This window comes from Falco biarmicus, chromosome 3, assembly GCF_023638135.1.
Source record: "Falco biarmicus isolate bFalBia1 chromosome 3, bFalBia1.pri, whole genome shotgun sequence".
In the NCBI taxonomy this organism is placed as follows: domain Eukaryota; kingdom Metazoa; phylum Chordata; class Aves; order Falconiformes; family Falconidae; genus Falco; species Falco biarmicus.
The window spans coordinates 58,381,750-58,670,107 of record NC_079290.1 but is presented as its reverse complement, the minus strand read 5'-3'; the positions used below and the strand labels follow the sequence as shown (position 1 = coordinate 58,670,107).

Genomic DNA, 288,358 nt, shown 5'->3' with positions numbered 1-288,358 from the left:
TTTTCCTTTGCTCCACCAGGGATGAGTGGCCAGCACATGATGCCTTTGGTTTGTTACTAGGACTCCTGCTCAGGTTGGGATCCTCGCTCCACCTCTACCTCCCTTTGGTAATTTTATCCAGAGTTACTTCAGGTTTCTGCTCTGAAAGAACAGGCTCAGGCAAACTTCAATAGCCTGCACCAAATCTATCAGTGCTAGATTACAGGAAAGCAGGAACTCCCTTTTGATATTATTTTAGCGGGTACTCAATATGAGTAATTTTCTTCCTCCAAGGTAAATAACACCTCAGGGTAGGGAAAAGTTTTTACACAGTGTGCCAGGTGCTACTCAGCCAAAGGGGTTTGGCTTGTGACTACAGCTGAACTTCTACGTGTAACCTTAACAAGTAATGATTAAAAAAAATAACTGGCCTTAAGCAAAACTGGTCACAAGTGAAGCCCCCAGGGCAAGTCAGTCAGCAAAATGCAAATGCAGTACTCATCACACAGGTAAGACTCTGGTGCTCAGTTACACTAATGCCATTTTGTGTGGCATAATGGTAAATGAAAACAGTGCAGAGACCACAGGCTTTTACTTTCAATAAAAACTGTTAACCTGAATGGCGACAGCTTTCCTCCTCACCCTATTTTCATTTTCAGTACTGCAGCTGCTCTGGTGGAATTACAGAATTGGTCAGCTCAGCCAGCAAAGTTCAATTTTTTTTTTCTGAACTTCCTGACATTTTTTTTAATTTTATTTTAAAGGGCAGAGTAATGAAGAGTAAAGATCTGTAAGAATGCCCTTTAATGATCAGTCCTCCACTTTTTCTCTACCCCACAGCACACCAACAACCTGCTTTAAAGAAGAAAAATAATAGGGAAAAGGAAAAAAAAAGTTCAAATCAAACCATGCAAACATATTTGCATGAGGTTGTTCTTTCCTTTTTTCATTTGTCAGTGCTTGAGGCATGGGTGTAAGGAGTGTTGCAATAAAGCTCCTTCCTGCACGCGGACAAGAAAGCATCTTCCAAACCTTTACTAGACACTCTTCTTTGGGTGTCTGGCACCCTTTGACAACCACCATTAATGCCACAAAAAGACGCCTATTGACCAACTCTTCCCTCAACATTGACTCCACAGTTACACAAAGTGTACTTCCATTTTATTTTATAATTAGCCATTAAAAAACTCAAACAAACAACTAAAAAACCCCATACATAGGTATCCCAGGAAAAATAACCTAGAAATATAAAGTACAGTATGTCCAAACAGACAAGACACAAGGCTCTTTCTGGACTCAACATGTTATTCCTTAAGAGAAAGTGTACAGCCATGTCTGACTATGTTCAAAATTATTTTTTCTAGCTTTATTTTGATGGAAAGTATTAAAAAAATCTGTATTAATACAGTATATTAGGATGACTGTTACTGAAGTTGATGCAGACATGAGTAAGCCAGTGTTTACTATTTGCTTTTTTTATATAGAATCATTGATTTTAAACTTTAAGTTTCAAGAAAGGCAGAAGCTCAGTAGATTTCCAGAGTACTTCAGAGAACAAATGAATAAAAGACAAAGCCCGCAGCAAAACAAAACGCATACACATTGCAGTCTGAATATTGCAATCTTCTACTCATAACCGTATCTTTAAATTCATCAGCTCTGCTGCTCCACAAAGCCCTCCCCCAGCCTCCCAGACAACTGGCTTGTTTTTAAGGATTAGCCAAACTGATTTTTTTTCCCCGTTAGAGGTCTCTCATTTCACTGTTGTTGGAAGGATAAGGGGTGGGTGACTGACATTCAAGCAAGTTGAAATGTGAGCTGTAAGTCTTAACATTTTTCAGTAATAAGTCATTTTGATAGCAAAGTTCTTTGCTGAAAGGTAACTTGGCTTCTGTTGGCCAAAATACACCCCAATGCAACAGGGATCTCTTCTAAATCTTAGCCACCTGTTTAAGTATCTCACCGTGACCTAGCTCCCAGAACTCAGATTTCAACCGTATACAGCCTCTTTATTTCATCTTACTAGAATTACCGAGTCAAAACCTTGCCACTGCTAGTCCAGGAAGAGCAAGACTGGGAGCCCTTGTCCCTCCTTCAAATGTCGCTAGCAATGTCTAGGAGCTGTATCACAAAGACCTGGAAAGAACGTTCACCTCAACCCCTTTTCTGGCCTCATTTCATCTTCAGGAGAACTTCCCCATGGGCTGTCACATCTCCCAGCCCTAAAGTATTTCTAGGAGCCAAAATCTGGAAGTCTTAAAGGGGACTGAGATATCCCCCTGAAATTTAGTAAGAGTTGCCTACATAGCTTCCTCTGATCCCTTAAAAAAATTTCAACACAGGAGAACAGTCAGGTACTTCTGGCCCAATTTTCAGCATTCCTTTTAAACATCTAGTTAACAACAACTGCTAGCATAGCTCTCTAAACCAAAGTAAAGTCAGTACGAGCTAAAAAATAGTTCTCACTTCCATTTATTTCAAGAGTAAGGTTGTGTTTTCTGCAAAGCTCGTATTCAACAAAATACTCTGTATACATGCATTTTTAAAGAAAATATTTTATTACATTATGGGAAAAAAGCATAATCATCCAAAGTTCATATTGTTAAAAAAATTGAAAATTTATTTTAAACAGCATGTCGGTATATTCTGTTCCACATGGGAATGATAAGAAGACTCTATATCATTACTAGATATTGCACAGTCTGAAAGAAACAAAAACAAATCACATGATCTTGGGAACCATCTCACATTATGAAAAACCTACAAAGAAAACATTAAAAAAAACCCCAACACACAATCCTTTCTTTCTACAGTAGCTTTTAAGTTTATAATTCTTGGAATGACCATATTCCACTGAAGACCATCTCAGTGACAGGAAGCTTCATTTCAGCAATCCCTTGTGCAAATAAGATTAATAAAAAAAATAATAATAATGCAGTAAGTCTTTTGATATTGTGTGGGTGGCAACAACCACACAGCTGTTAAGATCCCTGCCTGGAAAAACAAAACGGGGAAGGAGAAGGAAGGGGATTTAGGCCATAAGTTTTGCCTGCAACTCCATCTCTGCCGCCCTTTTGAGTGCAACATCCACCAGTAGCTGAAATCCACTAAAATCCTGGTTAAGGTCTGGTGGGGTTGGAGGAGGAGTGTTAAACAGCCCACTTTGTGCATTTGTACCAGATCCCAGTTTAGATGCGTCCTCGTGGTAGGAGAGGGAGTTGTCTGTGAAGCCGTTCACTGGGGGCTGCTGCAGGTCCATGGTCTGGCCTGCATCAGCTGGCTGGCAAAAGTGGAAAGGGGCGTCTTTCAATGCAGTCACAGTCGTGTGGCAAATCACTGATGGCCGAGCCAGAACTGATCCTGGGGAAGCCAGCTTGGAAGAGGACACAGTCTTGCTGAGCGGTGTGGCAGCAGGAAGGAAGGCAGACTCCTCCAGCAGGGGAATGTAGTTCTTTGTGCTGATGGAAGACTCCACCAGGCCACCCTCGGGAAGCTTGGTCCCTCGCCGGGAGATAGTGAACTGATTTGGGTCTTTGCCATCCTTCCTCAGCATGTCAGGTAAAAGCCTGCGGCGTGCATTGATAAACCAGTTGCAGACCTGGGAATATAATGACATCTTAATTTCTACCTTCATTCATTTCCAACTATGTGCCGTTAAGAGTCATTGTGTTAGATTAATGAATCCCTCCAAGCAGTTTCCTTAACTGCAGAACAAAAGAAAGACCTACTGACAAGTTCTGACATGCCTGGCGAAGGCCCTTCCTTTATCCCAAGCTCTACCGCCAGCTCCCCACTCCTGTTACAGAAAGCCTGGGGACATCTGAAGACTGCTAGCCCAAATGGAGGGGTTTAGCTTTTAACTCTGTGCACACACATTAACCTATTGGCTATTGTTCCCTACCCTTAGGTTAATTAACAACAGGAAAAACTTTTCTCTCTGAAGAGAGCCACTCCTCCCACAACTAGTTACTGATTTTCCTTGTTCAACTGACTGTGTCGACAGACATAACATGAATTACCTCATTTAAGTTTGTCCTTGTTTAAATATCAAACCAGTTTCCTGGGTGATACAGGATAGTTTACAGTTTAACGTCTTTTTTCTGTTTACTACATAAAGAAGGTTTTCTTTATGATGTTCCATTAAGCAAATTTTACTTTATAGCCGATTACAAAATTATTACTAATGAATTACCTGGAAAAATAAAGCCCAGAAGTCAACAGGAGTGCTATATTTAGCACCTCTCAAAAAAAAAAAACAAAAAACCAACCAGGGTTTACCCAAGTTCTCATGCAGCCACCTTCCCACTAGGTGGAAAGCAGCAGCTGTCAACAGCTATTCCACCAAAGATGATCACAGAAGACCAGAATTACGTGTCCAAGGGACCTGCAGCTATCAGTGGTGTATCCTGGGATAAGAATCCAGACTAACCACACCAACTATACTGACGCACTTGAGTAGCTCTATCCCATATAGGTTGTTCCACAGATCTTAATGGAAGTCATCAAACACATAATTATATACATGCCTATTCTACAGGAATGAGCCTCAGGTTGCCATTTTAGAAGTGAACGCAGTTTAACCTATAACTCTTATCTATCACCATAAAACCACTGTTAACAAATAAAACACCTTCTTATCCCAATAAATTACCTTTTACAGAACAGTTCATGTCTTTTGGAGCCTGATTCCACAAAAATTAGCATGCATGCTCAAATTCATTACTGCCTGTTCTCCCAGATAAGTAATTTTATTCCCAATTAACAAAGACCATCACAACACACAATGCATTTGTATTTCTCCTTAAAAGCGCCATCAGAAGGAAAGTAACAATAAAATCTCACATGGAGTGTAAACATTTGTACCGGTGACCAAACCACAGGTAAGTTAAGAAGAAAACAGGAATCAGCTCCTTTTGAAGTGAGAACTAGTGGTTTTTAATACCTGTAGTGTGGAAAGGTGTGTTTGTCGGGATAACAGCGCTTTTTCTTGCTCTGAAGGGTAAGCATTGTATCGGTGCTCATATAGCCAGTCCCGAAGAATCTGCACAGATTCCTTAGGCAGGTTGCCACGTCTCCTCCGTTTGCCTGAGCCAGCAGATGAAGAAAGGTCCAGTGGGACATCCATGGTGTCATCATCCTCCGTTTCACTGCCTGATATTGCAACTACACCTACAATTATAAGACAGGAACAATCAGCCTCCTAAATCCGTAAACTACTTGGCTCCAGCATTCTACAGTTCAGACACTTTTTATTACATTAACTGTCTTCACTATGAATCATGGTATAGCCTCCTATACAGGAGATCTGTCCTGTAGCGTTAACTTGTCAGGCTGTAGCTTTTCTGTCAGCTGAACAAAAAGTAGCACCAGCGATCTGTTCCTAGGGGAATTCTTCTCTGCAAACCCTCATTTTCTTGTTCCCCTGGCAACCTTTATCTGCTGCACGTTATCAGATTGCTTCTATCTAATGCCAATGTTGTCCAAATTTGCTTGCTATGGTATGCATCCAACACTTCTCTTCAAGGATAACTATCCAGTGGCTGGGCAAAAGGTCAATAAGCAAGAACTTAAAGACACCCCAAATCAGGTAATGGGTCATTTAATTACTTCTTAACAGGCTGATGTTTTCCTCCTGGGAGAGGTATCTTGTACATTTTATAAATTAATAGTTCATTGCAGATCTATTAATAAAACAAATAGAACAAGAAAAGGAGAAAGGGAAAAAAACTGTGTTTGCCCCCATCCCCGAGTGGATTTTCACTTAGGAAGGAAAAAAAACATGCAAGAAAAGGAAAGAACCAGGTACCTAAGAGTTGACCAGTTTATCAGGAGATGGACTTATTTAATTGCCTTTCTGTACTAAAGAACAACAATCTTTTAACATTTGGGCAGGTTTGTTTGTTTAAATGTACCACTCACTTTGCATCCTGATTATTTTTTCAACTTCATAGTTTTCATCTCATTTTGATCTGTGGAAATGGTGTTCTGTGCTACACTTACTACGAAGGCTCTAGATTTACAAGTTAACTGCGTACCTTTTTCCTTCAACACAAAGGAAGGAACAGATTTCAAAATTTGATTATTCCTTCATACATACATCACACTACTAGTAAAATGAAGCTATGGTACACACATAAAACAACCAAGTATTCAATAGTTAGGAAGACTACACAATTCTTCTCCTCTGTTAGGATATGTAAGTCACTGAGGAAACAAACAGTACTGTAAAAAACAAAGAAAACCATGCTTTAAATACTCACCAGATTAAATTCACCAAAAATTTTTAAAATCTCAGGAAGTATATAAAAATCTAAATAAGATACCACACGTTTTCAACTAGTACAATTGAATACTGATTTCAAGTGAAATTGCAGTGGCTTTCAGAAGCATTTTCTAGAAACTACAGAAGAAAAACAAGCCCTTAATCTTTTTTGGGGGAGAGAAAAAGTAAAATTTTTATGTGGACAAACACCCATAATTAAAAAAGGAAATTCCTTCTGTTTAAGGAAACAAAGTCTGCTCTAAAATACAAGAAGTGTGCCCTGAAAGTGTAAATACATATAAAGCGATAGTTCTATCCAGAAGAAACAGATGGAATAAACGTCATCTAAAAAACCCAAACAAACAAAATCCAGAACACAGAAAAAAAGAAAGAAAAAAGTGTCTGTGTGCAAGTTTCCCTTAATACTTGGGGTGGGGGAGTGTGTATGTGTGACACTCAGAGAGCAGGCGGACCTTTCCCCACACTTCCAAACTTTAGCCAAAGCTGACATTTAAGTTATTCTTTCCTTCCCCTATTTATGAATAGCTCCAACATCCTTAAATCTAGTTTAAGTTAACTAAATTCCAATGCATATTTTTGATACGCAAGCATTCCCAGCAGTATGACCAATCTGTAATTTGTCTGGCATAGTTACTTTAGTTACTTACTTTGTATTGTTTTCATTCTCCCAATCGCTGATTTATGTAACTGACAAAACACCAAACTGACACACCAAATTTTTCCTGTGATGATTAGCTACATAAATTATCCAGGCATGGAACAGGAACAATAGGACAATATTTAAGTAGCCAACACAAGATAAACTCCAAATTATGCAAACAGGTTCTTAATTAACATAGAAAGTATGTCAAGTCTGCTTGAAAATGATTCTGTGCTACACAGCTTTGTATTTGTCATAGCTTCACGGAAAGTGCTGTCACGCCTGTAACCTAACCTGAGAACATGCCTTGCACAATGGGCTCCTGGAGCCATGCGGAGCACTTCTTGGAACAAAGATCCTGCACAGACAACACGATGACTCTGCAAAGCAGCTCATCCCTTTTAAATTGAGTTTTAAAACTAGCTAAAACTAGTCTACACTATTCAGACAATGTTTTCAAGTGTGCTTTTCTTGTTTGTCAGAAACCAGAAGTGTTGCAGCACTCCAGTGGGTTGGGGTTTTTGTTTGTTTTTAGACGTAACAGGCAGCAAGACCAAGACAGGACCTTGGAAAAGAGGGAGAGGCAAACAGTGAGGGTTGGAAAAAAAGAGGGAAAAGAACCCAAAATAACTACTCCTATGAGAAAGTTTGGTGTCTAATGGTTTGTGAACCATATTTACGTGGCGTATCTGGAGTTCTTGTTACACACCACCCCATGTGCAGTAACCTCTCCAAGATGTTAACAGTGAAGAGATTCCACGGGTGCCTCTCTGAACATGAGATAACTGACTTGACAGCAAAACTTCTTCTGGAACCGTTGCTCTTTCTCACACGAAAGCCAAGTGAGAAAACACTGTCTGAAAGTCAACAGCGTAAGAACGTTGCTCTATTTTGCAAACAAAATATTTTGCTAAAGTAAAAGTTGCCATTTGACTAACCGTAACCTACCTAGCAAGAAATGAGTCAAAAGCAGGGCCTGCCCTTTGACCCACTCGCTCAGCGTGTCATACTAATTGACACAGCAAGTTAGTAGCACAAAGCAGGTTTTGGTTAAGCAGGAAACCCAGCGTAGTACGACTTCTCCTCATTCAGATGAGCTCATTTAAATAGCTGATCAGCCCTCTGAACCTGCGGCAGTGGTGCGGAGCCAGCAGCAACAGGAAGTCATCGCTAGAAATCTCGCACTGCCCCAGCTGATACTCTTTACTAGAGCAGGAGCCACGTTGCTGCTGTCAAGGCTCTGTTTTCATTAAAGCATTCCTGCTGATTACAACCCAGCTTTGTTTTTCCGTCTTGTTAGTAATCAGGCTATTCGCTGCTGGTTTCCTGTTTTAACAGGGCCCAACTGAAAAGGCTTCTGGCTAGGCTCCATGACTAGACCTTTGGCTTACTGCTATTTACACCCAGAATAAAGGCTTGTGGACACGACGAGTAGGCCCAACTGACCTACTAATTTATTTAGTCTTAAAAGCAGGCCAGCACCAGGTTATTTTACGCCTCCTAAATACATTCAGTCTAAACAGAAAAACTGCTTTTACAGGACTAAACTAAAGCAGCACAAGTTCATTTGCAGGGAGGTCTGACCAACAATACAAAATAACAGTTCTCTGCTCCTGCCATCGCTACTTAGATGAGCAGTCCACGCTATTAATGACCTAAGAACTACATGATCAGCATCCCTTCTTTATAAATTACTTTATCCTCCCGGCTTCCCTGCTGAAGTCATATGCATGATTGAATGCACTGCTGAGCTGTACCACAGCCCAAAGACTTTACAGGTCCTCCTGTAATCAGCTCAGGGCAGATTACACCTAGGATCTCGAGTCTAGCTCAACACCCAGCGTTAACAGCCTGAAACAACTTGAGTAGAAGTGCAGCGATAACTAAAGTTGATTTCAAAATAAATTACTGCTACTTAAGAAGGCTCGCTGAAATACTTGGAGCGGGAGGACAAAGTACTCGGGCTGAGACAAATGAAATCGAAGTTAAGCAAGTGAAAAATTTAGGCTGAGTATCAGGATTAAAAAAAAAAAATATCTCATTGTGTCGAGTAAGAGCTTCACAGAGGAAGTGGCAAAAGCCAATTGTTATTCAAAACGGGACAAGTATACCACGAGGAACAATCTCTGCCCTCCAGAGAGGGGATGGACAAAAATCACCCCAGGCAAAACCTCCCATCCCACGCCCTTAGGCTTCTCTGAATTTCTGAAGGTGAGCATTTTTTTTTTAATGAGAACAGATAAACAGAACTTGTTCCTTTCTAAGGCCCCGATCCTGTTGTAACCAAGTTCAATAAAATTCTTCGCATGTATAAACTTGAGCACATGCCTGTGTCTTTGTGAAATTGTAGTCTAAATCAGCTAATTAACAAGCTGAGTACGTTCAGTGTGATCGCTATCACGTTATTATTTGTAAATGAAACTATCCACAGAAGAGTCCTGGGGGCTTTAATCCAGTCTGGTAGCTAAAAAAAAACACCCAAAAAACAAAACAACAAAAAGTAAAAAAATCAACACACAACAAAAAACCTAACTGAAATTTAATGTGAATTTAAAAGGCAGCAACAAAACTAAATTAGTTTGAAATTATTCATGAGTAACCATGAACTACAAGGATGCAGGAGGGAATTTCCACAGTAAAAAAAAAAAAAAACACCACCAAACTTTTTCCTCTGAATAAGTTTCATAATTGAGGAACCAGCTTATTTGTTTTCCTCTGCATTTCACAGCTTGCGCTCTATCGCTTCTAAAGCTGCCAGACTTGGCTGTGCTATACAATTTTTTTTTCTTCAAACGGGATTTTTCTAGGAGTGCAAGCAAGAAATCTGTAACAAGAGTCACTCTTTGAAACTTCTTGAATGATCCTCAAATGCCAGGAGGTCACAAATAACTACAAGCCCAACCTTTAATAAAACAAAGGCACCCTAGCCCTAACATCTTCTAAAAGTTCCCGTCTTTGTCTCCTCACCTTTTAATTTCTGCCACGCAAACCCCGGGCCCATGGCCCCTCTCAAAAGTTCTCCCTCCTGCCTGTCACCTTTCATTGTTTCCATTGTTTCAGCCCAGGACTCGCAATCCTCAAAGCAGATCCTTCCCCCGCTCTCGCACACACACTCACACACAAAGCCCTACACATGCATACCTAGAAACTACGTCAGCGTTTTTCACACGCATTTATTTCGGGGGTGGCAAGAACAACAGTTGAAAGTGCAGGGAGTTTGGTATTTCACCAACTAGCAGCTGCCCTCGGGGAGAGAAGTCTGAACAATGGAAGCAACAGCAGACAGGAAACCAGCTCACCACTGCTGTGCAAATAGGGACCATAGGAATGTCCTAAAAATAACTGGGCTAAATTAATTCAGCGAAACCATAAAAAAAAAAAAAAAAAGAAAAGAAAAAAAACACCAAACAACTGCTTGCAATAAGGTTAAGAATCTCAACCTACCTAAGAGGACTGCAACATTTTAAAGTCAGTGCTGTCACAGGCTAGGCACAGCGGCCGAGGTTGGTATGCAGCACATGTAATGTAGCAATCCGTGCCGTCCGCAGGCAGGCTGCAACGCGCCGCGCGCCCTGCGCCTGCGGACCTCGCAACGCCTCGCTGTTAAAACACCAGCCCGCCCGCTGCTTAAACTTCGTCTTTGTGGCTTAATTCCCTTTGTGTGTGCTCCTCTCAGATGGGCGGCACGTCCAAAACTTCTGACGAGGGCTACAAACCATATTAGTACATCACCCTTCCAGCAGCCCAGTGATTTCACGAACTACATATGCATTAACTGCTCCAAGGATATTAACAATGACCGAGGCTGCTCTACTATAGAGCCGCTGGAATGCGTAGTAGGGGAAAAAACAGCACAACTCTGTGGAGTACTGAACATGCGCACTGCTCCCCTCTAGCCCTCCACTTCGGGTAATTTAATGGTCTTTGAAAGCAAAACACCCTTCATCCACTCTACCGACTGCTACATCGCAACTGAATGGGCTCTGCTTTGCGAAAAACTTCTTCCCAGCCAGCACAGATGTGTTAAATCTGAAAGCACGTTCCGCGCCTTTGTGGCCAAGCTCCCATTTAAAGGCACTTAAAGCACCGCGAGCGCAAAGAGTAACAACCCTCTAACCGTAAAGTTTGTCTGTTTATAAATTATCACAAGGAAAACTTGATGAGCCTTATTTTTAGGGCGGGGGTGGGGGGTGTTCCTCCTTTTAACCCTAACTGTGTCGAAACTTTTGGACTCGTTTGGTTCGTTCGTCCCCCCCGCCCCCCCCCCCCCAAGGGATAAAAGGGAAGAAAAAAAACAGCAACTTTCAGCAAAATAACACGGCCGAGGCTCGGACGGGGTCTGAAGCCGTCCGGCCGCGGCCGCCCCCAGCCCCGCGCCGCCGTGCCCGCTCCCGTCGCGAACAAAGAGTTGCCGGCCGCCCGCGGGCCGCTGCGCTCCGAGTTGCGAGCGGCCCCGCTTTCCTCGCCCCAAGCTGGGAAAACGACCCGCACCCTCGACCCACCTTAGCGGGACGGCGGGGCTCGGTGCGGAAAAGCGACAAAAGGCGTTTTAGCGGGTAACAGGCGGAAGAGGCTCGGCGGAGGGAACGAAAACAAAACTTGGCGGGGGCACGAGGCGGGCGGCTGGCCGTGTTTTTGACCGAGAGCCAGCGGCGCGGAGAGGCGGCCGCCTCCGAACAACAGCCCCGCATGTTTTGTCTGGGAGCGGAGCATCCACTGCCATCTTCGGCGGGAGCTCGCCGGGGGGTGGCGGGGGGCACCAGGGAGAAAACGGCCGAGAAAGAAAACAAGACTCCGGCTGGCTTGGCAGCAGCCCCCCCACTCCCCTTCCCCCCCCCCCCCCCCGCTGTTCCCGCGGGCAGAGGAGAGGTGCAGGGCACCCCGCTTTCTCCCAGCGGCCGAGCGTGCCCATCACAACTACCTTTTTTACTTTTCATCTTGATCGCGAGGACCGAGCCGCCGCCGGACAACCCCGCACACCGACCCAAGTTTCTCCCCCTTCGCCGGACGCGGCTCCCCCTTTAAACTCGGCGAGGAGGAGGAGGACGACGACGAAGATGAAGAACCACCGCCACGGAGCCAAGCGCCCAGTCCGGAGCCGTGCTGCTGTCAGCGGGAGCCGCAGGGCTCTGCCTCCCCGGGGGTTTTCTGGTGCGGCTGCTGCCGGGTGGGCTTCCCTCCCCCCTTCCCTTTGTTCCCTCCTACCGGCGATTGGCCCCGGCTTGTTAAAGTGAGGAAAGGCACGGGAGGAAAAGGTGCACAGCGCCCGCCCTCCCCCACCTCCCCGCAGCGAGTACGGGAGAGTAACCGAGCGCTGCACTGGCACTCGCGCCTGCCTCCTCCTCCTCTCCCCTCCCCTCCCGGGCTGCTGTGGCTCTGTCAGACGGGAGGGGAGGGACGGGCAGGCGGGGGGGGTTGTCTGTCCGTACCCGCTCGCTCAAGCACACACAAACGGCGGCGGCGGGGGGAGAGCTCCGTGCCTCCCGCTCCCTCGCCTTTATTCCAGGCAGACATTTGATCATTAAACTGGAAGGAGAAGGGGGCGGGGGGGGGGGGGGGGGCAGATTTTGACAGCTGCCCTTGACTAGCCTCCTCCTGTTGCTGCCGGATGAACCACCCACTCCTTCGCGTGAATAGAGAATAAAGGAGAGTACATACAGCAGGAGAAGGAGCCCTCCAAAGACTGGCGGGCCCCGGCGCCCCCCTCGCGGCTGCCGAGCGGCCCGGAGGGCGGGCTGCTTCGCCTCCTGCTTCCCCCCCCCTCCCGACCCCCGATGGCACTGAACGAGCCCCGGCTGGCCGGCCTCTCCCGCGGGGAGGACGAGCCCCGTTACTAGTGTTATTTTTACATCAGTTCGTAAAGGTTGTTTTTCCCCCCTCCGCTCCCTCCCTCCCAGCCCGGTGGGTTTTGCTGCGGCACATGCTCGTAGCTGTAAAAGAGGAAAGTCTCGCAGCTTGACTCATCCCTCTCGGGCGAGCACGCGTTGCAGCAACAGTTTATTTTCCTGCGGGATGGGGAACGCGGTACCTGCGAGCAGCTCGTTGGCGGAGGGCTCAGTGCCGCTCCCCGCCGAGCCGGGGGGGACAGCCCTCCCCGAGCACGGGTGGCCTCGCCGGCGGGTCCCGGCGCTGCCCCCCCCCCCCCCCCCCCCCCGCCCCTGTCAGATCGAGACGCCCTTCGGCGCCAGGCGCGTACTTCAAAGCGCTGAACGCCGAGCTCCGGGCTGGAATTTTCGCGCACGAAGGTTTCGGCGTGGAAAGCAAAATAATCCGCCTTGCCTCGGCACGGGCGTGCGGCCGTAGCGTGCTTGTTACGCCGGGCAGTGTGTGTATGTGTACGTATTTGTGTTACTCCTGCACCGCCACGTGCTGGGCTGTTCCCGGCCGAGGAGCAGCGGGGGCAGGCGGTGGGGGTTGAGAAGCAAATGTGTTAAACGGCTGATGAAATAATGAATTCCTACGGCAGAGCAGAGCAGGGCTGCTTCCTCCCCCCACCCTCCCGCTCGGCGGCGCGGGCATCCACACAAACGCGCATTCACAACAGAAGAGGAAGCAACAGCGTTTTAACAGCAAATCCTCCCAAGTACCTTGTAACTATTTTTATGTGGCGTAATTACAGCGACCTTGCCGGAGATAAAACAGCTGTTACATCCTGAATGGGGGACGTGTGCGGGGGGAGGGAGGCTGGTGAGTCACGCCAGTTAACAAGGCCCCAGTGTTGGCCGCTGCGGGGCCGGCAGCCCGCCTTCGGGTGACCGTTGGGGCTGGCGGCGGGTGCCTGGCGGCGGGGCAGGCCGGCCCAGCCGTTCTGACTCACGCCGCGTCAGGCGGGCGGCTGTGCCGCGCGGCGCTGACTGGGCTCCCGCCGCCGGCGGCGCGAGCTGGGCCGTTACGCGCCGGCCCGCGGGGCGAGGGGCGCGCGCCCCCCCTCCGGCCGCCATCCCGCCGCTGTCGCCCCGCGGCTGTGCGTCCCGTTCGGCGGGCGCCGGGCAGGGGCGAGAGTGCTCGGGCGGCGGCAGCTCGCTCGGACGAGGCTCGCTCAGGGGCGGGTGTTTTTAACGTGACAAGACGCGAGCTTGTGTCTCCGAGGGACTGGTGACTCAGGGGCGGGGGGTGTGCGCGCTCGCCGCCGTATGCGTGGTTGGTGGTTGGGTTTTTTTCCTGTTTTGTTTTTGTTTTCGAAAGTCCTGCTTCCCAGCACTGAGGGCTGACCCTTCAAACTGGTGTTTTGAGCGTCCGGACACGGTCATGCAAAAAAAGTAATGACGGGAAGTTAACAAAAGACACGTCAAGGATTTGAGGAGATTTCCCTTTCTCCACACCGCTCCAGCCGCTTCACCATGCTTACTGTGCTGGGGACTGCTGGCAAATTCGTGAAACTCCTCCCCTTTGTTTGTTTGTTTTGTTTTTGAGGTTTGATTGGTTATTTTTTTTTGAGGTTGGGGTTTTCTTTTCTTCTTTGACAAGGTCACTTTTATGAGGAGAAAAAAATAGTTTTTATTTTCACAGTGAGCTCAGGCTTGCTTTTAAGAGCGTTAGGAACAGTCTTTCTAGCTCTGTTGGAATGTGGGTTCCTCGGAATTGTCTCAAAGGATGCTAGGAGAAGATTGATTTCAACTTTGCATGGCAGTTTTTTAGCTATTAGGAGCAGGCAGTGGGCCGCTTCACAGCTCATGTTGTGGTGGTCATTCCTAGCTCCCTGAGTACAAAATGCAGAGAGGTGGGATTTTTTGAGCCAACTTACTCCATGGATGTGAGCATGAAGGGGGGTATCTGTAGTTGGGACCTCTGGGGAAGACAGAAAATGTGCAGTGCATCTCGCAGCTGTTGCCTAGGCAATACCTTTGATCAGTCTACAAATTCTGGCTTTCATGATTGAGGTGGTAGAGTGCATAAAACTTGCAAAAAAGTAGGGTGGGTACAAGAAAACCCCTGCAACCTTCTCTACCAATAAAGCCTCAACACACCTGAAACAAGGTTGTACCTAAAGAGAGGGCAGGTGATTTTCTCGTCTGTCCTGACCTCAGATCTGAGGAACAGAGCAACTTGATTTTGCAATGAATGCAGTAACCTGGTGACCTGTAAGTTGATGACGGGTGCTGGTATTGACTGCTGATTGCAGGCAGTAGTAAGTGGTACAGAAGACGATATGTAACTTTCTGCAGTGTTTCTTTTCCCTTTGTGTGTTGGTGAGGCTGTTTTTTAGTGTTATGTAATCTGCTGGAGCTACATCAGCACTGATCATCATGTCTCACAAGCAGTTCGCACTGCTCAATGAGCAACTTTGGCATCTGTGCAGCTCCTTGGGTAAGTGTGGTATACATGTGCATCAAGATACATCTGTGCCAACAGGTTTGAACAGCTTGGTTTAGTCAGAGCAAGTTCGGCTCTGCCTGGACCCATCTGCATAGACATGCTGCTAAGTATTTGTAAAACTGGATTCCAAGAAGGGAGAGAAATAAAACTGGAGGGGCTAGATTTTTTTATTGCTCAATGGTTGTCCGTATCACAGGTTTGTCAGTGTTCTGTGGTGATACCACATGTGTTTCTATCCTGTCACACTATCACATGTGGTATCTTGCACGACTAATGGTATGTTTCTTATTTTACAACTGCTTTGGTTTGAGATGCTGAGACTGTTTGCCTAGCTACTAAAGTCATCACGGCCATGCTTTGGGAACAGAAGCTCTTAAAGGAAGTACTCTGGAAAATTGGGACCTAGGCACCTCAGGCTTGTCAATGTTTGTTATCTTTGTTTCAGTTTCCCATTTATAAACTGGAGACTATCTCTTTTTTTCCTCACTTAATAGGATGTTACGAAAATAAACCTGTTGATCCTTGTGGAATGCTCAGATGCCATTGCAATGATTGTGAGAAAATTTGTTCCTTTATATTCACAACAGAAGTAAGTAGTGCACAGTAAGTTAGGCAGGTCATACTTTCAGCAATGAGAATAGAGCAGTGTAACAATTAACTGTTCTTCCAGTTAACAAATCTGTTCTATGAGTGGAAAAATGAGAATTGCTCCCGTAGGTCACACCCATTCTTCAGTTTTTCTTATCTGTGACATTGACTAGTCTCAGGTGTATCAGACAAAAAGTAGAGTCTACAGAAGGCAGATGTGAGGTAACGTATTCACATAAATGTCCCTTCCAAATCTTTAATAGTTCAATACAAGCACTAGAACAATAGTTTAATATCGGGCTTTGGTAATGAGATAGCTGGATGGTCTTTATACTGGTATAAAAGTTTAGTAACTTCATAGCATTAAAACTGTGTAATGGCAGTCAGTGGCAGAGTAGCATGTTGAGTTGTGAATTACATAAATGCATTAATTTTTAATTTTCTTCTCTATTTCATTTAATATCTAGTTGTGCTTTGAGACAATGAAAACAGAAGTTCCTTGTTTTTACCTTCTCTGTACCATTTGTTATTTTGTATACTTTCACCATACTTTGAGATAAATTTTTTTCACTTTTCTCTATCTCTTTTCCTATCAGAATTACTCCCAGCCTATTCATTGCCCTGGTTCTCTCCCAGGTCTATTTAGTCCTATGACATTCCATTTTTCAGTAAAGGTGACTTAGGCTGCATGCAGTATTCTAAGCAAAGTTATGCCTCTGATTACAATATATATGTATTTGATATTGCTCCCTGACCTCTTTCTTATGGAATCGAGCACGTTCGGCTTTATCTTTGGCTGCTGCTACATACTGAGCTTGGGGCTCTGTCAACTTTGGATGTTACATAGCTTGTTTGAAGTTTGACTTGAGCATGGTCTCATGTTCATCTCTAGTGTTGAATTTCTTTTGTCATTGCATTGTTCATTCATCTAAGAGAAGTCATACTGAATTTACTCACAAATCTCCCTTTTCCCGAATATACTTTTGACAGTTGCAGACTCTGGCACCTATTTCTCCCTCTTTCACTGGAATGAGTTAATATATTAAAAGAACGCTGGACTGAGTATAAGGACCTGGAAACACTCTGCTGTTAACCTTTTGTCATAATAAAACCCAACCATTTAACCTTACACTTTGATTCTTTTGCTCCAACCAGATATTCGTTCATAACAATCATTTGCATTTTTCCCCTAACATCATCTTGGTTTCTCCAGTAGCTCCTTGCATGGAACCTTGTCAAAAACCTTTTGGAAATTTAAATAAATTATACTAACCAGCTGTGTTCCCATAATTAGGGCTCACTTTGCCGCCTTTTGTGCAAAGGCAAAAAGGGTAACTCAAAGTCCTGAAGGCAATCCTAAGATTTCAGAACTTCTGCATAACGTACTCTGCAACTTGAATATGCTTTTAACTTTTTTTTATGTGGGCATTCTTGTGGTTATCAAAGATCAAACAAGAACAAAAGCCTCAGGAATTCCTTATGTAGAATCACACTGACTTCTGTCTCATATAGCACTGGGTTTGCAAGCTTTTGGTTGTCAGCCTGGTCCTTAGTGTGGACTTGAGGTAACGGGCAGTATTTTAATATGTATCCTTCCTGATGAGGACCAGCTGCTGAAGTGAGCTGTGCTTGCCACTGAGATTTTTCAGACATTTGCTGGCAAATGGGAGCAATGGCTTCTCTAGCAGGTTCTAGTGCTCTGGAGTCTCTCTCTGGGGACTCCTTCAACTCTTCCTGGGCCAGATCTGCACATGGTCCTCCCCAGTGTCTGTGCCTCAGTATACAAGCATATGGAAATAGAATTTTATGATTACTGTAGGGGCAACTTAAGTACATGCAATAATGTTAGATATGATTGACAATGCGGAAACTTCCTAAGTGGCATAATCACTTGCACTCTGAGACTAAAAGCTGTGTGGCTACTCTGGGGAGTGGTTTTTGAAACTTGCCTTAATGTAAAAGCAATTTCTTCTCCATAGTTTGAAGTCAGACCACTGTGTAAAATTAAAACTAAAAAAGTGAATTGTAGGTTTAATCTTGCCTGGAGTAATTGTGTTCACTTTCAGGTTTTAACTTAAAATAAAAGTACAAGTTTGACAAGGAACAGACCTCATGTGTTCCAGTTATGCGGAAGTAAGAGGTTTTGTCCACCACAGGCACATCTCATAACTGCTTTGTCCCCTTATCTAAGAGGGGAGGCTCTGGCTCTGTTGTTTGGGGTTTTTTTTGTGTGCACACAATTAAGTGTATAAAAATCTGCATGACGCATGGCATGATCGTTTACAGTCTTGGCTCAGCTCAACAACTTTGGGCATGCAAGGAAACAGATCCCTCTTTTCTGAAATTTGAAACTGTGGGTGCAATTTTGCGATTTATGCAATCAGTTTTTGCTTATCTGTAAGAAGTTGAGCAAGTAAAGCAGGTATGGCTGACAAAAAAAAAAGTAGTTTTAGGGGTTTTTTTGTTTTGTTGGGGTTTTTTTGTTTGTTTGTTTGTTTTTTAATTATGGGATGCCTAACTTGCTTTTACCACACGGTTAGCACATACCAAAGATAAGGCAGGAGGTTTACTGCAAGGTGCCCAGAGCAAGAGTGACCTTTCTTAGCTGACTTGTCTAACTAAATACTGTTATATGTTTTATGTGTAATTTATATAATACTTTAACATATGTATATTATTTATGTATAAATGTCTGATTCCACTTAAGGTTTTGCATCAGCAAATTATATCTAACTGTACACTATATCTGTCTAACACCGTATAAAGCAACAAAACCAAAGCCTGTGAGATGTCTACACTTGGAAAGTGGTATTTTTTTCAGGGCAGAAAGTTAGTTTAAAATCAAACAATTCTTTATTATTAGCTGTATCTGGGCACTTTTATTCTGTTTAGTGTAGTCCACTCTAAACAAATTAACAGTCAGCCAAGTATTTGCTTGGTTGAGTCTACACTAAAAGTTTGTTTTGTTTTTTAAGAATTACATTTTAGGAACATTGTCTCTGAAGTTATGTCTGTCCTTACAAGACAAGGTTAAATTTGACTTGCAGAAGGACCAAAACAATGCAATGGTAATGAATGAAATATACTGTTTATTACATGAAATATTATTCTGTGTGACAATAAATAACATAATTTGTTTTCTTTATAACAAAAACCTAAGTTGGAATACTTGTTATGCCTGTGAACTAAGAAAGTGATGGTACCACATCTTAATACTTTGGAAATTTAAAGTTCTTGCTAAAGATGCACCATTGCCCTTCCCTGTCATTAGGGTGGAAGGCTTATGCCAGAAATAAAAATGCCTTCTGGGACTGCAGACTTTCCATGCCTTTTTAGCAGAATGTAAACTCATATGTTATCAATTACACATAATAGTATAGAAAAAAACTATTCAGATATATAACCTTATGTTCAGCAAATATTGAAAAGGATGCAGACTAGTTAAAAAATAGTGGGATTTTATGACAGGCCACAATTAAACACTGTATACTGAATTTAGAAAAGCTTTCACTGCTGTCTATGCTGTACCTGGGAGCTCTATTTTCAAAGTTACTAGCTTTGTACTTTTATAGGTATTGCATCCACTTCATTACTTTTGCTGCTGTGACTTTTTAATAAAACAGTATAAAATTGATGCTTACATTATTGTAAGTTAGCTGTAATTTTCACATATTTAAGTGCAGACACAATAATCTTTTGACATTATAATGTGTTACAGACTTTTGAGTGACCAGTCAAATTTACAGCATTATGGGACAGCTTCATCAACTGAACGTATAAGCAAGCGGTTAATGTTACTTTATTTACTGAGCATTTATGTACGTAGTACTCAGCTGGAAAGAATCAGTGCCTACCTGAGAGGCCCAGCCTAAAGGAGCAAATCTGTAGAATTGGGGACTACTGCACCTATCTTGCAGGTGGTACCAGTGTGCTGAGCTGATCTTTTCACCTGGGTGGAGCCATGAAAAGGAGGATTTGATGACTGGAGAAAAGAATTAGGTTTTCACTGTTGAAAAAGGTGTGTAAGGTTTTTAAAGCGATCGGTAATGGGTGTTGGCTACCTTTTTGTAAAATCCTAGACATAGTCTGAGGCCCTAGCCTTCTGAAGGCAAATGCATCTTGTGATGATTTGGGGCTGTGCCTCTCTGCAGTTATGATTTAGGGCACCAAGGAAGGTTACTAAATCTGCGTGTGGCCCATCCAAGAGTGAATGTTAGGAGACAGAGAGCTACAGTCTAGGGAAATTGATTTCATCAGGGTTTTGCTCTTTTGGGGAGGATCACAGTGCTTTCATCCTCAATAACTTTGTACTAAGGAAAGTGAGTCAGGTGTCGATGCCTGCTTTTCAAAACTCAAATCTTGAAGACTTGCAGATAATGGAGGATCGAGCAGGGGAGAGAAACAGGAATGCATGCTATCTGTTCAGTACTGCTGACTGACCTTTCTGAGTCTGCACAGGGCTCACTGCTCTTGATGTAGTGTGTTCTTCCTACATATCAAGTCCAGCACTACTTAGGACAGCTTTCCATTTGGATGTATAGGATCCAGCCTGATGCAGGGAAAAGGCTACTGCTTACTGAAAAAAATAGTCCATTTAACAAAAAAAACCCAAACCAAACCAAACAAACCACTCTAGACACAAAAAGAAAAGTGAGACAGGGCTTTTTATATAAAAGTATTTTGTCTATGTCAGGATATTTCTTGTGAATGCTGAAGTAAAATGATGCAGCCCACAGGACTGTAATCTTCTGTTTGTTGGGGTTTTTGTTTGTTTGTTTGATTTTACTATTATGTATTGGTGAAGGGTAAACTGTAACCCAGGAGCATCCCCAGGACCAGATTTTTGGAAAATGGCACTTTAAAGACATGGGTATTCTGGGCAGTCTGTAAACACCTTGAGTCAACTAGTTTGTTTTGTGAAGGCCTAGGGCAACCTGTCACCAAGTGATCTTTCACAATGTCCGAAAATGAACATGAGGGTTCAACACAGTGACCCTATGAATATCTGTCGTGGGCACAGTGTGGAACCTGTGACAACACTTTTAAATTAAGGCTTCTCACACTATTTATGTGAAGTGAACGACTTTATGGCAGGCAGTCTTTTTTGGTTTTGTAAGATTTGGGCATTCGGTTGGTTTTAGAGTGTAAATGCGTGAACTGTCCTTCATGGAAATATTTTTGTAATAGTCTTCATGATTTTGATCTTTTGAAGTTTTCAAACACAGTCATCTCAAATGCCAGAAATCATGAGGGCATTCTCCATACTTCATGGGTGCTCTGTGGCCTGCATAATTAGCTAGGTGATAAGTCATAGCTAATTGTTCTTTGTCCTGCAGTAGACAGGGCCAGGTTGGTTGTTCTGTCAGAGAAGTGGGGGTAACTGCCCTGGGAGCTGAGGGAAATTGTGGTAATGCATTAGGAGACACTGAAAGTACAAGTAGTTGAGCTTGGATAGTCAGTGTAAAGTGAGTACAGCATGGAGTTTTCATGCCTTGATAAGAAGGGGGCTCGGGACATTTAAGGACGAAGTGAAACTAGATGAATAAACTGTGTGTCCTTATGGAGCAAATGTAGGTCTTTACACAGGTGTTAATCATATGTTGATCTGTTACCTATTAAGATGCTACAATCTGTTTTTCCTGCTTCCATTGCACTTAAGAAGTATAGTAAGAGCAAATACTAGAATCTCTTACGCCTACTCCAACCCTGTACCTCTTATGATGTGTAACAAAACCTGACAAGTCTAAATAGAGTCATTAGTCTCCTGAGGAGCTGGGATTGAAACACCTGGATGCTAACAGTCTTATGTAGGGTCATCAGATGGCTGAGGATCTGACTTCAACTGTTCAGAGATAAACCTTAGGTGTGGAGCTGATCGATTAACTGGATAGTCCTGAACAATGTAACAGAAGGCTACAGCTAGTCTGAGTGACTTGCAGTTTGTTTGAATTGTTTACAAGGTGCTAATTGTCTGTCTTACCTGTGTGCGGTAAAGGCAGATGATTGACATCTGTTTCAAGCTCTTGCAAGTGTGCCTGTAGTCACAAAATCGAAGCAAGCTGCGCATAGCTAGCTCCTGGCTAGCATTTCTGTTCTTAAATCATGTTATTTAGGACTGAGTAACTTGCCCTTTGAAGACAGAAACTTCTAGCCTTAAATGTGAAAAAAAAACCCCAACATTGAAAGTTTAACAAATCCCGTGTTTATTTTTTACTTGTTAACTGAAAGCTAATTGGTAATGAACCGATGAATGTTTTCTCACTCCTTTCTCTGGAAAGAAGCTGCTGCCAGGTTTAATACTTGATAAATCACGTGTACCTGCAGTAAACTCCAGACACAATGTGCTCTATACCTGTATACTGTCAAACTGTTAACCTGTACCTGTTCATGGTTAACATAACACACCTGACTCATGATAAAATATAGAAATGCCAAGGTGTATGTGATAATGTCATGTGGTTAGGAGAAGCCACATTGCCATGAGCAGTGCTGGTCAGGAGGGAGGTAGAGCAATAGCTCGTTCTGGTGAACCTCATTTCTTGTTCTAGAATAAAGCGCTTCTTGGTCAACAGTGATAACTGGATAGACGCTACATTGTATGTGATGTACAACACTGAAATGGACATGAAAACTAGGGCCAAGTAATTACCCTTGCTGAGAGTTTGGAAGGTTTTAGGGAAAAGGGGGACTTTATGCAATGCATAGGATTACAATCTGTGTCCAGTTACAGAAGGTGGAAATGCTGAAATAAATTTACCCACCCACCCCTTTTTTTATTTTTTTTTAGTCTTGTGTGTCTCCTCCCCCCCCCCCCCCCCCTTGAACTGAAGTTTCAGTCTGATTTTTTAACAAAGACACTGAACTGCATATTTGAGAGAGACAGAGATAAGGATTACAGAAGAGACAGTACTAATTGCTTGGCAATTAATCTGATGGTAGTAAGCTCATCTTCCGAAGCACTATTTCTCAAATTGTTTGGGTTTTAGAAGACTTCTCAAATTGTTTTAAACCTTTTTATAAGGGTTTGGTTTAACCTTTATAACCTTGTGTAAAGGTTAAAACTCTGACAGCTAGTATTTACAACAAATAAGAGTGTTAAATGACACTATTACACAGTATTTTGTTAAATGCAGAAGTTTAAAAAACTTGTTCTATGGTATGGAGAGAAGACTGCTGCTTTCTTACAGTGCTGTAATGTTTCTTGCTTTCTTTCATAGTAACACAGTTAACGTATATGTAGACTTGGTATGAAAGCCTGAACATTGCTAATAAAGCAAAATTTAATTTCATGGGTAGATCTACCAATCTAAGAGGAAAAGAGTATACAGAGCACTTCAGACTGATGTTCTGGTCTATGTGTATGGATGTGTCCTGTGCCTACAAATATGTATGTGCTTATGAACATGTATTTACAGTGTAGTAACCTGCCATGACCGTCACTGTTCGTGTAAATCTTAGAACAAAACACAAACCAGAGAACATTAAGTGATATTTTGATACATCTGTACACTTATGTGTGTATAAATATACACACAATGATGTTAGTTATATAACTCTGATTCTTGACAAAGGCATTTTATCAATGTTCCTTGTTGCCTTATCACACTAATAATAATACATGTGCAGATGGAAGATACTGTTTTGCAAATTTGGTAACAATATTATTTTTGGAAGGCTTAGTGAATGGAACGCCTAGCAGAAATTATCATTCTGGTGTGTGTGTGTTGTGTCTACTGGGAAATGAGATGCCTCTGTAAAAGTTCTTTGTAGATTGGCCAAAATTTAAGTCCTGTCCAAGTGACACGTGTCATGCTAAATTAATTTTGAGCACTGGTAACAGTATAATCTTGTCATTGTGGCATTCCTGCTTCACTAATTAGCTGAGATATAAGGCTTAGTGTTGATGAAACGCCACATTAATACAGCCATACTGCTTTTCACTCTTAAAGCCAACTTCAGACTTTCATGTCCACATAACACAGTGTAATGCTTGACAACTGCTAAGAAAGTCAAGTTGATGATTATTTTCAGCAATACACTTTCCACGAAATGGCCAAACAACTTGTTAACCACTGTTTCAGAAATACAGTGACCCTGTCAGGAATGTCTGTTATATTTCAAAAGTGTAAAATTCAGTACAAATAAGATAAGGCTTGTTGGTGGACCAGTGTCAGGACTAGCTTAAGGCAGAAAGGCAAGCAGGTGTTGGAGATAAACACAAGACCACCTGGGACTGCAGACTGCATGGACAAGTAAGCTTCCTTGAGTGGGAGGCTCAGCATTATTCAAGCAGCCACACTTAGGGTTTAGATGGTCTTAGAGCTTGGAATTGAGACTTTGGCCTAGTTCGGATTTATGGAAAAACTTCCACAGACTTCAGTGAGGCAAGGTACTATAACTTCTGGTTCTGTTAGCACTCAAAGATGCTGCACTTCTAGTTAATTTAATTTCTGCAATATGAATAGACCTGATCAGCAGATTAATAAAGTGTAACTTGCTTTGACAGAGCCAGAGGGAGATATGAAAGAGATATACTGGAGACAGGAGAATGAGGCATGCCGCAGAAGAAACGGCGAGGCTGCCCATGAATGCCTGGTGATGGCATATTGTGCTGTCCTGTCAGTCTGTTGACTCATGTACGCTTCAAAAGAGCTCTCAGGGGAGCCAGTTATATGAGTCACTGCCTGATGCATTATAAATCACGGCAGTACATTTTTTTTTTTGTTTGGATGGGCCTTGAGTGTGCCTAATGCTCTTTAGAAACATCATCTAATGCCATTGGAACTTGGGGATTTAAATAAAAATGGGGCAGAGGGATAGGGAAAACCTGCCTTCTCAGATGCAATCAAGTCAGAGCTGCTTCTGGGTTGGCTGGTCATCTGTTCTTTAACATGTACTGCTCCTGTTAAAAGCTAAGAAAGCAGCAGGAATCATAAGCTTCATGGAAGTTGAACAGAGGTGAAACCAAAAACTTAGTGTGGTCTATCTCCATGGCCTATCTCAGGGAAGCTGTACCCCTGAGACTTGGTCAGAAAACAGGGCAAAGGCTTCAGAGGGTCAGGGCAGGAGCTGGTGCTGCCAGGTGCTGCTTTGGCATGGAGTTTCCTTTTAGGAAAAAATGAGTGCTTCTCTTTGAAGGAGCAGGCAGCAACGGGTACCCAGTGCCACTGAATGAACCTTGAAATGTCATAACATTACAGAAGAACCAGGTCAGGAATTTTAGTTGTGATTCCTAAGGAAAGGAGGTTTACAGAAGTGTGCTACCCTTGCCTGCTGATCTGCCGGGGTTCCTCAGTAACTTTAAAACTTGTAGGACAGTTTCAGATAAATTTTCCAGCATTAAAGTGTATTAAAGATGCTTTGTCTGTGATGAAAATGATTGAATGGGTAAAGGCCTGAATCTCACCACAGAAGGAAAGGCTTTGTCAGGGGCTCAGTTATGTTCTTAGACAGTGACAGACCCACGAGGGGGAAATTTTTAATGCCCCAAGCACAAAAGAAAAGGTGGCAAGAGTTTGCATCTTAGTTGAAATGGGATAATACAAATATGAGACACAAAGCTGCAGGTAAACGTGAAGAACGTTTCACTTCCTGTGGAACTATTTGGGCCTTTTAAAGATTTGATGGATCATCTGTGTGTTTAAAGCCAAGATTGGGCTGCTTATAGTTACAATCTACAAGCATAACTACAATACATACATAGATGATGAGTGACTTATTAATTTGATGTCTACTTGATTTCTCTCCACAAAAAAAAAAAACCAAACCAACCAACCCCAACCAAAAAAAAAAAAATTCCACAAAACCAAAACAAGTATTTGTCTTGGTGAAGTTAGTTTTCTGCAAAGGCGTTAAACCAGTAGCTTGGCTTGTCTGTCCCTAGTCAAAGTTCAAGTTCTAGGGTCCAGCACAAAGAAGTCAGTAATACATTCAGTTGTCTTCCTCTTCTTTTTATTTACAGTAGATCACCAGTGGAATGTAAATGATGGCTAACTGATGACAAGACTTTTATTTCAATTGCTGGTAATAGAATAATACCTTCGACTATGGTTTTGGAAGTATTTCTTTTTAATTTTGAGCAAGTAATGTAAATCAGTTCCCTCTCAAACTGGTTAAAGCAGTGGCTGTTCCTATAAATTCAAAGCACAGAACTGCCAATGTAAAGATTTGCAGATCAAAGGGGATATGGTTATGAAACATTAAAACAAACCGTAATAGTCAAGTCAGAGATTATCTGTGAACCTCTGGTGCTGTTAATTCAGGTGCTGTCAGAGCTATGTGGTTTTGCCTCTTGCTTTGGTGCTGAGAATGGAGGAAATCCTCTTTGTCTTGAGAGTGCCAAGGAGATAATTTTGATGTATTTAAAAATTTACAGGAGTGAATATTTGCAAGGAAGTTGGGACATTCAGCTTCTCATGTTGCTTCACAAAACCCAAGAGGGTTATTTTAGATGGCCTTACTGAATTTAGAGATTTCATTATTTCCATACAAGTTCTGATCTCTGACTCCCAATTTACTAATTCATACTTTCATGGCTATGGAAGCTTGTAGAGTTGATGATCCTATTTTGTCAATAGCAGTGATCACAGCAGTTACAGCTTGAAAAAAATTACGTCCAGTCATGAAGGCACAACATAACCACTAGTGTGCAGTCCTCAGAACCTAGAACCAGGTTAAAAATCTGTCTGGTATTTGCAGTGTCAAATTGCAATATGTGCACTTAATAATTATTTCCAAAACACTTGAAACACATCTTAATTATGTGGATAGCTGTAATTAGAATAGGGGAATTAAGAGTCAGGGGACCTGACTCATATCTGATACTGAAGGACTTCGCACAAGGAACCAGTGGTCTTTCCATATTCCATATCCATAAAACCAGAACGGCTCTTACTGCTGGGCAAATATTGAGGAAAAGGTTCTCTCATGACCAAGCTCACAAGATTACTTTGTGCTGTTTTGATATGCATCCTTTGCCTTTGTGTAAAGTCATTGTATATGCTTAGTGTTTTCTGGGCATTGCAGTCTGTCAGGATGGCAGTCCATCCAACCGGGCAGCTCTGAAGTTAATAGTGTAGCAATGAAATGGTGCTTAGTATGTTCCCTGCAAACGTACAAGTAGTTCTGAGGGTCACACAAGAAAGTACCTCACTGGGTGGACAGTGCATGGATTACCAGTGACACCTCTGCTTCCTACTTGGGCCTTAAGAAAGGGTTAAAGGCTGAAAAAGAAACTATAAAGCATTACCCAGCCTCAGACAAAGAGGGAAGAGATAGTGTGCAGAGTGTGAGACAGGAGCAAGGAGTGATGAGTGTCCCTGGTTTTGGGCTGTGTGGTTTGCAGACTCGCTACTAATAAAATTATATGACAGACCAAGATGTATTTGAATGCCACAGAGAGTTCTTGGTAGTGAAGTTTTACTTGCCCTAGGAAAAGAACCTGGGGGGGGGGGGGTGTGTCTAGTTTGGATGGTCAGATAATGTGGGCATGCATGTGATTCCGAGTTCACTACCTATTGTCAGTTGTAAGTGATCTCTCTGCTGGTGTATCTTCACTAATTTGGCTAAGTTATGGTTTACTGGAATGGTTTTGCAGTTGGTCATGAATGTAGAATCTGCTGCAGAGACAAAACTAGAACTTCTTTTTATGATTATGCTATCTGGTCCTTTGAGTCAGATATGGATGTCCTAGCTAAAAAAAGCCTATTCTTTTCTGAGTTGTGACTTCCTTGATTAGTATATCAGGGAGCTGAGCTAGTAATGAATTAGATATCCGAGTTCTAGTAAGGCAGGTGCTGTCTGCTGAACGTGCGCCAAAAACTCCAGTGTCAACAGTGAGAGTGAATGATGTAATGCCACCTTACAGCCAGAACCATCCTGAGATCATGAGCTCATTTCATATTAAATAATAATCAGTTGGAAATAGTACTTTGTCATTACTAATCTGGCAACAGATTTACTAGTTGATTTTCTCTTGAACATGGCAAGGGGATTGGGATAGCATTTGTTGGTAGAGCCTTTGTTGGGCCAAAACCATCAAATCAGATGTTTTGACCATGCTGCTGCCAGTATCTAACCTAAAAGTCATTTTTAACTGCTTCTAGAACGATCATTTAAAAACCCAGTGGAGATGTAAAGATTGCAGCAGGAGAAAGGAGCGGGAGGCGGTAAGCCGTTAGGAAGGGAGTTTTGGCAAGGATTCCCATGTGCTACTTACATCTTTAGCTGTATTTTCCAAGCTTTTCTAGCTCTTACAGTGAACAATAGGCTTGGGAGACCTCAGAATTCTCTAGCCTTTCATAAGGATCTTGAGTAATTCTCCTTTTAGGAAATATTGCGCTATTTTGAAGTAGTAGAATTCTGCTGAGATGGATATAAGTGGGTCCATAAAGATAATTGTGGTGAATTTTATGGATCTGGGAAAGAAATTGCCTCTCCTCCTCTCCCCGCCCTGTGTTTATATAGCTCAGTAGGTCTCTAGGTTAATATTTTTTCCTTCTTTGTCCCCCCTTTTCTCCCCTTGCTACTATTTCCCACTTGCTATTATTTATTTGAAGAATATCTGTGTTACAAGAAACAGTCATTACTGCTATTTGTACTGTAGTATGAAAAGAATGAATTAAAGAGTAAAGTAATATTGTATTTCACAGTTTGGGATGTTGTGGGTTTTTTTTTTTAAAGTATCACATTATTTATCAGAGGCATGAAGGCTTCTTCTAACCTAAGTACATGTTGTTTCCCTACTACTGAAATACCAGTGCTAAGTAATTGCTGAAATCTTTTTCATTTTTCTTTTTATCTTCACTTGGCCTTCACTGACTTTGAAGTTTGGTTCAGGTCAGATTGTACATTCATCTTTTAAAGCATCTGAAGTGTTAACCTCAGTTTGTCCTTTAGATCCTGAAAGCTTACATTTCTGTTCAATTTTAATTCAACTCTTTGTGGTCTGTACTGAAATTGTTAGAGGTACAGAGTGATTTATTTTTAATGAAAAATAAGAGGCATGCATCAGACATTGCACAGACTGTGAGAATGTATCTTAGGAAAAAAAGATTTTACTGCAACTGTCACTGATCAGTTAGCTTTCTAACAAAAATCTGATTTATGGACATGAAAAGAGGACCCTGGAAAGCTGCCTGTCCAGTGAGAACAATCGATTAATTAGCAGTTCTTCATTCATGATTGTGAGCCATATAACCTTATGTCATGGAATTTTCTTTTTGCCCCCAGAGAGTCTAATCAGTGTAGCAGGTCTGTGTCTCCACATACAGTTACATGCAGCAAGATAAAAAAAGTGTTACAGATACTTTATAAATTTTTGTTTTCTGCATCAGCATCATAATCTGTCTGGCAGGTTTCTGTCATCATTCTGCTGGAGAATTTTGCACTCTTCAAAATGGAGACTGCATTTAAGACACCCATTTTGAATTATAAGTTCTGTTCCCAGGAAGAATGTTTAGACCTCTTGGAGAATAGCCATGGTAGGACAATTTTTTATTGATCTCAGAACTGCTGGACTAGGCCCTTGAGGTGGAGGGCTCTGGATTTATTTTTTTCTTTTTAGTTTTTATTTTTTGCTTTGTTTTTACAGGAGGGAGCCAGCATGGCTGACAGACCTGCTGCTTCTCAGCAGGAATACATAACAAATACAGGGAAAGCCTGCTTGGCCAAAGAGACAGGTGGAATCCAGGTAGACCTGGATTCTTTGTGAACAAGGGCACTTGGAGAGAGAGGAAGCAGGAAAAATCTTTAACTGGTTTGAAACAGTGACAAAACTTGGACTGCTATGGAGGCAAAGCTGAGCTTGACAGAAGTCTGGGACTCTGCGGCACTTCTTAATAATAAAGCATCTAGCTGAGAAATTCCTTTGCTGAGCCGAAGTACGAAGTACCATGTGTTTCGGGTTCTTTGTTTTGTGTGTGAGAGAGTGCCTGGAGGTGTTGAACTAGAATTACAGCATTGAGGAGGAGTTCTGATAAGATTACTGAATAGGCAAGGGGAGAGTGCAGTTCAAAGCTGTTCGATAGCTGGGTCAGGAAGCAGTGTGGCTCAGGGAAGGCTTTGCACCAGGAATATGGGCCTGGCTGAGAGCAGTGCTGATCCAGAGCTAGAAACAGTAACCAAGTCGATTTAAATATAGTTGGCTTTGGATTCAGCTGACTCTTCTGGCAGGTTATCAGTTATCCTTGGGGATAACAGCACCTGGGGGCTCAGCCTTGGATTTCAGTGAAGAGTTATAGCAATCTTTGATCCTGCAGTTCTTTAATGCTGTGAAAACTATTGATTTTCAGAACAGCAAAAGTTGCAGAAATAGCTGTTGTCTTCGTGGCAGCTTTTGGGCACTTCTCATCTGGCTGCGTTCGTGGAATGGGAACAATGTGATGCTGTGGTTCATTGCCAGTCCTCATTTGCTGTGTTATTGTGGGAAAGTCATGATCCCCGTTTTAAGACTGAAAGGTGGAGATGCTAATGTGTGAGTTGGATTCAAATGTTAATGTTACAGTACCTAAATATAGGCGCTGTATGTTCTTACTTGGTGCCTTACTAAGAGGTGACATACTGTGTAATGAGCATTGAGAATGCATTGGACCTGTTCCCAGTCTGATAGTATTTTATCATGAGTTTAGGTTTGATATTGGTGAAATTATTACTCACAGTTTTTATCCTTTGAAGCAGAAGAATTAGGCTCTTGCATTTTCTCTGTGGGGAGACCTTGACACTGGTTGTAGTCTTCCCTTGCTCTGTGTAGCTTTACCTCTTGGTGATAGTACTGAGATGCTTCTAGAGCTTATTATAGAGCAGCATTTCAGTATCTGCTACTAAGATAGTGAATTAGCTGCTAAAATTCAGGTTTGTTAAGAATTACTCCCTTTTTTGTAATTAACAGAATGCCTTCACAGACATAAACTCAGTGCTAAAGCATTGTGATAAAGCTATAATGATCACGCACCAATTTGCAACAGATGAGTACTTCCTTCATGAACGTTTATTTCACCATTTAAGAAAACAAATGTAAAAAAGATAGGAGGAGAGGATAAAAAGGGATTTTTTTACTGAAAATAATTAATTAGCTTTTCCAAGAAGTGTTCTGTGTAAGAAACTGGGAGTTTGGAGATCTGGGTAAAGGCAACACATTTGAATTTCTTTGCTTAGGGTTACTGTGTGTCAGCTGTGTTGTGGTAACTGCCACTTGCATATGTGCTGCTAGGCTATAGGAAGCCTAAGGTAAAATATGTTAGCATGAACCTCCAGGAAGAAGGTTTAAGTTAAATCATTGTCTCCTTTTGATAAGCTAAAAACAGCCATATACCATGTTTCCGCAGCACCCTGCAAAATGTCCTAATTCAGCCATACATCGGGACCCTGAGGTAGAACTGCCCAGCTAAAGTAATTAAAACCTGGATCTGCAATGTTTCTTCTTTGGTGCCAGTATCATTTGTTTTCAAAACAGTGGATTAAATAGGAAAGGTTTTGATTAGATCTAGTTATCCCATTAGAAAGAATGATTATGCAATTTTAGAAGTATTTTGGGACCAATGACCTGAGTTCTTAGTGCTGGTCATCTCTGCATTCACTGAAGTGCAAAGTCTAGCTTTGTAAATGGCATTTGTTTGACTAGGCAGTCAGCCCTGGCTTAATCCCTAACACTGACTCTGTCCAAGGAAGGCTTGGGCTGAATTTACTTTAAGGAATGAATACACGCAATTGTATGCTTGCACTCTACATCCTGTTCCTTCATTCATACCAAGTAGGAAACCGGACAGCGTGTACACCAGCTCCTGCCTGGCTGTCCTACACGGAAGGCATGGCACAGAGAATGCTGAGTCATGTCAGATCTTACCTTGGTGGGAGACACGTTTTGTGTGATGTTGCTGGAATGATTTACCCCTTTACAGCCAAATTAAAAATACGTCTAAACTGATGGTCATTATCCCCCCCCACCCCTCATGTTTATTCGTGTCCATTGTGTGTTTACAGAAAGCTGTTTACATTGTGCTTAGTACCATTTTAGATGCCTTGTGACCAACTCTCATCCACAGGTCACCTGATAAAATTCAGTGATCCAGAGGTCTGGGTCAAACATGGCTTTGTGCAGAATGTCATTTTCTCTCTGATCTGTGATCTAGAGATCGTATTGAGAAGGCTGCGATTTAGAACAACTAAAATTGGGTGACATTTATTTTGGTATTTGAAGAATTCACTCTTTCCAGAGTTTACATCCAACATGGCAGGAGAGAGGAAAGGAGAAATAAGGTGGTGGTTAGAAATTTTAACGTTTTCAGACAGTCTTGCTGGTTTCCTCTGCTTGAATTTAAATACAGTAAGATTCTAGGGAGCTTAATTTTCAAAGATTTCACCCCTGCCACTTAGTTAACTCTTTGTCAAGGATTCAGTTTCACATTGGGCTTGATGACTGTTAAAGAGACATGTTCCTTGTCTTCAGTCTACTATGTATTTTTTCAGTTCTCAATTCAGATCATTGGGTCACTCCACCTGTGAGTAGGTAGCTAGCCTGTCTTGCCTTTGCATTTGAACTTTTTTGAAAGGACTGCTGCTTTTCCAGGTCACTATATTGAGCTGGCTGTGCAAACAGGAAAGTGAACTTGGAACAGCTGTGATTTTTCAGTATCACGAGGACCCTTCCTTAAGTCCTCCTTAAGGTTGTAATCTTTCTGTCTCTGTCATCATCCTCTCCTGGAGCTCTTTCTCCACCACTCTGCGGAAACTTTTTTTTTTAAAGCTGTAATCTTTAAATCTGGCGAGTCATTCAAAGGTAATGCCAGTCATTACCTAGAACAAGCATGTGCTGCTTAGTCATGAAGTGACATACATCCCAAGGGAATGTTCCAGCTCCAGGATTCCTGCGTGGTCTGTAAGAGATCTCTTCCAGTCTCTTGTAACTAAATATTTATCAAGTCAGAGGGGGAGAATTACCTCTCTGTCATCTGCATTGTCACTGAGTTCGGTTCCTATCTTCACTTTAATGAGGTGTGGAGTTATTTATACAAAGCTATATGGAGTTATTTAAACAGCTTACCTAATAGAGACTTACCCAACAGCCTGTGTTACACAGAGTTACAGACCCCTGGGTTAAAGTCCGGTTTAAGGGCCTGAAACAAGATCTTCCATGGTAGCTGTGAATGCTTTAACCACTAAGCTAATATGAGAAGATTATATGGGAACGTATGGGGGAAAAAAAGTCTTGGTTTGGCTTTTGTGAGCACTACACAATAGCTTAGGGGTGTTCAGAGCTGACCTACAGGCTCCAGTTGTCCTAGTGAACATGCTGGAGGAAGGGCCTGGTTGCAGGTTTCTGCTGTGAGACTTCAGGGTTTTGCTTCAGTCAGTGATGTACCTATGGAGTGATCCTAGGATTGGTTTGAGGATGTCAAATCATGGAAGTGTACCTACCCGCAGGGTCAGCGAGCAGCTTGTGCAGAAATCGGTAGTTCTTGTAGTGGCCTTAGTATCACTTGATGTTGGAGCTTTTTTTCCATGTTTATATGTTAAGTTGGAGTTACTGATACAGGAAAGGATTAGTTATATGCGTCCCAGTATTGTCATTTTAGAATGAAAACCAAAAAAGGTAAGGTGGTCCTTGAAGCATTCATGAAAGTGTCTAAGTTTCTTAGGGAATAAACAGACCTAAACAACTATTTGTCGATTTTTAGGTTCTTGTTCCTAGTGCTTCTTGACACATTTGAAAATGTGACTACAAAAAAAGACTGAGGGACTGCATTTCAACTAAAGACATAATCGTAGTAAGCTTGGGGGAATAACACCTCCCCCTTCCTCTCGAAAAGGAAGGGTTTAACAGTCAGGGTTTTTTTTCTCTCAGGAGCATTTTCATAGACTCTGGAAGTCAGGAAAATATACAGGCTTTACAGCATGGACAGAAGATCAGTAAAGCAATTTATTTCAGCCTTGTCAGGCAATGGGAAGCTGAGCAACCTTTTTGGAGAAAATACACAGGCTGTACTTGCTCACTGCATAGAGCAGTATAACCCAATAGATTTGAGGGCTGCGTGGAGCTCTCCAGAGCAAAACGAACTGATTAAATTCAGTCAGCTACTAAGTAAGTAACCCATGCAGGTTCAAAGCACAAACCTTTGATGTCTCCGTGAAAACTGGGTTCCTGTAACTAAGGAACTGCCCAACTCTGCAGTAGTTTCAGTGTCTGGATGAGTTTAAAATGCAACATTGACATGAAGGAAGGGGAAGAACAGTTTTTGGGATTATAATTTTATCTATGCTACTAAAACTAACTGTTAAATTAACATCAAATTTAATTTCATTCCAGGTCCTCATTTGCTCAGTTACCTGGGGTAAATGCAAAGTGGATTTAATGGCATTGTTTCAGACTTGTGCTGAATTAAATCAGGATGTGAAATCAGGATGTGGCCTAAACCATAACAAGTACAACATATTTTTCTACAGTTCTCTTTTCAGTGCTTATTTAAGTTTATGCTGACAAGTATTGCATGTTTTCTGTACTTGTCTTTTTCGCACAGTTGTTTTGAAAAAAATATTGTTGATGTTTAGGCCTGACAATGATTTGAATTTGAGACAAGGAAAAAAAAAACCCTCAGCAACAGCAGAGTAGAGTTAGGACAGGATTAAGATACGTAATTATATGTAAGAATAAATTAGTTCAGTCTTTCTCTTGGAGAGAGGCACTGCATGATGCCTCTTGATACATTTGTGCATATTAATTCATCACAGATTCTAACATCTTGAAGGCTCACAAGCAGCCTCCACATCCACACCTTCCTTCTGATGGCACTCATGAGCAGTAGGACTGCGCAGCCAAGCTGCTCTAGCACATCAGTCATCTCAGTAACAAGGCAAAACCAATGCAGCTTTCAGTTAAACCTTCAAAGGTCCCTACGGCATCCTCGATTTGTGCTGTGAACAGGTAGGGGTGATGTTTGCAGTTGCAGTCTTTGGGAAGAGCCTCAGTATGATTGCCTCTGAGCAGGGACAGTTTTCCTGGGGGTAGACAGCAAAGCTGGGCGTTTCTGGGGAACATGTTTAGGGAACAGGGGCTGAAACTGTCATGGACTAACACCATGCCTTTTGCATGCAAGGCAAAACCTTACGAGCAGTGTGCCGCCCCTGCTCTGCAGAACTGGGGAGGGGTCTGTGGCTCGGCTAGAGCCAGGACAGCCAGGACAGCCATGTGGAAACACCTTACAGGCAACTAGGCTGAAGGAGGGTCTGTACCTGGAGGGAGGAGGTCTGGGAGAAACCTGACTAACCAGAGCTTCCCCTTCATCTGGCCCACTGAGCTCACCTCCACCAGAAGTAGTGATCTTGTTGGTGGCTTCTCCTCTGTGAGAAGGGCAAAGCGCAGTGGCATCTCAACAGGGAGAATTTTCTTCACCTGCCAGAGGGGAGAGAGAATAACAGCGACCTGAACTGTTGACTCCTTGTAAGAAGACAAGTGTTACAGGCATGGCTCTGCTCTGCAGACCTACATTGTGTGTTTGGCCTGGCGGGTGTGAAAGGCCTTACCTTCTGTGGTGGGGTGCTTTGCAGGCAGTGGTGATGTAGGAGGTTCTACTGAAACAGCCAAAGCAACAAATCCAGCAGCACCCCATTTGAGATGTGTGTCCCCTTTGCCCAGCACACCCAGCTCCACCAGTGAAAACAACCTAATCAGTAGTTCAGTTTGTGAGATGAGTCCAGTCCCATGGTATTGCAACAGATTGAAGACTTCAGTTCCCTTGAGTTGCCTGTTCTGTACTTGGGTCTTCCCCAATATTCAGGGCAGCAGCCTTCAGGGTGCAAGGTGAAGCTTGTGACCACTGTACCTCATCTGACTATGGAAGGGAGGGTAGTTTTGGCAACGTGAGGACTGTGCCAGCAGGCCCATGAGGCAGCACCGAGAGAGAGCTCAGGCTCCACACAGAAGAGGACTTCTGATTTAGTGTGTCCTGATATAATGGGTGCAGAGTATTCTCAGGTTAGAAAGTGGCACTCACAAAATGCAGATCCTGGTTTAATCGGGTGTGCTTCCCAAGTACCAGATTTGATGTGGCTGTTTTAATTTCCAGTTTTATGTGAAAAAGTTTGGTTTTAATAAAAAACCTTAGTCTGCTTAAAAAGACAATTAGCTGCCCACCACCAACAGGATTTTGATGGAAAACTTTTAAATAAAGGTTGTGGAAGAAGCTTTTGCTCATGTTCAGAATGCTGGTTTAGTAGAATGGCGGTGCAGTATAATAAGGTAGTTTTGCCCAGGAATGTTGGATGCATTAAAGATTACCTTGATACTCTTAAGTTGTTAAACTAGGAGTCTATAAAAAGAGAAGCAACTTCTGTGTTCAGTACCTTGGCCTTTGCTGTACAATGCATCCAGCAACATTAATATTTACCTTGTGCATTATTTTCTCTGGCTTGGAAATGCAAATATGTACTTACAATTATAAGATCATGTTAATTTTATCAGGACATCCAGTTCACCAGATCTTGCAATTGGACTGTTGCCATGGTCATGACTTATAATCAAAGAGAAGGTTTTGGCTATGCCATGAAATAGGGTTCCAGTGACATTGGTCAAATATATAAAAGATGAGGCCTTGAAATGAAGAGGCTTAGTGAGTCAGAGTGATTTGGTAAGTAACATGTTTTTCATGGTGCTTGTGACAGAGAATGAATAAGAAACCCAAATCCCCGTATGAGTATGCAAATAAAAAGGGAAAAGTCTTTGCTCATATCCTGACCAAACGTGAACAGTCCAGGTCCAGTATTTGGATCCCTATTTTGCCAGCCCTTTTTCTAATGTTCAGAGATCTGCACCGAAATGAATGGTATTCTACGGTTCTGTTCCAGCCTGTCATCCACAATGTCCGTAAGGTTAAAGAACAGCAGGAACACTGATAGCAACAAAATACTGCTGGTCTGAGATAGAAATAATTTTTAAACAAAAGGAGGAATATTTCTCCTTTGGACTCAGACCACAAATGGGATGTCTCAAGTACATGAAATTAGAGTTTAAAATGGAGATCTGCAAATAATTTCAGCTATATGGCTTTTCCTATGCACATTCTAACACAGAGTGCTTGCTGCACCAATAAAGCTGTGCAATAATTAATTGCAAAAATAACTTCTCTCTCTTTGTTCACATTCATCAGTCATCATTAAAAGGCTCCTGTAACATTAAATGCAAGTCTGCTGTTAAAGCGATGGTTGTAATGAGAAAAGAAAAAGATACTGGGTTAACATCTGAATAAACAGGAGGAGATGATCCATGAGTGATTGATCAAGATTATTTTCACCCATCATTGTTTTAATGTGCAAGTCAAAAGTTTTGTTAGTGAAGAGAAAGCAGCTTTGGGAGGTGATTGAACTTGTAGTGAAATGTCTTTTAATATTTGGCTGAACAGAAAAGCCTTATTTTAAGTTTGGAGGGGGGTCGCTTAAACATCAAACTATTTTGCTGCTACTGTTCTAGTTGGGCAAACTTTCAAAGTGTAATCAAAACCATATCCATCATATAGCATGTCTCTTCCCTGTTCTTGCCAAAAATATTTCTATGTAAATCAAATGTTTTTCTTTCTAATCAGAAAGAGTGCTATGACCTTCAGAGTGCACCCAGCCAGAAGCTCATCACTTTTAATCTCGGCTCCTATGCGGCTTTTTAGCTTGTTTCCCTTCTCTGAAAGGCAGCAATAGCTGTCTATGTAACTTCTCGCCTCTCAGGATGAATCCTCATTCTTGTCTGGAATGTGGAAGGGAGCGGGAAGCCAGCAGAGCCCGTGTGGTCCAATATTTGGTCAACCACCGAGGAAGGAGGAGGAGTTGTTTGTTCTGTTGAAGCCCCACTGTGTCAGGTCCTCTGCACATGAATGCTGACAGGCAGTACCTGATTCAGATCTGGGTGCCACTTCAGTATTATTGTTTTCTGGACTTGGTTATATGTTTTGTGAACATCGAAGAATTTCTACCTGTATGTGTTTGCCATCTAGGTCCTTAACCACCTCCAGCATTTTCTTCACTGATAGTAGCATGTGTCCTCTACTGAGCCCTGCTGGTTTACTCAGTAGCTATGTACAGCTGTCTGCTGTAGGACCTTACTGGCAGTATAGGTGTTTGCCTCTGAAAGAAAGCCCATGCAGGGTGGCAAAACAGTCTTAGCCAGCCTGAAGTCCTGGTCTTAGGTAGCGGTGTTGCAACACAGCCTTTGACAACAAAACCCGTACACTAGAAACTATTTTGTGTAGCAAATATTTATCCTGTGTATTTCTTTTAGGTCACAATTTTACCTTTAAATGCTCTGTATGACATGCTTTTGCCTGTACAGTTAACATCTGAATTTAAATCTGTAGGGTCACTTTCAGGGTAAGAATGGATCTGCATGAGTAAGGATGACAAATGGCTTCAAAAAATTCCAAGGGGCAAAGTGAGAGAAGATTAGAAACAGAGCAGTGCCATCCCTGCCAAGTAAGTCTGTCATCTTCACTCACCAGTTGCAGTTTTTGGCTGGTTTCCAGTCTACCTGTCCTGGCCACAGCTGATGTGCTGTGCTTACCTGGTCCTTTCCCAGGACCTGTGCCCTGTGCAGCACTGCTGATTGCAACTGTTACTTCTTGCAGTGCCAAACCATGAGCTCCACAGGTTGTTCTTCCATCCATCCCTCTCTCTCTTCATTTACTAGCACCCTTTGTTTGACAAAGCCCCCCTTCCCCACAAACCTTTGACTTCAGCTTCCCAGCCTCCATCCTCCGTCCCAGGGGCAGCACACAGAGGACAATGCTTGTTAGAGGGAAAAGAGGAGGCTTGATCTATACATGTGTTTTCTAGGTAGAAAAAGGAGGGGGACACAGGAGACAAAACTTTAACTTCATGGTGTTACTTCTGGTTTTCAGGAAGTTTCCTCCTCTTTCTTTAAAATGGCTGTCAGAGTTTTGGGGTTACATTGTTAAAGCTGACCACAGAGGAGTGGAAACTCTTGATTTCCACATGAAATATTAAGTAAACTTCTCAATGAAGCAAATCAGCAAAACTAACGTGGTTTGATCTGAATTTTCCTTTCAGGTTTCTTTTTTTTCAGTCTGATTATGCTCCATACAGTCAGTTCTGTTCTTGCCCTCTCTGGGAACGATTCTTTTGCTTGTCACCCAAAACTCCTCCTTGGCTCACCTACCCAGTGCTCCTTTGTTCTATATGTTTTTCCATTGTCTCGCTGCTCAGAAAATGACCAGCCAGTGCCTTTCTGAACATAGTGTTCATATTTCAGCCAGATTTCACCATCTTGTTCCATTCCTTGCTAACCTTCAGCCATTATAAACAGTTATATCTGGCCTGTTGGTATCTCCTCTCAAGACCAGGAACTTTCTTCACACCACAGGGTATTGCAGCACAAAGTAATTTGGGATTCTCAGGTAGAAAAGACAAAGATGATGGCTTTCCTCATTTTTCAGATATAGCGATGCCACACTATTCTACACTGCGTTCAGCAGCACACTAATTTCTGCCATTCACTGCTATCAGAAGACACTAATAATCCCGACTCCCTTTTCAATACCAGTGACTTTCATCTCTCCTCAGTTTGTCTTCCCGGTTTGGCCTTTTTCCTGAGCCATGTGCAAAGACTTTTGATCTTTGTGTTAATCTAAATTATCTCCCTCCTTCAAAAATCCCCTACCAATTTCTACTACTACTAGTTTGCTTCCTCCTGTCTCACACCAGTAGGCTCTTATGCCTTCCCATCACTTAAGAAACCCCCCTATAACATTTGTTCTGGGCTCTCAGTCATCACCATTATTGCTCATTGTACAGATTTCCTGAGCTCGCTCTGTAGCAGGAGCCCCTCTGCACTCTCCTCTGATCAATTGCTCCTTTCATGTTGACAGTCCAACTGCTTCCTTTTGAATCTCAAAATCTTCCTTTTCAGCAAGTGAATCATGAAAGCACCTTTGTTTCATTTTCTAGTTTTTTCACCAAATACACTTGAAACTAATTTTAACCTTTATTAATCTTTTGCAGTAAGTAGTTAATAATAGTATTGCTAATACTTTCCTTTCTCTGGATAGTTTTTGTGTTCTTGAACTTGGTACCACCTTCTGTACTAATTACTGCTTATATACTAGTTATGCAGGTGTCTTCCCCGTTAGGATACCTGCTTCCCTTTAGTCCCATAGTGATTCCCTTTTAGTACCATGACTTCCCTTCCGGGGTAGCCTGGAAAGGTCGTATCGGACTGTGATGTTTGGTCCTAATTCTTTCTCCCCTGCAATCATGTCAGCTTGCACCAAAAAGTGTTTCAGTTGGGTATATTCTGACTGCTTGGACTGGATCAGGAGCTGTGAACAGATTATCTTGTGCTGTTCTGTGGATTCACAGAGCTTAGATAGAAACTGGGACTAGAAAGGCATGGAATGTGGCACAGGCTGACATTGCTGAAATTGGCTTAGAAAGCTGAGAAGAGGGAGGCTTATACTGAAATGTGCCAGTAGGAGGGGAATGTGCTGACTTGCATAGCACCAAAGCTAAGAGCAGGATGTCTTGGGATGCAGCAGATATGCAAAGGGCTGCCTCAGTCAGACAGCTGAAAATGGACCTGTCTGGAGTGTGGAATAGACTCAATGGACTGACTCCACACAAATTAAAAGGAGAGTTGCAAACAAGCAGGCTTGTTGCACAACTTAGACATACATTGGAGAATGAACCACTGGATCAATGCCTTGCCACCGATGGAACCACAGATGTGGAGCCAGAACCAGTTCACTTTGATGCCTTGCCATACCCATGCTACTTCTGCCAGGATCCGGGGCAGGGACAGATGAATTCTCCCACAGTACGCTGTAAAAACATGGACAGAGCTACAGGACTTACTGCAATGTTACAAATACTAAGCGCCACATCTGGAAAAAATGGAACAGAGTGAATGCATGACTTCACTCACACAGGCACTTGTACACCCCCTTCCCCCCCAGTGTTTGACCATTATTCTGTCATTCTCTGTTACGGTAAGCTCATACAGTGGGAGTGCATTGAAGGTGTCCCTCTCAAATTAATCCCATCCTGGAGAGGCACTCTGGCTGGGGAGCTGAGGGCAAGGAAAATCCATGCATGGAAAAGCAGCATTATTTAAAGGCGCGGAGTCCTGTGTGCTGGCATTTTTGGGCTGTGGTATAACAGCTCTGCTGAGAGCAAGCTAAAAATTGGCAAGACTGGTGTCTGAGGATGGGGTTTGGCAGGAACCTCAGCAGAAGCAGGCATAATCTGTAGCACAGATTTGGTATGTTCCTATGTACCTCTCCCTCTACCTTTTACAGTTATTTGGGCTTGACAAATGCTAATCCTCTAAACTGGGCTTTGCTTCAAGTGCTTTGATACTGAAGACCATTCTAGGAGTCTGAGGAGCTCGGCCATGATTTTCTACACATCATAGCCCTAGGCTGTACCTGCTATATAGGGCTTTGGCCATCTTTCTGTTGGTGAAAGAGGTCTCATTCGAGGACGGCTTCTGGTATAAGAGCCTTGACCCTTCTCAAGCACAATAGGAAATTGCACCCGGGTCTCTACTTGCTGTATGTAAGCATTAGATACTGAGCTGGAATGCAAAAGGCATGAATCTCATCAGTTGTGATTTTGCATGAGATACCACTGTGCTTGTGCTTAACTCAGTGCTGTCCACCCTTGCTAAACATGTTCAGCGTATGATTGCTGGACTCAGGCTGTGAAGGAGCAGGACATGAGTTAGGCCCAAAGACATCATCACGTTGTAGACCACATGTGGCTTTAGGTTGGAAATAACAATGAAGCTGTTCAGCTCAGCCTGGAACATTAGATATGAGTCTTCTAGAAAAAAAGTTGTAAAAGGCCATTCCAGACAATCTGGCATGGACAGAAAAAGTACAGTTCACTCTGTTAAGACTTCAAAGAATAAGTTCAGTATGGATTGAAACCTGTAAGTTTAAAGTTCCTTTGCAAAATCTGTGTGTCCACACTTAAAGGACATTGGTAGATGATAAAGTCATTTGTTACCTTAGTTATGTCGTGTTCTCAAAAACAGAAGTTCCTTTCAAGCACTTTAGGATGGAAATAGATCTTTGCTTGTTAAAAAGTGAGTTGCAGGCACAGAGCCGATGTTTCCCTGTCAAACTTGTATGAGTACTGGGTTTACTTGTATGGATATAGACTAGGGTTTGGCCAATACAGCTTGTCCCAGTCCCAAGTGTTTTAAATGGCAATAACATGCGGTACTCTGGCTAGCTGTTACTACAAGGCTTGAGAGAGTCTTGGCAGTAAGGTCAATAAAATATAGTTGGACTTGGTTCCTAGGCTTAAAAAACCAGTCTTGCTGAGGCTTCAGCACGACTTTCACCTATGTGATTCATGCTTACACAGCCACCTGCAGCTATAATTACCTGGGTTAAGTGTGAGGCTCTCTGGGAACCTCTCTGAGGGCTCTTAGTAGCTCACTAATTTGTGCTACTCTAGGAACTGATTCAGACCTCATTTCCTCTTTCCCTACGTGGAAGGACTTCGCCTGCTGACAAATTCAACCCAGTCACCTCCAGCTATGCCCACATGTTGGTTCTGTCTGTTCAAGCATGGTGCCAAAGCAAGGCTCCAGCATAGAATGGATTTATTTTGCAAGACATAATAAAAGCTGCGTGAGATGAGATGAACTCATTTAAGCCATAGGTTTGGACATCCAAACACAAGATGAGTTCTCTGAGGAGGCACTAGAGCTGCAGGTACACCAGGGTGCAGACCTGTGGGCTGTGTAGCACAACTGACGACGTTGAACAGCTAGATTACTTATTCATTAATGCCTGGAAGGGTCAACAAAAACTTCAGCGCTTGAGCAAGGGAACAAAATCCTTTTGGTACTTTATGAAAGGCTTTCCCTGATTCTCTTCACAACACGCCAGCGGAAGGCATGGCTACTGCGGCTGGAAGCTGGCTCTCTCACCTGCACCTGACTGCATGGGGAGCTTGTGGCTCAGCTCTAGTCAGAAGTATGCGGACCATATGGTGCCCAGACAATGTAAAATAGCATTTATTTAGTGGCCTGGAGAGCTGATGTTCCACTGGCTGGCAAAAGGAACAACTTCCCTCTAAACAACAGTTATTGACAGGTGCCAGTGCTTGGATTTGCTAGTTTGCGACACCGTGCCCATGCAATGCAGCCAAGAGCTGCATGGAGGAGCTGTGCAGACACTGCCACAGAATGATGATTAGCAACTTGATGACGACATAAGCCAAATTGCAAGATAAAGCACAGCATGCAGTTAACAAACAAGGTACAATTGCCTCCTTTTGTCATTAGGCTGTAGGATAAGAAAGGACGAGGCAGCCTTGGAATATTTTGGTTGCCACTTGTTATCTAGAACACTGCTAACAGAAAGCTGCTAAATCAGCATAGCCAAAGCCAGGGGTGAAAATGATGTTCTGATGAATTAGAAAAGGCCCAGTGGAAGCTGTTCAAACATGGCTTTTGTGACCCCTACTGAAAAAGTGCTTATTACTTTTCTTATGGAAATGCCTTAAGACATTATATTTTCTCACCTACACCCCGCTCTGTTTTGCTAGACACTACACAAACACAGAGAGACCTACTCACCTGTCTGGAGCTCTAGGAGCATTGTGAGCATTGGCACAGAAGTTGCTCTTCAGCCAGCTTTTTTCAGCGTAGTAGGAGGAAATGTGCTCAGCCTCATAGCGAAGTATCTGCTAAAGTCAGCTCGGGAGTCTGTCTCTCTCCCAGTAAAGATGTAGCTCATTTCAGGAGTCCAGATCATGTCTGACTATGGATTACAGGACAGACTGGCTTTGCCTGAAGTTTCTGTCTTAACTCTACTCTTATTTATTACCTGGCTACAGTAATAGCATATTGTATAATACTATATAAAAAAAGATTGCAATGTGCAAAGGGCTCCAATTTATTTGATCAGTATGTCTCATGGTGTCTGGATGATTACATACAAAATGCCAGGGGCGAAAAAGCAATAAATGCAACGAGACACTAGAAGTATTGTTCAGATAGCTGTGTAATAATCTTAAGCAATTTAATTTTCTGTGTTGAAAGTTAATTACTTACTTTAGGGAAAGAACAATTTAATGTCTTCAGTCAACTAAGTGGCTAAGATTCATTAAAAGGAGCCCATATTACAAATACTTTCATGCCACATTGCTTTTATTTCCAGGGATAAAACTTCTCACCCCTTACCCCCAACCAACTTCAGTTCTAAACAGCTTTTATACAGTCCTTTTCTCCATAGCTTCTGGGAACAAAAGCTTGAAACAAACCTTTGTGGACTATGTAAGAACATGCCCAGATATCACAGGTGTCTGACATCAGCCACATATAGCAGAGAAATGCAAGGAGATTCACCAAATGAAAACTGCAACTGCCACAGAGATAAAATGGAGCAAACTGTATAGGAGAGTCATTAATGTAAAATTGATTAGAGGCTGAAACTCAAGCAAACTGTACCTTAAAAAAAAACCCAACAAAACAAAAAAACACCCCCTGAACTAAGAACAGCAGAGTCAGGAAATGAGCCAGAATTATGTATTGGTATGCAAAGGTAAATATTGGAAACTCACATAACGTTGCTGAAATGGCCTTTTTAGATGAGCCTCACTGAATTCAGTACAATTTCCCTGCAGAAGGAAAGCCTGTGAATAGGCTTAAGGGAGGCATGGAGGAATTGGAAGGAGAAGAAATAACTAAAACAAATACACTCTAACCTGTTCATAATAGCATCTCCCAAATGCTTTCCTTGCTTTTATAGTCACTTTAAAAACCACCAGTAGGTAACAAAAACATTCCTGCAAAGGGTGTGTGTGAGCACTAGATCTGTCATAGGTAAGAATAATCCAGAATCAGTCACATAGGTGTAAAGTACCTTTTGAGTCTGGAAAGTGGTTGTGAAAATAAGCAGCCAGCACCCATTTGTTTGATACTTGCCCCTTCCTAGAAATACTTGAGATCAGTGGTGGAAGAGGCATAATTACTAGCCCTGAAAACCTGGCATAGGGTAAGATCTTCCAGGCATCACTAGTAAGAACACCAGCCAAAAGAGTCTCCTGTTTTCCTAGCACACTTACTTACCGCCCTTAGGTGACAGTTTTGTCACACGTTGCCCCATTGCTGTGCATCCAGAGATGTGCACGCGAATCTGATTCCAACTTTCAGCCAAGAGCCTGAAATGTCTGAGCTACTGATGTCCCTTTTAGATACTGCCAGCATTTTCCAAGCTGCTGCTGAATTAGTCCTTAATCCTGAGGTGCCTGAATTTTTAATCATCAAAATTTGAAAAGCCAGCTTTAGCTTATTAGCTGCTTTGAATCTTAGCTCAAGGTGAGGTGAGCCCCAAGGTACACAAAGTGGAGAAGGGAATGCCTTTCTTGCTTGTGGGCCTCCACCCTTTGGCATGTGTAAATCTTGCAGCAGAAGGGGTAGATGCAGGCCCCTGACATGTGGAAGGCATTTAAGTGCTTGCAAAAAAACAGAAGTGGGGAGGAGGGAGAGAGAGAGAAACATCAAATACAAAACAGAACTCTGGAAGAGCTGCTGTGGGTTGCCAAAGTAAGGGGCTACTTAAAGAGCTGACTAGGAGTTGACGTTGAGCTTCTAGAGAAGGCTTACTACTGGGATCTCAACTAGAGAGTCATCTCTAATCAGCTGCATCAGGAATTACATCAAGTGCCTCAGCCCCTGTCTCCTCTCTTCTTTATGAAATTTTAATCCTCATTAGTTTAGATGGCTACTCTGCTACCCAAACTCTGTGTCCAGACCTTGGCGCAGAAAATTTCAGGGGCAACAGGCTGTATGCATTGCAACAGGGACAGAGTAAACCCAGGTACTTCCAACAAGCTTCATCACTGTCTCCTGGTTGCTGTTCCATCGACATTGCAACTTGCCTCCAAATTTGGCTATAGCTGCTACCAGGTGGAGTTTCTGCTAATTGCACGGTTAGTTATAACTAGCACTTCAAGGCAACAGTTTATCCTCCTCTTTGTTGGTTCAAGTAGCCCATAGTCATCTTCCAGTAAGTGAATCAGAGTTCTCAGTTTTTTCAACATGTTCCTTACTCACCCTTTTGTACAAGCCTGATGACTCCTCCCTCCTTCCTCTTAGGTCCATGTGTAGCAGGACATCCTCAAATATGGTTGTAACAGTGCTGCTGCACTCTGCCTTACCTAGGTATAGGGGCCATGGAACAGATGGACGTGCTAAAACACACCAATAACAAACACCAGCAAGACAGATGCAATTTGCGTACCTACACTTGTTTCAGCAAAGAAACTAGTTATTGTTAATTAAATTCTAAGATTATGTTCAATTAGTTACAAAAAAAGTCAAAGTCTGAAAGAAATGTTGTCTTCTGACAATTGAAAATTGCATTGCTATCTTTTGGAGGTTTTTTTAATTAGCAGAGGAGGAGGGCAGGCAAAGTCAAAGCGTTTAGATTCACGGTCAAGTTCCACTGTATGCCAACAGGACAGCAATAACAGTGTTATAACCTGTGTTTTGCACAACATATATCTCAGGTTCTAATTAATATACAGTACCTTATCCCTGAATCAGTAAAAGAAACTGTAGGCAAGCACTAGCTACAAGCAGTTTTGTTCCATACATTTTTGGAAGAGAATTGAATCACAAAGTTCACTTCCTTATCTTGCTAATGCAAAACTTGTCAACTCCCCTTTTAACTGACTCCAGCCCTATAGCTTTGAAGCTCCGTAGGGCTGTGGGGCATTGAGCTGAGCAGATTCTCAGGAAGTCTTGGGCGGGGTGTGGGGGGGATGACAGGGACATCGATGACAATGACAGGAGGGGATGATGGACTCGGACAGAGGCAGCAGGCAATGACTGTGGTCTCACTGTAGCTATTTGCAACCATTTCCAATGTCACAGTGACCTGCAGTTATTTGAAAAGGAAGTTTTCAGCTGCAAGTATCTTTAATTTGCAACTCTTACCTGCCCACTGAAAGGAGCCTGTTGGGACTGGTATACCTCCCTATTAAAATTGTGTGAATGCTTTTTTATATTTTTAAACACTCCATTTACATGACGCTTCCGATCTCATGATGATTACATGAGAGCTCTAGTTAGGTTTGCCTTTCACAGCTAATGAGTACTACTAAAACCATTTTTATACATAAGCAATGGGATACATAGAGTGGAACTAGAGATGAGTCAGCAGTTAGCTAAGGTTATTTGAACAGCAATATAAACCATGCCTGCCGCTAGGAAACAGTCCACAAAGGTCATACCAAGTGCCTAGTATTTAGACACTACCACCCTGGTGACACCAATTCTCTTAAGACTCTCCTGTTTTTCAGACCAAACGTCATTCTATTTGGCATTTGGATATTGTTGTATTAAATACCCGCTACTTGGTATCTGGATGACAGGGAAGAATGCTTGACCTCATTGCTATTATTCACAGTGAGGCATGCCTGCCAGATTGACAGATGCTGCTCTCTCCCCATCTAGGAGAGTTCGGCACTAAAATTAGTAACTATTAAAACAAGCCTACTGAGTAAGTACCTGCTGAATCTCATGAACAAGAAATACTGAAGAGAAGGTAAGGAGTCACCACTGCTCTTTCTCCAGGAGTTAGGGCTGTAAATTCACAAGTAGGGACAGCACAGCTTACAAAATAACCGTCCTCCAGTACAGAGATAGCCGGGTTACTCAAGGATAATTGGGTGCTGAGCCTCAGCAGCTTACAGTGCACAACGTTAAAACAGAATAAGGGCAGCGGCACCCTTTATGAGTTATTACCGATGCTGACGGAGAGTCGCAGGGGGTGGTGTTAGCCAGATACAGGATGTGCGAGACAGTTCCCTGGTGAGGCACTGCTTCTCACAAACAGTCCTGGAGAGGAAAACGTTTACAAACAGTCCCAGAGAGGAAACGGTTTATAACCTGAAACTCATTTAGGGTTTAGCTCTGTTGCCTCCGCAGCCACAGGAAACAAGCATACCGGCCCCACTTGTGAATCATAGCTTTTGGGAACTTCACCTTGAAGAGCAGGAAAGAGTCTTTCTTCAGGTAGAATTGATCTTGTTAATCCTTTCTGCTGGGATCATTGACTAAGCTCCTTCATTTGCCGAAAAACCCAAAAAACCCCCAAAAAACCCCGCACAATAAGAAACACAGCTGCTTGTGGTGGTCCCATCCTCCCTTATTCAATTGTTCAGCGGTTTAACATTTCAGCCCGAATGCTGCAGACCTACTTTTAATTCTCTCTTCTAGCTGAGAGGATTCAAGGCCACATTGTTCCAGCCCTCCACACAAATGACCTAGCTACAAAACAACTAAATTAATAAAAAAGAAAAGAAAAAAATACCCCACCATGAACGCTTCCATGTTCTGCTTACCCACTTCAGCGAGAACCCACTTCTGCGTGGCTGTCAGTGAGACTTGATTCTGCCAGGACTGAGAACTGCAATTAGTCTACAAAACCAGCGTTACTAGTTTCAGACGGGCACAGACTTTAAGGTGTCATCAGAGGTGAGTGGGGGTTTAAAATTTCTTTGGAAGAGGCCTCTGAATTACCCACCAAAAGTCCATTTTTATCAGTCCCTCTGACATGTTTTTATGAGAGCATTAAAAGCCATTAAACTTGAGAGAGTAAACCAAATATTCTCCCAAAGGCAAGGCTGAGAACAATAGCATTAGTGAATTCCAGTTCATCATCACAAGACCAAATGACATATAGGTGTTGCTATACAGCCCTGGCCTATAAGCAGGAACTGGGGTTTAACAATTGGGCATTTATTGCTACAGATAAATACCAGCTGCCTCACTCAGAGCCTCAACAGTTGAGTTTATATCACAGGGTTTAGTCTTTCATATGTAAACAAAGTTATGTAAACATATACATTTGAATTTGGAGGAGTTTTTCAAAGCTAATCTTACAAGTGCTTACAAGACAAGGATGCTTACTGAGATGCTGAGAAATGAAATGCAGGAGCGGTGTAACTGGTTTGTCTCGCGGAAGGCCTTGAGTCCTTTTGAAACCCAATCTTTTTCAAACACACCACGTGCGTGTTTGTACGTACACGACTGCAACACCAGCTTACACATACCTCTTTATACTGTCTTCTGTGATGAATGAATTTGATTAAAGAGCCAAAATTCAGTGCCTACAAAAGCTGCAAGGTGAAAAATCCCCACAGCACGAGCGCTTGGTTGCGACAGCAGAGCTGCTGCGGGAACTGCCCGCGCTCTCCTCTCCCTGCTGCACGCACGGAGCAGTGAGCGCCTCGGGACTCGGAAAAACCCGAGCCAGCAGCCGCGAGCCGTTTGCCCTCCCCGTCCGTGCTAGGAGCTGTAACGCCACCTACTGATGGCCCCGGGTACTGGCCTCGCCTGCCCAGCCCCCTCCCCTCGGGGAGCCGGGCGGCCACCGCGGCAGTGCCGGTGGTGCGCGGGCAGGGGGGACGGCCCTCCGCCGGTGGGCTGGGGCTTCGCCTCCTTCAGAGACGGCAAAAGTGGTTTCACTGGGAGTTGACAAAAGTTCTTTTTCGAGTTTTTACCTTTGCCCCGTCTAAATGTAAATATTTTCAGCAAAAAAGCAGCAACTGGGAGAAAACTTATTTTTGAAGCACTTGGATTTCTCCTTCTGTCATCCCTGAAAGCATTTTGAACCCTTTCGCCCACCTCTCTGTTTTTCAGGGTCTTCCCTTACTCTTCTTACAGACCTATGTCAGCATTCTGTAATCCTTTGTATGCTCACACAGCTCCCCTTCTTTTGCAGAGAACTGGGGCTGAGGTAGAGCAGAAGCTTCAGAGCCCTTTCCCTCAGGTACAGTGGATGATTTTTACGGCATTGCCCCTCTCAAGAGAAGACAGTCCTGGCAAGTTATTCGTGAAAGAACAGTGTATTTCTAAAACAAGTAATCACTGTCCTCTAATGAAATTTAATAAAAGTTCAGTTCGCAGTAGCATCCTACCAAGAAACAGCAAAAGGCTCTCAGCCCAATGACTTCTCTTAAATTTGTAACCTAAATTCTTAAGGGATAACAATGTCATTCTTAGAAGTGACAGAAGCAGCTCTGATCACCCTTTCTCACAAGACCAACAAAAACAAAAACAAGTATTCAGATTAGGACAAAGTTGCTTGAGAGTACTGTAGCAAACCTGCTATGCATTCCATACCACAAGAACTAGTCAATGTTAATTATAAGAAATGGAAGACTGCCTCCTTCTCATACCTCCAAAGCACCACTCTCAGCAGAAGCTCTTAAAAATATATTGTATATGGTTTCATCTGGAAAGCAAGAATAACATTTTTGGATAGAAAACAGAGAGAGAGCACACCTTCCTTCTTCATCCAGCCCCACTGCACTTCGAAAAAACATGGGAAAAGAAAGAAGAAAAGTTGCAATGAAATGGAATCAGTTCTGTATTGCTGGTCCTGCAGATCTGGTAAGAGGCATCACTTAAGCATTCTACTCACACGTGGTATTTTTTTTTTTTTAAGAAAACACCATAAGTTTTTAAAAAGCAGTGTTAATATTGTACTCAGTATCACGAAATGGGGGCGCTACTGTGGTAAAACACCCCCTCAATTAATCCATATGATTTAAAATGTTTAATGTGCAAGTCCTGGACAGGAATCATTAATTTACAATGTACTAAAAATCTGAAGGATGGGAATTTCTTCATTGTATACGCTCACAGTAGTAAGTGAAGTACTCAATCGCTGAAGTACAAACATCGGTACACTTAAGTGACTTACACTTCATTTTTAAGGCAAAAATGGATAACAACACAACTGCATACAGTTGCAAAAATATTCACAGATATGACTAGATACACAGTCCACTTCTAGCATGAAAATTATAATGATGTACTTAATATAGGAGCGTTTTATTTGAAAAGTTACCATTAAAAATGTAAAATTAATCTAGCTAGGATAAGTAGCACTGACATTTTTACCTGGGCCTCCACACTCACTGATCTTTGTCCCTAAACCTCTGTCACTGTAAGCTCTCCCTGCTCCTCTCTCCCTGTCTGTTTCTAGTCTTATTACAAAGGTGCAGGTGTGCCTGAGTAGCCCCAGAGTCCACAGAGGAAAAAGCTGGAATGTCAGAAATATATGCAAAAGGTCCCAACAAGAAAAAAAAAGAAAAAAACAGATCCTGAGAAATGAAATTAACGGTGGTGGGAGGCGGGAAGCTATCTGCAGGTATCAGGTGATTTGCTCAGTCATCCTTGTCTTTTGCTCCATGTTTCAGGATGCGCGTGAATTCAATGTAGTTGAAATTCCCCTTTTTATCGATGGGGGCCTCTCTGTACAGCTCATCCACCTCTTCATCTGTGAACCTGTCTCCCATCGTCGTCAGCAGCTCCCGCAGGTAGTCTTCCTGGATGAACCCTAGAATGAGACATATAAAGAGAAACAAAAAAGAGAAGCCATTTCTTAGCTGAGTCTTCAAAAGCAGTAAGACAGACATACCAACAAGACATGGAATTAGCTTATACAGCATGTAATATATGCATTTGCACCAAGGGCCCAAAATACTTTCTTAACTGAATTCTAAAGAAATTCCTTGAATGCAAAAGGGAAAAGAGGGAAGCTTAATGCATTGCATACAGATTTAAGAAAAGAGGGCCTGATCTGCTGTGATCTAATAACAGCTGTTTCCATGTATTGATCTTCAACAGCTCAGAGTGGGAAAACAAGTTCCTGTCACTGCTAGTCTTGATTACGCAAGCTGTTCTCTGAATTATATTTTTCTTGACTTAATTAGATATATTTTTGCATCCCTATGAACTAGTTTCCTCTGGGGACTAAAAAACCACTGGTTGGCTCTTCACTGCTGCACAATACTGTTGCTGGAGGCAGTTTACGTGCACACAGTGAACTGCTGGCAAGCGTCCAGGGAAAGAGTTTGTAACAGAAAAGACTTTCAGACAAGATTGAGCAAGTTAACTCTGGAGGGAGGAAGAATGTTTACTGTGGAGAGGTAGAGATGGAGAAGCTAGTAAAAAAAAGAAGGTAGGATATATTAAAGTTATTTATTTTAGGCTAAAACATTAGCAGAAGATTTTGGAGGAAATTAAAAAATACAAAAATGAGCAGTTGCTAAGTATGTTCTGTTAATTCAATTTCAATAGGTGGGCAGAACCACCAGTTGCCAAATAATTCCAGGGAAGTTGAGAGATGAAAAAAGGAATGCACATAACAAATGGTAGACAGAAGAATGCAGAAACTACTTAATGTTGAAAGAAGACCTGCCATGCTTTTAAATACACAACAGTTGCTTCATTTGAGAAAGAAACTGGTTATTGAACTTTAGTTGGAGAAATAACAACTGAACAGAGGAAGTAGAAGTACATTCCAAAAAAACCCCCAACGTAAACTGTGCAGAACAGCTGGAAATCATATGTAGACTCCCACATCAACTGATCCAGATTCAATTAGAATGTGATTAATAAAAAAAAAAAGTTCTGCTTTGGAAAAAAGAGTTGAATAACTTAAGCAAGCAGATTCAGTAGGGAGACAAAGCCAAACGGGGCATCAGGGGACCAAAAGGCAGTCAATGAGCATGACAAATTATCATGGGGTTGGTGTATGCTGCAGGGAAGGGAGAAACCCCTGTGTTTCTACACTAATTAAAATGGCATCGTATCCCAGTGTAGGCAAGCCCTTGACTACTGACCCCAAATTAAGAAGGCTAACAGCAGTGTTCTACGTTAAAACCAGGGAGAACGTTTAGTTAGCCAAGCCCATCTTAATCGGGTCAAATTTTGGAGTCGTCTTTTGCAGATGTGCAAAAAGAAGGGGAAAAACCAGCTGAACAGATGAGGTTCTATTTCTGCAGTCCTACAGGCAGCGATGAGAGAAGACACAGGGATCAGTATTCAGATAACGCAAGGCCTTTGGTGCTGCAAGTTTAGCCTCAAGGACTTAATTACTTCTGGCTGAACAGCTAGATATCTTAAACACTGAACTAGATTGCCAGACTAGGAATATGCTAGAAGTTTTAGCAGCAACAAATTGTAAAGCAAAGCATACTCCAGCCTTCAACGTAGATGGGGAATAACAAATTAACGAAGCAAAATCTTAAAGCAAAGCATACTCCAGCCTTCAACGTAGATGGGGAATAACAAATTAACGAAGCAAAATCTTAAAGCAAAGCATACTCCAGCCTTCAACGTAGATGGGGAATAACAAATTAACGAAGCAAAATTTCAGATTTATCTTGTGGCAAACAGCACAAAACAGATGCAATGCAGGATCAAAGAGCAGATAAAAGATGTACCAAATGCAGACAGATAGGATTTTTATACTATTTTTACAGTACTACACACAATAGTAATGTTGAAGCAATATACCCAACTAGATTTGCAATATAGAAAATGTAAGTAAAAACCAACAAGTAAAACTACCTTACCCTCATCAAAAGCATCTGATTTATATTATTCTATTTCAAAAGGACTACACTGATGTAGAGCTAGAAAATCAGGCCTGTAACACACACGCACATGGAGGTTATGAAGGGAAAAAGAAGGTGGTTTACATAGCTGGAAATGCTTTTGTTCGTTTTTAAAAGAAACAAACTGATTGGAAGACAAATTTGAGAGTAAAACGAATAAAGGGCAAACATAACACGAGTTCTATAAATACATTACATGGTATTTTGAAGACTGCATTTTTACTATTATGAATCAAAAAAATCAATGCAACAGCATAACTAACATGTTTCCTGGTTAAAATTTGAGGATGACATGAGACACAAAAGTGGCTGGAACCATTATCAAATCATCCTAGGACAGAGTTGAAAGATAATAAAATCAATCTTATCAGTACGTGGGGGCCTGAACTAGTAACTTATTGTTTACACAGACGTAGAAGGTTACTGTTCAAAAGAACTGGCAGGACAATAATTCTCTTTATATCGTAATTCACAGGCTCTTGTTTTGGTGTGCACAAAAAAACCCCTGTAGCACAGTGAGTCAGACTACCTGTGGAGAGAAAATAATTAACCTACTAACAAAACTTCCTTCTCTAGGAGATAGTAAAGAGATTTCCCTTGAGAGGGAGGAAGTAAATTAACATTTGAAAAGGCCTTACCAACAGAAGGCCTGTTTACCTACACCTCAGCAGGAAGGGGATGCTCTTTGAAAAGGCAAAAGGTGCTAAAAATACACAGACTCAGAATAGCTGTTTGAAATGGAATAATATCCTTTGAAAGGTTCAGAGCACATATGCACAGGTTAGATTGAAATATTGCGGTGGACAGTTGTGAGGAAAGTTATAGGTGCAATGACATCCCTAGTGAAGAGGCTACGTAATTATGGCACGCGCTAGTAAGACATGTTCACAACACGTCAAAGTGCTGACATTCTGTAATTCTGCAGAGCTGTCCAAGGATTCATCCCTGGTTGCTACACACTTCTCCAGAATCTTATCCTACATAATAAATAAAAGCACAAACTCTAACCTCAAGATCACAGACACAACCTTGAAAGTCCGATACAGTAAAACTGAGCTTTGTGTTTTCCTCTTTCTCTATATCTCAGTACTCAAATCAGTCCAATCTGTCATTCCCATCTTCTAGACCCCAACTGGTTTTTATCTTTAGATCATTAAGGGTACAGCCCTTCCTTGCAACCTGAAAACAAACAGAGCTGCGAGTGAGGGCACGACATGGCGTTTGTCATCGGAGCCATAACATACACTAGGCAAGATGAGGGTTCAAAAGAATTTATGTAGTCTGGACCGCCTCTCTTGAAATACTGGAAACACTAAAGAATTCAGATGCATCTCAGATCTACTGCAAGGGAGGACAAACTCAGTTGTATTACAGATTTCACATCTGTCACCTTTTCAATGTCATAGAATATCACGTATTACCAATTTGAATTCCTCATCTTAGAGCAAATGCATCTTATTTTGCACTCTGAGGAACATACAAACTGCCCAGTTAAAACATTCTTCTTCAGAGCCTCACAGAAGAACATTACTACTAGTCCTCAGTACTCCCCCAGAACACCCAGACGGGTTTTACTCTCACTCAGTAATCGAGACAAATTCTCATTACTTGGTTGAAAACGTCATCTAGGATTACTGTGCCATGTTTCATTTATAAAGGTGCGAAAATCAGCATACTATTTAGAAACCCAAATAAACAACATAAAAGTACCCCCACCCTCCATGCGGCTGAGTTTCACCCACATACCTGTTGCTTCTTCATCAAAGCAAGCAAACGCATTCCTGATTACATCTTCCGGATCGGTGCCATTTAACTTCTCACCAAACATTGTAAGGAACATCGTGAAGTTTATGGGGCCTGGAGCCTCATTCATCATGGCATCTAAGTATTCATCCGTTGGATTCTTTCCTAGGGATAAAGGGATTCATATTTGGTGTAGCTTTCAAACTAAAAGAAAAAGCAAGCTGAATAGCTCAATACAAATGGAGACACTTCTCATAAGCTATCCCAAACACAGTATTCTGATTTTAACAGCACAAAGTTGTTTGGCAACCATGAACAGAAAAGTGACATTACCAAGGGAGGCGAGCATATCGTGCAAGTCCTCCTTGTCAATGAAGCCGTCCCTGTTCTGGTCGATCATGTTGAAGGCCTCCTTGAACTCCTGAATCTGCGACTGATCAAACATTGCAAATACATTGGAAGTGGCACGCTGAGGGCGCTTCTTGGTGGTCTTCGTCTTTGCCTTTTTGCTGGACATGTTGATTTTTGGACACTAGGGAGAGAAGTAAATACAGTAAGATACAAGATCAGAGTTAGGACTTACACACACACACGCACCCCCCCCATACTAAGGTTTAATGTTAAAAGTTCACAGACAGAAAAACGTCTAACACACTTCCATTTCCTCTCATCAGAACATATATCCCCAACCAAGAAAGGAAAAAAAGAGAAGCATGAAGTACAAACAACTGAAAGACAGACTCTTAAATAAAAACAGTCACTAAAAGAAGACACATTTAAACTTGAATTTCCCTCTTCAAAAGGACAGCTTTTATCTGGTATCCCTTCTTGCTACATGCACCTGCAACAAGGGAGCTCAAATTGGTCTCAAGTGTAAAAGAGCAAAGCCAGGTTTTGAAAGCTGTTGTTAAGCCTGTGAAAGAGCTCTGTATGGATACGGATACACAACAACTGTGTGCAATATCAGGTAGTAGAGGAAGGAGAAACGCAACTCAGTAGACCTGAACAAACTCTGAACTGCCTATACTTGACACCTGACAGTGGTAAGAAGCCGCTGTCTGTATGATGGGTCTCTCTCCCTGCCTTGCCTTCCATTATTTAAAACAGCCTAAAACCATGGAAGGTATATTTCTGCTCATACCAACAAGTTCTGCCTGACCTCCATTTACTTTTATGCATTTAATTTTACCTGAAATATACTACAGGTCGGCCATACCTGAAAGCTGACTTCTGCTGCCTACTCCTTTAAGCAAAAAGGGAAAGCAACAAACTCACACGGCTTTTGCTCATCTCCCTCGACCAAGTGCTCCAAAAAAGGTACTGTCACCTGTAACACCCAGAGCTTGGGTCTGAACAACACAGAAAACGGATCCAGGCACGGCCATTCTTGTCACTACCACTGTCATTTAATTTACCTGTTGCTATGCCTGCTCAGGTTTCCATCGTACGGGGCCGCACAGCAAGCTTTAAGATTTTATAAAATGAACAGGGGGAGACTACGCTTGTCCTTTTGGGTAGGCAGGAGGGGGGGATGGGGGAAACCTGCATGCAGCCCCTCTCCGCCTTAACTGGAAGGCTGTGACCTGAAAGCAACCTGGCAGCCGCCCCTCGCCCTACGTGGGGAGAATGAAGCTCGGTGACAGCGCTCAGCTCTCCAGCGCACACCACTGAGGAGGTCTTTCACCAAAATTATTATTTTTTGGCGCCGGAGGCACGCCGAGCTCTCTCGGGAAAAGCTGCATCCCTCCCCTAGGCTTCAAGGGCGCCCAGAGCCGAAGAACCCTCGCTGCCCCCATGAAGCGTCGACGCCACCGCCGCCGGGGCCGGGGCCGCTCTCGCCCGCCGCCGGTTGAGGGTGGGGGCGGCCCCGGCGCCATCGCTTCCCCTCAGCAGCAGCTGCCCCAACGGCCGCGGGCCCGAACGCGTCTCCCAACGGTCACTGTCCCCACAGCCCGTTCCCGCCCCCAGAGCCCCCCCGCCTCACCCCAGCAGCCGCGGCGGGACCCGCTGCGAAACAGACGCGGAAGGGAGGAAGCAGCGGCGGCTCCGGCGCTTCCCGGAGAAACCATCGCGCTCCTGAGCGGCGGGTGGCGACGAGCGGCGGGTGGCGACGAGCGGCGGGGGCACCAGGCGGCGGCGGGAGAGGCAGCGGAGAGCAGCAGAACGGCAGCGGGGCCTTGCCCCTTACCGCTGGCAGCGCCCCGCTCCTCGGGGCGGCCGGCTCGGGACGTCCCCGCCGCCGTCTCCCCCCCCGCCCCGGCAGCGTTGGCGCGGCCCGGGGGAAGTGGCCGCCGCCGGTGCGCGGCCCCGGGCGCCGCCTGCAGGTGTCGGGCGGCGGGGAAGGGGCCGGGGGGGGCCGCTGGCGGCTGGCGCTGCGGAGCGGGGCGAGCCGAGCCGAGCCGAGCCAAGCCGTGCCGTGCCGTGCCGTGCCGTGCCGTGGAGAGCCCAGGAAGGTGATGCGGGAAGGAAGGTAAGCCCGAACTGCCTGAAAAACGCGTGGCTGGGACCGGGGGTACGCGGAGCTGCTGCGGGCTGGGGCCGCCGGCACCCGAGCGGGGCGGGGGCACGGGGACACCCCGCTCGGCGCCGCTGTTTGAGAGGCGGACAGGCAGCGCCTGGGGGCAGCCGCCTCCTCCCGCGCGGTTAGGTTTATTTATCACGTGGAAAAGGGAGCTTCGGTCCGTGTTCCTGAAGCCTCTACCGGCGAGCGCGGAGTTACCGGTTCGCGGTCCATCGCGGCGAGGTCAGCGAAGCCTGGCCGTGTGGTGGCACCGCCCGGGTCACCGGAGCCGTGCCCTCGGGCCGCCTCGGGCGCCGCTGAAGGGACCTGAAAAAATCCGGTTCGCATCTTTAAGCCTTCTAAACGAGTACTGCCGCCGGAGCAAGACTTTACACTTCTTGCAGCCATACTCGGAGGATTTATACTTTCTTATATTTTCTTCATGAAAAAAGTGCAAAGGAGAACACTATTATATTTTTTTTTGTTGCTTCATTTACTGATGTAGGATCTCAAAGAAATTGAGTTACAAGGTCTTTTTAGAGCTCCCCTGAGGATGGGGTCTGAAATGACATCAGAAGCAGTTGGTCTGTAGCCCGTGACCGCTTCTGCATTTCTGAGATTTTTCTTAAGGGCATGCTTATTCACATTTTGCGTATTGAAGCCCCATAGAAATCACTTGGGCTTCAAGTAGCTGTGGTTTGGTACACAAAGGCATTCTGAATATTGTCAGATGGAAAGCTGCACTGTCAGTTTATCATTCTTTTAACTCCTTTGCTGTCTGTTATCAGTTTTGTTGGTATACGATCAGTATCTTATTAAACAGTAACTCTTAAGGAGGAAATGGAAAAAACCACATGAACGTGCATTTGTTGAAATTACTGATTGTGTTTACAAATGCAAATGGATTATGTTTAGGTACTGTATATACTGAAGTTAATATACAATCTAGAAGTCGCAGGCCGAGATCTGAAGACACAACTGCTAGAAGGGCCAACTTTCTTTCCTGCCCTCCCCTTAAACCAGAAGAGTTACTTCATGAGGTCTGAGAATTTGGCCTAATTAGCTTATAGAAATACCTCCCCGATGAATTTTAATATTGCTTTTCTAAAATTTGCCTCAACATGCAATGGAAAAAAATACTAAACTTTGCTGAATTGAGAGCATGCTAATGGAAAACAGTTTTAGGGGAAAATCCTCTGTACTTACTAGACATGGCACATAGTTTCAAGGTAATTATATGCAAAGTGTGAGTGGTCAGGAGAGCTGTAGAAACACCAAGATAGTAATAGAGTGCTGCGGGCATTTCGGGCGAGCGGGAGTCAGATTCAAATACTCACAGAGTTCAAGATCTGATCCGTTTATTGTACAAACCAGGTAGACTTTTATAAGGCATTCTATAAGCGTGCAATAATGTGGTTGGCTATTTTACAAGCGTATAATAATATGATTGGTTAACAATTGTTTACTGGGAAGATTTCTGTTTCTGCTTTCTCTGGCACGTAGGCTCCTTTCTGCGGTTTCCCAGCTCCTCTTATCACGTCCCGTTGGCCTTGCTTTTGAGCAAACATCTGCAATTTGCTCCTTTTTCTTCATCCCACTGTTCTGGCCGTAACCTCGTCTTATTTCTTCAGTATTTTTCCACTTGCTTCAGAGTTCAGTATAATCATTCAATACAGCAAGAGCCCCAACACCTCCCCCTTTCTTTTTAAATACAGCATTAATACTGCGTTCCACACAGCTCTGAAAACATTGTAAAAGGCAAGGCACTAAAAGTAACAAAAGAATAACAAACAACAATGTAGACAGACCTTGTTTCAATAAATCCCTCAACCACCCTCAATTCTTGTTGAGGTAAATAAATTGATACATTTAAACGGTAAATCAACTGTTGCAAAAAATACATATTTTTAACAAGTGTAGTATTCCACCAGGTACAGTTATCACTAAAGCCAAAATTCGTGTCATTATACTTCTTATCTAACCAACCCCAATATGATTGATTTATAGCCGTATAGTTTACTCCCAAAGGCTCAAAAGCTAGTTCAAAGCAGAAACGCATTTCTTGTAGGTGACATCTGAAGCACTTTTTTTCCTTTTTTTTTTTTTTCTTTTTTTTTTTTTTTCTTTTTTTTTTCTTTTTTTTTCTTTTTTTTTTTCCTTTTTTTTTTTCTTTTTTCTTTCTTTTTTTTTCTTTTTTCTTTTTTTTTTTCTCTTTTTTTTCTTTCTCTTTTTTTTTTCTTTTTTCTTTTTTTTTTTTTTTTTCCTTTTTTTTTCCTTTCTTTTTTTTTTTTTTTTTTTTTTGGGGGGGGGGAGGGGTTTGTAATCAAGTCCGTATTTTTCCTTGAGAAGCTTAAGCTGTTCCTCTTGTTTCAGGAGAGTTTCCAACTCTGATTTGTCGAATAGGTCCGTATTTCCCAAAAATATCATACGTTTCCTCCGCTGTGATTTTATACGGCAGGTTCCGAATATAAAGGATCCGATTGACCTCTGGGGGCAGCCAGATGTTAGCTCGCTTGGCCGCTTGCACTGCCATGGCGCCGATCGGAGCGGGGGGGGGGGTGGAGGGGGGGTGCCGCCTCGGAGAGAAACCGCGGCCGGGACGGGGCCTGCCGGGCCGCACGCCGCCGCTCGCCGCTTGTTCCTTTTCAGGACACCAGGGTGGTAATTGCGCGACCATACCCCGTACCGCTCGATACGTGCGAGCCAAAGTCTTTACCCCCTTAGTCCCAACTTGCACAGATTCCCATAAGTCCTCTCCTACTTTCTTCCATGTTTCATTATTATATATATCTTGCGTAGAAGCAAGGTAACCACGGCGGCGACTCCAACATAGCAGATCAACTACTGCCTGCCGTGAGACTGGCGTTTCATTTTTTTTCTGCCAGTTTCATCAAATTGTCTACGATTGCTTTTTCCACCACTGATGCAGTGATTCCCATCCTGCTTAAATTTCCTGACTCACCGGTCAGCCGTGCACGTTCCGCCTTTCTTCGGGCGCCCAGCTCTCTCTCCGCTGGCAGCAGGATCCTCGCCGGCTCCGCAGCTTGTAACACGATCCTTAATGAATCTTCCTGACTTTTAACCGATCCTGTCGACCCTCATCGGATCGTCGGGGTCACCAGATGCTGCGGGCATTTCGGGCGAGCGGGAGTCAGATTCAAATACTCACAGAGTTCAAGATCTGATCCGTTTATTGTACAAACCAGGTAGACTTTTATAAGGCATTCTATAAGCGTGCAATAATGTGGTTGGCTATTTTACAAGCGTATAATAATATGATTGGTTAACAATTGTTTACTGGGAAGATTTCTGTTTCTGCTTTCTCTGGCACGTAGGCTCCTTTCTGCGGTTTCCCAGCTCCTCTTATCACGTCCCGTTGGCCTTGCTTTTGAGCAAACATCTGCAATTTGCTCCTTTTTCTTCATCCCACTGTTCTGGCCGTAACCTCGTCTTATTTCTTCAGTATTTTTCCACTTGCTTCAGAGTTCAGTATAATCATTCAATACAGCAAGAGCCCCAACAATAGAGTTATTAAAATACCCTGGGATAATGTTGACAACTGAGTTGTGTGTTGCAATTTAATTATGAAAATAGTTATTTGATATCTTCATTTAAAATCCTTTCATCAGTTACTTCAAATTGAACCACTGCTGTAAACATGCTATAGTGTATTGTTTTTCATGCTATTAAAAAGGTGTTACATGAAACTTGTCACCGTGTATGTTGTTTTTAGCGTTTAACTTTCAAAGACGTGAGAATAGATACGGTAATATTGTTGGCCCAGTGTGAGATCAGTTGTTACTGACAAATCTCAATTTCAATCTCTCTTTTCTCTCGGCTTTTGTCTTCAATTTATCGCATCATAACCAACCCTGACCATTTTGTGATTCCGTGATAATGGAATGAGAAGCAGTTGTTATAAGCAGACCATTTTCTGTGTGACGTAAATCTATATAATGCTTTTACAAATGGTTCAATTTTACTTGATTCCAGCATTCATGGTACAACTAAAGGAATTTAAAGGGGGTAAAAGGGATTTGTTTTGCCTCATAATATTTTGTGAATATTTTTTTATTTATTAACATAAATCGTAAAAAAAGACAAAACCAATAAAGGCCTTTTTTTTTTTTTGTGAATGTGTTAGCTTGTACTTCAGCTTTTAATTAAGGTGGTTGTGGTGATCTCTCAGGTGAAGGGTGGACTTAGTTTCTGCTGTTTAAACCTCCCTCTGGAGAGGCCGGGTGCTTGAGGATGGTACCCCTGAGCTGCCCGCAGCCTCCAACAGCGCTTAGTTCACAGTGACTGTGCATCCCTGGCTGATGCTGGCTGTAATCCCATTCCTTGCTGCCTTGCAGACTCTTTCTGAGGAAGCCACAGGCTGTTTCTGGAGTACGCAGGCTGCTCTGCGCTCCGGTGGCGCTTCCTGACTGTACAGAGCTGCGCTTGCAGATCGCTATCTGATGGGACCGCAGGCCTGGTCTTGAATACGGCCTTTGGGCGCTTCTGAACGGTCCGGGCACATCCCAGGCAGAGCGCGTTCTGGGGAGCGCAGGGCGGGGATGGGTAGCTGTGCTGCGGAGCGTTCACCCGGCCTTGTGCCACCCCACCAGCAGGAACGGCGCGGTCCGGCCGTGCAGCCCCCGCAGAACGAGCGCGGGGGGCCCGGGCCGTGTGTGCCGGGGGGGTGCGCCTGCGGGGGCGGGGCTGCGCCCCCAACAGCGCTGCGACCCGCAACAGCGCCGCCTGGTGACGGGCCGCGGTCCCAGGCAGCGCTCGCTCTGTGGGCGGGGGGAAAGCGCTTGCACGACATCGTCCCAGAATGTGTGCCAAAAATTTGTTAATTTGTCAGTACCGCGTGATTTCCTGCATAAACGGCACAGAACAGGAATTTATTTATCTATTCTGAAAATATTTTTTCAAGTGCTGAACTCTTAAATCCTTCGGTTGTTTTCTTTCTACTACTTTTGTTACTTCCACTTTCTCATTTATGTCAGTCATTAGAAAAAAAAACTTTTAAGCTAAATGTATAATTTTTCCATGTATTTTCCATCTAAAATACTCAACTACTTTGGTGCTGTTGGAATGTTTTCCTAGGCTTATTTTCTTTGAACTGTCTAAAAGCCTTCAAAATTATTTGTTTCATACTTAAGTTCTAAGGCTGTGACAGCAAGCGATTTGCAGTAAACCTTCTCCCTCCGTTTAATTCTCTCCATTTCACCACCTCTGCTGAGTTATGATGACACTGCAAATATTTATGATTAACTTGGTTGCTTAATGAAGCAGAATCAATCTGTGTCATATGATGTTTCTGTATGAATCTAATTAATGTTACAGGAACAACGGGACTGGCTCACAGTAGAAGTCTGCCTAGCCCAGTGCACCCTGGCTGTAAAGAGATGTGTGTTCTGGATGTGGAAAGCAGGGAGCAAAGTCTTGGCCATCCTTTGCTGTGCTGCCGTTCCCACAGACCGTGTGTCTGTGCTGTCTGCTCCACAAAAGCAACTGTACTGAACAAGTCGGGGCCAGGGGACTGGTCTGCTTCTGTGCAGTCTTGCTCACTGCAAGGCCAGGAAAAGCACCAGGATCACCCCCAGCGCCCACCTTTGGCCGTACACAGTGGTGAGGAGGAAAGCAAGCCTGTCATGATTGCTCAAGCTGGAGTTTTGCTCAACGTTCAGATCTTGCTGCCTCCTGAGATAATGATGACCATGAAGCTGGGGTTAAATGAGATTGTCCAAGTCTCACCCTGATTTTTCAGCAAGTCAGAATTCGTCTTGAGAGTGGGCAAGGGGAAGCCCAGCGGCTGTGTCCTCTTCTTGCATTTCTAGGTGGAACACCGCTGGGATGTGCTTACTGTTTCCCTGGGTGCCTTCAACAAAGAATAGATGCTGTGAAGTCTCCAAGTCTCTGGAGAGTTTTATTGTTTTGGTTTATTCTCTGAAACTTAAAAATCATCAGATTTTTTGAGAACCTCTTTCTCTATACTTCCTCTTCTTTTTAGAGAATAGAGCACACTGGGTGCTTTTAGCCTGTTCTTGAGGGGGAAAACAGCAGCAATAGCCATATGCAGGTATTTTGGGACGAATAACAATCAGGGTAGCCTGTTTTCCCAGAATCTTCTCCCAACCTCTGCTATTTTTAGCTCATGGAAGGATAAGCCACCCTGAGCCAGACGTGGTATTTAGTAACCCATGATGAACTTCTTTCACAAGCTTGCCTAATACGCAGTGCTTGAATTGATGTAAATTTAGCATCCCTGATATCCTTTGCAGGTGTTTTTGGATTCTTTGCAAGGTTGCTATTTGTTACATGAAGAACTTCACCTTACTGATTTTGAACCTACCTATTCCTATTTTTATTTGATGGTCTAGATTTTATATTGGAAGAAATGCTAAGGCTGAATTGTGTGTCCACCTCTTTTATGTTACTTTTGCTTCTACAGAGCTTTTGCATGTTCCGTCAGCTACAGCACAGTCCCACTTCAGTAATTTTGTACAGAAGCTATTCCATACCCTTGGTCATCATAGAAGACTGAGGATATGCATAGGGAATGAACAGAAGAGTCTAAAAAGAGAGACTAGATGAAAAAGTATATTTGTGATTTTCACATCAAATTAAGAATTAAAAACGTGTGGAAGTTGGATGGAAAGTTTTGCTGGTTAAGTGCAGGGTTTTTTTCTGAGCATGTTATCACTGTTCAACAAAAGCAGCAAATGCTAGTTACAGAGGTTTAGTATTGACAGCACAATCAAAATTAAATATATCCATCTGAGACAGTCCTAGGTGTAAACAGTCATTTAACAAAAGCATTTTGACTGTCAATTTCTTCACCTTGTATTTTGGCTCATTCATCTGCCTTTCCATCATCCCTTCTTCCCTGATTCCAGCTGGCATCTGTTATCTCTGCCAAGCTATCCCAAGTGCAGTGCTGTATCAGTGTGACAGCCATTCTTTTTGTGATGCTGGGAGTGTCCCAGAGTTGTTCTGGAATTTCTCCAAAAATAGCTCCCGTGCAGTCATCCAGAGGGAAAATGTTTGAGAAGTCATGAGTGAAAGAAGGGATTCTGAATGCATGCCTTTGCTTGGGTTTCTTGGAGGGCCTCAGAGCAAGACTTCTAACTGGCTGCAGGGTGTTCCCTGTGTTCATTCAAACACCTCATGAATAAAAATGGTAAATTACTGCATTTCCAGGTGGTGCCTGCCACAATGTGGATGCTGAAAACATGAAAAATAAAGGCTCTCAAAGAATGTACTGGAGCCTATAGAAGAAAGATACAATCTTTCTCCACATTGAAAATGAGAAATAGTTCTGTTTTGACTTTCTGGTAACTTCCACTGTGCATAGCTGAGAAAAAGGTGAGGACCTAAGTTCTCTAGAGCATCATATGACAACAGTACGCCAGGGCCAAGGACAAAGCAGAGAAATGTAATGAACATAAATAAAATAGCCTCTGAAGTGTTGTAAAACAAGAGAAAACAAAAAACCTCAATATAATTATTTAAATCTGCACCTCAGTCACCATATGAATGGGCACTGAACACGTCTGACAAAGTATTGAGGGACTGGACTTGGAAATGCAAGGAGCACCTTGTCTGCTAAGTCCAAAGTCCTTTATATATACAATCACAAATTAAAAAAAATAAAGGAAAAATTGAAAAGTACATCTTGGGCCATTGATTTCTGTTAGGCTTTTGTCCCTTGCTACCTGTTCTCTATGACAAAGAAGTCACCGTACTGCTATTTGTGCTGTATGTCCATCACTTGTTTTTTATTCCAACTAGTAAGTGCCAATAATTTTACCCAAGGCTCTGGGTTTTTCTCCCCTTTTTGCACTAGCTTTAATGAGAAGTATTGCCAGACACCATGATTCCACAATGTTTATAAGTGAAATACAAAAGTAAGTGTTCCTAAGGTATTCTTAGTAAGAAGAGAGTGAGGCCACCGGTCTTTCAAATACATGGAATTAATTCTGCTAAACCTAAGGACCTACGTATATGCCCTCCCCTTGCATTTCTGTATCTATCTGACAATATGTATGTACAAATAAGGAAGAAAATGAGATGTGCTCAATGCTTGGCTGAAGGCCTAAGATGATATTTTAAAACATACTCAGAAAACAAGGAGGAGCAAATTCAGTCAGGTCTTTGACATAAAAAGTAAGCTGTTGCCAGTTTTCTCACTAGCTAATGCCTATGCAGGTTTTGTCGGCTGGTGGAACCATTTCAAAATCAACATGCTTCTTGTGGGGTGGTAGTATGTTACCAGTATAAAATGTATTGTGTTGAAGATTGTTAGCTCACAATTAAGGAAGAAGAATTCAACAAAGGAAAAAAACCCGGTCAGTTAGATACAACGCTAAGTCAAGGCTCAGGTTACTGGTATCTGACGCCAGCTCTATTTTAGCACATACCAAGACAGGGCTCGCAGGCCTCTTTTTACACCCACTTCCTTGAATATGCTAGACAGAAGCTGGAAAGTAATGTGAAATGTTGTCTTTTTAACTTCCAAGGAGCTGTGTCCACAACACTCATGGGGAAAAAACCAAAACTTAGTTCAGTATTTAGTGAGGTTGTACTCACTGATACCTTAAAATGTGACGAAATATTACAACTTAAGGATTAAATAAACGTGGCAAAATTGAACAGTGACAGCTTACAAGCATGTAAAATGAATGCTGCTGTCACATACCATCTGCTCCTTGAGGCGTGCGTCCTAAAGTTAGGCTTGACCTGCCTAATCCTGTAGTATTTGTAACCGTCTTTCAAGCTTTGTAAGGGTGCAAGGCTGGTTTGCCAAGGGACTGGATGACGCTGCGTGGCCGGGAGCCTGCGTGCAGCACAGCAAGCAGCTGGGATTTTCTAGGAGGCGGTTTGATTTCCTGCTCTCCTGTTAAACAAGTGCTTCTGAGAAACATGTAAATATTTTCCCTTAGATGTATTACATTGTTAGAAACCGAATGACCCCTTAAGCCCTGTGATGCAACGACTGTTACGTATCACCTTTTCTCTAGGGAGTATCACACCTTTGGTCTGAAAACATTCCTTTCCAGTATATTTTTCTGTATTGTTGAAATTTGCAAGACAATTTCCCCTGCTCCTGCCAAGGTCTAGCACAGGGACTTGCTCCCACAGCAGCCTGCCTGCTTTGTCTGCCCCCAGCACCGAGCTGGCTCCTACCCACAATGAGTGGTCCCCAGGAAAAGGCAACGATGTGGGTACAGGCCCATGGGCTGCAGAGGAAAACAGGAAGAGCAGCTGGGTGCTGCTACTTTTTTTTTCTTTATCTTTCTTTTTTTTTTTTTTGGAGATAAAAAGTTTTCTGTCTATGAGAAGTTTGGGAAAACAGTGATCTCTGTGGAGCACCTGTTGGAACACAACAAAAATGAGCTGCGTGGAATTTGTTTGCCCCCCAGTATTGCTTTTCGACATTTCATGATAACTTATTTTTAAGCTGCATTTTGAGATGCATTTACTGATTTCTTTTCGCCTCTATATTGTTCCTGGCTTCTGTAATACTGTTTCCGAGTTACTGTCATCCTAAATAATTTTTCAAAAGGAGGAGATTATCTAGAAGTGACAGTGGAGTTTGAAAAATTAGGTAGGCAAGCCAAAAGAGGAGCATGGGTGCACAGGCAATACCAATGGCAGATTAACTGGTGATAGCTAAAATATTCCCGACTCAACTTTGGTTGTTACTCACCTGTTATTAAGACTTAGGTTGCCTGAATGCTTTCAGTATGGCAAAAGAGCTATTTGTTGCCATTTGAAACTCCGCAAGAACATACCAAGGAATATGTTAGTAACATTCCAGACAAGAAAGGGTCACGAGAAACATGTGATGATGAGATTTCAGGTATTTTCCAGCTTTTGGAACAAATGCACTGGGGAGGACACAAAGGCATACTGTTGCTGGTTTCCTGTGCCAGGATGGGGCCCCTGTGTTAGTTTTGTTTCCCGACATATGACAGTGATCCTAGAAACAACCCATCTAAAGATAGTTCTTAGGGCAGTGGTGAAACAGATCCTTACTTCAGAGCGTACAACACCACCTCTGTGACATCCGTTAGTTGCTAAGCTCTTATATTAAGCTGACTTCATGTTGCAGAATGCTTCACTCACCTGATCACCGCGTGATAAAAGATTGTTTGATCGTTTCATTCACTGAAAGGCAGCATAGAGAATAGAATAGAAACAAATGGTTAAAGTGTTGCATATTACCTGTATCTCCAGCAGCAGTGAGAGGAGGGGAAAAAAAAAGAAGGCAGCAGGTAGGCACACGCTGGCAGCCCTTCACACACACGTAGTCCCCTTTGGAGGTTTGTCATGCAGCCGCAGCAGCTCCTTGGCTTCCAGTCAGCCTTTGCGGATGTAGCCTTAGAACAGGGTAAATGGGTCACATAAAATAAGTCACTGGTTTTCAGTAGTGCTTCACAAGGCATTATTTATATCACTGTAGATGTAAGGCTATTAAATGTGTGCATCAGTCTATGAAAATAGTTTTTCATCATAAGCTTACTCTGGCATAGGGCTTGGAGATCATTATATATGAACCCCAAGGGAGAAAAGATTAGGTTCCAAGATTTTGACTGCAAAATGCTAAGTCTAAGTCATCAGAAGCTTAAGCTGCTTCAGTGACCAGTTATTTTTATTTTTGGAAGCGGATCACTGATGACACATCCCTACAGCCCTCAGCATGCAGCCTCAGCTGTCTGGACATTCCTCGCTGCCTGGCTACAAAATGCATCAGATGCTCTTATATGGTCTCTTGGCAGGGTCTGTAGGTCTCGTAGCCTTCTGGCGGTTAAGGGGCTTGTGCCCACTTGCAGGTTAACTAGTTTCCCACATTACAATACAGATACTAGGGAAACCTGAACTTGGAAGGCCATCATTAAATATACTCGAACACAGTTGGAAATTCTTTCTCAATGGCATGTCTTCCTGGGCAGGTACCTTTGCATTAATACAGTTCCCTGCCCTCACCACCCCCTAACTGGGGAAAGCAGCCAAGAGCCTAGCACCTGTGCAGCACGATGAGGAACAAAGTAGCTACATCCCATGTTTCAGCTAGCTGTTCAAAAACAGAGAGCAGTAGGTACAGAAAATTAAGCGGACAATTTCCTCTCAAGGAGGATACCAGATTCTCTTTTATGTAACTCATATTCAGGATTTAAAAATCACTACTTCAAAACTTATTTCCAGCAAGAAGCAGCCAGCTGGCTTGTCTGCCTATTACTTGGTGTAACATATCAGCACCTAAAATTTACTGAGAAGATAGTACCAGGGAAAGAATGGTTTGGGCGCCCACTGGTCATAACATAAGAAAACTGATACACCATTTAGATAGTCAATAGGAAAAAAAAAATCATCAACATAGTCTAACATCTATCCTTTCTACAGGCTGCTTGCACGTATGCACACAGTATTAAATTGCAAGGATGTGACAAGATCGGTCTAAAGAAGTGACAGTATCTTCTTCAGCTTAGTTACATAGCAACGTTTCAACAAGACAAATGTTTCCTAGATCGCCACTCTTATCTTTGTCACACAGGCTATGTACGTGAAAACTTCCATGTGTCCCTTCCAAAAAAATCAGCCATTACTAGAATCTTGCAGGCATGCCATGGAGAAATACCTCAGCCACCATTGCAAGGAGCACTGAAATAGTTTAAAAACAAACTTTGGAAAAAAAAGGAGCAGGCATGGCAGTCTGTAGTATTACAGCAAATAACACAGGTAGGAAAAAACAAAAACTAAGGCTACATTCCAGTTAGCAAATAAACCAGAAAATCGGAAAAGGAATGGCTGAAAACTCATTTCAATTAAGCCTAGAAGTAGAAGCTACACAGCAATAACAAAAAAAAATTAAAAAGTACGCCTACCAAGTATACTTTGTCAAACTAATTTATTTACAAAGCTAAAGCCAGAATACCTTCAAGAACTACCATACTGGGAACAGAAGCAAGATTAAGTAACTGAGCCTTCACGCTACCACACTGCAAAACGAGACAAACCCTCCTTACCAGATAAGCTGTCCCAGCCTTTACAACCCTTTAGCTGAAGTAAAATTTCTGTTCCTTGGGGTCCTAAGTCATGCAAAGTAGCTGAGGGCAGGGTTCCTGGGTAAGAGGTCATCACTTTAACTGATAAAATATGTAGGCGAGAAATTTCTCTTATTTCTTTCAGCTGGCAGTAGCCAGAAAAATAAGACACATGGAAGGATACAGTCATGCTTAAGAGAACCACCTTCCTCTTTTCTTGGTATTTGAGGCAACGGCAACAGCATCAGCACAGATGTTGTTGAATGAATGGTTCCTGCTTGCTTAAAAGTCATCTTACCCATGTACCTAAGGAATATGCATGACCTTTTAAAAAGTGAGAGGGACTTCAGCATGTATAGCACTTTACCAAGTTAATTCTCAGAACAACTTTGCTGACATTCTGACATGCAAACGCATTAAGATACAGAATACAGCTGTATATAGGTTTTCCAGCCATGTATTGCTGTTAATTAGTGCTATCACAGGCACTGTAGCTTCTCAGATTCCATTGCACAAGCTTCCTTCAACTGAAGGGAAAAAAATATGCCTAATTCCCAGTTATTGCCAACATAAAAACTTAGCAAACAGGAATGCAAACTTTGACATGAAATTATTGCTAAAAAGCAATATTAAAAGAAAATAAAAGTTGGGCATGATACCTGCTCAATAATCATTAATGTTCTCTGCTGGTGATAAGGCAATTCTAACAATCTTCCCTAACCATTTCTTTGGCTAACTACTTACACTAGTCCAATCCCACTTAAAAATCTGAGTTAAGAAATTACTACAGCTACATTTTTAAAGATCAGCACATCCCACTAGGCACATTTCAGGACTGTGTGACACCAAACAAGACATTAAGAAAATGAGTTTTCCAGCTTAATTGTATTTTACTTGCAGTTGCAAATTAACCCCTGCATTTGTAAAAGCATAATAGAAGTGTCATTTTTCACAAAAAAATTAGGGTATTTATCTATATAGCAATCTTTATTCCAAAATGGCATTTATTACAAAAGTGTAAAAATCCAGCTAATCCAGAAACATTGAGATTGTTTTCCTGGACCATCAAATCCAGGCATCTTTGTCCCCATACCCTTTTCCTCACAATATTTTCCCCAGTTCCAGTCTGATTACACAGGTGCAAATATGCCTAAACGGCCTGGAATAGATAAATACATTGACAAAGGCAAAAGCTGTAAAGCTAAATGCATGCAACAAGTTCTATCAGGAAGAAACCCTCAAAAATAAATGTAAGTGTAAAGTAGAGATAATCTGCAGGTATCAGGTGATTTGCTCAGTCATCCTTGTCTTTTGCTCCATGTTTCAGGATGCGCGTGAATTCAATGTAGTTGAAATTCCCCTTTTTATCGATGGGGGCCTCTCTGTACAGCTCATCCACCTCTTCATCTGTGAACCTGTCTCCCATCGTCGTCAGCAGCTCCCGCAGGTAGTCTTCCTGGATGAACCCTTGAACACAACAGAAGAGGACATAAGTGTTTACATTTATCAGCTGATAGACAGATAATAATGTCTGTCTTCAAATTTTTTTGTTCAATTAATGATACCTACAGTTTTTGTTGCCAAATGAAAACAGCCATTAAAACCTATTACTGTAATTACTGAATAATTACAAGTATTCAATCAAGTCAAGCCTCTTTGTTAATTTGCATGCTCTCACTTCAGGTAAAGGCCGTTCTGAGATTTGCCTGTGTTGTTTCAAAGAATATACAAATTTGTATTTTACACAAAGGGAATCCATCTGGTCTTGAACATTCCTAATGGAAACCACTGAAAAAAAAAAATGATGGAACCTGACTACCAGTGTTCAAGAAGTGCATGAACCACAGGAAAGTTTGAGATATTTCAAAGATATTAAATTGATCTTAAATCAGCGACACCACTCAGATTTACTAGACTGACTGGCTGCAAAGAATACACTTTTGGCATTGTTTATTAAACAAGCAACCTTATATAGAACTTGTGATCCTTCTGTCAGCACTTTGAGTCACACAAGGTTCTTCCCCCCCGATTCATTTCCTTCTCCAGTTAAGTGTAGCTTAAAAGAGGGAAGGTGCATGGATACAAGTTGCTGACAGAAAATAAGTTCTTCATAAAAGCTCAACAGCTTTGAAGACAAGGACTCCCCTTACATAATATTCAGCTCTGGGGCAACTTAAGTTAGGAAAAATTTAAGACCCTAGTTTCCAATCCACATTTTTTACTTTCACCCGTCTTGAACAACAGAAGCAAGAAGTGCCAGAAGTCTGTGATTTTAAGCTTTGCAGTCTTTGAAAATGTAATTTCAGGTGATGAGGCATGATTTTCAGTTTACAGAAATCAAAAGAGTTTCCAGACCTAGTCATCACCACCTCTGTGAATATGATTATTTGTTACAAAACTAATACACATACACTGTTACTTTACCCACATACCTGTTGCTTCTTCATCAAAGCAAGCAAACGCATTCCTGATTACATCTTCCGGATCGGTGCCATTTAACTTCTCACCAAACATTGTAAGGAACATCGTGAAGTTTATGGGGCCTGGAGCCTCATTCATCATGGCATCTAAGTATTCATCCGTTGGATTCTTTCCTAGGGATAAAGGGATTCATATTTGGTGTAGCTTTCAAACTAAAAGAAAAAGCAAGCTGAATAGCTCAATACAAATGGAGACACTTCTCATAAGCTATCCCAAACACAGTATTCTAAATATTATTTAGAATATAATAATGTAAGTATTGCACAAAGTTGTTTGGCAACCATAAACAGAAAAGTGACATTACCAAGGGAGGCGAGCATATCGTGCAAGTCCTCCTTGTCAATGAAGCCGTCCCTGTTCTGGTCGATCATGTTGAAGGCCTCCTTGAACTCCTGAATCTGCGACTGATCAAACATTGCAAATACATTGGAAGTGGCACGCTGAGGGCGCTTCTTGGTGGTCTTCGTCTTTGCCCTTTTGCTGGACATGTTGACTGTTGGTTCTAGGAAGACAGAAACATACTAAAGATTTAGCCTTATTAAATCATATTACAAGTCCTTGGGGTAGGGATGGATAAAGGCGTATCAAATTCCATGTAATAAGCAAATACCCCAAAGTACACATTTATTTTAATATCTCAGGCTCCATTTCGTTTCATTCAGACTTCACTTGCTATTAAACATAACACTTCAGGATCCAGGGACTGGCACTCTAGGCCAATAGCAGGCTACATGAAACAAATCAAATCACAGTGCTTGAATTACTGAGTCAATACTCTTATCAGCATCTTCCACACATTAGGATGACTACATTATTTATCAGTTCAGGAGGCACACTGCTGACCTACCACGTAGAAGTATATGGGGCTGCTAGCCTAGCATAGTATACAGTGGTTAAAGAAATCAAGCATAAGGTTTTTGTGAAGATTGTTGAACGATGCTGGGAGAAATATCTGCTAAAGAAGTCCTATTAGAGTTCTTTCATCAAAGTCAACTACAGGATTGTGTGTGTTAGAGAAAGGACATGGACTTGGTTCAAAAGTAGTGCATTGTTCTTCTCTTACACAGTGGAACCATTACACATGCAAATGCCAGCATACTCTGCTTTAAATGAATTAACGACACCATAGTTCTAAAAATCTTAACTGTTTCTTGTAAGTTATCAACCTTTAAAAACTTTATATATTCTTAGAATTTTTATATAGCTCCATGCATCAGTAATATACTGATTTCATTGTTACCCTTGAGCTGTCAAATGAAAAATAAATGTGGTAGTTAACATGTTATAACTAATAAAATCAGGATAGAAGTGAGGCTTTCAAGTGCTTCTATTTAGCTGGGAAGATACATTTAGTGTTCAGCTATGGTTGATGGTACTATCACAAAAAGCCGAGTCATTCACTGAAACACAAACACAAAAGGCCTCAACATCAGATCAGAAGGAAACAGACCCTGTTTAATGTTGTTTCTACAAGTCTTGTATGCCTCTATGCTCTAGTTTTATCTAATGCAAGCAATCTATACAGCTATAGCCCATTATTATGCCCAAACCAAGTGTTATGTAAACCAGATTCCTTCCATCCTTGATTTTGAATTTTACAGGAAGCACCTGCAGCAAGTATGTCCTGAAAGAGGACAAATTTAAGCTGCACCTGTAGTCACAAGAACACCAACATTTTGAAATTTACAAAGTATTAATTTTTATAACTTTAAAAAAATATCTAGTCAGAAATGCAACTGTAATCAGTCACAGCACAGGTCTAACTTTTTCATATAGTTCTCAAAGTTACAATACTTGCTGTTAGACTCCTGAAAGCCAAGACTGAAGTCACTAACTTGGATTCAACCTTAAAAATCAGAGAATAAAATTAAGCAAATTCATTCCCTTACACAGTTAATCAATCCAATAGGCAAAAAGCAGGTGGTTTTTTTTTTAAATTAAGATGAAAGACATTTTACCTTGCTTTGTATCAGATACCTGACATGCTGTACCAAGCATCTGGATCATAAAAGGATATTCCATGGTTACGTCCTTCTCAGCCTGTCTACAAAGAGTGTTACTGATTTCCCCTGCTAATTCCACACTTTTAAATCCTATGTGCATATACAACGTTCTTCTGACGTATAAACCAAACCATTATGTCCCGAACTATAAATAGCATATGAAATGCAACTGCGCATCATTCAACACTGAAGTTCTCTTCATTGCATTCACTAATCACAAGCTATCTGAGATGTCTGGCCTCCAACAACACTTCAACAAATAAATATGAACTCCTGACATCTAGATATTTATGAAGACAGCTGACAATAAAGGTAGTTAGCTTTCAAGCAGCAGTGAAGGGTTGTGCATAACTTCAGTCTTTTTTTTACCTCAGTAAAAACACTCACAGAAGTTACTGTTAAAACTCTGAATTACTGATTAAAAATTCAACTACCCAAAACAGAGTCAAACAGTATCTATTAATAACTGTCTGAAACAATTCATAGTTTTCAGGATATGGCCTATCCAAAGTAAGCTAAAAATTTTACTTTGCATGTGCTGCAAGGCAGTGCTCCCAGCACGCCACTATCTGCTATTCTCTCATGTACAATTCAATCCTAAGAGGAGGTAACAAAAGCAGACTACTGCCAACTGTAGCTACACATGGTGGGAAGAAAGCCTATTTTTTTTTTTTTAATTCTGTTCAGAAGATTGCCACATCAGAGTATCATACTAAAGATGATGAAACATTTGCCAATGCTTGTATTAGCCATCCTCAACCAGGCTTGAGAAGCAGCCATACAGAATACAGAAGACACAATTCTCACTTCAAGAGACCTGTCAGCCTGCGTACAGAGAAACATTAGGTCTCGCAGAACTGTAATGCCTTTCAGCAGAAGTTTGGTTCAGCTATGCCTGAATCAAGGCACTCAGAGCTGAGAAGCTCTATTACGAATTATAAATTGGAACATGTTCAGAAAAACAAGGACATCAATACATTTAGCCAAAGAGATCAATTTCTGATGAGAAAGTTCAAGTGTTTACACTCAGTGTTATCTCTCCATGTACGACAGGGAACAAATAACAACCCAGAACTAACCTCACTGGAGTCAAGCACAGAACCCACTCATTTTACAAAAATAATATTTCATCTGATAAATCCACGAGGTAATTTATTATTTTTAAAAAAATCATGCTTTTATAATGGAAATAGAGTAAGTATATACCAAAAAATATAATTTCAGTAGATAAAAAGTGGAAAAACTTCACATTAGACAGTACAAGTAGTGACAGACAGGTTTAGTCTCGGTTGTTTAATACTATGATGCACTGAATGGTCTGGGCCTTTTTTGGCATCTGTTCAAGAATGTAAGATGTAAGATCTTGCCTGTAACGCTTGCCACAAGACATTTCCAAAAACATAACCTTAATTTAGGAAGATTTTCACATATTAAAAAAGTAATAAATCACACCCACTAGACTGGAGAGGTAGTAATAGCACCGTGCTGCTTGCATGTTTACATTTGTTTGCTTAGTCAAGCAATTGATATCAAAACTACAGACGCACAGAAAGTCATCTTATGGTCCTTACCTCTGGGAAAAGGATAAACCCTAGGAGGAGACAAAACTGAACAACTAAAGAGCTTGAGCCAGACAGTAAGATAGGAAACTTTACAACCCACTAACAGTGGTGGTAGGCTATATCTGTTCAGAGGCAGTAATGGAAAGTTATACTTTAGAAGACACCCTCACGTTATAAAAACAACGCTGCAATGATTGTAACCGTCTATCACTCAAAATAAAAAAAATAATTAAAAAAAACAAACCCGAAGCCCATCACACAATAAAACCCCACAACCCACCCCCCAAAAAATCTCTACATGGGCTCAGACATAATAGTCACTTTCTTTTTCAACCATCAAATTCAAAGGTCAGCCTCAAAGCTAAACCCCAAGTTCTGCTCACACCATCAATTACAGCATCAGGTACCACCACGCATCCACCGCGGTCTGGGGGTAGCAGGAAAATGCAAGACCAAGGCACCCTCCAGGAAAAAAGCCGCCCTATGCCACCTCACCTAGTCTTGAAAGCCACCTTAATACACTTCTCACCAATAATTTTCCCAAAGCCTTGTACAGGAGCCACACTTGCCTCAAAATCTAATGCCTGTGACTCAACGAAGCCTGTCTGCAAGTTAGGGAATGGAAACCGCTACGGGCTGTCCCCAGCAGTCGTTGCGGCCATAGTTATTTCCAAACGTCGCCACGGAAGGGCAGACTCGCGGCAGCTCCTGCTATCTCAGCCTCTTCCGACGGCTGGAGCTTCCAGGCCAGCCCTTCCCCCGCTCCGACGGCGGCGAGGAAACGGCTGGAGAGGGCTGGAAGGCAGCCGCCCCCTCCCGACAGCGGGCTGCTCAGGCCCGCGGGCGTTGCCGGCCCCCAGCCCCAGCCCGGCTCCTCGCTGAGGGAGCGCCGCGGCGTCCGCGCCACGCTCGGCTCCGGCCGGGCCCGGCAGCACAGAGGCGGGGGCCGAGGCGGGCTGCCCCGCAGGCGGGTGACGCCGCAAGGGACCCCCGGCCCGCCTCATCAGACAGCCCCGGCCCGCCGCACCCCGCACCGCCCCCCAGCTCCACACCAGGCAGGCGGTCGCTAGAGCCCCCGGCCCAGCCTCACCTGGCGGCTGCGGGAAAAGGTCCTAGTCCGAGAGCGGCGGGAAGCGGCGGCGCCGGCACTTCCGGAGAGGGAGCGAGCGGCCGCCGCCCGCCGGCGCAGAGGAAGGAAGGCGTGGGCGAGACCATCCGCGCGGAGCGGTGGAGGGGTGCCGGCGGGGCTCCTCGATTCGGCGGCAAGGTGCCACGGGCCGTGCCAAGGACAAGCCCCGGCAGTGGCCGTGGGCTGCGCGCGTCCTCTCGGGGGTCTCGACCGTCTCCAGGAGGACGAGGTCCGGGCGCCGGGCTCGGCCTCTGTCCCGCCCGCCTCCCCCCGGCGCAGCGCAGCGGTGGTGCAGCGCGGTACGGTCACCGCATTCCAGGAGCGGGAGGCGGAGGCAGCGCCACGTCTGCCCTTGTAAGGCAACGGCGGGAGTTTCCTGCCCGCGCGGGGCGGGGCCTTATCCCCTCGCCCCGCCCCGCGGTGGGTGTGGCCACAGGGCGGTCGCCGTTCCGGCGGGGCGGGGTCCGCGGTGTCACCTCCCCGCCCTGGGGCCGCCGTGCTGGGCTGCCCTCGGTCCGTCCTGCCGTCCGTCACCGCACTCCCGTTCCCAGGCGTCCGTACTGCTGGTTAGGGTTGCAGCTGCCTCACAACGCACCACCGGCCTCACCTGTTCTCGTTTTCTGACAGAAAAATAGCGCATGTTCCCGGTCCCCTCGGGCCACCCGGGGTGGGGCGGTGGCGCGGTGGCGCCGGCAGCCAGCCCAGTAAAACCTAAAAGTACGTTTTATTAAGCTGTCGTGTGTGCTCGGCAGGTGAAGTGTCACAACAGCCGATGGAGCGGGTCGGTCTGGAAGGTTGTTGTTAACGAGTTAACTATGTGGTGTGGCTGGGCTTCGGAGCAGGCCGGGCCTGGCTTCCTGAGGAAAAGGGCTTACAGCGGTTTGTTGCCTCAGTGTCCTCCCATCTTTGAATAATTTTTACTCGCTTTAGCCAATGCCAGCAGGCATAATGGGCAGCCAGCGGCCTCAGGCAGGTTCAGTTCTCACAGTTTGTGAAAACAGTGAAAGATTACCCATATTTCTGACTTTTTTGAGGGAAACAAACTTAACGGAGGTGACCAGGAGGTGCATGTGCCAGGCTGTGCTCCCCACAGGCTCCCTGGGCCGGGCGGAGAGCAGGGCTGTGGGGGGCCGCTGGGCCAGGGGGAGCTGCTTGCACGGCTTTCCCTCTTGCTGGTGCTGCCGGCAGCATTTTTTATTTACAGGGAAGCTTGATGGTCTCTGTCAAATCCCCTGCGTTTCTCTGGTGCGCTAGTGAGGTGCTGCAGGCCACCCGCTCGGTACGAGCCTTCTGCATCCTATCGGGCAGTGCCTGACCCCAGTTCTGCATCTCTGGCAGAGCGGCTGTGATGTGGAAGCTGAGACAGCCTTTCCTCTGGTCATCCAGAAACAGGTTATTCCTTGTGCCACAGATGAAACTCATGGCTGTTCTGAACCACTTTTTTCAATCTTTTTTACTTATGCTTCTAGACTCCAGTACTTCTACTGCTGAAGTCAGTGGCGAAATGGACATGTAATTTAGCAGACTTAGCTTTGGTAAGAGCAGGAATGGGGATCTTTATCTTAGAGGTATTTTTATCCAACAATGAAATAAATAATACTAAACCCCAATGTTTTGCTAATTTTTTGTTTCAAAAATTAATGCAATACTAACTCAATGATTTATAGGTATGTTTATTTTATGACCTATTCTAAAATAATTTGTTAGCTTACCCAAAATTAGAATAATGAAACGTGCAAATAAAAGAACAATCAAAGGCAAAAATGTGAATAAAGAATATGTAGGAGGACCTGTCAGAATAAGCTTTTGTATCTGGGATCTGCGTCGGAAGTGTCTGGATATGAGTAGCTGCCACGTTTAATATTTAACATGATGAGTAATACTTAATATATTGACTAACCACAGAGGACTTCAGCCTATACTCTAAATTATCATAGCTGAGTTTACCTTAATGCCCATTGACCTTTTGCAAGATTTTTTTTTTTCCTGAGTAATTTTTTAATGGGAAAAGGTGTGCAAACTTTTATATTGTGAGGTAGAGAGGAATTTAGAGACTCAGTAGATTTCTGGCATCTTTAAGAAATACAGATGCCAGTAATATTGATTTATGAAGAGCACTCGTGTTTCCAGAAAAAAACAATTAACCAGTTATAAAACAAACATTATTTGTTTGTAACGTTTTTCTTCATTAGTTTTCATTGCATTTCCTTAGACAGTATAAAAGCATAATGAGTTCCACTTTACAGATGGTGAAAACGAAGCACAGGTGGGCTAGACAACCCAAACAAACATACATAAATGCTGAAGATGTGGTTGGGAATGTAAAAGGATTTTCATTAAAGTAAATAGTTTCAGAGTCTGTCTTCAATGGGGTTTGGAAGCTTGCACGCTTCCAAAATTCCTATGAGATTCCAGTCTTTGGACACATAAATAACTTTAGAATATACCTTAAAGTGACTTACTTGCTACTTTCTCAGAGGCCAGAGGTCCATAAAGGAGGAAGTTTGCCAAGGCTGCTTTTAAACTCGGTGTTGAATGTATGCTAGACTTAGGTTAATCCTTCTGGGTTGGAGTCTCTTTTGAATGCATGAATAGTCACATTGAAGTAAATACAGTATTAATGGAGCAGCCAGGCTCCTCTCTTGGCTAGCAGGCAATCTGCCTGGGAACTTCTCTGCTTGTTTGGGAAGGGTCTGCCTTCTTGGGCTTGCTTGGTTATTGGATTTTGCATCTTCCATGTCTTTTCACGCTCCACCATTATAAGGCTCTCCCCTGCTGCTTTCTGTACACTGTTTGGGAACTTTTTCTCACTCTCAATAATACCTTACTCTGTATGTCAATCAGTATTTTCCACATACATGCCATACAATTTTGCTCCATGGAAACAATTGTATTGCAGTCCAGGCTGGCAATGGCAGCCTAAAATTAATTATATGAAATTACCAAGAAGAGTCTGTGGCCAGCAAAATCCTGGACACATGGAAGTGAAGGGCCGGGATGTCACACCTCTTCATCAGTGTGTCTCCTCTGTGAGGATGCATTTTACTGGGAGAAGCATACTTCAGGGAACTGCATAATTTAATGAAGCTCATGCTTCATAAAAATCCCCAAACAACTCAGTAGGACCTAGGGCATTCAAAGAAACAAAATCAGAGCACTGTCCTCAAGCAGATGATTTACCTACTCTAACCATACTTCAAATTTAGCAATTTGTTTAATGCTTTTCATATGTTTTATTTTCTTTGTCTAGAAATGAAACAGCTACCAAAGTGGTTAAATAATAGCAGTAATATAACAGAATATAATCATACATTATAATATCAAAATATAGTAATAACAACAACAGTAATACAAATTTATTACATTTAAAACAAAGGTCAGAATATATTTTGATATTCAATTATGTAAACAATAGTATAGTCAGACTATTAAAAAAGAACAACAAGGAAGCCGGACTATAGTTACACTCTGGGAAAGTGTAACTATAGTTACAGTCAGGAAAGAAGGAACATGCTTTGACTTGTTACTAGCTCCAGCAATCAACACACATCTTCCATACTACAGCGAATAATATGAGTTTACTTAAACAGTGCAACTCCAGCTGATACCAGCCTGTGGAAGGTGGGTGCCACGTGGCAGGCCTGGTGGTGCTGTTCCTGGGGCACTGCTAGCATGGGAGCACGGCCCTGCACCTCAGTGACCAGTGAAGGTATGCCTGTGGAGAAAGCAGGGATGCTGCAGCTTGCTCACTCTGCAAGTCGAGCCTTACTGTCCATTTGCTTCTTGCACAACACAGATGTACTGCTCACAGTTGAAGAAATACTTTGAAAATGCAAAGTGATGTCAATACACCTAAGAATGAACCAAACAAAAGCACTAAGTCAAGTTGCCATCCTCCAGCACCATGAGGCTGTAGGTGACAGCATGTGAAAGAAAATGACCAAAGTGTCTGAAGTGTTAAAAAAGAGCACTTTGGTGGACTGTCTATACTGTGTCTATGTACTGAGTTAGTCCTCTGATATTGCTGAAGAGCAAATAACTGCAAATTAATGAATAAAAATACAGTTACCTTTGATTACGGTATGCTGGATGACATCAGATCTGATATTCAACCTTCTTGCTCTTTCCAGAGACTTCTGTCTGCAGTCGATCACATAAGCTATGTTACTTTTTTTGAGCCATGATCAGTACTACAAGAACGTTTTGAGTTTGAACAACTCTGTAATGTTGTTTTCTTTTTAATCTTGCAAATGGATCTCTCTCTCTTATATCTACTGTTGCATTATGTGTGAAGCAGGTTTGTCTTCCCATTTTGGGACAAAACCTGGTTCCAATGTTGAGTGCAAGGAGTCAGGCCACACCCTGGACATGGCGAGTACTGGAAGTAAAAGGAATAGTGGCCCGTCCATCCTCTACACCCATTCTGCTCTGTGACCACTTCTGTCACATCTTAGTTCTCTGTGGGCAGGTTACGGAGGCTGCGCAGCAGTCAGGGGTGCACAGACTCGATGCGGATGCTGTGTGAACAGGTTAGGTTTGGGAGCAGCACAGCCACATTCCTGCAGTGTCGACTGTGTGGAGTCCCAGGCCTCCCTGGTTGGCGGGTGAGACATCCCTGCTCTCTATAGCAGCATTCCTTTATTCGTTAAGCCCCTGTTGTAATCCTCATCCTGTAATTTATATATGACTAGTACTAGAAATGTTTTATTTTTTCCAGGTTATTTCTTTCCCGATTGCTGTGGATGTTGACTGTACTACATTTAAGACTAAATAGCACTTATGACTGTGCCTTGCTCCAGGAGGAAGGGGCCTGTTTTATTTACAGCAGGGGCCTGCCACCTTTCCGTGCTGTCCTTACAAACGCTGGGACAGAGAGGCTGCACACCCGAGGCAGCACAGCAGTACGTACACGGTGGATCAGGCCCGAGAGCCCATACTCCTGCAGCTCCCCTCTCGCCCCGGTGCCAGACACCCGCTCGGCGGCCCTGCTGCTGCTGCCGCCCGGCCCTGGGGGGCTGAGGGTGCTTTGCCCACCCTGATGCCCGATTCCCACCTTGAGCTGGGCGCGCTGGCACCGCTGCGAGCGCCCGCCCGGGGGAAGCGCCGCGGGCAGCTCCCGTACCGGTTGCCACCAGCAGGGGGCGCTCCTCAGTTGGGTGGGCACCCAGGGCGAGGCGAGGCCCGGGACCGCCACGGGCGGGGCAGGGCGCTGTAAAAAGCCGTTAAGCGATTTTGGGCTAAATCCTACTGTGGCTTGGAAAGGGAAGGGGAAAGACACTACACGTGCCGCGGCCTCCGGGGTGACACTTGGGGTGCTTCTGAGCTCCTCAAATGCCTGTAGCAAGCGTCTGCCTGCCTCTACAGAGAAAAATCGCTGGATGTTTTACAAAGCGAGGGCCTGCCTTGTTGTAATAGTCCCTCTCTGCTCTGCTTCACTGCTGTTAATTGCTTTTCCCCAAATCATCAGAAACTTACAGATGTGTCTCCAAGCTCTGGTTGCTTCAGAAGCTTTCCTGAGAGCTGGATTTATCACAGCTGTTAAAGCTGTGTGAAAGCTGACATCACAGTTTCACCTGTGATGAAACCCCGAGCAGTATCTCTGATTTTGATATAGGCTGGGAATCAGTGTGTTCATTTTATGAAAAACTCAAATATTTTTTTTTTCCTGGGATGGAAAGCATTTTGTTTTATGGCATTGCAATCAAAGTCACAAATGCAATAACAGGTACAACATCATAGTAATCAGTAACACCTATGGTAAATATGTTTTCTGTTTGTATAACAAATTTAGTCTTCTTGTTTTCAGCAGAGGTACCTGTGTGAGTGTAATGAGCCAGAGCTGACCTACTGCTTAGATGAGGTTTGCAGTCTTCTGAATCTGGATTGAATTTAGAACAGGCCAGAAGGAAATTTTGAATAAATCTGGCTTGACTAAAATATCTAAGTGCTTGGAAAGTATATGAAAACAAATATTCTAGAGCAGACCAAGAGCTGGAAAAAGTGAGGTTTGGGATGAGTTTCATTCAAACCTGAAAGCCAATGGAGAACTCATAATTTATGAACCCTTTTCAGCGAGAGCTGATGAAATGAGCCCATGGACAGCAGTGGACAAACAAACAAATTACAATGAAAAAATGAGCAAATGAACACAGCAAATTAAACCCAGCTTCACAAAGCTCTAGGTACACCTTCCTTCTCTAGCCATGCTTCCTAGTTCAAGTCTGCCTGGATAGCTCGCAGGAACATGTTAGCTTTGATGTTAGGACATGTTCTCTCCCTTGTGTAGCATAGGAAAAATAATAATGACTTAATGAGGGCTGTGAAAAATTGGCAAGAGACATAAATGCTTTTAAAATAAAATATTCTGAGCTTTTCTTGTATGCAAGCCTATCCTACTGAACATTATCTGGATGTTCTACTTGTACCCAGGACTCCACTGGCTCCTTGTTGCCAGCTATGGAAAGACATTTTTTTCTGTTGATGAGCTGGGAAGATGTCTCAAAAGCCCTTGTTTAGAGAGCCAGCTTTTGTGCTTTTTAAATGGAAATGTCACTTCAAAAAAAAAAAAAAAAAAGTATTACGTCTCTGGCCTTTTTATGCATGAAAGCAGCCTTGAGACCAGAAAACAGATGATAAGGTGAAAAGGCATGTGTAACTTGACTCAACTTCTCCAACTAAAAGTGGGGATAAAGGAAAGCATAATCATTTTCCAGACACTCCACCCTAAACTGTAATCTGACCCACGGCTCTGGAGCGATAATAGTGAACAGGAGCTGATTGCAAATGGTAGGCAGAATAAAAAAACCCAACCTGTTTTGAAGTCCATCTAGTTACTCACATTTTAAAGGTAGTCTTCTTGTGAGTGTCTTGAACAGCTGTTGACAGATCATGCTCCCCCAGGACTGCACCCCAAAAAGGCTTCCTTTGGGTGTCTGAGAGACATGATAAAAATCCTTTTTCCCCTTTTCCTCCTCTTATACTGATTTCAAAGAAGAAAAAAGGACAAGTTCTCACTTTTCCAACTGGAAGTTTTGAAGCCCTTGTCTGGTCCTTTTCCCACCAGGTTCCACTGACCCAGCCCTCGCTGCTCTCTCTTGAGCAGCTGCAGGGAGCAACAAGTGACTCTGGCTTCCTTGCTGCAGGTTGGGTTCCTGCACCCTCCCAGTGAGGCATCCCTCTGCTAGGGCAGCCAGTACATGCACAAGACCAGGCACCGCTCATTTGAGATTTGCCAGCAGGCAGACTTTTTCATTAGCAACCCAGCAGCAAAAAAAATTAATTGCTCCACCAGGTGTATTTGGAGCTCATCATCAGCTGTTATTAACCCTCTAGGAGTCATTATGCAGCTGCACTTGCTTATGAGTCCCTGCTGATGTTAGCAGAGGGAAGGGACACATTCCTTCCGTATTCACTCTACCAGCTACTGTAACAGTCCCTAGAGAGCTATAATGAAAGAGTAAAATTGTATGTAGATGGAGAAGGGTAAGCAGAGAATCAGCCCGCATCAGGAAACCACTAATACCTTTAGCAGGGCTGTTCTCAGATGTGCCCTGTGCTTTGAGCTGGATGCTGAGGATTCAGCTGTCTGCCCACGATTGCTGTCGGAGCAGCACACACCCTTCCACTCTGAAACCCCAAGCACAGGACTTTTTTTGTTGATGGGAAGTGTAAAGTACTGTGATACACTTATTAACTTTTTTTCTGTAGGCAAAATGACAGAAATCTGATATCAGATGAAATATATTCATTCTGTATTTTATTTTAATGACACTTACCAACCTGCAGAAGTAATGATAAATAAATGTATTAAAAATTTCAAGGTGTGTCTGGATAGCTTGATGAAAACTTTCTTCATCATATATAGACAAACACAAGAAAATACTGGCAAAAATATTTAATAATAATGTTTCTGGTCCCAAAATATTGCTATTTCCCCCCAGTGTGGATTAGTTGCAAAGATTTTTCCCCAAATCCCATCAGAATCTGAAACTTTCACAAAGTTCAGCCTCTGCAAGTTAAGTAATCTAAAACTTAATTCATAAAACCACAGAATATAAAAATAGGCTTGAACTATTCAGTTTGATCTCTCCCTGGTAGCTAACTTTAATTTTCTTTGGCCTTTGGCCAGAGCTAAAGTGATGTTTAAATAAATCTTTCTTGTAACAGCAAATACAGTAACTGGCTAAACTTCAAAGAACTGCCAGGAGGTGATAAATGGTCAACAGATGGGCTCAAATTTGGACCATCTTATAGAAAATAAGACATATCTAGTGGACAAATGCTTCCCCTCCGTTCCTGCATGTGACTATAAATAGTAAACAAAGATACACCCTGTATTTTCTGCTGTGCATATTTAGTTCTTGGGTTGGTATCAGCTTTACAACACAGTGAATCAACTCCAGGCTCCACACTCTTCTAACTTTATCTAACAACTTCAAGTGTTGTGGGGCTGTATCACTGTTCTAATTATTCCTACAAAGATTATGCCGTTATCTATAGGAATGTTTCTAATTAATCCAAGGAGTGTGTGTATATAGAGATAACTCTAGAGGCTATCTCCCTTCCACTGTTTTTCTCTTGATAGATATAGAGATTCGGAGTCATGTCCATTGGGGTTACCAGTGTGATGGGCCATGCAGAGTGGCATCTCTTGTGATAAAGAGATTGTGTTGCAATTATGCTAGTAGGCATTATAGAATCATGTAATGTGTGCGTCTATCCATAAAGAGTTCAGCCCTCTGTGTGTAGTTCTTTGGATTACTCATCTAGCCCATTTTAATACACAGGGGAAGAGTGCTGGAGGAACCATTATTATAAGCAGTTCAGAAGCAAAATTCCTAGGCAAGACTTTTCCGCCCCATTGCCAGCTCACTACCAGCAACAGTAAGATCAAGTAGTAAGACCATATGCTGACAAAGTTTTTTATAATACTTTTATCAGAACAATTCAGAGACTCACAGGAAGATAAAACCCATGATGTCGGTAAATCTCTAGCTTCTTGAACTGGAAACAGCTAATGTTAATCACAGAAGAAGTGTATATGAGGACACTAGAACTAAAAACATTTTGTGACAAAAATGCAGAATTATTAATGCCAGATCCCAGACAGGTTTCAAATGGCTGCCATGCTGCCCATGTAGCACCTTTACTAGGTGAGCAGGAGAAACCCAGGCAAAGCAAGAAGGTCACCAACCTTCTAGCTGTTGCAGAGAATTAGGTGGCAACACCTTCCTTGGCCAGTGAAGTTAGTACTGGCACTTAGTAGGGGTAGTACCTGCTGTACTGAACAAGCTCTCAGAGGACCCTTTTTCAGAATAAGACATAGCTATGCAGCAGCAAAGTGATTGTGACTTAAAAGCTTTAAATACCAAATAGTTTGCAAATGTACTTTGGAAATAGATCTCCATTTAGTTGGGCTACAGAGAAAGGAGAGAAGAAAGAAAGGAAAATTTACAAAGTCAGTTATGTAGCAGGATTTTAATGTTTGTAAATTTGACTTAGATAACTGGAGTTTGAAATACATTTCCACCACTACATTCTCTGGTCAGTCTTGCACATATTTGGTTCTTATGTCATATCTCCTTGTTGCCTGCCACCTCCATGTGCAGGCTGAAAAAGCAGAGATCACAGAGCAGAAAAGGCAGGGAGAAGATAACCCCTCTGTGCCCAGATCCTACCGGTGCCATTCCCTGAGACTGCATTCAGATGTCAGCCCTACATCTGCCTGCCCAGGTTGTGATAAAGGTGAATGAATCTTTAGTTTCCCATGAACTCTAAGTCCACTGTTATTAAAAGCTGGTTGTTAATTAAGTGTACATGCAGCTCACCCAGTGAACACTGTTCACAAACTCCCTGAATATTACAGCTTGTATAGTAATGCCCTAGTGTATAGTCTTTATTCCTTGAAGTATTTTGGGATTCTTAAGAGGTGTCTTTCCCAGGTAATTGCTTCTCCTAAGTAAAATTATTTGAATTCCAAAACCAATTTGACATTACAAGCTTGTTTTAAGAACTTGTGCTGAGAAGGGACTGGAACTAAAGAGCTTTGTGAATTGTATAGCCAGTTTCTGTTTGCTCATTACTTCAGAGTTATTTTCAGTGAAATAATACTATGCTTGTATCTGACACTTGGAAAGAAGAACTAAAAAACAAATAAGGCATTGCTGCATTCGCTAGAGATTGTGAATACCAATATTGCTTTCAGCAGTTTTCACTGATCTATGCAAATAAGTGTGTGGTTGATTAGCTAGTCTGAGTTTACATTCAGAATACTGATCTATTAGTTATACACATAATTCGGAGATGCAGTGCTCTGAAAATCAATGTTGTTCAGCAATTTGAGTGAGCAGATTAAATTTTTAAAATGCCTGTGATTGCCACAGCTCCATGTTCTCACAGCTTGCAATACAGGTACAGCTCAGTGCTTTCAGTGTTGTGTAAGGTAAGTACAGACTGCTTGCCTCTGACATTCATGACTGTTACTGGTGGCTTTCCCTTGCCATTGTCTGGCATGAAGAAGTTAATCTTCCTTCATACAGGTCATTAAGCTCCTGAAGCCACTTCAGCTTCTGTGCATTGGTATGCAGCTCTTTCAGAACCTATGGAAAAGTTATTTCCTTCTTCTCAGGTCCACATCCTTTATCTGAACATGCAGCTTAAGACCTAACCATGTTTCTGGACATCATATGCTTGTTAATATTAAATGTTTGTAACTCTGTGAGCCGTCCTGACAACGTAGCGGAGAGGCAGCACTAACCCTTCCTTGAACTATGTTCAGGGATCATCCAGATGTCACAGTTTGCCTTCTTAGGAAAAACCTCCCCTCTGGTGATAGAACCAACTGATGGTAGGGAAACCTGTTCTCCTGAGAGACTTTCACCAGCTGCATCCCTTCAAATGCTCCCAGCCCAATGACTGGAGCTCTGCCACTGATTTTCCAGGTAAGGCAAAGTTTGGAAAGCATGAGATCCGGATATAGGATGGGAGATGGAAAACTGGGCAAGTAGGTTGCAATATAGAAATACCCTTTAAATCTTTAGAGCCTGTCACTGTCAGAAGTCATCCTTTGGACTTAAGGAAAGCTTTACAACCATAGTTAAGACACTGGAAATGTACAATGGAGCAAAACTACTTGGCTTTGTGCCATTGATGGACTACTGGTTCTGGGGCTGACTTTGATCCTAACAGATCTGAACCAGTAACAAGAATAGTAAAATACAACACTGTTTAAACTGTGGAGAGTTTTAAAACAAATCTGTCATCAGACCTCCACGTGGTCTGTGGTTATTGTTCTGCAACTTTTAGAGTACCGGCAACCTGTGTGCATTGCAATTGTCTGGAGGTGTTCAAACACTAGTCTGTAGAGCCAGAAAAGTCACAGTTTTTTAAGAACGTCAACAAAGACTCAAACTATGATTCTGGAGGGGAAACCCCAGATTTGTGAGGATCTATGGATGATGCTTCTGTCTCTCAGCTGTTAGAATATTCAAGAGCTAGAACACATTGCTTAGGAAGGTTGTGCAGTCTCCTTTGCTGGAGGTTTTCAAGATACAGCTCAGAAAAGCTGTGGGCAATCTCACAGATGAATCTCACAGCTGACCCTGCTTTGGGCTGGAGCAGGGGTCCTCAAACTTTTTAACCAGGGGGCCGGCGCGCGGATGAAGTGGCAGGCAGCCATCTGCAGCTGCTTGGTTTTCCCCCCCCCAAACCCTCGGGGGGGGGGGGGGGGGGTGGGTGGGGTGGGGCAGGGCAGGGGGTTCTGTAAATACTGGGGGCCGGATTGAGGACCCTGGGGGGCTGTATCTGGTCTACGGGCTGTAGTTTGAGGACCCCTGGGCTGGAGGTTCAACAAGAGACCACCCAGGTCCCTTCAAACCTGAATTGTTTTGTGATTCTGTGGTTCTCATTGTAGATCCAAATTGCCTTTCAGATGCGCTTTACTGTATGCTGATAGTCAACCAATTACTAAAAATTATTAGCTGGACTAACAGTATGGTACCCTGAGATGGAAAACAGTATGCAAATTTCTACAAACATAGGGCTAATTATGTCAAATAGACAGATGATAGTAAAATCTTGTCCTCTGTCTAGCACCAACAATCCTATCTTACAAAAATATATGAGCAATTTCTGAAGTCCTTCACTTACACATAGGCTTAATTTTTTCCAAGAGGGATTTTCTCTGCTTAAGATCAGTAATGACTTTCTTGGTAACTGAATATTGTTCCAAGTGCGTAAATGCAGTTGAATAAAAGTAATAAACACTCTTTGGTTTACATGTCTGAAGTAAAACCAATCAGAGTAGCTTAAAAGGCTGGTCTTATACTGCTGCACACAGTTCAGACTTGCTAGAGAGAAGTGTGATTGTAAACCACAAATGAAGTAGAGCTAGATTTAGGAATTCTGCGGTGGTGCATTGTTTTAAGTAGTAATTCTGTATGGTGTAAGGAAAATTCAGAAATCAGCGTCTTGTACAGTCAAACGATACTAAGATCCTGTGAAGACCAAAACACTGACGGGAAAGAGGAAAATGAGAAAAAAAGTAAAGGAAGAGCACAGAATAACAAGTCAGAAAGTTCTATAAAGAGAAGAAATATGAACCAAAGTCTTCTGATTCTTATGCCATGGGTAGCATGCAGAGATGATGGTTACACACTGGGAAAATTTCCCTGATTCCTGTGGTTTGGTAAAAGGAGCAGTACCAAATTACCCATCTGGCCATCAAAATGGGGATGTTTTGCCACAGATATTGGGTGAGTCTTTTTCTTGGAAACCAGAAAAGAATGAGAAGTTAATCACATTATAAAGGTTCATTTTTTATCTGGTACCCAGATGAAAAATCTGGTACTCAGCCTACTAGCAATGCTTGACAGTTACTCATCTGTGAGAGCCTCCAGCAGGATTTCTCCAGCTCATGTTTACCTAGTACTTCAGAAGAGCCAGTGGCTGCAAGAACAGGACCCACAGGCATGGAGAAAACCATAGAATCACAGAATGGTTTGGGTTGGAAGGGACCTTAATGATCATCTAGTTCCAACCCCCCTGCCATGGGCAGGGACACCTTCCACTAGACCAGGTTGCTCAAAGCCCCATCCAGCCTGGCCTGGAACACTTCCAGGGATGGGGCATCCACAGCTTCTCTGGGCAACCTGGCCCAGTGTCTCATCACCCTCACAGTGAATGAGTTTTTCCTTTTGCAAACCATTATATTGCAGCTGGGTTTCTGTTAAGATTCCACATTATTTTCTTTGTCTGATAGACTGATCTTTGATGGTTTTGAATAAAGGACTAGTTAAAATAAAAATTATTTAAAATAAATTTAATTTATATTTGCAGCCTTCCTGCCTGTTTTTTAATATGGTAAGAAAATTATTATTTATGGGCCAACATTCAGAATTTTTTAAATGTAAAAATTCATAATATGGGTAAAAAACCCACCAACTGTTCTTTCAAACAGAAGGGGTCCAATTTAAAACATATAGGGAATTCCAGTTTAGCTGAGACAGCCATGATAGGTACTACATGGAAAAGTTTTGACACAAGAAAATAAGAACTGATGAAAAAATCCAGCCTTACAGATAAAAGTTAAATGAAGTAATATTTAAAATATGAAATAACTGGGAGATGTGAGATACAATATCTTCAATCTAAAATGGTGATTTTTTTTATGGAGAGCACATCAGCATGTGGAAGATTTTTGACAAATGACATCACATAGGAAGCTTGAATCTTGTACCTCTCCAGCTCCTACAGCTCTGCTCTGACTTATGCAAAGCAACAGTGATCATCATCAGAGTCAGGGAAGAAAGAGAGCAAGAGAATGTTTACCCCTATCAATTTGCATATTCTGAAATAATTTCTATTACATATGCCTGTCAAATTCACAAGCACAAATAAAATCTCTGTACAGTTTCCATGCAGAGATTGAACAGTGCCAAAGCATGGAAGAGGTTCAAAGTAGCTGGTGTGAAACAGTACAAAGATTTTTAATGGAAAGCTTTTTAGCTCATTTGGACAATGTTTTGTTTTCAACATCCATTTAAAATGACTGAAGCACCAAATGAAAAATACCGTAATGAGAAACTGAGTACGCAGCGTGGGCCAGGCTGTACACTCAACAGTGCTACAGCCTGTGCTTTGCACCACAAAAATGGTCCATACATCATTTGTTTATGCCATATTACATCATATCTCAGTCTTTTCAGACCTTATTTAAGGTCTCAGAAATTGAGCTCCTGGGATACTATTTACCTGTTTGACAGCATGTAGAATGGTAACTTTATATTTCTAAGGCCAAATAAAACATGCCAAATATGGTTTAATATTTTGTCTCAAGTGGTGACATGCAACATCAGCATGCAGAATGGTGTTTCAAAGTGAAAATATGTAGGTGAAAAGTAAACAAGAGTAGGGGTTTTATGAATGGCACAAGAAGAAGAATGAGGGAGGAGGTGATCAATGTGCATCCACATCCATGTAATGTGGACATGATGTGTACTGGGAGGAGTGGTTCAAAGTACAAACATAATCAGACACAAGGGCAGAATTAAGGCTGTATAAGCACAGCCTTGATGTAATAGCACTCTATATGCTAGGTAAGTAATTTTCTTTCTTGTTTTCATTAGGAGGCAGGAATTTTTCATTATGCAATGTTGTGATGTGCCTTATTGTATAACATCATCTGGGTTTTAACAGAGCCTTGGTGACCTCAGGCTCTTGTGCTGGAAAAAATAATTAATGATATGTCCACACAGCCATCATCTAGAGATATACCTGCGAGCACTTTAAACTAACTAGTTTATTTCAGCTAGCTGTATACCTGCAGCAATACCAAGTTCAGGGCTGACTGAAAAACTTACCCAAAACTGATTAGCTCAGTAATTAGCAGCTGAAAAAGTCCCATGCTGAGCTTCGTGTTGCCAGAGCTACACCATCACTGATGCTGGATTTAGTTAGTTAGATCTAGCATGGATAAATCTATACTCTGAGATAGCAGGAAGAAAAGATGTTCTACTTTCTAAGCCAGCTGCTTGTGTAGGCAGGGGAGGCTATTTTAATAACTGAAGCTCACCCCCTGCTTGGCCTTCCCCTGCCCGGTATGTTGCTTTTCATACCTCCTCTTTATTCCCCCACCTGCAGTCTCAGAGATTTCTTTCTCTGGCAGTGAACCTGTGGTCCCTTTTCCTCAGGAGCCATGTCAGCCAGTGGGGTTTGGGCACATCTGTTGCCCATATGGTCTGTGTCTCCCACTCAACACCACTGCAGCTTACATGGTGGAAATACCAAAAAGAGGTGTAAATTACACTTTCATTTTTCACTGGTGGCATACACAAGCACTGTATTTTGGAGGAGCAGTTCTGAAATTTAGTGTGGCTAAATGACTTGGAGGAGATGGGTTTGCTAGATTAGGATTCATATTTTGCCACTGCTGTTGTTTAACCTTACAGTGGCTTACAAGGCTTGCTTTCGGTATAAAGATGCTGAGTTGTGAATCCTAGTCATTAGAAACGAAGCAGTGGTCCTCTGCTTCTTTCCAGTCATTGTGGGTGAAGACTGCTGCCACCTTGTTGGAGAGTCCTGCTGAAGGAGATTTCAGAGGAAGGAGCAGGGATGTGCTAACAGGATATTGACAACTTCTGGTAGAAAGCCAAGGACAAGCTATATCGAGAAAAAGACAGATGGGAACTAGTAACTTTTGACAGCTTATAAAGCAACCAAATCCAAATTGATTTTCAGACAGTCAGTAAAGGTTGAGCTGTCATCTGTAGGACTACTGTTATACTGATTTCTGAAGTTTTACTACAAATAGCTATTACAAATCTTATTTTTTTTAATAAAGGACTTTGTTAAGCCACCTCAACTTCTCCTATAAGTCACATGAGTTATAAGATCATAAAATAACTGATAAACAACAAATGTTAAGGTGAAACATCCCCTTGGAAAGGATATTGCAAACCTGCCCACTGTGTGATTTCTTGCATCTTTTCCTGAGTCATCTAGCATGGACCACTATCAGTCAGGAAACTGGACCAGCCTTGCCCCCTAAAAACTCATATATTCTCCAGCCTTTGAAGCATCTTACTTTAGCTGATGCTGGTCCCTTTTGTTGGGTCTCCAAACGTGAACTTGCTCAGAACTGTAGGAAACTTGTCCTGTAGCATGGATGGAGGAACAAACACCCATCACATAAAACCCAGAACTGATCCATTTCAAAGTTAAACACATTGCTTCCCTCATGGAATATGATTGCACTGCAGCTTGAAGCCACCAGCTATAGCAGATGTTTTAAGTGACCAGAAAAAACTACTCAAATAATTTGATTAACTGTCTTAATATTTATAAAAAATACTGGTAGGTTTGGTGGTTGTCTCAAAATCATTTGCTGCTGCAGCTTCTGCTGTTGGTATTTGAGCTGTTTCATTTAAAGCTAAATCACACATGGCAAATAATCACCAGAATCGTCTCTGGCTTGTGCCTTCACCCATCAGATCCTTCTAATCTCATTTCCTTCTTTTCTTCAGTGTACCTCCTTCTCCAAATACTGAACTCCAGTCTGTTTTCCTCTCTTTGTCTTCCCCAGGTCTTTTTGCGTTACATCCCCAGCTTCTGGAAAAGTTTTTCATTCATAATTGATGTTTTAAATTTGATGGCTCTGTCTTGCAGGGAGTATTGAATAAAACAATCAGTTTGTAATTTTTTGATGCAAATTTTCCTCCAAACTTTGTTCAGCTTTATTATTATATTGGAAATAATTTCCAACTGTGGTAGTTAAACCCATTTTTTTTTCTATTAAGATATTGCCACTATCTTTCCCTTAATGGAAACATTTGATTGATTCAAAAACATTTCATCAATCAATGTGAGGACAAGGAAAATTAAAGTTGTTATTGCCTACTGGGTGGTAAATTTGTGTTAGCTATGCCTGGATGATTGTGGTAATGATTATTGCAATACTTGAGGCAATTGCTTCATATTATTGCAATAGTGGCTTTAATTTGAGTGGGATGATATCTGCAGTTTATTTTCTTTGTAATGGAATAGTGCAGTTAAACAGACTTTTGATAACAGGAAAGAGGAAGACAATTAATATAAAGTCACTGTTTAAGTGTCTGGGCTCCCTGGGGGCCATGGGGGCTGCTCGTGGGGGTACATCAGGGCATGTCCTGGCAGCCAGTGCCTGTCCCACCATCCCAGTCAGGAGCAGGGCAGCTGGGGGACACCTGGGCAGCTCCAGCTCCAGGCACTGGACACCTCTGTTTGGCCAATATCCTGACCAAACTACTTAATTCATGTTTTGAAGTGTATTATCTGCGTCTGAAAGCTGTGTAACTAAATGACAAGAGCTCAGATGATATGCCTCAGTCCAGTTTTCTGACTTTGGGTTATCTGCAGTTGGAGCAACTCTCTGGTCCTTCAGCAGTCTCGTGTCAAGGTGTTTTGGCCAGTCTTTCCAAGGTGAAAACCTAAATAGAATAAGGGTAACAGAAATTATCCATCATCATTGGAATAAAGGTATGGAAGGACCTGTGGTGTTTAGAAAAGACTAACAGAGACAGTATAGGACAAGATTTAACAATCATCTCTTTTGATAAGTAATTTTAAATGACAGGAGATACTATGGATTGAAAAACCATGTGAGTGCCAAAGGCACTTAAAGAAATAACAAGAAATTTCTGTTGGAATAGCTCTAGGAGTCTGCTATAGGCTCTCAGGGTGAGGTTTTAAAATGAAAAGAAACCTTTAAAATGTTACAAAGGAAAATAAACGCTGCCAGCAATAAACTTGTTATGGGACACTTGCAGTTCCAGAGACACACTGTGGAATAAATCATGTAGCCCACCTAGAGCAAAAAAAACCCCCCAAAATCAGGAAGAACAGATCGAGTAACCTATTTTTTTCTATAACATGATAAATCATTTTCCAAACAATAGAAGTGCAACAGATTGAGTCCATCTGGATTCGATATCCTACCACCTGGAAAACTGTTAATTAAAATGGCAAATTTACGTAAGAGATGTAGGGCAGCCAAGCCCTACGCTAGCCCAATGGCTAGTCAAGCAATACTAGGTTTTGGTGAGAAGGGAAGAACTGGAGGAGAGATTTTAGTAGCAAAGGAACAGTCTTGGGAGTGGTATTTAATTTTTCTGCTGGTAGTCTTATTATCAAAAAATAGAAAGGTTCTAATGTAATTTGCTGACTACATAACATTGGGGGGCATCTGCCTGCAAAGAAGGATTAGAGTATTATATAGCAGTAAGGCTTAGAGTAATTGAGATGAAATTCAGTAGTACAGAGTGCAAGGTCATGAGATGTAAGTTGTTACTAGATTGCCTCAGCTGGAAGTGACAGGGGACTGAAGAGAACTGAAGACGTTAATCAGCCAGAACGACTGTAAGCTACCAATATAATGCGTGTGTGAAAAAGGCCAATGCAACTATAAAGTTTATCAGTTGAGTTTTTTTCAGCAGAGACAGAAATGTGTCACAGTATGAAGGTAACGGTCTCTAATGAAACTGCTTCTGGAGTACTGTATGTGGTTCGGGTCACCCCTGGTGCAGAAAGATAACTCCAAGCAGGACCAGGTACAGGTGGGCTTTGCTAAGTTTATGACAAATGTTTTTCCATCATTGCCTGTCAGCAGGTAGAAGGAAGGAGCGTACAGTGAGGAAGCCGGGACCAGGGGTGGAGCTATGCAGTCGTCCTGACCAGCGACCTCTGTACATGGGGGAGTGATCCACACAGCAGTTCACCCAAGCATGCTCAGGCCTGTGCTGTGCTGTGCCAGGCTGTGCTGCAGGTACGGCACAGCCTTCGGGCTGCTGCACACATGTCTTAGCTGTGGGTTTAACTTTTCCAGCTGATTGCACCAAGGAGCCTGCAGGCAGCTCCCACACGGCACCAGCAATTACACCACCTGCATGGCCTCGCCTGTCTGTCCAGCAGTGCAGTGAGAAGTTCTCTTGTGAACATCCTTTCTGTTTGACAGTAGAATTGATAAATAGTTGTTTTCTTGTGAGAAAATCCTCTAATAGCTGAAATGACTGAAATGGGGGATCCTTTTCTGACAGGGTCTGCATGGTGTGCTGCATATGGGTTGTGAGTCACAGAATCACAGAATGGTTGGTTTTGGAAGGGACTTCTGGAGATCATCTAGGCCTACCCCCACTAAAGCAGGTTCTCCTACAGCAGGTTGCACAGAATCTCATCCAGGCGGGTTTTGAATGTCTCCAGAGAAGGAGACTCCACAGCCTCTCTGGGCAGCCTGTGCCACTGCTCTGCCACCCTCACGGTAAACAAGTTTTTCCTCATATTCAGACGAAACTGCCTGTGCTGCAGTTTGTGCCCGTTGCCCCTTGTCCTGTCACTGGGCACCGCTGAAAAGAGCCTGGCCCTGTCCTCTTGACACTCACACATGGGATATTTGTGTGCATTGATAAGATCCCCTCTCGGTCTTCCCTTCTCCGGGCTGAACAGGCCCAGCTCTCCCAGCCTTTCCTCACAAGGGAGAAGCTCCAGTCCCCTCATCATCCCCTTCACAGCCCTCTGCTGGGTGCTCCCCAGTGGTTCCCTGTCTCTCCTGAACTGGGGAGCCCAGCACTGGACACAGCGCTCCAGGTGCGGCCTCAGCAGGGCAGAGCAGAGGGGCAGGATCACCTCCCTCCACCTGCCGGCCACGTTCCTCCCGATGCCCCCCAGGCCCCCATGGCACCCCCTTTGCTGAACTGCATTCGGTCCCCCCCGCCCAGCTCTCCAGCCTGCCCAGGCCTCGCTGAACGGCAGCGCAGCCGCTGGGGTACCAGCCGCTCCTGCCAGGGCTGTGTCACCACCAGCCTTGCTGAGGGCTCTGCCCCTTCACCCGGGGCGCTGGGGAGCCCGTTGGACAGGGCTGGGCCCAGCGCTGAGCCCTGGGGAACCTGCCAGCTACAGGCCTCCAGCTGGGCTCTGCGCTGCTGGTCACAGCCCCTGAGCTCTGCCATTTGGTCCTGTTTGATGCTACACTGCCCGGGGTTCCCAGCATATAAGGGGGTGTAAGATTATCTGTACTATTTTCTTCTTACAGCGTTGGCACTAATACATTACATTTTGACTAACACCTTCCAGAGTCTGAGTGCTTTTCTTACTAGGATAATGACAGACCAGCACCTCCCAATGCAAAACAAGCAGTAACGTTCAGCACTCGTAGTGAAAAACTTGCAACAGTGTTGGTTCATTTCATACCTGATTAATTTCCCCCTACCTCTGCGTGTCAAAATAAGATCTGAGAAATAAGGTTTCTTATTTAACCTTTGTTTTCATGCAGAGCAACAATAGGAGGGCTGGAATCACAGACTGGCAGTGCAGGAAGTGGCAACATCCTCCTCTTTCTGCAACCCAGCTGCCATGTCCGTGAGGAGGAACTTGCTGATCAGAACTACAGGAAACTTCAAATGAGATTTCTAGCCGTATCAAGGAGAAAGTGCACTTGGTCTTCCAGGTGTGAGGCCCGACTCTCAAACTGCAGCAGGCTGTTCCTAGTCAGTTCTGTTAGAAGTCTGACTCCACACGAAATACAAGAATGGAGAGTGATGCAGAGAATAAACAGAAAAACTGACTTTACCTGGGAATTAAGATCTTCTCATGGGTGAAGGTAAGGGAACACAGATCTCCCTTGTCTTCAGTGGGTTATGAAGATGGCTAATTAGGGTATAATGGAGAATAGCACATCTTCCCAAAGTAATTTTTTTCTGGAGAAATATATCTTTTTTTGGGAATCCATTTGATAATTTGACCTAAATTTGAAAATAAATTCCAGAAGACAACACACATACTCAAAAACTGTCCTCCAAAAACTTTTTTGCTAGTTTCATTTAGGAATCTAGTGAAAGAGATGGACTTGGATGCAGTGGAATTTGACTAATACCCACAGCTACAGGATGCTGTAGCTCTCAATACTTCAATGGACAAGTTATTTTTTCAGTTGTGTCAGGTTCTAAATTAATCTTCCAGCTTTCCCATTCAGAAAAACAAACCGGTCTCTGGCACTATGTAATTCTAATAAGCAGAAGACAGAACTAACATTTCCAAAGAGTTTCTCTCCCAGGACTGATGTGACTAAATACATGTAGTTACACAGTGCCTCAGGGATTCCGAGACTTACAGAGCTCCAAGTGGTTTGAAACATGTGCTTTGGTATTCAAATAAGAGTTAAGTGGTTTAAAATTAGCTGTGGGTATTATCTTATTCTAAAGTCATATATAACTGTAAATTTAAGTGGCAAAGTAATGAAAGAACCCAAACAATTTTGCTGTCACACTCCACCTATCTCCATTTTATTTACAGAATAAACAGAGGCAGCACAGAATTTGAAAACTGTATTGGACTTGGTAGTGCCATTATACCCGGAAAAACACTGAAAATGTTGTTTAGATTTTTATATCCCACCTGCGATCTATACAAATTGTATTGCAATGAAAGCAGAGAAACAAGATGTTTAATTGTTTTCATTTCTCTGTATCTCTGAATTTTTAAAAAGCAATTTGCATGTGATTTAGTCTTTAAATGATCCACAGCAGATTAGGAGTCTGTAATAGAATCCAAGAGTCCACCCACTGAAGCCCCCATCTTCTCTAGCATAAAAATATATATTATAGCCCAGATTCTATAGGTCAGTGGCTCTGCCATTGGCACAGAATTCTGGGGGGCAGTAGAGGTTGTATTTGGATTCCCATTTTTCATTCTGTTGTTGCAATTTTGGACAGTTTCCTTAGCCAAGACACGGTTTCTATGACTGTACAACTTTTGTATGTGTACAAACACATACTTTGTGTGCTGAAGAGCAAAGACCAAAAGCCCATATGGTTAATGTAGCAGAGCAGTTCCTGGTGTGGGATATGAAGAGGCGTGTGAACTTACTTCATGGTGAGGCATCAGGCATCAGTTAGCAGCTCCGCAGGCAACAAGTAGCTACTGGGGAGAATGAAGAGATTTCAGGTGGAATCAAGGCAGCGAGGTGAAGAAGAAGATACTGATGAACCACCGTACAGAAAAACCTGAGACCTGTTGGCCTCATCCTGACCTTCTGCTGGTGGTTCCACCCATAAGGGAGAAGACCTCAGCAGAGGAGTAAGATCTGAAAAGTCCTCAGTTTTGTTGCCTGGTGGGTGTGGTGGAAAGTGCTATAGCAGAACTGAGAGGGTTAATATTTCTGTCAATGCAAATGCACAAAAGAGAGTGGACTAATCACTTGTATTGAAAGTTAAATATACAGTGCAGAGCAAAATCTGTATTTACAACGAAGTCACAGTGTATTCCACCTATTAGACCTCAGATGATGGAAATTGTTGTGATGTAATATTCAGCTGTGCTGATTGTACATTTCTGTGCCAAAATGCTGTGACCAAAATGAAAGAAGACAAGCCCATTTAATTATACCTAGAGGTAACAGTGTTCAATTTAGAAACAAAAGGTTGGATCTTAGAGCTGCGTTATATATATATACTTAAATGCCTCATGAGGTCATGATTTTAATGTAGTATTTTATCTTAAATAAGATGATAAAAAAGTAAAACTTTGTCAACAGAACAAAGTAAATTTTTATTGAATTTTAACATGTTGAATAGCTTTATAAAGTTTTGCTGCTAACTACTTCTCTAGATTGTTTGTCTTTTTGTTATTAAGCTGAAATATCTACACTACACACACTGTGGCTTGGCATGAAAAAAGAAAGAAAGGAACCCATAAAATATTCACATTCTTGTACCATGGCAGAGGTCAATATGGGGACTGATCTTCCCTCATTTCTGGTTCATGACACAATTAATATTTTTTTCTCTCCTAAATCTGATTTAACTAAAGAAAAAAAATCTTAGAAATAATTTTGAAATGAAATGCTGATTTTATATGGAATTTAGTGAAAATGCTTTAAGGGGAGGACTCAGTGTGAAGCTCCTGTCATCACGTCTTTGCACAGAGATAGCACAGGGTATCGGTATCTCTCTCTCTCTCTCTCCCTCTTCGATGCTATATTTATCACCCTCCTGGCCATAAAAGGTCTGGACTGGAGCTCTGACATTCCACTGACTGCAGGCATTATTTTTGTTCTGGACCTTGAAGTCCAGTTCTTACCCCTCATCCTGACTACCTCTTTCTTTGCTGGCTTCATCATTGCTCTGTTTTTCTGCTATTACATCCACTTGAGAGCTATTCCATTTGCTGCCATTCATTTGGGCTCTGGTAAGTGTTCCTTTATGATTTTATGTGTTCAATTATTTTTAATCTGAATCTGTAATGACGAGTTGATAGTAGCTTCCTTTATTCTTCTCAGTTCAGCAGTTACTTGAAGGGACTTGGGGACATGAACGGAAGACATTTGAGGGTTCCACTGTGAAACAAAGCAAAGTAGTGCAAAGGGTCACTTATTATTAATACAACTTTTTGCGTATTGTCCAGTAGTCTCAGATGAAGCATGGGTTACTGAGATACAGGAGGAATTTGTCATGTAACCTCCTTTGGGCTTAGAGAACGTATATATAATCTAAATATTTTCTAGTTGCATAGGATGTCTTGTGATTTGTAAAACCATTAGCTGAGCTGAAGGAAATGTTATCACATTTTTTCCCGCTTACAAGTTTCTGGTTTTCACCTATTTCACTGTTTTCACTGATTGATGGAGTAGGTCTTTAAAGAATTACACAGACTGGCAAACAGTGCAAGAGATAATGCCAAGAAAATCACTGTCTTTAATGTGTAGCCACGACCTATGAACAAGTACAGAACTGTTTGTCTCCTGAGTAGTCATTTTGAAAATTCAGTTCAACAGCTGCTAACATATAGCTCCAAACCCTGCGTATTCATCTAACTATGGCCACTAATATTTTTAGGCCAAGCTCTGCAGTTATGAAATGCTACACAGATCTTGAGAGGGAGTGTTGCCCTCACACTAAAGGGGGCTGATTAGTGGACACAAACTAAGTAGGTGCAGATAGCATGGATTTCATAAAATCTAAGAAATTGCAGTCAACCAGATAATCAGACAGTACTTCAAATAGGAGCAAAATCCTTACAAGGTTCAGAGTTTCTTGTCATCTCCAATAGCATCAAACTACTATATCTGATCAGACTATTGTAACTAACTGATCCTGACCTGTGAGCAATGCTTGATGTGTCAGAGGAAATATAAAACATAACTCATAGTGTGATAAAATACCTATAAAAGACGTTTCCTTTTATATGACGTCAGTATTGGCCTTTGATTTGAACCATGAGAGCTGACTCAGTGCTTAGCTCCCGCCTTACTGCCTTAGTTTTACCCCTGTCATAGACTCTTTCTCTTATTCCTGAGGACAGTGAGATCCAGACCTTTTATGTTTGGAAGAAAAAGGCTGCCTTTGTGAATTTTAACTATGCTGACTTTAAGTCCACTGCTTATTCTTTTGCTCTGGTAAGATGTGAATGAAATGCCTCTTTTAACTTCTCCTTAATGGGCAACACATGCAGTGGTTATACTTGTGGATCGTCTTCCTTACATTGAAGCCTGGAAGGTTCTGGGAACCCCTGAACAACAGGGCTAAATGGCTGTTAGCGTTGTGGCTGTTGTATCTACAATGAAGCCAGCCAACGCTACAAATAAAGCTGGTGAAGATGAAGGGAGACAACTGTAGTACTCTACAGAAGGAAAACAGGATGTTCTCATGTTCTTTCCCTTTCAGTGTGCAGGGGTCGATACTCATCTGTATGCCTTAACTTTGCTCAGCAGAGCTCACGATGGCTTGCAGACCCTTAACCTAGCTCTGCGAGCTGGGAGGGAAAGCAATGAAGAAAAACGGAGAAGAAATTTTCTGAAACTTGGGAAATTAAGAGGAACTACATAATACCTGAAGCTAACAAAATGAAAGAAATAATGACACAAAATATTGCTAGGTATTAGAAACAAGGCTACTAGACAGAATAATTGCATTCTTCAGGCTTATGTGAAAAAATAGCCAGCAGGAGAAATAAGGGGATTGAAAAGGAACATCATTTTTTGCCGTGGAGAACAATGAGCTACCACTTTCTCATTCCTCCCCCTTCCTCAGATAAAAATCAAGTAAATTCATAACTTGGTCTTCCTGAAGTCACAGTTTCACTGTGGTCAGGATATCAGCAATTTCTTTTTACATACTTAAAGACTTCTGAATGACTGGCTTTCTTTTTGGCTTTCTGCCAACAAGTGATCTGTTCTGTTATCACATAAAGAGCAGTTCCCTTGAGAGAGCCCTGAAATACAAGAAAGTTGAAACTTTTTTTTTTCTCCATAATTTGCCTTAGTCAGGGTGAGTATCTGAGCAGTTACCAAAGAGAATAGTTTGCAGTTTGTTGACTCACTGTCAGAACCAAATACTGAAGAAAAAGCCAAAGACTGAGACCTAGGAAGCATAAAAACCAGGGAAAAAAATATCTTGATTTTCATGAAATCATGATTTACATTCCAGCTCAGTAAGTGCATTTTATGTCAAAACATCAGATTATTGTTCAACAACATGAACAAAACCAGAAGCAGAACAAGTCTCCTTTTGTTGTGATTGATAGTAAAAAAACCCCATCAACAGTAAAAAAACCCCATCAACCACTTCTCACCATTATTTTTAGATCTTCTTTAAGTTCATCTAAACATTTCCCTACTGTAACTCATTTCTGTTCATAATCATGTGCCTTTCAGGAACAATCCTAGCTGTGTTGTAAGCCTAATCACCAGTGATAAGAGAAAGGTTATCATAGGGATTAGTAGAGGCAAGCTTGCACGTCAGAGGAGAAGAATTCAGTTTTAATAACAGCAAAATAAAACAATAACAAAATAAAGAGTGAATTGCCAGCTTAAAAAAAAAACAACTAAACAAGGGAAATCCTTTCTGCACTCAACCCTCATCCGATTTTGAGAGAGGAACCACCTCTCACCTGATCAAATTTCCTACTATGAGTGACTGCAAGACAATCTGATGACTGTGCAAAGTAAAACTTAGATGGGGCTGTCATCTGGAGGAAGTTTCTTGACAATCTTGAACATGACATTCTAGATTAAAGAAAAAGGGTCATTTGGACTGAGGAGCATTACATTATTTTACTCATTGCATACAGATCGTATCCCTGATTAAACCAAAAGTACAATAAGCCATTTAAAATGGATCTCTGATATCACATAGAAAATAATCAATGTAATGCACGTTTACAGAAAAAGTTACATCCTTCTCAATCTTAATTCACTTTTTAATTCACTGTTAAAATATTAAACTAAATATTAAATTCAATCTGACAACTGGATTACAGAAATGAATGAAATATACATAGATTTGTATTTCAGTTTATATAGCCTTGTTGGAATTCCTCATGCCTTTTTAAATAATTCATTACCTTATTCTCACTTTTGTAATTTAACAAAAGTATTTACACCATCCCTGAAGAAGCTGAACATATACAATTTCATTAGTTCACAGTAATGAATGGAGAATCTGAGCGTGCAAAATTTGAATAGTTTGCAGTAACAGGGAGACCAACTACAAATGAAACAGACACAATAGTGCAGGTTTTCTCTCATGATGAATGGCATATGACTATCTTGAAACTCAAATTCGAACCTATCTTAGAGTCTAACACACATCATAGAAAGATAACTCTAAATTCATTGCATTTTATTTTTGAAGTTTTAAGTTCTGTGTTAGTTTGTAGGAAGTTGTGTATTAATTGTATGCTAACTCAGAACTTCCTTTGACAGTAGTCCTTATGTTTGTTCTGTCCTTTTTCAGACACTGTCCTGTTTATTTACATTCAGAAACATACTGTAAAAAACAAAATTAGAAGACACCCATGATGTCTTTACCTTTCTACCAAAGACACCATGAGCACTATGACCGTGCGTACCGCCATAAAGCACTGCAGTCCACTCTAAACCAGTACCAAAAGGAAACAAAAAGCAAATCTGCTGTCTATGCTCAAGGATCTACAGCTTACACTAGGGGCTCTGCTGCCTACCGCCATGCATCTGCAGCAGACTTCAGCCTTGCCTCTTCAGCAGCATATAGTCATGGCTCTTCAGCCTATGACCTTGAGTCAGCAGCCTACAGCTATGGATCTACAGCCTATGATCACTCTGCTGCACAAAGTAAAAGATCTGCTGCCTACAGTCTTGACTCTGAATCCCTCAGCCAGAGCTCAGCTGCCTACAGCCATGGATCTGAATCCATCAACAAGCTGGCTGCAGCCTACAGGCTGGGATCTGAAGCCTACAGTCTCGGGTAAGTACATCCGTCTTTGGAACAATATTCTGAAACAAAAATGTCCAACCACCTCCCACTGAAATCAATGGCAAAACTCTCCTCCTCCACAGAAATTGTCTCTGTAACTTGGTGTTAATGCATTTTCCAGGTGTGGTGTTTTCCTTTGGCTTTGGCAGTGGCAAGGACTGTGGCCAGCTTAGTTTGTTGGACTAAACCATGTTTGATGATTGGATTGGCATAAGAATAGCACTGGCAGTGATGATGTGGTTGAATGATGACATATTCATGCTCCAAACTGATTAGGCGCAAACCACTTCTCCTTCCAAGTTGTTTAGCCATATTAGTACAGCTGAATTTAATATGCAGTGTTGAGATAGTTTTTGCTTTGAGGCTGGCTTTTATCTGGCCAGGTTGGAGCAGTAAAATAACTTAAGGCTGTTCACACAAGTTTGAGCTGACATATCCATATATCATTAAACCATTGTCCTTTTGCCTAATGGTTTTACTTTTATGGTGAGTGATTCAAGAAATAGAAATTTTCACACTGTATATTGGTTGAGGCATACTATTTCCAAAGTAGGAATACCCTGAAGTGTTTCTTGCACTAGAATAGCAGTTATGCTTAGCTGCCATGGTTTTTGTTTAATTAAGATGATAGATATTGCCTAAGCAATTACATTAGCCGAATATTTCAGATATCATAGCCTCACATTATGTCTATGTATTGCAGAGATTTACAGAAATTAGGGGCATATTAAAATAAGATTAGAGCAGCTGTTAGCAATAAGGGAAACAATCAACAAATTATAGCCCAAAACATCTGCTTACTGTTATATTACTGTAAGATTTAGAGTATTATTAACAGAACTGGTCAAGACTTGTCCATTAGAAAATTTAAGTTTTGAAAACTGAATATCCTCCAAGGATTGTGGATAAAGATGGAATTTTGGCCAAAACCACTGAGGGAAAGACTACCTGTACCACAGTAAACAATACCTTGTGATTACAGCCTTCACTTGGCTTTCAGGAAGTTCAGGGACAAGTCTCTGTCTGCCTGGGTCTGTTCAGGAGTTTGAACCTCAGGCTGTTAGAGCCCAGATGAATGACTTGACTATCTGGGGCTGGGTCATACCAAGTCTTTGCTGTTGCAGCAATTTCACTTGTGCAAATAATTAACCACTGAGTGGAGCAGCAAGAAGCTCATTTATAATCTGCTGATGAAGGGAAGTAAGCTGGAGATCCTGGGACTGGTGGTTATGTTTCCAGAGAGTTGGGTAGGGGAAAATATCCCAAATTTCTGCAGTGATGCAGCACTGCCTTCATGCTACTGCTGATTCTAACCCAAAGCTGCCTTCTCATAGAAAATGTTCTTACGGGAACACTATCTGAAGTTGCAAAAAATTATTGTTAAGTAACCTGCTTCTGAGTCCCAGTTACAAGCGCTTCAGTAACTGGTTTGTCAAGTGAGTTTCTTCTGAAACCTGTATATTCTCATCAAGAACTCCTCTAACATCAGCAAAGTAATGTTAAAGGAAATGGAATTGCTTAATTAGTAGAGAACTTAAAACATTTCCAGGTTTCCTGAGGTTTTGTTCAAGATAATAGTTTTTGTTTTAAAATAGTATATTTAGTGGTAATTCCAAACTACTTTGTAGTACAAGAGTTGCCAACAGGTTGATATATTATCCTAGGAATCAGACATAAGAATGTCTCAGTTGTAACTTCTCTTTTTTCTGTGATACTGTCTTTGTGTTGGAAGTCTGAGAAACTCAGTGCTGCTATGTAAGACTAGATGCTATTTAAATCTCTTTTGCACAAAAATTTATTAATACCTGACACAATATGGTTCTGAATTATAATCCCAATATTTAACCTAATTTTATGGTTAATATGACCTCTATGTTAGTACTTATTAGGGTTTTGCAACCCATTTTTGCTGTAATTTGCAAGAGGTAAAGTAGAACAAATAATGTGACTATATGGTTAAATGTAGTGGCAATTTGAAGTAATTCTTTCCACGTTTGTACTGTCTTCCCCAGCTGTCCCAAAACACTCCCAGGGATAATGTGAAGACAAAAAGTTTTACTAAAATAAATTCAGCAAATCAAAGACTTTCTTTTTTGCCCATATGAAAGGAATGGTGTAGCAAGGAAAAAAAAAAATAAAAAGAAAATGAGCCTTCAAACTCTTTCAATTTTCAAAAAGTAGAAAGAGTCTTGAATTGAAATGCTCCATCTAAATGACCTACAACAGTGGTGGTTGCTTGAAACCTGAATGGACACATGAATCCAAATCCAGCTAAAATTCTTTGTCTAACAATTGATTATTGCAATCACTGAATTTTAACATCAAATATACACTTATGTATAATGGATATAGTTTGTGGATAAACCCCTCCAAGCTTAACAGGAAAAGTTTACTATTCAAACATTAAACTTTTATTCCGTTCACTTCTTATTTTTATCTAAAATACCTTTTGCTAAACTTTATTATACTTGCAAAATTTAAGTCTCCTCTTTTTCTGTAGCAACTGTATGAAAGAGAGTGTTCATGAAGCAACAGTGTTGGCATCCGCTTAGTGCTATGTGGGAAATTTATCATGGGAAAAGACTGGAGAAGGACTTGGGGCTAGGTAACCTATAAGACCTTGACCTGAACCCAGTTCTCTGATGTTGAAGCCTCGCATGAGTGGAAAACATGTCCAGAGCATGGACATGGACAGCTTGAAGGAGCTGCAGCTTGTTTTTTCATGAGGACAACGAAGTCCCCATTTGCAAGTGGGCTATCCTTTCCCCACATTTAAAGTCTTCTTTACATCATGACAGCTTGAAGAAGTAAAAGGAGTGAAATGAAAACAGGCAAAACTAAGAGCAAGTACGGAAGCTTGCAGCTTTGCTGGTCACAGTTTGCCAAAGTGCCAAACCCTGGGCTCCTAAAAGACAGCAAGTCTTACTATTTAAAGATTGCTGCTTCACACCTAGCCCTCTCTACCAGATTGAGGGGCTGTCTGTAAGCGTACACTGCTTCTTTGGCCTCCACAGAGCCAGGAAGAGTGGGGTGTGCCGCTTCCCCCAAGGGAAGGAAGGATCCATGCAGGAGAGGGATGGCAGCTCTCTCCCACAAGCCATTGTTGTGGCCACCCCATCCTTTCCCCTGTCCCATCCTCAGCAGCTGCTGGGGTGGGCAGCTTGGCTCTTGTGGGAGAACCTTCTTCCCATAGCACCACTCCATCCTCTGCGCTTCTAAGAAGCTTTGAGTCAGGTCTGCCAAAGCTGCTTATAGCACTACAGGCCTGTCAAACGAGACTGCTGGATTAAACCTGCTTACCTCTTTTTTTGGAAGCTCAGTCATTTGCCTTTGCTCAAACTTTCACTGCTTTTCCATGAGTAATTTTCCTGGCCAGCAGCATCAGATAATCCCATCGTGACACAGACAGGTTATCTGCCACCAAATGGGCCAGAGACTTGCTTAGAGAGAAACCAGCAGTTATTGCTGTGGCTCAAGCATTTGCATATATTTTGCAGGTCAAGAGAAACAGAAAAGACATGGTATAATTCAGGTGAACCAAGCAAACAGGGCAGAGATGCCCTACTAGCATGCAATCAATTAGGCTGCCGGACAGTAAGAGTGAATGCTCTTCTGAGCAACGTTGTAACCAGGGTTGAGACAGGGCTGTGTAAATAATATACTTAAAGAAATATGAGAAGACCATGATCTTGGCATTGCTCATCCTTTGGTTTATTACAGGTGAGGGTTAAGAAGGTGGCTTCCAGACTTCATAACCAGGCATAGATATTGTTTTAATGAGACCTGCTGCAAAGAAACAATCCCACTTCAAAAAAATTTTTTTGTGGAAGCTGTGTTAGGGAACAGCATGATTATTGCCAGCAGTATGCCTGGGCCTGTGACAAATCTGTCAGCAACTTAACTTGAATATAGTAACCAGAAAACACCTCTCATCTTTAGAGGCTGGCTTTAAAGAGCTCTTTGCTGAAATATTTTTTTTTCTTTTTTCTTGTAACTGAGTTTGCCAATCTATCTCCTCTTTATGGTGACTAAATTCAAACATTGCATATTAGGAAAGAAGCAGCTGCTACAGAGCCTGGAAAATGCCTCTTGGCTAATGGGGCTCCTTCAGCAGATGCAGCCACTGTGCGTACCAAATGCATCCCTTTCTGCTGTCCAAGTAAAGTGAAAGAGAGGCGTAACAAAAGCATGCTAAGGACAAAACCCATGATGTTCTAGAGGTATAAAAGAGCTTACAGGTGCTTCTTCATTCAGGGGTGGAATAACTAAGGAATAGGGTGTTGTGGTCCACTCACAGAACACATTTCTGCATCCACTGGGCACAGACTGTGCAGGGTGGGAAACCTGTCCCTTCAGGCACAGAAACAAGGGCAGTGCCAACATATTGAAGTACATTTCTATCTGAGAATAAGACAACAAAAGAAAACCTCTGTTTGGGGAGTTTCAGATGTCCTGCACAGTGTTGTTGTCTTTAGTTCCTCTGTTGGGCTAAAGCAAAAAGCTAATAGTGTCTGTTTTTCACACCTCTACAGGGCAATGCCTGTGCCTTTAGCATTTGCAGTCACGCAACTCCCAATTCAGTGACTGCTGAGAAAGTAGGAAAATGCTGGTGTTGATAGTTTAACATGCTGAAAGCCATCAAAAAATGAGGACAGTAGGCTTGGGTCACCAACCTTGATAAGGCAGTACAGATAGTATCTGATCTGTAAAAAACCATACATATGCGCTCTGGGCATATCAAATGAGACTGAAAGCTGTTAAAAGGTCATGGTACTGTTCCTCCCCGTGAAACTAGAGAGCACTGATACCCTGCTCCTTCTCCTCCAGGGAGATTCTGTTCCACATATCAGCTAAAAGGTTGGAACATTTTAAAATAAAGGGCAAGATTTTAGAATCTGGTTCAAGAAAGTAGAGTCCTTCTTTGGGCTACCTAAATAAAGGTTGTAGGCAGGGTTTGGGTTTTGTGTTGCACAGGAAGAAATAGTAATAACAAAAAAAGGAAAACAGGGAAATAAACATCATGACAGTAATAGTGATCAATTTGTTTTCCTGTGTGAGGAGTTCCATTTGAATATGCACTTCTACTAGCATCCATATAGCTCTGCCTGAATGGAAGCAAATGATAACAGGATTTGGAAAAGAGAAACATTTTCTTATGCTTCAAATGCATTTGTTTCAGCTCGTGGTTTATGGAGTGCAACTCTAAAAAAGATTTTTGAGTTACTCTGGATACTTCTCTGAAAGCACCAGCTGGATGCTCTGATGTGGTCATGAAGAAATTAGAAATTTAGGAACAGCTGTGAGAGAAAGTGAAAATAAAATAGAAAGCATATTATGTCAGTGCATTAATCCAAGGTATGCTTGTAGCTGAAATACTAGGCACAGTGCTGATCATCTAATTTCAAACAGTACAGTCTGAAACCAGAAAAAAGATCAGATATCAGCAAGTAGGGTAGTGGGAGGTGTGGAATATGTTCTATTGGGAGAAGGTAAGACACTGGAGCTCTTACCTTGGGACAGAGGCAAACGTGGGTATGTAACTTTAATGTATAAAATAGTGAAATGTGCAGAGTGAACAAGGAATGATTTTTCACACAGAGGGGTATGTAAACACAGAAGAAATTATAAGAATCACAAAAGAAAGTGCCATTTTCATATATGCATTGTAAGCTCACTGCTACAGCCAGGATGCAACCTCTGGCTCAGGGTATCCCTAGGCTTTTGCTTGAAACCAAAAGGATTTATCCAGGGAGGTATTTCTTTACATAAACTTTCTTTTTACCTGCTCTTGACCATTGCTGGAACAGGGAACTGGTCTAAAAGCACCATTGGTGTTTTTCAATGGAATGCTTTTCACTGCAGCCTCGCTTAGTCCAGGTCAAGTTTCTGGAAGAGCAAATGTCTGAAGCAAATTGGTTGGAGTGTTGTGTTAGGGATCTGAGAACAGCAGACAATTACAGAATCCACATGGATCCATTATTCAGCTCATAGTTACCATCTGCACTTTTGATAGCTGAGTGCTCCCTCTTCTGTACCACTACAAAGCATCGGGACCCAACCCTTGCACAACACAACACAAAAAAAAGACAGCACAACAACTCTTACTGCAGCTGTACCTTCCAGAGAAAGAAGAAGGGAGGAAAAGGCATCTGGAAAGGTGCTTTTCTGGTCCTGACCACCTACACACAAGGGCTGACCAAAGGATGCAACAACTTGAAGGATCCAAGAGTAGTAATCCAGAAAATAATCAGGTGGCTGCAGCAAAAGTGCCTCAATCAAGAGACATTATGGTTTAGAAAACTTAAAAGAGAGCGGGAATCAGCTGTGCATGTACAGTATGTTTAACCTAGTCATCGCACCCCATAAAAGTCCCGGTTCTATCTCTGTTTCTCACGCTTCATTGTGATGGAGATCTCTGGTGTTAATCTGAAAGGTCTGGGGGATATTTTGATGAAGCCAGCTATAGAAGGCATTAAAAATGAAAGTGAGATATTCAACTTGAAAGACTTGCAGTGTTTGATTAAAAAAACAAACACCAAACAAACAGAACCTAGAGCAACTTATTCTTTCCTTTTCAAATAATTTTAGCGAGTTATAAGTGAAAGATAGAAAAAAAATATGTAGGAAAGACATCAGCAAAAGGCCTAGCAAAGAGTGATGGGAACTGCTACGTACGCTCCCCATTAATTCCCTACATGAGTGTGTAACCTGGACCTGAACTGAAAACTAAACCAACAGAACAGCCAAATTCTTCTTTAGGAACAAAGAGCTAGTCTTGACTTAACTGTGCTTAAAATGCCTGAGCTGAAATTTTCACCACATTTCATCTGCTTTTATGAAAATAGAAACTTTTTGACATTTAAACTGAAGTTTAAATAATACTGTGATCCTTCACAATCCAGAAAAAAAAAGGAATCAAGTGGCCTCCTAAAGGGTTCAGACTAAAGTCCCTAGGAAATCTGATGGCAGTTAGAGTAAAAATTCCAGGTTTGTCCCATTTTAAAATAGGACAGGAATAAAAGTCGCCTGCTAAGTAAAGAACTGCAGTTCCTTACAGACTATAGTTCAATTACAAAAAATAATGAAAATACTTTGCCTTTGATGTTTCTCACCACCTATTTGATGGTGAGTTCTCCCAACACATTGTGGTTGGCCATAGTGATTGTACTACATTGTTGCCCAACCCAGGAGCGAGGCCACTGCATACCCTGTTTCATTCTGTCTCTACCTTTTTATCTTACTCTGCTTGGACCATTCCTGAGTGTTTTCTGCTTGGATTTCTGTCCCTAAAGCTCGTTCCACCTCAATTGGACTCCTTCCCTGGAGGAAGAACCTGGCATCAGACCCTGGAGCAGATAGCATCTCTCTCCTGTAGGCTTAGTCTGTGCCTTGGCTGACCCAGTGGTGCCTGCTGTGGTAAACCCTTGGCCCCAGCCCTGTGGTGTGTGCCACAGCCTCTCGCTGGCTGTGCTTTTGTTTGCATTGAAACCAGGAGGATGAGGAAAGAAGGAGAATCAGTGCACGGTTACTTTTACCTCCTGTACTGAGTGTGTCTTGGCGGTGGTGCTGTAGGCTCAGTGGTGGTGCCTATAAAGTGGGCACACAAGGAGCACAGGGGAGGGTGCTGTCTCACTGCGATGTGGGTGAGCTGAATACAGATGAGTCTGATGAGATGGGGACTGAGCAGAAAGGAAGGGAAACAGTGATGGTGCTGGGAGTGGCAGGGCAAAGAGATAAGGGCTGGAAAGCAGATGTGGGAGGGGATGTGAAGTTCAGGGAAGGAACTAGAAGAAGAAGGAGAAGAGATGACAGCAAGAAAGCTGTTAAAAGAGCTAGGGAATGGGAGACTGATTTAATAGGCACTACTTAGGGAGAAAACTCAGCCTGAGCAAAGGGACAGGCACAAAGAAACAAAGGAAGGAAAGATAGAAGAATGACACTGGACCCATGTGTTCTCACACACAGAGTCCCACATGGATAGATTATTAACACGTATTTTGGAAAGTAAGCACTGTTGCTGGTATGACGTGTTGGTGGCACTTCTGGAGCTTGGTACTTTTGCAAGGCTGTAGCCTAAGAAAACCATCAGCTCAATTATGTATCTGTAATCTTACATCATGCATGTGTAACATCCTCAGGGATCCAGTGCTAGCATGAGTTTCAATTGTATGTGTGCAGCACGTTGCATAGAGACACCGGTGTAAGCTACCCAGAGTATGGGAATCAGGTTAGCCATTGTGGTGGTATGTGTCTGGGCTAATGAGCCTTGCTGAGAAACCATGTGCTTTAATCCTGCTCCTGTATCTGTGCACATAAGTGGTAAGCTTATGCTGTGTAGACAAATCTCCAGACTAGATCAAGATATTGCATAGTTCTGGGAGTTAAAGATGTGTTGCATTGGGAAAAGGCAGAGGCATTTGGAGCTTTGTTAACACAATTTGTAACCACGTTAAAAATGAACCCCAAATGACTGCCTCAAATATGCTTCACACTCTTCAGAATCCCTCCCAGGCGGGTGAGGAGGGGAAGCCTTCTCTTTGGTTTGCTCTTCTTTCTTTCCACTCATTCTCCATTTGTCTGTGCTGTGTTAAATGGTGGTACTTGACTCAGCTCTCTGCTTCCAATGGATTGGGGTGGTATGGGAGAGCAGTGGGAATGGCAACTGAGCAATGGTTACTGAGCGATAGGCTGCCCCACAATTTCTGTAGAGACTTAAATGCATTATTACTTTGAATACATTTACACACGAACATTTTGGTGGGGGACCAGGCAATTTCAGGACAGTAAATTCTGGAAAAGAGAGGTTATGAGTTCGGGTACAATCTTCAGAATTACACAGCGGTCTCAGTGACTTCAGGGTCTACTGAGTATCCAAACTCTCCAAGTCCCAGCCCAAGAAGCTATTAAATGTGCATTGCTATCATGTATATTGTTTATGCTCTTTATTTAGATTTGATATCAAGGGGCATCAGTGTTGTATTTGTAATAATGAGTTTGTCAAAAGTGTATTTAGTTATGTGTCTAGTAATTCTGAAGTGATGGCTATTTAAAGTTATATTTTCTTATTATTAAACAAGACAGCAAAAATTTTTAGTACTTTAATCTTATTTTGGAGTGTTTCTTAACAGCTTTTTTTTCTGAACTTAACAGTATTATTTTTATTTCAGGCTGAAAGATTCTAATTTAATGATTGAAAATCAATCCTATAAGATGAGTCCCAAAGCAAAGCGAGCAAAACAGAATTTTGTATCTGAGGACAAAGAGAACGAAGCCATGGACTACTCAGTGCCCATATTCACAGGGCGGTATGTCGATTTTCCTTTTGTTTGGTATCTTATTTCTGACATTTTCTTAACAAATTATAAAATAACAAATCCATTACTCTTTTTTTACACTCATGGATCTCAAGGTGATTGTTTGCACTTCACATGAGTGATAAAGAGACAAAATCAGCTAACTGGCAGAAAATCAGACATTGATCATCGAAAGCCAGGACAAAGGAACCTAGGTGCCAGGATCTGTTTTGAACATATCGCCAGGGCCACTTTCTATGAAATTAAGACATAATTATAACTCTGCTTATTGGGAACCAGACTAGCATGTTGTCCATATTATTTAGCTTGTTCTTTTGAAGACTTGTTCTGTAATTCAATGTCTCTTACCAAGCATTAATCATAGAAACAATGAAGCAATGTGCTAATACTTTGTCCTGGCACAGGGAAAACCTGGAATGAAACCAAATACTTCCTCAAATCCATTGTAATGATTCATACTGATCTCACGTGTTGTGGCATTTATTGCATAGTTACTACTGATGTAATACACCGTACTGCAGCAGTGCCCTCAGTAAAGCTGAATGTGAACTTTATGTGGAAGCCAGAACCAACACGAGCACGGAGGCTGCCCTGCCCTTTTTGGGGAATGGCGTGCTGATTTTATTAGGAGTCTCTGGCAGTTCAAGCATAGTCACTTGTTCAGATTAATACATACTGGGGTGTGGTGTGGAAAACTGGTTCCTGATTGGAGACCAAGAGGAAAATTTCTTGCCCACCTGCAGCTGAACAGAAACTTTCCTTCAACTTGACTTTCTTCTGCAGCACAGCATTGTTCATGGGACACTTCCAAGCTGTTCCTGGAAGCCAGTGTTTTTCTGTCTACTGCTTAATCAGCACCCAATGTCACTTATGCTTTGCATCTAAACTTGTGCTTTCATGTGAAACTGAGTTCCACTTTGTCAGGGGGAGATGGTATTGCTTTAACCTTTTGAGGGTTTGTGGTGCTTTTGTGATGAGACCAGCAGTTTTTGTTTTTATTAATTTCCTCTCACTATCCGAGAGTAATTTTTTTTTACACCTCTTGTACATTTCTGTGTTGCCTTACTGCTCTTTGATCCAACCAACATTCAGAAGCACACACTGTTGCCTTTTTAAAACATTGCTTTGGAGTTTCAGCTATATCTTCTGTGACAGAAATACATAGATATGTCTCACACAAAACTTGCAGTACATATTTTCAAGGCTTCTCATTACCTTTGTGTCTCACCTGCTGTTTCTGCTTACATAGCAGTAGATTTACAGCTCACTATCATCTGTCTCCCATGCCCTCAAGTACAAATATTCTCCCTTTTTATTGTGTCTTGAGTCTACAGAAGTAAAATTTATAGTGCTGGTCAATAGCTGAAAATCATGACTGATGGCTAGTACTCCTGGATGATGTTCTTAGCTTTTTTACAGGCCCCTGTGATGTTACAACATCATGTTAACATCTTAACAAATAATCTTTTTTATTTTTCTTTTCTTTTGAAATGCATACAGTAATATCTAACTTAGTGTGGTGGTGTGTAACTTCATTTATATGTGTCTCTGCAATACTTTGGGATTGTACATCAAAAGATACTGTTGGATTCTTACATCATTGTTACTATTCTTCTTAGTGTTGTTGGTATGAATCTTACTTTTTGCACGTGGCAGCTGAGGAAGTTGTGTGTGGTTTTGTACCACTGAAATGAGCCAAATAGGTTTTTTTGTTGTGGGTTTTTTTTTTTTTTTAATTAGTTAAAAAATATAAAAAAGGCATATGATCATTGTTAGGGTGCCCAACTCAACATGTCATGAAATGGTTGGGGTATCTGTTTTAGGCGTTTTTTCTGTTGGCATCATGTTCATGACCACATGCCAAAACTGCAGAAGCTGCATGCCACATTCCTGTCAGATATTTATTTTTGTTTGTAAGATAACAGCTGAAGCCCATTGAACCATGTGCATGTTATATGTCATTCCCAAATTCCCCTCTGAAATTGATGTGTTGTTTCCCATGGGCAGATAACTTTTACAAGGAATAGTATTTATAAAGGTCATCTCTCTGTGGGTTCATCAGAGCTGTTGTCTGTTCTGCTGGACGACCTTCAGTGCCGTGTCACCATTTCCATTATTTGGTTCTATTTTGGAGCTCTCAGCTTCTGCTGTAAAAACCTCCCTTGCTCAGATTATTGACATCACAACTGTTCTTCTTAAACACCTAGCGTAATCCTTGCAAGATAAAATTAAGGACAACCAGCCGGTATTGTAGATAATTAAACACCCAGTGCTTGATTTAATGCCATAGGTGCTAAGATACTGAATGTGGCTTGTGGAACTATTTGCAGCCACCAATAACCCTATGCCAAAGGAGTGCAGATGGCAGATACCCTTAAATAGTATTTTGTGTGTGCCATTTGGGGTTTGATCCTGTTGTTTCTGTTTGAAAAGTGTTTTCTGCTGAAACCCCTGAGACTTGACTACAGAATCAATTCTTAAATGGTACTGTGTGCTATTTTTGATGCATTCATTTCAGGGAACACGTTTCTTTTTCATCTGGGCACATTATAACAGGAAGAAGTTATTAGCAAATCTAATTATTTAATACTGTTGATCAAAAGCATCTGGAGACCACTACTGCAGATGACTAGGCTGAGTCCTATATTAGTCTGAAGATATTCATTAGCTCCCAGAAGACGCTTTATGCCTTGAAGAGCAGGTCCATACAATGAAGTTGCTGAGATCTTAACTACTGTAATTAGGGAGGAAATAATGTCAGCTTGCCTTTGAAGGAAAGTGGCACTGATTCATTTAAATGGCATGTAGCTCCATTCATATTCATTAAAGTGGGTTTTCAAAATTTTCTTTAGAAACCTCTGCCATATACCTGCAGTTTCAGATGGTGTTTGTGGGGGGGCTGCTGTGCCTAACTGAAGGGAATCCATCATCCCACTGGCACTTTTAAGAGTCATCCTGTTAAAGTAGCCTGAAACATAGAAAGTTCAAGGCAGAGTTTGAGGGCATGAGGGAGGTCAAAGTTCTATGCTGTTAAGTAATTTTTTTTAGTCTTTTCAGCAATTTTTATGTGTAGTTAAGTTCACAGCACATTCCACTGCTTGGCTGTCTTGCATCTCATTGAACTGACTTCATAGCCCAAAGATAAAGTTTTGGACAGTTAATTATGGGTTTGAATCCAGATTTTCTTGTGTGTTGAGGTGTGCTGTCAAATGCATAATATTAGCAAACTTAAAGAAAACAGAAAAAAATAATTCTTCCTAGTCTTTTTGCTTTGTAGCAGTACTAAGTGTTTTATGCTATAATAGTGAGGTTATGCTTGAGTGCCTTCTGGAATGAAACAGAGGCTACTTTCTTCGTAGTGCTTGCAAGATGGCACTTAATAACTTAAACAGAACCTCTTTTCAGTGTGCCATCTAACGTCACCCTAAAGTAACTAAATACAGCAGAAGGATATTAATGGTTCTCCTTAAGCCAAAGAACTCTCATTGTGTATGCACTACTGTAGCAGCTATAATGTCCTGGCAGTTGCAAAACAGTATGGCTGCAATGACACTTCCACATGTGCGTATGGAAACAGCATTGCCCCATTAAGAGTAACCGTTCTTTGCATCTCTCCTCTGTAGAAAGACTGAGAACGGTGCTTCAAGAAAATCATTAATCATCTTCTTGGTAACATTTGGAAGAACAGTCACCCTACAAACAGTACAGGATTGCATTTTCTATGAATAAAGAGAACTTTTTGTGATATACAGTAACATGTTTTTCTGTATGAATCACAAGCGAGGACATTTTTATACAGCTACAATTATCTCCTACCACTTTGGTAGTGTTATTATAAATGCTGCAGCCCTAGGTCAATAACTGAAGATCTGTGGATACACCTTACGCTAATCTTTATAGCGATGCACATATAAAACCACAGCAGGATAATGGTTAAACTGAGAACATGTATGGCATAGTTACACAGAGAGGCACTGACAACAGCCATGACTTTGGACGGTGAAATACTTAGTCATACCGCAGTACCCTTCCATGTTTCAGCTTTGAATAGATATGAGACTGTAATAGCAGAAATATGAAAGTGTTGGTCACTGCAGTTGGCTAATTTGATAGAAAGTATAAATGGAATATGTTTTCAGCATTTTCCAATGGGATTCTGCTTTTTAAAAATTCTTTCAGAGAAGTAAGTATCAGTGGGATCACAGACACAGAAGAAGAAAGAATTAAAGAAAGTGCTGCATATGTTGCCAAGAGGAACCTTTTTGCCACAGGTGAAGGAGTTAGTGTCAGCAAGGTGGCCAAGTCAACTTCTGAAGAGGAACGTCATGAAAAAAAATCAAGGAAAGTAGCGATCCGGGAGTCTGCTGAACGTGTGGCCCTGAAGAAAACGGTAAAAAATTAGAAATGAACACCTAGACTATAAACAGCATGGATCTTTTTTGTTTGGTGTATGTAAAGTGCCTAGCACAATAGGGCCCTGATTTACACCATGTGGGCAACCGCAATACTGGTAGTAAAAAAACAAAGGATTTTCAGTGGAAACCTTTTCAATGACTTAAAGTCTTGTTATCTTGGTGTCAGGCAGATAAGAAAAGAGGCACTGTGCCTGAGGTATGCTGGAATGCTTCTGTTGTGCTGGGAGAAAGTGAGGGAGAGCAGGGCTGGGGAACACTCTTTGGTCATGCCCACACCTAATTAAATGGCACAGCATCCTTTGCCTGGACAATGAGGCAGTGGCTGGGCAGAGCAGAAAGCTGCCAATACATGTATCTTGCAAATAAGAATGTGATGGGGCAGTTTCTAGGTTTTTATGGCCTGGGAACAAGCTCATGAAGAATATTTACTCCAGAGTTTTAATCACAGGGTGTAAACCAGGGATTGCCAAAGACATCTGGAACTGAATGTCTAACTGTAGGTAGCTTTGATATTATTCTGCAAATTCTTAAAAACCAGTACTCAGAGCAAAGGTACAAATACGTTATGACCAGAATGGCAGAATATATCAAGTGAAAATATGTTTAATTTAGCAAATATATTAATGTTTTGAGCAGAAGAACTGGTGATATGCTTATAAAATAGCCTCATGACATGAGGTTGGAAAGGGCATATACATTTTTAAACGTAAGGTAAAAGTTCAAAATCATCTCAAAAATTGAGAAACAGTGAATGTAAAATTTGATAACAGCAATGGAGCTTACTACACACAGAAGGAAAAGAACAAGTAAATGAGGAATACCTGACTAGGTAGAAGTACCTGAGGTGACAGGTCAGAAATCTGATGTCAGTCATTGATGTATAAAAACAAATGCCATTCTAGAGTGTTTTAACAAAAATATTGTCACTAAAACATGGGGAGGAATTATTTAATTGTGTGGAGACTGTTGGACCTCTGATAATGAGTATTTACTGTTTTATGAACATTGAGGACAAGTAGAACCTGTCCAGAACTGAGAAACAATTGTAAGGACAATTGGCATTGCGCAGTTTATGGAAGACCGAGAGGATTATGAAAGTGTCTTCTTTCAATAACCTTAATACAGGGACCTGTAATTCTCCATATATGTGAAAATTAGGGCAGAAAATAAATCATATAGTCTGAAGAAAGCAAGATTTATAGTATATTAGGATTTTTTTCTTGCAGCTTTGTGGATAGCCATGCAATTGAAACAGTTACTCCTGGAGGATGAAAGATACCATCAGTAGGAAAGGTTTGAGAGCAGGTCTGTAAGAGATGATCTAGGCATACATGATCTTGCATTAGAGAAAAAGCACAGAAGACATTTGAGTTTCAGACATATTTCACCCTTCACTCTGTATTAAAAAAAAATGTGGAAAATTATTCTACTTAGAATAATTTTAAGGGAAAAACCCTAGTAAAATCAACTCTAGCTATTTTGGAAGGAGAGCTTCTTGAAGATGAAAACTTTGTTTTCTGTGTCTAGGTGAGATAAATAAATGAAGTATGTCTGTCTGGATTTTTAAATAAAAAAAGCATAATTTTTTACTGGTCTTCAAAAAAAAGCTTTTTGCATATTAATAATTTGCACTTATAGCTGCTGGAGTTTATAATGAAATGTTTCTTTTCCAGCTAGAAGATACTCAGGCATTCCACAAAAAGTTGAATCAAGATAAACTTTTACATGCTCCTGAGTTTATTATTGAGCCTCGTTCCCACACTGTCTGGGAAAAGCAAAATGTCAAATTTCGCTGTTCCGTAGCTGGCTGGCCAGCACCCCGTGTTACATGGTAAGTTTGTATCTCAAGCACTGAAAGTCACCACATAACCAATATCTGAAGTCACCTTAGCGAATGTGGTATTTTTTCCAGAAAGATGCAAAGATGCAAGTTCGATAAAAAAAAAACAGGTACAGAGGACTGTCAAACACCTTTCAAGTAACCTCATACAAAAAGAAAGCAAAATATTAAAAAGCAGAATAATACTTTGTGTAACAGCAATAGGAATGCATAGATTATTTTTTTTCATAGAGACATCCAGTACATTCCATCTGCTGATGAAGGAAAAATAGCAGTTTAATTTATCACCAGTACTATCCTTAAAATAATATTTTCCAAATAGTTCTATTTAGTCTACAAATGCCATTAATGTTCTGAAGCATTAAAGCATGCTTTGGTTAAAAACTAGCTGCTTGGCTGTTGAGCCAAGTACTGAATCTCCATGAAACTGGAATTTCATGACACAGGGTGTTCATAGCAGACATAATTATTCGAAGTCAAAGACTCGGATCCAGGACCATTCAAATATTATGAAAGCTTTGGAGTCTAGTGGAAACTTTCCATTCATTTGAATGGGTTTTGAACCAAACCTTTACTGTAAGAAACCCAAAAGATACTCTTAGTCATAGCTGAAGGTCTAATTTGACTCTTGGGTTAAAGCTTACCCTGACTGGAATTGATTTAACTTAATTAACAGTGACTTGTGAAGCTTTACTGTCTCACCACCTATTGCGCTGATATTTCTTATGTTTCATGCTACACGGATACCATCAAGTTGGTAATATAATATGTAACAACTTTTTTCCAAACATAAAATGAGATTTGATGCTCCTTATTTAATTTAAAAGGTTATTCTAGAATGTGTATATAAAATGTGTGTATGTGTTTATAAAATGTTTTAAAAAACCCTAAGCCTGCATTCAGCAGTAAACATTGATTAGGCGTAAGTCCTATGGGGAGTCTATTTGTGGAGAAAACAGAAAACGTTTACTATATCACGATGTAAAGCAATACTAATTTTTTGCAATTTACTGCTTGAATTGCTTAATGGACTCTATGTTTATTTAGGTCTTAAAAACCTTAATCTCAGAGCTTCATAAAAAGTGCTGCTAAGAGGTACATTAATAGGCCAGAGCTGATACCCACGAGTTCACTTGGTCTCTCTTCTCAGACTTATGACAACCAGTAGCCAGGCTCTTCATGGACACGTGTAAAGGCTGCAAGTGCCCTGCTTTGACATTGCTCCTAGACAAGATTCCAGACAAACCCTTTGAGTCTGGTCTCAGCTGGACATAAGGAATGGTCAGCTACACTCACGGCTGTAATCCAGCTCTGTAACCCGAATCCTAGCCAAGAATGCAAGAGCTGAGGCTTTTTCACTTCGGTTGCGATACACGTTATCCCAGAAACCTGACGTGGTTAAAGCAAACCTTCAGCTGTCTGCTGTTGCTCTCACTGTGAACCTGCCTTTCATCTAAGTGCTAAATGTGGGTGGTGGAAATTAATATATCATTTTACTGTACATCTGAATTCCAAAGGGATTTCAGTTCAGCACAGGCTACTAATGAAAAAACCCCAAGAGTTCACAGCCATTTCAGCAGGTGCCTTTACTCTGAGACACAGAACAATGCTGATGTCAGCTTTCATTCAGCGTTTCTAACGAAATGTCAGTCGCGTATTCCAAACAGTCATTCTTTGCATAAGCAACGAAGACCTTTTCACGTACCTGAAAAGTTATAAAACTTAATGAACTTTCTCTAAAGAAAACATTACTGTCTCATGCAGCTGTTCTGACTCCCTTGGAAAAAGCATATGGAAAACCCAGGACACTTGAAACCAGTAGCAGAAGCATAAACTATCAGTGCATAATGACAGTGGGAGGTTGCAGTCCAACATTAGCTAATGACTTGGCTGTTCTGGAACTCGCATTTCCAGAAATAACAAGTGGTCCTTCTAACACACACAAGCCATATGCTTTCCATAGATGAATATAAGTACATGAAAATTAAATCAATTATTTTTTACTAACCTGATAATGAAAATAAAACAAGTGCAAGTCATATCACTGCTGGCATGACTCAGTCAAAGCTTGTTTCTGCATGGCATCACATGCTACCAAATGCCTTCATTGCCAACAGGATCTGAGGGTTGCCCAGCCCTTTGGAGAAAATGTAAAGAGATCATGGAGTCAAGTGCTGTTTCACAGGATTTCATATTCCCTGGAAAATATTAGGAACTGATAGCACTATCCTATTTTTCTAAACTATTTGATGCACTACATGGAATATAAAAATGCCCAGATGTTCCCAGGCAGATCAGTCTGGGAGGCACCATTGCACAGATGAGGTGAAGAGTGGTGGTGAATGGATTACTCTTATTGGACTCATGCATTATTCTTTGTTGTAAGTCAGGATAACGCAGTAGGAGATCTGTAATGAGGTCAAGCATCTCTGCAAGTGTTTGAAGTCTTGGCCTGCATTGAGTCCCTTTTCATAAATACCTTGCTAAGAAGAAGATCAGGATGAAAAGCATAAGGGATTATGATCCTCCCTTACTCTGGCACTTGGAAAAATCCCAGTGTATTACTATGCAAAAATATTTGTAGCCAGGGAAATATTATTTATTCCTCAACACTGAAAGTGCTGAAAGGCAATTTGCAGATTTATCATGGATATGGTTTCATCTCGACATATATTAAACTAATAATATTCTTGGTAAAAATAAAATCTGTTATTACTGACCTGTTGGGTGAAGTAGGACAAGCCACTGACACAAGACCAGTTCCCTTTCCTGACTGCAAATCATGAGAGATTTAAAATTTAAAATCTGTAATGAAGAAGCAAAGCTCTTTGGCTGGATATCTGTTACGACTTAGGAAGGGAAAGGTTTATTTAAGCTACATCAAAGTAAGAGATGAAGATACTTCTATCTATCAATCATAATTTTTATTTCCACTTCCCTTATATATGTAACTTACGGAGCACAGGGAAAGCTATGTTAAAGGATGACACTATCTTAGGAAACGTTGTTTCTTTATAGACCTCAAATCAATCCCAAATGTACTGAATACAGTTCAGTGTGTAATTTTATTAGACTCCTGTTGACGGTTTATTACTAGTGATTACTTAAGATGGGATTCACTTGAACATTTACTTGGTTATACATGTGTTGTCCAGAATGAATGACTCTATGCAACGGTTGATGAGGAAGAATTTAGCGTGAACCACTGAATTCTCCCTCTGTGAATCTCAGCCTGTTTACAGCAACTCTGAAATTAGCAGTACCAGCTCACTACAGATCAGTATTTGTTCATTCCTTCAAATTACTTACTGGGGATTTTGAACAGTAAACTTTTCCTACCTGAAGATGTAACTGTACCAGAAAACACTCATAGTGTATACCTGTAAAGGCAGAGAAGTTTTTAGTAGTACAGCTTTTGCCTGATCCCTCGCTGCAATGCACTTTACCAGCAAGACAATTTTTCTTTACCAGTCTAATCCCATCAAATTAGCTATGCAAATAATAATAAAAAAGTTAACTTCCTACCTGACATTATTGTGAATATGCAGGTTTTGAAAGTAGATCAAATATGTGGACAAAAAAATTGCGTACGATATCTAGTAGGTAAGGATGCTACAGAATTTTCAGTTTGCAATTCACAGATGTTACTCATGAGGTGTTATTAATGTGACTCCTCCATTCCTTTACAAGTAGTAACATTAAGTTCATAGTAATAGAAACTGATTCTCATCCCATTCAAGACTATTTTCTCTTTATAATTCGAAAATAAAATTCACAGTTTATCTGGGAGAAATATGCAGAAACTGATGTTCTATTTCAAACATCAAGCACTTGACCTTTTGAAGTATAAAATTATACACTTCCATTTGTGACACACGGTTTCTTTGCTTTTCCATAGGTACAAAAACAATGTACCCATTGATGTACAGACTCACCCTGGCAAGTATATCATTGAAAGTCGGTATGGGCTGCACTCACTGGAGATTAGCACGTAAGCAAATAATAGATACTAGAACAAACCCTTTAAGCTGAAATGTTGGTATAGATTGAGACCTGAAAGATGTGAACATATTTCTTGGGGATGTAAGACGGACCAAGTTTGTACTGCTGAAATGAATGTTGTCTACTAAATGTTGAAGCAGTTCTGGTTTTCCTCAGTAGATGGTATGCAGTTTACCTGAGTGAGCAATTTATCTGGATTGTTATTCTATTTATGGCTGAGTCAAAAACATGTGGGACATTTGTGATTATTTTTTTCCATTTGTCTGCTTCATGAGTATAGTTTAACATGAGAAAAATCTGATCCAGGATAAAAATATGTGAGTTAACTTTCTCAAATACAGCAAAGTTCCTGATTCTTACTGAAATGAGGAACAGAACTGAGATGTCCTCACTTAGACACAAAAAAGATCTCTAACAGTAGTCATCCTCCAAATAGGAGTTCTTTGCAGTCACTTTGATTTAAAAAACACTGAAAACATGAGACCCAATCAGTTAATTTGACAATCAGTAACAATCTAGATTTGATATAGATTTTGACTAGTTTCAGATACTAGTGGGTGCCTTTTGAAAATATTTTATGGTATCTACCATTTCTACAGGTTCCACATTAGGCATCTCTCCATAGGAGGCAGTAAATAAGAGAACACTTAGAGATAACTTAGATAAATATCATCAGACAATTTGTTCCTACTTATGCTGTATTCTTAATTTCAAATCTGTAGGTGATATTTGAAAAGAGACATTTATTTCAAATATTGGATTTTTAACATTGATAAAAACTTAACTAGTTAGTCCAGTGTGTCTTTCTTCCAAGCTTTTACTTCTTTATAGATTTTGCCTAGATTTCTTAGTGTTTTTTTAATCTGAAACGGGAGAGGCCATGACAAGGAGTAAAATGGGTGCTCTGCTTAATATTTTCTTTCATTTTAGATGTGATTTTGACGACACTGCTCAGTATCGGGCCTCTGCTATGAATGTTAAAGGAGAAATTTCGGCTTATGCTTCTCTTGTGGTAAAGAGTAGGTTTGCAAAATATTTCCTTTGGGTTTTTTTTTTTTTGTTAAGATGCACATTACCAATTTTGGTTTTGTGGCTCAGAGAGCCTTTACCTCTTGGTGATAGTGACTGAAGTTGTTCTTTTTCTGCCTAGGATACAAAGGAGAAATTGATCCAAGTCTTCTGCATGCTGGAACAGTTTCCATGCCTCTGGGCTGTAAGTTGCACCATATGTTTGTTTGACCCATCCATTTACAGTTGCACATTATGAGAAATGACTAAGCAGACTATTTTTTAACATTATTTAAAAAGGAAGCAGGTCTGATTTACAAAGGTACTGAGCTCTACAGTTTCAGATTATGTTAGCCTCACCTATAGGGGAAAAAGACACTGCCTTCTAGGACTATGGCTGTTTGATTATATAAGAAACAATTTTTTAATATTGCACTTTATTGTGGAATAAAATCTGTCAAAAGAAGAGACACTTCATCTTTTGCAATATGTAAAACATGGCCTAGAAAAAAATCTAGGGGGTGCATGCACCTAAGTAGAATAGTTGACTTAATTGTTCTTGTCTGCAGCTATGTGACTCCATGCATTGCGTAAATGTGTAGAAAAGATCAAAGAGCCAGAATCCAATTTGAATATTTTGGATATATCAAGGTAAAAATGGTAGCTTGTTTTACGTAAGAAACTCACACTTTGAAGTGATTTACAGTATTGCATAGATACTTCCATGACGTTAAGACAATCCACCCGTGTATGTCATGCAGGTGAAGTGCCCTAGGGGCCCTGTGGTTGAAAGGCTTGACAGATGAGACTTGTGGACATTTCTTTTATTGTAGCAGCACAAATAGAATCAGAGATATGTTGCAAAGGCATACTAGCTGGTATTTATATACCAAAGCTCTGAAACAATAGAAACAAAATTATGTACCACATTACAAAATGCAAGGCCACACATTTCCAATATAATTTGGGATTTATGACTTGGTTATGGGAAAGGAAGATGACAATCTGCATATATTCATTTATTACAGGAAGACTGAGAGCCACCAGTGTAAGGCAGTTGTGGAAAAGGAAAATGTGACCCTAGGTTTTACCAGCTGAGCTGTTTTCAAAAGAAACATGGAAGCTCCCGTGCCATGTACATTCAGTACAAGTGTAAGGCACTTCGGCTATTCTGTCTGGAGTACTGCACAACTTGGGCCTCACAGCACCAGAAAAGATAAATACGGGAGCAAGTACAGAAACAGGCTACCTGAATGCCTGAGGGAATGGGGAGCTAATTTTATATTAAGAGCCCTCCCAAAGGCTTATTTAGTTTATGAAAATGAAGGCTGAGGGGACACATGACTGCCCTGAGATGGAGCAGGAATTAAATTAGGGAAAGAGAAGAACCATATAAGCTAAAGATCAGCTGGGCCTGAACAAATCATTAATCATAAATAGAAGTCTTTTAAAGTTATAAAACAAACCTTATGATAAAATGCTGGATCTGAAATTTTGAAATTCTGCAGGAGCCTTTCCCTGAGAAAATGAACTAGCTGCAAGAACTAGAGTTGTATGAATAAATAGTTGATTCTCTGTGATAGTAAAGGCTTGGATTATTTAACACTGCAATTACCTCTGAAGATGATGATTTTATATACATTGTTTCTATTTATACCTTAAACTTTGCCTGAGATTGTACTCATAATTATTGGGTACTTTTGCTTCCTACTCTTGTCACAAAAGGAAAGAAAAAGTAACCAACCAGATGTTTTTTTTCCCTTACATAGTTGGCGTTACCCCTCATGGCTATGCTTCCAGGTTTGAAATCAGCTTTGTCGACAAGTTTGATGTAGCCTTTGGGAGAGAAGGCGAGACAATGAGTCTGGGCTGCACAGTTGTCATCAGTCCTGATATCAAGCGCTTCAAACCAGAAATCGAATGGTACAGAAATGGTGAGAAAGTTTGACAAGAAGAAATAAAAACTGCTCTTATGTAAATTTTTACTTATTTCAGCACATGTGAACTTTATGATTTGATCGTCACTTTCTCAGATTTTCAAAGAGTAACATTTTCTCTTTTTCAATTAAAAGTTTTTCAAAATCCAGCATTTTGAAGTGGAACCACAGTTAGAAAACTGATGAAGCACCGTGAAAATGTCTTCTAGGGATTTTTTCTTCCTTAAAATATTTAAATTAGAAGCATTTTGATCAGCTCCAACATCTATGTGGCCCATCTACATAGCCCACGTAGTTTTTACTATTTATTTATATGACAAGACATTTCTTAAGTAGTTGCACAAATGTGTTGTGCAACAGCTGACTAAAAAGCTGTTGCTTTCTGAAGTTACACATTGAAAACTAAGACAAAATTGGCATGAGAACATTTATGATTTATAATTTATGATTGTGTTCAAAGACAGAAAATTGCATAGTAAGAATGGTCTCTTGTGTATTTCCAATCTATTCCAATATAGTCTTCATATTTGGACTCTGTTCCTTAGTATATCCAGCTAGTTCTCATAATGAAATTCTCTAATTTCTAGGTGTTCTTATTACACCATCCAAATGGGTCCAGATGCACTGGAGTGGGGAGCGAGCTTCATTAACACTGACTCATGCAAACAAGGAAGATGAAGGTCTTTACACTCTACGAGTGGTGATGGGAGACTACTATGAAGAGTACAGTGCTTATGTCTTCGTTCGAGGTAGGATACTGGTAGGATACCAAAATGAGGAAAACATGCTGGCAAAATAAGCTTTAGACATTTGAGGTGCTTTTTTTTTTTTTTTTTCCCATTAAAAAGAGGATAATGATTTTCTATTCATATATTCTAGAAATATAGCTTCCAATTGTTAACTCTGGAAAAACTGAATGTATATCTCATGCATTGGTGTCACGTGCTAGAAGACTTCCAGACACCATTGGCATTCTGAGGAGGAAATCTAGGGTGTTGATGTAACAAAACTCTTTCTCAATTTCAGCCTGAAAAGAGTACTGGACATAAGTCATAAAGAGGAAAAATCTACATAATAACTTCAAAATTTATTTTTGTAACCCTCTCACTGCCAGCCAAAAGTACACTGTTTTGATCAAGATTTTGTGCACCATTTGAGGGGTCTGTAATGCACAATGCAGGAAAAGATACAGTGGAAGGGAAACACAAAGATCTGCACCTGGGGAAGAATATGCTCATGCACCAGTATAGGCTCGGGGCTCACTGGCTGAAAAGCCACTTTTCGGAAAAGATACTGGGGGTCCTGGTGGATGCCAAGGCGAACACATGCCATTGTCACAAAGAAGGACAGTGTCATCCTGGGCTGCATTAGGAAAAGCATTGCCAGCAAGTTGAGGAGGTTGTCCTTTCCCTCCACTCAGCACTGGTGAGACTCATCTGGAATGCTGGATTGAGTTCTGGGCTTCCCAGTACAAGGGAACTTACTGGAGTGCGTCCAGTGAAGGGCTGTGAAGGTGATTGAAGGCTTGGAGCACCTCTCCTATGCAGAAAGGCTGAGAGAACTGGGGCTGTTCAGCCTGGAGAAGAGAGGGCTATGGGGAGTTTATCTATATGTATAGATACCTGACGGAAGGGAGTAAGGACAACAGTGCCAGGCTCTTGTCAGTGGTGCCCAGTGTCAGGACAAGAGGCTATGGACACAAATTAAAATACAGGAAAGCTCATTTTAACATAAGAAAACACTTTTTTTAATACAAGGGTGACTGAATACTGGAATAGGTTACCCAGACAGGCTGTGGAGTCTCCATCCTTGGAGATATCCAAAACCTGATTTAACATAGTCCTGGGCAACCAGGTCTAGCCGAGCCAGCTTTGATCTTAGGGTTGGACTACACAATCTCTGGAGTTGCCTGCCAATCTCAACCATTCTGTGATTCTCTATAGTAAAGCAGCAGAGTGTACAATTAAAATGCAATTTCTCCAGGTGTTGTTTGCTTGTACCACAAAAAAACTTCCTTGAATTTCTATTAGAGAAATATCTCTTTAAAAGGAGCCATGGCTATCAGGTTGTGTGCTGATTCTATATCTGTCCCAGCTGCTGAAAGCAGCTGAAGTGTGTAATGCTAACTCAAAATGCTCTGGGAATTCTTGGCTCTAAGACCATGCCCAGAATGGTACTATGTTGCCAAGTCCAGCAGAGCTGTGTGAGATAACAGCCTGCTCAGAAAATATGACTGGAGCAGATGTTTTCATCACCTGAGGAAAGACTCTACTGAAATGAGCAGCTGTGACAAGAAATAGGACTTGCCTTTCTTGCTTTGTTTAAAATTGTGCTGCCATATAAATAAATAATCACCCTCATTCCTGTTACATCTTCCAGCAGCTCAGGTACGACCTGATTGCAAACCCACAATCCCTTTCACCAGAGTATCTTATTAGCCAATCAGTGTGTTTGCCAAATTCTAATTAGAGCAATTATATTATACATTCCTACTTAAAACGTCCCCACAGTCTCAGGTTAGCTACTATATTCCTCACTGCTCCTTCTAAACTGTAGACAGATTTGCTGTAAATGGCTAGCTATGGTATTTAGGCACAAGCCGTTGTCTTTCTGTGTTACACACAGAAATTCCTGTGTATAGATGGAAGTGAGCGCTGCACTGATCAAGTACATGTTGTTAAGTCTCTAGATGGACTTAGAGAGGGTGTGTGACCCTTCTGCCATGGTTACAGATGAGCATTTGTCAGCAAGCCCATCAGGGGTGAAATCCTAGCCTCCTGGAGGCTGATCAGCAATGCTGGTTGTCCCAGCTATTTCCCAGTCTGTCTTGGAAAGAAACTGTGGTGTCTCATGTTCCATCAAGTGGTAAATACGGGCAACTAAAACTTTTCATATGGAGAGCACTAAATGCATGTTGTTATTGCTCTTAATGTTCCTATTATTTTGTTATCTGGATTGCTTATATCCTGTATGTTATTGTTTTTAAAAATACATCAGGTTAGCTGTAATTAGAGCACGTAAGCTCCATATGATGCTACTCTGCCTGTAAGAGAAGAAACAGTGTAAAATGTGGGTTTCTTTTTTCTGAAGACTACTGTTTTACTTAAGCCATTTTTTTTCTGAAGGCCAAAAGCATAAAAAATAGGGATTACTGTATATTGCAGTACAAAATCCTGTAATGCCTTGAAACACCGATACTGTTTAAGAAGTCTAGGGTTTAGATAGAATGTATGAAAAAGGTTTTTTAGCAAAGTATTTTTTTCTTCAGATCTATACATCTTTCTTGTCTAAGTCAGGTCTTCTTTTAAACTTACAACAGGGCTTGAAAAATGCTACACGTAAGTGTACAAATTGGTGCTATTCTTCAGAGAAACCACCTCTTTTCTTTGAAAATCTTTCATACATTCTTCCAGTAAAGGTTATTTTTCTCGACATGAAAATTACCCTATCTCACCAATCAGACTCTGTGTAAACAGTAAAATTCCCCAGTGCCCAGCACTGTGCTCTGTTTTTTAAAGTTTTCAATAAGATATGTCCAGAAGCTGAAGCCAGGACCCTTTGACATCAGCAGTCCCAGGTTTGTGATAAACACTTGAAAGGAACAATATGCTCATTCTTATGGAGGTTATATTCCACAGTGATAGTGTATGTGTAATATAATTAAAATTCAAAAGGTTTTGATACCTTTGCAGTTCATAGGTAAGCGAAAACAAACAATGAAGGGCCATGTGTGGAGGTAAGAGCTTTCAGTGTTGTATATGCAGTGGATGAATACTTTTGATTGAGCCATTACCTGGCAGTAAGACAATATATCAGCCTCTTCTCCTAAGTAGAATAGCAGGTAAATATACAGTCTGTGGAGTTTTTCATTCAGCTACGTCTCTGACAGTGACCCAACCAGAATGCATGTTACTAATTTTGTTTAAAATGCCTAGGTGAACTACATGTACAGTATGCTATAACATACTAAGCATTTGTAAATGTGCCAAAGAGAAACCCAAAACCTAGAAAAAACACTGGCAATATAAAAATAAATACTTTTTGAAGCCAGTAATGGAACTTCTTTTTTTGGCTCATTAGGTGCAGAGTTTGGTCCTAAAGATTAATAATTGAGAAAGAACTATGGTTCACATTTGGAAACATGTCTCCATCCTCACAGATGCTGACGCTGAAATCCCAGGAGCCCCTGGCGCACCACTAGATGTGCAGTGCTTAGATGCCAACAAAGATTATGTCATTGTCTCCTGGAAGCAGCCTGCTGTTGATGGAGGAAACCCCATCCTTGGATATTTCATTGACAGGTCAGTGAGCACGCCAGACTGGAGAATTTATATTGCTGCTCATTCTAACTCAAAAATCTAAAAGCACATTGAAAAGCATGAGATAAAATGGTCATTTTGTTATTTTAATTCTTGTTGCTGGCCAGAAGAAAATCATTTTTTTTGGTTTAGATTGGCTGGGCCTGATACAACTTTCATGGAAATAATTACGTCCTGCTTCATTTAACTACATAGAAAGGATTCTGTGAGACACTGCATAGCTCAGCCCTCGCTGCTTCCTGTGGGGCTTGAGAGGCTTTGGGACTTTGCAGCGGTTGGTAGCTTACAGAATCGGCTCCATCAGGCAGCTGTGGCTCCTTCTGTGTCAGTGCTCTCCTGCACCTTTCCAAATAGTTACTACGTAGCACAAAGCAAAATATTATCCCAAAGGGACTTACATTTCTTTTATGCACTGTTGTTTTCCAAACTCTTAGATTGACAAGCTGCATGCAGGTCACGCGTAGGTGTTTTTCTCTGTAACAATAAGAGTTTGAAATAATTTTTAAAAATATGAAACGTCAATGTGTCACACAGTGGCAGGATTCCAGAAGCCTGGGGTTTAAGAAATTCAGTCAGTATTTTGAGACTTGCAATGATCTTCGGAGCTGCTAATATCTATTTGAATGTCAGTAACAGAATACATCATTAGTAGTATGGTGTTTCTGTGGGTTTATTCAGATGCATGTTAAAAAAACCCGCAAACATTTTATATATATATATATATATGCCACTGTATTATGCCGTTGTATATATATAAATTATATATGTGAAAAAGAAGTCATTGCTTTGTGAAATAAATCTAACATTAGTACGTTCAATTCAAATATAATTAAAATAATAAAAAAATGGTTTTCTAACTTCTGAGTGTCAGTTGCCACTGTAACTATGCTGCGCTAGACCTAAGCTATGGTTCTCACATTCATTGAAAAAGCCTAAACAAAAGACAGGACTAGACTCTGAAAAATAATATCTCATTTTAAAACTAGACTATTGAGGGATGTCAGCAGTAAGACTAACCTCAAGATGAATGGCACTTTGCTTTTTCCTTTGTGTTCACCTTCTTTATTCTAAATTTGCTCCTAAATTCAAAGCTGTGTTGCTGCTCTCCAGTATTTGATCCCACTGAAGGTATTTAGGCACCCAAATATTCAGCCACGTTAGCCCCTAACCTGGAGTAAGGACCCTAGAGTAAGTGGGTAACCCAAGGCAGCAGGAGGGGTCTGTGCTAATGCTAGGGGCAAAGCGTGGGCATCCTTTGCCCCAAGCAGAAACCAGAGCCACAAAACCACCCTGAGCAAGATGGTAACAATTCCCAGAAAAGAGATGCTCACAGAAGCCAAGAAATCTGGGTAGGCACTGCAACATTCAGTTTGGCAGGTATCTCATTAACAATAAAAAGTCTTTCCCAAGCTGCTAGTTCATGTTCCTGTTGACCATGTTGCGGATACAGGGAACCCATCCCCACAGGCTTCTCCTGGCTGCCTGAGCTGAAGTCACTGCAGTCCCTTCCTGCTGCTTGTTATCTCTTCTGCCAGAAAACAGCCTCCTGTCAGGTGTGAGGTTTTGCAGCAGCAGGACCAGCATCACTTTGCAGGGTCTTGTCATTGCAGTGGCTGCAGCCACCAAACCAAAGGCTCCCTTGGCAGCCCCAGCAGCCTTTGAAGCAGGGTCCAGCTGCGTGACTGACTTTAACCCCATTCACAGCCATCTGTGTGCTGGGCTGGTCACAGAACTCACAACGGAGGTCTCCATGCCCCATGAAGCCCATCATTTTGTAGGATGTAGTGAAGCACTGCATGAAACATGAACTGGTCACCTTCTGGCAAATGTAAAAGATACATGTAATTCATGTCACTCCAAGAATGCTAAAGCTGACACTCCTTAAGCATACTTCGGAGAGTTTAAACAGTGAATTGAGTTCTGCTCATGCGCCTTCCTCAGTTCAGGAAAGAAGGGGTGCAGCTGTGAGGGATTTAGTGCATGCCCAGATGGTACTTCATCCCTGACCCCTGGGTGCAGCTGCTTTGCTGTCACCAGTATACAACGCTGCAGAGGAAACTGGTATGAACCAGCTAAGTCGGCATTTTCCCCTTCCCAGCACTGCTCTTGTTCTTTCTGTTTTTCAGGTGTGAGGTTGGCACGGCCCACTGGACCCAGTGCAATGAGACTCCTGTGAAATTTGCTCGTTTCCCTGTCACTGGTCTGATTGAAGGCCGTTCCTACATTTTCCGAGTCCGAGCTGTGAACAAAGCTGGCATCAGCCTGCCATCCCGGGTGTCAGAGCCCGTGGCTGCTCTGGATCCTGCTGACAGAGCCAGGCTTAGAAGTAAGATGTGCTTTTTGCAGGTTACCTGCGAGGTTTAAGTAATTAAAAAAAAATAATAATATAACGATCTACTCATAAACCTTTGAAATACCACTAGAGGGAGCAATGCAAAAACAAAATATTCTTTGGAAACAGCTTTGCCAGGAAGAAATCATCTCGGTGCTCTTTGCACAAAGTGCTCTGTTGGCTGAAGTGGCTTTGGCTGGCTGTGGTGCTGTGCTCCGAACTTGCAGGAAGGGGGGAAAAAGGCACAGGAGAGCTAATTGCCTAAAGAGACTTGCTTTTGTTCAGCCAACAAAATAGCTGAATGGATCCTGTGAATAGTCTGTCTCTGAGTCGCAGACAAGGGTGGCTCATTCTGGGCTCATGTGATGATCGAAGTCTTCCAGTAACATCAGTACAATACCAGGGTAGCCCAACAGATCCCAAGTTCCCTGCTTTCTGACATTTTGCCAGTCAAGGATATTTCTCCTGTGTCACAGACATTTTGCTTCCAAATACATCTCTCTACCCATATGCCAAAATCATATGCCTAAAATCCAATTATTTCTACTAATTTTGGAAGTCCTGTTATTTAAAATGGTGCAGTGTGAAGGGGTATTGCATGCAAGCTACAGGGCTCCCACAGTCCCAGCTTGTATGTCTACAAAGCTGCAAGCTACAGGCTGCAGTCAGATGATCATAGTTCCCATTCAAAAGAAAAACAAAAGGCCAGAGGAAGAAGGTTTGGCGCTGCTGGGAAGCACTGTGCTCGGACAAACATGTGAAACCTGAAGTCTGGAGGAGACTCCTTGGTGGGAAGGGTGGAAACTGATCTCCTCCTCTCATCCTTCATGATCCAACAGATCAGCCAATATAAGGTCAAGCATGTGGAGGTGGAGAACAGAATTTGCAAAAATTATCTCTGAAAGTGCATTGACCTGGTTGATAGCTGAATGCATAACTGCAGTAATATGCTGACGTAGCGGTGCTGAGAGAGCCACCAAATCATATCAAGTGGGTATGTTGAGTCAGGCTGAGCCATTTCTGTTTGTGACTGTGACCCATGATTTGAAAGCTGGTAATGTGAGGGAAAGTGGTTAAAAAGAGACAAAGAGCAGCCTGCAGGAATTTGGCTTTTCGTTTAATGAGTGAGCTGTTAAACTAAGTGAATAGGGTATGGAAAAGACAGTTGAAGTTCACTCTTTGAAAACTATGAGCTGAGTGAGCCAAATACCTCTGCTTGTCACCTCGGTGACCTCAGTGACGTTTCAGGAAGGAATAGCTGTTTCAGTGGATTAAATTGTCTAGCTCTATTGATCACTGAGCTGCCTTTAATGTTCAAGCTGGTAAACGTACAACTAGTTTGGGTAACTAGCTTACTATGTGAGTAACAGTCACAGTAGTAACGAAAAATAGAGCTGATGTGAATCTTGCAAATGTTAATTTTGAACCACAGGAGTCAGTTTTCTCATTATTTCAAATGTTTTTGAAGTCTCCCATTCCCTTGATACCTCTGACATTTGTTTCAGGTCACCCTTCTGCTCCATGGACTGGACAGATTATTGTCACTGAGGAAGAACCTGCAGGTAAACACAGTCCTTTTGCCTACAAAAGCCTAATGTGAAGCTGGCTGAATAATTAGAACTCCCAGTGAGTTCAGTAGACTTTGGCACACACCCAAAGTCCGTTGTTCTGAGAGTCACTTGACCTTGAATAACTCACAACTTGGTTGTCAAGGTGAGGTTTCATTATTCAAGACCTAACAAATAAACATGCTTAGAATTAGAAGGACGTTTAAAACCAACGTTTAGAAGGCTTTTAACTTTATGTTTAAAAAAAATATCAGATGCCACAGTACATTAATACTCCTATATTTTAATTAATGGCACTAATTCTGATAAAAATATGAAGGAATTAAATCCCAGTTCCCTTTCCTATTCTCCACTGTTCTTCAGAGGGTGTTGTTCCTGGTCCACCTACAGACCTCCAAGTTACTGAAGCCACCAAGAACTATGTTGTGCTTAGCTGGAAACCTCCAGGACAGCGGGGCCATGAGGGTATCATGTACTTTGTGGAAAAGGTAAAATTGGACAAAATCAGAACCATGTTGTGGCAATCTTTTACATTTCTTTTACCGTCTCTTCTGGACTTTTACTTAACTTTCATTTCCACCTAAGACTTCCAAACTAGGGCCAGGACTAGAACTCCGTCAAGATAACTTTACTGTAGGTTAAGATAAACCAGGAAGAAAAGAAAGATGGGAAATAGAAAAGTAGATGCAGAACATGTCACACACTGTAATATCCTTTTATGAATTGTGTCATTGACCTACCCTGGAGTAGACAAGCTGTCAGACTCCCTCCATAATGAGAAAGCACAGAGCAAAGTCACATGTTTATGTATATATATCACACACACATATATATGCTATATAAAAATGTGTATTTATATATATATATATGTAAAATAAAATCTGTATAAATGAAGCTTGTCTGGTGGGACAGATTGTTAACATTTTGGATGGAGGCATTCTGCAAGAGTTTCTTGGCATCAGTGCTTTCTCCTCCAGCTGTCTTTTCATGTTTATCCTTTACATTAACTTTCCATTTGCTTCACAAGCTCAACAAAGATGACAAAATTTCTTTTCTAGAACAGCATAAGTCTGAATTTTGGTGTCCTGCTTTTCTGAGATGTTCTTGCTTGGCTGCTAGCCTAGAAAATTCTTCATTCCATCACCTTTTTTACTTGTATCTCATGGCTCACAAACTTTTTTATCAATGCTTTTCCCTATCAATCTAGAGGTGTCATCAAGGGAGACATAAATATCTTCCCATTATGTGTTTTTCATCTCTCTTACAAAATCTGGTCTAAAAGATGACTTTCACTTAGCAACAGACTTAGAGAGGATGAATATATGAATTTTGAGTTTCCATATAAGAAAGCTTTGTAATAACATATTGCATGCTGAGTACTGAGCACTAATGTCACATAGATAATATTCTCCTGAGAATTTGAAATCCCTCAGAAACCAGAATGATTAATTGAGATTATCCTTAATGTAAATCACAGGCAAAAATTAATCACTAATATTAATGGTATAAATGGTCGAAGTATGTAGAACTTCTAGCCACAGAAATAAAAATAATTCACAAATTAATTGCACATGTTGATTTTTTCTGGAGAATGAAGGGCAGATCCTGATTAATTCTGGAAGCCACCACAAAAAAATTGAGTGACATGAACATCTAGAAGCAATGTGGCAATGTTAGAATTTTGTTCTTTCAATGATGTTGAATGTCTGCAGAACTTATTTTGAAAGTGGTTCAGAACTGGGTGCAGTTCATAACAACATCACTTCCTTGTGGTGGAGAGGAGTTTAGCTTTGATATATTAAACCCAGTAAGATTTTATGTATGTTTTCTGGGGTAGGTAAACATTTGGCAGATTCATAAGCTTTGAAATGCATTCATTCTGCGGAAAGGCCCAAAAAAGGAACGTGACTCCCTCTTCTCCATTGCAGACATACATTTGGTGGTCTGGGTAGAATGTCCTGTTGGGTTAGACACTCAGCTTTTAGATGTTTTTGTTCCAAACATGGTTTCTGGGTTTGACCACAGTGCATTGCTGGCACAGAGGACTGGCAAAGGGTGAACACCGAGATCCCTGTGAAGTCTCCTCGCTTTGCAGTTTTTGATTTGGCTGAAGGCAAATCCTACTGCTTCCGAGTTCGCTGTTGCAATTCAGCTGGAATCGGTGAACCTTCAGAAGCAACTGAAGCCACTGTAGTGGACGACAAACTTGGTAAGTGTGTGGTCGTACGTATTCAATTACCTCCATGGTATCTTTTCATTTTATGATGTAATGGTTTTGGCCGAAGACAGATAGCTGCCCAGTAAATAATTCAAGTATAAACAGTAGCCAGTGACTTATTCCCTTTAGCTAAAATAATTTTAGTTTGGTTGTTGAACCTTTAACGTATACTCAAATGACAGATGCAAACCAAGGGAATTAAGCTGCAAATAATGATGCCAAGAACTGCGAAGGCTGCAAATAGTGAAAGAAAATGAATACTCAAGGAAGTAGAAAAATGTTTTGTTTTACTTACAGTCTTTATTGAAAATAAGCCCAGACATCAGCAGAGTTTAACCTTTCTTGTTCGCCAAGTTAAACAAAAGTGAGAAATTTAATACTTATGTGAATGCAGAGTCTATTTCCACTGCAAGAGAAGCCAAGATGTTCACCACAGTAAAGCATCAGTAGCTACACCTACATTAGCAATTTGTTTCCAAAGAGCAGTGCAGATTTCAAGCCAGTTCCCGGATTGTCTCTGTTTACTTCATACTGTTTGAATTCTCAGAGCAGTCTGATGCACATGAACTACATTCTTTTAGAAGAGTAAACCCGCTCTTCTGAAAAACACTTTAGATGCCTTTTACACTTAGCAGGGGCATTGGTTTCTGACTTATTCTGCAGGCACAAAATCTTCAGTGTGAACCTAAACTTTTTCCCTTTTAGAAAGCTCCAAATCACATCTCTAGTGCAGATGTTCAGCACAAGGGAATAAACTAGATGTAGTTTGAAGGAAATGCCCTGAATCATAGGCAATGGAGAAATGAGGCAGCTCACCACCGAAGGCTTGAACCTACTGACCTTGTCCTGTTGTGCCAGATTACTTAGTTTAAATCAGAGGAGTTTTTTGAGGGTTAAATCTGTATTGGTTGTACTAATATAATCAAGAATAGAATGTCATCCTTATTTTATTTGTAAATTTTGACTGGCTGGTCACTGATTTATTTCTGTTTCTCTCCCACAGATATTCCCAAAGCTCCGGGCCGTATTATGCCAACTAGGAATACAGATACCTCTGTTGTTGTCACTTGGACAGAGCCCCCAGATGCCAAGGAGCTGGTTGGGTACTACATTGAGTCAAGTGTAGTTGGATCTGGCCGTTGGGAACCATGCAACAACAACCCAGTGAAAGGCACAAGGTAACAGATTTTAAGCATGGAAATTATGGTCATCAGTTTTTGATTTACTGGAGAGATGTGCTTTCCAGCCATTAGTAGTAGTAGTAGAGTTAATCACTGTGTGGTAGCCAGCAGGCTGGAATCACTCTTGCAGATGAAGTTCATAAGAAATTACAAACACATATTTCAAACTGTGAGTCTTCTCCAAAAAGAATTTATAATCAACCTTATAATAGAAATAATTAGTCAAGGGGGAAGGAAACATGTACATTGCTAGTGAAGAAAAGAGAAGCAGCTCACTAGTTCTAGCTGTTTTACAGCCTATCAGTTTGATGAAAAACAGTACAGTGAGGAATGACTGAAGTTACAAATGCGGAAGACTGCATAATGTTTGGAAGCAAAGTCCTTTGTTTTGGAAGACTGCTGTTAACATTTCTGGACTGTGTATCTAGAATGTCAGGAGGACATGTGGACTATATCACACTAACAATATTGCTTTCTAACTGCTCTTGCAATTATCAAGATACTAATGAACACTCTTAAATATTGGGTGTAAACTCACATTGCTTACTGACATGAAGCTCAGTCTGCAGTCAGAAGAAATAATCAAGATTTAAAACTTTGCAAGCTAAATCAGGTTTGGTTTTATTTGAATGAGGATGTAATCTTCAGAGTCTAAAGGAGTAACTGCAAAAATTGATCACAAGTGGATTAATGTCAATCCAGAAGCAGTCCCTGTTTGTTATGACTGATTATGCTTATTTGTAATTGCTATCCATGACAACATTTATCGCAATAAGTAACACTCTGCTAAATACCCTTGGACCAATTTTATTGTTTAGAAGGGCACTGTAAATGCTTAGTATATCAAAAGTACCTAAACCCCCACTTGCTTGAACACAAGCACAACAATTTCCTTTAAGTATTTTGTGCATTTATATTGCAACAGTTGTATGTGGTAATATTATATACTTCTATGATTTATATTGTGGTTGCATCAAGTATTGGTGAAGTTTCATGTTGCTTTCTGATGTTAAAATATGAAATGTGATCTTTATTCATTGTAGAAATAAAAATATTGTTCTGAGTTTCTATATACTGTGATATTACTACACTGCTTAGGTTCCTATCACTGCATTTTTAGTCAGTGCAATATAATGTATGATGCAGTCAGGCACAGGCTGTCTGTAAATTCTAGCTGAGTCAGTCTCAAGGCATTAGCTGTAGCTCATAGTTTGCATTATGCAGTATATTTTGATCTTCTGAAATATGTTTTCTGCACACATCCTAGTTAAAGCAAATGATTTGGAAAAGTCTGGTTGAATGGGCAGGGAAGATTCTGCTCTGAAAATTTTGATTCAGGTTTTATTTTTTTCACTACAATAAAATTTTCATTTTTGAATATTGTTTTCCATGTTATATTTGCTTTGTACATCATTGCATGATGTCAGCATTGCTAGTGGAAGATGTGACATTATGAAGCAGAACAAAATAAAAGTAATGTGAAATAAAATACACTGAAAATACCTATTGAAAAATAAATGTTGTTTTAAATAAAGTATTTACATTCCCCCAACTCATTTTTTCTGAAAGAAATTATTCCTGTCTTGGGAAATTTCGTGTTTTCAGGGTGAATACCAGAGAAAATTGGTGAGTGTTTTTCATGTAATCATTAGGCAATCCAGTAGAAAAAATATTTTAATAAAAGAGTTTGTCTGACTTAGATTATTGTGCCATGTACGAAAGCAAGAAAGTGAAATTAAAAAATCAGACACTGCATAGCTCTTGCACAATACCCTATAATTTTTTTTGAACACTGCAATTTTTCATTTATGATTGGAAGTGAATTATGGGAACTTGCGCTACAGGTGTCTTTTAGTTATGAAGATATCCCACAAGAAAATACAGAGCTTATGTCTGCAGATTTTTGCATTGTTTCCATTAGAAAGTATGGATTGTACATAATAACAGAAGTAAGTTAGACCCTCTAGCAACACAAAAACTTGTGTATTCTTAAGAAGGAAAGACTGTTGATAAATGGTATGTCTGAAGAGACATGGTTTTAGATATTATCTTTGTTGCATGTGTGAGGTGCTTAGATACTTTCTGCATTCTCTGACATTCATTTAAGTGACTGGGGTCATGGTTTATCCTCAGTTTTCAGAAACCAGAATACATTTTATGGAAGAAATGCTTTATTTTCCTCTTAAGTTTTTTTAATATTCTTCATACTTTCTAAGTATTCCTTCACTGGTTTACTTTAGATTCATTTGCCATGGGCTCGTCAATGGTGAGAAGTACATTTTCAGAGTCAGAGCTGTTAATGCAGCGGGGCTCAGTGAATTTTCACAGGATTCAGAGCCTATAGAAGTGCAAGCAGCCATTGGTAAGCTATTTTCCATTGCTCTTTTCAATTATAAATATGTTGGGGTTTAATTAAGTAAAGATGTTTTCAGCAACTATTTGTAACTAATTGTTTTGTTTTACAATGCTATCCACAAATAATAATTTATCCATAGATCTTATGGTCTCACAGTCATAGTTTCACAGTCACTGCACTCTTGTAGACTGTTCACCTTCAACATCCAGTCTTCTTCAGGTGTTTCTTGTGAACCACTGTAAGAGAGCACTGCCAAGTTCACTTCATAGGTATCCTGGAAAATGGAATGGCATTCTGATTCTGTAATGTGGTATTTATCACCTCTAATGCACACATCCTATATACCATCAGTTACTAAGAAATTTGTTTCCATACCTAAATCTAATAATCAGTGCAATGTGTCTTTTGTAAACCTTCTATAACCCTGTGTGTTCTCCCTTTGTTGATTAATTATTTCTGTTTACCACTGCCTGAACTAATCCATAAAGATTAATGAGATTATCGAGCCACAATAAGTTGTGTGTCTGCAACACCCTCACTCATTTGTATCAAAACCATGTACCTCACAGCCTTAGAGCACAGAGATACAGCCTATGGCAATTTTATGAAATCATCTTGAAAGGATCAGAAATATGACTTGGAAGATCTGATACAAAAAAAAATGTAGCCAATGTAGATTACTATTAACTTTCCATATTTATCCTGCTTTGCTTGTGAGCAAGTTGAGAGGTATTAGGTGCATTTCAAATTTTTGTGAATGCAAGCTTAACGTTTTGCATGTAAAACCTGTGATTTGTCATACTTTGGCTGTATTGTTCACTGTATGCATTTCTTTGTTCTGTTGACTAAATGAAGAAAAAACAATATATTCTAATTCAAAATGTCTTTGCTGTTTTCTGGCAATTATAGGGGGAGGATTGCTTCATGGTGTGTGTCCTGAACTGAGTGGTAAAGCTGGTGGACTAACAGACTGCACTATCAGCTGGGAAGGCATGCATGAGTCCTCCCAGCCTATCTTTGACACAGATGCTTTGCTAAAATGCAATGCTAAATTTAATAAAGACACACTACCCAGTAGCTCTGACAAACTGGGGAGAACAGGAGACAATAACATGAGAGAAATGGTTAAAGATGCTGTCACATCTGCACCACAAAATATTGCTGCTAAGCAGGCAAGTAAGTCTCGACCTGGGAATCTTTTGACACTGGAAAAAGTGACAAAGAAAGATACAGGTGAGAGTTAATAAAATAAATAGATTTCACTGCTTTGTTACATCCACTTCAGACAGTTATAACCTCTGCTTGTCCATGCCACAAGTGAAAGCGCTCTCCAGTGATGCATCTTCTATCAGACCCATTAATTACATGCTCCGTTAAGATCATTGTGCATGGAATGGTATTGGAGACCACTTTACAAACTTAGTGACTACTGAAAGCGAAACCTACAAATCTGTTTACTAATTTAATAGCTTGCTTGACTACATATTAATGTATTATTTCTAAGTCACTTCAGTAATTTGTTAGGTGTTTTGTTACCTAGCCTCTGGGTTATGTATGTGTGAAGGAAAAAAAATTTGATTAGGATGGTAAGCATGGAAATCTGTGTTCTGTTAGGATGTATGAAGATCCTTTGTGGATTTATGCCTAAGCTACAGCTTATCCTGTGAGACACAGTGCTAATGAACATTGTGTTGTATCTCTGACTGACAGCAATATGTAGTGAGGAAAACCTATCAAGTTGCAGGTACACACACAAAATCGTGTTTTATGTTGTCAACACCTAGATACCCATTGTGCCTGAGAAATGTGGAGGCTTGAATTTCATATAGGTCCTGGTACCTGGCCAGTGAACTGAATTCCTCCCCAGGCCTCTGAAGTGAGACTCAAAAGTCTTATGCAAAGCACTGAAGAGAAAATGAAGTGGAGGCGCCTGGGGCTAGCTGGCACTGACATAAAACATGAAAGAGAAAAGGAAACATCTACGATGTAGGATTTCTATCAAAAGAACTTAAGGGTCACAAGTAGGGCTCTTCACTGGTCCATGACATATTGGGTGTGGGCAAGCATTTCCCCACTAGATACAGAAAAGTCTTTATAAGAAAATGGGTTGGGATGAAGTTAATGATTTCTGTGTTGTTAAAAAAAAAGTGAAATTAAAGAAAGAGACTAAAGAGACTATGCCACAGATTTTTTAGTGTAAGTTCCAGTAACAGACATGTTCCCTTTCTGGTCAGTCTACAGTGCCTATGATCACACTTCCTTCCACTAAAGGTAAGATCATGTGATGGGTGCAATGATAAAATTTGCACAGTGTGTAAATTTAAAAGAAAAAAAACAAAAAAAAAGAATGAACAGATAAAGTCCATTCTCGGAAGGGAAGAATGTGGGCCTATTTAAAAAAAAGATACAACAATCAATACAACAAATATTGTATGTGTGAAAAAAGGGTTTGTTTTCAGCAAAAGAAACCAAATCATTGCATCTCCATTTTTTTTTACTTTTCCTGTAATATTAGTTTTAGTTCCTCATTCTTCACAGTTTTGAAGCGAGTCGTGAGCACTTACATCAGAGCTGCAACTGCAACACATTTTTTCACTATGTATCAGCTTGCTTCTCAAAAAACAAACAATCCTGAAAACTAATTCCTGTGCAGTTTAGACTTCTTCAATTGGTTTATGGAAGCTTTTATCCTGCGTTTCTTATTTCAGCTCCAGAAATTTCCCTTGACCACATAAATATTGTCCTAATTAGGAAATGCAGGATGGGAGCCACCTGAATACGGTAGCTGAATGCCAGTCTAACTATCAAAATATAACTTCCTATTTATGTATTATTCACATTGAAACAGCTGCTCCATCTCCACCTTATGACATCACGATACTTGAGAGTGTTCGTGACTCGATGGTATTGGGATGGAAACAACCTAAAGTCGTTGGTGGAACAGAAATTACCGGCTACTACGTGAATTATCGTGAAGTGGTTGATGGAGTTCCTGGGAAATGGATGGAAGCCAACATCAAGGCCATTAGTGAAAGGGCGTACAGGGTAAGAGGTTAATTTCTGTTATTGCTGTGGGTGCAGATAATATTTCCAAAACAGACCTCAAAAGCAGATTCAGATGAATTATGATTCAGTGTACAGATTGCTGTTCAGAGGGTTTTATATCTGTGATAACAAATTTATTTAGCTCTGTTAAACGTCTGTGCAAAATGGTCTGTGCACTTACCTGTTAGTCTGGCACCAACTGTCATCTGTGAATTCACTACTCTAGACATAGTCTGATCTTTTGTAAGTCAGCCCCTCACAACAAATGGCATTCCTACTGGGCTTGGTGGACCTACCCCAGTGCTTGCTGGTGCTGGAACCAGCTCTGTGCCAGCTGTGTTCTGTGATCACTTCTTGACCCAATTTAAAGACAGAGCTAGCTACAACCTTGTTGAGCTGCTTCACAAATGAAAAGCACTGCCAGGACTGAGTTGCACCCCACTGTGAGGACACCTCTTGCCTTAAGTGAATTTACTCTGTATTAAGAGACAGATTAATGTGATTGTTGAGCAATACCCTGCTCCCTCCCTGGCTACCAAAGTGTCTATCAATAGGAAAAAGGTTACAATTAGAGCATGCCAAGACCACTCATGTATGCTCCATTGTGGATTAGGGGAAAAGCCAAGATAGTTATTGCTTTATGTATGATGTCAATAATGCTTTCATCTATTCAGGCACTTAAAAGCACACTCATGGGTTCAATAATTGTCATTGAGACTTTTTTCTAAAGCCGTAATCCAAAGTCAATAAGTACCATCTCGTTAATTCTGCAGATTCAAAACCTGAAGGAAAACATGGTGTACCAGTTCCAGGTGGCTGCTGCTAACCTGGCTGGGGTTGGGACACCCTCCCTACCCAGCCAGCCCTTCAAATGTGAAGAATGGACCATTGCTGTACCTGGTAGGATCCTGAGTGGGAACTGGAGGTTACTCACAGCCCAAGGGTGCTCTGCAGTCGGTTGCCTAAGTTCTCAATGCTTTCAGTTTCCAGGGGAGTCAGTGGGCACTGAAGTTCATACCTAGGCTTGAATCTCCATCACTTTGATTTAGTACATTTACAATGATACATTAAACAATCCGTGTTTAATCAGTAGCATTTTACAAGCAGCTTGTATTTTCTTTATCTTTCCTGCTTGGCTCCTGAACTGTGTCTGCCACTTTGCTTCCTAGTTTAAATGGTAGGCATAAATACCTGTCTAAGGTACAGGGCAGAGAAGAATGAGGTCCTGCAACCCTTGTCTCTGGTCAAGATTGCTGGCCTTTTAACACTAGTTGAAATGAATGAGAACAACCTTCATTGACTTCAGTGGACTTTAGAGCAGTCCTTGAAGCAGCACATTAGCTTAATAATTAACTTATTTCCCTGAGTTTGGAGATTACTTATTTGTTTTGTTTGTTCATAAATATTTGATCAAGATACCAGCCTCAACGATTTTTTGGTTTTTGGGCTAGTCTTTTTAATAGGCATGGGTTGTATTTATATCAGGTCTAGATATGATACAGAGGAGCTGTACATATTATGTCAGCTCTAGGTGTACAACATGGTGTCTGGTTTTGTTTCTGAAGTCTGCACTAGCTCCTTTGGGATTTGTTTTGATATCACAACTTCAGCTTTTACCTTTCAGGGCCACCCCATGATGTCACATGCACAGAAGTTAGGAAGGACTCTTTGGTTTTACTGTGGAAGGAACCAGTTTATACTGGTCGTAGTCCCATAGTTGGTTATTATGTTGATATGAAGGAAACTGAAGCAAAGGAGGAACACTGGAAAAGTGTCAATGAGAAGCCACTTCAAAAGAAATTCTTGAAGGTAAATTGCTTAAGATTCAAATACTGGTATAACAGTATAACCTTGAAGAAGTCAGCCTTCAATAGCATCTTCCTGTGCTGATCATGGTTCCATTTAATAAAAGACATAGTAGTCTATGTTGTGCCAAGGATATATACTTGTAATGCCTGTATAGTCAGAGAAGACAGTAACTCAGAAGACAACCTGGTATGACAAGGCTAAAAATAAAAGAAAGCACTGCTAAACCCAAATACCACTCTTGTAACACAGGAGGCATCCCTAGCATTTTCTGGTTCAAGAGCAAGATAGGTATGGCAACAGATGGCACAAAACCAGATGCCATGATAATGTGGCAGGTGATCATTTCTAATAGAAAGTACCTTCTCACATTTCACAGCAAGTTAAACCCAAGCTTTTTGTACTATTATGCTACATCATTTTGTGGAATGACTTCTAAATTAGGGTTCAGCAGTATCTCAGTTCTAGAGATATGTCTGAAGTAGTTTTGCTATTTGTATGCTTTTCAGAATATTTGAAAGACAACTCATTTTAAAGTGTGATCCTTTTATATAGGTTTAAAAGGAGTATCCACAGATGTTATAATGTCAGTATGATTCCTGAAGTCACTATAATTAAATCTGTACAATTAAATGCCCTTCTGTTTCTGAATAGGTGTGGCTGCCACTTATTACCCTGATAATTTCATTTTTAAAAGCCAGATCTACCTGCAGTAAAAGACTATGATGTTTCAGAGGTCAAAGTACATGAGTTAAAAACATCCTGTTCCAATAACAATGCTCCTTTTGCAAAGAAATCGATGACAGTGATGACGCTGTCTAAACGTTAGCTATGCATACAAGGAAAGAGCAAGCCATACAGATTAGTCATGTCACTATGGAACTGGAAAAAAAAAAAAGAGGAAGAAATATTTGTCCACTGTAAAAGAAGGGGGAAAAAAAAAAAAGAAAAAAAAAGAAAGGAAATATAACTATCAACTATCCAGACTGATCTGTAATAAGTGTGGAATTAAAATCAGTGTTTTGTAACACATAGTGTATGTATATTTGCTTCCTCCAGATAGGTGGCCTAAAACAAGGTGTGAGCTATGTGTTCCGTGTGCGGGCAACAAACCAAGCTGGTGTTGGGAAACCATCTGATGTCACAGATCCTGTCGTAGCTGAAACACGACCAGGTTTGTTAGAAATACTTCCTCTTTTTCATCATATTTAAACAGGTTCCTGTTTGTGTGATGTGTTTGCACACGGGCTGCATGCAGTTTGACCCCCCTCAAGTAAAACTTTTTTACTAAGCAGGAAATGAGTTAAGGGTAATATTTGACTTTCATGTCTGGTATATTTTAAGGTCAGAACAGATTGTCTAACACATCCAGGGATACAAAAATACAATAAAGCTGTAAGATTTGCATATAGCTATAGATAGATGCATAAGCAGAGGACCCACCAAGATCAGCTTGACCAAAAAAGGGTACAATTGTATATTTTGCCTTTCCTATAGTAAACTGGTTGTTTATGCTTTATCGTTCTCCTTTCTTTAACTTCTGTAATATGTCTGAGGAAAGAAAGGGTAAAAGAAATTACTTTTTTTCCCTTGGCCTTTAAAATAAAGATTTCAAAAATGTAATGAAGTCACTTTGGAGGCCTCTCTCAGTAGGAATTCAAGTGCAACTTGCTGGAGTCATCCTTGAAGGCTGGCTCCAGCGTGGCTATAATGCCAGCAAGAAACACAGGAACTGGTGCAGAGGCAGAATCTCCACACCTGGAATTTCAGAAAACTTCTGAGTTTTATTTAGCTGTACAGGTAACATAAGTGACTTTGATCGAAGTCAACACCTTTTTGTCACTAGGTCCCTAACAGAAAACACAAGCATGGGCTTATGGCTTAGTCATCTATAGACTATTTTAGAAGTGGAGGGTCCTACAAGGTGGAGAAACAAACTCCCCGATATTTTAACCAAATCTGGTATAAGGTCAGTATGATGCAAGAAGGTACAGAGGTACAACCCAGCCTGGATCCACCACACACCCTTTTTCCCCTGACAAGTTCCCTTCCTTCAGCTGCAGATTTTCATACCTGATCCCACCTGGGAAGATTTCTAAGAGCCTTACAAGGACAGGAACGGAGGCAGGAGCGGGCTGTGGGCAGGCAGCGGGCAGGCAGGGCAGCGCGGGGGCCTGGGGCAGTGGGGCACGGGGAGCACAAGTGGCAGCGTGGGGGCACAGGCGAAGGAGGTCCCTAGCTGGGCAAACAGCCGACTGACCTGTCTGCACAGTCAGGCTGATAGCTGCTCCTGCCTGGAGGAACAGTCGGGTTTTATTTGGGGTGGTATTGACTGTGAGGTGTTGAGCAGCCATCACTGCCCATCAACAGTTCCCATTCCCACCTGGCTGCCTCAGGAGCATTTCCTTGGGATCATTCCCCTGCTTCTGACTCCCAGGTCCATTTTTACATCTCCTATTCCTGCAGCAGCACTGGCCCAGCTCTTATAAATGCCTGGTCTTTATGTCCAGGGTAATCCTGAGGCTGTAAGTCAAGAAAGTCTGAAAAAGGAGGTCTGAAGCTGGGGTGTAAAAGAACTGGAAAACTCAGAGTGGGGAGACTGGGGTGACTGCCTGTGAGACCATTACAATTCAAAACAACACACCAATGTAAATTTGTGAAGATGATCATCACGACAGAAAAAAAATTGTACAGTGATTTCCGTGTTCACTTAAATGAGACGCACGCCCACCTGGCAATATAAACTTGAGCAGAACATTTGGTTTACAGACCTCACCAGTAGAGAAGAAGCTACATCTTGGGATCATGGCCTTTTAGCAAGTGAGGCCAGGCTTCACAGGTGTAATGTCTGAGGGATCACCAGCAAGTCAGGGTTTGGCACAGCGAAATCTCAGGGAAGCTGGAAATGGCTTACTTGTACAAACCCGGTTGACCCATATTTTGAGCAGAGATCTGCAGATATGGCATCCCCCAAACTAATCTTCTTAAAAGTATTAAGAAAGGATAAAAGGCTAATTAAAATAATTATTTCAGAAAGCAATCTCTTGGGGAGGCTGCCACCTTTCTTACTCAAACCACACAAATCTCAAGAACAATCATACAACTTTTTAAAAATTATCACAAGTCTTTGAGTGTTGCCCAATGAATTCTGCCTTTATTACCACCCTGGATGAAGACAAAATAGTGTCAGATCTCTCTAGACAATCCCTGCTAGTATGTTGCTTTTTGGCAAATGTGTAAAATCACAAGATGACTGAGCTGTCTAATCAAAGAACGTAAGTAAATAATATCCTAAATTAAAATATTTGCATACAACTGGTACTAACTGTCTTTATCCACTGAAATGTGTAAGTATAATGATGCGATACTTTACATCTACCTTCTCCTGTTTGAAAACCACATTTAATTTTTACAGTTATCTTCTAAAATTAAATTAAAAAACCCACCCATATAAAAAAATACCAATCCAGGCTACCTTTGAACCCTAACTTTGTCTTTAGACAAAAGCACTTCAGTGTGTGTGTATATTACAGGAAGCAGGGGAAATGCAGACTGCAACTCTTCCCCATTGCTGCCCTCAGTCCTTGTGCAACTTTGTGCAAAGCAAAAATTGTGATTCTGCACCAGTCACTTGAGAAAGGCTTGAACCTCAGAAATTAATGAAACCTTGTCCTGTTCAGCTTTTCTGACTAGCTGTATTCAAAATGGTGCCGTTAACTCCAGTGTTTTGAGGCTGTCTGCTTTACCTTCATGCTACCTCTTTCCTTTTAATGCATTAAACCACTCAGATAAATGGAGATTTGATATGACATCTAAGTATTTTATTTCTTGTGATGACTTTAAGAGGCGGTCTAGGTGATATGTTGAAACCACCAAGCTGTCTAGAGGAGGGTAACTACGACTGCCTCTTTGGTTCCACTTTATAGGATAGATGGAGACCTCTAGTCAGTAATTTAAACAGATATTTTTTTTTACTCGTGTAAATATTAGAGGTAAATGCCATCATCATTTCTGAAAATAAATGCTATGTATTGTTATCATAATGAGAATGCCGTAAAACAAATATAAAACATCCTGTCCTTCAAATGAACCTTCTGGCTGTAATTCTTTGCACATTGCATAAACTGCCATAAAAAGATTCATGTGCTAATGATCTACAGGAAACTAAACATTAATGAAATGTCAAGTGATGAATTTGCATATAATAAATTAAATTATAAAAAATTTGCAAATATGTTGCTGCCTAGTAAAATATTTGTAGACCTTAGACTTCATTTATCAAATATTAGTACTTAGTGCTTCATTACTGCAAGGGTTGGTAAATAACAGTACCAAAATGGGAATATTAATCTCATCTTTCATTAAATGGTTATGCCAAATTATAAAGACTAAGAAAGCTGCATGTACACAAATTGTCATTACAGGAGCTACTCACAGTGCTGGAAAGGACCTGAATAGTATTAGGATGATGAAACAGAGATCTCCTTGTATGCTTGAGGCTCATTAAGAATTATGCTGAAAATAAAGCATTTAATCTCAATGTCAGGAATAAGGCTTTTGTCTTTAAGGTACAATACTTTGTGGAAAAGTGTGTCATTAGCATTCTGGGCAGCCCAGAATTGTCTTAGGCTAAGTAACATAACATGAGTGGCCTATTCAGATGCAAGATCCAGCTCAGAGCTGTTTGGAAAAGGAGGCTGGACGTTCTCCAGCACCTCTCAGTGCACATGCTCTCCCTGACATTCTCAGACAAGTTGTTGAAATGAAAATTAATGCCACAGATGACGGGCTTGCTGAGCCTCCCAAATCGCAGACAAAATTCCCTCAGCTTCACTAGGATGCAAGGGATCAGTATAGAGGTGCCTTTGGGTTTCTGATCTGAGATTCAGCCCCAGGGCCTTTTAGAGGACAAACTGGGTCACTTTATCCAGCTCAAGGACTGTAGGTACTGGCAAAACAGGGTGGGCGACTTAAGCAGCTAATTGCAAATATTCGCTCCCTTTGTGGGCCCAGGATTAATGCTGCAGACGGTAGCAGGGCCAGGTGCCAAGCACAGCAATTAAACCAACCTCCCGGAGTGAAGCCAGAGTCACTGAAAATGTGCCTCAGTTGCACAAGTGTGCACTGCTAGGGTAACTCCATTGTTTCCTCTTCTGCCTCCTGCACCTCTTCAAACACCCACATTTGCACACGGTATTCCCTGTAGAAGTTCTTATCTTACTAGAGAATAATAAAATCATGACGTATGACAAAAGTTCTGTCTACCCCTTACCATGGAAAATACTGCTATTTAATATTTCAAACATTTAGTGGATTTAAAAGCTTGCTTTATTTTTTTCCCTTCAGATTTTTCCGGAACAAATATCACTCTCATGTAGGCTTAGACTTGCTCAAATAAACCAGTTGATTTATGATGCTCTTTAATCTTTGGATTAGAATAAGAACAGTTCTTGTGAATCAAAAGATTGAGGATGCCAATGTTTGCAGCAGTTGATGTGCCAGCTGAGAAAATGGCAAGGATCTGTTTTAATCCACCCTATGAATGATATCTATATGCATTTGTTTCCTGGCTTCTCTGAGAAAATGGAATTGCCTTGTTCTGCTCTTTCAGGAACCAAGGAAGTGGTGGTTGATGTAGATGACAATGGAGTAATTTCCCTGAACTTTGAATGTGACCAGATGTCTCCAAACTCTGAGTTTGTTTGGTCCAAGAATTATGAACCAATTGCGGATGACTCCCGACTGAATATCGATACCAAAGGTGGAAAGTAAGAACCCTCAGGGGCAGCAATAGTTTCATGTTTGAGAGATCTAGACTGGTCACAGAAATCCATCCTTTTGGATGTATGACCTCAGTAAGAGGTACCTCTGCCTCCATTACTGTGAGGCTACTTCATGAGTATGCTGTTCTCTAGCAAGTCCACATGCAGACCATTAGGAAGTAACTTGCACAGAATGAGTCAGATCTCCTGTTTAGGCAGTTTAGTTATGTTGAGGCATAGGGAGGGAAAATCTGTCTTCTGTCAGCCTATAACCTGTTAATCAAGGCAAATTATTATTATTATTATTCCTATTGTTATTATTTTAAGTCTCCAAAGGGTAAAATTACTTGGCTGCTTGCAAAATGCTTTTGCCATGTAATACTCTCACAATTTTTGGAGGTGCTGTAATAAGCAAGACTCTCTTCTGATGGCATCACCACAGCCTGATTTGGTAACTTCTTAATGCTCTACAAGCCTACTCTGTTTCTTCAGGCTTTTAACAGAGAGGAAGAAGTGGCAAAGGCACAGGTTCAGCCTATGAAGTGCCTCTGTGCTCTTCTAGCTCTAGAAACCATACAGAAAGAAACGGTGCCTCACCACACTCATGGTATTGCATATGAAAATTGAATCAGCCTGTACTTAAATCTCCTTCCACGCTCACCCAAGACTTGACAGCGTGTTTTTAAGCATTCTTGAGCTAGGTTAAACTAGCTATCTCCAGCACTTTTGGTGCTATCTGAGAGTTGTGCCATCTCCACTTGTGCTACACGTGATAGGACCTACCCTGGTTTATACTGGCCAGAGCCCTGCATTTGCCTCTTCAGTCAGAGCAAAAGCTAATACAAGACTATTCTTATCTGGTGTTATAGACATAAGGGAAGGGGTTGGTTCAGACTGATCTCATCTTTCTATCAAAATGCTTTTTTTTTCTTCCTAAAGGTCAAAAGCTATCTTTAAGGATCTTGGAGAAGATGATTTGGGCATTTACTCTTGTGTTGTTACAGACACTGATGGAGTCTCATCAAGCCACACAATTGATGAGGAAGGTAAACACAATGTCTATTAAGCATGTCTGTTTTGCTTTCACATCTGTTTTTCCCTGCTGCTGTGTATCTCAGACCCATAAGGCATACACACCTTGTATTATTTCTTTTATGTCTTTTGCAGAAATGAAACGCCTGCTTGCTCTGAGCCATGAACGCAAATTCCCAAGTAAGTGAATCAAATATGTCTGTAGGGAAATGTTCTGCATGCAGTGGGGTATCACAAAGCTCCTGCCACCATCAGCTGGGGAAGTCACTATAGTATTTTCAAGTGAAAGGGGTTTTGCATTAAAAATCTAAGATTCCTTTATTTTTTTCTCTTTCCTTCAGTACATTTGGGTATTACTGATGTTCTTCCTGATTTGTTGCAGGCTACTGGTCTAGGCATATAGTAAGTCTGTATAACAGCTGGAGAATAAGTATCCCATTGGCTTTGTTTCTTCTGTGGAACTCAGCACACCTAACCTGATTTGAAAACCAGAATTTGAAAAATTCTCTAAGTTTGCTCCAACTGAATTTAACATAAGTTAAATTTAAGCTTAACAAAGCTGTAGTAAATTCTGCTGTAATTATATATATATATATATATATATATATGCAGAATTATCCTGACGAAATGAATTCCTCCCCTCTTTCCTGTAACACTTGACAATATGAACAACCTTCCTGCTGTTTAGGGTGGTATATTTGTCAACCCCACAGACCTTCCATACCTTTGTGATATCCTGATAGTAGCACAACTTGGTTATTTTCACTGGAATGTAATTTGAATAATTTGGAAAAAAAAAATTGGATTGTGTGATGAGTCCTGTTATACACAATGAGACAAGATGTGAACCTGGTCTCATGCTCTCCCACGGCATTCTCTTCTTTTTCATTCTAGGCACGAAAACTCTTGCTTATGTTTTAACATCCTCAGCTTTGCATATGCACTGGTGGCACCTCTGCCAACTCAGCCCACATTGCGCCTCTCAGCCCAGTCAATACTTGGATGCAGAAGTGGCCTTTTTGCCCACATCTTCTCTCTCATTTCCTTCTTGTCTTTTCCATATCAGCTCTACTCTTCTCATCATATTATATCACCTTTTGACAGCTTAATGACAGCCCAAGCATCCCCTTGTTTACTCCTGCTCCTCCCAGTTCTTTCCTCCTAATTATATCTTCACATTTAAAGACAGTCATCACAAAACCTTCCTGTTGTTGCATGTCCTGACGTGCCCTGACCCTTCTCTTCTGAGTGCTCTTCCATGCTCTGTGTTCATAACCAATGTCACAAAATAAGCTCCTCAGGACATAGATCATGTCTTCTTTTTTTTTTTTTTTTTTTTTTTTGCATTGTACTAGGTAACAGGACACTTCTAGTTGTGTATGAGCTTCCAGGTAGCACAGGCAATAAGGGAGATCACTGCAGAATATATCTTTAAGGAGGAAACTATCTTACTTGCTTTGGCCATTCCAGGCCCTGTGGACACTAAAAAAAAAATAATACTACAAACAGAGGTTGAGATATACCTGGCTATGCCTATGAGGCTAGAAAAATAATGAGCTTCTATGGATCAACATGAAACCTTAGTCATATCTCCAGATAATATGTTTGAGGATTACCCAGCTTCTTTAAAAAAATTAGTTGCTAGGCATTTCTGATTCAACATGAGCTCCTGTGTGTTGCATTGTTTGTATTTCTGAACTGCACTTAATTGTAACTTCTGCTTAGAAATATCTGCAGCCTTACAGAATGCAACTAAGTATGGGCATGATAGTGTACTGGTGCTAGGTAAAAATGAATTGTTCTAGCTCTTCAATTGAGCAGCTGCCTGAGGACTCCCTCTGAAGTCCTCAGAGTAACTTGTGATGCTATACAAATCGGATGTAAAACCTGGCAAGCATGATGGCTGGAAAATGCCTAAAGTGGCTGTCAGTCAGTGCTTATGGAAATAGCTTAAAATAAGACTTTTGCTCATGGAGGACTGTAATGCAGGTTTGTCCAGTTCATTTGGGTGGAGAAGTGAACAGCCTTTTCCCAGAAAAGAATTCTCTTGCATCCTTTCAGCCCTTTATTTAACAGCTTTTGAGACACTTTCCTCTTTTCGCTGTTAGAATAAGATATTCATAGTTAATTACATGCAAACCAAGTGGGTGTTTAAAATTGCCATAGAGCTGACAATGAGACAAAAGCAGTGCAGCCTGATATCTATTCACACCTTCTCCCTCTTACTTCCACTGTCTCCCATAGTATTTCAGTCGCTTTGTTTGGAGAAATTATGCAAGACCTGAGATTCCTTCTGTTTCTTATGAGCAAAGTGATGTGCTGGGTGAGAAAGCATCACATGCACCACTTGCACTGCTGAGGCACACTCCTATGGGGTCGTTCTTTGCCTTGCTCCCTTGTGGTAATGCCGTCCCTTCAGGCTCCAGGCTTTCCTCTTTCTGGTTAAGCCTGTGTCTTTTTCATAGAATCATAAAATCATCTAGGTTGGAAAAGACCTTTAAGATCATCAAGTCCAACTGTTAACCTAGCACTGCCAAGTCCACCATTAACCATATCCTTAAGCACCGCATCTGCGTGTCTTTTAAATAGCTTCAGGGATGGTGACTCAACCATTTCCATAATTCTCTTTTTTCCCCTCACCTCCCAGAAGCCTTATTTTCACCAGAGATGGGTCCTGTGCTGCTCAGCACACCCGCAGGTGTGGGAGGGCGTAGATGCGGCAAAGGGTTGAGCGTGGGAAAGAAGGACGTGGGGGGTCCTTACTCTCAGACTTTCTTTGGCAGTGGGATGGGATGGCAGCTTTGCTCCAGAAGGCACCCCAGTTGTTTAGTATGGTGCCAATGGAAAGATGAGAGCAATTAGACACTGCTTCAGTCCCAGTCCTCTCTTGCTGTAGCTGGGCCTTTGCATACACGGAGCTAAAAGAACCAGCCCTGCCCTGGGATTTGTCTGGCAGGTGTGTCTTTACACTATCACCAGGCTATATCATCAAGCATTTTGCAATGTGTTTGTACACTGTCCTCAGCTGTTCCATGTTACACCCTAGCGATGCAGACTTTACACTGCTGTGAAAGTGGAGACTGGGGGAGAGTTCACATACAGCATACGTACTTCCCAGAGTATGATTTCTGTGAAGAACCTGAGCATTCACTAAGACAGCTAAAAATTATGGAAGCCAATAAAATGAGCAATATCAGAGTCTAAATGATCATGTTTAATGTTGCTGATTAAGACATCTTAAACGAAAAATTAAAGTGGATGCAAGCTGAAGGCTTTTACTAACAAGAACAAGGAAAAATGGAAAAAAAATTTAAAAGATACTAATATTATCTATGGTATAGTACCCTTTACACTATTTTTTTCCTGCTAAGACAAATAATTGGTCCATATGTAGGGGTTTCCATTATTTATAGGTAAAGAAAATGTATTGGGGAGATCGAGGGTACGTTATGATACATGGTAAATTCTGGAGGTAGAGGTACTGCTCAGCAAAGGATCAGAGTGCTTACAAAAATATCCCAACCTGCAGCTCAGCAGCTGACTTTCTAATCTGGCTTCATGCTTGGGGTTTATTTTTGTGTTTTTTTCCATTGAACCAGTTCACTGTCTTAGAGCAATATTGTTAGGCAACTCATTAAACATGGGTCTGTGCCATACAGACTCACATCATGCTGCAGAGATAGTTGCAGTTTACCTTTGAAATAGCCTGGTATCAGAATGGAGCATAACTCAAATCCTGAACACTTCCAGTCTGTACAGACCTAGTGATTGAAGGATCAAAAGATTAAATCTTGACTCTCATCCCATGTATATGTGGGTGGAGAGGCATTCTGTCTATATGAAGAGCTGTCATAAGTTAGTTACCTTGCATGCAGTACCTGAGTATGAAAGGAAGAAGTGGTGTTCTGAGTATAGAAGAAAATAGTTGTTGGGGCACAGGCAAAGTATATGCCTTATTCTTTTCTTTCTTCTTTGTAGCTGTCCCACTTGCCTCTGAGTTGGCAGTGGAAATTTTGGAAAAAGGAGAAGTGAGATTCTGGTTGCAAGCTGAAAAACTGTCTGGCAATGCAAAGGCCAACTTTGTTTTTAATGATAAGGAGATTTTCAATGGAGAGGTAAGCCTTTTCATTGCTCACATGTGTTTGCATTTTTATGAGTATCAATGAATATTAATGTCTCTGTCTCAAATATACTTCCAAATAGCGTTCCACATTAATGCATTTTCATGAGAAATAACATATGTAATTGAAAGCATCATTAGAAAGATTTTGTCCATAGTTCTGAGCTCCAGATGAATTCTACTGGGCGCAGTTTATAAAGTGGAGTTAAATGACTTCCTGCCATCCTTGTGAGTATCACGTTCCGTTAACTAGTGGCGATCATACGAGTTCCTGCAACAAGGTAGTCCCAGGTAAGCAGCTACTGTGGTCTTGAAGGAGTCACTGCAGTAGCCCAGATTCATCCTGTCTCCTTCATCTATGGCCCTAGCAAACCTGTGTGCTTGGTTCTCACCTCTCTTTGCTGTTTGGAGGAATTTATTACAGCAGAGCATGTTACTCCCACAGACATGACATGGCATGCTTTTGTTGCAACGCTGATGTCAGGTAGAAGGCAGAGATGGAGCATTCTACACAAAAGCTTGTAAAAGTATAACCATCTTCAAATAAAGTGTTTTTCTGAAGAGGTGCAAATCTAAACCTTTCTAATGAAAAAGAACATGGTACATGCATACAACAGGCATGTCACGTGCTTGTATAGTACCATTAAATAGGCTTCACCTTTAACAGATTTCTTATTTATTTGGTTATACATTTAAAGCTGGAGCTAGAGATAGCGGGAATCTGAATAAGTGGGAATCTGATTAAAGAAAGCAGAATTTCACCTGAAGATACTATATAACATTTGACAAATATTTATCACTCTGATATCCATTAATCATTGCTTTACTTTCCATTCCTGAAGAAATATAAAATGAAGGTGGACCAGAAGACTGGCCTTGTTGAAATGATTATGGATAAACTCGAGGACAAGGATGAAGGGACTTATACTTTCCAGCTGCAGGATGGAAAAGCAACCAATCAATCAAGCCTTGTCCTAATTGGTGATGGTAAAGTGATCTATATTATGCGGTAGGCTGGAAAAATTATCCTGAGGTTACCTCAGCTGTCATCTTCACTTTCCACTGTTTTCAATACTAATAGATGTTCCAGTGTTTTTTCATGCCATATTGCTTGCCTGCCTCGTATAGTACAGGGCATGTGTGTCAACTGAAATTTTTAAAGTCCTGGGAGGGAGGGGAATTGTTACAGAAATGTAAAATATTGCAGCCTGCCATGGTTTGGTTTTCTATGTGTGGAACGAAAATTTCTAAAAAGCCCATTCAGCCAGGAGCAAGTAGTTGCACCTCCTAGAGCTCATGCAGCTTGTTGACTCTGGTGCCACTCATTTGCCTTCCTATTGAGAGCAGAAAGTAGCTGTATGATCGGGGGTTATGCTTCATCAGACATGACACATCAAACTTCTGATGACTGCAAGCAGCTAGGAGAATTGAGTTAGCCATAATCAGCTTCTGACACTTTGAAATGTTCAGTGAAAACCTGGCCCTATGGCAGGATTCTCATTGACCTCTAAGGGACAGAGCTGCACCTAACTGTTACAGTGACATTCAGCACCGTACAAATGGCACACCATGTCTAACCTTGGATTTTTTTTTGCTGGTTTTAATTCCTAGTATTCAAGAAGCTGCAGGATGAAGCAGATTTCCAGAGAAAAGAATGGCACAGGAAACAAGGTGATAATATGGTTACTTATAAGAATCACATATGTGTTAGTCTGTTAAGAGTTTGTTTATATTTCTATATGTTAATTTTAAATAGATGTTTTTTGTTGTTATATGGTTGCTTATCTTCTGAAGGAGAAATAGGAAAATAAAACCACATTAAAATATAACAGTATTCTTGTCAAGAAAAACACATTTGTCTTTGGTTTTGTATCATGAATAGCATTGATGTGACCTTTAAAAATATTTTTTTGTTATAATACATCTGTATTTTTATACAGGTCCTCATTTTGTGGATAAACTGGGATGGGAAGTTACGGATGACTGTAACGTGATGTTGAAATGTAAGGTAAGGGGCAAGGAAAACATTGATTACAATGTTCAAAGCACTTTGACCTACCACTACTTAGATGATGAGGGTAGGAAGGGACTATAGATACACCCTTTGCTTTTGTACTCCCAGTTGCATATTGGATACCGACAGAGCCTCTGAAGGCTAATCACGCTGGGGCAACTGCTCATTGTGTGTAACAAAATACCTTGGAAGATAGCTTGAACTTTTTTCTCCAGGTCTGTCAGCCACCCATTCAGGAAAAGGCACCTGAATAGGAATGACAAGTCTTTGTAAATCCTGGGACTTTCTCATTTTTGGCCATCATTGGATGGTAGAAATCCCCTGGGCAGGATTCACTAGTTCCCTGGGCTCCTTGAAGCTGTTGGCAGTCCTTTTTCTTTCCATCCCTGCTGTTTTCCCTCTTGCATCCCTCATTTTAAAATGGAGGCCTGCAATAACTCACTCTGATCAAGTTGTAAAGCTCGCTGTCCTTTTATGAGAGATTGAACAAGCTGGCCCATGTACTAAGTTCCCCTGCTCAAATGAAGAGAACAATTACAATGTGGTTTTCATCCATCTTAGGTGGCTAATATTAAGAAGGAAACACACATTGTATGGTACAAAGATGACAGGGAGATAATGGTAGATGAAGAACATGACTTTAAAGACGGCGTGTGTACTCTGCTGATATCAGAGGTGAGTGACTGTCCTTGTTAGCCCTCAGCTGAAGTCAGTGTTACGAATTCAGATGAACGATACGATCTAATCTAATATTTCAGCAGAACAATCAAAAAAGGAAGTGGGTTTTCAAAATGGAAAAATGAGGCGTCTGCGTTCTAGCTGGAGCAAATGTCTGTCTATAACTGCTTGTTCAGATTGTCAGGAAATGATGACAGAAGAGATAATAAGCTTGTCACTTCCTTTCTATGTCAGTTTAACAACAGAATGAAACCACATTTATGTTTCAAATAGCATTTGGAAAGCGCTTGTCACTCAGGCTTTCCGAGGACCACCCTCGGAGTCACCAGAGGTCTGGTCCCTACCCAGCCTTGCTGCAGGCTTGAGGGGGTGACCTGCATTCACCACTTCATTTCTTTGCTCTTGGTTCTTTGGCTGAGGAAGGGAAGAAGTGTCAGGACCCCCCGGGGCTGGAGGCTCCCCCACAGCTGCAGGCCAGGACCCCCCAGCCCAAGCCCATCCCACCACCCTGGCCAGCAGCAGGGCAGCTGGGGGGCACCGGGGGAAGCCCCAGCCTGGGGTACCTCCCTGGGGACAGGACATCAGCTGTGTTCGGGAGTAAAATCTAGACTTTTCTACAGTAACTGTTCTGAAAACTGGTCTTGCTGTTACAATATTGCAGTTTTCTAAGAAAGATGCTGGCACTTATGAAGTCATACTGAAGGATGACAGAGGAAAGGACTCCACTGAGCTACAGCTTAAGGACACAGGTCAGAGCCACTTTCTGCATGCTGTCAGCCACACCAGCTGGCAGCCTGGGTGCTCGCCTGCAAGCGGGTCCGGGGTACAAGCAATGTGTCGCCTTCCTGTGGCTTTGTTCCTCCTGTATACAAGGTCATCTCGTTAGAAAAAATGAGATTTTTCAGTTCAAATAGTGTTTGAATGCAGCTTATTGCATCTGGATTCTGTCTAATTTTGGAAGAATATGATGACTAATGCTAAGCGAAATTATAATGGGTTTCCTCAGGGGACCTTCAGTAGTGTAAGTTTACAAGTATAGAAAGAAATTATAGAATTACGTAATTTTAAAAGATTACACATTTTTATTATGTTTTGCCATTCATTTGTTTAGGGGCCTTCCCACTCAATGTGATTACTATATATTTAAAGTTTCGCTTACGTTTCCAAGCAAAAGGCAAATAACTCTATCCATTAGAATGTATATAGATGGCTTAGCATTCCAACTGAATAGTGTCATTTACAAAAAAACCCAAAAACAAACCAAAAAGTTTTGTTCAGCTGCAGCAGTATTCATCAAGGCTGCAGTTAAATAAAGCCTGGAAATTGTGGATTAACAGGCTATATTGCTGCATTGCTTACGTTTCTAATATGCTTTATAAAGTCAGTCCGATTTCTTTTTCAACCCTACTGGTGAGAATATTTCAGAGCCAGTCCTTGTCCTGTTATTGACTTTGCTTGAGCTGCAGACACAGAGCCTTAGTCTCTGGATTTTATTTCCACAGCTTTTGCAGATCTGATGAATGAAGTATGCAGAAGGATTGGTAAGAACTTCATTCTCTCTTCGAATGAATGACTCATTGTGACACTCAATGAATGGCTGCACGGCTGCATAAAACCATGTGCTCTTCTTTCAGCTTTATCTGCCACAGACCTGAAAATCCAGAGCACAGCTGAGGGTATCAGACTGTACTCCTATGTTACTCATTATGTGGAAGATTTGAGAGTAGGCTGGGTGCACAAGTAAGTATGCAAGAGCTTTGCAAATGCCAGTGCAATTTTGGTTTTATAGATTCAGAAAGAACCTGGATATATGAGAGGGGCGAGGCCCTGGTTTCTTCTCACCTCTTATGAGTCCTTATCTCATATGAGTTAGTTTCAGTGAATTACGTCCACATGAAACCAGTACGAATCAGGTGTTGGTGGTGCAGGGCCCTCCTGTTGTTTCCCTCATGAGACAGATAGTCCCATGCCATGAGATGCTGTCAGGGCTGTGTTGCTTCAGGTGCTTCCCACCTCCTAAATGGGAGCTGCAGCTTTCCCTGAATCAGTTTTAAGAAGTGATGCAAATATAACCTGAGAGACTGACAAGCTTTAAAAGAGGCCAGCACTGTGGGTTCAGAGATACCTAGCCTGGAGGTCTGCTTGTCTAGAAGCCACAATTCATGGGAACTGGGACAAGTGGGAATGTCCTTTTAATGCATGGGTTCATGTTAGGAGGCAAAGGAAGTTCAAGCGTGTGCCTGGGGCAGTAAAATCCAGACTGCTCCTCCTGTGAGTGCTAAGAACCTAACCAAGACGGACAGAAGAACTGTGATTTTTAAAAAGAATTTGAATGCCCAGCTCCCCACAAAATTAATGGGAGTTGCATATCCAGATCCATAAGACAGCTTTGAATTCTCAGCCAGCACAAACAGCACGCACTGGAAAACCCAGAAAAGTAAACAGCTTCAGATCTATTATTGCTATTCTTGCTGTTTCACTTCCTGTGGACATGGTAGTAGTTAGACTTTAGGGTGGAATCTGAATTACTTACATCTCAAGAAAACTCATTTACATGAGTTTTCTTGAGAGAATACCCAGGATGTGCTGTAGCAGTCTGGCTGTAATTATTGACACCGTTGCTAACCAGAAACCTTGTCAGAGAAATGAAAGCTATTTGAGGCTTTCCTGTTTCTTGGCACCCATTTTGACCTGGTATCACCAGAGGTCCTAAGTATTTCAAAACTGCAAGTGAGTATGAAGTATTCTGAGTTTTTGCCCCTTCTCTCTTATTAATTTTTAGAAACTAGTTTTGTCTTGAAGCATATCAAATTAAACTAGAAAAAAGTGTTCTTCTCCCTTCAGTATATTCGAAATTATCAGTTCAAAGATTAAAATAAAATCAGTAGCTTATTTGACGAATATCTTTTGCCTCATCCAGGGCACTTAACTGCTTATCTAGGAAGCTGAGAAATTGATAATTTTGTGGAAGAGGATACATTTATGTCAAAATATGTTTAACTGTAAACACCAAAGCACAGCAGAGCATCAGAAAACAGCCCAACTGGGCAAACACCACTTGTGACAAAAGTGTGGGGTTTTTGTAGGTACAGCGCCGTATAGGTTTTTTTGCCCAAGCAGAAACAAACCTATGCTAAAAAGAGAAGATGAACATTTAAGGATGCATGGATTACCCTTCAGAGATCAGGCTTTTACATTTGTATAACTCTTCTGTGGCTCAGGTCATAGGCTAAGATGCATAACCTTCCTGGAAGCTCTGAGGAGAGCTAGACCTTGAACAGGGAAAGACTGTCATACCAGTTCTGCCCAGCTGGCCTGCAGCTTTAGCAAGAATTTGACTTCAAAAGTTTCATATGTTGACGTACCATTGCTCCTTGGAAATCATGTAGTAACTGCAGATGTACTCAGTGACTCAGCATGAGCAAATCCCATTTGTACTCCAGTAAACTGAAAGAGTAACGTTGTTTTGTATTTTCCAGTGATACCCAGATTAGGTTTACAGACCGAGTGAAGACTGGTGTCACCGGGGAGCAGATCTGGTTGCAGATCAATGAACCAACTCCGCAGGACAAAGGCAGATACACAATGGAACTCTTCGACGGTAAAACAGGACACAAAAAGACAGTGGATCTTTCTGGACAAGGTAGGCCATTCCCTCTGCTAACACTGTGTGTGTGGGCATTGTACTGCGTGCGGTGGGGCGGGGGTGTCAACAGCAGGATCTCGCTACAGAGCTGTGACTGCTGGGGTTGTAGGGTCGGCGTGTGTACCCAGCAGTGTTTGTGGAGACAGTGCAACTTGTTTTCTCCAAGCTGTGCTCTTGAGTCGGAAATTATGAACAGCTTTTTCCTATTTCAAATAGGCGCTTACAGTTTGCCTACTGAGACATCAGCCCAGTTTCTGAGCTATCTTATAAACCCCCCTGTGTTGCTGGCATTGATTGGCAGTTTTAAGTACAAGCTGTAGCACTGAACGCTTTCTCTATCTCTTCCTTCCAAGTAGTAGTTGGAGGAGGAAGTGAGGGACAAGTTTGTTCTGTTTCTTTCCTACTGTATTTCTTTGATGGATATAATAGGGGTCCTTATTCTTCAGAGCTGACAAGACCTTTCATCAACATGATGAAGGACTGTTAGGGGAACAGCTGAAATTACTTGGATTGACTGTTGGAAGCTTTTGCTCTGAGAGACCTCTTGGATCCTAGGAAACAGATTAACTCCTTCCGACCTGTTGAGTTTCCATCCCCAGCCATTTCCACCCTTAAAGCTTCACTTTGGGTCTGCAAGCTGTGTAAGGGCCACAACCTTATAATCATCTCCCCCTTGCTCCTTCTGTACTCTATCTCCACTTCCTGAGAAAAGAGGTTTCTTCTTCCCTTTCAAAGCAGGAAAGGCTGACCTCCCACATGATGGTAGCCTAGTCTGAATTTACAAAGGAGACAATAGTTTGCTGTTTGGTCTGTTCATGGCCGTCAGTGTGATACTTCAGAGCAGCTGTGAAAAGCACTTGGGAAAGCCAGATGTCTTGTATTCCATAAGCCAGTGGTCTCCAAAGCAGGATGCATGCAAGATGATCTGCTGGGATGTGGGAAGAAAATATAAGAGAACTTCTGTACTGCACTTACATAATTTATAAATAAATATACATATAGTGGTAGTGTGTGCTCAAAAAAAAATTTAGATAGAGGTGTAAAGTGAAAAAAAGTTTGGGAGACCACTGCCATAAGCTATCATTTAGGTGGTGTGTTGTGGGTTTCTTCCTCTTCTTGTGAAATTATTTCAATCTATTGCTCCCCTGCTATCTCTTTGTCTTAAAGCTTGACTTTTAGAAGCAAAAAAGTGTGCTTATGTGTTCATACGTGTATATAATAGCTGCCATAGATGGCCTTTATTAGTTGAACCATTCAGCATTTTAGGGTTTATACAATATACACCCATCCATCCATTAATATTTCTTTAATGATGTCTACATTTTAAATTTATTTCTGCATTTTAAATTTGAACTTGTGATGATTTATCTCTGAACCTACCTTTAAAATCAACTTTTCTCTTTACAAAGCATTTGATGAAGCCTTTGCCGAGTTCCAGAGGTTAAAGTAAGTATTATGCCATCTAAATACAGTAATGGCAGTCATAAAATAAAAATAGTGTTGGCTTATTTTGTGCTGGAGCTAACCATACGCTATGACTACAGAAGCCTGTAGGAGTTTTGCATGTGACTTCTTTAGTGTAACCCTTATATAACAGTTGAGTAATAAAGAAAAAGCAGTATTGCCAAATGATGAGAGAGAGTTTCCTTAATGGATTAAAGCCAGTTAAAAAGATAAGCAGTTTTTCAATCACTCTAAGTAAGCCTTAACTGAAATTGGACTTTCTTTTTGTTTCTTTCAATTCCAGGCAAGCTGCGATTGCAGAGAAAAGTAAGTGTGCCTTCTTTGACAATGGTTGCAACAAACTGTTTATGAAGGTTTTCTTCCTCTCCAGGAAGGTTGTGTGTTGGGAAAGAAAGGGCTTGTATACATGTGTATGTGCATGTGCTCATCCTAAAACAAGTTTGTCCATACACCAAGAAAAAGCATGGAGAGTGACCTTTTTGTGATTTAACATTGGTGCACATTGCAGCTAATCATATTGCAGTTATGGATTATGTTGATTTTTCCCATCTAAGCTCCTGTTGTCATTACCAGTTAGACTTCTCTAAAAATTAGCTTTATTGCTGGGATCTCTCATGCATGTTCTATGCACAAAAGTGACTTTGTTTTCAAAGATGGAGGAAATAATTTGGCTAATTCTGAACTATATAAAATGTCAAATGACTCTGCATTACATACAGAAATGGGTAAGAAAGCAACAGCAGCTTTTGCATTAAAGACAGATCCCTGAACCCCCTCATAGTTTTGCCTGTGTGTTAATTCCAACATAGCAACTAAAACAAAAGTATGTATTAACTACCCAAGGAATAAGTCATTAGAATTGAACTTGAACTATTGAGCTCAGTATTCTCCCTATTTACAGAAAAACACATGGAAAAAATGTAACACATCAAAAAAATCTCCCACTCCAGATGACTTTCAGACTTGTATAAAAATGAGGGCAGAACTGGCATTTGAAAAGTTATTGGAGAAAAATGTGTTTTTCTGATCTGAGCTAACTCCTCCTGGACGTATACTCCAAATAGAGCGGAGCTTGTATATGTACAGTGACCCCCTACATGTCCCAGCTGAGACAGCGCAAAGGGGTCAGTAATAGTCCTACCCTGGGCATTTAGTTTTTAACCCTGGACCATTCATAAGGGGCTGGCATGTTAAATGACTTAACACAGTCCCATTCCTGGTCTCGTAGGGTTGTTATCTCTGTGCTGCAGAGCACATCTTTTACAGAATACATTAGAGGGCAACATTCTGTATAGTCATTTCCTTCCTCTGCTAGGCTCCACCAAGACATATAACGAACAAAATCCATATTCCAGGATAAGTGCACCAAAGACTGCATGTGATCAGTTTATTTGTATTTATGTAAGATTCCTATGGGACTGAGCTTAAAACTAGATCAGGTATCAATGTCATTTACACAGAGATGCTTACAAAGCGGTGGAATTTTAGTGTTGTCACTGAGCCTGAAGTCTCTTTGTATTTAGATTAAAACCTAATCTCCACCACTTCATTAGGTGTCATTCATCTCCTTTTGGAAACCAAAGTTTTTAGCTTATGTCACTAAAAATTTAGAGCACTGGATCTCAAAAATTCAGACTTCTTTTTGTGCACTCAGAAGTAACACTGAATTGATGGCAAAATCTGCAGGACACAGCACATGTACTTTAATTCCCTTCTGTAAGTAACTGACACCGGCTATCAACACATCTATTGCTGTGAATTCAATGGTTTTTTAAGTCCAAATGTTGTGCTAAGAATGCTGAATAGTTCTCTGCTAGTGCAGATATCAGAGACAAGTTTGTACATAAATAAGGTAAAAAACTAGAGGGGAAACAAGATCTGGGACACAGTTGATTTTGAGACACTAAAGAAAATTACTTTCATTTATTTCCAGATCGTGCACGGGTACTTGGAGGTTTGCCCGATGTTGTCACCATCCAGGAGGGCAAGGTACAGTAAAGTAACTGAAGCTTTACACAACAGCCCAACAGCTTGAATGCCTTTCAATGATGGGAAAATATTCACCTTTTTTTTTTTTTTTAAGATGCCATCTTTAAAATCTGCTACGTTATTTATTCATCCCCTGCCTTCTGTACATAATTCAGCGGTCTTGCACAGATGGGTTTATGTATTCAGGGCAGTGTCTTTTCTTAAGCATTAGATAAAAGTGAGATGACAATGTGAGCTGAAACTAAATTCTTTATATAACCAGCTCTTTAAAAATTCATGCATAGGTTTCACAGTTAGATTTTTTTTTTTGTAACAGGGTATCAGAGAAGTTTAATCCCTTTTTTTACAAAATAGCTAGTCATTCTATGTCTTTTGCAGTTAACTTCCTTGCGATGTGGCAAGATAGTCACACCCATCAAGGCTTTTAAATGGTGTAAAAGTAGTAAACCATAACAACTCAATTCTCATCCAGACAAAAGGAGAATGTTTTCTCTATTTCATCAGTGTGAATGAGAAGGAAGTCAAAAGAAGTCACTGGGGTCACGCTGGATTATATTAGCAGAGTTTAGCCGCAAGCTTATTGTAAGGCACTCCCAGAGGAACACGGCTACATTAATGCTTGAGCAAAGAACAGATGACCCAGAAAGTCAGTTCTCACTCTCACACAACCTTTTCCCAGCACGCTGCTTCTACAAGTTGCTGCTTAATAGTACTGAGACCAAGAAGCGCTTGTGCTTTGCTTCCCACTGGTCTGCCACTAGCCAGCTCCTCTTTATGGTGCGTGCGAACATTGAAATAGGGCACATGAATGTCATTGAAAACGTGTAACAGGACAGCTCCATTACAGCAGCCTCCTGATATTTCTGGCTTTATCTGGCAGTAGGTCAGCTGGGTTAGAAGCATTTGACTATAAGCTGAGCAGAAGTGTTAAGAATCTAAAATATTGATCTGAATTGCTTAACAATGCGAGATGTAGCATAGCCAACAAATAGTAGACTGCAGCAGTTCTGGGAAAATTAAGTATGTTGGCATTACAAAATGAAATAGCATTTAATTAAACCTTTCATTAAAGGATTTAGCGGTTTGGGAAATGCTGTAGAAGAAAGAAGCACTCCCATGAGAATTGTAACTGTAGGTAGAAGCCACAAAGAAACAATGAATTTGCAGATTCTCAGCTAACAGTGCTTGAGCTTGGGACCAGATTCTTATGCTGCTTTGGCAGGGGATAAATTTGCATGGTTTTTACCAATTTTAAGCCTTCTGCCAAAAGAGAGTTAATATGAACTTGAGTATAAACTCACTATAGCAAAATGTGTAGTGTTTATAAAAAAATGAGTTGCAAAATGTTACCTAGACACACAATGTCCTTGACCACAAGGACATTTATAATGTTTGAGTAAGTGACTGAAAACCTCCCAGAACTTGAGACAAATATCCCTGACCTTATGTTTCTGGATTCAGTAGATAATGTTTTTGAGAAATGCAGCGGGACAGAGTGATCAGGGAAAACTTTACTTGTTTGGGTGGTGTTGGCTCATCTGTCTTTTGTTTGCGTATATGCTGGAGTGAGGGGAATGCACCTCTCTGTTGTGTAATTCATGCAAATTGCACAGTCACCCAGGATTCTGAAAAACAGAAAATGAGGTAGCAAAGGACTGGCAATTGCAAGCTTTGATTCTGAATAGAAGTGCAGCCATAACTACAGAGCTATATGAACAGATTGGACCCCCTGGCTTGAACTTCCAAGCATATGCATATCTCAGACTTAACACCATGACTGTGATGCTATTTATTAGCTTTTTACATGTAAGCTGAAGGATACGTGTGAGAATAAATGAACCACTGTTTACCCAGTGTTAATGAAACAGCCTTCCAGATGGCCTAAGAGGCTTCCACTGATAGACATAAATGCTCTTTAGCAGTGTGATATAATTGGAAAAGGCTAAATGTCAGTTCATGTTAGGGAGGAATTCGACCTGACAGAGAATTCTAGTGTAAGTTTTGTGTAAAGCCAGCCAAATTAACTCTTTTAATGAAGACCTGTAAGTGAGTAAGAGGTTTTATTTTTAAAAGGAGAGACTTAGGATTCTGACAGACAGTCACTTTCAGACCTAGAAGCAACATGTTACATCCTCCTGCCTACCTACTCCCTATTCTACCCTTTGCCAGGGGTAGGTGCCCTCACAGGGAGGCTGGAAGAAGGAAGCAGGTTCCCCTGACTGAGCTGCTTCAACTCACTCACTGGCATCTTAGCCCAAACCACACATGAGTGTGAGTTTGTGCTAATATGCAAGAGGAAAGGGAATACTTGAAATACAATGACACGTTTCCTCTGCCACCCGCACTACCCTACTTGTGATAATCTGCAGTGAAAGACAGAAAAGCTAGTGGGGAGCACAAAGGGCCTGGACCTGAGGCTGCTGGTTGCTCCAGGTGCACATGCCTCAATGCCCCAGGTCCACACTTGTTATGGGAACTTCTGTGTGGAGTTCTGAAATGCTGAGATCCATTTCAAAGAGATGGGGTTTACTCACCCAGCATTTTTCAGATAGATCTGATTTCCTGACAGATTTCATTCACTAACCACGACATCCAGACAGTTTTCCCCCCCCTCCCCCCTGCCCCAGGCAATCATTAGAGGCAGATGACTACTGGAAAAGGGGGATTATCTTGAAGGGGAAAGGTGCCTCTTCCCCCCAGGATTAGAGGACACACTTTTTTTTTTTTTTTTTTACCAGGATAAGGATTTAAAGTTGAATACAGCACTATAATCAGGGGTTTCATTGAGTAATAAAGATATACATGAGCAAAGACAATCTCCTGCCTGAAGAACAGAAAACTTGACACAAATAGATGCATAGACAGTGGGCAATCACTTCTCCTTTTCTAAGGCTCTCTCTCTATATATATAATATGTAATTATGGAATTACCTTCCAGAAAAACCAAAGATCTCACCATCTACATAGTGAATGATAAGACATATCTCTGCACATCAGTAGCTGGAAAATAAATAATAAGAGTTGAGAACATCAAGAGGAGGCAGTGATGTCAAACAGGAACTAGTGATGCGAGGTTAAGGAAAACGCAGCTATTTTAAGGAATGATTTAAAAGAATAAAAGTCATCACTGCCACTTGAATCTCTTTGAATTAAGGAGTACTGACACTACTTCAAACACCCAAGGTTTGAATGATGCCACTAATAGAGTTGCCTGGGCATGGACTTCAGCTCATTAGCATCTTGGAGTGGGAGCTGAGGCCACTCGGTGCTGATCTCCTGCTTGCTAGGCAATCAGAAGACAATAAAGAAATACTGAGCACCTGAAGGGGCCCATATGCAATGCCTGGTGGAGGCTGAGGGCATGTTTGTATCAAGAGTGATAAGGAAGAGGGGGAAATGTAAAACCTCTTGTTTTCCCCTCATTTTTCAAAAAGATGGACTGATACGGCAATCAAAACCACATTCATGTTCACAGCAGTGGGCTACAAGAGAAGGCAGTCAACAGCCCCACACTGTAGCCAGCTGCAGGTGCTGCAGGGAATCAGACAGAGGCCATTCCACCGTGCCGTAACCACCTCTCCCTTGGAACCTGTCTTTCCCTCGGTACCAAGAATTGTGTTGTTGATGGAGGAAAGGCTTCCCCCTCTCTTTTGTTCTCATTTTGGTCCTCAAGGCATGTGAGATTTATTTGATGTTTATTTTGTTCTCAGAGGTACAAAAATATTTTGTTTTTATAGAGGTATCAATTTTTTCTATCTGCTCATTTCAACAGCCTTTTGGGTGTCTCTCTTCTGTCCCGTCTTTCCACCATTTCACTACCAGATAAGAAGCAGGGTAAACATCTAGTGAGTCTATTGTGAAGAAATCCATCTGACGGTTCCTCAAATTCTCATTTCAGGTCTAACATGCAAATGCAGATAATATCTAATTTTATATTAAATAACATATATGGAGAAAGCTGTGCTAATGATTATGAGAGTTGAGAAGAAGGTCCATAAAATATTGAAAGGTTTTAATAGAGTTTTTGAATTGAGTTTCTTCTTTTATGATACAGAGGACTCTGACAAAAATTATTGATTACTGATGATGATATGCATCCATTTACTAAAAGCAGGAAACTAAATGGGGAGTAGGAACATTTGGAGAATCAGGCATCAAAAACCACAGCAAACATTTACTGACTTTTACTTATAATCTTTTTGTACTTTTTCTACAGGCACTTAATCTTTCTTGTACTGTCTGGGGAGATCCTACCCCAGAGGTCTCATGGCTGAAAAATGAAAAGTCATTTGTATCAGATGCTAATTGCATCCTGAAATATGAATCTGGAAAAAAAGTCAGCTTTACCATTTCTACTGTGTCCACACTCGACTCTGGGAAATACAGCATTGTGGTGAAGAATAAGTATGGCACAGAGACCAGTGACGTCACTGTAAGTGTGTTCATACCTGAGGAAGAGAGACAGTCTCAGCAACAGAAAAAGAATGAAGATAACAAAACAAAAGCATGAATTTAAGACTAGAAAACAGAAGTATGGGGGAAATTTTGAATGACAGGCTGATGTAATCTGTGTGTGTAAATGGCTTTCTGCTTTAGCAGGCAGCCTTGAATTTTTCTATTCATTTCACTTTTGCTTCTAATACACTTAATTGTGCCAGGGAAAACAGGGCCTTTCCTAAATGTTTTCGTACTGCTAACGTCACAGAACCTAGTCATAGCATCTTGAGCCGCACCAAATGCATGCTCACTGTATCACAAGTCTGCTGTTTGACATTCTTCCTGGAGCATTTGACCCTACAACAAACATGGAAAGGGTGAAGAATCATTTCAGTGGAGGCAACTGATGAGGTAGATGGAAAGATAAAAAATGATTGAGGCATTTTTGAGCAGCAGTTTAGATTTGTTCCAACTTTGGTAAAGTAGCATAGACGGAATGTGTTAGAGAATTAAATCATGGAGAAATTAGTGCTGGGTTTTGTCTACATTAAGGTCCCTTTGTATTGCTGTGTTAATTTAGAGAGGCCTTAATATGGGTGTCATTTACACCCATAAATATTGTTTAATCTGCCCAATTGGGGTAGAAGTACTGTACCATAAATGAAAATTAGGCTGAGGAGGCCAGAATACTAATGTGTATGTGTGTCTGCAAAAATGTATGAACTTCTCCTCTATGTTCACAAATAAACGGAATTCACTTCTTTCCTTCCATCACAAGCTTGTTTCACTGTGTCTTGTTTTACTAGTCACGGCTCTGGTAGTTGTGCACAGTGTCTTAGTGTCTTAATGCTTTTACCACCATAATTACCTCCAGCTTCTCTTAGATCCCTGTTAATCTTCACTTTACTGTTCACAACAAAACCCACAACAGCATCTCTTCGCACCTTTCTGTACAGACCTTCACATCTCAACTTGACAAGGTATTTTTGCAGATTCAGACATAGTAGTTGCATGCAATTCAATGGACCTGCTCATGAATTTTGATTTAAGGGTGTTAGGTAAGTATTTTGCTAGACTGAGACCTCAGTCAATTTCATCCAAACTTAACAGTGAGAGATCAGAAATAACACGTTTTTTCAAGATCTTTTAAAGCTACAAAAAGAATCTTCACTGGAACATGTGGGTTTTTTTCAGATAAAAATCAGACAAAAAACACTTGTCCAGATCTTTGAACAAACCTACATAGATTAAAAACTCCATGTCAGTTATTTTCCAATGCCACTGATTAATGTTAGCTGAGGAAGAGCAACAGAATGTACATATATGTCCATTCTGGACATATATATATGATTTATATATATGTGATACAATATATATCATATATACATATAAGATCAGCAGAAGTTATCAGCCCAATAGATAACTAGGAGAGCAATGTACATACCATATTAACTATTTTAATTATTAGTGCCACAACACAGTTCTTCACATCAAAATCTAAAGAACAAACATATGTATAAGCATGATCTGTGCAGGTTTCACATGCTTTCTGTTGGTTTTAGCTACTGTGACTGCAGAAATAGTGCTGTTTCTCAAGTACTCATTTTACTGCAGTATTTTCATCTCTGTGAGGATGCCATAAGTAAGTTCTGTACAGTTAATGCTCACTTAAACCCTTGCAATCTGAGGTTTACTGTCAGCTAATATTAAAGGCAAAGTGGAAGCATAAGGAAGTTCTTAATGGCTCAGGTATCAATGGTGGAAGTGGTGATTTTTTGCAATTTTTAATAGTGTTTTTTTAAATAAGTTTCTATAAAGAGCTAATGGTTATGATCTTAATTGTTAAAAAAAAAAAGATAATACAGATTTATATCAGATTTATGACCTACCAAAACATGTTAGCATGTCCTTAACTTTATGCATTAATAGTACCACCAGTTTCAAAGAACATGTTAAGTTTATCTGGTATAAATCTTTTTTCTTCCAGAACAGATTTTACATCACAGGGATTTTTAACATGAAATTATGTAAAACTAACGTGTTTTCAGCATTTCACATAAACAAGTGCATGTGTTCACACAGCCTTATCTCCTAAAACAGTTAAAACTCAAATATCAAAGGATATTATAGCGATTTTAAGGTTTAAGCGTGTAATTATGTACATTAACAGATCAATATGTTATAAAAAAGTCCAGACTATTTACTATAGGTGCTATGTATCAGATAAAGTAAAACAGCTTAATTCTAAGATTTAAAAATACAATCATGACAAAATCTGTAATTAGAGATACAGCAAGCTTTCTGAGTTTAAAGAACAAATGTAAAATTATTTAGTATTTTCCTTAGTATGACATGAAGCCAATTCAAGGATGATATAAGGTCACTCCATCTTGATCCCGGGACATACACCTTAAAAGCAACAGTGTCACATCTCCCCCCCATCCTTCAGAGTGCAAACAACAATATGACTTGCTCTTTGCAATACCTGATAACTGATGTTTCCTACATAGCATTAACATATTTTTAATAATAATTGCATTTTGGCAGCAGTTTCTTTCTACTATTTTATCTTCAAAAATCTGTCCTGCCTCCCTCCTTTTGGCAGAACTGTGAGGGAATAAAAGCGGGTCATCTCCCAGGTAACAGGCTGGAGCCTGTGCGTCTTTGCTTTAGAAGATGTATGTGTCTCTGAAAGTTAGAGCAATAGCTGCTTCTAAACATGTTGCTGCCAGGAATTCAGTTACGGTGGTTTCAAACTGAGTTTGTGATGCATCCACATTTTTTGCTTGTGCGCTTTTTGTTCTTCCTTTGGTTCAGGTGATTGTGATTTCTGTGTCAGGACAGACTGCCACAGTCCAAGGACATGATCAAAAAAATAAAACTGCATCGAAAAAGAAAAAAACAACATCAAGCAAACGGAAGGAAGGGGAAAAGCAAGGTAAAAGCACTTTCCCCTTTATGGTCTTCTCCAGTGAAAAAATTGTTAAACGTGATGCAGTTAATAGTCTGTGCCAATCAATATTTCTCAGGTCCCAATCAATCAAGTTTACAGTATGTATGCTCTTAACCAACAACAATGCAATGTATGAATTGCCAGGTTAAACCTCAGTGAAAGAGATTTAAATCAACACTTTCAAATCCTCTTTCCACTAGGCTGTGAGTTCTCACCTTAGCTCACCTGGCTGATGAAAGTTTGTTAAGCCATAATAAATACTTCCAACTTGTTGAATGCAGACGGAAGACCTCCTAAGTATGTATATATATATATACAGATGGTTATTTTCCAAAGTAGGACTTATTTCAGCAGCTAGACATTTGACACTTAACAAAAAAAAAAAAAAAGAAAAAGAAAAAAAAAAGCAAAAAAAAAAGCTTTGTTAATTAAGGGATCCTAAATGCCAAAGTGTTTTAGAAAATGCTGATTGTAGAGCCATGATTTGAGATTAATCAGTTATTCTTAGGTTTATGTCCCTATTGAATACTAAAGTTGGAATTATAGGTGAACATTTTTTGGTCCAATTTAGAGAAAGGGTGGAAAATGAAAAGCTCTCTGGGAGCCAGCATCCTTGTATATTACACATTTTTACTGTTCTTTTAGACTCTTACTATATAATTGCTACTTGGACATTGATTTATTCTTCACAATTACAACTCCCTCGTTACAACTCATCTAAAGCATTTTAGCTCCAAATAAGGCTTAAATTCCAACATTATCAGAACATGTTCTACATATTTTTGCCCAAGTATTTTTTCTTTGTATGCAGGGTGTACACATGTTATATAATTGCTGACAGAACAATTTGTGTTCCTATTCCCCTCCCCTTTCTGCTCTTAAGGCAAGAACAAACATTTAACTGCATTTTTTTCCTCTCTTGTCTTATTGGTGTGGGTAACCTAGACATATCTGAGCAGTCCTGTTAATGAGGTGACTTATGTGAGAAACAATTTTTTACATCTGTAAATATTTTGCAGGCTCTACCCCTTAACTTTTTAATTAGAGACCATAAAGACCTGGGCTTGCTTTTTGCTCTGTAAAAAGCAGTAACTTTATTCGTGATACTGAATCTCTCTATATGGGTATGGGAAGAGGAACAGAACATGATAGGGTCATAACCAATGTGAAAGCAAAAGCTCACTCTACATACCTCTGTGTTGCTGAACATAGTAAATATATGAGAAATTATATTACTTTTCCTAAATCAGATTTTATGAAGCCACATGCAGACGAAATTATTGCTACAGAAGAGACACCTGACCCAAATGAAATCCCCTGTGAGGAAACAGAAAAGGATACAAAAAGCAACCAGCAAGCAGCAAAGATGACTGATGGAAAGGCAGCAGCAGTAGCAGAAATGGTTCCTCAGCCCACAGGAAGCTTGGATCAGCAGGGAAAGAAACCACTGGAAAAAACAGCTTGAGTAAACCCTGCTGTTCTTGAATGAAGAATGTGGTCTTGTTATGATCTGGATAATTAGTTCAAGCTGAGATTTCATGGGTGGTAGACTAGTCATAATATTTTAACACAAAAGTTTATTAGTTTTTTTTTAATAACATTTGTAATACTTCTTAACTTTAAATGCATAGTAGATGGGTACTTATGTCTCTATACCAGTTTAGTTGCACTGCAGTCATTTCTAAGTATCTTAATAATGATTCACATACTGACAAAGTTATTTTAATTAATGTCCATGATAAGCAGAGTTTATTAGAGTGAATCCTGTGCAGAACTGACATATTTACTATATATAATATATATATATATTTACTGTAAAAGAATGGTGGTATCAGTTGTGTGGATTTGTTAATTGATATTTGTAGGCCATCACAGCTTGAGGCAGACCCCACTTACTTTCTCAAGGAAACTCTACATACAATCCTTTTAATATCAAACGGGCTGTACTTTTCACCACAACCAATTTGGCCACATGGGAAGATCTCCAGAAACAGAGCCATCTGCTATGGATGCAAGGGGGCCATACATAGGTTTTCTTTTGATCCAAATTTCTTTCATGCAAACCTGTTTTGTCAGGAGGATCAGGACGACATCTGGCCATTCCTTATCACTGAGACCCACATGACTGCTTTTTGGTCCTCTGCATTAACTCCCTCATGGCTCTGGTGAGGTACTATGGATGTAGCATTAACCGATAAAGTATCCACTGCCCCACATGCTCATTTCTCTCCACCCTCTTTGCTACAGCAATCATATTTCTGCTTGCAAGACCTGCTAAACCCACTGTCCTCCTTCCTCTCAGTGACTCAGCCCACCGCTATACCTTCTTCCCCTCACTAGGATCGGACCCACTGGTTTCTTATAAGAAAGTGTAACTTCATGGTCCATGTAAGCGAGGAATTAATATTAAGTCAAGAATCTCTGCTTTAAATCATTACTGTGTTCACTCACATGCTTATATACTGAGGCTATAAGAAAATATGACTCATTTGTAGGTGAGTATTTCTTCCATACCTTGGAAGAAGTAGAGTTCAAGCTGAAAAACAAATCAATAAAAATAAAGGTCAGAATTTATTTTGTTAATATGCAAGCTGAATTCAACTTTTAAGTGACCAGGAATTATTAAATACAAAAATTAAACATAAGGTATTTTAATTACTAGGAAAATATTTGTGTTGATACCAACTCTTAGAAGGCTCAATCATATTATATTGGCTTCTTCCAGATGGATTATTGTTGAAAGATTACTGACCTCCACTGATGTTTCTAGGGTGTTAGATCTATGACAAATGCAGAAAACTGAAAACACAAGAAATATTTGTTCCTAATCCATCCTTACAGAACTGTTAGCTTAAGAAAACAAAGAATCTTAATAGCATGTAAAAGTGTAACACCTGAGACACTGTATCTGTGATATAAAGAAATCCATTTCTTCCAGCAGAATTCCAACAGGGTTCCGTTCAACTCTTTTTAAGACCAACAAAAAGATTCCTGCTGCATGAAATATAAGATAGAGCGCTTATATGGAGGCAGTTAGAGTAATAACCTTACTGTAAACAAGGTAAAGGATTTAAATAATTTGGATGGTCCATTCTGAGTGACAGAAAGATGTAGGGTGCAACAGAAAAAAATATGCAAATCAAAATATTGACTGCTACACAAAAAAAGTAGTGGGAGAAACTCAAAATACAGACTGGACTATAACCAACATCATCCAACATCTGTTTAATGCAGAGCTTGATTCAGTTCTACATTACATCTTGTTCTACATCTATGTAGTATAGTTTAACTTAGCAGAAAACTGGAGTAGCCCAGCAGCAAACAACATGAGGTAGGTCCCACACAGAAACGCAGTAAGGAGCATTTCCATGGTAGGACACGTTTTAAATGAGAACCTTAATGCATGTAGGTTCTCATGCAACTGTTACAGAAAATGATAAATATCTACAGATGTGTGATGATATCACTCTGCCGGACAGTTACAGGTTCTGACCTTTCAAAACACTACAAAGTTGCAGGTTGTTTCACACAACTCTTAATTCATCTTTGCCATGGCAATTATTTCAGCCTTTCTTACCTCTCTAAAAATCCATCATCTCTTACAGCTCCTTTGGGTTGGGAGCCTATCTCCCACAAACATCAATGGCAACGTGCAAGTTATATATAGAACAGATTGTACCACTGAGAGCCTGATCCAATTCCTGCAAAATGCCACAGGGGTCTTTTCATTAGTTTTAATAGAAAACAAGCTGGATCTCAGAGGGATGTTCTAAAAATGTCCCAACCTCAGATTACAAACTGTTTTGCTCACTGTGAAGCCAATGGCAGATCTCTCCTGTGTCACTGTGGCAGAATCAGGTCTTTTTGCAGAGAAAAAACCCAATACTTTTCTGGTATTTCAATTAAAACCTACTAGAAATACTTTAAAATTTTTTTAACTAAAATGCACGAGGGTATTTGGTTTTCTTTTGTTGAATTTGGATGGTTCCTCAAACAGCTGGCAATGAAGTACATCCCTACTGTTCTACTGGAAATTATTTCTATCCAGAAGCATAGTGTTGTTATGCATGGTAAATGAAATACACAAATAAACATATCAAAGATTAAAAAAACCCCTTTATTTATTTTTCATTTTGATTATTCAAGCTGTAGTTATTCACAAATGTATAAAAAATGTTCAAAATTATTATTAACAGAACTGACTATATTAAAGCTTATTATGCTACCATGGTTGAAACATTCTTTTTTCTTGCAATCAAAATGTGTAATTTATGTTCTATTTTCCATGATAATAATGAAAAATTGTTTCAGTCTCTGTCCATTACATAATGATAGAATACAAATTATTCCTGAAGCAACAGAATCTCCTACCAAACACAGAGAACCATTTGACTATATTTAAAATCAGACACTGGTTGCAATGTTTATCTGAAGTGCCACTTCTGGATAGTATCTTCGTTCTTACCTACATATTCCATTCCAGCATGCATTACTCTTCATATTCAAATTTATAATTCTGTTACAAATTTATATTCTTGTGTTATAACAATTATATTTAACAGTTTGGGGAGGTGTTGCATCAATCTGTATTATCCAATCACCTTCCAAAATTACAAAAGGTGATTTTTGAAGATCAACGATGTGAAAAACAGGCTTTACCTTCCACTGTAGTAACAGAATTGTGATTCCAGATGTCCTTGAGTTCTTCTGAGAATTAGTTTTGGATTTGTTAGACAATTATTGAGGAAGATCTGTCTGTGGTCTGAGACTGACAAAACATAATCTGGTAATACATAAAGCCATAATCTTTGAAGCAGCCAGTTGCAAAGTGAGATCATCCTTAAACTAGCATAGGGCGAACTTCTGCTCTGTATCCTTGAACTACATAAGGTGAACACACAAACAATATTCCATCTAAGTTGCACTTATACTGACCAGACATATCTGAAACAAATCTTTCCACAGAAGTTTTTTTTTGTCTTGCTAAAAGGACAGTAAGTTTTAAGAACTGAAGCAAAATGTTGGCCAGGGAAAAGAGCAACAAAAGCTGTAAAGAGAAAAACGTTACAGAAAACTGCTCTGTTCCACAAAGGCGTCTGGAGATGAAGGTACTGTGAGCAAGATGGTGAGAGGATGAGACTGACGGCAAGGAGAGGAAGGCAGGCACCAGATTTGGCTGCAACCTACTGCTGACTTTTCCCCTTGTCTCACTTCCCATTTCATTATGTGAGATGTCCTTCCTGTAAATCTTTCTCCTGCACATTTTCAAATGCAACACCTTTCCTTCCCTCTCGCCCCCTCTGCATCTTCTACCGTCCATTCTATTTGATAGTCATTTCCATTTACTGTTTCATCACTACTGCTAACAGGAACAGAATAAAACCTCCTACTTAATTAGGCTGTGACTTTGGCAAAGATAAGGAACCTCTTAACAGGAGGCCTGAAACCCTATCATATCTATTAACAGAAAAAGGTTTGTGAAACCACCTGCTAATGATTGACAAAGAATGGAGACATACTGCTCACATGAGACTTGATCTGTATGCTGACTTAACCAAATACCTTAAACCTACAAACAAGTCCATCAACTACAGTGGGACTACTGGTGTGCCTAGGTATTTTGGTAGCTCAGGGTACACTTCCTTTCAGCCTTGAATCGTTGCTATTAACTTTCCACATTTTTTTCCACCTGTTAAATGGGATAAAAAAGATAAACTAAATTGTTACACCCTGTCATAATGTCATTCTGATCTCAGAGATCTAAGATACAGAGATGAGGAATCTCTCAGGTTTACTAGAGGTAAGGTATAACAGCTAGAGTCTAAACAATTAAAAAAAAAAGTTTTAGGATATCCTGACTACCATAATACGAACAGGGATGATGGTGGGCATGGAATACGTATTCCAAAAGTTGTTTCTAGGTGTTGCGTGCATACAAACAGGCAAATGACATAATAATGTCTCACCACTGATGTCAGCTTTTTTTGCCTTATGTGGCCAAAGACTTTTTTTTTTTTTTAAAACTGCTGTAACAACTAAGCAAAGGCCATTTTTTCTTTACTTTACAAATGTCAGTAATATGCTGAGCACTCAGGGATCAATGCAAGCTGGTTGGCTGATGCTACATCCCTACACCTACAGCTCTCTATCCGCTGAACCACAAATTTTCTCAGACTTCACCAAAGCCATGCCTAGCACCCTATACTCTCCCAGACCTGTGATTTACCCCTGGCAGTCTATCCTAACTTGCTGGAGACTCTTCATCATTTCTTGCCTAGCTCTAAGCAGATTACCTCTCTCACACAATATTGCTGCTAGACATATTGCTGCTAACTAGAGAGCCGTTGGCACTAGGTAACACACTTTCAAATTATTTCCCCTCCACGAGAGGAAAAAAAAAATCCAAAAAAGTAAGCAGTTGCTCTTATCACACCCTCCCCTGTCCCTGATGGGAAAAATAATAGTGACATTTGTGGTGAAAAGGTAAAACTAATGTAAATAAAGTGGCAGGTTTTCTACGGCCTGGAAGCCCTGGTTTAACTAACTACCAGTGAGTTATGGTTCAAGGAGGACCACAAATCATGCACAGATGTACAGAGATCCTATCTATACCACTACGTTGTGTAACTCCACACAATCAGAATGGAAACAAATCTCACTTGATACAGCTGTGGAAAATCCAGGCCATTTTTAAAGCTTGATTGTAATCTCCTCTGTGTAAGTGCAAAAGAGTAGAGAATACAAAAGGAAAATACTGAAGGCTGTCAACTTCTGTAGCCTTCTGATTGTCTGGAGATGATATTTTGGAATGGAAAAGGTTATCTAAAGGGAAAACACTGTTTTCAAATGAAGGCTTTTTAATCAGAAGCACAAATTCCAGGTCTGAAGTAGAAGAGTATGACTTATCAATTTGTTACCGCTTTTCAAGTAATGATTTTTCCTGTCACCTAAGAAGCTAGCCTGCTTTTGGATTAGGCTTAATTTTATAATAGGATCTAGCTTCAAATTTATATTGAAGGACATACATTTAGCCCTTAACTCTTACCTCCCTGTGAGCAGGGCTGTCTGGTGTTGGAAAGAAGAATCCCCTCAACTAAAAAAAACCACTTGCTGTTATGACCAGTGAAGATAAGATCATGGGAACATAAAAATATTTGGTTAGAGCAACTGCTGATGTGGTAACCTTCACAAATTAAGCAACTAAGATGCCAGATAAGGAACTCAGTAAAGCAGGGAAATGATCTCTTAGTTGAAGCGTGTTTGCAACAGATGTTATGCTAATATGGCTAGGTAATTATTATTATTATGACATTACATTCAAATGAGAGGTCTCTTCAGAAAACTGCTGCAGCTGAAACATGGTTGAACTAAAGAGTGGGAAATTGCTCCATTAGTCTGTGTTGCATCCATGTATCCCGAGTCCTGGAAAGTGTTCCAAAATTGACTCAGAATTTCTGACACAAAAATAACATCATCAAAATGGGCAGGCATGAAATCTGACCTTTCTTTCTTTTTACATATGTATAATATAGTCACCCTATCCATGTAATTCTGTGTTTGTATCTTCTTCCATGAATTGCTTTCTTTAAAAATCCAGCCTGCATGTTACACGGGTAGATTTTTTGTTGCTCCATGCTCAGAAGGATTTAAATATATTACTTTCAAATAAGGAAACTCACTGACTTAGGCAGTTTGCCACAGGAAGTACAGATGAGTAAACAGATCTCTCTTCGTAAGGCTGGTACAAAAGATGGTCAAGGTTCTTTCAGAGACATGGACTGTTACAGTAAACATTGTCTGTACAATACTTTGCACGCTAGCATGTCTTTTTGCCAGTTGCATTGGATGCTTTGTTAACTAGCCTGATTTCTTGCGTGACAGTTACAGAAAACCTATGTGAGAGCCTAAAATGGCTCTAACACCAAGTGGGGCAAAGCCAGCTTTTAAAGACTCTTGTCAGCAGACTGGCAAATGAAAAGGTAATTGATAGACAAAGGACAGTAGAATAGCCAAGCAACATGGATAGTGCTAAATGACTTCATTCACATTTGTGAAACCTAAGCTGCATTCCCAATTATGCTACTTCTCTTTTCCCTTTTTTTGTACTGCTAGTTTGGGGTGCAAATACTATCCCTCCTGGTTTAGTACATATGATGTCTCAGTATCATCTGGGGTCTCTGGGCAACTGCATGAGTCAAGTAAGTAATAACACGTAATCGAGCCAACTTCAGTGAGCAGTGGCATGAATCACCTAAGTAATGGGCAGTGAAGCTGCTGACCTGAAAGACATACCTGGCCAGCTGGACATGTTTTGATTTTGCAATTCTACACTTTCATTTATATACATTAAAAAATCTCTTTTCCAGCCTCCTCCGGGTAGGCAGGTAACTTTCAGAAGAAGGATGCAGTGGCGGATGTATAAAGCAGCAAAGACCCTGAACGTGCAGTTTCTTTTGAAGCATCCCTGTCACGAGGTGTTAACGCTGAGACCACGGCTATAAATAGCTGCACAGAGCACTCCGCCGCTCGTCACCTCAGCGCTGCTCGTCACCTCAGCGCCGCGCCTTGAGGAAATAGGCGGCAACCACGTCCCCGCGGCGGGCGGCCGGCCGGGACGCCTAACAAGCCACGACCGCTCTGCGCTTGTGACAGCAAAGCCACAGCCTGGCAAGGGGCCACAGCCTCCCGACGTCCCCCGAGAGGCTGTGCAGCGCTGGGGGCGCGGAGGAGGAGGTGGACTGGCGAGAAAGGCAGGCTCGGAGGAGGCTGCCCGCACCCGCCTCGGGTGACTGCCTCGGCAAGGCCGCCGTCGCCACAGGCTCAGCTCCTCTATCCCCCGCTTCGCTGACACGGGTTAAAGGGCCCGCAGCCGCCCCCTGTCCCACACGGCGCAAGTTACGCTGGGCCGGGCCCGCCGCTCCCGCTCCGCCGGCGCCCGCCCCGCGCACGCGCGCCCTTCCCCCTCCCCCTTGCGTCGCCCCAAGGTCACGTGGCGCCCGGGGCGAGGCGGGAGCGCGCCGCTGAGGTGGCGCGCGCCTTCGCCGGCCCAGTCGCCCGCGCCGCGGCGGCGCGCCCCCGCCACCCGCCTCGCTGCACCAGCCGCCGCCGCTTGGCGCAGTTCGCATCCAGCCGAGCGCGGCCGCGGCCGCCCCCGCTCTGGGCTCCCCCCGCGCCGCGCCGGTGCCCGGGCTGCGCTGCTCCATTCATACACCGGTCCCTCCTCGGCTGGCGCCCGCCTCGCCGGGTCTCGCTCGAGGTAAGCGAGAGGGTGCCGCCGCGTCGCCGTGGGGAGGGGGCGCGCACGGGGGCGGGGTGTCTGCCCGGGGGCGGGGGGGCGCCGAGCGAGCCCGGGCGGGTGCAGGGGGGAGGGGGGTGCCGGGCCATGCACGGCCGCCGGCCGGGCCTCGCTCCCCAACCCGAAGCGACCCCCGAGCGGCGACCGTTGAGCCCCCCGCGGCCGCCGCTGGGAAGCGCTCCCCGCCGCTGCGCTGCGCTCCCCGCCGCCCAGGCCGGCGGCAGGCGCGCTGTCCCGGTGTGCGGGGGGGGGAGGGAGAGAGGGCAGACACCCCCCCCCCGGCTTCCCGGTGCGCCGGTTAGATCGGGGGCGGGAGCTGCGAGTCCGCCAGCCTTGCCGGCCGGCGCTGGGTGGCCCCGGGCGCTGCCCTCCCGCCTGGCGGTGGCGGTGACGCGAGGGCCGCGCACCGTTTGGAAACGTCGGCGCGGCTGGCCCTGCGCGGCGGTGCCGCTCGCAGCGTGCCGGGGCGCGGTACGAGCCCCGCTGCCCAGCCCCTGCCGCGCCGCGCTGCCTAACCGCGGGCTGCCGAGGCGCCTGGCTGCGGGCGCGCCTCCTCCGCGGTTTCTGTTTGCCCCCGGCGGCGCGGCGGTGCGGAGCGCTGGCCAGCGGGAGCACCGGCTGCCGTGCCCTTCGTGGGGGTGCGCGTCCCCGCCTTGGCCAAGCGCACTCCTGAATTCATTGGTGTGAGCTGCATTTTTCTTCTCGTCTGCTGGTTACTGAGTACATGTAGCAGACATCAATGGTTTTTAACGGAGCGAGACAATACGCCGCTTAAACGTGTGCGTTTACATCATGCGTTTACATTACAAAATGATGTCATAAATATACCTGTGTTTTGGCTGCTTGGCTGGCTCTGTGTGCGTGCATCATCTGATTACTTCCCCCCCCCCCCAATTCCATTGTTACGATAATTTGTTTGTTAGCTGTATCCCATAATGGTATACGGTGTTATTTAGGATAACAATGACAGACAATCCTACAGAACTCAGTTGTTTGCTTTTTTGTTTGGTTGGTTTTGGTTTTTTATGCTTTCTAATAACATTTCTCAGGACAGTTTTGAATACTGAGCTCTTAATATTTGCAAAATACATTGAAAGAGGGGAAAAAGTGCAGTTACATGCATTTTAAGAATGGACATATATTCATTAGTCAGGATGAAAAATCATAAGTCACCAAATGCCTTTGCTTTGTGTGTTTATGAAAGTGTGGGCATGTCAGTTGCTCAGTAGCTGATACCTAACCATTGTATGTACACCGGCAAACTAGCTCCAGTCAAGGCCATTAGTTGTGCTTTCTCTCCTAGTCCCTGCTAGTTGTTTTGCATCCCAGCTCACACAGGAATGTGAACAATTTCACCATCTCTTACAAAAATCAACAAACATCCCTTTACCAGAGTGAAATAAGGGTATGAGGGTATGATACGTGAGGTGCTCTGTAAAAACATATTACTGTTATATAGTAGAATATTCAACCAACAAGTTAAAGTCAAAAAGTATCTAAATGAACTCAGGATGTCAGGAACTTCGAATGAAATGCTGTATTATTTGGTATTGTTCTTAATTACAGTAGGAATAACTAGATAGTGCTGAAAGGTCCTTGTAAGCAGGTACGGTATTAATTTTTAGTGTTGTAGTGCAACTTTTCAGTTGAGCATATGAAAATGTTTCATTTTTTTAATGGCATGTGAAAGAGGTGGTGTTTGAACTTGTCTTATTTTTAGAACTTAACATCTTAATTTGTTACAAAATTTAGTTTAGTTCTTCGCTATTATTTACTTGGAAGACAGACATGTAAAATGTTCTAGTTTCACAGTGCAGTGGACTTTTTGTCCTTCTCCCTACTTACAGCATTTCTTTCCACTCGTTTAATGTCATGTTCAATTATGGGGAAATATAAACTGCAGTTACTACACTTGACACCTACTTATGTATCTTGAGGCCCAGAATAGCCCTTTTTTGCCTTGCATGCTTTCTGACTTGGTCTCAGCCCCAGACAACTTGCAGTCTAGATCAGATGAAGCTGAAAGGATTTTGCCCAAAGCCACACTAGGAAGCTCTGTCAAAGTTAGAGGATACATTAGTTGCATTTGTTTCTCTCTTCCTGGAAGGTGCTCACACGGTTAATACTCCAGATCACAAATTTCTTCTTTTCCAGTCTTGCATCTTAAGTGCAAGATCACAGCATACAGGAGAACAGACAGTTCTTCACGGTCTGTGTGGGGTCATAGCATGTCTGTGCTGAATTAGAATGTTTGGTGGGTTTCTTTGTTTTGTTTTGTTTTTTTTTTTTTTTAAATAGCTTTGGCTTATAAAGTACCTTTTAATCCTTGTTTATATCATGAATTGCAAATAAGCTGTACGTAATTGAAAAGGGATGAAAGGACACCTTCTGGTGTGAGATTCAGTGCTGCATACTACATATGTCCACAGTGAAAAAGCTTTCAGGCTTGTACAAAACAATGGGTTATATGTTTGTGATCTAATTCAAATCTAAAGTGTATGCATTAGATATCTTCATGCCATACTGGGCAAATTCTGAGAACATAACATAGCATACTGTATCCCAATGATTTTGTGTCTGGCAGTGCTGATCAGGAGTACTTTAGGAACCTTTGATCTCATTGAAGCTGCATTTTAAGGTTCTACAGTTACACAAAGATGTCGTCTCTGTAAATACCTCACTGTTAATATAGGTAAGCAGAGATTTTTTTAAAAATTGTAAATAAAATTTTCCACTTCAAACATATCAAAAATGTTGCTGCTTTTGCAATGAATGTTTCACTTTTTAAAAGAGTGTTTATTCGCTTAGCTGCTATCTCATCATGGTTGTTACAAATGCTCTAGTGTGTAGTAGCATTAGTGCTTACATTGAACTTTGAACAGGAAGGCTGTTTTAATATGAAACTGTCATGCCAAGTCAAGCCAGATTGTCTTTGTGTTGGAGGACAGAGCTTAAGCATAGTTTTGGGAGATTTTTTTAAAATTTTGATAGAAACTTGTGTTTATATTTCAAGGCCATTTCCAAGTAAAGGATGCTAGCTTCCCCTTCCTAGTTAAGTATTTTATTGTTACCGGTTTCTTTTAGCTTTGCAGTAATGTCATTTGGCATAACCACTAGAAGTTGTCCTGAGTCACTCTTTTTGCCAGAACTAAGGGATGCTTCCTCATTGCTGCTATCCGTACTGAGTGAATGGATAAGATTTTGAACTGAGGAACTGGCCCATTTCTGTCTCCAGCGTACTAGGTGACATGTTTTTGTTGGTCTATGAGGCTGAAGCCAGCACATGCTAAACATGCTAAGCCAGTCTTAGGCTGTGTCTTTAGTTTAACTTGTCTTTTTTTTAGATTGCATAACTGTCTCCTCAGGAAAAGTACTTCTGGATTGATGGTTAGTAAAGGACTTTTAAAGGCAACATGTAAAGAATTCTTTGCAAAGTTATTTCAGAGTGCTCCCAATAATGAATTGTAGCTGAGATTCTATTAGAAGTGGAAGTAATTGTCTCTCACTTGGCTAACAGTAGAATTTAATTTGTGATGTGAACTGAAATACGATGATTTTTAAAAAATGTAATTACTTACTAGTTACTTAAAGCCATTCATTCCCCAAATAAAAAGTGTGCATGTTAACACAAACAAGAAAAACTGTGAGGCTGCTTTACAGGTTTGTCATATCCCATATAGATGATGCAGACATGCTGTTGTGTGCTAGGGCTGAACAGGTATCTTTCAGACAGATGTGATCTCTGCATTCATTAAAACTCAATAGTGCAAGAGGTAGTGTTTGGTGAATAAGTAAGCATATGCTGCTTTCTCAGCTATAAATTTCTCCTTCCCAATATCTCATGCTATAAATACCCTTGTGTGGAAATTCTGTAAGAGGAGCATTTCTACCTGGTTTTCTAATAAATTAGCCAAGTTTTATGTTCAAGTTAAATTTATGGATGTTGTTCCATTCTGGTTCGTGTTCATCAATTCTACAATGTGGAGAGTCTTATCGAGTAAAAAAAGGTTTCTTGTTTATATAAACTGTATTCAGAATTTTTTTGGTATTCTGTTTCTCACAATAAGTATATTTCTTGTTAGCCTGAAGATAAATACTAGTTTCAGACCTTGTATTCATATATCCATTCTAAAGGTAACCAAATTATTCACCACTAACTGATTAGGATGCATTGCATGCCTAAATACATGACTGTGTTCTATTGCTGGAAGGTTGCAAGAAAATGTAAATGCACCTGAGGCAGATCAGTGTCTGGAAAGAAACCTTTTCAAATGGAGAAAATAGAAAGGTGAGGAGTTGTTCATTAGGGAAATGCTTAGTGCTTTCTAGAAACATGCAGGAAAAGCTTCATCTGCTTTCTTACCTCATGTAAAAATGAGATGGGTGGAATGTCTATTCAGAAACTGGTTTCTGTGGTATGTGTCTAGAAGTTCAACCAAGGATGATGTGGCTGTAGAAGAGTTTGTGCTGCTCAAAAATAGATGTATTTCAAGTGTGGCAGGCACTTGTGTGGGATATGCCTGTACAAATCCCAAAGGGGTGCACTCTGGGATTAGCCAGTTACTTCTTTTCAGTCCTTTGAAAGAAGCTAGCGTCTTCTCATATACATAAGAACTTTTTGTGTGCGTGTAACCTAAGTTTTTGATTGAACTAATCATTTTAACAGTGAAACTCACTTTATGGACTCTTGGAGTATTCTTTGTTTCACTGAAGTGAGGAAAAAAGGTAACCCTAAAAATAATAAAGGGGGGGGGGGGGGGGGCAGAAAATGCTCAAATTAATACAAGGAAAGATGCCATAGTGCCAGAATCAGATGATTCATAGTAGATTGTGCAGATGTAACTGACACATTACAAAAGGGCCAAGTCCAAATAAACTGTGGATTTCCTTTCTTGCTATCTTTTTTTCCCCTCTCCCCTTGGAGATAAAAAATACTTAAACTGCACTGAAAAATAGTTTAATTTGAATGTCTCTTGACTCCACCTGACAGGAGATCTTGAAGGCATTGGATTTACCATTTGCATCATAGATGGAAAAGTAGACATTTGATTTTACTCTTTTTTTAACCACCAGTTTAGTGGACAATGCATTGCTTTTATATTACTGGTGTTTCTCTTAACATCTGTTAACTGCTTGGATTCTTGTACCATGCTAGCATTACTTGTGATAGGGTTTTTTCATTATTCTTATGTTTTGGACATATGGGAATTGCAGGTAAAAGCAGGTAACACTGCCTTTTAGTCTTTTTCAGCTTTTTTTGTGCAGAACTTGATTTATGTAGTTGCACATAACTTTGCTAAAACGGAATATTTCATTCCAAGTTATATATTAGCCACCTTCAGCCTTTATATGGAAAATTTTAGCAAGTATATGGTTTTTGAAAAGGAGTAAAACTTGATGGTATGTTTCCACTCTACTGGAGGAAAAAATCTAGCTGTTTTCTCTTACAAGAAGGGATATGAGGCACATGGTCTTCATTCAGTATGTCTTCTGTTGTTCACATCTAAACTTGTTTTATTTTGGTAAAGTTACTAGCCTTTGAATTAGTTTTAAAAGTCCATATTGAGAATGGATAGACTTTTGTAGTTAAAAGTAGTGGGGATGCTGTATTGAATGTATTTTATCACAAGCTGGAATGAACAGAGCTTTATTTCCAGTTTCAGTGAGCAGATGCTTCAGGCCAGGGCTAGGATCAAGAACTTGGGCACAGGACTAAATGTTTTCAACCCCAGTCTGATTTTCGTAAACTTTATAGGAGAATTGGGAGCTCTTCTACTTTGTTTGCACCTGATAGACCAAGTGTAAAAGGTGCATGAAAATGAAGTGCGGTGGAATTTAGGAATAGAAGTTGAGGCCTGGGGAGAAAGGACCTTTTCCAATGCCAGGACGGGGTGTGAGGCTGAGAACTGTGGTGCTTAAGTCTTAGCTGATAGTAAGTAAATGATTTGGGGCATGATGAGGTGAAGGAGAGACATGAGACATGAACAAAGGTTGTCCTACGTTTGCCATATCCATTAGGATATGTTGATTATAGGAGGATTTATCTCATTTATTCATCTTAACTGATTTATTCTGATCTGAATGTATTGCAATTGTGTACTGGTAGAAGCTCATGTCTATAGTTCAGCTTCCTTCCTTCCAGAACTTAAAATGACATGTGCCGATGAAAGCTGGGGAAATGTCCTGTAGCTGTGTGTTGGCCATGCTGGTCTGGCAGCTCCTGTACAGCAGGGTCAGATCATTTAAATGTAATATTAACAGGCAATTAGACTTTTTTTTTTTGGTTGTTATGACCATCTGGGATATGTAAATCTGATTAACAGCTACAAATGTAGCCTGTGGAAGCAATGTTTTGAATATGCAAAGAGGTGAAAAATGGAAACTCTGCAAAGTCAAGTTTTAGCTGTGCTAAATCCCCTGTATTTTTAATTCCTAGTCTCCTGGCCTGAGTTTTCCATTACATAGGTGAAAAAAATACTACTGCGTCTCTGGGATGCTGTAAAATTAGATGAATGCAATGAAATATATTATGAAGATTTCTGTAGGAAAGTACTGTTTAAAAATGGAATCATACTTCCGATCGGGGATTTTGACTGACGAGCAATGAGATAAGATGTGTAGACCCCCCCAAAGAGCAGCCAAAAAAAAAAAAAAGGAACGTAAGGTGATGACTGGTCTTTGTTAGCAATATTAACTTACATGAGGCTAGTGAAAGAACTTGTATGTGCTTTCTGAGGCTAGACCACAGTAAAATCTATCCACCCGAAGAGCTGTATTAAGGTTGTATGAAAAACATTGCTTCTAATACTTCCAAATGTGAAGTACTTGCCTTTCAAAAGTAAAGCTCATTTTCCTGGGTAAATTGTAACTAAATAACATAGTACTTGGACTTACTCAGAGGGAATTTTATTTACCTTATTAATATTGACAAACAAAAGACAAGGAGGCTTACTAAATGTGCAAAGCTTATTACCTGTGTAAATCTAACCTTAACTGCAGTCACCACAATTTCTTCTGTATTCTAGAAAGGCTGTCTTCTAAAACACTTTTAGAAGCTTTGAAGAAAATAATGTCAATCTGAAATATACTGAAATAGAATACATATAAGAGAAAACAGTACACCGCAACAACAAAAATCGCATAAACTAAGTCAAAAGTGTTTGAAAAGAAGTACTGTCTTAACAAATCTGGCTTCCATTCTGCTCATATCTGCTTTTTACCATATTTTAATTGAACACACATGATAAAGGAATGATGAACAAGTAGAGGAAAATTGAGTGTGACTAGTAATTCTTGATATCTTGTGAAAATACTCATGTCTGCTAACAAACCCAGTAATTTTTCCTGTGAAGAGGCATATTAAATACAAACTTAGTGTATAGAAGACAGCCCAGAGATGGCAGCAACCTTACTGCAGATGTAGCAGTCCCGACAGTCAGGAGTTTGTTATCAAGACTGATTTAGTTTTGGCCTTGGGTGCAGTTCATAAATTATTTTGGAAACCTGCAAGCCGTTGGGCTGTGTCTGGTAATGTAATTCAGTGTCCTTGCATCAGAGCTTAATGCATAAATTTGCAAAACTTAAGAGGAGGATAGCGTGAAGATGGTAGCAGTATCCTAGATTATCTTTTAGCTGGTAATTCAAAAAGTAGTCCTTCACAGCCTTCTGAGGAGATGCAAAGTAACACCATGGGAGTGGGGAGGAAATGCATGGGTTTAAGGTAACGAGAATCTGTCTACATTGAGGGGAATATTAATGGTCCTCAGAGAATGTCTTTCCCATTCAGGGGTAGAATTTTTCCCTGTACTACTACAATTCCTCGGTTATTTCACCAATTCATGATACTATTTAAAGATGTAATGACATTGCAAAATTCCTCAGATCAAAAATTCTTATTCTCAGTCATGGAGCTAGGTGTACATTAATTTTCTGTGTGTTGTCCACGTACCCAAATTACACTGCTTTAACAATTCAGTTTAAAGAAAGCAGGAAAACTTACACAGGAAAAAAAATGCTTATTTTGGCGTGCACTGTTTTTGTATGGCGTAGTATAAATGACACCAGGTCAGTTGTCTCTTTACTATTCTAATGTCATTTCAAAACTGGGGAAAACAGCTCCCAAACACAGGACCCTGAAAGGTCATCAAATTTGTCCTATAAAACGTGGCTAGCTAGCCCAGTAAAGCCGTCAGTGGAGGGAGTGGGCACATGGAGTGGCAGCAGGCATTCTTGAATTAGGTGTGCAGCAGGCTGAACGAGGACTTTGAATGCTGCTACAGATGGTAGAGTTACAACAGTGGGCAAAAAGTCTCCTGAGTGAGCCAATGTAGACATTGCTTAAGAATCATTAACTAAATCCCTGTTTCTTTTCGTGGGAGCTGCAGCTAAAGTCACGTGAGCTGATGTAAAACAAGATCATTACCTATCAGTGCAAACATATGGCAAAGTCTGCCCATGTTATTACTTATCTCAAAGAGCGCAAGGGGGCTGTGACATTTCCAGTAAAGCCTATTGGTGAGAGTTTCTATGTGAGCTTTCTTAAAGAAGCCTTTCCTTTTTAATCATAATATTGCGTGGGAAAGTATACTAAGTGTTTTTGTCTAAGTGACCAGAATATTTACGTAATTCTTCTGCTTCCATGGAAAGAGAAGAAATGTTGATACAACATTCTGTTATGGCTGTAAACTTTGGGTTTACTTGTACTGTGGAAAGTTAGTTTCCTGTTTTCTGAGATGCATTTCTCAGAAATGGATGGTTTTGAAGATGACTTCAGTGGAAGTCTTGTTGCTGCCCAGGAAAGGGTTCCTTCTGGGATCTTGGTGAGTTTGACAGATTTATTGCTACTATGGGTATATAATTTCCTATAGCATAGTTAAAATACTATTAAACACAGGCAGTCAATTTGTATGTATGTGGAAGTCTTTAATTAGGTGTTCAACAGACTTGCTTTGTTTCTCACTTTTGTTCCATAAGTGCTCTGTGCTGTACTAGGAGCAATCCTAAACCCCAGTTAAGATCTTTGCTTAAGAGCAAGGATGGTTTTGTTTGCTTGTTTTTGCTGAGTAGACCTGATGCTACAGTGGTGATTTTTCACATGGTCATTCCCTCTGCTCCTGCCCCCCCTGCCAATCTCCTCAGGGTACAAAGTAGAAATTAGTGAAACACTTGCTAAAGATTCTGTCTGGTTAAGGAGAGCTTCTGCCTTGTAAATATATATACATGCACATACAGGCAAGATGAGATAAATTGAGGGGAAACCATTGCTATGCATGATTTTTGTTTTACCCAGTCCCTTGAAACAAGTGCAACTTCTTTACTGTTTACATCATGTGGCATTAGACTATCTTTTAATCCTCTAAATGTATCTCAAAATAAATGGGTTATATAAATATCTACTCTCTTGCAGGCTAAGATCTACATTTAAGTACCTATTTTTTGCAGTGATAGTTAAAAAACATGCCCTCTATAGCTGTGTCTCTCTAGAGCAATCGGATAGCTTGCCTTTGAGTAACTTGTACTCCTCTTTTTATGTTGTTGAACTGGGCATTTTTAGTGTTCTTGTTCATATAAGTGCACCTATATATATGGCTTTAAGAACACAAAAAATGGTTTACCTTTACTGAAGCAGTACTCCAGAAGCACAGAAAACACAAAATTGTGGTCCAACTTTTGAGTATATCTTGCACTTTTATATGGGTGTTGCTGAGTAACATTAAAAAATTGTTCAAGAATACACATTGGGTTTGTAGCAGCCAAAATATCTATGTACCATCAACAAAGATGTTATAATTCCTATCCACAGAACCTCCTGCTTAAATTCTGCTAATGTAAGTGTTTCCTGATGGTGAGTTTTGACAATTTGGTGGTCTATCATGTAGAGCATGTTAGAGACTTATCTGAGCTGTCATAGTGTTTAATCATTCTATCTGAAAGCCATTCTATTGCTTATTGCTGCAATGTCAGGAAGTCAACCAACATATGCAAGGTTAATTCTAGTTTAACTGATGTATTTTATAGATGAGGCACAGAATTTTATTTTTAGTTCTTGAATTTCCAAAGTAGATATTTTATTATTTTGTATTTACTTTTATGTTCTCTCTCTCTGTTTCTGCCTTCTGCAGTGTAATGGCTTCTTGCCAGAAACAAAATCTTTTTTTTATGATATAGGACAGAGACACCCTTTCCTGCATTCCAGACAGTTGCACTTAGCTTAGTAGTGTTAATATATTCAGTTATAAGAATTTTTGCAAAGTAGGTAATATTGCATAAACTTTCAAAAATCAATCTTTCTGGAGCCTCAGAACACAGAAAGTCTTTTTCTGCTGTGAGACCTTAGGTATTGATAGCCTTTTGATTTGCTATCCTAGAAGGATAAGTAGTAGTGAGCTACGTTAACTTTAGCTTTTATGCAGAGTTCTGGAATTTGACTGCATCAAGTAATATATATATATACTCTGGATATCAAAATAAATTAAAAAAGCCAAACAGTATTGTGAAACATTGCTGCATTGCTGTTTCTTAGCTTGTCTTGTCCATCAGAATTCTGTCTTGAATTGCAGGACTGGAAATTGGCATGCTTTTTAGGTTCTTATGGCAGGTTATGAAGGCATGCTGCTCTCCACTTTTCTCTGCTTTCAGGGCAATGACATTTAACAAATGTTTACTAAGCATGAAATAGTGTTGTCGAGGAAATACTTTGTCTTACTGGTTTTTCTGTGATCAGGCTATTTCTATTGCGTTTGCAAGAATTAACAACATTTTATGCTGTTCCTCTCTATAGTCAGGTTCAGTACTGCTGACCACAAGGTTTCCAACAATATACAATAAAACTTAAAGCGCACACACACACCAAAAAAAAGCAAACCCAAAAAACCCCCAACCAAACCACCCCAACATTTTTAAGTCTCCTAGCTGAGATTCTACTGACATTTGAAATAAATTAAATATCTCATGTTTCTCAGGTATGTAGTGACACTTTATTTCTATTTGATCATTTTCTTGCTACAGTTCAAGCCTTCTTAAATAAGTTGTTTATCTTACAAATTGAACCGTTATGTTAAAAGCTGAACTACAACTTGATAAGCAATAACATACATTAGTTTCTGATCTGCAGTTTTGTTTACTTACAATGTACAAAACAATGTTTGCTTTAAGACTTGGATTATGAAAAGTTTCTTTCTGTATAAACATTATTTTTAATACTCAGTGGGTTGAAAAGTTCGTAACTTTCGTGCATAAGAGGTTATTCTGTTTATATATGATCATAAAAGTGACTGTGCTGTGAGCTACAGAAATGTAACTGAGATCTATAAAAGAGAGAACTTTTGCTACAGGAAAGCAAGAATATATGTAGAATAGGTTCATGCTTCAGTCTTGTGGGTTGTTTTGGGTGATTTTCTGTATTTTAGACAAGGTCAGCATGTATGTGAGGAAAACTAGATTATTAACTGAACTAAATTTTAGCAGTTGGTGTGAAATTCTGATCTTTTGAACAGTTGCCTCTTAAATGATAGAGAATTCCTTGCTGATGTCCACTTCTCAAGTCCTGTTCACTGAAATGAAATATGTGGAATGGAGAGTCTGTTAAGGACTTCTGTGCCTGATTGTGCCCAAACATTTAACAAATTCAGTCTCCACGGTGTCATGAAATCAACTTTGCTTTGTAAGCCAATACCATAGAGTCCTCTTGGAAGCAGCCAAGGTACAGCCATGAATGATAATGACTATGTGTTACAGAATTTTTCCTAAGATTGAGAATAAAGATGACTGCCCTTGTAGGGGAAGACTAATTGTATAAACAGTAAAGCAGAGACATTGCTACCTTTCTGTCTTGGGTTACATTTCCATAAGATGCAGCAAGTATCTCACTTGTCAAAAGGAAGATGTTCAGTTTCCTACCCCAGCGTTTTTTTCTAACTCTCTGGTACTGCCGTGTGCCTCATGACTCTCTGGTGTTTGTCATATTCTTCTTCATGAGTTAATCTAATCTACTAATCCACTGAAACAAACAACGACAAAATGGGTAGACTTTTGCCAGCTGTGTCAGTGAGCTAAAATCAGCTCATTAAGAGGGTCAGATGAGGAAAGGTTGAAGTGACACCTCCCCTTTTTAGCAAGGGTGAGCTATTATTTCATTACCAAGCAGTCAGTTTTGTAGTTGTACATTAAATGACTTAGAGATGAAACTTAATTTTATTAATCACTGATATTGATAGGGAGTCCGTTCTGCTAATCCCATTAGTCACTCAGTGATGGTCTGTTCTTTCTGTCTTCATCAACTATGTTGTACAAAAGCTACAGGAGAAAATTCTCTAGGATGTTACCTAGCATAGTAATTCTGTGGATAATTTCAAAAGAACTTAAAAACTGTATTGGAAAAGCCCTTTCTTCCTTTTTAAGTCTTGTGGAGAGGAAGGAATTTTTTTTTTCAAAAGTCTAAATGTGATTAGGTAGCATATGTTAGGCTTGAGAAGCCTAAAATGGAGAAAAATACTTCTGTAGCTGCTCTAAGTCTGTGAAAATAGTTTTAGATTTCCTACATGTTTACAATTATATTGGTACTGTTAGATGCTATAAAAGTAGCTTCCTTTTGAATTAATGCAATATACCCTGCATTACTGTAAGGAAAACTTTGAGGGCTCAGAACAGAAATAGTTGATTAATTACCTAGGTAATTAAAGCAGTATCAGGAGGAAGAACTCTTGTAGTGCAATATGGTCTTGTTTAGAGTCATTAAGAAAAATCCTAGACCTTGTTCAGAGGCTAATAAAAACAGATTAGCAAATAGAAAAAAGAAATTCACTGTAGTTTTTTTGTTTTATAAATACTATCCCAAACCAGATTTTTTTTATACTTTAAGCCCTGTTATGTGCTTGGTGTTGTGTGTTCTGCTTGTTTGCAGCGGTGTTCTGTTGTCTCAAATAATACCATTAACTTCAGAGGCATGCAATTGCTTGGATATATTTGAAACAAGCTTGTAGCAGTCTTTTGGGTGGAAGGCAGGAGATAGCAGAATGAGGAAGGGTTGCACTTAAGTTTCCATTAGAACACCTTTACAGTTTTCCTTCCTCTTTCTATCAAAGCTCAGATGTTCTGAGAAATCTTTTGGACATCTTTTCTTATTGGCAGTTGTAGTTCATGTTGTATTTGTAATCTGAAAGACATACAATCATTCAAAATTCCTTCATTCACTTAAGTATTTTTAATAGATTAGACAGAATGTTTGATAAGTGATTCTGTGTGTTCTTTAATATGTTTGATTATAGTATACTCTTCTTACTGTGTGCATCTTCCTTTCTTTGTATTCTGTCCTGAACTCCTCACTCCCAGATTCCTTTGCCTACACTACATATTGCTCTTTTTCAATTTTCGGATGTCAGGAGTATGAACAACCACAAAAACCTGTAAAAGATCTGTTTTCTATTGACTGAAACTATGAAACCTATGCAAAGTGGTTAGTGGGTAAGATAACTCTTTACACTTAAAATAATATATTGCATGAGTGTGTAAACTTCGTTAAGACTTGCCTTTCATATATGAAAATGTAGTATTTGGCATTTAGGTTTATGTTTCAGGTGTAATTTGTGTGGAAGTAATGTTTGTTAACTTGTAAAGTCATCCACTTCTCATGGACAAGAAGTGTGTTTGGGACAGGGTCATGTCACTAGGTTCACTGTGTTTTTGCAGAGCAAACTTTACTTCTGCAGTTGTTTTAAATATAGGTACCTACAAGCTTCATTAAGCTGTTTAGGGAAGTGTACTTTGTAACTATACATGATAAGTATTGTAGTTTTATTAAATCAGAAGTTAATAGGAGAGTCTCAGTAACTTTGAGTATCTAGCATCACCTACCACAGGTAGCAGTCTTGCTCTTCTCAGTTTTAACTTTTGAAGGTTGATGGCAGTGCTCTTCAAGACAGGTTTTTACAAGCTCATTTATTTTTACATTGCAAGAAGGTTTAGTACTTGTTTAACGGCAAGTAAGTTCACTGGTGGTGTGCTTTCCTTATCTGGGAGGAAAACTGAATTTCTTCCATACTTGTTTTCTCCACACACGTGCAAACTCCTGTCTCCCATTAGACCTTTTGATAATTTCTTTAAGGTGACTCAGCCTTTTTAAAAATACAGAGCCAAAAGGGAAGAATTACATGTAGTGTACTATACGTAACTTTTCATGACTTTTGAGATTATTTAGGGGTTTTTTTGCATCCTTGTGTACAGTTTATCTCCATTTTCAGTAGAGGATCAGTTGTGTTAAATAGGCAGTTTTCAGAGAATGAATTTGTCTTTTCAGCTTATCAGAGTAATTATCACTTGAATCTAGGCTTTGGGGATGAAAAATGACATGCTTCAAAATTTAAAATGTTTAAATAATCATAGATTCAAGTTGGTAAACTATTAAGAATAGCTTTTATGACTCTGGAGACTTAGTAATACAAGAATTGGCTCAAAATTCTGTTGACTTGAAGGCATTTGTGTAAAGCTTGTTACAGTAATCAGTAATTAATAAATGATGCTGCACATCTCTATTTAGATGTTTTTAAAAAACTAATTTTAAAAACCTTTTTATTTTTTAAAAAATAATTTTTTTTTTCTTCCTTTCCCTTAGTCTCAGACTATGAACTACGTAGGACAACTTGCAGGACAAGTCCTGGTTACTGTGAAGGAGCTGTACAAAGGCATTAATCAGGCAACCCTTTCAGGATGCATTGATGTCATTGTGGTCCGGCAACAGGATGGTACATACCAATGTTCTCCTTTTCATGTCCGATTTGGGAAGCTTGGTGTATTGCGCTCTAAAGAAAAAGTGGTAAGTTCAGAAAGTGTGCCAAAACAAAGTTTTTAATACCAATGCATTCCTTTTTTCCCCCACTCTTCCTTCCTTCCCAACCCCCACATACCCAGTTAGCAGGCCAATTTAGTACAAAGCAGTTTCGCATATATATTCTGTGGAGTGACGGTTTTGGAATGCAAAACAGAACTTCCTGTGGTAGTCTAAGGGCTCTGCAAAAAAAAAAAAAAAAAAAAAAAGAACAACACAAACATACAAACTTCACAGTCTTTACATGGCTATTTATTTTCTTATTTAAGTATGCTGGAAAGGAAATGCTTATTGCCATTTAACTGAGGCTTGATATTACAAGCAACTATTTTTGGAATGTCTGGAGGACAAATAGAGCATATCTTAAGGGTTGGTGACCTAGCATAAATAGTACTCCTTGTTAGCTTCAAAGCTGATATGCAGTAGAAAATGCAGTTATTAATATCCGTAAGCAAATAAAAACTGTGACTGAAGCTTCATTCGTATGTGGGCATATTTGACAGAGAACCTGGTATAGTAATTCCCTGTCCAGCCAGTCTGAAACTGTGGCACTACCTGAGATTGTCCTGCCGTCCCCTTTCCATAGGCTTTAGTACTCATGCCTAGGGAGTGAGTTGGATAGGGTTGTAAATTGGGCTGAAAAATGGACCTACTGTGTGTGTGGGATGGGACTTTGCATTACTGTCAGTAGGGAATACTGTGTATGGCAGTATTGCCTGGGGATGTGCTACAAAAGGATGGACTGATTTAAACAGATCATAAAATCTTAAGATTATATGCTGCTTTTCTAAGAAGTGAAAGGACACGGCAGGAAACTGCCTCCATTTTTATATTTTGGTGGTAAAAGGAGAATAAAGTGCAACTAAAAGAACAGTTATATTGGGACCTTTTTGTTAATAGTCCATACTGGGAGTTACATGCATTAAAGTTGCAAGTTAATCATAGTAACACAGGCTAGCAGCAGTTTCCTTGTTTCATTTTTTTGTTTTGATCTTCCACTTGCTAGTACTTTTCTTTATGTGCACACCAATGACAGATTTGATTTTCCTTAACAATTCTGCAACTGAATACATTACAGTTTTTTGGCAAGGTATGAGAGAGGTGATGTAGCTGTACTTCTAATGTCTAAGCAAGTGAGATATACATACAACAGGAATGACATGAAACTTGAGCTTGCTGGATGTCTTCAATTACACTTCTGAGAAGCTGAACCAAATTTGAGAGGATTTCAGCTTCTGGGTACCTCTAAAAAGCTGTTGAATAGTAGAAACATCTGCTCTTGGTACCTGCTGTACTAGGCTGTCAATGTACTTCTCAGCTTTTGCTTGAGTGGATGGGTGCTGCTTCTTGCTCCCTTCATCCTTGGAGTTGCCATTCTGCATTTGACTGTTCTTTTAGTAGTCAATTGCATGTTTATTGCTGTGTTGTGTATGCATTTTTCACTGGCATGTCATGAGGCTAGGATCAATTGGTAGTCTCAAGATGTATGGGAACACAAAATATGCGTATCTGTGCTTCAGCTCTATACTTAAGATACATACTGAAGTCTCCAGAAACCAGTGTGAGGTATAGGTACTAAAAGTACAGATATTTGTCTATCTAAATCAACATAAAGAAAAGGTTGAAAAAAAGAAACATTAAGGTAAGTTTTTCTAAAAAAAACCCTTCTGTTAGTGAGTTGGAAATTCAAGAAAGTATTTTAAGAATAAACTGTGTTCAGTAGTGAAATAAATATGTTTTTCAGATCAAAACCTTTCAGTTCTTGTGGGGAAAAAGAAAAGCTGCTATCTTAAGCATTTGGGTATAGTCCCCAGGCATGTTTGCTTAATCTTCCTGTAATTTATCATACCCTATGGTTGGGTTTCTAATGTGGCTAATGGTTTTATTCTCATAAATGGGCAAATAACAGAGTGGATTACGATACATGAATACTGTCTGTCTTAGCTCTGTAGTGGTGTTTGGGGTTTTTGTTGTGTTTTTTTTTCTTGGCAGTATGTGCTAATCTTAAAATTAGTTCTCTTTCCTTTCTTGACTGGCCGTTTCATGTCATGATACCCAACTATAAATATAAGTGTTTGTATCACAGTGCTAGATGTATGGCTTAGGGTTTAATTTTTTGTTTTGTATTGACAGGAAACTAGAATTTGAGTAATGTACATATTGGATCTCTCATAGCAATTACAGTATTTAACTTGGTCTCCTTTTGACAGAAGTGTTTAACCTATATATAATCTGAAATGCTATTGGCATTTTCTGCAGCAAGGCAAGTCCATTGTGTTTCTGTCTGACATGTATTAAATTATTTTTAATTAGCTAGGCTAAATGCAGATATACAGAAAAGCAGATTTACTGGAAAATATCGGAATTTTATCTGAATACTGAACACAGTTTGCTTGGAAAAATTTGAAATGAAACTTAACTGGATGCCCAAGGTTTCACAAAGAGGAGAAAGTAAAATAACTGTATTTTGGTTTTTGAAAGGCTTTTTTTTTTTTTTCCTTTTTCCTTTATTTCATACATGTGGGGAAGGGTACTCTCTCCCACCTGTACAATGTAATCCAAGTTAAAGTATCTTTCTATAAGAACAAAACCATTCTTCATCTGACAAAAGCACGGTGATTGCAGAAGGGTTGTGGTCCTATGTCATATCCCCATAAATTCATGAGAAGGAAAATCTGAAACATTAACTGAGTTGCAGAAGTAATTGTGGCAAATCTCTATCCCTTTGAAGCAAAGCCTGTCTCCAGGAGGCTTCCTGTTTGTTGTCTTGAACTCCTGGTACTCGGGACTCAGATTTATACCAGGCCCCAATTCAGGCTGAGCTTTAAACATATGAACAGTCTCAATTATTCTTCAGGGAAATAAAGACTAGATCAATGAATATTATTTATGCTTCTAGCTCTCCAGATTAATTGAACAAGATTCAGTCTTTAGATGTTTTTTAATTTTTTTCCTATTTTTCTTGTAGGTGTTAGGTTCTCTGCTAGGAACATGATATATTTTGCAGGTTAACAAAATAAAGAACATTGCTTTTTGAAATGTCTCTTATAACGGAGTGAGGACAATGAGACGCGATTATACAATAGAACAAAGTTTACTGTCAGAGCTAAGTGGGCCTTGAGGTCAGTGCTTTCCTCTATGACGAATTATTTACATTAAATTGTCTCTTTCTGCAGATTGATATAGAAATTAATGGCGATGCTGTTGATCTTCATATGAAACTGGGTGACAATGGAGAAGCTTTCTTTGTACAAGAAACTGAGGAGGAAAATGTAAGAGCTTTGTGTGCAGTATTAACAGAGTAGTGTGTTAAAAATGCTTAACATAATGTTGTCAATATTGTAACTTTTATGAAAGCTACATTTTCTGTGACTGAACCTTAACATCACTTTCATATGCCACCAAGATGCCTGGTGCTTTGCACAGTCCTATCAGTGATAAAAAAGTAACTACTTTTTCAAGTAATGCTCTAATTAAAAAAAGATTTGTTGGATTTTTTACTTTATTTTGGTATATTCATTCTTGTTGACTGCAGTTACATAAACTGCAGTGCCTTATAATAATTTTTGCCTTAAGTTCTTATAGCTTGTGCTACTGACCTCTGTACTAATAAAGGTTGTCTGTTTTGGCATGTTTTTAATTTTTCTTACAGCTTTTAGCATAGTTTTTCACAATTTTATATATGAACTTCCACCAGTTAACAGTATCTTCCTTGACTTGAGAATATATCCTGTATTATAATACAGTAATTAAATTTCCCAAGAACCTGTTGCAACTGCAAGCTAATGAGCCTCTGAAAAACGGGAATAATAGTTCATTTTTAGTCTGATTTCCTAAGGATGTGGGACCTATATAGTCATAGTATTTGTCAGTCCTGAGCTTTGGTTTTGCTTGCTTTTGAATCTGTTGGCATTTTTTAATAAGACAGAAGGAAAGCAGTTCTAAATACAAAGTTCCAAAAAGTTTAATGAAAATAGCCCATTAAAGGAGAGAGGGAAAAAAAAGTCTCAGTGAAGTAAAAGATGAAGTGTTAATTTCCTGTTGTTTATTAGGAGTCAGACTTTCAAGGAAATGAGCTTCATCCACTTTATAGTTTATGCTGCTTGTTTACTGTGAGTGATTGGAGGAAGCTGTCATCTTGAAAGGAGTTAAATATAATTTAAAGCGGAAGGAGAATTTAAGCATTGAGACCCCAAATGATAACATTTAAGAGAAAGGAAGGTTGTGTTCTGTTTTAGCATATACCATGATTAAAATCAAACCTGAAAGCAATTGTTTATAGATATGGGCTGTGTCAGCCATTGGTGGGAACTGATCAGTCTTAAGACTTTTCAGAAAGCAGGGGTGATAACCACTACTGTTGTTCCCAGCACAGTGTTTTAAAGGAGCTATTGCACTTGCTTAGTATGTTTTAATTTATAACGAGTGCCTTATCTGTGTATAATGTGTTTCAGAAAGCTGGTAGTTCATGCCAAAACTATAGATTGAGTTAGCTACAAAGCAGAGGACTGAGTTGGTTTTAGTGCTTTCATAATTTATTTTTTTCTCAGTATTTCTGCTACTGATCAGTTTGTCCTTGTGGTCACTTCTTGAAGCTATGCTTAAGGTATAAATGATAAAGCTCTCCTAGAGTTCTCGATGGATTCAGAAAAGTTCTTTCAATTGGTCAGTCTTTGCTGTTTTCACATCTGGACTTTCAGAAGTAATACCACACACCTCAATTCACATAAATCGGGACTACTATAATGTAACTTTTAGGCATCATTTTTCAGCCAGTTTTCTTCTAACCTTTCCTCTGGTTTTTGGTGGATTTTTTTGTTTGTTTTTTTTTTATTATTTTGTCTTGCTATTCTGGATTTATTGTCATTAATTGTATAGAATATTAACTTTTAGGTGCTATCATTTTATTTGGAGGTTTTTTACAATGCAAAATCTGTATCAGTGCAGTATAAAGCTGTTTTTTGTTCTCCTTTCTCCACTTCTCTCTACTTTACAATTACTGGGATAAAACGTGGTCTGTAACTCTTAACTCAGTGGAGAAATTGAATTTAATATTAAATATTATCAGTTCAGGCTTTGAAGACATCAAAAGTAGTATCAGTGCTCTGGCTGTTTCTGATCACAGTGTAGTTCCTGACTAATCTGTGTAAGAGTCCTGTAAAATAACAGTCGTTTTGTAATTAGTTCTATTCTTACCGTGAAATTAAGCTCGGTAACTTTTTCTCCTTGCTATGCAGATTCCATTCTCTGTTTTTGTTCCACTTTGTCCTTTCGCAGTGTTTCTTTCAATCTCGGTGTCAGTATCTTTAAATTTCTTGTTACAATGCAAATAAACCCCAGGCAGTCCATTGGTTAAGCTTTGCCTTCATTTGAATTGTTCCTTCATAAGGCAGTGAGTTGTAATTAATAGAGAGTTGGTTGGTTGTTGGTTTTAGCGAGTAAATTATATTCACGGTTTTCTTTTTGAAAGATACTTTATATAAGTAATTTCTGACATGGATGACGAGACTGAACGCATCTTCACCAGTTTTGTGGGTAACGCTGAACAGGGAGGGGAGGTAGACAGGCCAGAAAAAGAGCCAACTTGTTGATCCAGTCTCCCAGTTGGTGAAGATTTGCACAAGGTTTAACTAAGATAAATGTGAAGTCTTGCATCTGGGTTGGAAGAACTCCACACAGCAGTACAGGCTGGGGTCTGACTGGATGAAATGCATCTCTACTGTAAAGGCCAGCAGTGTGCCTTGGCAGCAGTGAAGGCAAGTGTGTCCTAGGCAGCATCGGCAGGAGTAGAGCCAGCAGATGGAGGCATGTGGGATTGTCCCACTCAACCTAGTATATGTTAGACCAAACCTGGAATGCAGTTGTGGTCTCCCCAGTTCAGGAGAGACATGGAAAATTGGAAGGAGTCTAGTAGAGAGCCACCAAGGTGATCAGAGGGTTGGAGAAGTTGAAATAAGAAGGAAGGTTGCTGGAAATGATTGTGTTCAGCCTAGAGAAGAGAAGACTCAGAGGGATCTAACCACAGTCTTACAGTACCTACAAGTAGTTACAGAGCAGATGGAAGCATTCTCTTCACAAGGATGCCTGGTGAATAGGACAAAGGGGAAAATTCCAGCTGGATATAAGAAAAATCTTTTGCTATGAGAACAATATAACACAGGAATGGGTTGTCTAGAGAGGTGGTAGACACTCCCTCACTGGAGATACTCAGCCTTTGCCTTGGATAACCTAACCTGAGGCCCTACTTTAAACAGAAGATTGGACCAGATATTCTCCAGATGTCCCTTCTAACCTACACCTTTCTGTGAAATTGTTTCGAAATAAGGAGACAGCAGTGGATCTAATTAGCCTATTAACACATTTACTAAGCCTGGATAGAACTGATGTGCACAAGAGCAGATAATTTTGAAAACATTCTACTGACTGGGTATTTGTTTTGCTAGCAAAATCAATTACGTATGTCTGAAACGGTAAGAATACTAGCATTCATTTCTCTGAACTTTTTGTAATCCTTCCAGTGAACGTGGTTCTTTTCTGGATATCACCTTCATACCACTGGGCTGTTACATGGTTTTGTGTCTAAATATAGATGCAGGGATTAATCTGTAGCTGACAACTATCCTGTATGCACAAAACATAGTAAAAAATATAGTCTGTTCTTTATTTTCTTTTTTGGCTTAGGAAAAAGTTCCTGCATATTTGGCAACATCTCCAATACCCACTGAAGACCAGTTTTTTAAAGATACTGACAATCATTTGAAATCAGGTGAAAATGAGAGGACATGTGCAAACTCAGAAATTCCACACACTGTGGAAACAGAGACTGTATTCACACCAGGTTCTGTGAAGAAGAAAAAAAGAAGAAGAAAGAAATACAAACAAGATAGCAGGAAGGAAGATCAGATCTCTTCTACTGGGACGGAAGAGATTTTTGAAATGGAAATAAGCTCAGATGATGAAAAAAGTGTTCAACCCCTAAGGTAAGCTATCAGATACTTCCTGACTGCTTTCATTGTTATCACTGAACATTGAACATGTAACTTGTACCTTTCCTCTGTGCTAGCAGTGCATAAGTTTCAATAGGCTTTGGGTAGGCTTTTCCTCAAACAAACAGAACTCCAAACCATTATCTTCCACCTCTTTCTAGAGGAGAAACTGTAACTCTTAACTCAGTAACTGTAAGAGTTACAGAACCTCTTTCTAGGTTCTTCTAGAACCTTTCAAGTTTGGCCATTTTATTATGAATATAAAATCCAATTAAGGCCATTCTGGTAAAGAAGTGTTGCCATCATCTTCTAGAGTGTTTGGTAAACTCTACATAAACTGCAGTGTGGAATGCCTGTAGTACACCTCATCTGAATTTGACTTCTCTGTATCTTCCAAGTTTACTTTGGTAACGGAAAACTACGTAAGTTAATGATCCTTCACATTAGAAAAGATAATTCCTTACATCTGTGTAGTCATAAAGGAGCGGGAAAAAATCAGTCAGGAATTTTGAAGTAGATAAACTGTTAGCAAAGTGGAGCTTGTGGTAAAGTGGTAGCACGTACCAATAAGCTGAAGAAGCTTATATGAGTAATAGGAAAGATTATAGTAATAGAAGAAAGCTATCAAGCATATAAATGCTTAAAATCCAGGAAAGGCGGCCTCATCAGTTTTATGTGGAAGTTTCTTAGGCTGCTTAACAAAAGAAGCGGGCGTAGTTTTTAGACAAAGCTAGCTGCTTTGTTGGACAGCATTACTGTTTAATGTAGTACTGTCTGAATAAATTAAAGATCTGGTCTGGGAATTGAAAGAACGTTTTGCTATAAAAGAATAAAGTATAACTGAAAAAACTCCTTCATTGTGGGTCTTTGAGGGTGTCTCAACTTCAGTAAGTATGGATCAAAAAAGTTAATGCAACAGAAAAACATGAATACTAACTGTTATCACACCTGTGACCAACAAAACACAACAAACAAAATTAGGATTTTAAAGTGTTTTCTAGAATGTCTGTGGCTTTCTTAGTTCATTTGCCTTATTTTTTTACTGTCATGACAACGAATTGTCATTTAGATACTCATCTGTTTAAGTCTGGGAATTGGCATTTTGTTTAATTTGAGATTTTTCCTGTTTTTTCCAGTTTAAGAAAAACAAGATCTTTGTTCAGTCTTCAGTGTGAGGGTATTAAGACAGTAACTTGTCATAGTGAAACCATGAAAAATAAAAACAAGCATCAAGTACAGGAAGAAAGAAAATAGAACCCATGAATTGTTATTTCTTTAGTTAATTAATTATTACAAATGTATGAAGAATTTAGGAATGTCAGGCCAAAAATGGCTTTTTTCATTCAGTGTTTAGAATTCAAATTGCTATTGTATCAATTATCTTAGTTTGACTAGAGATGAATAAAAAATTGAAGGCTTGATTGAAATGTCAGATGTTTAGTCATAGCTGAACAGACCACGGTGCGTTCAAAGGTTACTCTGGTTTTATTTTTTGTATCCTTTAGAATGAAATATTGAAAAAGCTTTTTATTTGGAAACCACATTTTTTTACATATATATAAACAAAGAGCAGTAGAAATGAACTCTCGGATTGTTACGATGTGGAAGGAAGAAAATTTTGTAAAAGAATGCTGTTTTCTTGTGAATAGCAAGTATAAGTGCAGGATGGAAAAATACATTGCAGTAATGGAAGCCCAGAGACAGTAGGTTATCTGATAGTGGAGTTCATATACAGTTATTCCAGTGGGCTACTAAGGGACGAAATAAAATGCCTTGTTATAGGCGTACACTGCTTTCTTCCCACCTAAAGATATGGTTGTGAAAAAGTGTAAGCTTTCTTTTCACATCCTGTGGGCATGTAAGGTGATAACAGCGAGTTTGGTTTTGTTATAAATGTGTGGCTCTGGAGAAAGAAGAAAATAAAGAAACATAACTAACTTGTTAGACACCACTTTAGATTTCAAAGTGAAAAACTGGGAAATGAAAAGGGAGGCTGATGTTCCAACAGGAAGGTCAAAAATTCAGCCGCAGGTACCAGTATGTAATGTCTTACCTGGTTCTGTTCTTACAAAGTGGAAAACAAACTGTTTTCTGTTCTTGGGAAAATCCAGCTTTCTTTAAAACACATCCTTTGTATTTTCTAGCTGTGATTTAGATATATTAATAGTGCTTAACTTACCTAAAATAATACCAGGAGGACTGAGATTACAGTGTGTACAACTCAGAAACAGGGGGCATTATTTCTGCAGTGCTAAGATGTTAAAGAGTTAAAGTAGTTATCTGTCTCTAAAATCTTACGTATTTATTTAGACCATGTATGAAGTGGATAAGGATTAGGAGTGGTAGCACTGTTTATAAATGTTGCAAAATAAATTAGAGTTGGTAGTGCAACTTATAAATTCAAGATAATGCATACTGATTTTCCTCTTTGTTTCAGTAATCTTTGACTGCATTTTGATTTTTAGCATTCAGATTTATTCACTTATGGATGAAATTTGATTTTTTTTGTTTTGTTTTTTTGTTTTGTTTATGCTTCATATGAAATAACTTGATCACTAATTTCCAGTGAATAAAATCTGTTCAGTAACATTTGTGTGTCATCTTGCCCCCCTCTGAAGTCATAATGTTGAGGACCTCTGATTTTTTGCGTGTGTTTATTTAGTTGTTCAAGAATACCTTTTTCCTTTTTTGGAGATACTTAGCACTGCATACAGACAAAGACAGCATGAAACATCTTTGTGTCACGGTTAGCTTGGTTTATGAATACCGAGGATGTACAGTCTGTAGCTCTCAAGTCAAGCTGTTACCATCAAGTTTCATAAGAGTACTACTACTGAATGAGAAGTGGAGATATTAAGATGTTTGTAGAGTCCTGTATTTAACACAGTCTAGACTGTCTTCCAAGTGAAAGACTTGTGCAAATTAGGTAGATCACTGTAACTGCTTATGGTCTAATGGGCTGTTTTGCATAGGCATGTAAATTCTAAATATTTATGTATTTTAGTAGATAATGTTAAAATCTTTTTTTTCTCTATCCGTAAGAGAAATTAGCATTAGTGTTCCAAAAAGGTCCAGTGCAACAGTGTTGAAAATAAAGAAAAATGCTTTTTTCTTTCATAATAATGTCTTAATTTCTAATGCATTTTACACTCAAAAGTCCAGGCTTATCTTCCTTGTAGTCTATCCACTGTATAGCCATGATGCCCTTGATCTAACCTCAAAACAAGTTAGTTGTATCCTGAGAATAGCTATTAATTCCATTAAATTCAGAGAGCTGTAAAAAGATCTGAAGTACTTATGATGGTGATATTTAAAAGGGACTTCTGTGTAAAATATAGTGCATGCTTACTCAATAGGTCTTGCTGTTGATTGGTTGGCAGGTTTTTTTGCTATAGACACTTGAGTAGAGTTCCCAGTGCAAAACAAACCCCACTGTTTAGAAAAGTACAGCACTTTAGCTACTTATTGTAGTTCATGTTAATTTGTAAACTGTTGGGTAAATTGTGAGGCTAATGCATATTCCTATTTTCTGACTGGTTTTAAATTGTGAAATGTGCAGTGTAAACTGCGTTGTCAAAACTACCTTTTCTATTTAACTTTTCCAGTGATTCTAACATTTACATAATAACGGTTATGTGTAAATTTTTATTTTCATCTTTGGGGTTTGGTAATACTAGTTAGCTGTATAGAGTAATATCATTTATGCTATTGTGGCTTTTTCAATATTAAATTACTATGTGTTGGAGTAGTAGATTTTTAAACTTGCAGTATTTTCAAGTATTAATAATAGTTTTCATATACATTTTAAGTTACATAAAGGTGTGTTGCGAAGAAGGAATTTATGAAGATATACACTCCTTTCTTTGAATTTTGAGTTTTGAATAATATATAAGTAAATTTTCTAACTGAATTGATAATGACGATTTCTTATAGCTGACTTAATGTCCCGTGTATCTCCATAGAGGTTCCTCAAATTCATCACCAAAGGGTGAAGAACAGAAAGAATCTTTGATCTATCACTCGAAGGATCATTACCCCTTATCTGATGGAGACTGGTCCCCGCTGGAGAAGTAAGTCACTTTGTAATGTTATTATATATATAATGATTAATAATTAAAAAATATTAATTGCTGTTTCATTCATTTTTTCCCCCTGAGCTGTAAAACTTCAGACATGCCTAACTTCTGTGGTACCAAATGCAGCATTTGATACTTACTTTGAATTTGTAATGGCTGCCTTCTCCACTGTATGTATGAAACACAATTTGTGGCTTTTTTTTTTTATCCCACTCAAATAAAAACCAACAACTTTCTTACTAAAATTCACTAGTAAAGAAAGAAAATACACTTAATAAAATTTCTTTAGATTGGGAAGTGTGTGGAAAATGAATATGTTCTCTGTGATTCACCCTAGCATAAACAACACTTGATGTGCCATAAAGCAATGTTGAATATGTAAGTTAGCTTTTACCAGGTGAAGAAACACAAATTACTGGAGGTAAGGCTAGGTCCTAAACTTGAATCATATTCTACTTCAGAACAGATTTGTGTTACTGGAATTGTGGTATCTCTGGTTATTCAGAGATACCAGAAACAGTATGAGCTGATGGTGGGTTCTTACAAATGGCATAGTACAGCTCGCCAGTTTTCAGTTACAGTGACTAGTACACTTCTGTTTATACATTCAAGCTCTTCAATTTCTGATGTTCATGCTATTATATTCCTCTTGCATTCCATTTCTAGATTTTTCAAGGTTCACCCTTTGGGTTTCACCACTAATACTGATTTCTGTTCGCATAAAGAAAGCATTCTGTGCAGTATTACTTGAGGTAAATTTCATACTTTTCCTGAACATTGGACATAAGGAAGAACAAATATATATAGTATATAGCATGCTGAGCAGTATCTCGATTCATTTTAATACTTTGAGTGTATAGTTTTACTGCTGTTCAGTTTGACTAAGAAAACTGCCTCACAGCAGATACATTCAGTGTCAGTGAGGATTACCGGTCAGCCTTTGTGAGATACCCATTGATGCATGTCAGCTGCTCAGTGCACAGGTGCCTGTTCTTCTGTATCAATAGGTGGTAGTGCAGAACAGAAGAGATTAAGCTTCAGAAAATACTTCTTGAAGTGTATGTAATCTCTCTGCTTTGAGTTTTTCCAAAGCTGTGGCCTCAGTAGTCTGAATGTGTAACACCATGCTTGGAGCCTGCTCATTCCCCCAGTCCATAGCTTGTTAATGAACAGAAGCAGTTGGACAGGAAATCCCATTATCATTCCTTTTCATGTTTTGGGGTGACAACCACATCCTCAGTTGTACTTGGTGATGTGTAGCCTTCAAATGTTCCCTAAACGTTTGTGGTTTGTGACTGAAAAGTAGTCACAGTGTTTGACCCTGAGGACTGACGCGGTGTTGTATGGGTTGTATCACCCAGATAATGGCAGCACAGAGGCTGATACTCCTTTTGAGTTTATAAAACTCTAGTTAACAGAGACTACCAGGCTATATCTTGGATATGTGATTCATGTCTCTCTTCTTGTTTACATATTTAGGGGATAGTCTGCTTTTAACAACTTGTTTGTGCATCATGTGAGATGCCTAGGCTCCTTATAGTTTTGGTTCTTTTTTTTTTTTTTTTTTAAACAAGAAGCTATCCAGTACACGTTGCAGTGCAACACAGAAATTGGCAATTTTCTTTTCCCTCTTTGGGCAGCTGGGGGGTGGGGATTGTCTCTCACATGAACCATCAAGAAGAAGATAAATTTTGCATGAAATTATTTCTCCTAAGCCACCAAAGAAAGAATTTTTATAATGTAGCCATCGTAACGTGGAAGAGAAATGGTAGGTTTTAATAACCTCCTTTCTGGAGATCTGGAAAAGCTAATTGAGTTTTAGTTGAGGTTGGTTGTCTTGCTCTTCAGAACCCTTGCAGGGAGCTAAGGGAAGGTAATAGCCTAAGTCTTTTCAATGAGGACACTTCTGCTTGTCCGATTCACTGTAATAAAACTAAGAAACATAGCGATCAACTATTGGATACCTGATACCATCAATATTCTGTCTGTTTTAACAGCAATACTAGCATGATTAAATCATTAGTACAAGCATGTACCTTTTTAACTAAAGACTTCTCCCTGAGAATGACAGTGGAAAACTTAGGTTCAGGACTTAGGTTCTCAAAGTCCTGAAGTATTAAATCTTTTGCAGGTACTGCTGAATATTAATAAGAATTAGGCTTAGAAACAGGTTAATGTCTGTATGGCTTCCAGTTGACTTGTGTTATAGGTGGATTTGGCATGTAGAGAAAATGAGTTCATATTCTTCCTTTTGAAGATTCCATTGAAAACAAATATGTACATGTATTTTCATCGATCTGTTACTTTAAATAAGCCCTCCTAACAGTACAGAAAATGTAATTTCTGTGGAAAATTGTTACAGGAGAACTGAGGGAGGAAATCTTTAAATGGGTTCTTTTTTGTGTTCCTGATGATAAAGGTTGGAAGCTGACAGTGACATGAGTCACCACTGTAGACATGTTTAAACTTCCTTCTGTCTTGGATTTTGTGTCAGTTTGAGTAATATGAGGGATTCTTACTGTCTGGATCGTGATCTGATCTGTGTACTGTCTGTTTTTACAGTCCGAATTGTGATCAGTTTAGCCTTGTATGATACTGCAAAACCCTGGCTCCACGAACCTCCAGAAAGTTTTCAGATGTGATGCTGCATTAGATAACTACTTGTTGCAGGAATTTTGTAAGGGGGAGGGAATTCCACACATTGAATACCTGTAGGGGTTACTGTAAAATTTCAGTGTTATGTCATAGAACAGCCCAAGTTAGGAGGGACCTTGAAAGATCACCTGGTCCAGCCTTTTGTGGGAAAGGGAGACGAGATGAGATATCTTGCATCCCAACCAGTCACAAATTGAAAATATCCTGTGATGGGGACCACTTTCCTGGGAAGGCTGTTCTGGTGAATGATTGTTCTCACTGTAAAAGATCTCTTAAATCAGGATGAAGCCTTTCCCAGTGCAACAAGTGCAGAGCCCTGGACCTGGGGTGGCATAACCAAAGAGCCCAGTACGGGCTCGGATGTGTGTGGCTGGGCAGCAGCCTTGCTGAAAGGGCCCAGGGCTCCTGTGGACGGCAAGCTGAACGTGAGTCGTCAAAGCACCGCTGCAGCACCAAAGGCAGATTGGGTCCAGGGCTGCATCTGGAGGGGTGTTACTAGCAGACACCGAGATGTGATCATCCCATTACACTCAACACTGGTCAGTCCACATCTGGAGTGCTGTGTCCAGTTCCTGTACTTAAAATTCAAAATCAAATATTGAGGATTTCATATGTGTGTGTATATATATATCTATATCTATCTAAACCCCAAACAAACCAGAATACACTGTGAATGTCAAAGTGTAAAAAGAGCATTTCAATAATAGACAGTATAATTGCCCTGTTCAAGAAAGAAGAGGTTTGGATCTGTCCCAACACTAAATGCTACTTTAAAATAACCTGTTGTGTTTCCTGTCCTTGCTAAGATCATAAGAGCAAAATGATTTTGAAATAATACCTTTCTAGCATTTTGCAGAGGGTTTTTTTCCAGCTTAAAAATAGTCTTGGCTAAAGTAAATTTCAGAGGTCTGTTTCGGATTTATGGATAATAACCACTATAGGAAAAACAGGATGGATTTTGAAAAGTCATATAGACCAAACACATCTGAAGGAAGTTTTCAAGTGATCTCCCCTCTCCAAAGTTACTTTGTTTATATTGTTTTTGCTGCATTGGGAATTGGTGTTGTTTTGTGCATTTGTGAGTTCGGTTTGCAGGACTTCAATTACTCAAGTCTTGGCATAGCAAGCTTAAATGCTATATTTTTACAGAGGAAAGGAACTTGAAGCTAATTTCTGTCTTACTTTTAGATTAAACTCTGTTGTTGTGTTCTGTTTTGTTTGAAAAATGGAGCATGGGCTGAGGGGAGAGCTATACCTACACTGCAGACAGAGTGAAGGAATCTGTTTAGGGTGATGGCTTATGTAAGTCCTTTAATGTGATTTTGGTTTTAACCTAATTCTCAGTCTGAAAACCCTGCTGGGCTTCTTGCCATGTTGCTGTATAATTGAAGCCCTGTTAAGCTGTAGAAAAGTCTTAACAAAGTAGCTGCACAACAAACGCATTTTAAACACTGTAGCTTGCTTTTTTTTTTCTTTTTTTTTTTTTTTTTTAATTGTTGATTTGCTAGCCCTTTCTCTGAGCCAGTCTGCCCTAAAAGTGATTCAGAACTGGAAGTTAAACCTGCTGAGAGCTTGTTGAGATCTGAATCTCACATGGAATGGACGTGGGGAGGATTCCCAGAATCAACCAAGGTAAACTTATTGTCGGCTCTCACTTTGTGAACTGAGATTTGACGTATCTCAAATTGTGTCCTAAGACTGGAAATCTGCCGCGGTTCTTGAGAAGGCTTCAGCTGAAATGGGGAAGTAGCGCCCCCTTGTGGCTGGAAGATAGTAGAATATGTTACGTTCAAAAGCTGGTCAACAAAGTAATTTCAGAAAACCTAACAGTAAAAGTCTGAAATTTTAAAATTTTTAGTTAGAAACCGAAGAAAGAAACTTGAGAAATTAATTTCCTTTATTATAGGCTAATTTCTAGTTCATTCCAGAGGAATTTTAGCCTTGATAGAGTAAATTTGGTATCTAACAGGACAGCTGGTGACAGAAGCCCTGATATGTCCACATTTATCCTTTTTTCTTGCTCTGGTTTAGTCAAGTCAGCATTTCCTCTATGCCAATTTCTTTACTGAACTTGTAAATAAGCTCGTATGAAGCTTCTGTTGCAGGGGACTTTGCTAATAAGGTGGGGCATGTTTTATGTTGCTAAAATACATGTTTAAATTCTTACCTGGTGTATTTGTGACCAGAATTTTACCATGAGTACAAATTCAATGTTTAGACCAGAATAAAACAAACGTGAAGTGAAAGGATTGACCAGTCTTGTTTTTCAGATAAGCAAGAAAGAGAAACTGGAACATCTCAGAACAGCTACCATTACTCCATCAGAGAAGACTCATTTTAGGGTCATTCTCAGCTCTGATGAAGTTGAAGATGATGATGATGTGAAAGATTCTGTCTGTACAGTACTGAAACCTGAGCCAAGAACTCATCCTCTGCTTAAGCAGATGGATGTTAAAGATTCTCTTGCTTCTGCAATCATAGAACCACAAGATCCATTGCCATTAGATGCTGATCATCATTCCAGGCTGTTGGTGGACCCTTTACCAGAAACAAAGCCAACAACAAAAATGGACTCTCCTTCAAAAAAGAAAGGTATATAATAAAGCTGTTGATTTTCTCCTTCAGTGTGGTCTACCAAATTTGAGGCCGTAGTGGAAGTAGTATAAAAGTGCCTATTCCATGTTTTCTATTTAAAGTCTTACCTGTCTAAAAGTATATTTAAACTCTTGCATTTATAAAAGCTACAAGTAAGTCTGAGTCTCTTACAATCACATTTCTCTTTAATGCATCTGGATAGCATCATCTTAATAATCTTATTTGTTAAAATTAATAGGGGTGCACAAGCGAAGTCATCATCAGGGACCTGATGATATTTACTTGGAGGACCTAAAAGCTTTGGAACCTGAAGTTGCAGCACTCTATTTTCCCAAAAGGTAATTTTGAATTAAAGTTCTTTGGAACGAGGGTTATTACATGTATGATTTAGGTGTTTATGAACCAGTTCTGAAAAAAAAGTATTGGACTTCAGGTTTCTAGGCTTTTGTGGAGTAATTAGTACTGATGTCACTGTGAGAATCTGTTTTTAATTTGACAAGAAACACATTGAAAGATCACATGGGAGGTCATTACTGAGAGTTGTCATCTTTGTGGAACATGTATGTTCTGCAGATACAGAGGTGGGATAAGTTTAAACTGCGTGCTTCTTTTGCACCAGTACTGTATTGTGCCATATTGCTAGCTCCAGATAAACACACGTCAGCTTGGTTTTTGCATGACCTGTACATCCCTTCCAACTTTTTTTTTTAATATCAAAAAAGACCAACAAAAAAAATCCCACCAGGTCTTCCTGCAAGGCAGCTCAGTCTCAAAATTCACTTTATTTTTAAATCAAATCAAAGCATTTTACACTCCTAAAATATTCTCCAGAAGAATAACTGTGTAGAAGACTTTGTAAAAATACAGCTTAATAAGAAGAGACTATTGGTTTATGTTAAAACTAAAATTGTAAACTTTTCTGTGCTTACTGATTACATTACTTGGGATGAAACTAATAACTCTAACCTTAGGTGATAATGTGGTATTTTTTTACTTAAGAGGATACTTTTCCTTTCTACTGTACTTTTTCCAAACACAGTGTTCTAAAAACATCAAGCAGTGTTCTCTTTCCTTTTAGTCTTGTTCTAGAGCGTTCTGGTAAAGACTGAAGAGTGTAGTGGTGTTCTGCAAAAACAGAATGTAGAGGATCTTTTCCTCATTTAAATCCAATTGTGTTGCAGGCAAGAGAAACGTAATTATTTTCCTGGAAACTGTCAGTCTGCCAGTATTATGAAGGGTTGGGGGGGTGTGTTTGTGTCTGGTTTTTGTTTGTTTTGTTTTAAGTCTATGTTGTAATTTGATGTAGTACTTAAAAGAAATGCAACAGCAAGATGACTTTTTTGAGTAATCTTATAGTGTGTGTCCTGTAACCTAAAATGTATACGTTTTTTGCAAGTGAAATACTTATGGAAAATGTGGACTTCTTCTCTTCAGCGATTCTGATCCAGGCTTCAGGCAGTGGACAGAGTCAGACACCCTTTCCGGTTCCCAGTCACCCCAATCAGTAGGAAGTGCTGCCGCTGACAGCGGTATAGAGTGCATGTCTGATTCTGCTATGGACTTGCCTGATGTTACACTTTCACTTTGTGGGGGTCTCAATGAAAATGGAGAGATTTCTAAAGGTATGTGAAAGACTAAATCATAAACAGTAATAAAGCTCAGGCAGCTAAACAGATGAAGTGGCTTGAATGCTCTGATTTCCACTGTGCTGTGCTTTGGCTTATTATTACGCTTATATTGAGAAAAAGGAATGGATAATCTGTCATTTTCTGAAAACCTGAAGCATTTACCAAGCAGAGATAGCAGAATTTAACCTTAAATTATCAAGAGCAGTTGGATATCTTGAGAAACTTTGTCTGCTTTTTCTTACTACATATTGCTTATCCAACCAGCCACTCTTGTTTCTGGCTGCAATTACTTGCTTAGTCCTATATAAATCTTCACAATTCATATTCTTTCCGGTTGCCTGATATTTTTTCTTTTTCAGTTTTATTTTCTGGTTTTGTTTTTTTGTTTGGTTGGGTTTTTTTAAGCAATGAAAAAACTTTGGACTGCCTTTTCTCCTGCTGTATTTTTCCTATCCTAAATTTTTGTTAACCTTTAGATTTGCACCAGCAGATTCTTCTCTCTTCATGCTCTAGTTAGTTGTAATGTTGAAGCTATATGCATTTTTGAGGGAGCACACAGTCTTCATGAACATGTCCTGCAGCATTTTTAGTATTACTCTTTTAATGGTCATCGTGTCCCTAATGAACAGCACTCCTGGTAACATGGTGGTAGTATTGGATTTGATTTGAAAAAAAAGTCTTCCTTGCAAGGGTTTTACACTAAATCATGAATTTCTGCAAACTTGTCCCTAGTCACGAAAATGCTATTAGTAGTCAGTTTATTAAACTGACTATTATATTTTTTATTAAAAAAACCTGAAAAGCTGACAGCATCCTTCTCGCTTCCCTTTTAGTGTAGTATGTAGGCCCCTTACCTGTCATAATAATTTTTAAAGAAAACTTGGACAAGCATAACTCTTTTTTCCAGACTTCATGCTGAATTAGTTCCTACTTCCTTCGTATCTTCCCTCTTCTAATTTCTTAATTCTCATTAATGTGGCTATTGAAGTGGTGTGAGGCTTTCCCTGTTACTGAGGAGGCAGTCACAAGACTCTTGACAGGTAGGCCATACTGGCTTATCTTGAGTGATCCTGCAAGATCAGCGAAGACTCTGAAACGACAGAAAGCATTTTCCTAGATACAAAATAATTGGACATATTGGGACTTTATATTATTATTTCTAATTAAAATATGCTTCTATTACAGAAAAATTCATGGAACATATTATTACTTACCATGAATTTGCTGAAAACCCTGGACTCATAGACAATCCTAATTTGGTAATAAGGATTTATAACAGGTAAATTCTCTATGTTGTGTAATTAGGTCATAGAAGATCTCTTTTAAAATCTACCCTTTAAAGTGAATGTATTTCTCGGCTTCTACTGGAATTTGTGTTTTTGATAGATCTGTTTCTCGGTCTCAAAGAGAATGATTTTGAACTGAAGATTTGCATTAAATTTAGCTTTAACTGAAGTGAGACTTTTTTTTTCAGTAGTTACCACTGATAATGAATTGTATATATTAAAGTAACTCTGCTTGCAGAAAACTTTAATATTAGTTTTTGGCAGCAAATAAATATTTTCATCAAGAAAAGGGCAGTTTGCACGCTGATACTTATCTACCTCTAGTTGGATTTTGTAATATCTTATCAATAACATGTCTTAAAACAGGTATTATAACTGGGCGTTGGCTGCTCCAATGATTCTGAGCTTGCAGGTGTTTCAGAAGAGTTTGCCTAAGGTAAATAGATACATGGATATGTTTTTTTGAAGATTTTGTATGTAGTAACACATGATTATTTTGTTTTTCCGTACAAATTAAAAACATGCCTAACTTTTCAGGCTACTGTTGAGTCTTGGGTCAAAGAAAAGATGCCAAAGAAGTCTGGAAGGTGGTGGTTCTGGCGCAAGAGAGAAAGCATGACTAAACAGGTAACTGAGACCTATTTTCATATTTGTTGTTGTTGTTCACCTTTCTGTAGCTGTTGAAGGTGAACAAATTGCAGTCTGTCAGAAGTGCCTCAGAATGCTGCTCATATAGCTGTGTCACTGATTGCCAACTGAGTTACTCAGCATTGTAGTAGTTGTGGCTGCTTCTGTATATTTAGTCTTAAATACCACATCTTTATTTGCTGTTACTAGTTGCTTCAACAAAATTTATTGTATTCAACTGTTGCACAGTGTTCTTAAAATTCTTCCTTGTAAGCCATAAGCAGTTTTCAGGGGTTGTCTTCAGTCACTGCAGTATGTTTTAGGAATGTATACACAAATAAATGAGGTGCTGTACTGCATAATAGATGTTGTGCTGAGGGCACCCCATTTTAGACTAAATTGGGCACATACTCAAGGCTTAAGAAACTTTAAATTTATTACTTCCCCCCAAAAAATGAATTTTATAAACTTAGAGGTTGCCAGCTCCTTTAATGATAAGTTTGTCATGTTAAACTAGCAGTTCTCAACTTCTGGCATGCAGAATTTTGTTTCCTGAAATAATAAAAAGCTTTAACGGATGATCTCTTCATAAGCATCCTTTTGTTAAATAATTTACGGAATAAGAATAAGCAATTCTGAGACTTACTATAGTTTATATACTACATTGATAGCTATTTGCTTAAGTGCAAACTATGAATTCACTTGGATCAGTTTAAAATGCTTAAAATGTCAATATGTTTTTTATTATTACATTGCTTTAGATACCAGAGGCAAAAGAGGGGAAAACTGAGACACAAAGAGCAAATGAACTTCCAGCAACCATAAAAGAGCAAGTTAATAGTAGGTGTGTTCCTGTCTGAAGACTGTTTTGTGGACTGAATAGTGTCTGGGGTATTTTTGGTTGGTTTTAGTTTTTTAATGAAGAATTCAGTAGGAATTTTACTGTGGGAAGAACTTTCCTCTGCAGAACCAGATGTGTTTAGCAAACAGTTCAGCAAAATAATGTGGCAGCAAACACTGTAGGAACTACAAATACACTACAATTATTTCTTAAATCCTACTGTGTTTACTTCTTAAATAATCACGTAACTGACAGAACAACAAACATATATATGGTAACCTTTAGTAATGGGCCACTGCTTTGTAAATATAGTGGTATTGTTTCTGAGATAATGTTTGTCATTCTTTTTTTGTTTTATCTTGTTTTTTGTAAAAGCCTAATTTTGTCTGCGTGACTTAAACCATGTACAATTTTTTGTAATGTTAAGTAATTGAAACAATAAAATAATATTAATTACAGTGCACAAGTTGGCCAAAATTATGGTTAACAACTAGCACAAAACTGTCCCAGTCCAGGTAATTTATTATTCATATTCTCCCATGATTTTGTGAAGATACTTTTAAATGTTATTGGTGTCTTAAAGGTTTAAAACCATATATTTATTGATGGAGTACTTTAGAGAGATTAAATGCTGCTTTTAACCTTGAAATCTCTGATTAGCAGAAAAATAAGTCCAAATAAAGTTAAAAGGTGAGATACTCCACTAACTTACCACCCACATCTTAAATTATGTAGTAACTGTGGCAGCTTGTTAAAAAAACCAAAAACCACTGTTACTCATTCAGTGTCCCTTTTCATCTGCAGTTTACCTAATTCGTCAACACAGTATTAGTCACCACTTGACACTGTGTCTTTACGAAACCCATTGTGTATGGAGCCAGCTAGTAATAATAATGTTTAGAGCTCCACCAATACTAGCATGCATTACAAGTCTTACTTGCTTATTGGCATGTGCTGAGTTTATCTGGGCATTCGATAGACCATGGATTTTGTTAGTCTATGCTGTCAGGCTAGCAGCAAATCCTCAACATAAGCCAAAATTACTCTTGCCTAAGAATCTTACACCATTAAAGAAGGATTTTCTGTAGCTTATGCTTATTCTGGTTGATGTTATGTTAGACCTCCAGAAGATGATTCTTCTAGTGACGAAGCATCACAGGAGTTGAAGGAATCCCTGAAAATAGATTCTGCCCCAGTAGAGCATCCAGCCCATGGGAGCATTACATCTTATAAGAAATCACTTAGACTGTCTTCAGACCAAATAGTAAGTGGCATGCATTCCTTGTACATAGGATGCTTCATAATTCCACTCTGATTCTAAGACTTGGGATTCTTCTGCTTTTTAGAAGTGACATAAGTACATTTCACAAAGCAAAAAATTATCTCCAGGTTAATTTTCTAGCAGTAGAAAAAGAGTGGGGAAATTTAAAATTTAAAAAGAAATTTAAAATCATTTCCTGTGGTAGTGTGGGCAGATGCAGGCAATTTTTCGTTATTTTTTTCTGTTGTTTTTATTAAGAATCTGTGTTTGGATTAAAAAATAATTTCTAACAAAGTTCTATAATCAAATCTCTATATTAAGACGTTGCCCCAAAAGTGGCATTGTTGGCTTCTGCAATTTGGATACCCGGGGGTCTGAACAGTCTAATAACTCGCATATAAATTGGTATGCAGTTTATTCGTCGCAGTCTAACTTTGAAGTTAACTCCGTTACTGTCTATACATGTAATCTTCATGAGCAAAGAATTTTGTGGAAGGTATGCACTAACTTTTTCTGGAAAATACTATTGCATACTGTAACAAACTGAGAGTTCCATTTGGTACTACTGTGAGTCTACTGTAATAGCAAAAATTAAAGTAGCAGAAAGTCAAATATCTGCTGCTGTAAGCAGCTATGGGAGTTGTGGACAAATACATGTACTCAGACTATAAAACAGACTTTACTAGCAGAACTGTGCCAGTGTTAAACCATGGTTCACTTTTTGATGAGTTAATCAAAATAGTCAAGGAAGAGTATATGAGTCATTTTCTATCACTCATTTATGATTCTAAAAATCTTATGGTGGGGGCAACTTACATTTTCAATTATTTTCATTATTTCTAAAGGCAAAGTTGAAGCTCAGAGATGGCCCTAATGATGTTGTATTTAGTATTACAACCCAGTATCAAGGGACTTGCCGCTGTGCAGGAACAATATATCTCTGGAACTGGAATGATAAAATCATCATATCAGACATTGATGGAACAATAACCAAGTAAATATAATTTTTAATTTTTGTGTGTTTGTGTGTCTTGCTTTGTTGATCCTATCCTGCTTTAAAAAATAAATAAATACAACTATTACAGAATGTTCATTAACAGTCGTTAAAAATATACGTTGCTTTGATTTAATTTGTACTTGCATTTACAGCAAACTAGAGAGTGTCTTTTAAAAGAATAATGCAAAGGTGTTAATGTTTACCATGTGACTATTGCCCTTTCAGTTAGACTTCTCCAGATGTAGCAGCCATAGGTTAACTTGGAAACTGACTCGTGCTGGATGGCCCTGCTAATTGCTCTGTCTGGAGTAGTTACTAATTCTCTTTTAAAATTATTAGGACCTTCTGCAGAGGTATTTCTTTGAATGCTCATTATAAACTGTATATTCATTAGTGTTTTTCTTTAACAAAACGCATGTACTTAGGTATCTCTGATTTTGCTTTTAGGTCTGATGCTTTAGGACAGATCCTCCCTCAGCTTGGCAAGGACTGGACTCATCAGGGCATTGCAAAACTCTATCATTCCATAAACGAGTGAGTATGTAATCTTATGAAGCCATTAGGATTTTCTGGAATTTAGGAATGAATGAGCAGGTAATTGGATCATTGTTAATAATTACGCAATTTATTACAATTTTTTGATCTAAATGTTGGAAAGTAAGCTGCTTCTGCCATACACAAACAAAACTAGTTTGTTTCCCCAGATGTATACTTTTACAGGAATGGAAGCCAACATTTTTACTAGTTCCTTTCTCAAACACTTGATTCTGCATTTTAGTTCTTGAAGTATGTGTGTAATGTTGTGATTACAAAACAGAACCATAATAGGAACAGTTTCTCACACAGTCATGCATATGTCCATTTCCGCCAACTCAGGTTGATACCAAAGCCTGTTACAAACATAGTACAGTGTAATTCAAACCTAAATTCCATTCTTCCAGTGCATAAATATTCTGTGTTTTAATGTGTTTATGACCAAACTCAAGTGAATGTTGCTTAGGATAGATTTCATGTTCTGAAACAAGCCTGATTAACACCTTGCCACTGCCACAAAAGGAAGGTGGTAGCCTGGCTCAAGTTTTCTGTCATTTTGTTGCACTTACAGCATAAGCGGATGCAGTTCAGTAGAACAGTAGAAAAGTAATTTGGCAAAACAGCAGTTTCCCCTTCCCGTCTCTGAATGTGCTCATCTTGTGCTCTGCAAGAACCTGCAGAGGCAGCCCATGTGCGGAACTTCCCCCTTGCAGCAGTGGTGTTTGCTTAGTTCAAAAGTGCTGTGAACCACACCCTTATAAGTGTACTGTTCACCCAAGAGACATACAGCCTTATAATATTTACGTGCAGTTAACCTAGGGCAGAATAAACCTTCATATTTCCTCCCTTTTCAAATTCGGGCCTTCGTTTAGCAAACTTTTTTCAAAAAAATAGTGATACCAGAAATAATGCTTGCTGCTGAGAAGGATCACAGGATGATCAACTGTTAAACACTTCATTATCCACTTAAAATAATGAACTTTTATCTTTAAGTTTGGTAGTCTGTCTTTCCCCAAGAATATTTGGGGTCTTAGAATCTATTGTTGACCTTCATTCTTGTGGCCTTCATTCAGTGGCTAAACTTCATCTATGGAGATAACCTGAGCTTTTTTTTTTTTTTTTATTCGGGGCATAATAGAAGAGTAGTTTCAGAATTACTTGCCAAATTGAATCGCGTCTTTGAAAATGCACATAAACACTCAAGCCTTTTCTGCATGCAGTAACTGTGTACAAATCTGTGTAACAGATGAACCTACAAAGTTTGCAGGAAAAATTTAGGGGTTTGGTGAATGCTTCTTGTTATCTTTCACTCTGTGCTGCAAGTTCTGCCAACAACTTGAAAAAATCCAACGAAGTCAGATCTGGCATCTAATATTATGCGTTGCAGATAATTTAAATAATTGCTATCATCCTACAGCTGGGCTGAAAGAAGCTGGATAAACCAATATGGCACTGATTTAAACACAGTCTAGTCCATCTAATTGTGTAATTTGAGTATCACCATCCCTGCTCTTTTTGCACTCACGTTTTCTCAGTTTTGAGTCATGTATTTAAACTATTACATGCCTTGCAGATTTTTTAAGAGTGGAACAGTCTTTTCTTTGTGTGTGTGCAGAGCACTGCAACAAGTCAATACCTGAACTGATGCCTCTGGACATTGCTATAACCATATGCTTATGTTTGCAAAGAATCTTCAGCAGAAATATGAACTAAAATGATAATTCTTTTCTAGAAATGGCTACAAGTTTCTGTACTGTTCTGCACGTGCCATTGGGATGGCAGATATGACCAGAGGATACCTACACTGGGTGAATGACAAAGGAACAATTCTTCCCAGGGGTCCTCTGATGTTGTCCCCTAGCAGTTTGTTTTCTGCCTTTCATAGGTAAGCATGTGGGATTTCATACACCCACTTCCTCCCCATCTCAGAGAAAGCAGCAGGCTAAAAAAGAATTGGCATGCTGATCGTTATAGCTGTAACCAAACATTCCACTCTGTTCTAGATTTGCTACTGAGACTTGATGTCCCTCTAGTGATTCTAGTGACCTTCTAAGCTATGTGTTTTGTCTGAATTTCACTTGTAGCATACTTCTGTTTCTGTGGGCATGTTAGAAGTGGCTACAAAATGCAAAATGTCATTCGCAGAGCAGTTCATTTTCCCTTTTCCTCATTCCTCAAGTCCATGACTGATTACTACTAGGTTCTGTTTATATCAGTACAATTTTGTCTTTTCAAGTATATCAGGAAGGATTGTAGTGCAGTGCTACTATGCAAGATGGAGGGAAAAGGAAAAAAGCTGGGGAATGTAGACTGTCATACTAAATGGTCTTGCAGTGTTGGGGTGCTCCGTATATGACTACTTAAAAAGCAATATGTGGACTGTAGGTACAGTTCAGCTCGGTCTTTTGAATCAGCCCTAGTCTACCTGTCCTTGATGGGAAGAGCTAATAGTGGAAAATCCTTTTTGGTTTTGCTTGTTTTTAGTAAAAACAACTGATTCTTGACTGGCAATGACAGTAACTTCCATTAAGGTCACTAAATAGGCTTTTGACACTTTTGTCAGAGACAGGAGTTGTAACAAGCTTATGTGTACTTGAGTAGGTCTTCTGATTCAGATGGCCATCTACAATAAAAGCAGTTCACAAACTGCATTCACAACTGGAATTTTCATCCCGTTTACTTAGCTTATGCACGGATTATTCACCTGTTTTTTTACTATGGATGTTGGAAAAAGCAGATGTTTTACTGTTCTGTTGTCTCTTGTGTCATTCTTGGGAAAACTACAGACCAATGTCTATATAACTACTAACAGTAGCAAGAGGAAGCAATGCAAAGATAAATATCAGATAAATGGGGGAAGGAGGATACCCTCTATCAAATCATGATTTAGAATTTGACTGTTGAAATTTTATTTTAGGGAAGTAATAGAAAAGAAGCCTGAAAAGTTCAAAATCGAATGTTTGAATGATATCAAGAATTTGTTTGCTCCCAGTAAACAGCCTTTCTATGCTGCTTTTGGAAACAGGCCCAATGTAAGTCTGCCCCTTTCTAATTGAAGGGTTAAAATGCATGAAGTACTTGGGAAGCAAAAGAAATAGGCTTTTCTTTTTGTCTATTTAAATTTGAATAAGGAAATGGAACACTGGTGCTTTTATGGAGTTGGTCAGGGAAAACCCACATGCAGATACCTTAAAAGCTGCTAGAACTGCTTATATGAGAAAGGTTACAAAGATGTGTTAGTATTTTCAGGATTTTATTGAATGTGTGCCACCTTTCCATACTCTTTTTTCAGCATTTTTGACAGCTTTATAACCTAAGGATATTCATTCAGTGCTTCTCAGTCTCGAATCCTTTTCCCTGTTGTATAGTTCTTGTATTTTCTCTGCAGCTCAGTGCTGTTGTAATTGGGCTAGAGAGAGAGGGGGTATTGTAAGAAGAATATTGTCACAAGGAATGGTATTGTGTGGTGTAGATTTTGTGTGTGTTTTCTGTTCCCAAGCCTGGGACCACAATTAAGAGATTGGGATGGGGGTAATGTTTCGTTATGCTATGTGTGTGCTGGGATTTTTTTTGCTTGTTTGGTTTTTTGGCGGTTGTTTAGGAAGCTTTATTTTTTGTAGGGGCAGTTTTACTGTAGCCTTTTTGGATCAGGTTTTCTCATTCCGTAGAAAAATTGTTTGTTTTATCACATTCAATAAGGAAATGTTGAAGCATTTGCTTTTGTTCATGCTTTTTGCAGGATGTATATGCCTACATGCAAGTGGGAGTTCCAGACTGCAGAATATTTACTGTGAATCCAAAGGGTGAACTGATCCAAGAACGGACTAAGGGAAACAAATCTTCGTAAGATCATTTTTGTTATTTCAGCTAAAGAAAGTATTTAGGCATGAGATTACAAAATCTTTGAGTTTGTAACTGTGATGGTTCAGGCTTCTATTGCGACACATGAAAATCCTGTTTGCCAGACACTTACAGCTTTGGGTACTTGACCGAAACTTTACAAAAAGAAAAGTAAACTGGCAAAATAAAGTTGAAAATTGCTTCTGCAGTAGTCATGCCTTATTTGACTGTAGCTTTCTGGTCTAGACTTCTAAAGCTCCTTTTTGGCTACTGCTGAACAGTGACTAGACCGTTAAATAATGGTCTGTTTTTTTGTTGTTTTTTTTTTTTAATATAGGTATTTCAGACTAAGTGAGCTTGTGGAACATGTGTTCCCATTGCTTAATAAAGAACAGAGTTCTGCATTTCCATGCCCAGAATTCAGCTCTTTTTGCTATTGGAGAGAGCCTCTTCCTGACCTTAACATGGATGACCTGGCCTGAAAAATACTTCTCACCTAGAGATGGAATTTCATATTCAGCTACTCAACTTCAGCTTAAATGTGAAGAACTTTCTTAATGAATATGCTAATTTCTATACTGGTACCATTAAGTCTTACTAAAGAAATCACTTTAACTCCGTTGGTTTAAAACAAAGAAAATGCAAAGCTACTGTCTTAACTGTCTTAATTTTTTTTTTTTTTTGGGGGGGGGGGGGGGGGGATTGTGTTGGGGTTTTTTGTTTGTTTATTGCTTGTTTTTATATACCTGTTCTAAGGCACTTGAGATTGGCCTGTCATTGATGGTCATGGTACCCAAGTGCTTCAGGGCAGCTAAATGCTGAGGTAAACTATGACTTTGCATTTTCATCAATACAGACCATATTGTAAACATAGTGGGTGTTCTTTTTGTTTTGGAGGGGGAGGGTAGGCAGGAATGCATTGGGGTTTTTTGGTTTGGTTTGGGGTTTTTTTTGGTATTGGTGTTAATAGTATATTTTCTAAAATGAAGCCAAAAAGTGTATGGAAACTGCCAAATAGAATGTCAGACCAGTTAATAAAAAACGTGGTCTAATGTTCACATGGGCAATTGGGCCATTTTTAAAAGGAACCAGAACATAAGACCAGTGTGCTCTTTCTCAGTTAAAATACAGAAAATGTGTAGACATTACTAGCCTGACAGACTGAAGACATAAAATTCCTCTTTAAATGTAAATATGCCTTTTGTCACATGTACAAGACTGCTTGTACAGTTCACACTCAAACTAACTCTGCTTATTACTTTTTTTACATGCAATGTTTCAAACTTCATCAGCTTGTTAAAATGAAAGTTGTCTTCAGATACTTGTATGGCTTTTGTTGTTTCCAGGCTGCGCTATGTCATGTTATATTTCCATCAAGAAAAATCTTGAACATTTCTGTAAGAGTTGGGGAGCAGGTATTTTTATTTCCTTTTTCAACACAGAAATGATGCATATGTGTGTGTATGCTGTGTAGGCCAGTAAAACGTATGTACAGATTATATTCAGGGAATTGTAATACTGAAAAACTATGTATTTAATTTTTTAATTGTATACTGCAGGTCTTTCCAGAATTCTGTATTGCAGGTTTTCATTAGCTGGAAGGAAATGCAGCTCAATAATGAGATTTCAGCTATGAGAATGGTTAAATGCTGCAGAGCAGAAGAAAACCTTTTTTTTTTTTTTTTTTTTTCTTCCTTTTATTAAGTTTTGGGTTATTCATAAACATTATGCTGTTCATTCCTCAGGTTCAGATCAGAACCTGTGAACAAATTGCATTCCAAGTCTGGTGTTCATCAGCTGGAAAAGCAGCTAGTATTTCTCTCCAGAAATAGTTGAAGGCAAAGGTGGTTCTGCTTTGTAAGTTGAGTTAGTGGTTTAACCTCCTTTGGACAAATCTATGGTGAGAATGTACCGTTTCACCAGTCCAGAGGGCTTAAGGACTACAGTCATTTAAACATCAGTCCTGGGCTTTCTGGGCACAGTCTTCTCTGCGACACCTTAAGCAAGTTCATGGGGCCACACATTAAAGATCCTTCCAGGGGCAGCTTCCACCAGGCTCCGGGGTAAGCTCTGTTCCCAGTTCCCAAGCAGCACTCCCAGTGGGAGCAGGGAAGCGTGCAGGGCAGTGTCAGTGATCTTTAGAAGGCATTTGTATGGCTACCTGCCCTGGTGCCTGCACCAGGGGCTGCGCTTGGCAGAAGCAGCTTGGGCAGGCCCCTCTGCTTCAGCTTACTTGGGCCGAACGTGGGAAGGGAGCTCTCTCCCCCACTACCTGCAAAAGAGTACATTTAGAGGATTTCACCACCACCACCCCCCTGCGAATATGATCTTTCATTTATCAGGCTGAGTAGTCTTCACCCACAGTTCTGATACAACACCAGCTGACGCTGGACAGTTGGTGAAGCGCTGGGGGTGTGTGTCATTTTTAGATCACTATATGAATGAAATAACTTTTTTTTATCAAACTCTAGTGTATTCCTGTGCTTGTAAAACATTAAAGAGTGGAGGCAAGCAAAATCAGCATGGAGCCCCTCTTTCAAAGCAGGAGTATGAGAGCAGGAAAGAAAAATTACCGCTCTGTCACGGTGTGCCATGCATGTCAGTGAACCGAAAGGCATCCTTATTCTTGTACAATGAGAACAATGCTTTCCGTGACTGTTTCAGCAAAATCTTGGTCCTGTCACCAGTCTACTTTGTGTTTAAGTGGATTTCACAGGATTCAACTCATAGGATAGTTTGCTCTTACTACTTTTTTTTTGTTGGGTTTTTTTGGTTGGGTTGTTTTTTTTTGGTTTTTTACTGTCAGACGCTTACAAAGATCATTCCATTCTTTTTCTTATCTTTTATTCCATAGACTTCATTAGAAACTGAAATTTTCATGATCACCAAGTGCTTTGAATATCAATGGGATTTAAGTCACTTAAATACTTTAAAGTAAATAAATAAGAATCCAGCATAATAAAGTATTTTAATTACAAGACAAAATATTCTATCTAAAGATTTTATTTTACATAAAGGGAGTAAAGCTGCCTTTCCTAAAACAGTCCTTTGTGGATGTCAAAATTTTATTTACCATGCTCAACTTATTCTTGGTGGCCCTGGTATTACACAGGTTTTCTAAAAATAAAAGCACTTCATGAAGCTGGGATGGGTTTCCAAGTAGGACAGATTGTTTCCAAGGTTTGGCTGTATCTTTCTTGCTTGATGATGATGATGATTTTTTTAACTTGATTAATTTTTTTTCTCTTCGGTTCAATTAATCTTTTCAGATTGTCATAAAATTGAGCTGTGGTTATTAAGGTGGGGACGTGAGTAAACGAGCAATGTGGAAAAAATAGTATCAGGTGTATCTCCAAATGCATATAACTTAAGCTGGTATGAATATGGGGGTTGTGTGGTTGTAGAGAGCTCCTCATTCTGCTAACATGTTATTTTGCATTATAGGGATGTCCAACAAGTTGCTTAGTTAAAAAAAATCTTTTTTTTTCCCTGTAACAGCTACAGGTTTGATACTTGGTTTTTGATAAAATGTAAAAGTGTTCTTCAGGTCTCTGATATGAGTAGGGTGGGGGTTTTCTTTTGTTCTTCTAAATCTGGCTTGTTTGAAGCTTTTCAGATTGTTTGTGAACCCTGTTTAGGGACAGAATCTGGGGGCACTGTACCTGTCATTGCATACCTATGTAATTTGGGCTGCTGGGCACTTTACTGACTCTAGAAACGACATCTCATTACTATCAAACTGTAGGCTTGTGCTGCAATATTAATATGAAGTGGGGTAAATAAGAATTATGCATTAGCCTGTCTTTTGTGACCTTAGTAGAGAGAAGTGGCCTGAAACTAGTGTTTGAGAACAAGTTGTGCTATACTTCTTTCCAATTAGCGCAAGCTAAATCATTCTTTCTGTGAAAGAGGAACTTCTAAGTGTGTATGTCTGTAGGCACATGCACACCCCTGTTAAGACTGTGTTGTTGAAGATGCAGATACTTATTGGAACCATGTCAAAGGCTGAATCAATGACACCTGTCTGGAAGTAAAGAACATTGCAATTCAAAACTTGTTAGTGACTTGGATATTACCCATTTTCTGTAATTATTTAAAGATCAGTAATTCAAGTGGTACACATTTCTGGATTTTTATTTTTACAGTACCAAGCATGTTTGTACTTCAAAAGGTTGGGCTCTTATCCCTAACAGTATACAGTTGCATGTGCGTCTCGGCTCATGTATCCTTAGCTTCCTGTCATCAGTATACTCCTCCTAAAACTTTTTTTTTTTTTCAACTGGAAAAGTTTTAACACTTGTGTCAACTCTGTTATGGAACTTCTGAAGCAAACTTTGAATCCACTTATGGTAAAGACAAGAGAGATGAGATTTCATGTTAATATTTCATACAAGTCTTCTGGAAAATGCTGTCATATGAGAGAACGTTTAAATGACTGTAATGCAAATTCATAATGAAATATCAAAAATACATAGTGAATTTGAGATGCCTTTAAAGTGTCACTTTTGCCTGAAGAAGTTTTAGTTTCCAAAGTTAAAATCTGAATAGAGTGGGATCGTTTTGGATTTTGTTTACAGTGTTAATTCCAGATGAAAGTTAAAATGTTGGTTTATTTTGAGGGTGGGAAAACTCTCTTCAAACATTTGTTGCATTTTTGCATTGAAGATGTGGAATACTTGATTGTTAAGCAACCCAATCACTTATAAGGTAGTGTGTTTAAAATTGTCAAATCTGTGGTCATACCGCTACAGTGGGTTTTGTTAAGACTGGACTATCTTGGGTACAGTAACCCACACTTCCGTGCAATGTTTATTGATGTTCAGAACGATGTTATCACAATAAACAAACTTAAACTAGAATTTTTCTTCACTTTGTACTTGGGAATTCTTGTATTGCTAGTCTAGCAAATGTGGGAGTGTTTGAATTGTATTCATATTTTACACAGAATTCAAGTTGCTCTTCTAAGGACTGTGATACATTTTCTTTCTGTAGCACTCAGTTTACTTTTGTCAGAGTAGTTGTATAACTGATAAATAGTTGCTGCTATCTAACTTACCTTTTGTTCCAGTACCGATATTGGTTTATAACTATAATGAAAAGCAAACATGCATTAATATTATAGAGTACCAGGTAACAGATGCGTGACTTGGGGATACACAAGCTGCCTTGAAGAAAATCTCGTGGCTGCCTAGCTTCAGCTTTTGTTCGTCTGCTGTAATTTGGAGTTTTAACTGAATTCCATCAAAGTTAACTTTCTCCTTTCAAGGCAAAGAGTCTTGTCTTCCGTGACAGTTGTTAAACTGCTTGAGGCCATTATCGTGAAAGGGACCTCAAGCTTTCAGTAGAAGCTTATTCTTCCTGGTCTCTTGCTGCTGTTGGTAAATGCAGCTATCTAGCAGCCTACCTTAGAAAATGCAGCTGTTTGTCACGCATAGAAGTATGACACATCTGCACGGAGGTGTAAACTATGTTGTGCCTTTTGATCCTTATGCAGTGCGTCACTTGTGTTGCCGCCCCCAGCACCCATTCACTCTCCTTGTGCCCAGGCACAGAGCTTTCTGCTAGAGTTCTGTCTCCTGCGTTGTTGTTGGGTTTCCCCTGTGATTCTGCTCAAGCGCTGCACCCTTCTCTTCACACCTTGGGCACTTCACTCCTCACACCACGCTCTTTTCACTGCCCATCTTTCACACCTAGGTTTCAGTACTTGCTTGTTGTGTGCAGGGAGTGGCTGTGCCAGTGCAAGCAATGGAAGGGTGGTGTGTCCTGTATGTGCCAAACGTTCAGATCTGTTGCAAAAACACTTCTGAGCTGGTGGTGTTTCTCCTGTGTCCGTCTTGCCCTGATGGACTTCTACTGGGGTGATCTTGTTCTTTGTGGAAGGATTTTTCTGTTGGAGCAAGTGTCTTAGATGTGTAAAGAATAGAGTCACCGTTTCCAAGAATGGGTACTTCCCTGTGTGTGTGCAGGGCATCGTTTCCAGAGTTACGTCATGCAGTTTGTACGTGGCGGCCCCCAGGAAGCAACGTGTGCACCGTTCTGGCTGGGAGGCACGTGTGTGCTCCCACTTGTTGCAGTTGCCAGCCGAGCTCTCAGAGCGGTGGTGAGCTGTGAGTCCGCTGGCCGCTTGAAGGGTTTCCCGGGCAGGTGTCACATGCTGCATGGGAGGGAGGGGGACAGTTCAGAGCTTCCAGAGGTTTCACTGTTGGACACGGCCAGGGCTTATCAGGGTCTTCTGTCTGGCAGGGGTGGCCACTTCCATGCATAGTGGTTTCTAAGCATGACGGTACACCATGCTTTTCGTCCTCTCCCCTTGTCTTAGACAAATTTATCAAATCCACATAGACGTTCCTGTCCCATACTGGCAATTCCCAGGACCCCTTTAACCGTGTAGGGGACTGTAGCAAGGAACAGCAGAAAGACCCCAGTGCTGTAACCCCGCGTGCCGTGTTTTTCTCCGTGGCGGGAGTGGTTGCCAGCTTGGGCTGAGGCCCCAGGCTGGTGTGCGTTGGGAAGGCTTCCCAGCCAAGCTGCGGCTCGGTGGGAGAACAGATATTGAGCCATCAGGAGCGAGGACTTGTGTTAACGGGTTTCATGTGTAGGTCTTTGAACAGGGCACAACTAACTGTGTATTGGGAGAACTACAACCAGTGCTAAGCCACCTCCTCAGGAGTTGCTACAAAAGCCTTTGCTTTTAAGGAAGTATGCCAGATAGGTGCGGTTTTGACTAAATACTCCTTTTCAGTCTGAATTCATCTGAATTCTGCTTTAAGGACTGGGTGGTTGCCAGACTTGCTTACCCCAGCACTGAAAGCTGGTGCACCTCATGTTTTCTTCCTAGTAGTTTCTTTTGTTCCAGTCTTTCCGTGCCTTCACCTTTTTCCTTCTCCTTCCTACCTTGCTATACTCTATGATCTTGTGTTCCCCACTTCTGATGATACTTCATGTGTACATGTTCTGGTGAGAATAAGCAACATAACCTGAACAGTTCAGCCTGGAACTGGCTGAAGGGTAGAACCCAAAGGGTTGTCACGACTGGGGCTACAGCTGACTGGCAACCGGTCACCAGTGGTGTTCCTCAGGGCTCAGTTCTAGGGCCAGTTCTGTTCAGTATCTTTATCAGCGATCTGGATGCAGGAGCTGAATGCACCATTAGCAAGTTTGCTGACAATACCAAACTGGGAGGTGCTGCTGACTCTCTTGAGGGGCAAGAGGCCTTGCAGAGGGATCTGGATAGATGGGAGCATTGGGCAATGATTAATGGGATGAAGTCTAGCAACAAATCCAAATGCTGGGTTCTGCACCTGGGACGGAGTGACACGGGGCACCAGTATAAACTGGGGGAGGAGTGGCTGGAGAGCAGCCCCGCAGAAAGAGCTCTGGGGGTGCTGGTCGGCACCAGGCTGCTGTGAGTCACAGGGTGCCCGGGCAGCCCAGGGGGCAAACTGCGTCCTGGGGGGCATCAAACAGCACAACCAGCCGGTCACAAGAGGTGATCATCCTGCTGTGTTCAGCACTGGTACAGCCTCGCCTCGAGTACGGCGTGCGGTTCTGGGCCCCACAATTTCAGAAGGATGTGAAGGTCCCTGAATGTGTCCAGAGGAGGGCAACAGAGCTGGCGCAAGGGCTGGAAGGCATGTCCTGTGAGGAGCGGCTGAGGACTTTGGGCTTGTCTAGCTTGGAGAAGAGGGGGCTGAGGGGTGACCTCATGGCTCTCTACAGCTTCCTGAGGAGGGGAAGTGGAGAGGGAGGTGCTGAGCTCTTCTCCCTGGGATCCAGTGACAGGACACATGGGAATGGTTCAAAGCTGCACTGGGGAGGTTTAGACTGGACATTAGGGAGCATTTCTTTACCGAGGTGGTCGATGCCCCAAGCCTGTCAGTGTTTAAGAGGCATTTGGACAATGTCCTTAACAAGCTTTAACTTTTGATGAGCCAGGACTCGGAGCACTCAATAAGCAACAAAGACGGGTAAGAGCGGTGTGGGCAGAACTTCTGTGTACCGTACAAAGCCTATGCAACACTGCTTGACGCTGAATAAACGCTGAAAATATACATGCAGACTTGACTGTGAAGTCAGAAGCTGCAGTTTCCAAAGTTGTGGAGGAGAGAGCAAAAACTTAGGTTTACAGAGCTGTGTTCAGTGGAAAGCGAGAGAGCATCAAGACATCACACAACAGGTAGGCTTTATTTGGACATATTCGCAGTTGTTTTCCACCACACAATTTTCTTCATATTCCTCGATATTACTCTCCCTCTCTATATATGTACATGAACATATGTATACACATGCACACCTAAAGCATACTCTCAAACGCGCTGTTCTTTTTGCTGAAAAATTACAGTAATATTCCCTTGTTCACAATCAAGATAACAAAATGGATGAAGGTCAAAACCTGCTTCTGTAGTAGCATGTTACAAGATGTTCTTTGCAGTCTCCCATACACAAAGGGCTGGCAGAGCTGTTCCTTCTGCAGTCTGCAGGGTACGTTGTTGGTGCTGGCTCGAGTGCAAGTCCGTCTTGTGATGACAGGACATAGCCCCCAGGTGTTCCTGGTAACTTGACAATCTGAACTTTATGCTATTACCTGGGAGCAACTAGCAGCCCAAGCGTACCTGCTGATCAAGTCTCAGTGGAGCGCATATTCTTCCCATCTCCAAGCTGAGACTAAGTGCATTTGTAGTTCTGGTGAAATAGGTCCATATCCACTACTGGGCCGTAACATAAGGACTCAGCAGATAAAACTCACTTCCAAATGCATGATGTATTCTCAGGAAACAATTTAATCCTGATTTGAATCTCCTGGTTGCAGTTGAGGAGCCCTTTACCTTGCGTTCCCAGTGCATTTTAAAGCTGTATTGGGAGGTGGTGGGCGTTTTGTTTCAAGTTGCCTCCCTATGCTTTCCATTTACAGCTTACTCTATTTCCTTCGACTGTAAATTTTCTTGACTGGCTGGTTGGCCTCACCAAGCTGACTAGAGTCTCTCAGTGAAACTGCACAAAAACTGCAAGTAACCTGGCATACATTGAAAGGACACAGAAAATCCTCATTGTGTTGAGTGGTCAGTATAGAAATGTCTCCACGGTGTGTGAAGTCGTAGTAGCAAATTAAAATAATGAGGTAGCTTGTTTGGTTTGGTTTTTTTGACATGTTTTGTGATGGATATTCCAGTTTTGCTCCAAGCTCTCCTGGGGATACAATTGATCTACACGTCCCTTTTTTTGCCTTTTTCCATACTGCTTTAGGATACGCCTCACATGTTTGCCCAGAGCAGAGCCTCTCTGGCTGTCAGCACGCTGGCTTGTCTTCAGATGACCTAGCTGTGGGAACTTACCTGTCCCGCAAGCAATGCTGCCTTGGGGACTCTGCTGGTTTTGATATTTGGACAGTCCCTGAGAAATCATGCCTCATGCCTAGCTAAGGGGCTGTCAGACACGTCTGTACTTCACCTGGTATGGTTTGGTTTTCTTCCTGTTTTGAGGTCAAATGGGAGAACCTGGCACAACAGATGCTGTTTTGCTAAAGAATCTCGCAGTCCTTATACACTGCATTACAAAGCTACCTACAAAGCAGCTCTAAAAGGTAGTACTGTGATTTTTGAAACAGGCAGCATACCAGCCTCGGCTCCCATTTACAGGGTGGTTTTTTTAAGGCTTTCTTAGTTAACAGATGCTTCCTATTTAAACCAGTGGATGATCTTGGATGGGGTGGTCAAATCATGAACCCACAGTGTGAAATGTTCCTTTCAGTACAGGCATTTCCTTGTTCTGTTTAAGATGAAGATGTGAAGAGATGTTAAGATCGAAGATATAAATGCTCCAACAGTGGGTTCAGGATATTCTGGAGTAGGGCTCTTGCTCCTTCCTTCCAGAAGCTGGGCTGTCCTGTATGGAGCAAACCCTCAGCAGGCCCATGAACGCATCTGTGCTTCAGCTACTGCTTTAATGAATGTTTTATCCAAGCTGGAGCAGAGACTGGAACTCGGGTTCCCCCCTCTGCTATTCAGGAGCTACAGCGCTGTGGTCTTCCCAGCTGGGTGATTATTCCACCTTGTAGGCTCCAGGAAAATAATCTCATTAGGAGGAACCAAGCCACCTACCCTGGTTACAGCAATTACCAAGGAAGTGGAAATTAAGGGCCAAGTCTCCCTCAACAAAGGCAGGAATCTAAGACAGAGGTTCTTTGTAAAAGGTCAATAGCTTTAGCCACTGTGCTGCTAGAAATGGTGGATGGGAAACTATCCCTAAAAGCTCTAAAAGGTGTCCTCAAAATATGCCATTGAGACCGGGCCCTGCTGTGACAGGTTTGTGAATGCTTTATACCCATGTACAAGTACCAGTTACGCTGCCTCAGGAGGGCTCAAAGAATCTCAGCAGCAGCAGATCCTGGGCACAGGCAGAAACCTGGTAAGAGATGGCCCTGTCCCATCAGCGGAACTGGGCTCGTGAAAATTTGTGGGTTGGATCTGGACATCTACCAGAGCGGTTAGGCAAGAATTAGATGATACAACTTTTGTAACTATAGCACTAAACTTGCTCTGCTGATACTTAAAAATGTCTCAGCTGCGGGAGATGGGAGGTTGTGTTTGCCAGCTAGGTCTCCCTAAGCGCTCAGCTCATTTTGTTTGTTTCCATGAGTCATTTTTAGAACAGGCAACAATAATCTGACAACACTTGAGTCACACATAGTCTGGAGCCAACTTCTTGGAGAACACAACTTTCTTGAGAGAGAAAATAATCTAGAAGGAAAAGTGACTCTGGCTTTTGTACATAATAAGAAATTATGTTTAAAAAAAAAAGTGGTTGATGTAATTGGCTTTTGAAAACACAGAAAACAATCCTTCCTGTCTGTACCTTTGAGACCTAGAAAGGTATGGGACAGAAAGGGGCTGTTGCTTTAGAATAAAAGAAAACTACCCCCCCCTTGAACAAGTAAACAAGTATGTGGTTCCTAACTGCATGCTAATGCCTCACAGGCTGGCACAGATCAAGACAAATGTGCAGGAGATGAGACGGTGGCTCCCTTTATCAAGCTGTGAAATGCAAGTTCACTGTACATCTTTGGCTGCTGACTAACAGCTGCTTTTACAGGAACAGCCTTCCCTGCTACAAAATACATCCAGTCCTATCTGCTTAGCCGTAACACTGTCATTTCTCAAAATCAGGTGCCAAGAGCTCTTCTTAAACCCAGGTGCTTTACAACTCTGCTCACAATTTCCTTCCCGTGCTCACAGCTCCCCCCATGCAATCCCAGCCGCACAGGGACTGACTCAGAGTTCCTCTGCAGAGGGAAAGCTTTTTCCACCTGACAGTTTGTTGTGGGAAGGCCCTGTTTCATTGCCTGGAAACAGAGTTATTGAGGACTATCTATTCCAAAACTAAGTAACAAAGGCGTAAGTCTTCATCTGACCTCCTCAGATGGGAAGGGCTTCACCTAACCATACTGTGCTGCTTACAGCATGGGGAGTTCTTCCTTCACCTAAAGGAATTCTTTGTTCTGAGGCCATAAACAGCTGTTCTACATTTGCAAGAAGAAAAACATACTACACAAACCACTACGATAAATACAGCTCTATACAGCACAAATAGGCTATTAAAAGGATCAGTTTACATGAGAATACATAGGTGACAAATGAACAGTCCTGCTCTCAGTAAAGTGTGGCTAGATATATTTTTTTTTCCAGCCATGAAAAAGATCAAAATGCTCAGAGAGCCAAAACACCATTTTTGTTACCTCCACTGCAAAGGGGCTAGTACGAGAAAATACCGTTGCCCCAAATGTGTTAATCTGTTTAAGGTAAAAAAGTTGCTTTCCCCATATAAACAGACAATGAGTGTTAAAACAAACCTCACTCAAAGGCACCAATGCAGGAGGCTGCTACAACAAAGACAGTGCAGATGGCTGGTTTGTGCATTTGACAGTATTGGCTAATAAGACTATTCTCCTCTATCAACAATTTTTCCTCTGATTTGTATTCTACAATGCAACAAGGAAAACTTCCTTTTTAATGCAAATACTGTAAGAGTGCCAGAAGCAAACTTTGTAGAATTTTTTTAAACATTTCAGAATTACCATTTTTCTAGCTAAGCATAGACAATTGACATTTTTCTTAACTGTTTTATTCGTTTCAAGCTACAATCTCAAGAGCATCATACTTAACTGATCCTCTCTTTTACCGTATCAATTGAAAGTAACTGTTCTAAATCCTTCAGTAGCAGCAACTGCACCTTACACTCACATCTGCCCGGTGGCAAGCTGAGGCAAGGTAAGTTTCTCTCTGCCCGGCTGCTTCCACTTGATTGGAATAAGTCATTCATCTTGTCTCTAGCACTGTGTTTGGCCCTTAAAGGAAAAAAGGTAACTGATGCAGATGACTATCATTTTGCTTTGAACCATCATGGTTAGCAATTGCATTGAGCAAATTGTTTATGCGAATTCACTGGACCCAACATACTAAATAACATAAGGAATAATAAGTCATCAACCGTGTCAATACAATTTCACTTTCTTGGCCCCGCTTTACTGAAAACATGAAAATAGCTGACCACAACTGTAAACTTCAGCAGTGATGTAAACTCTGATATACTAGGGACAATTTTAAAAACTAGGGAGAAAACTGCAAAGACAATTTAATAGGTAATAGTAGGAGCACAGTGGAGAAGTATCTCATAAAATCATATTTGTTGTTTGAACAGTTGTTTGCTTGTACAAGTAAACAAGGGCTTGGGAAGGAGTTAATTTAGCTACAGAAACATGTCTTTTGTAGCTACCTCTGGAAATGGGACAAGGAAAAGGTCTCAGTATAGAGAGATATAAACCCATCACTGAAATCAAATATATAAACAGAATATATTAAAGCTTTGAATTTTATTACATTTAATTTCTTCTGAATATCTTACCCTTCTCTCCTGTTCAAGGTAAATCTAAACATGAGAAATGGAAGGATAAAGGAGAACCCCACTAAACGTGGAGTACATTTCGTCAGAGTCTGTGTACGCCAGTTTGCCTCCTGTTACAACGACATTTACTTCATCTCCTGCTTTGAGGTGAAGAACAAGGTGGAACGTCCCAGGACCACCACAGGTCCGTTTCCCCGAGTAGGGTTTGTGATACTCCAGCAGTTCCCTTCTGTACCCAGCTGTATGGAGCTGAGCCACACTTGCGTTGGAGACGGACAGCACTGCTTCTACGTACTCGTCCCTCTCTGGGGCCAGCACAGCAGTGATCAGATAGCGCCCTTCATAGGGTGATGTGAAAATGCCTGCAGAAAAGAGACAGACTGAGCTTTTTGGAGTTATTAAAAACTGAGAGATCTGATCGCTCTAAGCACTATGACAAACATAAACCAACACCCATTGCTACATATAGGTAACTGTGACAAGGTCAGCCTGGGTAGCTGACCAACTGACATCAGTCATGAAGGCAAAGGGTTGCTTGCTTTTGTGTTACAGCTTACCCGTCCTTCAGGACATAAGCAGGTCTTGTCCACATTCAGAAATCTCCTGTTCTAAGCAGCTGCCATGACTCAGAGCTAGGCGAAGGGGCAAGAGGCACCCACATGCTGTGAAAGTCCCCAGCAGCATGCCTAACACCCTCAAGTGACGCAACACTCTGCTCAAGAAGGGAGCAGCCTGCAGTTACTGCTATTGGGGAGGCAGCATGTATCACCCATCTCCCTCCTCTCCCCCAGGTGACCCAGCTGGCTGAGCTGCAGTGAAGTGGGTTAGCAAGGAACCTCACCTCGGCTGCCCAGGCTCAGCTGACTCGAGGTGGGCTGAGGAGCACAATCACCTTGCTGGCACAGCAGACAGTGGTGAGGTGGGCCTCAGTATTACTGGGCAGTTGTGGAAAACCAGCAGTGGCAAAGTGCATGCCTGGCCACATCCACAAGAAGCTTTTACCCAGGTGTGTCTGGTTTAGGTGAACTTATTTTGTTCAGTGCACTAGCAAGGCCTGAGATAGCATCAAACACTGGCAAACCCATGCTACTGCTCATCTGGCGTCCCTGTGAGTCCTTCTTTCACTGTTACCTGTATTGGGGTTATAATAGTCCCCATCATTCACAAGCACTTTGTTAAAGTGAACCACGCCGACATCACTGGAGAAAGGCTTCTGTGTCAGCCCAGCAGAAAATGACACCAGAGAGGCCGCAGCAGCAGGTCCTAAAATGGGTAACAACATGAGTCAGTCACATCAGGACGACAACACAGCCTCCCTGTGATGGTTTATAATCCAGTGTCTCTGTTCCTGCACATACTCCACTTCAACTAACTCTGTCACTTGAGGGATGCCAGAATTGGCAGAATATGTGTTGCTGGCCCAGGTCCCAGATGTCTCACCATAAAATTAACGGACCACCATAAAATTCCCCTCTCGCGTGTGTCCACCACCCCCCCCCCCTTTTTTTTTTTCCTCCTCCTTCTAAGGAAAAGGTATATGGCTTGTAAATGCTGGCACTGGAAATCCTGCCACGTCTCAATTCAACAATGCTTCTGCCACCGACCTTCTTCAGGACTGAGGTTGCCCTTGGACATCTCCGCTCTCTGTCACTATCACAACGGCAACAGGAAGGCTAAAGGTGTATAGCTTGTGCCAGCTTTCCTAGCCACCCTGTGAAGCTGCGCATGGCTTAGATCTCTTACCTTCTCTGCTGAAGGGTAGTGAAAATAGCTACAAGAATTAACACTTCAGCATTGAAGCAAAGAGAACCATCACTGGGGCTTTTCTCTCTCTCCAGTACTACCCTTTTGGGGGACTTTTCACTCTGCAGTTTTTTCTTCTTTTCTCAGCAGCTCAGACAGACACTTAGGTATTTTGTAGCAGCTGTCTGCTTACTAACTAAACACTGCTGTTAGACTACTGTTGAACAAAATACAATTTGAGCCACTGAGAAAAATTTTTACTTTTACTAGACTGACTTCAGTGGCAAGTGTTTAGTGATGGACCACTTACTAGTCCCACTTTAGCTCCCTTCAGCTCCCTTCCCTCTAAACATTTCCCCTAAGGCAGGACACACTGCTAGAAGCAGTCAACTCTTGTTGCTTTGTTCAGGCAATCAGGTAAACAACAAACATTTGTTGTTTACCTAACTGCACTTAAAGTTGTCCTCAGTTGCTCCTCCTGTTCTACCCTGTTCAGGTTGGGATCCTTGTCTTCTCCATGCTGTTTCACCCCTGCTCCTCCTTCTGCCTTCCTTAAAAGAAACCTTTGGGTTTTTTCTTCCTCTCAATCTGAGATGCCTATCAGCAACCAAGGCTCAATTCAGACTATGCCGCTTAAAAATTGAAGTTAAAAAATGTCAAAACTTCATCTAAAATGTGGGTATACAAACGCCCTGCTATCCATTTTTTTCTGAATAACTTGGCATGGGAGGGTGGGAGGAGAAGGGAAGGGGAAGACATGCCTGCAACTTCAGAAATGGCAAATAACTACCTTGATTTCCCTCAGGGGCTAGTAACCAGCCGCCCTGTGTATCTTTGGAAATCTCCTCATTCAGTATTTTGTCTCACGCTCAGAAAACAGACAGAAGACCTCTTTCATTACTCCTACCTGCCAGTGTGCCTGCAAGTGCTCCTGTAAGCTAAAATGAGGTTATTTGAAAAGACAAAAATTAATTGCAGGAACTCTACTTACTTAAGCAGCTTCTGTAAAGCTCTACCCCCTTAACACCACGCTGCTTACAGAAAGCGTCTCCTTGTATTCTCAGCTTACCCTGAGACTTAAATCAACTGAAAATGCACCTCAACTAACTTTTATTGGCTCACTCGGAAAGGTTTCTCTTCCCTGCAGTCATACTGCACAGATGGCACAAACTACTTGCTGCCTGCCTAGAAACACTGTCCTCTCTCTTTGGAGTAGCTACAGTTCTGTTTGGGTTGGTGTCATCTGAACAAGGGAGCAAATCCTGCCCTGGCTCACCAGGGTTTCCTTCAAGATTTTCCTGCACTAATTGCTAGAACGGTTTAATTAGAGTTTGCTGCTGAAATTGCTTGGGATCTGCAACCTAGTTTAGCACACCATCTGTGTTTGTTGAAAGGAACGATCTTAAACCCATCTAAATATCCTGTAGATCAGTTCAGTGGGCAAGATAAGGAGGCACAGCAGAGGTGCAACGTGTCTGTCCTCTCTTACCCTCCTCCCTGCTTCCAGCTGGAACTGCACCTGTCTGAAGCTTTCACAAGTTCTACCAACAACTCTCAGCAGTGCTTTTGCAGAACCTTACAGAGAAACGAAGCACCTTCTCTTACATGTCCCTGCTTGCAAACACTTTTCTTCATGCAAAGATCAAAGTTCAGCTTCTCTAGGAAAGGTCCAGGCTTGGAAACTCCTTTCACCTAAGCAGTTAGTGTTGTGGAATTATAAAAATGAGAAAGAGAAGTTTTCAAGCAGTTAAAAGCTGGGAACCACATGCACAGCTCTGATGAAGACACTGCTAGGCAGACAAAAAAAAGATTCAACCATAATTTTACAGCTTCTGAGGGAGGAAAAAACTCATGACTTCAGACATATTCAATAAGGTTTCACTTTATATATGTATATACACACACATATGCACACAACTAAGCAGGAGCAAGTATGTGTGTTCATAGCAGCCTAAGCCTAGTATAATGCATTCTGGGGAGTCAAAAGATCACAGAAGGTACATGGGTGGCCTTTGTTAGGTTACATCTACTTTCACCCATCTGCTAATTGTATTTCTGATTCTTCATCTCTCTTTTGACTTCCCAGAACAGTTCATGCCTCCCACAAAGCTCAAGGGCCAGAACAAGAAAAAAACAACGAAAAAATAAAATCAAGCAAAACGAAACAGTGCACATCACTCTCTGTCAAGATAAAAGGAGAAAAAAAATAAGTAAGTGTGACACTGCTGCTGACAATTGCTCAGCAACTGGAATGAGGACTCTTCAAGAATCGATGCAAAAAAGTGAGCTTAAGTATGTAATTAATTTGTCAGTATGCTCTTATGACTCCTTTGTGTATGGCATGAGTAGGGAGGATATGTCACATTTCCTCTGCTTGGCCAATATTCCTAAATCTAAATGAGGGAAAAATGCGTAATTTCAGTCACAACAAATGGGACAAAAATATCAGCAATTTATCACCTCCCTTTTTTTTTTTTTTTTTTAAAACTCTTCAGTTTGACCCTAACACATCTCATTTTCAGGAACATTCCATCTGCTTATGGGACGGCCATGCAGCACAGCACAGTGCCACACCTATTTCCATGAGCTGAGCCAGTGCTCAATGAGTCTGGGCCCATTAGCTCTGCCCTGCTAAGTCACAGCGTTTCTGATGCAGAGAGTAACTCACGCAGTGTGTTATGAAGACACAGCTACTTTTCTCCTGAGTCTGTTTATTAACAGCTCTTTCTGCTCTTACAACTCCTACTTTTTACACCACAGCAAGAGGTTTGCCCTAGCGCCCACCTACCGCTCCTTACACAAATACCCGTCTCCTACCCCATGCTTCAGCCTGCATCTGTGACTTGCGCTGTTCTTTTATGCAAACAGCAGCAAAACACAACCGCTGGTGCAACTGTGGGTGATCACATGTTCTTTACCTCAAAGTCAGTAAACACGCTTTTTTCTTTCCCCTGTGTGAGACCACTGACGTGTACTACTAAGAATACTGCTCCCTGCCCAATGATCAAAAGAAAGAGCCAAGAACCCATCGCAAGTATGGCAGGGTAATTTATGTATTCTGTAAACTCTTTATTCAAATCAAGGACCACCTACAACAACGTAAATCTTAACATTACAATAAGATCATACCTTTCTTTATATTTGAAACGTGTCCTACAGACTTGCTGCCTGAAGTCACATAGAGGAAGTAAAGATGGCTGAGTGTCAGATAAATGAAAAGAATTAAAAAGCCCAAACCAAAATTAGCCCTTTATCTGCACGGATATAGACAGCAGTGTTCACACAGCGGTAGGGCTCACTAGCTCAGCTGTTTCATTTCTTACACCATACCAGGAGTTTCTTTTAGTGAGGAGCGGACACCCTCCATTGAAGCTGCAGGGTTAAGGACACAAGCAACAGGGCAGACTGCACGGAGGGGCAGGGTGGGGAAGGCAATTAGAGCTTTCAGTGGATTTTTTTCACTGTGACCCTCTGTATGTTAATCAGAACATCCAAATCCTCTTCTTGGCTCTGTCCTTGCCTAGCTGTGTGACCTGGGATCTTACAAGCATTTTCTCATCAGTTCCCAGACTAGTTCATCAGCCAATTCATTACTTCTGCCTCTACAATTTTCTTTGCTCCAGCAAACAAAAATTCTCATAACTGTAAAACTGCCAGGCTGCAATAACATTTGCTGCTGATGTTTCTTTAAATAACAAATGATTCGATTCTTTCTGTATTAAAAGGGATTTCATGGATGCACTTGGGTCCTGACACTTAACTCACCTCTGTCAAACTCCTTACCTGTGAAAATACAGCTAATATGCAATATCATACTTTATACTCTCTCATGAATACTTGTAAATCCTTGAAGGTTATATTGTCCAATGCATGTAAAGAGATAGCTAATAAATCTGAAAAACTCAAGAAATACTTTGGTATTGAAACTATGCAAATCATGCCTCAGCATTCAAGAAGACACTAAAGTGTGCTAGTTCAATCCCAGAGGACAGAGTTGGAGCCCTCAACTTCTTCCTAAGCAGCTTTTATGTAACAAGCTATTCAGAAACAGAAATGAAAGGGAGTACTCAGAAGACCGACAGTACAAGCGTTTTACTTTAGGAATTATTTTACAAGAAGGTCTAATTTTTCAAATTTCAATATCAGGAACACAAAACATACTGGGTAAAGACTGGCAAAGACATTATAAACTGTGGTCCTGCACAAATTAGATATTAAGGATTCCTTGATGACTTATTTAAGCATGAAGTTCCTCCTCCAGTAAGACAAAAATCTTCTCTTCCCCAGCTGTTAATCTCCACAACACTGTTAATTGCTGCATTCTGCCCCAGAATGCTCCCTTTCTTTTTATAAGCAGCCACTGACGATTAGGGACAGTGGATAAAAGTACTCCACCGAAGTCTAATGGTTATTTGTACCATCCTTACCTCTCTGTTTTCTATGACTGTATCTGCCACTGTGGTTTGCAAGGCATTCTGGGGGAAATCATAGAACAGAGTAGCAGGTATATCTTATATTTACATAGGTCTTCAGGGACATGGATCAGGAAAAGGAACTCCTTGGTCAGCCCCACCACTCTCTGGATTCCAGGTGATAATGTTCCTTGCAACATGTTCCATCAAGCAGCACATAGGTGCAATGCCAGCCATATCCTGGCTTTTTAACATTGTTGACATCCACCTACTGTTCCACAGTTTTAGCATAAACTTATTAAAATACTGTAGTCTATAAAAGCAATAGATTGTACAAAGTGGAAGAAACCCCCCAGGAAATCCATTTATCACAGAAATCTACACATCTCTATTGGCTTTGCTGGCATCAAGATAAACATTTCTTTACTTCTTATCCTCTTCCAGAAGCCTCATCTATTGTTGATTGTTCTTACCACCACCACAGTCCTCAAATGCAAACAGACTGCTTTAAGGCTATGACAGATCGTTAATTAGAAAGTATAAATATCAGAATTACAGTGTGAAATTTTTAAAACGCTTTTTGTCAGTCCCTAGACCAGTCTTCAAGACATGTATCTGTGATTTTGTTAGGACCATCAAACTAAGTCCCAAGGGTAGGATTTTGGATGCCATAAAGCTCTGACGCTTTATTTTCTTCTATTTCTCATCTCTCCTCAAACAAATTTAGATGAAATCATTCTTTTTGAAGAGGGTGTGGGAATATTCACTTTGATCCACGACACCGTTCCCCAGGGTTTGATAGTATTTTAAGTATGAGGTCGTAGGGCAGGCAGCACCCAATCCATGTATGTATCCAGGCCAACTACTATGTCCCACAAGAGATTTATACCTGTTTATCATACAAATCCACAAATGAACTGTGATATTAACAATTATTAAAAGTAAAAAAAAACCCAACCACCAAACAAAGAAAACTTCATCTTGAATCTTTTTAAACTGTGGCTGTCAGTGGCAGCACTCCGGCGTTCACTGAAGTCAGGAACAGAAGACCTCATGATTCTAACAAAGCCAGAAACTCTCCCACAAGGAGGACCAAGTCATGCACTAGCTCAGATACTAACACTGCTTCAAGATCTTAGTCTTGGCCTTACTCATATCTTATTAAAGAAATATTAAAATAATCAAAAATATATATATTTTTTCTCATTTAAAAGAAACATAAAAAAGGTCAGTACTGACATCTGCTAGGAAACAGAAACTCTTTGCATTTAAAAAAACCCACTGAAGTAAGGAACAATGACCCAAAATGAATTCTTTTTCAAAACCTCAAAACCCCCATATTTTTGAAGGATGCAAATTTTTTTAATGTTTAGGTATAGCAAAAATCTGTCAGATACTCCTCAACGCTAAACTTAAATACTAAAAATCAACACTTTCTTCCCTCAACCGTGACTTTCTATGGACTGAAATAAACATTAAGTACCTGTGTAAACAATTTATAGGAAACAACTGCCTTACCTTGTGAGTCCATGGTAGGAGGAGATAACTTTGGATATCCTACAAAAGAAAAGTAGTATGTGTGACACAGTACATAATGGAATACATTATGACAAAACATCACTGCAGCCTTCTAAAAAGCATCCTTTGTTACCTAACAGCAACCTACCAAAACAGCTACCAATAGCATCTTCTATGAAATGATCGATTATCATTAAACTGGGGTGATCATGGCAAAGAAAACCAGATTCTTATTACAACGTACTAAATCCACCGCAAGCTCTATGGGAAGAAAAAAAAAAAAGTAGTTTCCCTAGTGGCAAAGGCTGCTGTAGTTACCAAGGATTTTACATGAGCCCTGTTGACTTCATGCTTTATGCAGCCTTGGCAAAAGCAACAAAACTGGCCCCGAATGTGTTTCTCCTACTTCTGTAGCCAGCTGGAGCCTGAAGGCCCACTCACTAATCACCTCTGCCGTAAGCCCATTCCCAACAGCAACAGCTACAATGGGCATCCATGAAAGGCTGAAAAGTGGCTGGTAAAGCTCAACAGACCTCAGCGTCACCCCTTTAGCAAGACCTGGCATGCCCGCTGCACCTAGATGGGAATGATTCACTATTAGTTTGGTTGTCTCACCTGGTGCTCCAGCATACCCTTCAGCAATGGGCATGGTACTCTGACCCGCCTGACCATCCACACTTCCAAGCCGCCCTCTTCCTGACATTAAAACAGTGCCAGGAGGCCCTGCCTCTCCAGTCTCCAAGATGATCCCGGTTGTTCCAGGCAGAAACGGTAAAACTCCTGACCCTGGCAGTGCTGGGCGTGGAGGAAGTCTGGGCTGCGGTGGCTGGAGGGGGGTCCTCTGTCGTGGTGGTTGTATCCTTGGCCTTGATGGCAGCAGGGGTATGCCAGGTTGGAGCTGCAGGGGTGGTCTTGGTGGCAACGGTTGCCGTGGTACTTCTGATCGCCCTTGGAAATGATGGAAGAAGAGGAAAGATACAGAATTATTTGCCTAAAATAGTATATAAAATTGCATAATTTTGTAAGAAAAATACTTCAAAATAAAACAGGACTTAATTTAAGGCCATCTTTTCCCTCATACCCAAGACTGCACTGGCAAAATGCTGTTCTGCTCTTGCAGTACTACAGACTCTCCTCTTTCCCAGCCTCTGACACAGGGCAAGGAATGAAGACAGCCTGGAGACAGAACAAGCAGCAGTCAAATAACCCACCAACATTCACCCACTAGTCCAGCTTTAATTTTCTGCTCCAAGTGGGCTGTGTATCACACCTATTCCCACCAGTTCCTTCATCTTCATTGTGTGCTTTCTCTCTCTACCTTCACATCAGTTCTTCTGAACCCCTCCTGCCCACCACTCCTACTTTTGACTCTGTACTTACACAATGCATAGCACAAGGCTGACCCTTTAGCACTAACATAAAGTATCCGTAGCAAAGAACCTAACGAACACTGACTTACAGATTCTTTTTTCCAAACTTTGAAAAGCAATGAACTTAAAATTCCAAACACTCCCATTACTAATATTTTCTGACAAGGAAGGCAGATCCCTAGGATATAATCTACCAGAAAATTCTTTACTGTTTGAAGAGAAGAGGTACCATTAAAAGACTTTTCCAGTAGGGCAGCCAACACATAGGACATCAGGGCTGAACAATGCTGACATGGTTACATTTGTGTATCATCGGCTCCAGTTCCAAGCCCTTTATAGGAATTACAGCTTTTTCATAAAAATGAAGTCCTAGACAACACTTCAGGAGGCAGTGTCTCCCAAGAATGAAGCTGAGTTACATCTACATGAAGAACAGGAATTTACAAATGTGTACACTTCAGCAGATGGAATGACAGCTTTTACACAGAATAATTAGAATTTCATTCTATATTAAAATTTAGCATTGGTTATTTTGATTGCATTTCGAGACTAAAGCATGGCTTTAGGTGCAGGGATGGAGTGAGTTTCTGGGGAAATGGACAAACATCCCCTTGCAAATTTATCTGATGCAACCCATCACACCAGAGATGCCTGCCACGGTCCACCATGGAGAACACCGCTCTGAGGTCTCAGTGGTCAGAATGAAGCACTTTATTACAGTCCAAAATCAGCTTGGGTAAATTCATCAGTGGCTAGGGCTAAACCAAATGGCTGTGTCTAGAAGCAAACGTAGTGTGAGGCTTCCTCTAGCTCTGCTGCATGGCTTGGGATCCCCAGGAGGGCCTTACACTGTACCTTTGGGTGAGAGCTTACAACCAGGTACTGTCCGTGATGCATGGCTGGGGTCCAGACAGTGTTGCTGGCAACCCACATGCTGTTTCACAACTACTTGACACCTGCACTTTACCCTTGTGAATCTCATTTCTTGTTTTCAGTCTCATAAAGAGTCTACGCAAGCCTCCCAGGGTACTGAGAGGCTGCCTGAAGTCACAGTCTCACACCACCTGCATTCATTTGCTAGATAAAACTCCTAGAAAAAAAAATCTTACTGAGTGTTGCTGGCTGACTTTAACTGTCACAAGAACTGAAACTTACACAAGCAACACACCACAAATCTAGACCGAAGCTCACTCGGTAACTCTGTCCACAAGGGAGAGGACTAAGGAGTGAAATGTTCACTTTATATAGATTAAAGTAATCTACATAAAAATCCCAGGATTAAAAAATCATATAGAATTTTTTTAAAAAGGCTTAAAGTATCAAAGTGAATTGTTTAACAGAGCTGTTAACTTAGCAAGATATCTTCTGTCCACAGTGGCATCGATTTGGACCTTCAACTAAGATCATCAGACTAACTTCGTTCAAAATAGAAATGGGCAAGATACATTACCTGGGGATGCACATACTTGTTCTTTCCCTAGTCAGTTAAGCTGAGCTTTATTAAGACAATTACTTGGGCTGACACAGAGAAAAGGAATAAATTTCTCTGTTTGCTTTTCTAAACCTTTAAACAACAATCAACAGCTCGTGTCCCGTGCAAACAACTTCTTTGTGTGCAACATGAATACTGCAATATTCAGAAATACCCAACTACATCTCCATAAAGTTCAATCCAAAATTACCTGCCTAAAGCTCAACTTAAAGTGCCAGTCATCAGACATGTGCAGGTTGAGAGGGGTCTGGTCTGCCATATCTTTGCCAACCTTTCTGGCCTCTTCTACTGAGATGCATTGTAGCAAGACAAAGTACTAATAAATCACTAGTTAAAAGATGATAACACTGCAGCCACCCCATCCTGACATTGAATTCCAGAACATGTTTTCAGTTCACAAGGCAATGAGAAAATAAACCCCTAACGAAGGCTGTGGTGAATGTGGCTGGACCTGCTTAAGCTTTGCTGAGCAGTGGGCAAAACAAAAATCTTCCCCATCATCTTCCCATCTATCTGGGAAGGCAAAAAGCAACGCCGAGATCATTACACAGCTAAGAACGGTAACACTGTCCGCAGCAGCACCATTCTTACTGCTCCAGTTGTCATCACTGGTGTAAGTGACAACTCAGTTACCATGTCACACAACAGCTTCTGCTCTCGCATGCCCATCTGCAACTGAAACAGAAAGGTTTCCTTCCTCCTCAGTTGAAAACAAGAATGCTTTTTTTCCCCCTTCCCCTCTTGAAAAATATTTTATTTTATTCAGTTTGTTCAGCCAGGCAGCTTTAATCTGCAATTTACCTCACTGAACGAGGAATGATTTGCTGGGAAGGAAGATGAGCAGTGACCTGGATGGATGAGATGGGTGGATCTTCAGGGTGTGTCAGCTTCTAGTACTGTTCTGGCCCAACCATGCTCTCCTCAGCCCCCAAAACACACAGAAACAAAGTGTGTAAAAAAACCCTAGAGAGTAAAGGAATCTGTGACTGCACTCACAAGAAGCTAAAAAGATCTTGAATTTTCTTATAGATATCAAAGGCATCTGACAATTAAGTTACAAAGTACCATTTTGCACAAGCTCACAGGGAGCCTGGAGGAATCGACTACTGTATGAGTATTTGCACTACAACACTAAGATTTTATGTTGCCCTTTATCGATTCTGTAATGCAGAGCATACACTGGGTTTCTTAAGACCATAACTTCAGCAGACAGTATTTTGCTGCTGCTTTCAAAATTCTGCTACAGAGACGATTACCAGAGGAATTGCAGTTCAGGTCAAATAACTGTAACCAAAGCAAACTGCACTCCCAGCACGGTATTTGGCTGCAAGACTGCACTTCTGATTCCTGGAAAACTTCATGAATCTGTATGAATAGGCAATAAGTTAAAAGAGACCAATAACTTTAACACGGCTTTGAGCTTCGTGCCATTTGAAGAGCAAACGTACCCACAGAGAGGCACAGAGTGCAATAACAACTTACTCTACTAGACCTGAAGCTGGGGGCAGTCACCATTTAATGTGGACCAGTTGCTGCTGGATTACACTACCTTGGTGACCACATCGTGTACGGTCCCCTACACACTTAGAGCAGACCACCACCTGCCACCACCACCACCTTGTTTATAGCAGAGCACTGCACTACCTTCACCAGAAATTATAACAAATTAAATAAATTTCTGGCCTCTGAGTCTGTATCTGCTGTACACTCATTGACTAACCTGTCTTGTTAAGTTTGGACTGAGGCACTGAAACTCCTTAATAAAAAATTTGGAAGAAAACACAGCCATATTCCTAAGATCAGGGCCATCTGACTTTGCTCAGGTTTGCAGTGCACTGGGTTTACACTGCTTGGTAAGATTTTATATTGTATGTCTTGCAACATATCCTTGCCTTACTGGCCTCAACTGTTATTAGTAACAACTTGTTTCTTTTTTAGCCCTTTTGAAGTCAAATGACATCATTTGAATGCTACGATATGCTGACAAACAGTGCATAAGAAATTCCACACCGATCTATGGCCAGGACTGACTGACATTCAAATAACACTGCTATCAGAGACAATGCTGCAGATCACGGATACAAAAATAGTTAAAGCCATACCCCAACTCATCTAACAGGGTTCCTAAACTACTTCCAAAAAAGGCTCTTTTGCCAAAACCTTTCTGCAACTGCAGGCATCAGAACTTACTTGGACTGCTGTGCTATACAGTGTTATTGTAATTGGAAACATTTGGGACTGAAGTGCGTGCTTCACCGATCTTTCAGAGTGCCTGCACCCTAGGTCCAGCAGCAGTGTCCCTCCATAGGCACTTAACACGCAATGGTGGATGGAGAGCTCTGCCCTGAGACAGCATTGTTTTATGGAAACCAAGGCATGTTGAGGCTTTTTACTGCTTTGCAATATTGTAATAGAGGCTGATAAACGAAACTCATGAGGCTGCTTGAACACCTGCTTTAAATAGCAAAAGAAAGATTGCTCTTGGACCTTCCTCCAATGTCGGTCCCTAGTGCAAATTTGTTTTGGACAAGATGGATGAGAAACAGGATTACACAGATATATCATACTGCATTTTAAAGGGCACCGGGTCTGCTTCTGCAAGATCTAGGGGCAAAGGTCCTAACCTTTCTGAATTTAAGTCAAGATTTCACCAAAGGAATTATCTGAGAATTACCAACCCCTTCCATTCTCCTTCACTCCTTCCCTTAAAGGAAGAGAAATGTGGGGTTGTTTTTTTTTTTATTTCACACAGGAGCTTCTCACCTCAGTAGGATTTTTGTGTCAAGTACTGCAGTACATTTGGTTTTAAATAGTTAAACACTCAGAAGAAAAACATTTATCACAGGCTTTCATGTCTCTGCCTCAGAGTGCAAAGGATATTCTTCCCTAAAGAAATCACTTTCAAACCCTTCATGAAGCACAACTTGTCCATTCAAGCAAGAGCACTCGGTCCTGCATGAAATTTCCCCCAACCACCATCAGCTGCAACAGCCCACAGGCTCTTCCCTCAGCACCTCTTCTGATTTAAGGCCAGTTACAGAAATCAGCCTCTTATTTATCTCATACGTGCACAGAATTAAAACCAGAAGCACCAACCAACTGAAGAGTGCAGTTTCAAAATAGCCTGCAATTCCTAGGTTTTTGTACCATGCTAACAGAAACAGGAACTTGGCTTCCCTCTGTAAACTCTGACTCAGAAAAACAACCTGTTGCTGAAATCTGGGGCAAGAACTGCAGAGGGAACAGAGTGGTATTTGGCAAGGTCTCTAACCTTCACGGCAAGGTTCACCAACGTATTGAGGTTATTACCATCTCACAGCACTTCGAGCCAAAGGGAACATGCCTCTGCTTCTCAGCCACTCTATTGCAAACTTTAAACCATCTGTGGAGGCAGATTTGAGCTAACACGTTGGACTACTAACAGAAGTGGCTGAGGTGTGAAAACCCTGCCAGCTGGGGTGTGCACCTATTGCCAACTACATTGTGGGAATGAAAACTTCTGGGAGAGCTATGAAGCAGAAGTCTTATATTGCCACATCAAGATGTGCCAGAGCTTGTTTGCAAAAGTCCTAAATCAAAGAGTTGGTGCTGAATTATAATCATTAACTTATGCTGAGAAAAAGACCTACAGGGAATCTTCCTTATCGTAAATTTGAATTCCTTTGACTTCGGTTTTCTCCACTTACTTGTCAATTTCCCCTGAGGAATCAAGAATAATCTCACACAACAAACCAAAAAAAAAATAATTAAAAAATCAAACCAAATCAACTGGAATAATACCCACAGATAATTATTACTTTAAACTCACTATCCAAAAATATTAGTTTTCCCACTCTCTTTATTCTGGCTGAAAGTAAACATGAAAGCATGAAAGATGACTTTTTCTTTTTTTTTTTTCCTTTTGAGAATACTTTTAAAAGCACTCAAAGTCCTCTAAGAATTCTAAAGCAAAGAGCCAAAATTAAAGTCACTGTAGAAACAAAGTAGAAATCGCTTAATACTAATATTTTCCTTCCTTGTTTAGTACTAATATTTTCCTTTCTTGTTTAGTTCCTTTATAAATGATTCAGAAAAGAAAACCAGTTGAAAAACAAACAAAAAAGTATTAAAAAAAGCAAAAAAAACCCTTACTTGTGTCAGGCTGAGATTTCAGCATGCCTTCAATGTCTGCGGTGATTCTGGAGACCTGACTATAAAACTGCTGGACAGAATTCTTGAGGCCAGAAATATCAGTGGAATGAGATGACACAGTTCCATTAATTTCGTGGATGCAATTCCATAAGCTGCTAACATGCTTATTCAGGCCTTCTTTTATCTTTTGCAGGCTACCTGAAATGGAGTCCAGCTTGCCGCAAACTTTTTCAACACGTGAGACTCTGCTCTCAACATCTGAAACACCCTCCTGGATACCCTGAGTCTTTTCCTTGCACTTGCTAAGATCATCCAGGATATGATCATTCAATTGTTCTAGTCTCTCTTTCACTTCACCACAGCAACTATCACTAGAATGAGCAGTTTGATTTGCAAATGTCCTCTGCATTTGATCGATTTTTCGGAAGACACCTCGTTGTGTTTTTCTACAGGTAGAATTGACACCCAGAAGCTGCTCCTTGCAGCTACTCAAGCCATCTTGAAGATTTTTCATATCTTTATCCATGATATTTAGACTATACCGGAATACACGTACATCTCTCTGCATTTTCTGGATGTCACGTTGGTTACCCTTAATTAAGTTGAGTTTCTCATTAAGAGAACTATTTAGAGACTGCAGGAGAACAGAATTATTCTCTGTTTTCAAAAGCAAGTGATTGTATCTGTTGTTACAGTTTTCTAGTTCTTTCTGAAGGTCCTCTGTACCTTGTACTGCAGACTGACATTTCTGCCCACAGAGGTGTTCAAGCGACAGTACTTTGTTCTTCAGGAAATTCACCTCTGCTGTAAATTGCTCACTTGCAAACCCTGCGTCACTGGGCAAGATGGGCCCAGGATTAATATACATTCCATCTGGGTCTGTGGTATTGGCGATCTCTAAAATAGTGCCGCCTAGCCTATCTTCTAGTGCCCGCAGCTTTTGGTCAAACAAGTCTCTCAATTCGTCTACCTCAGCAGCTATAGCACCACGGAGAGTTTCCTCAACATAAAAGCAATGTTCTTCAGCATTTCGTTCTGTAACATTCATCCTCGCATCTAGCTCCTCCAACCTCTCACCAAACATGTCTTCTAGATCTGGAGTTGACAATCGACTGATTTCGTTATCTATTCGGACATTCAAGATCCTGTGTGCTTCCACAATTCTGTCAATCTTCTTATCTAAATCTTTTATCTGTTGGTCAAAGTCATTTCTCTCGCCCTCTTTGCAACAACTGGATTTGTTTGATGGAATCTGAGTTCGGAGAGTATTTATTTCTTTCCTCAGGTCATTCTCTTTTCCTCTTATAACATCAATTATTCCTAAACAGTTATTTTCATTGTCATCACACTGCTGCTGGATATCCTGTAGTTTATATTCACAGGAGTTCTTCAGATCTGCCATTTTCTTTTCAAATCCTTCCAGTATTTCCTGTCTAAGGGACTCAAATTTTGAGTCTATATACTCCTGATAAATATTGTCACTGGGCATTGTTACTGTAGGTCCTTGTGCTGCCTCCTGTAGTTGTTTTAATTGTCCTTCATAGCCTTTTACTTTTCCATTCAGTTCCTCCAGCTTGTCATTCCTCATCTTCAAGGCTTCTTTGACCTCAGCTAGCTCAGACTTTATGTCTTCCATTTCAAAATCAATAAAAGGGTCTTTTTGATCTTTATTGCTGAGGAGCCCAGGCAGATGAATAGTGTCTGTTTCACCACCAACTGCGTGATCAGGCTCTGGGCGGTCATAAAGGTTGTTCAGCCAAGTGACCAACATCTTACTAGCGTCTTCTTGGACAGTCAGCTTCAGGTTTTCATTCACACCTGCCACAGAGGACTGAAGTTCAAGCACTGATCGTGTAAGTCTAAACAATTCATCCTCAAGAAACTGCATTTTCTTCTCATATGGTGGAGGTTCTGGTACTTCTGTTGGTTCTGCATCTGTTTAATGGAAATAACAGACAGAGTCTGGATGTAAATACTCCCAGTGGTATCTGTTTTAATCAGCTGAGGCTAACTTCACTTTTCTTTAAAGCCAAATAACGATTTAAATTGCATAATGCTTGTTCCCTTTTCTATACTTATTTTCTAATTTGTTATTAAAATATTATCAAAACACTCCAAACTAAAAGTTTTAGCACTTTGACAAATTCCTGCCAAGATACAATGGCAATAAATCAATAAATTAGAAAGCAGAACCCCCCTTCTTGTTCAGCAATATATCTAAGCTGTATCGTATATCACAGACCATTATAGATCCATACACACCACAACACAATCACCTTAGAGCCACTGCATCTCCTGTAGCAATAATTTGGGAGGTGCTGCTCTGAATTCCCATTGAAAACTTAAGAGGCAGTAATTTATGTGCCTGAAGTGGGTTTGTGCTCCAGTATTTTGCTGCACTGGGGTCCAAATGCATATACTGGATGGGGTTCTGCAAGATATTTCAGTTATCACACTTGCTTCAAAAATAATTATTTGACACATATGTAAGTAGGAAATAAAAATGCGTATAAAAGCATAAACTTTACACAGCCAAAATCAAGTAAAAGACTTTTAGCCGCAATCTACTTTTTACCTAGTACAAATCACGTAATAAATCTGAAACCATCCTTCCAATATGTTTGTCATCGGCAGCACCTCATTTGCAGAGGCATGTGCAATACTGGATGTGCAGTTTCAAGCAAAATGTGTAACAATGGCAGAACATGCAGAAGAAAAAAAAGAAACATCAGATGTCACGGAAGTATAAACTGTAGAAAAAAAAGTCAAAGTAGTTTGTTATTTAGGCTAGAGGAGAGGAGAATGAAGAGTGATATTCTGGAAGATATCTGCAGACTGGTAGGGAACAAACTGTTTCCCACATCTGCTACTGATGGGACAGGCCAAGAAGAATGGGCTTCAACTGGAGCAAGTGCAGGTAAGGTGGGATAGCTGTACAGAAAGTGAAATGCCATAAGACATTGTCCACATAGGCAGCAGCATTTCTACCACTGGAGGCTGGACAGACATAGCTGATCCTACCTTATGGATGGGTAATGAGACCCTTTAAGATTCCTCTAGTCCTGTTTTCTGGGATTGCAGAACCACAGAATCATTTAACAAAGCAGTAGTAAGTCAAGATACTGAGTGTGATCCCAAATAATAACCTAATATTAATAAAACCTGCAGCTAGACTACCAATTGTTTAAGAAACATTTAACACCACTTTAATGTGTGGATCCACATGACCATATTCATTTGCATGCTAGCATACATCTTTGCCATTACGCACAGAGGTGTACACTCCATAAATACATCGTGTATAATCGTAATTCAGATTTTGCGTGATACCTTTTATGCAAAGCATAATCCAAAGACCTTTGCACAGTGAAGGTGTACTATTGCGGTCATAAAAAAAGCAAATGAGTTAAGAAGCAAAGGAAATATACTTCTTTAAATATGACAGAGAAGAGATACACAATTGTTAGCATTAGAATAACTTTCAAATGACAAGTGGTGTTAACCATTAAGTCTTCAGACAAAAGAACTTTAGCACTGGTTCCAAGCTATGCATGCTAGATATACAGTGGAGAGGAACACTGAGGTAGGGTCCGAAGGACATGCAGTTGGAATTTTTCTTAGTTTTAAACTGGATTTCAGCTTAAAGACATTACAAAGAAAGTAGGAAGTCAGAGATACAGTCTTCAAGACTGGCAGGGGGACAATTCCTTTAATAATAAAAAAGTATGCACACACAGAATATAGCTTTTACATACACACTGGTCTATTTTTGCACTGAATTACAGTTCTTTCAGGGTAAGAGCAGAAAGAAAATCTCTAGACGTAAGTAGTGCGCATGTGACTTAGAGATATCACTGTTTTATTATCGTCTTTTGGAAATAATATTTTAGGTGGGCTAACAAATTATTTTAAAAGCTTATTTTTAGAGGAGGTATATGATCTATAAGACTGGTTTGAAACCATGTGTTCAGGACCAATCCATTCCACTATACAAAAACACAAATGGAAATCTGACTAAGCACTATTCGTGACACTAATCTCCAATGAGGTTGGAAAAAGTCCTTCAGAAGGGAACATCTGTTTATCATTTTTTGTTAATGCAGGAAAGGTATAATACTGCAGTAACAGCATTCCTTCTTACTCTTTCAGAAGATCGCATCTTACACAAACAAACATAATTCATTCATTCATTAAGGTATTTTTTCAGAAATTGAGGCTTGTCATTCCCCTACTCCTTAGTACTGAGGCAGGTGATCAAGAACATGAATCTGAAAAATCTGCACAAGCCCTTGAACAAACAAAACACTGTGAAACCACCAAGGAGCATGATATAACATTAAAATTAGTACCTGTTCCTTTTTTGTCTTAATAATAGTTCTTCTCAAATACATCTTTTTTTCCTGAACATTGAAGAAACGACAAAAAAAATCCTGAATTCGTACAAAAACCCCAATCTTAACACAAATATTTTCCTGAACCATGAGTAGCTAGTTAATGTTTACAGCCAGTGTTCTACAGCCACCCTTCCATTATTGTTCAGAAAATTCTCTATACCAGGACTGTTACTGACTAGCTATTATTTTCCCACCACACAGTATCTTCCATATGGTTTTTGTACCTGCCAGTAGTTGAGCTTAATAGAAACCATAACGGCTTTTATACTTAAAAGATGAAACAAGAAACCAGATGTGATCATGCATACCAAAATTCAAACAAAAAGTTACCCAAGCCTTTCTTCACAACAGCTTTCACTGGCGGTGTGGGACGACGAGCAGTGTTTGGGTTTTCTGCTGGGCCTTCTCTGCAGTCTTCCCCTTTGTACCCAGGACAACATCTCCATTCCAGCTCTGTTACTGTCTTATATGCAACTGTGTATCGAGGTCTGAAACTCATCCGGTATCTGCCAAAACAGAAAGCATTTTAAACAATCCATAATCTAATCTGTTATTTAGACTAAAGCTAAAATTAAAATGGGTTGTTTTAAATGAAAATCAATTACTTTCATCTATGACTAATTTTCTCCTTCAAACATCAAATGAAAAAATGCTTCTGGGTTTTAAAATTATCTACACTCACCACATTCATGTCAGGGAGAGCAAATATGGCCATAGGATAGGGGCTTTCATGTGTGAGCAGAGGGATACATGTTGTGGGAAGTGAAGGTTCAACTCATCAGACACTGGTGAAAGTTAACAGTGACCACAGTGTATTACCCTTTTTCCTCTAACTGCTTCTCATTGCAAACCCACCCACAGGGCTACTCTGGCCGCAACTATTCTGGACTTCAAAAAATGTTTCTGTCTGCTTTGTTCCACTTGTCTTTCCGCAGTCTACTTAAACCATTCCTCAGAATCTGTATGCACAGAGCAATAAAAGCTAGGAGGGATATTCCAGGGAAGGACAACATGCTGAAAGCATGAGTCAGATAAGGACATGAAAGAAGGAGTCAGATGAAACGCTACAACCAATAAAGGAATCAACTCTCCTACTTCACTAGTTAAGTTGAAGAGGGTCTTGCAGACAAACCTATGCACACATTATGTACATACAACCTTAAGTTTCCCCGATCAATCACTCAAAAGTTAATAAATGGCAAACTGATTCCGGTTGTGCAACTTTCTTTAACCACAGACTTCTTCCATACTTTCCTTCAGTACATGTACTGTGGGTTCTCAACTGCAGTCAGACACTCTGGTGTCCCACCAGATCACAAGCAGGGCTGCGCTATTTCATAAAAACTAAATCCATGTAAGGTACAGCTCATTTCAGGTTGAGAGATGAGGAAAGTAAGTAAAACAGGGATTTGCCACCTGAGCTCTATAAATTAGTATACTTGGAACACATGGAAACAAAAAAGTTACTCCAATTTCTCACATTATTCACTCTGAATAAAACTAGTATCATACTATTAACCTCCCTATGGTCTTTCCAGAACTTTTTTCTTAAAATTATTTCAAATTAGAACTCCAGTTTGCAACCATTAATGAACAACAGGCTCACTTTACAGCTGAGGTGTCCCTAAAGGAGTAAAACCAGCAGAATCAATACAGGACAGCGGCAAAGTACTCAACAGGAGCTCTGCAGCAGATTTCACTGATAGCCTGGCTGGGCTCATAGGGAGTATATTTTGGGGCAGAAAGAATACAGTACAGAATGGGCACCAGAAACAGCAATGTAATCACACAAAAATCAGTTACATTTCATTAATACACAAAATTGTATTGCCTTGTATTAATATGCAAAATTCCTTACTGTTTAAAAATAACCAGTAATCACCTACCAATAATGGAGTTAAACCTTACAGTGACTCTGAAAGTCTATTGAAAGTCACAGAGTAAGAGTTTAACTGTTACTCTTCAAAGCTTCTCTTGACATGTGTGCAAATAATTGCTGAATAATTCTGTATTTTTTTATTCAGCATCTTTCATCTTCAGAGACATAATTTTAATATAACATCCCACATCTGATAGCCATTTGCTGTCTCTCTTTGGCAAGCTGCTTAGCAAACTAGGGGACGAGGGTTTAAAATGTTAACTACTAACTACAAATTTGTTTCTTTTCCAACCATGTCCTTCCCAATTCTGCCACAATATATTCTAATTTTTGCAGTCGGGAAATACTGTGTTCTTTTGCATTATTACCTTACCTACTACTTCTCATTTAAGGGGAAAAAGTTACTATGACTAGCAATAATGTCATATTTTTTCGAACTATTTTGGGGTCAAAGAGTAGTTCATTCTAATAAGCCTCTGTATTCCCTTCTCCTGTGAATCTTCATAGGAAGGCAGGGGCAGGCTAGGCTGTAACTCTTATCAGCTGCCTGTAACCCCAGTGGTTTGCTGTGGCTGTCAGCTTTTCAGATTCTGACTTGGAGCACGCAAACTCACGAGTGGGTTTCCAATCCTTTTTTTACCTTTGCAACACCATATATGAAACAGCTGTAGACTGCACCCCAGCTCATCTTTTTGTTATAGTTTTCACTGAAACATCTGTTGAATCCTGTTTACAAATTTAAAGTACAGACATCCCCACAGTCAAGTGCTTTAAAAATTAAATAGAACAGTGCAGTGTAGAGGAAGTATGAACTGCATTGGGAAGGACAACATCCTGGCCACCCAGGAACTTCCTTTTCCTTCTCCCTTATCTAAAGTATTAAACCACATCTCACATAGGTAATTTGGGTTTGATTCCTTTTCTTCCAACTAGCTGCCAGAGTCAGAGAAGCAACAGGATTAGCTAGATGCTTTAGTGTTTTGAAGTGGTTTTGAGAGTCATTACAACTTCTCTCACAACCACCACATTACTGAAATGCAAACTTTGAACTTCCAGATCAATTTTCACATGCCGGAAATGATAGTACATACTTTTCTCTGATTTCTATAAAACATTTAGCTGCTCCAAACTTTGTGTGTGTTCCTTTCTATACTTTCAGGGCCAAACTCCCTCCTGAAAATTACAGTATTTTGATTATCTTCAAACACCATTAAACTTCTCTATTTTCTCCCAACAAAGTTTTAAGAATATAGCTGAAACAAATCTTATAACAGGAATAAGAACTACTTTTATGCAAATTGTGCACTACTTTGCTCAAATTATAGAATGAGGACTTTCTGCCTTTCCTATCATATTTTCCACAAGTTTTTCTTTGTATACTTCCTCTACATTCCAGCAACGTAGACACCTTCAGATGACTTCAACATTCAGACAAGTTGTAAGACACAACCAAATACACAAGAAGAATATAAATAAATCAAAAGAAATCAAGCTTAGTACTTTTTATATGGGCAAATGATGAAACTTTTCAAAACTCCATCTTAAAAGATAAGCAAGTTCAACGCTCACTTTTTTTTTACTTCATAGTTTTATGATCTTAATAGGCATTAAATGTTTTAATATGATTTAATAAAAAATTATTTGAAATGCAGAAGAATCCTCCCATTCTAAATTATAAACCATATATATATATATATGTATTTTATATAAACACTGTGTATCTAGAGTGTTACAGCAGCCTATTCCTTACAAATTCTTGCAAGTCTAAGAGCTCAAGCAAATACACAAATTGGATCTGTTTTGATTTCAGCTATGGCACATCAAATACAGATTAACCTGAATCCTAAACCACAATTCCCCTAGAGCAAAAATAAGCTAGAACCAAAATGCTTCAAAATCTGGATGTAGAACTGCTTCCATATTTTACATCTGGAACTATGGTAACAAGACAGCTATACTCACCGGTGGGTCAGAAATTAAATTGGGATCTACTTGCCAAGAACTATTGCTCCTTTATACTACCAGTCCAGCTGAATTAATCATACAGCTAGTCCCATTTGCTTCAGCAAGGCTAGTCACATAAGGCTGGGAAACAGGAACTTACACCAACACCTTTCTAATTTGAATCCAGTCACATAAAAGTTTCTTAAAAATCACAGTTTCATTGCTACAGCTTCTCTACCGATGACAAGATTCATACACAGTTGTGGAAGTCGCCCATGCAAGGAATGGTGTCACTGTGCCAGCACCATTCAGATGCGCTGATTAATGAGAGTCACCTCTCATTATCCAGCCCGAGAGAGATTCTCAGTGGTTCGACATTTTTTAAAGCCAGAACTTTGCTCACTCAGTGGATTTCAGTAGAGGAGATGGAGACTTCCAGGATTTTGCCAGGATATAGCAGTCTAACAGCGCTGAACACAATTATGATCTTGGTTACAATTCTAACAAAACAAACTGCAACTTTCTGCTAGGGACCACGTCCTGAGAAAAAATTGTGATTCTATGTATTCTAATGACACAGGACTGGGGGCTACTAGAATATACAAATCAGACACATCTTTGTTTACATTTGAAACATTCTGAATCCAATTGCTCACTCATAGTCACTGCAAACATGTAACATTCAAAGCACACAAAATGCACTCAGTGTAGCCAACATACAAAGTGGTGCTTCTCTATACAGATGGCTAGAGTTTCATGGTTAGACCATAACATGCCAGTTTCACACCTTGTATTTTGCAGGAGTGAATATTTGCACAGTTACCTAGTGAGGCATTTTGATCAAAAGGGTTCATAAAGTCTCTTAAAAGAAATAAGGCTCCACTTTAATGCCTGTATATGCCAGAATGTAATTAAAAAATAGTAAAACATTAGATCTTCCTCCAGCTGACTTAGATTTCTGCTATTCAAGTAAGTGTTAATAAACACAATTATTTTTACAAGTGCCTCAAAGATATTAAAAAAAAACATAATCTTATGTGGTTAAAAGTTACATACGATACACCAGCATTTACTGTACCTAGTCAACCCATCCTCTTCTGGATTTCCAGCCCAAGATCACGATCGTATCCTTTTGGTGAACTAAGCTAAACACTACAAATGAAATCATTCTTTTAGAAAGCATGAATAAAGGGTGACTTCAACAGTCTCTGATCTTTCCTTGCAACAGAGAAAATAAGAACAGCTGTTTTTTAGGAGTCTTTGCACAACAGGCTTACAATTACCAACACCTACTACCTTCACCATGAATTCAACATGCTGATCAAATGAGAAAACATTCAGAACACTGATACAAACACTGCTTTTAATATCTAAGTTTTTCAAAGCTGAAATAAAGCTGTAAAGTGTGGCAATAGCATTCAAATATTCCTCTTGAGAGAAAAGCATTTTCTTAGGAAAATGCTTAATTAAAAATACATGTTTGCTGCAAATGCTAGACATTCTGACTAGGGACCAAGCTGTAATTTTCTCATGGTGCTAAACCACAGAAGGAAGCAGTTAGCACTGATATTTCGAATGTCACCTAATAGTGATAAAACAAATTAGAAACATTTGGACAAAATTGGTGGGAAAACATATGGCTCAGTTCTGTAACTAGACACTAACATTCCACCTTTTGGGAAATGCAAGGAGATAAGTGCTACCACATCCTCACTGTGAGGAAGGGACTGCAGAATCAGCATATGTTTCTACATAAGCAGTGTATAAAATGTTTATTCTAAGCACAAAACTTCAAGGTTGGTCCAAAATTCTGTAGTCATTGGAATAGGTCCCATAACTTCAGCAGGCTGCAAATCACAGTCTTACTGAATAGAAGATAATGAATCTTCACTATTTAAGGCTTTTATTGAATGTAGATCCATTCTTTGTAAATTATATAGTCTGCTCTTACATGTCCCAGTCATCCAAATCTCCAACATATTGCAATGGGAATGCTGAAGTAGCACATAGACACTCCCCAAAAAATACTACTTAGAAGATACATTTAAATGCAATCATATTTTGACCAAGCATTTTTTATTCTGTATGCTGCAAAGGCTTCCGCTGAAAATACAGCAAAGTTGACCATTTATACTACACAGTTACTGAACTTGAACTAGTTGATTCCAAGTTTTCTGTTTCCCAAGAGTGCAAGCCTAATTACAACCCCTACACATGGTGGCAGAAATCCTAGTCCCAGTGAAATCACGGAGACTTTTAGTGATTGTAACAGTGAGTTTCAGCACACATGAATTTCAGGTGCCTGCTGTGTAGGTATGGACAGGCACTAGTTTTCTGTATTTCCATTATGGCCAACAGAAACATAGTCAACACAGCCAGTAGAGTTGAAACAAGGCTGCTTCTCATCCTAAAGTCATTATTTACATCTGATTACCTAAAGAGCATGATGGACACCACTAACTTGCATTTGAATCACCACTACTTCAGGTGCCTAAGCTCACATGCACTCCTCTGTATGGTAGACAACTAAAGTTAACGCAAGTGGAATCCCATCTCTGTGTTTTGTTCTTTAATAACTTTGCTACTACACAGCAGCATTGGTAGCTAGCTTGTGTTCCTGCCCACAGATGAGCTTAATTTGAGAAAAATATGTCTTTACTATAAGTTTATCCTTAAGGCATTTAGGGTAAGCAGTGAAAAGATGTTTTGACAGGAATAAATTAGCTTACAGAAGCCTAGGTGTTCAGTGAAAGCAAGCCATGAAGTCCGTAAGAAATCCCAATTATATGTTGCAGAAAAAATAATTTTAAAAGAATCTTAGTGAACCCCAAAATAGTTTTTTATTTTGATCTGGCATTATAGACACTAAGCTGCTTCTTATAGATGGACTTACAAAAGTCTCATCTTTCCACTGCTGTTCTTCCTTCAGTTGTCATTTTTGCTTTCCAAAGTTTATATAAAAAAAGGTCAGTGCATGTGTTTCCAGGTGCTGGGGTCTGGGGAATTACTTTTTCTTCAGAAAAAAATGCCGTTTTTACCCACAAGCCCAATGCCTGGCACAGGCACAGCCATGCCATTTGAAGTTCCCAAAAGGCCATGGTTAGGTCTATGTATAACATAATAATCAGGCCCTAATATATATTATGAAAACATCTGTTTAACTCTCTCAGCTGCCAAGGACTTTACTTTTAAAAAGCAGACCACTGAAAACCAGTAGAAAATGCTCAAAAAGTAAGTTTCGGGTTGAAAATTGTAATACTCTTGATGTTCATGAATCACCACTCCTGAAAGCTAGGTAGGCATCCTCTTCTTGTGAGCAGAGAAACCAAGACATAAAATGCATTTAAGTAACTTACAACCACAGTCTGTGGCAAGGCTCAAAGCAGAGCTTCATTCTTAGGATTTACAATCTTGCATTATCTTACATGGTTGCTTCCTTCCATTTTGCCACAAGATAAACCTATGCCAGTCAACCACATGCTGAAAGACCAACAGTACGCTACTAAACCCCTAAATACTTATTTTTATTATAAAAACTGCTAAAATAAAATGGGATAAGAGAACCCTGAAAATACAGTCCTTTCAAAAGGATGTAAAAAAAAATTTACATGTGGATCAGCAGTGTGATGTAGTCTAACAGGGATGGAACAGGAGCAACTTTGCCATGGGTTATGTGTTAACATGCTCACATACCTCTTCCAGCAGCAGGGACCAAGTTTCTTACCTTACACCGGTGGAAATGTCAAATGAGGATGCAGAGCGCTGCTATGGATACTGCTGCCTGAAAAACTGAGCTCCAGTAGTATCTCTTCTGCTTCTCTGCCTGTGAAATAAGCTTATTTCCAGGATCACTCCAAGAAAAAGCTACTGCTGACAGATTATTTGAAAACATACACAGACAAAATAGATATAACCAGTACTTTCACGAATCAAAGAGCTAACCTGTGGGATCAGCTAAGGACCCCAACTTTCAGAACAAAATGCAGCATTGTTTTGAGAGCTGATGCTTTTCAAGACACTAGGTCAAAAATGAACCAGAGGGGAGAGGAAAGATGAGATGTGAATGCAAAAAGGAAGTCAGATGGGAGTAATAATCTGCAATGTGTAAAAATGTCTAACAGTGCAAAATGTTCCTTTGTTATTTGGGTGACCTATGACAAAATAGGCCTTAAACTGGTAAGCAGCTCCCCAAAATTAACATTTGTTGTTTTGGCAACAGTTTGATGTTTCACAGAAGAGGCTCCAGACCTCCAGGTCACACATTCTCACACCAGAAAAGTATAAAACCTCTAATTATTTACATTAATGTGAACTAAGGAGAAGTTCGTTCAAGATTTTTTTGAATTACTGCAACAAGCTTGAACGATGTGTGAAATGAAAATTCCCTGTCCGGTTCACAGAGAAGTCAGACTCTGTTGCGTTCAGTGTGTGGAGGCAGAGATGCACAATTTCAAGTTAAGGGAGACAGCCAGGAAAGTTTACCACACCCAGCAGGGGCTCAAAGATTTTCAAACAAGCACTCCAGGAAACTGAAGCACGTTCTGAAGTTTTTTAAGTTTCCTTACTGTTTTCAATGCACAACCCCTTAGGCTAACCTCCCTATGCAGTCAGCTAGCTGGAGCCTGTACAAAGAAATTCTGCTTCATACAAAATACACTAAGTAGGGAAAAAAAAAATAATCCAAAAGACCTTTCTAGATATTTAGAGGGGAAACATTAACAGCCCTTGCTTTTTCTTCAAGTTCTTGTGCATCCTGAAAGTTTTTCTTATGAGATCTGCATTGCTAGAAGGCAATGGCAAACAGGCTCTGATCTGTACTAACTTGTAAATCTTAGGTTTGATCCTGCCTGGTGCTGAGCAGCCTGGCACTGGTCTGTATGCTTAATTTCTAGCAACTGAACTGTCTCACCGAAAAATACATTGGGACTGTTGAAGGGTTGAAAACTACATGTGGATTTCCTACATGTTCCTAGACTGGGGCTGACATGCTCCACTCAGGTTGTTCTGGGGTTGCCAGAAAATGGTGAATCAATAAGGCCATTTAACTTGAACTGGGAGTCTGATTTGCTAGTTTTCGCTACTACAATTTCCACTTTTACTCAATATTATTTTATTAATAAACACCGGATACTGCTTATTGAAAATGGTGTGTTACTCATACATATAGTCATCTAGCCTGACAGTTATGACTGCAGAAAACTAGCAGTACCAGTCTCTAAATAGTTATTTCAGTCTTTTGCCTCAAATCTTCCTGTTGGCAATGATTAAAGCTGTCATTAATTTGGCAGTGGGCTTATTTACGTTCATTTGAAAGTATTAAATGACAAGAAGTTGGAAAATGTTGCTCAATGAGATATTTGGAAAGGCTTGCTAATTTAGCTATTCATTCATTCATCATTTACTTGTCCATTTCCTAAGTATGCGCAACCTAGTGAAATAATGAGTTTGCTTATTATACATTTCTCATTAGTGTTAAGATGAGAAGCTCATATTAAATTATGAAACTAGTCCCCACAAGCTATGGACAGGTGACCTGACTCATTACACAGTTGAGCACACAAATATATTTATTCACATGAGCAGAATTAATGGGGGCTGATACTTGAAAAAGGAGATCTGATAAAACATCCTTTCTTCAAGTCCCTGAGCAAACTGATCTAACTTTGAAGCTGGGGCTGCTGTTTGCTGTGTGCTATGCGGGGATTACATGACCTTCAGAGGCTCTTCCCAATCTGATTTATTTTCTATTTGATTTACTACCTTGTATGCGTAAGTCCCATTTGCAGTTCTGTAGCAAAGATGGAAACCCAGAAAACGTTCCTCTGCTTCAGTTCACTTCAAACTTTAATATTAAAATCTTATTAGTGAAAGCAACTTTGCCTAAAAATAGTGGGTCATAAATTGGAGCACCTCTGGTACAGCCAGGTGTCCCAACATACTCTACAGCACAAGAGGCAAACAAACAACTGGTGTAACATCCTACCATGAAGCCACAACATTGACCAGAGGATGTCAAAGAGAAGTCACAACCCTAAAGTGTGTATGATCTAGCCAGAAGGGCAACATATTTTTCTTTTAGAATCAGACAATGCTATTAGTTACAAATTGCTAATTAAGTTACTAAACCATTCATAAGAAAGCTAGGAAAGGAAATTCACAACACAGTAAGTGGGGAGGGGTGAGTTATTTATGAAGTAATATTAAATTTCAAAACATACAAGTTCTTTTTAGTGGGTAAAAACACTAATATTTTTCTATAAGTATCTTCCAGTCCAGTGACCCACAAATAACAAAAGTTCCACCCTCCTTTTCTAGTCACAGTTTTAAGAAAAATCAGTCAGAAGTCTCCATACTTCAAAGAGAACATACTTCAAAGGGCCCTTCTGATTTTTCTTCCTACTCCCTCTTTTCCTATCTCTTAAGCAGCCACACTTCAACTCACATTTATCCTTGACACCTTAATCAGCCAAGCATCCACTAACGGTGAAGTGAGGAAATGCACTATCGAGCCCAAATACCTATAGAACAGTTAAACAGTGAAGTGTAGTAATTTCCCAAATTTCAACTTAACATTTCAGGAAAAAAAACCCTGTAGCCAAACTGAAAATACAGTTAACACTCCTGGAAGTGCAGTCATTCCAACAGTAGGCTCTTTCAGACAAATTATATTTTAATGGGCCTAAAGGGTAGATAAAAAGGGTTCATGTATGCATATAATTTTTAGGCATAATCACCAGAGCTTTCTATTTCTAAAAAAAAAAATTAAAAAAATAAAATCAGTGCTGACTGCAATCCATATCTGCAATACACTGTCTTGTATGTGAAGAACACAGGGAATTCAGGAGCACACTGTGTTTAAACCAGTGAAACACTCCCAAATAAAATGCAGTGAGCCTTTTAATATAAGAAATTGTTATGCATAACCTAGCCTACATAAACACTATAAGGGCTCTTTAAACCTCATCTTAACCTAATTTAAATCAACAGTAAATCCACTGACTGATTAAAAAAAGCCTTAATAGTACTTAAGTACTAATAAACCCCATACATCTATGACACAGTTAACAAACTCTTCATTTGATTTGGATCTCACTGCCCTCACTGTCTGCAGCAGAACGAGCTTTTAGATGAACCATGGGTATCAAAAGAAGACTACACAGGGACTGTAGTTTATTCCAATGAATATCTGCTATTTAGTTCATTTTTAACTTCTCTACGTAAGTGCATAAAGGAAAAAAGAGAATAATTTCAGAAAAGTCCTCACAGCCATTTCTTTGTTGCTTTTATAGCTCCTTCCTGTGCTATTTTTGTCAACATTAGCTAACAAACGTATATAAACACATTTTTGTTATTCAGACCACTACTCCTACTGAATTAAACAATACCTTTCACAGGAATGAAGTTATGGGTTTGCAGGATTTGGAAAGTGTATTTCCAACGCTCTGGCTTAGTTCCTTTCTTACTATGCCACTGAGAGAATGTGTATATGAGCAACAGACAGAAAAATAAGAGTCACAGCCTCCAAACAGAGAGCTTTGAAAACAATAAAATAAAAAGACTTTAATATTCCAGCTGCTTTCAGTGTTAAATCAGCTGGTGCTGTGAAAGGTACTTAAAATATTTTATGTTAAGGATAAGGAATTATTTTGCAGTTGCCATTACCCTTATGAAGAACATAACAGTGATGCTCACTGAAGAAAGCCAAATTGAGGAAACAAAGGCTTGTAAATATCTAATTCCATTCTCAAAAGAACAAAAAAACCCCATGAGATTGGCCACAGCGGGCGAGACCAAATGTCTGATTAGCCCCATATTTTCTCTCTGACAGCAGCAAACTCCAGATGTTTAGAAGCACAAGGACAGACTATGCCGTTTCACAGAACTAGAGAGAGTAATCTGGAAGAGATGGGACTTCTTGAGGTCGTCCAGTCCAGCCCCATGCTCAAGCTGGGCTTCCCCTTCTAACTCCTGCCAAAGATCTCACCTGTTCAAGCAGTCCTTGGTTCAGGAATTTCCTGAGCTACAAGCAATGCCTTTGCACTTTCTTCATTATCTACTAGCAAACAGTCCAAGAAAATCCCAATTTACCACCCCTGAAATTCCTTATCTTAATGCTTGGTGATTTATGTGTTCAAAGAGCTCAGTTTCAGCTCACTCCTCTGTAGCTCCACTACTGAGACTTGGCATGACAGAGGGCACACCCCATTACACAGCCCATAAGCTCAGCCAGAAGTCCAAAATGGCCAGTTCGACACTCAGAAGAGAAACAAGGGAAATTACACAAGACAATGTTACTCAGCTGTCTGCTGCCTTTGTTATTTCCCTCAAATCCCAGTGTTTATATATTCCAGTAGAGAAAAGCTGGTTTTTCAACAAAAATAACGACCCAAATAAACAGAAAACGGTGTACTTGAATGCCAAACGCCCGACACCTATTGTTGCAGGCCCCGGGGCAGCAGCAGCATCAACGTCCACAGTCTTATCTCGGTAGCACCCAGGATCTATCAGTATCAGTCTCATCCTCACTGTTTCATGTCAAAATAAAAACTCGTTATTCTTTGTTGCAAAAGAATCCTCACCATCATCTCAGCCCAACTCTGATACCAATCCCATGAAAATCCGTGGGCGTCCTTCCACTGACTTCTGGGCATGCTGGAGTGCTTATCACCTACAGCTTTCAAACAGAAGTGTGTATTACTGCTCTTCGAGTGGGAAACTGAGGAAAGGGGATTTACTTGAGATTAGCCAGAACGTAAGTGAGATACAGCTGTTCCCCGATTCCTGCTGTACCTGCAGGCTCACACGGCCTTGCTACAGCACACCTGGTCACTCTACAGACGACCCAGTGGTCACACTCAACAACATGAAGCCTAAAACCGAACAAGTAACTTTGTATTACCTCCTGTAAAAATCTCTGCCCTGGCCGCTCTTCTTGCTGGACAACTGACAAGGACACACATTGTAAATGTACTGGCTCATGTTCCTGGCTCTCCCTTGCCGTTACGCACCAATTCAGCAAGACAGAGCAACTATAAAACTGATTTTAATCGCCGCCGTATCCTGGCAAACCCGGAGCAGGGTGCGTAGGTGTGCTCCTAGCAGGTGCTGGCATTCCCACCGCCCTGGAGGGCGGCCTGGGCGCTCGCTGCCCCCCGGCAAGCCCCCCGCCGCGGGGTGACGAGGTGTGCCAGCCCAGCTCCCCTTCCAGCTGTGCGCAGCGGACTGGCTGTACGGACCGGCAACGCACTCAATCTGGCTCCAATTAGCTCCGGCAGCCTTAACGTCTGCACTAAGAGCGTGCTTTGTTCGGGGCGTGCTGCGGCGCAGAAGGCGGTGCGAGTCCCCCCCGCCCCAGCCCTGCGCTCGTTGGGGTGCCGGAGCGGCCCGAGCGCAGCGGCTGCGATCGCTTCCCCGCTGGGGCTTGGCGGTGGGTGGCCAAGCGCTCTCCTTCCCGAGGTCGCCTCCTCGGCTACTTACACCGGGGTGGGCTGGCAGGGGAACTGGTTCCAGGCGCACTTGTACTGGGCCTGGACGTAGCTCTCCGTCCCGTCCAGCACCGAGCAGCTCACGTTCCTGTTCACTATGTAGGCGCACCAGTTCCTGGGGGGGAAGACAACGGCCGTCAGGGACGGGTGGCGGCACGAGGGAGCCCACACGCCGCCCCAGCGCCCCCGGCTGCCCAGCCCGCCCCGGCTTGCCCCGCCGCCGGCAGCGGCTCCCGCAGCGCCCTCCGGGGCGGGCGGTACTCACTTGCTGCGGGAGCCCGGTCGGGTGTACCGCAGGTGCGGCGTGGCGTGGCTGAGACCGGCGCCCAGGGCGAGGAGGAGCGGCAGCGCCCAGCCCGAGGGCGCGGCGTGCCCCGGGCACAGCTCCATGGGGCGACGGTCAGCGGCGGCGGCCGAGCGGGAGGGCCGGTGCCTCTCGGCGGGCTCCCTCCGTCCGTCTGTCCCTCCGTCCGTCCCGCCCGCCCTCGCCCGCTCCCCGCTCCCCGCTCCCTCACTGACGCAAATCCCCCCCACCCCGTTTCCGCCCTCCACGGAGGCTCCGCACCCCCCCCGGCCGAGGCGCCGCTCCCCTCCACCCCCGCCCGGCCGGCCCCGGCCCCGGCCCCGGCCCCGGCCCCGCTCGCTGGCGGCCCCCGCCCCGCCCCAGCCCCCCGGCCGAGGAGGAGCGGAGCGGCGGGGCGGGCAGGCGGAGGGGCAGCCGCCGGTCGCACATGGCGCCTGGACCCCCGAGGGCAGCCCCCGCTCTCCGTCCCTTGCCCGAGCTGTCCGGCGGCCGCCCCGGGCCTGTTTGTCCCACTGGAATGGTGCTGGTGGCGGGAGCGGGCTGGGCCCCGGGGGGGAGCGGGGCAGGCGGCGGCCCCAGAGCCGCGGGTTCCCCTTTGCGGTGGTGCCGGCGCAGGCCCGCTGGCCGCCGGCTGTGTGTGAGGGAGGGTTGGTGGGCTTGCTGCCGTGTGGTGGCCCTGTGGCCCCGCTCGACACCGCTTGACGTGGCCGGAGTTCTCTTGTGTAGTCCAACGGCTCATTCCGACCCTTGGGCCTGGGAGGGCTGCTGGCGGCTACCGCTGGGAGTGTTGCAGGGGAGGCCATTAGTCATGAGGAGAAACGTTCCCTGGGCAGGGAGAGCAATGGGTGTTCGGGCTCACTGGGGTGTTAAAACGTAACTCGAGCACCTTGGCTGGGTGACCTGTCCGCATGAGGCTGGCTGTGATTCGTCCCACCGTGGCCTGGCCCACAAGGAGCCCCCTCTGTCCTCCCCAGCTCCAGCTCTTTTGAAGCATTTGCTTTGGATCAGCCAAAGCCGAACAAGGTGTCAAGGCTGGGCCAGGGCAGGCTGCTCGCACCAGAGGGAAGGAAGGGAAGGGAGAATGTGATGCTTGGGTGGAGAAGGTTGGGTGGGAGCTTTGGGAGCAGTGCCTGCTGCTGAGCCTGACAAGTCCCAGCCCTGCCCAGGCACTCCCAGGACTCTCACAGCCACAGCAGCCGCTCAGGCTTTCCAGGTCTCTCATGCAGACAAAGCCGGCAGCAGGGACAGGCCCTTTCTGCGCTGTGGGCAGCAGCCTGCCCCAGCCGAACCGGGACCTCGTTGTCTGCTGAAACAGGAGGGCTTCTCATCTGCCAGTTTCACCCAACAACTTCCCTCAGCCTCTGAGTCTGACAGGGAAGTAAGCTTTAAATGCTGAGGTCAAAATTACGCTTTTAAACAGCTTTTTTGGTAATTGTTTCACTGGAAGTGCACACGAAAGCTTTCTGCCCCCAAGAGAAATGTGTCCCATTACAGATGCATAGGAACACTCTGCTGGTGCTAAGTAGCAATGGGAAAATATGAGATTATTACTGTCGTTTCAATTTGTCCTGTTTCACTTGAAAAAATGGCACTGTCCTAATGCTCTGCAGCTGCTTTGGAAAGGGTAGCACCTCAGTGTTGAAGAAATTATGCTTCAGGCAAAGGTTAAACAATTTGCTGTGCCACTGTTTACATTTGCAACAGCATGCCCTTTCAGGTGTCACTGTTTGTGCCAGCAGAAACTATTTGGAGTTTCTCCAGCCTGAAGAAAGCAAGAATACAGTTCAGTCCCTAAAAAGCAATGAAGAAGGCTCTTTCTTCCTTTTTCCCTTCCTCATCCAGTCAAGGAGCTCCCAAAGTTGGTCCTTTTCCAAAAGCGATGAGCTACATGGAAGAGCTGTGTGTTATCCCACAAAGGGAAAATAATTAAATAATGAAAGACTGAGGTCATGCCCATCTTGAGAATGACTGCACGGTACAAAAATTAGTAGGCTGATTTAAACAAAATTAGCATGAAGAAATAGTATGTTTCCGTACACAAACCACTGTTTTGCTCAATGTTTTGCGTATGGAAACATACCGTGAAGTGAAATAAACTAGATGTTACCTGAATTGCCATGAGGGCACCCTTCTAACCTGTGAACTGCAGACTCAGTTGCAGGATCAAACATAACATGGGGCACTTACAGCCTTTGCTTACCCCATGGATATGGCAGATAATGAGTCAGAAGGTGCCTGTAACTTCAGGACTCTGTGAATGTTCACTCAAGAACTGTGCAAGGAAGTCTCTTTCTTGATTTCTGATATAGAGGAGTTGTCCCTTTATTGTCTGGATCAACTGCTTTGTAAATATTATGAAACAGGACTTCGATAGTATTTGCTGCCATTTCTTTATAAGGATATGTGAGACTTTTTCCACTGCAAAGCACAATGTATTTTTGAGTTTGTTTCATTTAAAATAAACCATAACAATGAAAAACAAAATCCTGCAGGATCATTTGCTTCTCCTTGCTGAAACCAGAGCTCTGTGGGAACTTTAATCCAAGTGCTGTTGCAGAGAGTGAAGTTTTATGCATGGCTGAGTGACGGCTCAGTAAGGAGTAACAGCAGAGGATGACTTGTGCTGAGCAGTATTGAGCTGAAGAGAAATGGATGAATTTGGGCAGATGCATACTGTTGACCTCAGCTCCTCTAATATTCACACTGGGCCTATGATATCAGCTGATTCAACAACAACCAGTACAGAAACTGGGCTTTGCCAGGAGAATCTTTAGCTCAGGTGCACACTGAACACGTGGTCCCAGCTCCATGGCTGCATTTTTTCTAAGGGTGTAACTAGTTTTATTTCAGAGTCTAAGTATGAAGGTTAATAGTGCTCTCAAGGAGACAGCAGTGCTCACACTTTATTTTTCTGTGCTGTATCCCTTCATCTCTAAAATTCACAGAAATCCCAAGTCAGATGATTCTTACAGTACATGGAAAGCATCCCTCCACCCCTCCCTCCAAATGGAGCGTGTAGTCTGTGAATGCACTGAGGAGGGCTTCGGGTACCGGCAAGGTCAGTACACATGTTCTTGGGAGACGGAGATCACAGGCGTGTGTCCATAAATCCTTTTAAATTGTTGTAAAGTTCTTGTTTCTTTACTAAGCAGTCAGACTGCGTGTCCAGCACCAAGATCAACAACACTTCCATGCTTCAGAACAGGATGATGATGGGGAAGCAGCTAGGGCCACATGTAAGGGTCTGCCAGAGACAGAAAGGTCCACAGAGCAGGTGGGCAGGATAAACAGCAAAAACATTATCAGAGTATTTACTGCAGAGCTCCAAAAGAGAAATGTGTCTTAATGGTGTGGTGCATGGAGAGGAAACGGTGTTCCCCCTGCAGTTTACCTCTCTCATGTGTCAGCTCTTTCTGTGGATTTCAGCAACAAATTGCTTCGTGAATTCTGTGTTCCTTTTCTTCAGGTTCACTGCCTCAAAGAATTGCCAAAATGACCTGAGGTGACTGGGTTTTAGAAAGGCATTTGTACTCCCTTGACGCTCCTCTTTAATAAAAAACTCTCCAGAAATACTGTCTGTGGCACAAAAGGTCTTTCAGATACTTCTCACCTGGCCACCAGAGGCAAGAAGCCAGGCTACATCTGTGTATAGTCTGGCTTTCTTCGGTGCTCTATTAACTCCATCCATGAGTCAAAGCAGGTCACAGTGTCCCTCTGGGAAGATGAAACTGGTATTAGGGAACAAAGAAAAGTGTGAAAAGAAGCTGTAGGAAACTCCAAGCTTATAGAGGAAGGCTTTGATTGAGGTGTATGATGCATGCTGGTTTGGATATACCAGTAAAAGTATTCCATGGGGAAAGAGGAGTTTGAATACTGTTTTGCAGAGATGTGATACAGCCCTGTCCCGTTCATTTGGCCTGGTGTATATGTCACCACAGAGTAATCTTAATATTAACATTAACATTTCTAATTTGAGTCTAGGATTGGTGTCCTCCAACTTCTGCCCTATCAGATAAGATCATGAGCTTTTTTTGCAATATAATTTCAAAAATTATTCCCCACTGCAAGAGTCAGGTTTCAATTTTGAAATGTTTATGTGTAATCACCTCACTAAGGTCAGCCAGAGACATACTTAGCTGTGAATGTTTAAAGAAAATTAATGACTGAATGAAAAGTAAATAAGAGATGCTAATAAAATTACTATTTATAAACATGTAACCTTAAAGAGAAGAATACAAGCCCTAGTCAGAGGTGAATAAATAAACAAAAGAGAGGAGGGAGAACAGAAGATTTTGGTTTTCTTTTTACTGAAGAGCCACCTTGGAGGGCCTTAACAGTTACACAACTTTAACGATTTCATTAATTCCACAAAAAAGGTCTGTAGTGGAGATCCACTCTAGAAGCTTTGGACTGAGCACAGAAATAGCCCATGTGGTCCTGACCAATGCTTAGGCCACATCTTCACCTACTTGATGTATTTGCCTATCTGGGCACTGATGGTGTGGTGCTGTATGAGCTCCGTGGAACAGGCTTGGGGGTGTTCCAGTGCATGGGTGGGCAACCTCACAGCTCCAGCCTTTCTTCCTTGGTGTTATTTCCGTTTTCAGGGAAAACATTTGTGCTAAGTTGAATTATTTAAACAGAAAACCAAATCAGTGTATTACAAACAGCCCAAGCACTGCCCAGTTGTGGCATGCATTAAATGTTTGTATTCAAAAGGATGCTCTTTATTGTCATAGTTATGGGTTTGGCTGGAGAACAAAATAAACAAAGTTAGTCCCTGGGAACAGCTATCTGAACAAAATCTGCTCAAGGCTTCAAGGCAGGACAGACGAGATCAATATACATTATTCTCTACCAGAAAGAATGATCTGCCTGAGCACTGGAACATCATAAACTGCAAGTATGCCACACTTGTGGAACATCCTATCTACTTTGTACTAAATAGTCATGACAGTCAAAAAAATAGTTATTAAGATCTACATGGCTTCCATAAGAAAGGTGACTGCTCTCTCATATTACTATATACATACAGTAGGACAAAGTCGGTTCATACAAAGCTATGTCTGCTACCTGTGAACAGACCCTTCAAAAAAAATGCAGGCAAATTGCTGAAACGTAATTAAAGACTAAGTCTGAATTTGTATGCATTGTTTACTTTTACTGTAAAGAGTTTCTTCCAGTCTTGGTTGTTATGAAATCAAGAGTTGCCATTGGTTTTGATATCTCACCTCTGATGGTAGCGCAATAGCTCAGAACAAAGAATAAAACTGAGGGCATTAATTACTGTGCAGTCCTTATCTCCAATACAGGGCAGCTTCCAGAGTTTCATGGCGCACACTGCCCTTCCGAATGTGCCTCTCTCTGAATGTGTCAGATTTCAGCTTTCATGATTTTGTAGAGATGAGCTGGAAAGGAAAGAAAGGGAGTGGCACATGACTTTACAGTGTTTGGGACAAAACTGTCAACAGAATTTTAAACAATTCCATTGTTCCTGATAGAAAATTACATGATTCTGAAGGTTTAATTCCTTGTTCATCAGTTTATCCAGTCTCTTGCTGAAGTTCCTGGTGTTTTAACTAAGCAAGACAGTAAAGGAAGTTTGACCACGTAACCACATGGTTAGCCACAACAGGTGTGTGTTTTTCCTTGGAAAAAGTAACTCCTGGCCTACTTATTTCCAAATTTAAAAAAATGACTGCTAGTTTTAAGGAAGCCTTCTGTAAATTTCTTCTAATTCTTATCTATTTCGCATTCAAAAGCAAGGTTAAATTCTGTTTAACTTTCACACTGTAAAGAAAATGTAGGGTTCTTAAGGAAATGTTGTGCTTCAAAGTGAGCTATCCAAACACAAAAATGCCAGGAATATTTTAAATAAGACCTCATTAGGTAAAGACCATGGCCGCAAATATTTCATGACTCTCTGCAGTCACACCATGTTTTAGGAAGAGGATTTGTATCGGCTAGTTCATTTTTCTGATTCAGCCATTTGGACCCTGAGTAAATTCCTTCAGCTTCTCTAGTTTCTCCTGGTTGCTCCCTGGTAGAAGGTGCTGATCATTTTTGGTCCTGTAAATGCTCATGAAGGTTACAGCAGCTTGAAGGTGCAACAAACCAAATAAAAGACAAGAACAAAACCAAAACCTCTTCTTTCACCTGCCTTCTCCATTTTTATATTCTCGCTGGATGATGATGGTATGTGGCTGTCTTTCATCTCAAAAACTACAACTGAAAACACATGATTGCGGTTTCTGATGAGCAAAGCAGATGACAGCCCCAGGCTCCGGTGCCTGCAGCCAGTGAGACTGCTAACCAGAAATGCAAAACTATGGGGAGGAAGGTGGCAGGAGAGTCCCTTTCAGCAGAACACTGTCTTCACCCTTCCCCAGTGCTCTTTTCTCCCCTGCTCAGTCCCCAAAGTGCTTTTGTGTGGAAGGACATCGGCAACCTCCTACAAATACTTGATGAGGCTATTAATACTTCTATGTGTGCAGACCTACTAAAGCAACAGGACTTCCTATATAATAGTAAGGCTATCACAATCCAGTTCATAAAAATGAACATGTATCTTTGACCCAAAAGAGTTCAGTCAGATCAGACTCAGGCAGCAAATGTTATGATTCTCAGCACATCTGTAAGCTCCAGTATTGTATTGTGACAATTCATATCTTGTTTCGTTGTAGTGTGAAACGCAAAGGAAACAATCTGATCATTTTTTGCAGTTGCTTTTGATTCTCTTTTTATCATCCAAGAGTTTCAAAGGAGGTGGCAATTTTAAAAAATGAGAAGTTAAACAAAAGAAGGAAGAAGACGAAGTAAAACGTAAGAGAATGCACAAGAATGTTAACTGGGGATAAGGCACAAAAAGACATTGGAGGTAAGATGTGGAAAAAGGAGGTGGTGAGCTCCATGGTGTAAGGATGGGCAGCATCTTGCCCTGGTCATATGCTCGAATCCTGTGAAACTTTGTTATTTACACATATGCCTTACTGTATTGTACTTTCCTGTACTTCATCTGCTCTAACATAAATTTCTACTAGTTGGGGCTGAGGGGAAAGTGTTTGTTCTTCCTCAGGCCCCCTGCATGCTGGGGAGAGTCTGGCTGTGAATGTTTCACTACTGAACCCTAAATACCTGTATGCCAGGAAGAGTCTGGCTGTGAATGTTCCACTACTGAACTCTAAATACCTTCTGAAGGGATGTGTGGTTGCAAAGACAAATATACCAAGAAATATCTTAAACTGGGAAAAAGGAAAGTATTTTGTTCACAGAGTTTACAAAAAAAATTATCTGTGTTTATTCTAGAGGTTATTCTGCAAATTATTTTCAAGAAATTATTCTCAATAAATATTTTGCATTGTGTCCTAATTGTGTAGGAATGACTGTGCAAGCCATTTGTATTGAATTTCTCAGGGCTGCAAGTAAATAAACTGGTGGTAGCAGCGCTCTGGTTTGATCAGTTAAGCGATGTAAATGAGCCCAGGGCAACATCTTTGAAGTATTTAAGCACTCACTCCTACCAACTTTGATGGGAGCTAACAGTCCTCATCTCTGTGGGAACTAGAGATTAAGCACCCAAGATCTGTTTCAACCAAACCTCTGCTAGATAACATCACTGGATACTATCTGTGTGCATTGTGTGCTGCACTCTGTCACCTTCTCTTGAAAATCTCAGGCAAAAATCAATAGTTTAATTAAACAAAATCAAATATCCTTTTGTTCAGGCATGCTGGGTTAAAGCAATTCCATGACTTGGATGGCAAAGTCCTTGGAGAATGGAGAAGTACAGAAGTGTTTTCCTCAGGTGATGGCTTTGTTGATTGTTTCTTTCCAGTACCAGGACAGGTGGGTAGGTAGGTTTAAATACATGCCACCTGACAAGCAATAGCCATGTAGTTTAATTGCAATTAGTAGACAGTGAGGAATATTTGAACACATATTTAAACCCTCTCACCACCGGCATTTCCATTCTGCATCATAATATCCTTTAGCTAAGTAAATATTTATAAATATTGACAAATATTTAGATTTTAGAACATCAGAGATTTCAGCAGTATCTGTAAATCACCTGTGAGATAAGTCCAGCTCAGTCTTGAATTTCCTTTTTCCCACCTGAGATAAAAACATCCTGGTGACACCATTTCCTCTGATTCTTTCAGACACGTCCTGCTGCAGGCTGTATGGGTGAGCATTCTTGATCAGCCACAGACTTGTATCCTCTTTAATTTGTCTTTTATTGCTAAAAAGAAATATCCATTTCCAAAAGAGGGTGTGTCTTTTATATCATTTGGGAAGAGCTATGGCTATGGGGGGGGGTGGGGTGGAGGGAGAAGTTATTAGAAGTGATGAACATTGCTGGTGTGTTTCCTGTGTGGTGGGCTGAAAGCCGGTGAATCAAATGACTGTAATACTTCCACTGAACAATAAGACTGTATGCAGTAGTGGTAAAATGAACTCATGGTTTCAGAATTTACTTAAGAGAACATAAGATATGAAGAATTCATGTATAGCAGCATGTGTTCAAGAATGAACTCAGTCATGGACACAATTCAGAGCATCTGGCATTATTTACAGCATTCGCTTTTACTTCTAGGAGCACAAAATTGCAGGCTTGTAGAGTGTTATTTAAAATACTTTTTTATGACAGTTAAATGCAAACCAAAAGTTAAGGATGAACTGTCAGGGACTGCTAATACCCTCTGTGCCTGTTGGTGTTAGGCTTTTCTTTTTATTCCCTTTAGCCATTTACAGAACAACATGGTGGGGTCATTACTGTCTAGGATAAGAAATGATAAAGGAAGAAATCCTGTTGTTTTATAGGTACTTGTCAGTGATGCTAGAGGATACAAACAGAACCAGAGCTCTGTTGTCTTCAGCGCTACACAGTTGCCAGCTTTGTGCCAAGGCCTGGTCCTTACAGGCAGTTTTGCCACTTCAGCTATATTAACAGTGTTAAAGCCAGAAAAAAGATTTGTAGATGCAGATGTGTCTATCGTGCATAAATTGGTATAGCCTTTTTCAGTTTTGGAAGTGGTTAAGCTCTGTGTCAGATGAAATTCCCTCTGTTCCAGTAATAACAGCACCCACGCTAAGTGCTGTGAGCCAGCTGAGGTTGGGATGGGGAACGAGGCAGCAGGAAGGAAGCAGAGGAGAAGGGGTAGGGACTTTCTGTCTTTCCTTTCACATTGTATAGCTCTTTCCAAAAGAAAAAAAAAAAAGCTTACATTTGTCATTGCTGTTAAGAAACATATTGGCTATCGTATCTCTCCTTTGAAATTTAATTGTGGAGAAAGAGAACAATCTCTGCTGTGAGATGCCACCCTGCTTCCCATCAGTCTACCCATTCAGTCTGAACAGTTTTCCAATCTTACCAACAGCAGACCACTTGAAGGCAAACGTTCAATTAATGGGTCACATCAGTTCTTCCTACTGTTTCCCTGAAGTTTGTCATTAATATAGAAATAACCTCGCTAAGGCTATAGCTGTAGACATAGTTTTAAACTGCACGAGGGGAAAATAAAATATTTGAAGCATATTAGGATGTTTCCTAATTAGAGGTCAAGGAAGTCACTGCAAATTATTACATTTTGATTTCACTGCAAATAGTATACTGCAGAAGATTAGCATGAATTACAGGGACAGTTCTCTTTCACAGAAGATGACATCTATATCCAGGGCATATACAGTAAGCCAAATGTCTAGAAACATCAACTGTGTGTAATTGAAGGGGTTTCAATTAGTTTTAGATAACTCACAAGAGCCACTTCACTGACTGTATCCTAAGACTGCCTCATGAGTTGTCCTTTTTGCCCTGAAAAAGTGGGAATGCTCCCAAGACCTTTATTGCTAGAGAGGTCTGATCAGTTCAATGGACTTTACCTGTTACAACAGTGAAACCCTGATGGAGGAGGAATGTCTTATCATAGTTAGATTATGGGATATGTTTTGTTCCATTAGTCTTCTCTTTAAAAAAAAATTCATCTCCCTAACTGCTGTGCTTCATTTGTCTTTACATTTTTTTTTTTTAGTATTGCAGCATCTCCTACATTTTGCTTTTTCATTCAAGCTCCAGTTCCTGGAATTCCAGCGTGATCTGAGCACATCAGATTGTATTGCAAGAAAAAGTTAGTTCTGGCATTCCTTTGCAGAGCGTAATTTGAAAACCTGACTCAAAATCATCCTACAGACTCAGAAACAAAAAGGCAAGTGCAAAGAACTGTGTACTTCTTAAATCTCCTGACTTTTAAGCTGGTCTTCCAATTTTTTTTATTGCTAGAGCTTTGCAGTAACTTACTGTCTTTATCCACCTGCTTCTGACTTGCAGTGGTCCTCTGAGTTGCTGTTCTACAATGCAGATTATCTTAGAAAGCACTGTTTACTATGTGGCATATTAGAAGGCAATAAAGACTTTAATGAATTTCTCCATCCAATTATGGAATCAGAGTTCTTCACTCTTCTCTCTTATGGCTCAACCTTCCTCTACAATTACTTGATATAATTTTCCTCGTGTGTAAGCATTCTCTGGTAGAGGTCATTTATCTTGGTTGTTATTGGCGTGAAACTTTCAGAACAGGTACTTGCTGTAACCTAGAGTAAAAGACACTTTCCCTTCTTTTCCCTCAATTCAGTCTGTGGTAACTGGGTATTTGTCTTTCAGCTGCCCCCTAAATCTACAGACAGTGCTTCATGCCTGACTCATTTCTTGGTGACTTGCACAATTCTGAGAAGAATAAGTGTTCAGGCTTCATAATTGTTTCCAGGCTTTAGTGATTCCAAGTGTGAGGAGCTCAGTTTAAAATTCAAGCCTAGATCCTTTGCATAGATATACTTTTTCTTTTCAGACAGTTAACAAAAAAAAAAAAAAAAAAAAGCAGGGGGGTGGGGACAGGGGAAGACAAAAGTCCACAGCCAAACATTGCAACATAGGTTGGACACATATCCAGGGGTGGAAACAAAACAATCCTTTCGTACAGACTGTCTCTAGGGTCTGGTCCTGTTCTGCCATTGGCAAAAGATGGTTATAAATGATATTACACTGACAACAAAAACTCACTGCTGTTAAGGACGAGATTGGCTTGAGCCTTTTGAAGGCAAGGGGCCTCTGGAGGTTCCATGCTCTGCATGAAGCACACACAGCCTGTGAAAGTGAGGAAAAGCAGTAAGTACAAAGTTACCAGTGCATGTGCAGTTGGTGCTGTAGCTGAGACTGTTGATAATGCACAATATACCCATCTGTTGTTCTTAGACCAACAGCAGACTAGCAGGCAGTTGCTGTAGGCAAGGTACACAATAAACATTTTTATTTACTTTTTCTACCAGACAGTGCATTTGAATGTACAATACAGGGAATCAATTTTTCAGTTTTGTAGACCTTGTGAGCCATTTCAGATGGGAAGCCTGAATCTCGGCCCCCTGTGTCTGTGCTTTAAGGTGTTAGCATCCGATGTAGCTGCATGGACAAGCTGATGCTGAAAATACAGACTTTTGGAACATTCAGAATCGTACACATGTAAATGAATGATGGCTTCTACCTCTGGTCAAGACATTTATCCAGTCTAGTAGAGGACCAGACTGTTAAAAAAGACAGGACTCATCCACAGCTGCTGTTTAGTAATTATTAGAATGTTGGTTCTTTTTCTGATATTTCAAACGAAGAAAAAGGGAGAAAGCATTTGGTTTTAAAACTTCAAGTGCAGGTTACTAAATGACGGATCATCTAAAACAGGCAGATTTTGCAGCTGTTAACAGTCAATGATGAGCAGATCAAGTCTACTCGTCGTCACCCTCAGAACAAAAACGGGTACCCAAAAGAGAGCCACTGTGTTGTGTTCTGAGGGTGGAAATCCAATGGCTTGATTTTCAGTAGTACAGAACAGCCAGCAGCTCCCACAGAAATCTACTGCATCACTGCCTACAGGAATGAATCCTATTTAATCATCTTTATTTTCCATCTGGAGGAATTTATACCAGCAGACTTAACCTGAAGTTTAGGAAAGAAAGAAATTAATTGTGTGACGTGACATCCAGCACTTAATCTTCAAAGCCTTTCAGACCCTTTGGCAGAGATAAGCCGATAGCTCTTTTTTCATCCTCAAGATTCTGGTTTTTCTTTTTCCTTTTGAGAGGAAATTTACCACTCGCAAATCTTTCTCAATCTTTACTAGCTACATATATATATGCAAAGGATTAGAAAACAGTTGTTTTTTTAAAAGGTAAGATGACAAAGGAAAATATGCAGACAAAACCCCTAAATGTTATGGAATCTGAGAAATATTATTTATTTCTCACGTAAGTGAATTTTGACAGGATTTGACTACATCTGTATCTCTCTCTCTGTGTAGTTGCTTTGTCAAAGTGTTCCAAGAGCAATAATGGGCATTGCCTAAAACTTGAGGAATGTTCTCACAAATTTCCTTCTTTCCCAGGAATCAGGAGCACTGCTGGAAGGAGTGAAGGGAGATATACAGTCAGTGTGCGTGCAAAATATGGCAAATAGGTCCCCAAAACAGAGCAGATTTGAAAGCAATAGCTGTGATTTTGAAATTCAGAAACACTCTGAAAGCTGAGAACAAAAGAACGAGGTAACAATTAATAAACTTTCTGATTTCCAAAGATCTAACTGTGTTGTAAATGTTTTGCAAAATCGCATTTTAGTGCAGAACACTGAACTACTTTCTGCTTTGCCAGCTCAGGAAAAAGAGCCCGGATTTCTTTCACGTTCTTACTCTCCAGAAAGATGGCATATTTTTCATTATTTTTCACATACAATCTCTGCATATGTAGGAGAGTTTTTCAACAAAGGAAAGGCTCACATTTCAAGTAGGGCTGTGGAAAATGTTTCATATCACCAGGTCCTTGACACACTGCATAGATGTGTCAGCATGTCTTTATAAGGATCTGGAACAGTCAATCTTGGCAACAGACCTAACCAGCAAACTCTTTGACCCCAGATTCTTCAATTTTGATAATATTATCATGCATTTGACACAGGGTCACTGTTACTCTCTCACATACAGGAGACTTTCAGAAGAGAAACTGGGTAACGCTTATTCAAGAGAAATCCAGTTTGAAGTGATAAGCTGGGCCCCAAAACAAATACATTGCAAATATCCTTTGTTTTATAGCTATGCTAGTTTTCTTATCCACTGAGTGCAAGAGTATCTGAGGTATGAGAGAATTCTGACAGATCACTTGAAAATATGGGTTTATTATTGAGAAAATCCATCTGTAAAAGCAAAGAAAAAACCCTCACCACCCCAATGTGAAAATACACCATTTGATTCAATATCACGAACCATGAATGAATTTCCTTAGTAGCACCCTAAAAGTAAAAGTTGGAATATGTACACATCTGAATAAACCATGTTAATTCCAGATAATTCTATTAGCCAAATTTCTAACAAAAGCATCCGCATTCTGCTCTTTCTCAAAGCCTGGCAGAGACCCCTCCAGACCCTCAAAGAGTGCAAAAGAGTTCAAAAGTTCATTTGTTATTTGCACTTCAACACATTTGGTTAAAATAATCTTTCCAATCTTTCTTTACACCAGAAGTCATACATATTACCATTCTAAGACAAGAGAAAGTAGAGCGCTTCAGGAAAAAAAAATTCAACATGCACATTTTAAATGTATTTATGGGATTTAAGAATTGGTGTATGAATATATAAGGAGCAACTCTTCTCCAGAATACCTGACATTTTGTATGGAAAGCACATGAAGTATATCTGCATATATCCGTGGTTATTTCTTTTTCTCCAAGCCCACTTAACTTAATTTTCTAGAAAATGCTGCTTACACTTCTGAAATATTAACATAAAAAATTACTTGGACTTGCATATCCTAGAACATATGTTCCCACGGTGTGATTCAGTGGGTGGTTGATTAACTGGGGATTAGATGTCTCTGGGAGCCACAAAAAAATCCCACAAGGAAGATACAAAGTCTAAAAAAATCAGAGTTTTCTTTCCCATAAGAAAAATGGTTTACTGTACCACCAAACCCTGTTTAAAAATGATTGTCTCCCTGATCTTTCAGCAATGCAGGGCAGTTATGTGATCACAATTGTCAGGAAAAGCGGCCCAGAAAAAGTCTTTTGGGACAAGATATTTGGCATAAGTTGCAATACTCTACGTAGAGGTTTTGCAATGTATAATCTAGAATCCTGAACCTACACCTACCTGTCGGCGTGGAAACAGAAATCAGCTTTAGGAGCCTTGCTGGTGAGGTCGCCCATATATCTACCCCAGTAACTCTCTCTCGTGTTGATGGACATATCCATCTCCTCAGTTCAGCTTTCACGTTACTTCTTGTATACTTAGCATACCTGGGGGTTTTATTTTCAGGACCTCTAACCATTTCTGGTTTCCTGCTTGTCTTCTCTGTGCTATCAGCATCTAATTGTAGGGAACTCCTACCACAGAGCTGAGTCTCTTGGAAGCTCTTGAAGTCATCTGCCAGTAGCCTCTATGGCTTGTCCATCTTTAACCTCAAGCTGCTTCAGTCTTGGAAGCATCCAACAACAACCAGAGGTCTAATGAATGTCAGGTCTCCTTTTGAGAGATGTGAAAAAGTGATGTCTGATACCTTAAGCTACTTCCATCACTTCCACACTTCCCCCTTCCCTGCCACACACTCCTCCATTCGGACTTCTCTGAGGACTCGTTTATATTTGAAACATCTTGGCACATATGGGCAGCAAAGTTTTGTGGAAGGGAGAGACTCTACCAGCACCACAAGTTTACTCCCAGTAACAGTCAAGAGGAAAAAGTAAAGACCCTTTTGGCTTTGTGCAGTGTGAGACAAGTACAGCCCTTCGCCAGTGTTCCTGTTGGCCTCACGGTGCTTGCAGAGTAAGGAGGACACGAATGTTCAAATCTCATACAGGTTGGATGCTCTGACGCTGGCTCCCAGACGGGCTCAGTTCTGCAGGTAGATAAAAACACCACCCAGAGTCCAGCTGGATAATTGTCTTGGCCTGACTGTCTGCTTTCAGAGAGACTTTTCTTTTTATGCTGTGCATGACAATAAACTCCCTTTGGCATCTGAAGGATGTAATTACAAACTTCAAAACCATGGTTAAAATGCCAGTGAAGGACATGATTAGTTGCAAGCTTCCACATGTCTGTCTAACAACACACTGCAACAGAAACACACCGTAACTCAGTAACTGATCTAACCCATCCCCATCTTTACCACACTGTTGCAGCAGTTTGACTCAACCAGCCTTGTTGTATGCCTTCGGGTCAATTCAGGTGTGGAAGATAAAGTTGCTGTACCGGAGATCTCTGTAGCCAATTTATCTGCCAAAATTACCATTTGCAACAGAAGCAGGCTCAATTTCAGCACGTGAGGATTCTTGCGTGTGCACCAGCCTTCAGTGTGCTTCCACATCAGCAGCTTTGCTTTGATTTCCCTCACTGAGTTAGCTCTGGTATGCATTACTAAAACTACTCTCATGACTGCTTCTGCCAGAGCTCCCTAATGTTAAGAGGACTTCTAACCATCCCTTCTCACTTTTCACAGGACATCCTCTGTCCTGGAATTGCCTCAGGACTCTGCTGAAGAAAAGAAGCTCTTGAGCAACTTGTAGAATGGCCTCCTCCATTGTTTCAGAAGAATTCTTTTCACTGCATTCCTCAGGCTGTCATGAATCTTCCTCTTGCACAACCAGCTCTTCCAGCTTGGTTGGAGCTGGACCTGAGATCTGTATCTTCCAACACAGCAGCTGTTAATTGAAGTCGATATTATACCTGCACACAGGGGCATGCACATGCTAAAAACCCCTTAGAGTTAAAAAGACAGGGTCTTGAAAGTAAGACAAAGAGGAGTAGCACATCAGTCCACCTTGCCTGTTTATGAAGGAGCTTTTAATTAACTACTAATTTTATGAAACCACTATTTCATTTCTCTACTGTATTTTGGGCTCGCTGTAAGAACATGCTAAAAGCAGGAGCTGCATGTAATATGAAATAATGTTTTCACTAGCTGTTTACTGCAGAAAGTTAACTTTTAGGTTTTTTGGGATCATTTTCATTAAACAAAGTAGCAGCAACTTTTAATTCAATAGCCCAGTTTTTTATTCAGTAACTTTTTAGCTTACCAAGTTTCTGTGAAAAATGATGAATGAGAGGTTCCTGCAGTCAGTTGCTTGGTTCACCATTCTTCCAAACTTGTAAGTACATTGGGGGAAAATAAAGCAGTTTTTGTGTTCTAGAAATTATGCATGAATGCAAATTTCTGTACGATAGGAAATAAGAGCCTGCTAAATGTCCTTAAGCAATTAGAACATAACATTCCTTTGCTAAGAAAAGTGACTAGTATATAGTTTAGGCAAAAATTCTTGGCCTATGTTACTAGATGAAACAAACAAAAAACCCTATCTTACATAATTTGTTCTTATGTAAGACTGTGAAACAAATAGTTCTGGTGTTGTAAAATATTTTCAATTTTGGCAAATCAAACAAAGGTCTATTATTTGTGGTCCATTTCTGTTGCAAACTACATGTGTGATTGATTGTGTGCATACAAACAGGGCCTAAATGTTGTAGTTGTAAACAGCTAGCATGCTATAAAATAATTGCTCACAAAGGAATGAGTGGTGATTGCTTTAGAGCCTTCACAAATACCCAGTCCTATAAAAAATACTGAGATGCAAGAACCCATTAACATACATTAAACACAGTAAAACTTGTGGAACTAATATATTTGCAAAATTCATGGTGCTTCTTGTTTGCCTCCAATATCTGAAAATTTTCCTTAGTTTTACTTATAGGGTGGCTTAAAATGAAATTGTATTCGATTAGTTTACTTGCACACATTTTTCATATAAGTTTTGCTTGCTAAAGCTGAGGTTGCGGTGTTTCTTGGAACCGTTTTGTGGCAAAGACATGCAGCACAGGCAGAGAGAGCAGCTAAAGTACACCTAGTCAGCACAGTAGCTCTGCTGGAATTTCATGCATTTCCATAGTCGCAGTGAGTGTGGAAGAGCCTGTTTATGGAAATAAAATAAATAAAATAGAAGAGGAACTATATGTATGCATATACATACATATCTTTTTGTGTGTACGCACATACACGTGCCTATACTTTTTATGAAGCAGAAATGATCCCTGTTGCTGAAGCGTGGGGAGATGATCTGGTGTGGCAGGAATGTCAAAATCACTGGATACACCCTTTCCAGCAACAGGCAGAAAGGGAGCCTAGCAGCTATGTTATACGGAAAGATACTGTTACTGCTACCATCAGTAAAATGTGTTTTAATTCCCAGAGGATAAGCAGACTTTTAAAATAAAAAAATACTAGAAGTAATTTGGCTTCTCTTGTGCTGGACTGCATTCTGACAGGTGAAAAGGAATTGACTGGAGATCTCTTCTGTGATGGCTGCCTCAGTGGAAACGTTTCTGTGTGCTAATGAAATGCAATTGGAAGTGGCTTTCTTTCCCAAATATGGAAAAAAAAGGTGGGAGGACAATTTATTGGGAGAAAATGTTTATGCATGAAAGCGGACCACATTTTAATGATGGTGCCTTACTAAGGCTTTATTAAATGTCCATGAAATGACACCACCGCAACCTCAGCCACATGCTATAATCATAAAAGTCTTTGATTAAGAACCCCTGTTACACTAGCTAGGAAAAGGGATTGGGGAAAAAACAAGCAAACCAATCTTTAAAAACAATGCTGACTGCTGCTATCACATGGAAAACAAAAAGGAAGTAAGATAAAAGCACTCTTGAAGAGTCAGAAAATACAAACCGTGATGAGGAAGATGAAGGTACCAGGAGAAAATGACTGTTAGGATTAACAACAAAAAGAAAGAATGCAAAGTCTGAAGCAAACTGACTGCTGGAATGATGTAATATTTGCCCAAACAATTAATTTGTAATGAATCTTTAAACACCTGAGCAGCATCAAGTAAAACCGAGTTCTTCAACTGAACCATAGAACCACAGAATGGTTTGGGTTGGAAGG

The 288,358-nt window shown here is 40.7% G+C and overlaps 6 protein-coding genes across 17 annotated transcripts; 2 read left to right on the top strand and 4 right to left on the bottom strand.

The window, feature by feature from the left end:
- Positions 1 to 1,123: 1,123 nt before the first annotated feature.
- TGIF1 (TGFB induced factor homeobox 1) lies at positions 1,124 to 12,251 on the bottom strand. 2 transcript variants are annotated; one of them, XM_056332499.1, is made up of 3 exons: positions 11,824 to 12,251; positions 4,922 to 5,148; positions 1,124 to 3,577 (listed from the first exon to the last, which is right to left on the bottom strand). In XM_056332499.1, the coding sequence occupies exons 1-3, from the start codon at positions 11,837 to 11,839 to the stop codon at positions 3,011 to 3,013; spliced, it is 810 nt and encodes a 269-aa protein (XP_056188474.1). In that variant the 5' UTR covers positions 11,840 to 12,251; the 3' UTR covers positions 1,124 to 3,010. The 2 variants fall into 2 exon arrangements, with proteins under 2 accessions (XP_056188474.1, XP_056188475.1); XM_056332500.1 differs by lacking the exon at positions 11,824 to 12,251 and adding an exon at positions 9,870 to 11,067.
- Positions 12,252 to 50,022: 37,771 nt separating this feature from the next.
- Positions 50,023 to 57,112, bottom strand: LOC130145796 (myosin regulatory light chain 2, smooth muscle minor isoform-like). The gene is made up of 4 exons (XM_056331159.1): positions 56,959 to 57,112; positions 55,308 to 55,506; positions 54,978 to 55,139; positions 50,023 to 51,166 (listed from the first exon to the last, which is right to left on the bottom strand). Exons 2-4 carry the CDS (start codon positions 55,489 to 55,491, stop codon positions 50,994 to 50,996), a joined length of 519 nt encoding a protein of 172 aa, XP_056187134.1. The 5' UTR covers positions 55,492 to 55,506; positions 56,959 to 57,112; the 3' UTR covers positions 50,023 to 50,993.
- Positions 57,113 to 70,378: 13,266 nt separating this feature from the next.
- LOC130145797 (myosin regulatory light chain 2, smooth muscle minor isoform) lies at positions 70,379 to 76,916 on the bottom strand. The gene is made up of 4 exons (XM_056331160.1): positions 76,649 to 76,916; positions 72,298 to 72,495; positions 71,945 to 72,106; positions 70,379 to 70,979 (listed from the first exon to the last, which is right to left on the bottom strand). Exons 2-4 carry the CDS (start codon positions 72,479 to 72,481, stop codon positions 70,807 to 70,809), a joined length of 519 nt encoding a protein of 172 aa, XP_056187135.1. The 5' UTR covers positions 72,482 to 72,495; positions 76,649 to 76,916; the 3' UTR covers positions 70,379 to 70,806.
- An 18,420-nt stretch (positions 76,917 to 95,336) lies between these two features.
- Positions 95,337 to 175,818, top strand: MYOM1 (myomesin 1). 4 transcript variants are annotated; one of them, XM_056330081.1, is made up of 41 exons: positions 95,337 to 95,483; positions 96,987 to 97,313; positions 103,444 to 103,932; positions 113,109 to 113,246; positions 117,435 to 117,645; positions 119,344 to 119,501; positions 123,409 to 123,501; positions 124,443 to 124,531; positions 124,663 to 124,725; positions 126,290 to 126,454; positions 127,045 to 127,206; positions 130,617 to 130,758; positions 132,903 to 133,102; positions 134,614 to 134,670; positions 135,040 to 135,164; positions 136,702 to 136,885; positions 137,898 to 138,072; positions 140,316 to 140,437; positions 141,341 to 141,664; positions 143,280 to 143,476; positions 144,250 to 144,376; positions 145,101 to 145,285; positions 146,342 to 146,456; positions 150,894 to 151,050; positions 151,984 to 152,090; positions 152,212 to 152,256; positions 156,055 to 156,191; positions 157,039 to 157,183; positions 157,808 to 157,867; positions 158,137 to 158,204; positions 158,772 to 158,885; positions 159,550 to 159,637; positions 160,391 to 160,429; positions 160,523 to 160,628; positions 162,368 to 162,531; positions 163,944 to 163,980; positions 164,282 to 164,304; positions 165,932 to 165,987; positions 170,204 to 170,419; positions 173,242 to 173,362; positions 174,628 to 175,818. In XM_056330081.1, exons 3-41 carry the CDS (start codon positions 103,505 to 103,507, stop codon positions 174,840 to 174,842), a joined length of 5,358 nt encoding a protein of 1,785 aa, XP_056186056.1. In that variant the 5' UTR covers positions 95,337 to 95,483; positions 96,987 to 97,313; positions 103,444 to 103,504; the 3' UTR covers positions 174,843 to 175,818. The 4 variants fall into 4 exon arrangements, with proteins under 4 accessions (XP_056186056.1, XP_056186053.1, XP_056186055.1 ...); XM_056330078.1 differs by lacking the exons at positions 173,242 to 173,362; positions 174,628 to 175,818 and having other exon boundaries at positions 170,204 to 171,201; XM_056330080.1 differs by lacking the exons at positions 141,341 to 141,664; positions 173,242 to 173,362; positions 174,628 to 175,818 and having other exon boundaries at positions 170,204 to 171,201.
- A 6,596-nt stretch (positions 175,819 to 182,414) lies between these two features.
- On the top strand, positions 182,415 to 229,678 carry LPIN2 (lipin 2). Of its 7 annotated transcripts, XM_056330084.1 has the most exons (22): positions 191,424 to 191,491; positions 194,168 to 194,373; positions 196,002 to 196,133; positions 197,281 to 197,481; positions 200,670 to 200,765; positions 204,175 to 204,473; positions 208,442 to 208,549; positions 212,719 to 212,842; positions 213,481 to 213,802; positions 214,044 to 214,143; positions 215,240 to 215,427; positions 216,619 to 216,712; positions 217,086 to 217,155; positions 217,257 to 217,346; positions 218,108 to 218,190; positions 219,307 to 219,451; positions 220,294 to 220,442; positions 220,893 to 220,979; positions 222,712 to 222,864; positions 223,897 to 224,011; positions 224,719 to 224,822; positions 225,157 to 229,678. In XM_056330084.1, exons 4-22 carry the CDS (start codon positions 197,290 to 197,292, stop codon positions 225,299 to 225,301), a joined length of 2,664 nt encoding a protein of 887 aa, XP_056186059.1. In that variant the 5' UTR covers positions 191,424 to 191,491; positions 194,168 to 194,373; positions 196,002 to 196,133; positions 197,281 to 197,289; the 3' UTR covers positions 225,302 to 229,678. The 7 variants fall into 7 exon arrangements, with proteins under 7 accessions (XP_056186058.1, XP_056186062.1, XP_056186057.1 ...); XM_056330085.1 differs by lacking the exon at positions 194,168 to 194,373 and having other exon boundaries at positions 191,401 to 191,491; XM_056330086.1 differs by lacking the exon at positions 196,002 to 196,133.
- Positions 229,679 to 232,984: 3,306 nt separating this feature from the next.
- EMILIN2 (elastin microfibril interfacer 2) lies at positions 232,985 to 270,565 on the bottom strand. 2 transcript variants are annotated; one of them, XM_056332803.1, is made up of 8 exons: positions 270,350 to 270,565; positions 270,077 to 270,199; positions 257,107 to 257,282; positions 252,383 to 254,317; positions 246,005 to 246,337; positions 245,390 to 245,428; positions 238,848 to 238,979; positions 232,985 to 238,078 (listed from the first exon to the last, which is right to left on the bottom strand). In XM_056332803.1, the coding sequence occupies exons 1-8, from the start codon at positions 270,472 to 270,474 to the stop codon at positions 237,741 to 237,743; spliced, it is 3,201 nt and encodes a 1,066-aa protein (XP_056188778.1). In that variant the 5' UTR covers positions 270,475 to 270,565; the 3' UTR covers positions 232,985 to 237,740. The 2 variants fall into 2 exon arrangements, with proteins under 2 accessions (XP_056188778.1, XP_056188779.1); XM_056332804.1 differs by lacking the exons at positions 270,077 to 270,199; positions 270,350 to 270,565 and having other exon boundaries at positions 257,085 to 257,221.
- Positions 270,566 to 288,358: the final 17,793 nt, after the last annotated feature.

Excerpts from the sequence above, each read along its gene's own strand:
- TGIF1 (XM_056332500.1), bottom strand. The coding sequence starts at position 9,954 with ATGGAAACAATGAAAGGTGACAGGCAGGAGGGAGAACTTTTGAGAGGG. Across the intron at positions 5,149-9,869 it reads TGCGTGGCAGAAATTAAAAG|GTGTAGTTGCAATATCAGGC; the intron begins GTGAGGAGACAA and ends TTATAATTGTAG. Across the intron at positions 3,578-4,921 it reads CACACCTTTCCACACTACAG|GTCTGCAACTGGTTTATCAA; the intron begins GTATTAAAAACC and ends TTATATTCCCAG.
- LOC130145796 (XM_056331159.1), bottom strand. The coding sequence starts at position 55,491 with ATGTCCAGCAAAAAGGCAAAGACGAAGACCACCAAGAAGCGCCCTCAG. Across the intron at positions 55,140-55,307 it reads CGATATGCTCGCCTCCCTTG|GAAAGAATCCAACGGATGAA; the intron begins GTAATGTCACTT and ends CTTTATCCCTAG. Across the intron at positions 51,167-54,977 it reads CTTTGATGAAGAAGCAACAG|GGTTCATCCAGGAAGACTAC; the intron begins GTATGTGGGTGA and ends GTCTCATTCTAG.
- LOC130145797 (XM_056331160.1), bottom strand. The coding sequence starts at position 72,481 with ATGTCCAGCAAAAGGGCAAAGACGAAGACCACCAAGAAGCGCCCTCAG. Across the intron at positions 72,107-72,297 it reads CGATATGCTCGCCTCCCTTG|GAAAGAATCCAACGGATGAA; the intron begins GTAATGTCACTT and ends CTTTATCCCTAG. Across the intron at positions 70,980-71,944 it reads CTTTGATGAAGAAGCAACAG|GGTTCATCCAGGAAGACTAC; the intron begins GTATGTGGGTAA and ends GTTGTGTTCAAG.
- MYOM1 (XM_056330081.1), top strand. The coding sequence starts at position 103,505 with ATGATGTCTTTACCTTTCTACCAAAGACACCATGAGCACTATGACCGT. Across the intron at positions 159,638-160,390 it reads GCTACAGCTTAAGGACACAG|CTTTTGCAGATCTGATGAAT; the intron begins GTCAGAGCCACT and ends TTATTTCCACAG. Across the intron at positions 163,981-164,281 it reads GCCGAGTTCCAGAGGTTAAA|GCAAGCTGCGATTGCAGAGA; the intron begins GTAAGTATTATG and ends TTTCAATTCCAG.
- LPIN2 (XM_056330082.1), top strand. The coding sequence starts at position 191,405 with ATGCATTTCTCAGAAATGGATGGTTTTGAAGATGACTTCAGTGGAAGT. Across the intron at positions 208,550-212,718 it reads GACTGGTCCCCGCTGGAGAA|CCCTTTCTCTGAGCCAGTCT; the intron begins GTAAGTCACTTT and ends TTGATTTGCTAG. Across the intron at positions 219,452-220,293 it reads GACTGTCTTCAGACCAAATA|GCAAAGTTGAAGCTCAGAGA; the intron begins GTAAGTGGCATG and ends TTATTTCTAAAG.
- EMILIN2 (XM_056332803.1), bottom strand. The coding sequence starts at position 270,474 with ATGGAGCTGTGCCCGGGGCACGCCGCGCCCTCGGGCTGGGCGCTGCCG. Across the intron at positions 254,318-257,106 it reads TGTTGTGAAGAAAGGCTTGG|ATGCAGAACCAACAGAAGTA; the intron begins GTAACTTTTTGT and ends TCCATTAAACAG. Across the intron at positions 238,980-245,389 it reads TCCTACCATGGACTCACAAG|GACCTGCTGCTGCGGCCTCT; the intron begins GTAAGGCAGTTG and ends TACCCATTTTAG.